Source organism: Corvus hawaiiensis, chromosome 9 (genome assembly GCF_020740725.1).
Source record: "Corvus hawaiiensis isolate bCorHaw1 chromosome 9, bCorHaw1.pri.cur, whole genome shotgun sequence".
Taxonomy (NCBI): domain Eukaryota; kingdom Metazoa; phylum Chordata; class Aves; order Passeriformes; family Corvidae; genus Corvus; species Corvus hawaiiensis.
Window position 1 is genome coordinate 18,472,302 of NC_063221.1, and position 288,358 is coordinate 18,760,659.

The 288,358-nt window shown below is 40.9% G+C and overlaps 5 protein-coding genes across 11 annotated transcripts in view; 4 read left to right on the top strand and 1 right to left on the bottom strand.

Moving 5' to 3' along the window:
• Positions 1–12,464: 12,464 nt before the first annotated feature.
• On the top strand, positions 12,465–139,859 carry COL24A1 (collagen type XXIV alpha 1 chain). 3 transcript variants are annotated; one of them, XM_048313209.1, is made up of 60 exons: positions 12,465–12,643; positions 18,278–18,339; positions 24,474–25,774; positions 33,812–33,865; positions 37,187–37,240; positions 39,220–39,273; positions 41,018–41,071; positions 46,540–46,584; positions 47,766–47,819; positions 49,004–49,048; positions 51,242–51,295; positions 51,993–52,037; positions 57,050–57,103; positions 59,600–59,644; positions 63,632–63,685; positions 63,777–63,821; positions 64,220–64,273; positions 64,890–64,943; positions 66,583–66,636; positions 73,616–73,669; positions 77,846–77,899; positions 78,624–78,668; positions 84,126–84,179; positions 84,788–84,832; positions 93,631–93,684; positions 95,438–95,491; positions 97,024–97,077; positions 97,817–97,870; positions 103,299–103,352; positions 103,640–103,684; positions 103,805–103,849; positions 105,097–105,150; positions 108,049–108,102; positions 109,100–109,153; positions 109,371–109,424; positions 110,691–110,744; positions 111,309–111,416; positions 112,941–112,994; positions 113,470–113,577; positions 114,483–114,536; positions 115,321–115,374; positions 116,672–116,728; positions 117,651–117,704; positions 118,725–118,778; positions 118,885–118,938; positions 121,056–121,109; positions 122,734–122,841; positions 124,611–124,718; positions 126,188–126,295; positions 126,383–126,436; positions 126,729–126,791; positions 127,936–127,989; positions 129,540–129,575; positions 134,486–134,521; positions 134,617–134,643; positions 134,810–134,875; positions 135,622–135,790; positions 136,503–136,612; positions 137,703–137,918; positions 138,402–139,859. In XM_048313209.1, exons 1-60 carry the CDS (start codon positions 12,588–12,590, stop codon positions 138,546–138,548), a joined length of 5,073 nt encoding a protein of 1,690 aa, XP_048169166.1. In that variant the 5' UTR covers positions 12,465–12,587; the 3' UTR covers positions 138,549–139,859. The 3 variants fall into 3 exon arrangements, with proteins under 3 accessions (XP_048169166.1, XP_048169167.1, XP_048169168.1); XM_048313210.1 differs by lacking the exon at positions 103,640–103,684; XM_048313211.1 differs by lacking the exon at positions 103,640–103,684 and having other exon boundaries at positions 134,813–134,875.
• Positions 139,860–140,771: 912 nt separating this feature from the next.
• On the top strand, positions 140,772–171,113 carry ZNHIT6 (zinc finger HIT-type containing 6). Its single transcript, XM_048312454.1, has 10 exons — positions 140,772–140,850; positions 142,093–142,158; positions 142,252–142,358; positions 142,443–142,528; positions 143,752–143,855; positions 149,867–149,935; positions 150,730–150,810; positions 151,309–151,389; positions 166,429–166,553; positions 170,949–171,113. Exons 1-10 carry the CDS (start codon positions 140,783–140,785, stop codon positions 171,032–171,034), a joined length of 873 nt encoding a protein of 290 aa, XP_048168411.1. The 5' UTR covers positions 140,772–140,782; the 3' UTR covers positions 171,035–171,113.
• Positions 171,114–180,760: 9,647 nt separating this feature from the next.
• On the bottom strand, positions 180,761–183,230 carry CCN1 (cellular communication network factor 1). Its single transcript, XM_048312453.1, has 5 exons — positions 183,119–183,230; positions 182,798–183,014; positions 182,115–182,462; positions 181,776–181,978; positions 180,761–181,666 (listed from the first exon to the last, which is right to left on the bottom strand). The coding sequence occupies exons 1-5, from the start codon at positions 183,176–183,178 to the stop codon at positions 181,367–181,369; spliced, it is 1,128 nt and encodes a 375-aa protein (XP_048168410.1). The 5' UTR covers positions 183,179–183,230; the 3' UTR covers positions 180,761–181,366.
• Positions 183,231–183,694: 464 nt separating this feature from the next.
• DDAH1 (dimethylarginine dimethylaminohydrolase 1) lies at positions 183,695–280,783 on the top strand. Of its 4 annotated transcripts, none has more exons than XM_048312709.1 (8): positions 183,695–183,945; positions 184,508–184,649; positions 186,734–186,907; positions 263,185–263,284; positions 264,350–264,423; positions 265,011–265,130; positions 275,635–275,778; positions 276,200–280,783. In XM_048312709.1, the coding sequence occupies exons 3-8, from the start codon at positions 186,854–186,856 to the stop codon at positions 276,314–276,316; spliced, it is 609 nt and encodes a 202-aa protein (XP_048168666.1). In that variant the 5' UTR covers positions 183,695–183,945; positions 184,508–184,649; positions 186,734–186,853; the 3' UTR covers positions 276,317–280,783. The 4 variants fall into 4 exon arrangements, with proteins under 4 accessions (XP_048168666.1, XP_048168667.1, XP_048168665.1 ...); XM_048312710.1 differs by lacking the exon at positions 183,695–183,945 and adding an exon at positions 184,231–184,354; XM_048312708.1 differs by lacking the exons at positions 183,695–183,945; positions 184,508–184,649; positions 186,734–186,907 and adding an exon at positions 222,645–222,965.
• A 4,065-nt stretch (positions 280,784–284,848) lies between these two features.
• BCL10 (BCL10 immune signaling adaptor) overlaps positions 284,849–288,358 on the top strand; it is a 5,870-nt gene continuing 2,360 nt past the window's right edge. The window contains exons 1-3 of one of the 2 annotated variants that reach the window (XM_048313313.1): positions 284,930–284,978; positions 286,645–286,750; positions 287,084–287,372. In XM_048313313.1, the coding sequence (XP_048169270.1) occupies positions 286,730–286,750; positions 287,084–287,372 (310 nt within the window). In that variant the 5' untranslated portion in view covers positions 284,930–284,978; positions 286,645–286,729. Of the gene's footprint in view, positions 284,979–286,644; positions 286,751–287,083; positions 287,373–288,358 lie in introns of both variants that reach the window. The other variant, XM_048313312.1, reaches the window with a different exon arrangement.

Below are 288,358 nucleotides of genomic sequence, written 5' to 3' on the forward strand. Positions count from 1 at the left end.
ATCCAAGTTGTCTGGTGGAAAATTTCTAAGTGATTTGCTATTCCACTCACTGTGAATTCCTACTGTAGTACATTTAGGATTCCACAATTGCAAGGTAAATTAAAACTGAAAATTTGACAAAGGCAAGCAGACCAAAACAAAGCCCTGGTGTGAGATATCATTACCTGCTGTTGGGAAAGCAATTCAAGACTTTCCTACAATTGGCTATAACATTTCCTGAGGTAAATTACGCTGTCAGCAAACAATATAGAAGTAATTTAACAAATGTCAGAACACCTTGGAAAAAAGATAAAAACCACAACACATAAGTACAAGGGCAGGATAAAGCTATTTTGTCATCTGTCATGAGACCCAGCAAATGGAGAGAGCTGTTTCTAACATTCTGAAAGCATTTTGGGAAGCTATAATCAAGCTGGCTGAACTGCTCTAAATATGTTCACTGGGGGGAAGGGTGAGATTCCCCCCCCGCCCCCCAATATGATGGGTAAAGTTTTAAAAATGTTGTCATGGTTCCCTTTGAGTTAGCTGGGGCATGCTTCAACCTCTGAATGACATTGTTGGGATGCATGTATGTTCAATAAATGTTAATAAAATAATATTACTGAAAATTCTTTTGACTTTCTATTTTAAATGCCTATATGTAGAGGTATAGCCAAGTATTTATTGATGAAACCTTATGATAGATGGGTATGCAGCAGTGAAAGAGGAGAAAAATCGATATGGAAAAGAAGTCCATGCTTGTATACAGCCAAGAGATGAAATACTGGTTTGGTTTGCCAAGGAAACCTTCCCTGATTATGCTGAAATGTTTTGTGAGAGGCTATCAAAGTATTCCAACAAGGCTATTGCGTGAGGACCACGTAAGTTACAAACAAAGCTGCATACAAGACACAGCTCTACGGCTCCCTGTTCAGAGTGCAGCATTGTTTGCCTCCCTAATTACCTCTGTGTGTGTTCTTCCCCTTACAGGGAGCAGAGGCAAGCTCAGCTGTCAGTGAAAGCAGAACACCAAACAAGGTGCCAAACACTCTGACTGCAGCTTTGCAGAGCTTAAATGGAGGGGAAAGGGCAGGAAAAGGGACAAGGCACATGCAGAAGTGAAATACAGAAGAATGGGCTTCCCTGGGGTTCTTGGGACATTTTCAGGAGGTGCAGATGAGTTAAATGGGAAAACTAAACACCCTCCTATTAGTTGACTGTTCCTGGTTTTAAAATTGGGCAGGAATATAATCAGAGTGTAATATGCTGCTGTTTGTCAACTTCTGGATGTGTGAGCTCAGGCAGAAGATAATAAGCCTGTGCTGTGGACCCTAGTGTGGTGTTAGAAATGCCAATTCAAATAACTGACAACTAAAAAAGTCACTAACACTGCTGGAATTATTTAGGAGTATATCTTCAGATTCTATGTACTTACAGTACAAAAAAATTGCCCAATGCAATTTGAAGTGTCACCATCCACTGAGCTTTTTGAATTTAGAGTACTTGGAATTATACAACAGACTAGAAAGGAAGCAGTTTTGTATTAAGAAATTCCATGCTACTATGCTCGAGAGATTGTGGAGGTGCAAGGTTGCAGAGGGCCAGACTCTGCTGTGATAAATTTGTCTGATATTATTACTGGGCAGAATGGTTCCTGCAGGACAGGAAGCCACTGAATGAGATGAAACAAATCTTGCATCCCATTGAGAACATGATGTTACTGATAGTGCCTGACTGAAGTGAGCAATTCAGGGGATGCAGCACAGCCAGCATTTGTTTCCAGTTGCCAGACTTGCCTCAAGCTCTGAATGTGCCTCTGCAAGAAGTGCACTTTTGAAAGTAAGAAGGGATCTCAATGGCCCAAGAAGCCATTCAGTTTGAGGGAATCACCATATATTATGGCAACCAATAATATCTGTTATGTTTCACATGCATTTAATACTCTGTTTAGAAATTAGCAAGTAGTGGTGAAGGCTGGAGATTAACAGGATCACAAACCCCCCTGAACTGGGTCCTCTGCCCTCTTTATCCAGCTTCTCAGCCTGTGATAGAAAGTGCTGCAGGCTCCTTTTAGTATCATGCATTGAGACCCTTAGTAAAACAAAATGGTTTAAATTATTCCATTGAGGATTTGTTCTGTATTATGTTATTCTGGGAAACACAAGGTGAGATGATTAGTTATTATTTTAGGCTATAGGAGGTAAATCAGGGAGGTATGTTTATGGAGTTTGTGAGTTCAGGGTTGCTGCTGTTTAATGGACTGAAGTCACATATCACAGCATGAGTACATGTAAGTGTCTCCCAAACTGAGGACTGAATTCTTAAAGGTTCCCTTGTTACACATTACTTCTCCAAACAAGAGACAACAATGAAATGTGGTATGACCAAAGCTGGTGATTCATTCTGATAAACTACTTAAAGCATGCCAAAGACATCAGCTACAGCTCAGCCAAAAACTCCCTGTCTGAAATAAACATTGATCTGATGGAGTCCTGCATTAATTTTTAAAACATAACAGCAGGGGGCAAGGAGGGACAGGGTTTTTCACTGAGACCTAGCTGCTCACACAATAGAAGTGAGGTATACTTTCAGTGCTTACTGGTTTTTTTTTAAATAATTCTCCCCAGTAGCTGTAATTGCAATGGCAAAGTTCTGAAGAATTCTAAGGCTTTTAAAGCTCTTATTTCAGAATAATTCAGTTTTCAGTAAACAGCCTGGAAAATGCATCCTTCATTGAACATTGTGCATAAGATTGCAGAAATGTATTTTTAGGGCCATGAGCTAAATTTAACATCTGGCTCGATGGATATTTCAGATGTATTACATGCATTTGGTCTGAATGTAGCTCATTGCTTACTTTCCCTGCCCCAAATTATGCAGTGGCTTTTATCCTATGTGCTCATAGCATGCAACCTCTCCCTAACATCTGAGTAAATCTTGGATTTTCAATCATCTGGCATACTTGTAAGTTCTCCACATTTTTTATTACTTTGCTTACAGCTAATTATTCTGGATACAGCATAGTCTATTTATATGTTTTGTAAACACTCCCTCTTCCACATGCCTTGTGGTATCATTTTCTTCAGTGTCTTTATGGAAGACTGTCAAATGAGGGAAGTAGCTGGACTGGAAGGGCATAGGAAAGAATGGAAAATAAATCCCCTAACATTAACAAGGACGCAACTGTCAGTCTTAACAATTACTTCCTTGATAACTATTCTGTTAAATTTATTTACAAATCTGGAGTAATATGTTACCTGCTGCTATGCAAAATGATGATTAGAGTTTTTTTCCTGTTAGACTTCTAAGTGAAATAATGCTCCCCGAGACAGTGATCCCCACCACATCCTTGGGCAATTTATTCCAATGCCTAATCACTCTCAATGAAAAGTTTTTTCTAATATCCAATCTGAACTTCTTCTAGTGCAACTTAAGGCCATTTCCCCTCATCCTTTCACTTAGGACACAGTAGAAGAAGACCATGACCACCTCACGACATCCTCCTTTTGGGCAGCTATAGAGAACAAAGGAGGTTCCCCCTGAGCCTCCTTTTCTTCAGCCCAAACACCCCCAGCTTCCTCAGCTACTCCTCATTAGACTTGTGCTCAAGACCCTCCCCCAGCTCCACTGCTCTTCTCTGAGACTCCAGCCCCTTGATGTCTGTCTTGAAGTGAGGGCCCCAGAACTGGACATTTCGGTGCCACTTAGATTCTTCTTGATGACAGCCTGACAGCAGGGATCAGACTTTTACTGCTCCTGCTGGCACCAGCATTTCCTCAAAAGTATCATAAGGATAATAGAATGATCTTAAAACAGATGCATGTCTTCATTTCTTTGGATTACCATATCATCTCCAGTTCTATGTGTAGGACAAGAGTGTGTTTGCCTGGCAGTAACTAGCACACATGGTTTCTTACAGAAATCCATATGAAGCCCAAAAGTAAGTTATTATTGAACTTGTTAAACCAAAGGTTTTCAAAATCTTTTCCATCCTCTAAAAAGAAGATGTCTCCTTTGAGAGGAGGCAAAGAGCTGCTGCTGGCTGTCAAAGGCACTTGTGAAATGCTCTTCTTCCATGTCACAGCATAAAACCCCTGGGTGCATTTGACAGTTACTGGAATTTTGCTGAAGTAAACTGGACCTGGTATAGATGATATTTCTGAAAATGAAAGTTATGTTCATATAAAGAAATGCCACTGAAATATCCAGATGAATTTAAGAGAGGCTCTTATTTTTTTTTTTACTTTTGTTAAAAAGATTTAACGCTGTTTAATTGCCATTCTTTGCTCAGGAGTCTGCTTTAACAAACATAGGGTCTATGAATACTCCAAATGAACTGACCCAAATTTAACAGTAAATAACAAAACCCCCAAAACCCCAAACAAAAACAAACAAGCAAAAACACTTGTAAAATATTATTGATTAGAAAATTATTTCCTTAAGCCTAGGGTCACTACAAGAATGGTATAAATATTGTAAAAACATTGAGTGATATTTGTCCAACTTAATGTGTCCTTAAACTATAGAATAATTTCTGAGATACAAAAATATTAATTTTTATGAGAATTTTTATTAAAATCTATTTTTTTCCAACAGGTACATCAGAATGCTTTTACATTTGCATACATAACATTGAATCATTGGAGGTGTGCTATTAAGAGAGAGTATTTATCTTTGGAAAAGGGCAGCCAGCTTGCATGTGTTGGCTGACCACTTTAAAGCTGAACATCTGATAGCCATAAACGCTATTTTTCGTATGCACATTCTATTATCATAAGTACTCAAGACAAAAAGGTGAGCCTCAAACTATAAAATAGAAAAATAATACACTGTAGAATTTTTATGAACTTTTTTCTCTCTTATTAGTTTTAGAGATGTCTACGTTTTGATCTGTGTGAATGGCTGTCTAGGCTGGATAGTTCAGAAAACTTTAAGCAGCCTCAGTAGCTTCTGAAGAGAAATAAAGAGTATATTGTGTATGTGGTTGAAAACAGAGACTGAGGTAAGGTTTAGCATCTCCTGCTTCAAAGACAACGGCTGAAGTCTGGTGGTGTAGCATGGTTGTGCCAGCCCAATGTCTCTTGCCTTGCCATTACAACTCATGCAGATTGGGAGCCTTTCAAAGAGCAGCAGCTCACTTCCATCCGGGAGAGATGCTGCAGGTTTCTCCCCTACACTTCCTGGAGGTACTAAGGTGCAAGACCCATCTGGAGGACCTGGCGCACCAGAGGAAGGTTGGAGCCTGTGAAAAGTAATCCAGAACCCTGTAAGGACTCCAGTGTGCAATGTGAGGTTGCAAACAAAAATTAATGCCGATTCTTTGATGAGTTCTGAACTTCTCAGCTCTGAAGAAGTTAATTCATTAAACTGTTGCATGTGTGTTTGGGTCAACATGGTGCAGTTACTCATCTGCTGTCCAACTTCTGACTATGTCTAAGCCAACACTGGATAACTAAACAACCATGAGGTTTTTATGGCTCTCAGTAATAAGCATAATCCAGGCACATCTGGCTTAATGAACTTCTTTGATCCCAGCAGAAAAAAAAAGGCTCATCTGTCAGATGTATTCATTTTTTTTCCTAATTTTTTATTTTTAAGTGTGTTTATAGGAGGATTTTATTCGGTTTCTTACATTACATGAGTGGGGAGGAGGAGGTGTAAGGGTTATCTGAAATAATTCTGTGCCTGGTGAAAGACTTAGTCCTTTACTTTCCCGCAACAGTAGTTCCTCCTCACATATCAATTTTAGAAAACATGATCATTTTTCATCTCTAAAAATAAAGTGATGAAACAGCCTATTAAAAATACTATACTATACTGGTGGTACAGCTGTAAGGGATTTACAAAAATTAATTATATAACTATTGTAAAAATATCAGCATTGAAGTTAGTGCCAGTGTATTTTTGTCTTGGACTCCACATTTTCATCTGTCTGGTATTTTCAGAAAAAGCAATCAACTTAAAATCTTTTTCTGTAGAAATTTTTTTCCTGCGTTATACATGCCTGATCTAAAATTCTTAATTTGAAAGTCAAATGTTCCTCATACAAAAATACCATGTTGTTATTGACAATACTTTTTGCTTTCTTAAATCCAGAGATTCCAAGAAACCAGACAACAATAAGCCACATTTTTTCTCCTTTATTGGGAGCTAAAGAGTACTGAAGATGTCTGATGATGGCTTAGTCATGTGAGACACAACAGAATTGGGAAGTACTACAATTTCTGTTTTCATTGATAATATTAATGCTTGCCTGGAAATAGTCTGGAAACTCGTGTTTTGTTGAATGTCATCAACAATTGTCAGTTTTAAATTACGCCGTTGTTCCACGTGATTTAGGTAGGCTGTGTGTCAAAAGACTCAGGACATTTAAAAACCACTAGAGAGGATTGGTGGGAAGCTTGAGGAAACTTTCTGACACATCAGAGCAATCATTAACTGTTAATGGTTGAGCAACTGGGTGAAATTGATCAAATTATTTATATCTTGCAATTGAATTTCTTACTTCCAGAAAATGGAGTTCAAACTATTCATAGTATTATATTTCTCAGTTTTAAAGTTTGAGCAGGGGAAGTATAATTGTTTGAGACAGCCACAAGCCTATTTTGTATCATTTTGAAGGTCATAAGCAGGAGTCTCATGGAATTTTCTGCATTTATAATTGGTGAGAAAATGCTGATAAGATTTCTAATGTGACAACAAGCCTTCTTATTCCAAGGCAGAGATTTAACATGATGTTAGCCACTAAGCACCAATATATCACCTCTCATCAGGTGAAAAGGTAGAGGCCCAAGGCTTCTGCAAACACCTCTTGCTGTTGTGAGAAGCTAATTTTGCAGAAGCAACCTAACACTGTATTTTAGTTACTGCTGAAGGAGCACGTATTGTTGGCTGCAGGGCAGCAGTGAGAGAACCCATGGAGCCCCAGGGCTGGAAGTAGAGATGATCAGGAAAGGCTTTTCTAGGACTGATGAACTGCGGAATGAAGCATCTCCCACAGTTGCTGAGAAAAGAAAGGGAATGTCTTCAAAAAGCACTGGCCTAATGCAGAGCTCTCTGTGGCTTGGGAATGAATACCTCTCAGATGACTGCCCTGATTCTTCCAGATGTGTGAGCAATTTTTAGTTCTGATGAGATTTTGCTAGCCAGCTACGAGCAACATCTGAGTGTGGACGGTTTCTCCCCAAAGGGGTTCCATTTTTATTTTGCAGAGAATGGTTTTCAGGAAATACGTGCAGATCTGAGCCTGCAGAAAGATGTCCTATGTGATGCCTCAAAGGGTTTTTTGACCCATCCTTCCAGTGTGAAAGGGCACTACAGAGCACTACCAAGGAGGTTAAGTAAGTGTCCTTGGGTGCTATAAACTTGTGGGTTTTTTACCTAGGCCAACTACATATTCTTTTACAGAAATAGTCGTTTACTTCCTTTTACTGATGGATACTGCAAGATCTATACCATGACAAAAAAACAGGACCCTTTGGGAAAGGCTCCTGCTGTGGACAGGAGGCTTTGGGGAGACCTGCTGAGGAAGCCCTAATGCAGGGGACCCTGTCAAGTTTCCTGAATGTCCATGGCAGGATGTTACAGCCACCATACTGGTGGGGAAATGCTCCTTAAACACACCTGCTGAGGCCCATCTTGCTCTGTGTCTCTCAGCACACACCAGTAGGAATCAGTAGGATGGTAGGAATCAGACCCTTAGTCATGTTTATGGACTTTGCTTGCAAGGGGTTTTTCAGTTCAATGAGTATCCTGGAAAATATCTCATGTCTCATATGTCCTCGTGCCTGTTGGAGTGGGTGTCTCCGCTTCCTGCCTGGATGGCAAAATACTCAATCTGTGATGGGATAAAGATTAACCAAAAATGAAAGTCACTGGGTTTTCCCTAACTCCTCCTCCTGGTTTTAGTTTCACCAGTTGTTCTTAGGCTCCAGAGACCCACTTTAACGTGGAAATTTACTGTGCTTCTCTCTTGGCATTTTGGCCTATTTGGTAATTAGAGTCTTCTCATTTGAAGAGCTGTTCCCATGGTCCCCTAGTTACACATTCTTGCTCTTGTACTTTGTGTTCCCTTATTACTTTCCTAATAACTGTTTCTGAGGCTCCTCTCTTCCTTTAATGTTTCTTGTGTGTTTGGCTAGGCTTCTCTGCATTCTTGGTATGGCATATGATGTGCCATCACTGGAACAAGATGTCACAGCTTTTCAGAGGCTCTGTGTGTGGTTATTCCTCCAGAAGGCTTTGCTTCAGCTGCCTGTTTGAGCTCCCTCCATGTGAACTTTTATTCTGCTTCATGATGGGTTTCTGCTATAGCAGTGACTTTCCAAAGTGGGTAATACCTGGACTTGTAAACAATTGCAAGTATCTTGGCTTCAGTGGGACACCTTTCAGTTGGAGCCACTGGAGTCTTGTGGTCTGGAGTCTCTACCCTGTCTTGCGGTTCACTAAGACTCTCTTCTGTTTCTTGCTCCTGGCTGAATATAGTCCCTTGTTTGCTTTAACTAAGTATTTTAAAGAATCTCACTAGTCTATATAGTTTTTTGTGGCTTGGCATTTTTGTCAGTCCTGACTCTGCCATGCCATTTTTTTGCTCTATATGCCAGGACCTTTAGTCTCCTGTACTCACAGCATCTCTCCTTTTGTCTCTCAGCTCCTTCCCCTCACAGGTTTTTGTGTGTTGGTCTTGTAAGGCAAGAAAATCCTCTTCACTCTGAATGCTTCAGAATGTAAATTGATGTTCATTTTCTCTTTAGTTTCCTGGTTGGAAATTAGAAGGGATAGGATTAATCCAAATAGTCATCAGTTGTGCTCTTTAAAGGCATTTCCAGATTTCTGGCATATTCAAAACTCTCAGAAGGTAACAGGCATAACTAGAGAGAGAAGAAAAAAGCTGGTCATAACAATTTCTTTTATTTTCTACAAAGAATAGGCAAGTCTGATGGTTTCAGACCTGGAGTCCCCCTTTCTTCAACTTTAGCCAATTGTTGTCAAAGACATGCTGTAAGCTTTTCCATTTCTTGTATTTCTTAATCACATTTGATAACTTGGTAACTTTCTTTAACCAGAACAATGTGTTAAATTTTTTTCTGGCTGCCACAGACAATTCTAAACAATTTTGCTGAACTAGGTTCCAGCAGTTTTGGTACGTAGCCTAACACCATATATTGTGGTGTGCGGAGAAAATCAGCTCTCCAAAAGGAACTCAATAGCAGTATGGATCTTCTGCCAAAAATTCCTAATTTTGGGACAGTACCAGGAAACTTGTGTGGGTCCCATTTTGCTCCTACTCAAGTCAAAGGCAAAGCTCCTCCCAGTTGCAGAGGGATAAAGTTCAGGCTCCAACACTCAGTCCTCACATTCCCATTTCACACATTTTCCTTCAAATTCTTTTTTTTTTCCTTTATTTTTAGGCTCTGGCAAAACCCTTGCACTCTCCCGTACATTTTCTGGAAGGTGAATCACAGATAGGAACCATTTTCCTCATCACTTACACTGTTTAAGAGTAGCTCCTGTTTTGTGCCCCAAAGCACAGCTGGAACTCAGCAACTGTAATCTGGTGTGACAGATGAGCAAGTCAGATCATGAAAGAAGGAAAAAGCTGCTGGAAAAGGTGCAAACAAACACAAGGAAAGCTTGTAATCGTATCAGAAAGGCAAGAAGTGATATCCTGGAAGAATTAATTTTGTATTTCGGTAATCCCTGAGTTTACTTGGAAAGATGATAAATTGGAGATAGGCTGTGGACAAGCAGGAGATAGCAGATGTGGAAAGATGGGATCTCAGGACATTTGCCATAGGAAATGAAACTCCAGCATCACTGTGTTGCAATAAGTGCTAATAGGTTTAGAGTTTGACCATGTCTTACATGTGTGCAAGCATACAGACTGCTATATATAGCTCTGGAAATAAACACAGGAAATCTGATAGCTTTAAACATAATCAGTTTTCTTATTAGACTGTAAGAACACTTGGAAGAAGCAAGTGTAAGAATAGAAGTGATACTGATTTTTTCATGAAGCTTTAAAGAGAAGCAGCTCTGTAGGGTGCTACTATGGAAGGAAAGCAACTGAAATGCAGAATAACATCAGTCACTTCTCAAAAAACAGAAGTGCAAGAGCTTTCAGGTAGAGGGGCACAGGGAAGGGAAGAAGGAGCATCCCTAGCACATTCCTGACCCATTTGTGGGTACGTGACTCAGAGATGAGTGAGCTGCGTGCCGTGAGGCAACAGAAGGGCTCAGGTAGCCCTACCCCTGGCCTGTGCCTCTCCATGGCCAAAGAACCTGTCCAAACAGCCTAAAGGCTGTGTTTAACCCAAGCAGGGGTTGTAACAAGGACACAAGGAGCAAAGTGCCAACAAGAAGTTGAATCCTACTTTGTGAAATTAATTTGGTAGATTTGAATATAGAAAACTGAATAACCAATGCTAATTTTTAGACTTTATACTGTCTTAAGTAACTGCATAATCAGGGTCAGCAAGCTTTAATTTCACCCTGTGTGTGCAGCTGGCAAGAATCTCAAGTTGTGCCTTCTGCAGTGCAAATGCTGCTGGAAAGGGAGATCTCTGCATGTGATGTCCCCAGCCCATCTGGAGATGCTGCAGGATGGCTCCTGTACTCGTTGATGTGTACAGCAACAAGGGCAGGATTTATCCAGGGTCACCCTCAGGGAAGAATTCTCTCCATAATATCCCTAATGCTGATGCTAAAGAGTTAAGAAGTTACTTGTCTACTTCATACAAGATGTCTTATTTAAGAGATTGATAGATTTCAGGGAAAGGCACCCAACCAAATCAGTAATGCACGTGTGGTTGTTCATTGTAATGCTGATAAACAAAACCTAAATGAAATATAATACTTCCATTGTTGGAAGCCATTCAAGTGTGATTTAAAACAATAAATACTTTATTGCAGAAGCATCCAATATCTGCCTGGACAGACATCATGTTCTCTTCAGTGAAAATACACATTTTCACGTTTTGCTTTTCCGTTTTGCTGTCAGTATGACCAACGTAAGGTGCATAGACAAGAAAGTAAAATGCTGTCAGCTTTTACCTTTGGCTTTCAAAAAGTGAAGTAAATAGGAAATTCTGTCATAGTCTATAGGAGTATTCAAATTCTGAATGATTTAAGGTACTGAAAATTAATTTGAATGTGAAATCAAACACTCTGCTGCATTGTCTAAAAATAACTTTCTCCCCTCTAACTTTGGCCTCTTATCCCCAATAAAATTCAGCATCTTGCGTTTGCTCTTGATTCCCTCAAAAATTTTCCCTCCATCTTTTTGCCAGTTGGTGGCTACCTGGGTCACCCAGAGAAGTCCTTCTCAGCAAAAAGGGGCACCCTTAATGACAACAATATAAAATCTTTGTCTTTTACAGCCTTTTTGTTTTAGTACTTCTATTCTTTTCTGCTGTTTAGGAATATCTTTGGTTTTATTTCATGACATCGTTCTTCAACTTACCCACGACCAGAAAGCATTTGCTGCATGTGATGAAGGTATTTGTATGATGAGAAATCTTTGTTCTTGTAGCAACCAGTAAGAGACAAGTACCATAACCCTAATTCACATCAAATTTCTTCTGAAGTCCATGGAAGTTTTGCCTAAGTAAGGCTGCAGGACTTGACCACGTATTTGCTGTACAGTGTGTAGTGCAACGTCTGGTATTGTTTAACTCTACCGTGTTTGTTTTTAGTGACAGTTTGCATAAAGATGTCTTACGGGATAAAGTTTGATTAGGCTGTGTTACTGGGACAAGGTAAGAAAATTGGAAATTAAAGCTAAAAAGACCTTTGTCTCTCTAGGAAGACAGTGAGAAGGGTATCATATTTCTTCGGCATTGTAATGCTACTAAACTACATCTGCTACTCAAACATTTTTCAGAGGGAGGATTTCTAGACCCAACTCCAATTATACTAGAGATACAAAACGTCCAACGCACTCAGCTTTTTCTCTTTAGATCGTTTCATCATCTCTCCCCACCCGTCCTCAGATTTAATTTAACTTGCAGCTTCCTGCCGAGTCTCCCCAGCTGGAGCCCAGCGGCAGCCGAAGGCTTTTCTCGCCCTCCGGCTGCACTGAGGGCATCACCTGTCCCGGCGCTGCCGCCGCACCTGGGCGCGGGCGGGGCCGGGCCCGGCACTGCGTGCCGGCGGCTCCAGGCGCGGGCCGGCTCGCCCGGCTCCGGGGCTGGCTCCGGGTGCGGGTCGGCGCCCGGAGAGCGGCGCGGGGCAGCGCGCACCATGCGGGGCCGCGGCCCGGCCCGCCCCGGGGGCCGTGTGTGCTGATGTAATCGCCAGGCAGCCAGCGCTGAAATTCAACACCGCGGCGGGCGGGAGCTCCGCCGGTGCCGGGGCAGGCGGTGCAGCGCCGCTCCGCCGCCGGACTCCGCGGGCAGCCGCGGGGCGCCCCCGCCGCCCGGCCCCCGGCGCCCCCCCCCACCCGTCGCGCCCGCCCCCGCGGGCCGTACGCGGCCGGGCCGCCCTCGGGCTTGCGCGGAGCTCGGCGGAGACCTCGGGGCCGGCGGGCTTTCATGGACAGGAGCTGACCCTGCGGCGGCGCGGCTCTCGGCTTTCCCTCGGATCTCCGCTGCCCGGGCAAATGCATACAAATGCATTTGGGAGCCGAGAGGACAAGGCGAGGATGCATCTCTCCCGCGGCACAAACGTAAGCGGGAGCCGGCGCGGCGAGACGGGGCGCACCGCACCGCCACTCCGCCGCGGGGCCGGGCAGGGGATGGGGATGGGGATGGGGCTGCGGCTCGGCTCGGCTCCCACCGCGGGCAAGGAACGACGATCCCGGCGGGCAGCGTCCCCAGCCGTACCTTCCGAGGGCCAGCCGTAACCCCACGGGGTCCCGGGTGCCCCCGGCGGACCGGCGGGGTTCTGGCTGCCCGGACGGAGACCGCCTGTACCGCTGGCACTTCGGTCTCTTTCCTCCGCACCCCGTGTCGTTCTGGATGTGCCCCGTGCCGTCCAGCGCCCTCGTGTCGTCCTTCCCCCGCCCGAGCCCACACCGGGCAGCCTGGCTCTGGTGTTCCCGGGGAGAACCAGTGCCCCCCGATCCCCTAGGTGGAACGCGGATCGCGGGGAACAGCGTGCCCAAGTGCCCACAGTAGCCTGGCAGCTCGTGCGCCCCTTTGGTACCAGCAAACCAACAAACAAAAAAACCTGTAGAATTTACGTTAAGGAGCTAAGGCTACTCTCTTAATAATAAAGATAGCCAGATGAGCTGCTCTATACTCACGTTTTTGCAATTGGCTGAGGTATTTCTAATGCACCCCACCTGTGCTGCAAAGGTAGAGCTCTGCTCCCTACCTGAAAGCAGCCTAGGTAAGATGGCTGTGAATTTATGATAGCTGTAATGATATTAGAGAGGTTACTAGTATGTGTTACTCTTTGTAAAGTGCTTATTTTGTTCTGGCTGTGTCTTAAGTTTACTGAGCACTCTGAGCGGGACAGAAGACTTTGTTTAGTGTTGTAGTGAGGATTATGCTGCTAAAGTGCACCTAGTGTATAATCTGGGTGTACTTGAATGCTTGTGAGCAGTTAAGGGGCTGCCTGAAGGTGGCCTTCCCAGGAGATCTGTGTTTAATGGCTGTGTCTTTGAGACTTCTTTAGGAATTGTCTAAATGCAATTTAAAAGAACTGTTTTATTTGAAATCTGTAAAGGGATATTGCTGATGGAGAAACATACATTGCATTACAGGAAAGATCTACAGTAGCAGAGATGCAGTTTACTTAAGTTCAAAATCTGAGAAAGCTTCAGAGCATATATCTATATGCTTCTATAATGTTTACCTAATTTACTTACCTAGAGAGGAAACAACCTGGTCACTTGCCTGTATTAGGAAACCAGAACTCCTTGCAAAAGGATCAGGTTTCCTTAGCATATGTCAAACCAAGAAACCCCTTGCAACTTCAACCACCTTTTTGTTGAAATGCCATTAGGTCAGGCCTGTATAGGGATGTCTCTGCAGGTTAAATAAATAAAGCAGTTGCATGACTTCTAAATCTCTCACCCCTTTTATTGACTGAATATTTAGTTTTAAAGTATGAACAGACTTGTGTCACCCTTGTTTCTTGCAAGCATCAAATTGTAGAACGTTTGAAGAACGATCTACAAAATATACAGAGACAAACCCTGTGAAAGAAGAGTGTTTCACACGAGTGGGAATTTAAACTATACTTTTGCCTTAATACAGAACAAAAGAGCGTATGCTATCTGGAGAAGAGAACTAGTGTAAGCAATCAGAGATTTACTCATAAAACTGTTGTAATCACATACTTTTCTTTTTGTTTTTTTTTTTTTTTTTTCTTTTAGGAATACTAACAGAGTTGACTGTTCTTTTGAATGTGGTAGTTTCTCATTTTAAGCCAGATGCTGTCCAAAGAATGTCTGGGCCACCAGGCAGGGAATTTCCTCTCTCTGAACCCTAGCCCTGTTGTAGAACTCTTCTTAGGCCACTGCCCCTCTACCTCTCACCTCATCCTGTATCTCTCCCTTTTCCCATTCATTCAAATTGGGAAATCTGGCAAAGAATTCAGGAGCTTCCCCCTTGCTGGCTAATTGCATGGTGCCATCTGTGACCAAAGGGCATGTGACTGTCACACCAAAGAGGCTTTGCAGGCTGCTATGTCCCCACAAACTCTGTTGCTAGTAGGTCTTCTAAAATTGGGACAGCAGCACTGGACCTGCTGGCTAATTTCATTATAGCAGCAAAGAAAGTTATCTTTCTCTTCACATCTTGAAAGATAAAGTTTATAGGAGCTTGAGGTCTTTGGGAGGCCCAGAGCATCTCCGTCCACAGGGTGCTGTGACCTTTCCAAAGCCCTTCTTAGGCTTGATGGAACCAGACTGGGCCGTTCTCCTCAGCAGTCCTCAGACAGATCCAGTGAAGGAATGTATGTGGGGCAGGTGCTGGTGTTTAAACCACCATCCCTGGTGAGTGCAGGGCTGAATGCTCCTGGGGCAGTCATACTGGGAATGAGTTTTCTTGTCTTCTCTAGCAGCCAGATAGTGGTATTTCTTCCTTTAAACTTGAGATTTAGGAAACTATGCTGGAATGAAGAAGATAATGCTGTGCACTGACCAAACCTGAGCTCTGTATGCTGCTGAGTAGTCTTCAGAGGGTAGAATTTTTCATTGTAGCTTGCCATAAATTGCTTTGAAGCTTATCAGTTTTCTCATCCATCCATCACCCCCAATGCAAAAAACCCCCACAGATAGTTGCTGTCCACTCTGTAGGAAGAGGCAAATGGCCACAAGATGGCAAAGATTATCAGGAAGATAAACTCCATTTTTAGTGGTAGACTAGCTCAATCACATTTGGTAGTGTCTTCCTCCAAAATGATTAAATAGTGGCTCTCAGCTTACACTTGCATGTTAAATAGAGAGGATGAAAAGGTAGGAAAAGGGTAGGAAGTTTAAGAGATACCCTTTGGTTATGCCCTAAAGCCTAGGTGTTGGAACAGCTTCATGTGTGATATTAAATGGGGAAAAAATAGCCAGCATTTGAGTCAGCTGAAGTCTTCCATGCCACATGATTCTGCATTTTTCTACTGGCATGTCCCAACATCTCCAAGAGTTGTGGACTTGGCCAAGACAAGGAGCTAAGTTCCATGCAGCTATGGCAGATGATGGGTCAAGCCAACACACAGTAGGGAGCCTGGTGTGAGAGTGAAGACTGAGAACTGACTGATCTGCAAATATACAGAGTAGTGATCTCAACCAAGAGCGAGGGTTTGCATGAATTAGGTTGCACATGGTTTCATTTACAAAAAACTTTACTTGTGAAAAAAGATCGAAGGAAGTCTCACTTTTCTCACGTGTTAGAGGATCCCCAGTCCTATGGTTGTCTCTGGTCCCTGGTTTTTGTCTTAGCTGATCACTCATCTGTTCTTGAAATTAACTGGAGAGCACTGTGTAAGCCAGACATTTGTCTTTATTTCTAAGTGTTTCTGTATATCCAGTTACATCTGTGTAATTTACAGCTGTGTAATGGGAACATTTTGGAATTTCTTGCTTTCCTACAATGTTTGCTGGGAGGTGACAGAGGCAGATACCTGACACGCACAGCTTTGCACCTGGCTGGTGTAGTAGAAGAGGCTGTTGTAACTATTAAAGGAATCATCTTTGAATTTTGGGGTTCGGCATTCTTTGAGCATCCTTATTTTGTAGGCAGCTAAAATATTTTATGTGATTTTTAATTGCAAATCCATTTTTCACCTTTGAAAGTCAAATAAAGGGTTGTCCTGAGTTTTAGCTGATACAGTGCAATGCATGGACTTTCTTTCTGGTGCAGCTGTCTCCTGTCACTGAGCTTCTCATTCGATCAAAAGATGATGCATTGTGTGATGCAGAAACTTTGAACTTGAATTCTGTTCTTTAGAACTCTGAAAAAACTGAAGTGAGTGTCCTGTAGTGGATGTGCTGTTTGGACAACAGTTGGTGTCAGGTCTCTTTTAGGAGTGGCAGAACTACTCCAGTAGACATTTCATGTCTGCAGCCAGAGAAAGCTTGAAGGGAGGAACAGCTAGGGACTGTAGTGGTGGTTAATTAAAGAACATGCCCCTACAAGCAGGTTGGGATGTGTAAGGCGTAGTTTCCACCTTTCCCTCCCTCTGATCAGAGCTGAAGCACTGATGCATATTTTGGAATATCCAATAAGTTCTGTGCATTTTCTTCTCAGAGACATGATGTATCTACTGTTTTACAGTGGCAATGATGACTCTCGTGCCTTGCTGTTCCTTAAGTTATTCATTTGTTCTATTTGCCAAAATTTAAGCTCTCACAGTATAGAAGTCCACTTGATAAAACCATGTTATTGTTCTGTGGTTTTCACGCACTTGGATGTTTCTGAAATGTTTGAATTCCAAACCCTTTAAAGAATTAGTAGGACTTTACACTAAATACTGCTATATATATGTGTGTATGCATATGTACTTATAGATCTGTGAAGGACCTTTCCTTTCTGTTTAAACCATATATTCCTGTATAAAATGGTAGTGTTTTCTTCCTGCCTTTTTTTTTTTTTTTTTTTTTTTTTCCCTGTGAAAATCTGACTAATTAGCTGGCAAGATTAGGTGACATGGAGCTATAGGTGTTCAGTTGCAACTCTGTTACTTTCAAATACTCTTGATTCCGGATACTCAAGTGCTCTCTGACCCAGTCCAGGAAACATTTTCAGTCAGTCTAGAATTTCATATTATGAGAAATCACTGAGGTTGCCTAAATTAACGAGCAAGAGGGTTGAGCTGGGGCTTGAGTGTGCACTGACTAGTTAGTATCAGAACTATATTTCTGATATTTTTGAAATATTTCGTTTTAGAACTGAGTAGTTAGAGGTTACTATAATTGTTACATACATCTGTGCCTGGTTGTCCAACAATAACAGAAAATATATTTCTCATTTATTAAAAGATTCAGTCATTGATAAGAGAGTGATTAGATGTTAATCTGGCTAATAAGATAATTAAGTAAAAAACAGCAGTCTGTTCTTAACTACAGTGAAAATGTACTCTGTATAACATTCAATGCTTCTAAAGCAAATTTTGAGCATATAATCTAGATCAATCTTACATGTGTTTGTTGGAACAACTGAAACATCAGTGTGCTATCAATATTATTTTCATACTAAATCCAAAACACAACACTCCACTAGCTACTAAGAAGAAAATTATCTACCTGGCTGAAACCAGGACAGTGAGCCTATGATAGCGATCAGTATCACACACTTCTGCCTGATCATGGAGTTTTAAGCTAAAATGTGATGGGATTTTTTTTACTTTTTTGAGAGCATATCTTGCTTGTAGCATGATAAAGCTTTATAACACAAAAACAAGTTTGACACAAAATTTTCACTTATGGTAAGGTGATGTGATCTATTGAGACGACTGATAGGAGGTCAAAAATATCTAATGATCTCTACAGGAATTAACTTGTCATTTATTTTATGGTTTCTTTACAGTACATTTTTTTTTCTGCCAGGAAGAAATTTACTACATAGCAGAATTTATATTTGAAAGCTGCTGCAAGAAAATATAAAGCAGATGCAGTCATTTTATTAATAAAAGCCAGTGTAAAAGATATGTGCTGTCTATGAGGGTATACACAACCTTGATCTTTGTGTAAAACGCCTTCTCAGTATCAGTGGAAAGTTGTACAATGTGATGGCTTTGATTCAGGACTTGCTGAAGTCAGTGGTATCCTGCCATTTGGGTCTTGAATAAGGTTTCTCATTCCTTGGAGTTCTGAAATTGTAAATGTTTTCTCACATGTTTATCTTTCTTTCCCTTTTAGGAAAGCTCTCCTTTTTATTGCAATATGCGTAGCTGTGGGTGTTGCACAAGTTCCCAAACAAGGTGAGAATGCTTTGTTTATAACAGGATTTCTATAATCTGTTAGTAGATGAAAATAAAAGGCTGTTGTTCCTCGTGACCTTAGGTTCAGTTCCTTAATTCATATGAGTTAAAGAAAATACCAGTTACAGCATAATGAGAGCAAAAGTTTAAAGCACCAGTTTGGAAAAGATGACCTTTTGAAAATTGCTCATATTTTCTGTCTATGAAATTGCTTACATATTTAAGCAAGCTCTTCATAAAAAGGAAGCCTTGTACAGTGAAAAGGCTTTGATTGTGTCTTCACTGCAAGTGGGAGTCCTTGGGGGTGGCAAGCTATAACTGGGTTACCTTTGCACTTAAGGCTGTGCAGGCAAACCACTGTGTATAATAAAGGCTTAGTCTAGGCTGGCATCACTAAAGCAAAATGTGAAATTTGGTATTCATTTGGCTTTGCATTCAGATGCAGATGCTAGTGAGGAAATAGGGTTGTCTTGTTTTTAGTTTCTTTTTTAATCTGCCAGCTGTTACAACAGCACCAGATGTGCAGCTTGCTCTGGAGACTGCTGTAGGAATAAAAGGGTCCCAAAGTGATGGAGGCTAATGTGCCATTTAGTCACTTCTTGTTTGCCATGAGAGTGGCAGCATCAGTTATCCACCCCAGTCCTTTGCTGTACAGGTGAAGCACGAAGTAGGTCATCCTTGGCTGGGTGAGTGTGTTAACTGCAAATACTCATCTGAATACAAACAGATGGGGTGCGTGGTTAAGACAAGACTCATTCCTGATAGTGTTTTGCTAGAGCCCTTTGGGATATCTCAGCAGCCTCCCACCATTCTTCTCACCAATGCGTTTTTCCTGCTTGTCATTCCCAGAGATTGGCAAGGCTTGGTTTTTCCTTCAGTCGTGTTTTTTTTGTTTTGTTTCCCCCACTGTTGTGTTTGTAGTTTTGCCTTCCAATGTTGCCCACTGCTTGCCTGGTAAGATGGGTTGTTGATTTTTCACATCCAGCTCAGTGGGGCCCATGTGCTTTTGTGATGATGGGATTTTCCTGGATTTTTATAATCTGAGCCAATTCTCACTGGAGGAGGGGCAGCACTGTTAGATGTGTGTGGCCTGCCCTGTCCCAGGCCTGCAGGGATGGAAAGGGAAGAGGCTTTTTTAGAGAGGCAGTTTGCTGCTTCCTGGTATAGTGGGAGCAGGTGAGGGATGCCGGAGACAGCTGTGTGGTGACAGTTTGAGTGTCTTCATCCCTCCAGCCCCCCCTCCTCCTCTGCAGAGAAATAAACCTTTTCTCTCCCTTCTCACACTTTACCTGAGAGGATACACCTTGTTCGATTTGGTATGCTGCTATAAATCATGTTCAGTGAAATATATGTAAAGATACAGTCTCAGTCTTTAGGAATAGTACTTTGAGTGGGGCTTAAGGACACACAGAATTAATGTGTCTTGCTGGCTTTCCTATGCCAGTCATCTGATCTGGTGTCCGGGAGAGCATTTGTTGCAGCCAGGTACCTTAATGTACCCAGATGCACCATCACCTAGAAAATGGGCAATCTGATAAGTAATTACTCTTGGTTCTGGTGGAGTTGATTGATGAATGGCCCTTGTCTTTTCTCCTACGCACACTGGAAATGAGAAAGGGAGAAATGTATGTATTAAGATTGCTGAAACAGAGAGAGTATCTCAGAGATCCTGCCTTCAGAGTAGCTGTGAGTATGGAAGAACGTGGGAAATGAACAAGAGGGGCTGAATGGAATATGTGTGTGAAACAATCCAATAGTCAAATCCCTTAATCCCTCCCCAATTCCTTTGTGGGGTTATTTTTGTGCCACAAGAGGGTCAGAAGGCTTTTTGCCAAAGCTGGTGTTAGATTTTGCCTTCCCTCATGAAGCAGGAAAGTTGTGAATTTTCAAAGTTCTCCTAGAAAGTGGAAGGAAAGCTTGACACCAAAAACCCCAAAAAAATTTTCCTTCAAGAAGTTGAGCTGTTACAATTTGGGGGACTAATGGCTTGAATAAGCAGTAAGTGAAGACAGATGTTTTGTAGACATGGGTGAACAAAGAAAACTGACGACTGATAGGTAAAGCAAATAGTGGTTGTCATGCTGGGAGGAAGAATGAGAGTGTTGCCTGCTCCCAAAATCCTGTGTGCTGCCAAGAGCTTCTGAAAGCCTTAAAATAAAAATACATGTTGGACCAGAAGTGAAATGACTGGCCAAAAAAGTTTGGAGCAGCCTTTTGGCTTGACAGTGGGTTAACAGGCAGCAAGTCAGCAAGGGATAATTACTTCATACTTACTTTTTTGATGTCATTTTTCACACAACATTTATTTGTGTTTAGCTCTCTCAAGACTTGTCATTGATTGCAGAAATCTATTTGCAGGATAAAAAATAGGAAATAGTCTTATTCCTCATCATCCTTGCTGATGATTTTTCTTTTTTTAATAACTTTTAAACTATGCTCTCTTTTCAAATCAGAACTGCCAAAAATCTGGCAAATTTGCTTGCAGTTTGAGATTTAGTAGCAATAGGCTACTAAATGTAATTTTTAAGCTGACTCTTTTAAACCAGTTAAGGCTTTTTATTTTATACTTGAATTTATAATACTTTAGATAGATCACATGCATTACTATTTTAAAATAAAAATATGTAATTAAAATATTTTTAAAATACAAATATTTGCCCAGTATTTCAAGTTAGGATGTGATATTTAGACACAACCTTAGGTTGGACGAGCAGCTGTTCTCCTTGTGCAGTCAGCTGGCCCAGCCAGTGCACAGAATTAGTGGAGCAGTGTATTCTGCCTTGGGGATTATTTACATGTGTAAGACTGCATTGCCCAAAGCTCAGGACCTGTGTTTCTTTCCAGCTTCCCTTCACAAGGACAGTGCAAGCACAGCTTTCTCCTCCAGAGCTACAGGCAGACCAGGCAGGACAGGGTCCTGGGAAAGTGTGATGGTTCATTAGTAGATGCGCTGTGCTTCGGAGCTCTACTATAACCTGACCTCTATTATCAGCCTGACTGATAAAAATACAGCCATAGTAAATTAATTGCTCTGAGGCAAAACATCTTGAGAAATTGGCACACACAGGACTTTCTGCAGAACTATTCTTTCTCCATACCTCTGTCTGCACTGGCTACTCGCCAGGATAATCTTGGCCCATCTGTGAATCTCAAACATGACTAGAAACACTACAAGGTGTGTAATTAATTTTCAAGATGTACAGTGCATTCAGGTTGATATTTTGGTTCCAATTTATAAATCACTCTCAAGGAAATCTCAGGCACTTCTCATAATTTACCACTGAAACTAAGCCAACATCTGTCTATTCTTAAAGTTTGCTATGAATACATTCAGTAAACAGAGAAAGGGAAACTGGGAAAGGGGACCTTTTTTTCCACTTAAAGTGCAAACATCCATTTGTTTCAGTGGCTCTTTTCTTTTAATGAAGCAGCAATTTCTTAACTTTTCTTCTTTACTCCAGATTTTTGTTGTGCCATTTAATAGCTTTTTTTACTTAGTATAAGTATGCCCATAGTAAAAGTGCCCTCAGCAAAATACTGTAGCAAGTGCCTGTGTCTGCCCAGCCAGGCTTATTTGATCAGTGCAACTATTGGATATTACTGTGTCCCGCAGCCATAGGCAGGAGGAGAGAGATCCAGCAGGCAGGAGTTGTGCAGCAAGATTGATTGATTTAATTATTTTACAAACTCTTTTATAGACTTTTTTCTTCATAGTCTAATTGGACAAAGGATCAGCCACGCCTTGGGGTGATAGGCTAAAATCCTAAAACATCCATTGTCAAAATATTTTTCTACTGTGCCATAAGCAAGGCTTTGCAAGGTCACAGGTGTTCATAGTTTATAGAACTCTGCTAATATCTTCGTGAGAGAGAAAAGTATCTCACGGGCTTATAAAGAGGCAGGAAAATTTCTTGCTAGCAGCATTTTTGTATCCACAATTGGATACTACAAGTAATTTTTAATATAGGTGTTTCACTGAAGTTGTTCCAGTGAGGGATGGGAACAGATGATATTGTATGCTTCTGTGCAATGCTGTTTGTGAAAACTAGTGTTCAGTTTCCCCTTGTGCAAAAAAATCAGAAAATTTGGGTTAGGGGGACCTTGAACTCATCTGGTCCTAACTCCTGCTGAGATCAGGGTCAGTGTTGAAGTTATTTCAGGTTGTTGGGTCCTGTCCAGTTGGTCTTTGAAAATCTCCAAGAATGGAGATTACACAATGTGTCTGTCCCCTGGTCCAGCACTTAACCACTTTTGTGGTGAGAATGCTTTTTCTTTGTACGGAGCTGAAGTTTCTTGTGCTGCAGCTTGTGCCTGTTAGTCCTCAGCTTTTCTCTGTTTTCCCTATGGCCTCAATTCAGATAATGGACAATTTTAATCAGATTCCCCCAAACCTTCCTGTCTCTAGGCCAAGCCAAAAGTTATTCCTTCAGCCTTTTCCCATGTCATATGTTTTAGTTCATAATCTTCTCGTTCCATGTTTCTGTGATTGCATTTTGATTCAACATCTGCAATATTTCTGTACCTTTCACAGACACTCTCACAAGCAATTTTACTAATCAATCAATGCCATAAATGCTGTCTTATTTTGAGACCCTACAGAAAGGGTCCTGGGGATGGGTGGTTTAGCTTCTACTCAAGCCTTTGTAGTGTTTCAGCTACATCATAAGGGATATAACAGTGTCTTTATATTTATCCTGAAGAAAGGTATCTATGCCCACCAACTCCAATTTAGCCAAATCTGATTTAGGCAGTATGAAATTAATTGGGTAAATCAACCTTCAGCTGTTGATTTACCCAAAGGTGGCTTTGATTTCTTATCCCAGGACAGATATGATTTCAGTTTATCAGGAGGATAGATAATTGTGTTTCTACCCATTAGGTGAAGATATTTAGCCAGGTAAAAGAGGGAGACACTTTAAGGCCCAGACTAAGGAAAGGCTTAAATCACATAGCTTGCATTGAATGAGAAACTGGAGAATCTAGTGAAAGAACCACTGCCCATTCTGCCCTGTAGGAAGATCTATCCAGACTTCTATATGTCAAAGCCAAACCTATAGAACATAAATCAGTGGGCCAGCTGGCTGCTCTGTCTCTTTAATGTCTGCTGCTGCAGAGTGCACTCTTAATTCAATGTCTTGTCAGGGTAGCTGCAGCCTTGTGCACTTTAGGGGGAGAGATGAGCCAGAAGATGGGAGCACTACCCCTTGGGTCCTGACAATTCTTCTCTTTCTTTGCTCCTCACTACTTCCACTGCTCCAAATTCACTTCATCCGTGGCTCTAACAAGTAAACTGTGTGGAGGGGAAGGAGGCGATGGCGGTGCACTCAGTTGCATCTCCCCTTGGAAAGATCTTTGTTTTCTTTTAGTCAGGCTAACTTTGGCACAGATACATACAGTATACAAACAATTCCCTTTGTAGCCAGCTTAGTAATGGCACAGGGCCCTGCTTGGTGAGTGGAGAGGTCCCTGTGAAAGCACAGCAATTCTTCCCAGGTACCAGTTGAATTACCCCTGCAACACACAGTAGCTCCTTGGCAAGGCTTACCTTTCTATTTTGCTTTGAGCCAGTGACTACCTTTTGGTGCTCTGCTGAGGTGTTACTGTGTTGTGAATAGCTTGTCCCTTCTTATTAACAAAGCAACTGTTCCCTCAAATGCTTTCATTCCAACTTTTCAGATAAAGAGAAAAAGCATAGGTTTTTTGCAGAAGAAAAGATTAAAAAAAAAAAAAAAAAAGCAATTCTCTGCTCAAAGAGTAGACATGATTAGCAAAATAAATAAGGAACTGACCAAAGTGTGTTCATTGATCACTGGAAAGCTTGAAGAGAGCAAATGAGGATTTTTCACTTTCATAAGTGAGTTAACCTACAATGGGCATTTTGTGGGCCTTTCTGTGTGTTTGTTTTGCTTGGGGTTTTTTTTAAGATGGAAATTCTGATCTGGCTTTAATTATTTGTTTGGTTTATGTGAAAGATCAGTGTCTTCCACTAGGGATTTGGTGGCCTTACTGTGTGAAGTGTATATGCTCAGGGAGGTACAAATTTGTTAAAATGCTGTATATATATTTGTTTATATGGATCTGAATAAATGAGCTTGTAAATGAAATCAACAGTGTGCCTTTATTTCTTTTTACAGCAATAGATGTTCTTCATCAACTAGGCCTTGTGAAAGATGTTCAAGAGCCATCAGAGACAACGGTGCCCTCAACATCCTCTCCATTACCTCAGGGTGTTCGTCTAACTGCATCAGGAATTGTACTAAGTAGTGATGCCCATATTGAGTCCCCGGTCACTCAAGTCATACCATCGAATCTGGGGCATCAGTTCACCTTATTGGTTGGGTTGTATTCTTACAGAGTCAGTAATGCTTTTCTTTTCAGTATTAGGAACAAAAGCAGGCTCCAGTTTGGTGTGCAGCTGCTACCGAGAAAGGTAGCGGTGTACTCTGGAGGGAAGCAGCCTGTGTACTTTGATTATTGCGTTCATAATGAACAATGGCATTCATTTGCCATTGGCATTGGAGACAAGACTGTCTCAGTATTTGCTGAGTGTGGAAACAAGTACTACAGCAGTGAAGTACTTTCAGAAGTGGAGACATTTGATTCAGAGGGTGTATTTACCCTGGGAAGGATGAACTCTCACTCTGTCAGCTTTGAAGGAGTTATATGTCAGCTTGATATTATTCCCTCTGCAGAAGCCTCTGCAAACTATTGTAAATATGTGAAACAGCAGTGTCGCCAGGCTGAAACGTATCGATCTCTGCATGGGGCTTCCCTTGTGTCGGATGGGCTGGATGTTTTTTCAAAGATGATCACTGATGAGGAAAACCAGGACGATATATCAGCTTATAGATGGAAAGAAGTATCAAATGTGCCTGTTACCAATGTTGCTCAGATTCACTTTCTACCAGACCACTTTGAGTTAAGAAATGACTCTGCATGGGAGTTTGCAGAGACCAAACCTCTGGTGCTGGAATCTTGGCCTCAAACAGAACTCCAGGAGAACGTCAATCTGGCTCTTCAGCAGCAGGAGATGAGCAAAAAAAGAAACATCACTAAAACCCCTGCAGGATCGTATCCAAATAGTTCAGCTAATGCCACGGAAGATGCAGGCAGACATAGTGAGCCTCCTCTGATCTCCCCTGTAAAACAGAGTAAAACTAAAAGCAAGGGAATGGAAAAAGCAAAACAGCATTTAGATGAACCAAACAAAAAGCAGCAAATCTTCCACACAACCCTGTACAGTTTGCTTGCTGAGCTCCCTCTGGATAATCAACTCCATCCGGGGCGGGAAGGTGCATTTGATGCTGATGAGATTTATCATACAGAAAACAGTTATGAAAATGGTATTGATAATTATGCTTATGACTATGAAGATCTTGGCAAAATGTTTGAAAGGGGAAGTGTCAGAGGTCCAAAGGGGGAAACTGGACCTCCTGTAAGTTCTCTTTATTACTCTTTATACTATATTGCAGCAGCATACATTTAACAGAGGCTTCGAAAGAAACCTCTCCAAGCATGCCAAAGCTGTCACTGCAACTTCTCCCAGTTGTATTGTACAAATGTTTGCCTGCCCTAAATATGTCTCTTTCTTGCACGTAATTTTTGTGTAAGTGTCATATACTTTTACTTACTGGAAGAATATAAAGACATCCAAGATATTCACATTCTGATGAAGTGGTAGGCAACCCAGACTTTAAAATTTGGAATGCAGCTGGATGTTTGTAACTGTTAATTACAGAGACTGCTCACTTAATAAAATTGCAGGCTAAATTAATGCAGTTCACAAATATAGGTGCTAATCCATAAAAAGAACAACCAGGCTGCTTGGAAGACTGACACAGTTTTCTTAGCTGAGCAATGCTGTCAAAATTTTTAGTTGTAGAAAGACACCAGCTGCAGAATCTAGTCTGCAATCATTCATAACCCAAGGTTATGGGGTCAAGAAAACCCACGTATAAAATGGTTTTTGAACAGTCTTAACAAGATTTAGAGATTTTTTTTTTTTTTTTCAGTTTACAGGGTAAGTGATTTTGGATGCAATTGCAAAAGCACAGTAGTGTTTTTAATGGAAACTCATTTATCCTTTCTTATTGTGTGCACAAGGCTCATAAACTTTTTAATACATAAAAATGTGTCCATATATGTGAAGCTCAGATCAGATCAGAAAGAACATCAGTTCCTGCTTAGCCTGGGAAATATGATAGATTATGCTTCGTGCTTGTGAGAGATTTTGGTGAAAATTTTAAACCATAGCATGAAGTAAATAATTTCACTTGCTTTGTTGTTTGGTTTTGGTTTTGTAAGTGCTCATCTGTGTGCTCATTACTGGAAAGCACTTTGATATGTGTTAAGCAGTTCCTAATATATATTTGAATATGACCATAAATTTATTGTGTCTGCTCTTTCAGCACTGAAATATTTTTTTCTTGTACTAGTTAACAGCTAAGAATCTATTCAAAAGTTCAGTTTTTTCTCTAAACAGGATCCAAGCACAAAGGAATTGTTACACAATTGAAAAATGTGTTAATGAGTAATTCACACTACTCCAGAGGGGCTCTTGCTTAATCTTCTTTGATTGTGAAGTCAGTCTTTTTTTCTCTCTTTGTCCCTTATGATAGCATTTTTGGTAACATATCTCTAAGCATGTAGCTGTCATCAGCATGAGGTTAATTTCCATTTTTGTAGCTTAGGATGTTTAGTAGCTACTAATGGAAGGTTTTAATTTCAACCTGTAGTTTGTTTGTTGTGATTTCAGTCAATTACAGCCAAGAAAGTTAAATCTGTTCTTTATGTATCACAGAAATGGCTGCTGATCATGTTGTTGGTCGTTTGCATTACTAACAAACACCAAGCAAATGCTCCGGGGTTTTTTTTCTAGACACGGGCACCACACGTACAGTGGCAAAGACAACAGCTAATTTGGAGTGTTGAAAGATGTCTGTGTTACCATCTTCAATGCCTGTCTTACAGACTGGGGATGGAGAAGTTTGTCTTGCTTAGGAATGCAGATTGTAGTCTGTAGGGAATATGGTGCATTTGTGCTGAGGTGTTTTGCTGGGTCAGGATTTAGATAATATGCCCGAGGTCTTAAAGATCTGTGGCAGAGCTGGGAAGTTAATCTAAACCTTTGGCAGAGCTGGGAAGTTAATCTAGACCTTTGTGGGCCCTAGGTTGGCTGAAGGGGCCAGCAGCACCTACTGGAACAGAAGCAAAGCTAAAACGCTGCACTGCCAGAGAGGCTGACACCAAAGGGAGAGGAGGTCTCTGCATGGAACTAAGAACTGTGCTCTGTGGAGATTTTGTGGCTCAGTGTCTGCTACTGTTGTTGGCTTCCGACTGGAAGAGATGATCTTGGTTTGCTTTCTAGTCTAGTCCTCCCATGCAGAGAGGACAAGAGTTAATGCAGCTTTTACATGTGTGACTAACACTTTAGTATGTAAGTGCTCACAGAGCCTTTGCAATGTGGAGCCTAAAAAAGCAATGCTGAAGAACTTCAAAACTTCCCTTGCAGCAAAAAGTCCTGATGAGGCATGAAACCCCCTCTTTTTACTTCTTTTACTATGTTGTGGTTGGTTTGAATCTTCTTTCAAGATTTGAACTCAGAAGTTAATGTTCCTTCTATTGGAATTGACAGGCAAGGACTAGCTTCTGTGGTTCTTAAACTACTCAGCTTCTTTTAGCTTTTAATCATCTACCAGAACTGATTCTTGCCTTGTATAATTAGGCCTCTTATATTCCATGATCCCACAGCTGTGGAATTCACCCACCACTGCAAAGCAGGACTCCAAAATTTAGGCTTTCATTTATGGATACCGTATAAAACAGGGACAGCTATTTCTTCAAAACTATTAAGACCCTGATTAAAATTCTAGCAGTTGCAATGGCCAGAATCCCCCAAGAAAAATATGAAGTGAGTTTAAACTGGAATAGTATGAGCTCCTGAAACACTTCTTTCAAGGGAATGCTGCTCTGTTCATCTGATGAGCCACTCTTTTTTGGGATGCAGAGGGTGTTGGTAACCTGTAAAGATTACAAAAATGAAAGTGGTGTGTATTTTTAACTGTTTAATTTTCAAGCTGATATTTTTCATTGCACAATCCTAAAGTAGTTTGCAATAACATAGTCCCACACTGGTAAAAGGAGAGGCTGATGTGAGCTGAAGAGCTGATTTATGTTACTTGCTGGCAGGTAATTGCATCTTCAGGCCTATCTGCACAGGATGTGGCCTTCTAAGAGAAGTGAAGTAGGAATTAGTTTCCTGCATTGGAAAAGCCTTCTGTATTTTCAACACACACTGCCAGAAGGAAGAATGGTAGAAGACCAAATGGTGCTGTTCCTTCTAGTTGGTAAAGAGAAGCAGTCTGGAATGGTTGCCAAGTGGAATGGGAAATGACAAGCCCTGCAATAAACAGAATTGAGTCCTGGATGACATGTTCTATTGCAATCAAGAGGTGGGAGAGTAAGGACACTGAGAGAGCAGTTCAGAGATCCTAAATGTGGTGCTAAATGAACAGCAGTAGCTTCCCTTTCACACTTAGTTTATTTCACTTATTTTACTCTTAGCTAGCCTTTCACACTTTGCCTATTGCTCTCTTAGCTTATTTCTCAGTTGAACAGCAATGCTTGTTGAGGCTCTCCCTGACCACAGGGGATATATTGGTCACTTAATCCCTTCCATGCGTTTCCCTGCCTAGGCTGAGAAATCTCTGTATCTGATGATTCAGATAAAAACTTTAGATTCCTGCAGGTTTATTTTTAGTATCAAAAAGATAATGTTATTTTTAAATATTCAAGCATTTCATTTAATTCTCCTGAAACCTGCTGCAGTTTCCTTATCTTCTGTACAACAATATTGAAAAACTTTAATCCATAACTCAAGGCAATATGTATATTCCTCTGATGTTGATGATATTGCTTTGACTGTTGTAGGAATTCTTGACCGAGAAAGGGAGACTTCCACAGCTGTAAAGAAAGGAGGTTAATCATACAGAGATGACTGCCTGCTCTTGGGCATTTGGAAAGAGAAGTGTGCAGATTTTATTGTTTCCAGTGAAATGCAAATGAAACAAGAATTAAAACAATAGGTGGACATTCAAATTTGGTAGGATCCTTGTTGCTCCACAGTTCAATTAATATTTGTATGAAGGGCTTAAAGAAAGTAAACAAAGCATGCTAGGAGCACAAAGAAGAATTCTGACTGACAGAATTGGAATTCCAGACGGTCTAAAACTGATGGGATTAAATTTAGTGCAATAATACAGAAATTAAAAGTACAAATAGGTGATGGGGGAGTGACCATGGTTTGACAGTCGTGAGGATCATAGATTGATATCATGCTGCAGCAGAGACTTGATGCATCTCACTGCTGTGATGTTTGATACATTAGGAGAAGTGGTGAGTAGCAGACAGGCTACTTTTTTTACTGATTTGAGTATGATGAGGTTGCAGTTCAGAGAAGTGTCCTCAACTTTAGATGAGGAGCTTTAAGAAAGATGTAGACAGATGGAAAGGATTGCAGATGATTGCAGTAATAGAGGTATAGTTACAGAAAATATGATTCTGAGCAAAGTTTAAAACAGAAGTGTGTTTAGTAGTGAAAGTTAGGAACAAATGTTATAATTTTGCAAAGGGCTAGTTAATAAAGATACTTTTTTGCCTCTTCACATTAAAGTATGGCAAGACAGAGTAGGAAATTTTAGGTGGGACAAAAAGAAAACATAGCTTATCAAAGTAATACCTGAACAATAGAACAAATAATATTAGCAGTGTTAGAAGTGAAATTTTCTTTCATGGAGAGGTTTTAGAATAGGTTTGGAGCCTGATGCTTCTGTTTACTTCACTGCTGCACTGCAGGTATTTTGGTGATGATGTGCAGAAAGTTTCATGGGTTTTTTGGTTTCCTGAAGGACTGTCTTCATATTTGATGAATCAAGTGTTAAGCTGGTATGTTTCTTTAACTTAGTCTTTTAAAAAGGAATGGTTTGAGGTCAGCTGAATTTGGGTGGTTGAGATATAGTCAAGAGTCTTTAAAAGAGAAACTTCAGAGCTGTTTCATAAGAGAAAGTTCAGTGAATAGGACTTAGATATTGAATGGCATGAGGATCAACATATGCCTGTGCAGAAGTTTTAACTACTTAATGCAGAATTTACTGCTGTGTGTCTGAAACCTTAGAGCCTTGCTATATGTAAATGAAATGTTTCCTATTACCTCTGGGTAATAGGGCAAGTTTAAAAGATCTATCCATAGAAGGGCTTCAGTACCTAGGAAATGTCTAGGAAAGTTCCTTACATTCATTCCAGTGACCATTTAAAAGGTCGTGAAAGTTTCTGAAAGAGTAGCATCTGCTTTTATTATTTCAGGATTAAACAACGATTAGTTGAAATTTGAGCTTCTCTGCCCAATAGATAAATTAAATGCTTACAATTCATAAAGCTGGTAAGTTGTAGTACCTTTCTTAAGATACAAATTAGATGTTTTGAGCAAAATGATCTTATTAAATGAATTAACTTTAAATTTGCATCTGTAATATTTATACAAAGTAACTTTTGTTTTGTTTTATTTGGTAGTGGTGGTTAAAATGTCAAATGCTAAAAATCACATTAACATTTCTAATTGCTTCAGGTTTGTTTAATTACTGTTTTCAGTAGTTGAAGGAAAAGCTATTCAAACAAGTGACTTACTCCTTGGTTTAAGAGAGATTGGCTCACTCTCAGATGTTGATTTCTGTGGTTTTCATGGATGCCTGAGAGGCCTAAGTAGCTTCCTAGCAAGCATAAAAATAGTCATGCTGATTTGAGGTTGTAGTTGCTTTCACAGATTGTAGAAATACATAGGATGGAATAATGTTGAACTGCTAGCTGGGAAAGCATGACCTGGAAGGCTTAGGTGTGCTCTACTAAAGTCAGCTCTCAGCAGAGATGTTGCCTGAGTTGCAGGGAGTCTGTGATGGAGGCTAAAGAGTAATGTCTCTAGTTAAGGAGAGTCCTTGTTAATATTTTAATCAAACACCTGAGTGGCTGGGGCAGCTGCTTATTGTTGTGAACCAGAGGCTTCATCTACAACAGTTGACTTTTAAAATCCCCTGGGAAAGCATCATTAATCTCTGTCTGCCTAGTTCAAAATATATTTTGCTGCTTTTTTTAGGGGTTTCTGAGGGCTTGGTTGTGATTAGATTTTCCTTGTTTTGTGGTTTTCTTTTTGTATGAAAAGGGATAGTTACTTATGAATTAGTGTAATCAAAGTGAGGGTTGATTGGATTTGAGTTTTTGTTTGTGTATTTGTTTTCTGTTGCAAAGGAAGCAGATAACGTTTAAAAAAATTAAGAAGTCACGTAGGGAAAAATGTTCTCATCGCCCTCATTCAATAAATCAGCAACAAAGATCAGGGATCTTAATACTCACTAAGACTTCTATTAGGAAAATGGTGAGGTTTAGCTATGAATGTATTTTTAAGGAAATGTCTGAAACAGGGATTGAGAAGATCAGAAATCACAAAAGAATGCACACGAGTAGCAACTATTTCACTTAATAAAAGATAGGTTTTCTTTTTCAGTCCCATGATAATTATCTAATCAAAGGACATCTCTTAACTTACAATTTGAGAGGAGATATTGAAAGCATATTGGTTCAGCAGAGCAAGGTGGGAGCTCTCTGTGCCCTTTCAAGTGCATTTTTGAACCTGGACAAGAATGCCAGGTCAAGAGTTTTCCATGTGTCACTCTGCTACATTTCTTGTGCTATTAAACATGAGGTCTTTTTACCTCAGAAAAATGAGGATGTTAGTGAGCATTTATGCAATCGTGGTGAATAGAGAATGTCCTATGCTAAAAGCATGACATGTGGTTTGATCTAAAGACCGGGGCTGTTACACAGGCTTGTGTCTTCTAAATTGCACAGAGAGGGAAGTGCAGGTATGGGTTTCAGCCTGACTTAACGTAGCATGTACAGACATGCAAAAATTCCCAACTACAATTAAACTTCTATGTTTATTATGATTAATTGGAAAGGAAATAATTTTTATTTTTAATTCCTCAGAACAGCAGTTGTTTTCCCAGAACTGTCCATAAGTGATCTGTATTTTGGCCAAATTAGTGTAATTAGTTAATGATGCCTAAATTCTGTAATCAACACTCTCTTCTCTGACAGTGACATTACTTTTCTAAGAAAAAAGAAGTATCACACAAAACTAGGTTTTTAGACATCCATCTTTTGTCTTAATGAAACATTGCTCGCTAATAAGACCCCCAAGGGCATTTGTCTTTTTTTCCTTCCTCACTTCTCGTTTTTTATCTCTTTTTTTCTGTTTTGCAAAACCTTCATGTTGGTCATTTCAGCCACCTTCTGGTTTTCCTGGCATTCCTTTCAGCCAGCTTTCAGCATTGTTGTTTGGTGGTGGGCACTGTGATACTCAGTGTTTTGCCTGGTGTCTCAGCTGAGAGGATGTCATACGTACAGAACAGGGGAGGGTGAGGAAGCCTGGGTGAAAGAGTAGGTTGAACCCCTAACTGTTATCATCCACTGACCTCCTTCATGAGGTCTGACTCTCCTGATGCCCATATGCCCTTGCAGAAAGTACATGGTTTCTGTTAAAGTGGGGGCTTGCTGTGCAGGAATGTGGATGGGGGTGAATGTTTAAATGTTTAAAGCCATGCCTGTTGGTGAGATTGCCCTTGCCCATCCCTCTGTAGGACACTAATTTAATAGATGAAATATAATATAAAGTAGTGCAGATTTTAGTTTAGAGCTCTTATTTGTATTTGAGTACAATGAAGTAGATCCTGGGGTTTTGAATCTGAACAGCAGTCGTTATATAGAAAAGAAAAGGTTTCTATGTTCAAAACAACTAGATATGTAGGGGGTGTTACACTGTCTAATACAGTGACTAAAAATCTAATTCATTTGTAAAAGTTACGTCTGATCATATACTAGCATTTTAAAAAGTCTGCATTATCTTTAAAGAGAATGATATTCATTATCTAGAAGGACAAATGTGCCACTGGTTATTCTTACTAGAAGCTTTTAATAGGAAACTGGGCAGTAATTTGTCCCCATTTATTTTCTCTATTTCATGTTTGTCGTTTCTGTGAGGTGGCATCTTATTTTTTCACAGTTACTCCAACCTTTCTAAATGGTTTGGCATGCCAGTGTGCTTATTGAAAAGGCTTAATTATTTTCTATCCTTTCTTTAGAAATACATTGCACTTGCTTGCTTCACCTGATCTTCTCTTCCTTTAGTACCAATACACTTGAGTAAAAGTTACTATCCAGATTGTTGGCTCCAATTTCTCTGACACAAGATACTTTCTAAATAGAAACTGATTTGGAGCCAGATTAAAAACACAGTTTCTTGTAGTTTGGGAGTAGCTTTTTAAATTGAGGAGGTCATCAGTTAGCAGAACTGGTCTCATCTAGAGTTATGATACTGTCCTTGGCTCAGGTTTTAGCCTCAACTGCTTTGATTTTCTGTCACCAGGGTCCTCCAGGTCCTCCGGGTTTACCTGGTCCTTCAGGGAAGAGAGGTCCTCGGGTGAGTAAAACAACTATGTTCTTCTGCACCTCTAGGCAGGTCACCAATAATCAGTATGGAATTTGCATAATTTTGTTTTTCTCAACTTCATTGCTATGCTTTGCGATTATGAAAGCGTATGATTCTTAACATTTGTCGGATGGGTTAAAGTAAGACAAACAAACCGTTTCTCCTGCTGTGAACCTCCAGCAGAGTTAATCCCATGTATGGGTGTATACACTGAGCATTGTTACATTTGCACCTGGCTTTTGCTGCTCCCAGTATTAACTTCTAGTTTTTCCATGCTGCTCCCATCTGCTGCAATCTAAGGTCACGTTCATTTGTGTTTGGAATGAGGGGGAGTGATTAATACAGGCCACAGCCTCTGAGGAGGAAGCGCAGGCTACAAAATTAACCACTGCAAGACAGAGTGGGGGGAAAAAAGTACTCCCAAAAAACTCTTTTAATCTCTTGAGCTTCAGCAGCTTGATCATAGCTTGATAAATATCAGGATGATTTGCTAAAGAGATGAGCTACAGTAGGAAATAGGGGTTTTTGTGTGAATGAGTGCACCCCAACAGGAGCAGGGACAGCAGCCTTGCCCTGTGCCTGGGGACAGAGCATGGGCTTTGCCACAGTGAGCACAAACCTGTGCCCCCACTGCCTGAAAGGGCCAAAAGCCCATGCCACTGTATGGATTAGCTGACGAGGCAAAAGAGGGCAAATACATGTTTGTGCAATTGTGTACAAAAAACATTTGCTTGAGGAGTCCCTGAGGTCATGGTTGATTTAGGGGGTTTCAGGAGAAGGGCAGCTGGGAGGGAGCAGGTGAAGGTTTGTTGTGTGGATGATTTCAGGCCATGGTGGCTGGGGATGTGAATGGTTGTGGCTGGAGTGCCCTCATTCAGGCAAATTGAAAGTGAGAGATAAGGGAATAGTTTATATGCAGGCTCAGCAGATGTGTGGGAGGAGTTTTGATTCTGCCTTTGAGGAACGATTAAACAAGATGCTGCTCAATAGTATGTTGAAAGCCAGCACAGCACAGGATGCTCTAAACTTGGCCTGATGGGTAGGAAGGGCACTGGTCAAAGAGGCCAAAAACCAGACTGATGCTTTATAGCAGTTTGGAGGCAAGGGAGTAGAAGAGACACATTTAAAAGTATAAAATGAAAGGCATTCCTTCAAATTCATCTCTTCATGGCTTTTTGGATCCTTCTGTGTAAGAGCTGACAATTCTTACAACTCAGCTTTTTTGTTGCACACTGCCTGTGGCAAGGATATGTCTGGCATCAGAGGCAGAATCTCATATATCCAGGTAGATATTCACAATTGGAAAGATGTCTTTGTTTTAGAGGAGGCGGTCCATATGTTTAAAGCCATGCCTGTTGGTGAGATTGCCCTTGCCCAGCTGCTATTTGTTTGGGATTTTTTTTCTGCAGGTCCTTTTACAGGTATAGAGTATTTAAAAGCACAATGCTCTACTGTGTGAATTCTCTGGATTAATTATTGTGTAGGATATGCTTTTCAATGTGAAGAGACAGCTTACAGTAGGGTGCCTGGAAAAGGATGAAAATGGCTGAGATGAATATTTACCAGTAGTTCTGAGTTTAAAATATATTTATATGTGCCAAAAAAGTCTATAAAACTATTTGATATAAATTGTTTTGAAATGTCAGCATTCTTTAGTTTGTACAATACTGATAAATTCAAGCAGGTGCAGCTAGTGATGATGTATGTTATGATGGGAGATTTGTGAGCCAAAAAGTCTGTGAAAACTTTGTTGACTCAAAGTTCATTTCCTCATCTAGCAGCCTGCAGTGTGACTTCTGTATTCTTTCACATGAGCTGCCATTTGTGATCCTGAAATGTGACTCAAGATGTCAAAGGGAAACAGCAGAGTGCAGAGCTGCATTGCCTGGACCTTCATCAGAGTGTGTGTCCAAGCCTGATCCTGACAGAGATCCACATAGTTGGGACACTTGGGGAATGTGTGATTAATGGTTAGAGATTTCCATTGAAAACTGATTTTGATCCCTGCAGTTCTATGATAAAGAAGTCCACATCTGACAATGTTTTTTGTGTCTTGGCTTGTTCCAAGTTTCTCAATGACGAAATTTCAGCAATTTCAGAACTAATGATGACATGAAACTCCTCTGATGCCTCTCATTCCATGAGAATGCTTTTGCACTTCTGTATTGCAGTACTGTGCCCCAACACAGTAACATTGCAGGAAGCAAAAGTAGGAGCCACTGCAGCTATGTTGGCACTTTCTATTTGTTTCCTTTCTCCTAAATCCCTGAGAGTGCCTCCAAAGTTGCCAGTGTGCAAATTAATCTCTCAAACAGCACATGAGATTAGCATTTCTGTGGAGTTATGTCAACATTTGTCATTAGTCAGAGGGAGCACTTAAGAGATACAGCTTTCAGTGTTACTGCAAGGTATAATTGGTAGATTATAATGAATACAATTCAGCCTTGTGTCGGAAAGACAAACACCGAGTTTATCTATTGTTAGACCACTGAATATACAATAAAGTTGAAAAGTATTCTTATTATATTTGGTATTTGGATTAGGGAATTTTGGGAGAATTTTGGCCTTAGTGAAGTCAACAGAAGCTTTGTTGCCAATTTATCAGGGACAGGTTTTCGCTGCTTTGGTCCTTCAGTACCTGGAAGATGAATAGCTGCTGACAGCCATTGCAACACATATTTTTCCTAATGTGCAATTTTTCAAGGAGTGGGGATTGCTGAATATGTTGCAGAAACAGACACTTATACTGGAAGGCAGAGATAGTGAGATAGTCTTGATAGCTTATTTTGTTCCTGGAATAGGTTAAGTTGAATTATTTTAGTAACAAGTCCATTTTCTACAGTAGCTGTGGGAGAATCAGGAGAATCTGAGATTTTTTTTTAAAAGGAGGTGGGATGCATTGCTTTGAGACACCTTTTAAGTCACTGAGAACTCACCCACTTCCTTCCCTTTGCAGTGTGTAGCTGGGTACCTCAGAATATGATTTTACTGATTTTATCCCATGCCTTCAAGTGTTGTAGCTGGAGAGCAACATTGCAGTGACTATGCCAAATACCTCTTAAGAATTACCTGGGAAGACGACAGAAACTGAGATTTGTAAAAGAAAGGGGGGGGTACTCAACTTCACTTTCAATTTTTTATAAAAATGTGTATGTTTTATTTCTTGTGAATCCTTTGAAAATCCTAACTGGTGATTCTAAAAGCAGGAAAGATGCAGTAAAATTATTCTCTACAAAGCATTCACATTTGTTCAGTGGTGTACTGAGTAATCCTGCTCGTTGTTCTTCTTCATTTGTTTGGGTTTTTTAATAGGGTATTCCAGGACCACATGGTAACCCAGGATTGCCAGGATTGCCAGGTCCCAAGGTGAGTTTATTTATGTATGGCACCATGTAAATACAGGAACTTTTTAATGACTTTTTGGAAGCCCCAGAACTGTTTCTTATAAAAGAAATAATTGGCCTACTTTTGTTTACAGATGGAGACTGCTACTATAAACATATTTTAATTGAATGTAATCAATCAAATTGAACTTCATATCAAAACAAAATAGCAGATTACTCAATGGAAAGAAAAACACCTATGTATGCAGAATGATGACTTGGAAACTGTTATCTTTGCAAGTAATCTGTACTTCTCAAAAGAGTTCCTATCAATCAGCTCAGCCCCTGATAAACTGAAGTTTAAATGCTTACTTGTTGTAACCTTTAGCTTTGCTTTAAAAAAAAAAGGGTAAAATGTAGACTGTCAGTGCCTATAAATTGCTATTTTATTGTCCATGTCCAACTTTTGATATTGAAATATTCTAATATCTCAGACATTCTTATTGGTTAATATGCTAGAAACATTTTCTGAAGATTTATCGATGTGATATTTAAAATCAAAGAAAAAATACTGGACTGAAAGCTCAAATAACAACTTCAAACTTGTGTAACATAGGCCCTTTAAACAGATTTGACAGATTTGTGCAGTTGCAGAATGCCTTCAACTCATATTTAGTTTGAACAATTTGATAGATTTGTTAGGAAAAAGGCAGCACCATAATTTGTTTAGTATGATTCCTAATTGCAGGAATCTGACATGTCATGACAGGTGCTGAAATCTGCTTGAGGACATAAAAAGAAGTTTAATAAAGCTTTCAGTGCCAAGTGCTGTAAAACCAAGTGACTGGTTTTTGTTTTTATCTAGTTCTATAGGAACAGTTAAAGATTCATAATTAATTTTTACCGTATGCTGGCTATATAATAGAATATATTGCTAGGAAGATAATTAATTGTAACCAATTACTGCTAGGCTTTGTTTTATAATTATTTTCTCCCTCCACTGGATGATAATTCTGATCAGTTATGTAGCTCTGCCCATGAGTTTAAGAATGGAAGGAATTGTACATATGTGTATGCATATATAATTTTTTTATTTCAATATGAAAAAATATATATATTACTAGGTGCTTAGTGATCTCTTTCCTTTCAGTTAGACTATAAGTTGTCCTTTCAATACAAGTATATTCTAAAATGGTTTTTTCTAAATAAAAATTAACCAGGTGCTCTTGAAGTTTTGGCTATGAAGATCCAGTTGGCCCACACTGAAACAAACACACTCTTGTTTGATCTTAAAACGTGGCAGATGAGTTGCAAGAATTTTCTAGCAGTAAAAGAATGCAGAATTTTATTCTGTCTTTAAGATGCATGAATTCTTCCCTCCTGTGCTGAAGGATCCTTTATGCAGTTGCTTCTGAAACATGGCACAACATTAATATCCTTCCAGCAAAGGATCCAGCCCTGAGTGAGGGCCAGCAGTTCCAACCAGTGGCTGATGTCCTCAGCATTTAATTCCTGATAAAAAATCCGGCAGCATTTTTAAAGTATTTTAAGGGTATCCATGAGGTTTGGCTTTATTCTTGTGTCTCTGAAAAACAGATTTGTTAAAAAATCTAATTTTGTGTATTCTGGCACTGTGGGAAAGATGAGCCTGAGGAAACCTGTACAAGGTTATGGTTCATTCAGTAATACAGCCTGATAATCCTGCATGGTGTTGGAGGAACAGCTGGTGTCCTGAAGTGACGGAGACATGGGTAGAGCAATTTGGCTGGAATGTCTGCTATAATCTTGCTTGGATTTACCAATAAATCTGCTTTTCAATGTTTTGTGACTGCACGAAATTTGCAAATGTAAATCTCACTTCAGTGGGAACCTGCACTATTTTATTTTTTTCCTAGTTCTTTACTGAAAAAGTTATGAGAAAAATATCTATAATAGGAAGCACATTTACAAATAGTTGTTTTAGCATGTATTATTAATAATTCTCTCCCAATGGTATTATTAAGCTTAATTTCTCTGCAACAGGGCCCTAAAGGAGACCCAGGATTCTCTCCAGGACGGGCAAAATGTGGAGAAAAGGTATTATTTTCTTAATTATAGAAAAATTTTTTGTCTGTCCCATTCTTTTGAAAAGTCTCGTTTAATATTCAGATACATTATAACAGTAAAATGCTTTGTATTTACTTTAACACTGCTGTATTTTAGCAGTTAATTATGTTAGACTGACCAGTGTAGACCCAGGTAGACAATGAATCTAAGGAAAATTTTAAAATATATTAAAAGTTTAAACTTATATTATATATTTGATTTAATTTATTAAAATAAAAGTATGTTTAGAAAAATGAAATTGAATTAGATTCATACTGATATAACAAAATACAGATTCCAGTTTTCTGCAGTACCTTGCATTAGTCCAGAAAGTTGTGTTAAACAGAATTTGGTGATGACAAGTGCGCACATTACTGCACATTGTATTCTATTTAACCACTTTTTTAAAAGGACTCTTGGTGCTATGATTTGTCCTTTCACTTCAGAGACTTTTCCTGCTACTGCCTCCTAAGCCACTTTAGCCAAACCAGTAGTTGTCTTCTCTGCCCAAGTGTTTGAGTATAAATATTCAAATGTTCTATTCTTGATAGAAATTGTAGGCCTGAAAGCTTGTGATTGTTTCATTCTTAGATTGACACTGAAGTTTCATACATAGTCAGTAATCTGGTAATACTAAAAATGTAATTGGATGCTTGCATTCTAATGTGTTAGCCTATGCTGCATGTTTAAGAGTACTTTGCATTTATGCTAAGTTGTATTATGAGCATTTGCTAGTAGATCAGTTGTGGAATATTTGTGCCAAGTAGAAAGCACTGTAAGAGTCAAGGACCACCGTCTGTTATGAGGAAAACATTAGCAAATAACTATCATTTACTAGCTGCTGATGTGGACGCAACTTATTTTTTAGTGCATACATGCTGTCAAACCCTAAAATTCACAAATACATATTGTCAACATTTATGGGCTGCTGAGAAAAAGTTCAGAAATGTCTGTTGATGCACTGATGAGAAATTGAAGTTTCTGTGGAAATAGCATTATTTTAATCTAGCCAGCTTTTTGGCAATCAGATCATAGTGTGGTGAGCTGTACATGACTGCCTGAAACTCAAGCTATGTTCTTTGGCATGAACCCAAGCAGCCACAGAGCAGTCTAAAGCCCACCCATATATGTGTATGACTATCCTAAATACATGTAGACTGCATCTATAATCCAAAATTATGGAATTGATATGAATTTTTATAGTTCTCATTTTTTTGCGTTCTTAATTTTTTCCCTCAAATCAAATTTGCTCGTTCTAATTAAGGGACTTAAATTTACTTGGATGATAAGTCACTTCCAGGATGCATTCCTTAACTTACTGGGTTTGAATTCAGGCACTAATCATGAAAGAGTGGATCTCTTCACTGTCAGTCCTGAGCAAGAAGGAAAAGAGCTGAAAAACCCTTCCCTCCTTCCCCACCTGTAACAACCATAAAAATTTGCATCTTTTTTCCATCTCCCCAGCATTTGAGATGTTTTGATTCTTGTTCCCATATACCATCATGTGGTTGTGAAATTCAAAGAACCTGAAGAGAATAGCAGTATTCCACCATGTTGCCTTCTCAATTTTCTTCCTCTAAAAAAATAATAAAAATCTATGCCTAATCAAACAACATTAGCTACTTCTTCATACCAAATGTCCAAGAATGAAGAGACGATATTAAGTCCTACATTTTAATTGTCCTGTGTCCTGTTCCAGTGAAACATAGTGATTCTGGGTGTTTCTGTTGTACAGGGTGATCCAGGCCCCATGGGCTTTCCAGGCCCACCTGGGATCAAAGGCGAGAAGGTAAGATTCTGTTTCCATTTCCATGTAACTCATCCTGGCTCAAATCAGTGCCCATCAGGTGGATGTCTGGTGGGCAAGAGGCTATAGAAGAACTTTAGGCTTGCTGTTGGTACAGTGTCTACTGTGCAAACCCTCCCCTTGCAATTGAATTAAGTGAGGTCATCATAGCAGGATGTAAATTGTAGTTGGTTAGGTTGGTGTTCTCCAAAAGGCATGGTGTGCCCCTGTTCCCTGTTCAGAGAGAAGTGCTACTAGGGAAGGTAGGCTTACCTGTGAAATGCAACCATTTAAATTCAATTGTGTTCAATTTCAGTGTAGTTATATGCTATAATACAGCATATAAAAGTTTTTTTCATGTATTTTTCTTTATTGTGTATTTCATAGTGTAGAAAAAGTTCCATGGCATCATGAGCTCAGTATTTCTGCATTTGAATTATTTGTCTTTTTCCAAATGTGTGCCAGAATTCCTCAGGTGGAATAAGTTCCAATTTGGGATGTTAGATAATGCAGTACTTTTTGACATGAGAAGTTTCAGGTGCCATATACTGCATTTAAGAAATATATCCAAATTATCCTAGTCCTATGTATACAGGAAAGCAGAAGGTAGAGACAGTTTTGGAAGGGAACATCAAGGATGTCGACAGAGGAAATGAGACCACCTTAAGAAAATGAGCACAATAGCCTTAGTGAATATGTTTTATGTGAAAGGAGAGGTCACTTGGCATAAATCCAGTAGACTGCTCCGATTACTCAGGTGGTGGGAAACTGGTGACAAAAATCAGCAAGAAAGATGGGAGGAAACTGCTATTAAATGATATCTTTGCTGAATATAGTTTGGTGTTGCAAGTATAATAGAAAAACATGGAGAACAAATACCACAGCAGAATTTTGAAGCAGTATGTAACACTGAAGACAGCTGCAAAAGGACAGAATTAATTGTTAGAAAGGTAGGCCCTGGTATTTTTGACCTTAATCTTTAACATATGGAGAATAAATATTAATTAATGCTTACCTGCTATTGAATCTAAAGAAAAAGGGCATTGCAACAAAATTTATAGTCAGTGCTGTCATGTTGTAGGGTGGCTTCATTCAACATTGTCTCAATCTTAAAATGCATCACTTTTTTTTCTTTTTTTTTTTGCCATCTAGTCATTAATTTCTAGAATTGACCAAAACAAGTAACAATATGACCAGAAAACAACGTTCTCATTAGCACCATGAGGATTGTGGAAATTTATGTTGCTAAACACATGGACCAGTGCTCACTGAACAGAGAAAATGTATAGCTGTGACAAGAATTTGCATTTCTTCTGTTGAGAGCTAACCTCCAAGCCTGGACACTGCTAGGTTTTGTCACTGCTGATCACAGGCAATCTTAAGATTCTGCAAGTACTGTGTTTTCATTTAGTCAGGTTTATAGGTTTGCTTTGAGAACAAAGTATTTTATGTTTAAAGCTTTTTAGATGGGAAGCAGCTGTCACTTGTCCTGGATTGAGACTGATATTTGGGGACAAGGAAATGAAAATCTTATGGGCATCATACTTTCTTCCTGCCACAAGAATTCACTCCTTGTCTGATGGTTAAATTCTGTGGAGAATCATGCTCACTTGATCACTGGAAATTTTACTCTGTTTCCATGTTGTACACATCAGACACTAACTAGAACCACGTTTGAGCCACAATCCAGGTCAAGCAGAAGTTAAGAATACCAGCTTTTGAACAGCACTACCCCTGTGAACAGTTAAAAGTATTTCACACTTTTTTTAAAAAGACAAGCCCACAGGTTATCGTGTTTTAAATAATTGATCTTTAGTTATTGCTTTTTGGTATGTGTAAATAGGTAAACATGCTGTTAGCTCATTGTTATCTCAAATTATTTTCAAAGGATTGTGAGCAAAGTAGCTGTGAAGAAAACCAGCTACAAGAAAGAAACTGCAGAAGGATCAAATACATCCTCTTTGCTCTGTACTCTAGCACTACTGAGAAATTATTATGTATTGAGATATATTAAATTATATTATAAAATGAATTATATAATTACATAAATCAACAATATATTGTTACTATATAATTATTGCATGGAATTATTTTATATAATAGAATGATATTATGATATGTTATATTTTGATACACTCTCTCTCTATATATATATATATATAAAATAAATAGCATATTTCCAATATTCTTTCTCATTCAGGTAAGAAGAAAGGTTAAAAAAGTCCTGCATATGAGTTAATGGTGCCCCATTTTTTTTAAATCATTTTTAATCAACACTTAAAACTTTCCTTATATCAGTCCAGAGACTTCATAGGGCAGAAGGCCCCTCTTTCCCTCTCCCCTAAATGGCCCTACGTGACTGTACAGAGAGGCAAGTACTTGCCCCTACAAGCCAGAGCACTTGGTGGGGGTGGGTTGTCAGCCCAAGGACAGCACTCCTGGGCATGAACTTGCCGGAGCCCATGGCAGTACATTCGAATCATTGCAGTGCTGAGGAGTTACGGGTGCTTTGCAATGACACTGGAAAAGGGTTTTACAAAGGTTGGCCACAATTGTTTCTCTTGTTTATTCTGTCTAACGTGTGTAACAGTAATGATGAGAATCTGGGTGTATAAAATCCTGATAAAATTTGCATACTGAAGTAGAGCACGGTAAGAAATGTGGAAGGAAAAAACTTGGTTTCAACCTGAGAAGGGCTCCATATTTCATTTTGTCTTCACTTTGCCCTCATGTAAGGGTAAGGCTGATAAGCAAATTTCAAAAGCAATATACCTATGGCAGTGTCAGCATTATGCTACCAAGTGTCTCCCAGTGCTTCTCTGCAGAGTCCAATTTCCCTCGAGAAGAAGGAAACTCCAGTCCTGTAAGACAAAAGTGGTATTTCCATTCCTTAGGATATTTGGGCTGAGTTGCTAGGTGAAATCTTAGTTGTGGAATAAACATCAGCAAACAAGATAGAATGGATCTATGAAGGAAAATTAAAACAAAGCCGTTCTCTGATGAAACATTTTTTCAAAACTGGAGGCAGTATGGTGACACTGTGGAGCTGATAAGTAGGCATTGTGAGGAATCATGTGAGTCCATTTATTTGCTAGACTTACCCCATGCCCAGAAATTTTTTAGCTGATACTTTTCAAAGACTAATATCTCTCTGTAGCTGAGGGTTGTAGCATTAGTCATAACATTTTACCTACTGATTTTTACAGGAACTTCTTGGCACTCTAGCATAGTTGCCAATGTTGTGCTAGATTTTAACAACAATTACATAGAAATTGTGTTAAAACACAATAGGCAGCAGTAAGATGGAAAGACACAGCCTAAATAGTCCTTGCTGTTATATACAAACTGCTATGTACAGACTTCACTCAGTCTGGGTCCCACTGTGCTGCATATGGTAGAAGTCAGACGCTTAAACTTGCTACATTTTAGTTGGCAGTAAATACTTTTTCTCTCACACAGACCAAAGTATTCTTACAACTTGCTATGTTTTTGAAATCTGTGCTCGAAGTCTGTAATTGGAAGCTTCAAACTATTCTGTTCCACACTGAGTTTTTAAGTCAGAGAATTAATCTTCATTAAAATCTGGAAGGAAATTAATTTTTCAAACCAGTGCATGTGAACTTGTATTCTTATTCTTAATTTTCATCTTAGCTCAGAGTAAACTGCGTCTTAATTATATGGGTACACTCAAGAATACAAACTCAAGCTAATAAAAAACTAAGAATTTTAAGAGGATTAGCTAAGTCTCAGGAAAAGAAACCTCTGTGTGAAAACTGTCTCTTTGGAATGGTACTCATTTTAGCGTGGTTTAGATCCATTCCCAACCAGCACTGAGTGAGTTAGAATGAATTAAGACCATGTTAAAGCTGAATAAAAATATGGACATGCTATTCTAAAATATGAGTTCAGAGTAGTTTTCCTCTGACAGAAGTAAAATGCTGTTGTGTAGAAGTATGCCCAGCAGTAATCAGTCCTAAAACTCACTTTCTTTTGTGCCTTCTTTTGAGACTGTAATGCAGGTGTTAATCAGCTAAAATGACCCACTTTGAAACTAAATTGTGATAAACTTTTCATTGAGCATTTCTGCGTATAGGTTTCCTCTTTTTCTAGTACAAAAATAAGAAACTAATCAGGGATCTCTTCTAGCTACACCTGCTTTAGTTGATTATATAAGTATAGAGAGAAGATAAAATTCTGTAATGAATAAAACTCATGGAATAAGGGATTGGCTGGGACTGTAAAAAATTGTAGTTTTCTGAGACATATTTCAAAAGCTAAGGAGGAGTTACTGGTTTATACCAAAATTGTCACAAAGCAAAATAACTTTATCTTTTAATTTTGTATATGATAATAAAGTTAATTTCATGCAGCAATACTGTTGTGGTCACACAGAAGCTTATCTGAAACTTTGGAATACCTGATCTGCTGAAATCAGTTGCAGAATTTCTTTTTATTACACTGAGTCTCAAGTCTCTACTGACTGATGAGTATCATCATGCTGCAAGGCAGACAGATGTTTAACATCAGCCAAGACCCTCCTGCTGCTTAGTTAATGTCGTTGAGTCCAAGTTTATGATAGATTTCTATCTAGAATAATGATTGTTTTGGTCCTTGTCTTTCGAGCTGTAGCTTTTGGACTTGTGTATTTCCAGTATCTCTTGCAAGGGATGTGGAGACCAGACACTTGGCTTCTGAATCAGTCATGCAACTGTTACAGCCTCCCTTTTAGGCCAGCTTGTCTGGGTATGTTAAGCCTGGTGTAAAGATGTTCAAGAAGGTGGTTCCTCTTTTAAGTGTACTGATGGAAATGGCAGATTCCAGCTCTATTTTCATTCTGTTTTTTCTTTAAGGGCTAAAACATGCTTGAAATTATCAATGCACAGGGAGTGAAGTTCAAGAGTTTCATGTCCTTCTGTAGTTTCAGCACAGAAGATTTCTGGGATGAGGCTGTTCTCCCTGCTGATATAAATTCCATAGTATAAGAGCCGAAATCTGTTCTATATTAATTTTAAGAAGAGATGTTTTGTGTCCTGGAAGGCCTGCTTTCCTGAGTGTGTCCTAGAATAATCTGGGATGACCCTCTACTTACACCCTTCCTCTGAACTGCCTCATTCAGAAAGGGCATTGTGACAAGGATTTGGAATGGGGAAATGCACAGTACAGAATCTGGTTCTTCAATCTTGGCAGTAACTGGTGACAGCATCCCATGTACTCATTTGTTTAAAAGGGTGCAAGTCTGGAACTGTCTTTAAGCATACTGATGTCTTTACATTTTCTAAACTGCCAAGATGTTTTCTTACTTCTTTTCTCTAGCTCAGTTTTCATATGAGCTGCTGAATGTAAACCACACTAATGCTGCAGGCAGACAAGTGTGGATTTTTTTCTTTGATAAAGAGAGAATAGAGTAGGCAAAGAAGGTCCATTTTGTTTGTTTAACTGTATTCATTATGGATCTCTCTCTCTACCTGCAGGGTCCTAAGGGTTACCCAGGACTGCAAGGGCCACGGGGTGAGCAGGTAAGGGATGAAAACACAGTGCAGTGCACTCTGCAGATGAACAATTAGGATAGGAGAATGTGTAATCCATGTTAAGTGTTCAATATAAGCAATCAGTGTAAACTGCTTAAGGAAATATTGGACAGCTCTTGAGCGAGAATTCAGATTGTTTAGAGACCAGTGTGGCAAAAAAGTAGTCTGAATGAAATGGAAAAGACCAGCTCATTTTTCAACTGCCACACCAGCTTGGAGGATGTGGATGTAAAATTCTTATAAGAGGCACATTTTGGATTCTTTCAAACTTCTACTGATTTAATGCATTTTATATCTCCCAGCATGTAAAAAATGAAATAGTTAGTTATTCAGTGCTTTTTTACACTTCCATGTCAGTTCAGGAAGCAATCTGAATGTCATTTCAAACACATCCAATTGCTAATGCCTCTTGTTAGCATTGATGAGGCTCCTAATGGCAGAGTAGATGGAAGGAGTCTCCTTTTGGATCACACTGAAAAGGAAATGGTGGTGATAACAGATGGTAGACACCTGAAGGGAGATGAAAACTCAAGGACGTCATCCATGACTTTCATGAGTTTTATGCCCAAACCTTAACTGAAGGAGTGGTGATTTTTATTGCAGTCTCATGGGAAGTTTTCTGTGATGGCTATAATCTAGCAGTGAGATAGAAATAATTAGTGGGAAAAAAGCTGATTCCTAACATCAGAAGAAGAAGGTGGAGGGAGTTGTATACATTCATGATTAATGCAGTGCTATATTGACCCAATTCTGGAAGAAACAAAACAAAAATTGATTTTGTAAGGACAAAAATTCTTCTTTAATGACAAGCTTAATATATTTGTTTCAAATACAGCTAAGACCAGTGAAGTTACCTCATTATTAGGACCTGCCTCCTATAGTCCTCCTGAATTATTTTTGAATTATGGAAATAAGACATGCACTGTTGTATTTCACAAAATCTTATACTTTTTTTAAAGGATATGTAACTGAAATTGACAGAGTTACTTATGTATGATGAGTCAATTTTTGGGTATTCTATGTAGCTTGCTTAAAGAGTAATTTTTCCATGTGCTTAAGCTGTGTCGTATGAGTAGATGTTAAAAGAGAAATGATAAAACAATATCCAAACCATGACGTTAAACATGTTTGTTGTTTCTTTTCCTTTTCTTTCTTCCTTTTCTGCTTAGGGAATTCCAGGAATGGCTGGCAGTATTGGGGCAGTTGGTTACCCTGGCAGGCAGGTGCAGTAACTATACAAATGAGTTTGCATTTTTTTCTTTGTTTTTCTTTTATTATTTTCAAAAGTACCATATCTAACTCTTTTGAAACTGCTAATTGTAAAAATGTATTTGTTTACATCTTGTCATTTTTCTTTGAAACAAACCTCTTTCTCTGGCAGTGGCCTGAAGGGAATGTTGAGTCTCATGGTTTTTAAACTTTGATGGGTTAGATGCAGTAATGCTGTTCCTTCCTGGAATATAGAAATGGCATTACCAAAGTACTGAATTTCTGAACACTTTACACTCCCTTCATAAACCTCATGTGGTTCTATGTGGTTTGTCTTCTTTGTATTTCAAGTCCAGAAGCAGTAGGAAACTGCCTGTTCCTCCTGATTTTTCACCAATGTATTTATTTCACTGCTGAAGCTATTTCTTCAGTCCTTTAGCGAAGGAGAACATTAAAAGTTTGGGGTTTTTTCCCATTTGGATATTTGAGTAGAACCAATAAAGCCAGAAAGCAACTTTCTTTAAACACAAGTACTTATATAAATATTGATTTACGTACAAGGTAACAGATACCTCAGTGCAGTAATACAAATAAGATATAAAGTAGAAATACTCAGAATTTTCCCCATGTAAAGGTATATGAGCCAAATTGACAATAATTGACTTTGTGGCTTTGTGTCTGCTTAAAGGGTGAATTTGACCAATACTTCAGTGTTTTGTTGGATTGAGTTTGTAATAGCTATATATTTTTAAATTCCATTACAATATTTTATAGAGTAATGGATGATAACATTTTTGTGTTGAATCACGTAAAATTTTTAGAACATTTGGACCACATATGTAATTCTGACATTAGCTTAAACATAACTGAAATGTGTCCAAATATAAAAGCTCATAAAAAATCTTGTGAAATTATGTCACCCTAATGCCTGATCACTGTGTCTGGAGAAAAATATTTCTCCCAGAAGAAATAATTTTGATGTAATGGAAGTTTTAGTCATGGTCTGTGGTTCAGCCATGCATTAATGGGAGACCTTTGTGAACATGGTCTCAGGGCACTATTTATGACACCTTCTTCAGTCTTAAAAATTTCAAGAATGTGTTGCCAGTTTACAGTTAACAAGTGCTGCTGCCATTCTTTTACATAGAGCATATCTGGTTGTTTAAAATTAATTACAACTCATGTCTTTTTGTAACAGGGCTTAGCTGGACCAGAAGGTAACCCAGGTCCTAAAGGAGTAAGAGTAAGTAAGCATCTGAAGCATTTTGACATGCATGTCTATGTTTACCTATACAGTAGATGAGAAAGGGGGTGAAGAATTTGATTCAGCTCTGCCAGTTGTATGCCTGCAGAACCACTGCCTTTATAGAACCTACAAATGAGAAAACACAGTGTTTCTTTCAAAATACATGCAAGAGTTTATTTTTTCCCCATGGAGAGCAGCATAGAGCAGTTTTCCTTTGTTGCCCTTCCTCTGGCATGCAGGGGAGAGAAGGAAGCAATGCTGGGTGTGTGAGGATGTTTCAGGCCTGAAGCGTTATTTCCATAATGGAAGTTGTCAAGAAGGGAGACATATCTGACATTTGCAACCTGTAACAGCTGCAGAAGTAGATAAAGGGAAACAGTCTTGTCATATAAAAACCACAAAAGGGATCTTGAGATTTTAGAGTGACTCAGTCATAGTTACATGTATCCCAGGGACTGAAGGTTCTTAACGCTCTGTGCATTCAAGGTTTGGTTTTGGTTATTCTTGGAAGTAAAATAGATTGGGTTTTTTCCTAGATGGGGTGGGTTTTTTTGGTGTTTTATGGTGCTCTTTCTCTGTTTCTTGGTGGTTTGGATTTTTTTGAGGGTTATGGGTTTGTTGGTTTGTTCATTTGTGTTTTGGTTTGGTTTTTTGGGTGGGTGCCGTGTAATTTTGTTTTCTTTAAATAGAAATGTGCATGCTTACACATGCTTGTGCACATATAAGTATTTCTTCAGACTGACTCTCACCTTCAAGGAGTAGACACAGGTTTCCAGAAACTTGTATCTGGCTGGTTGTGTCTAGAATTTGAAGGAGGCTTTTGCTGGGTGTTTTCAGGCCCTCCGCTCATGTTCAGTTTGCTCAGCAGTGTATTGTGTTCTCAAGTATCTATTAATGTAATCCTACGGTGTTGCAAGAGTTTCTTTTGTCTTATTTTTAAGTGTGGTTACTAGAGGCCTTTACCTGCAGCAGCTTCTTAAACATATGTCTGGGGGTTTTGGGATGGGGTTTTTTTTAATTTCAGTTTTCATTACAGTGATGGGAAAAATTAGTTTGGCATGATCAAGTGCCAACAGATATTACACCCTCAGGGATTGTCTCTTTTATGTTTCTTCAGTTTATTTTTGTTCAGATTCTCATCTGCATTTTGTCTTTTCCTCCCTTCAACCAACAAGACATACGTGATCCCAGTCACTTTCTGAAAAGTAACTGCTTCTCTGTTTACACAAAGCTAAAAATGGCCAATGAATGAGTAATTTTAGGGAAAAACACCTGTCATGTCTTAAGGCTAAATCATGTATATGAATTCTAAAAGTAACTTCCAGTAAAAATGATGACACAACCCCCTTGACACATACTGCTGTGCCGTGGAGGTGTACAGCAACATGATATGAAGTATCTTTAGAGCTTTAGTTTTAAAATATTCCTATAATCAAACTGTGCTCTGCTTCCCAGCTGTTTTAAGAAACTGTAGAAGTGCTTTTGTTTCCCTTACTCTCGTTACGTCTGGATGACAAGATGGGCACCATCTTTCATAATTAAAAAAAAAAAGATCAACCCCCAAGAAATTAAATCATTACAACTGAAGAACTGGGGAGAGATATGAAAGCAAAGAATTCTATTCTAGTAACTAATGCAATATTTTTATTCCAATCTCAGTTTGAATCTGATAGTGCAGAATCCATTTCTCCATACAACTGAGGAATGGTGGGAGTGAGATGCATTGTGACTGAACTATGAGAAAAACATTCTGCTTATCTTAAGATAAACTTTTTTCTTGTAAGAATTCTTACAGATAGCAATGATCACACATTAACAATGATCACAAAATAAGATGAGAACTTATTTTCTGATGGAGTTCATGAATAAGTTTAACTTCAGAAAAAAGTTGCTGATTTAATCTATTCTGATAAGTAATGCATCTGATGCAACCTTGTCTTATTAGAACACTTTCTTAGTACTTCTTTATTAACTTATTCTGTACCCTTTTAACAGGAAATTAACAGGAAAATTAACAGGAAATTGTTTTTGCTGTTGGTTGGAGAGTAAATCCTAATCACATTTAAATTTCTAGAGCTTCACTGGTAGTTTCAAATGAGCCTGAATTTAATCCCTGTGTCATGAACATCTATCTGGCCAGTACTGAGGGACAAGCAGCCTTGAAAACAAGCATTGTTCTTATGTTTTTAGGGCTTCATTGGACCTCCAGGTGAGGCAGGACAACCAGGACCTGAAGGAGAAAGGGTAGGCCTAGTGGAACATTAATGAAATGTTGATGTTTATGTGGTAATGCAATATATGTTAGAATGGGGGAAAATATACGAAGTATAATGATTCATTTGAATATTTTTTGGTTAAAAGCAAAACTGATGTGAAGAAAATAAGATGAATAGGTCATACCCAATTAGTCTAATCAGTGAAATGCCCTGGTGCTGAAGTAAAATGGAGAGCAGCTGTAAAGTATTATTTTACTTTAGTCTACAGCTGCAAGGATTAGGGTTATTTTTTTTCTTCAGCAGAGCATGAATGAATTTTTTTTTTTATTCAAGCAATTTCATTTTGTCAATAATTAATATTTGTCTCCTGTCGGATAATCTTTGCAGTAAAACCAGCCATGGAAATGTTAATCTCTATCACTCTGTGCTTGAGCTTTTTCTTATTTCACTTGAGCAAAAAGGCTGTCTGGACATGTACTTTGATGGAAGCAGGACAAGGCCCTTTTTCACAGTTGTTCAGATGTTGCCACAGTAAAGACAAGCAAAGTTTGCATTTCTGCTATAGGACATTTTCTCTATAATACTTTGCTCAAATCCTTTTTAAATTTTTTTTTTATGGTGGTGTTTCTCACACTGTCTTTTTCTAATCAAATGCGGGTTTAGTTACTTGAATTTAAGTACTGAAGAAAAGAAAACCTACTTATAATGGGTTATTTCTTTCTCAGGGTATCCCAGGCCTCCGTGGAAAAAGAGGTCCTAAAGGGAGACAGGTAAAGCTTCTAATACTTGTTGCAATTCCTGCTGCCAATGTCAATCCACCTAGAATTAACTCTGTGACTCTATTCAGCTGAAAAAAGTTAGTTTTATTTTTTCCATAGATTACTTTCTGTTGTTTTCAATTAGTACTTTTCAGAACTGCGGATTCTGTGCAGGTTATAAGTACTAGATGTTCTGAAGTGTGGAAGGCTAATTGCTGTGAGCCTTGTGATAGGTTACTGATATCAGCTGTGAGGAGGGTTAGAAGGTGACAGAAACACATAAATATATTCTGTAAAATTTGTGTTAGCGCAAGGTGCGGATGTGATGCGGGCTTTACAAGTCTGGTGTTGATTTGGATGAAAATCAACTGCTTCTAATGTCTGATATTTCTGGACTATGGTAAATTAAAGCTGTCCTCTACTTAACATATATTTCTACAGCTGAGAATAAACACAAATCTGCCAAGTATACATTATCAAGGTTTACATATTTCCTGTGGTGTATCTTCAATGCCAAATGTTTTGTTTTCTGTCACAACCATATTATTTTAGTTCTTTGAAGCTATCCAGGAGTTTCCAATTTTAACTTTCTTGTGGTTTGAGATTGGAAAACACCATAGGGTTCTCCAGTTGTGCAGTCAGTTGTGCTCACCGATTCAGATTATTTTCATCTACCATGTTGAACGAGTTTGTTCAGCAGTAATATGATCATCATCATTTGGCCCTTGATGAATGTTGTGAAAGTTGTAGAGGATTCTGTTTAATTATGTTTTGTTTTCTGTGTGATCTAACACCAGCCAAAAAAGCCACTAGCCTACAAGAATTGCTTTGATATAAAGAAAGGCAAGCGAAGTGCCATTAATGAATGCAGTGTGCTCTTTCTGAAGCTACCATCAGACCATATTGTAGTTCGCTTCTAATTTGGATCAAATGCTACTTTTTGCATCTGAGTGTTGGGCAGGAAGGGCTCTGTGCCATCAATACCTTGCAGAAGTTCACAGTGTCTTGTGCTAGTGAGTCTCATGCAACATTTATGAAAGAAGAGAACGTGGATGAGAATCAAAGGCTTGTGTTCAGTGTGGAATAGGAAGTGGAGGTGACAGCAGAGTACACTGAAACACGTCTTGGCTTATCTTGTCAGTCTCTGTGGCAGGTTTTACTGAGGCTTCTGACTGCCAATGTAGTGGTTTGGGCAGTATTTGTCCCCATCCATAGCAGTCATTTGGTGCTGTGAGCAGTCATTTGGTGCTGTGTCTGCTGTGGTAAGCAGCTATTTTCCATTTAGAGTAAGAGCACAGCTTCTGTCAGTGCCAGGCTATGTTCTATAAGGACTTTTGTTTATACAAATCTATTCAGAGAGGATTCACATAGGTGACAGGGCACCAAAAGCACCTCTGTACAACGTCTGTGATTACCTTCATTCAGTATTGATTTCTTTATAATGTTGTAATTTCCGATTCCTTTCTATGATCTATAAAGCACTTATTTGACTAAAGGCTACTAATGGGGGGTCCAACCAGGAGAGCAATCACATGGGAACCTGGCTTGAAGTACTTTGCTGGATCACAGGCTTAGAGATGATGTGTTATTTTAACGCCTAACAATGGTAGCTGTAATGACAAAGTCTTTTGGCACAGTGCCCTGGAGTTAACAGTGCTTTGGGCGGGACATTGTCACTAAAAGAAATTTGGCATGGGAATTCTGCAGTGCCTGAGGTCAGGCTCGTCACCTTTTGTTCTAGGTTGCAACTTATTTCTTTGGGCAAAACTGTCCCTAATAATACTTGAGAAAAAAAACCAAACCTGTCTGACTGGCAGAGATCTTTTTGAAACAAATCAGATCCCAAGTATAATCTCATTTTTGGAAAGTAATTTTAAAGTATAGAATAAGTGGATCATACAAGGGATTGTAAACATTTATAATTCACAAAATGCTGATATTTAGTAGGTTTACTGAACAGTTGTTCATATTTGTAACATTTCTGGCATATTTGAAATGGAACAAAATACTCAATTGCCTGAATCTATAGAGTGAGGATTTGTTTGAATTTTAGATTGGTTTTGCACACAATATCATTTTAAGAAAATATTTAATAGTAGAAGTATATGTGTTCAATTTCTTTCCATTGTATCACCATAATATGAAATTTGGCTAGTTCTGCAGTATTTTTAATGCATTGTCTGTCCTGTTAGCATGATGCATTTTGCTTTTGCGTACACATTTGGGGGAAGATTTTTAGTCTTCTTCTATCTGTGATTAGTTAAAACCAGTTGTCAATGTGTCAGAATAGACCTTGTAAATTTTACCAAGAATTTAGTAACTAAGTCCATTGTAACTGTACAAATAGTTCAGGTTCTGTTTGATATTACAGTTATGAATAGTCATCCTTTGTATGCTTAATAATAATGTTAAATGATAATTTTGATTTAATAAAACACTTGTTGCACAGTAGTATTATTATATTGCTTCCAGTTTTAGACTTTTGTGACTGTTCATTTTGCTTTCATTTTTCTACTTACCAAGATAGATTTTTCAGTATCAGTTCAAAGACACATGCTGTTGAGAATGCCCTTATGATGACTGCAGGTGGTCCGTCACTTTTGTAATTCTTGCTATGCTGGGATTGTGTTATATCACTTGTGACCAGCATCTGTGATTCTGTGTGGCTGGTAAAACTGTCCCATTGCATCCTTCATTTCCCCTTTGAGTTTCAAAAAAATATGCCTGTGTGTTATGACAATTCTGCCTCTTCCAACATCTACCAATGGTGGGCAGTACAACCAAAATATGCTATTTAGGAAAGGGTCATAAATTAATCTTTGTCTACATCCTCTTAGTTGGTAGCTTTTAACAACATAGTCACTCTCAAATATCTGTTTTGCATGTGTAAAATTTTACACTACATTTTCAGAGTTGGGAAAAAATTTGACCAATGGTGTACACCTTGAGAATCAATTAAATCTGTTTTATCAACCATTAACCTAAGAACCTCTACTTTTTAAATGATAAGGCAGCAACAATATGAAGACCTGTATTGTTAGATCTTACAGTTACTGCTGTAGATTCTTATTTGTGAGTTCTGTGATCAGATGCTGAACAAAAAATTCATTGTTGTGAGAGGAATTCCTGTGTTTAGCTTTTCTGAATTAACAGGAGAAAGCAGAACAAATCTCCAGCTAAAATCAATCCAGAAGATGCTATAGGAGACTGTCTTGGATTACTTCACATTATCATGCATGATGCTGACAATTAATAACTATTAGGTTGTTTCAACAGATTTTGACAGTGTACATGCATGTATATATATGCATAAAACATTGCCTTCATTTTTATAGAATTTTGGCTTGTTACTAAAGCCAAATATGGCTTAAGCAGTGCTTAAACTGCTTTGATTTATGGTATGATTTTTCCATCTCCTTGACACAGTTTTATATTGTCTTCCTGACTACTGTTCATATAATACTGTATGATATATATCCCCCATTCCATTAAGGAAAGACCCTGCTGTAGCAAGTCCTGAGCTGGACAGCTGTGTGGATGCCCTCCAAACAAAGTAGTTTAAAAAGGCCAAACAAATTGTACATTTGACCTGTAGCAGGTTTGAACATGGCCTTACTGAGGTGAAAGGTTAATGCCTCAAAGTACTGTTCCTGATACACACAGGGGTAAAAAGATATTGAAACACTGAAAAGACAAAGAAGAGCATTTCACATAAAAATTATTGTGAGGATGGAATTTGCTCCTTTCCCCATGGGGGATGGATTAGTAGCGCTCAGGTTCTTTGTGGTTGATTTCTTGAGGTCAGTGCATCTCTCAGTTACCTCAGTACTCTAATAATACTGTGTGAGATTTATCAGTTCCAATAAAAGTCTGTTTGGTTTGAGTGCCATAGCTTGGATTTTTCCAGGTAGAATCCCTTTCCAGCTTAGTATTTTGCAAATTTTCTGGTAAACTCTTATATGGATCTTACACTGTAGTTAAAAATGATTTTGATTTCTCTGTAGATTTGTGCTACCTCCATTCTCCCAATTCCATACAGTGATAGCAATCATGAAAATATTTCATGGTACTGCTTCAAACTAATAGCATGAGTTTCTAGTTAGCTACATCTGCCTCTTCCAGTAAAATAGTGATATCTGCCTAGCAATACTAAACTGATAAAAATTAATCCAAAAAACCCTCCCCCCCTCCCCCACAAACCCAAACAAAAAATCAAATCACTTTTCCCCAACAACTTATGTGCTTCTGCAGTGGGGAACATCTGAAAGAAGTAAAGTAATTTTCAAAACCCTAACAGGAAGGAAGGAAGATTAGAGCCAGTACAGTGGTGGAATTCTATTCCATTTTCTTTCTCAAGCAAGAAATGGAAATTTTGTTTTAAGCTTTGACGCTTGACTTGGCAAATCAGATTTCTTTCCTATTCTGATAATCTGGTCTCTGAAGTCAAAACTCTCATAAAATAAATGAGGCTTTACTATGTCTTGAGTTATTGTTTCAGTGTCTAGATGCAGACTATGGCAAGTGTTCACATTGGTTAGAAAGGCGTTGTGCCAGAAAGATGAAAATTTTGATTTCTAATGAATATGAGATCTCATACTGAGATGCCAGTCATTAATATTTGGGGATGAGTTAAGGAAAGGAGGACAGACGTTTTCATGAATGTTGAAGCTAACAGAAAAAAAAAATTAAGTTAAAAATAATAAGTAGAAAACAGGCTCCAAAAAAAAAATTCAAGTGACACTTGTTTAATATTGGTCTTAAAGTAATTCAGCTGTCTGATTTTTAATATGCTTACGTTGTGAATAGTTGTATCATTTTGGGTTTATGATTTTAGGAGACAAAAAATATCACTATTCTGTTCATTTGAACTGTGTACCTGATATTTTCTGCTTTTCCGATTCTTCCATCACCCTCCCTGAATCTACTTATGATGTTTTAATTCATCATAGCTATAGGAATTCAGTGTTCACACCACCTTTCATGTCTTGAATAATGAAGAACAAGTATTTTCTATTCTGCTTTAGGGTTTTCCAGGTGACTTTGGAAATAGAGGCCCCCCTGGTCCAGATGGAAGTCCTGTAAGTATCGAATTGTGTCTTGATTAACATGATAAAATTTGTAACACTGAATATTAACTCCCCTTCAAAATTAAAGGAGACTTTTGTCTCAAAAGAGATGTCTTGAAGTCCACAGTAAAATTTTGGACTGTTAACTTTTCCATGCAAATTGCTAGGAAACTACTATAAAAAGTATAAAAAAGAGGAAGAAAATATTCAGAAAGCTGCCAAGAGAATGCATTTTCCACTGCTGCATGTGATGACTACCTTAAGAGTCAGATCTCTTGCTCTCCTCACTGCATTACTGATGAATGTTGTCTAAAAAAATTCTTGTATTAGATATGACTTTGTGTTGTTTATTTATACCATTATTCTAAGATCACCTTAACAAAATAGGATTCTTCCTACATGTAAAACCCCAACTTCTGTGTGCTTGTGCATTTGATAGTTGATTTCATCCTTTGAGCTGGTACTGAACACAATGATGCTAACATGTCATTTAGTGCATTATAATCAGTGTGATAACAGCTTTGTCCTTGGCAGTGTGTGCAGGCCTAAAGTGCCCTTGCAGTGTGGTGTTCAGACTGTGGCGCAGTCACGTCATTCGCAGTGCTGCCCTCAAAGGAGCTTTGCTGTCTTGCTCCATTTGTAGGGAAACTCTGGCTGCAGACTCCAAACTCAGGTTTCCTTTGGTGTCAGAAATCAGTGAAAGGCTTTGGGCAAGAGAAGAGAACAGCAAAAAGTGCTGGGTACAAGAGCAGCTGATTTAAATCATCTTGTATTGTTGGATGCTCCTTTGAAAACTGCTATCGGTTTTCGTCTAAAGATTTTTCTGATATGGAACTGAGTCATCAACTGGACAGAGTTTCCCTCCTTTTTGAAGGTCTGCCCTGACACCCATCTTAGAAACTTGTTTTAGAAAAGCTTACATGAATTTTGCTTGTGGGTTATCAACATTTGGTGCCAACATTTTGGAGCACAGGAAAAAATTTTTACGCATTTCTGGTCCCTAAGGCAAAGTTTCCCTTGTTGGAATGTCAGGTGATATCAGTATGGTTTTCATCTTGAAAACCCACTGAGGGGTTGAGTGTCACCAACCGCTTTGCAAATGATATTAAAAGGTGAGTTCTTCCTTCCCCTCCTCGTACTCCGAAGTCTCCCTCCATTCCTGATAAAGCAGATATTGTCTTTTCACCAGATCCACAGAACAGTACTTTAATAGAAACAAGCTCAGAAAGCCTGGATCTGAAATTACAGACTTGCACATTACAAAGAAGCCTGTTTTAATGCAAGCATTTGCAAACAAGTTCCATCTAATCTGCCAAGACAGCTGCTGATGTTACTGCCTCCTTCGACAGGCAGCAACCCCTCTCCCCTTCTCCCCCAAAGCTCATCCTGCAGGGCTTGTTCAGGCAAGGGGCCAGTGCTGCAGCTGCAGGGGGCTGCAATGCTAATGGCATATTTACAGAGCCTCTCTGTGAGCTGGCAGTGGAGATCAGGGGCTGCCTGGGAGGCCTGTGACAGCAGGAACTTGAAGGAAAGACATTTCTTCCCATGTGCTAACTTGACACTACTGACATTTGTCTCCATGCCTAATTTCTTCTGCTTAACTGACTAATGCCAGCCTTCATTTCCACAACACCCTCTCAATTCTCTGAGGATGTCAGTCTGCCTTGGAGGATGTTGCTAGAGTGTTCAGCTTCACCTGTGGATAGCTTGGAGCAGGTTGGAGAAAGTGTGTAAGGCACCCAAGGAGGGAGGACAGCATGAAGATGTCCTCTGAGCCATGTTCAGCAGCCATGCCCAGTTGGTCACCTTCAGAATGGGCTTAGATTTGCTCACATAAAGCTTCCCCTTCCCTGCAGGTGCCAAAGGGCTGCAGTGAACCCTCTGTGTTATCCACTGTGTAGCGAGTCCCAGGTGTTGGGACAGCTTGCATGAGACATGGTGACCTGGAGGGCTACAATACCTGTTTCACATAGGGCAAAGAGACCTAGCAACTGTTCTCTGCAGTGTTTTAGCCTCTTCTGAGTTAAACTGTGGCAGAGGCAGTAGTGGAATACTATTGGATTTTTAACTTCTGTAGGAAGTACAAATACCATAGTTTGTATCAAGAAATAGTTTTTCATAAAGAAAGTGTAGCCTTTATTTGCAGAGGACTTTCTACGAAGTGAGATGGTGTTCTTATTTATTTTTCAGAGGAATTTTGATAAACTTGTTTTTCACCCTCAAAAAAAATTGTTTTTTCTTCCTTCCAGTTTAAGTATCATGGTAAAAAAAAAAAATCTCATATTCCTACATTAACAGTAGAAGTGTTTCCATGAAATATCTGGAGATCTAATTCCACAATCCAGGGATCTTAGTAAGCATATTTCTCTATACAGTGATAAGCTGTCACTCTTTGCAAACTCTGTAAAAATCACAACTGACTTGCTTTGTAGATCATTTTTATGTTATCACTGGGATTTCTTTTTAAATGGTAAAATTCAGATAATCTAAGATTAACTTTCTTTAAAGGGAATTGTTGGTGGTGTGGGTCCTCCTGGATTTCCAGGACTAAGAGTGAGTATAGTTTTATTACATGCTTTGATATGGCTGCATTAGAGTGTTTGTTTTGTGTTTTTGTGAAATAAAAACAATTACGAAAATTCAAGGATTTAAACAGATTTTGTTTTAGATAGCCATGATTTTAAATAATATCACTCTGCAAAACTGCTATCATGTTGGCAGCATGGAGCATTTCTATACTTGGTGTGGATTTGTATTCTTGTTTCTGATCCAGTATGTTTGGGTTTTTTATTTGAAATAACCAAGTTTGCTAGTTTATAGCACTAAAGCCAGTGTAACAAGTGCAATGGTCTCAAACATTTTAACAACAACAGCCCTCATTGGTTCCTGAATATGGCTACCAAATTCAAAGCATAATGAATTTCTAAGCAAAATTACTTTATAATGTATATAATATCAGATTAATTTTTTAATATTTGTAGAATAAGGCTGTGATGCTCACTGTGGAGTTGCACACAGTGGTTGTATCTATCAATTGTGCCAGAGAAGCTCTGAGTCCTACAGGAGGTGGGACAGACTTTCATACTGAGTAGTTTCACTTCCTTGGTTGTTTTTAATTCATGTATTTACTCATAGAGGACTTCTGATTCTTGATATTGTCTCAGTCATGTCTGGCTACACAGCCACGTTCTTAACAAGGGAGAAATAGCATGTTTACACTTGAATTAAGAAAGCCATGATTGTCTCTGTGTTTGCTTTGTGTTTGATATCTGCTGATCTGAAACATTCTTGATAAGTTTGTTACTTTACACTGATGGTCATCTTATTTTTCCTTTGAAGCACAACAGTTGAGTTCAATTGTTACTCTTTTTAATTATATGTTCATAACAAAAAAATTCCTGTAAGTAATCCCTTGCTGCCTGTTTAGGACTGTTATGGCATTGCTGTGAAAACAAAAATGTGATCAAGAAACCTCTGTAGCTTCCAGCCTTCGTCATGCCATGATTTTCTGTGTTCTTGTCAGCTGACATCAGCCAATTGAAACAGTCATGAGACTGCAGCTTGCACTCTTGAGAATTTGCTCAGAATTATGGTTTGCTTTTCTCTCGTGCATGACTGTCTTTGGAATTTAATCTCAAAGACTTTGATAGTTGTACAAATGTATCTTAGGTTTTTTAAAAAGCCTACTATATGTCACTTCTAAAAAGATACTCTTACTGATTATTTTGACTAAAACTTAGCAGTTTTGCTTTACCTAGAGCTCATGAGCATAAATGCTTGCGGGTCAAAGCTGCATGTGCCTTCTTGCTGAGTTGCAGTCACTTACAGAGAGACTGAGTGTCAATAGTTCTTTGTGAAATAGAGAAATAATTTTCAATCACCTGTCCAAAGTTTTTGCCACTGGTACATAGATGAAATATAACCATAATGAGAACTGTTTCTTGGAGGGAAAAAAAGTTGATGGAGTGTTTAGATTTTGAACAGCATGAAATTAACAATTGTTTAGAGTGTGAGTTCCGTTTGAGTGGCCTTCTCTTGTTTATATGTGGGACTCTTTCACATGGTTCCAGCAGCATCACATTGGTTACTCTGGTTTCCTCTTTCACAATCAGATAATTGGAAGAGCTATGCTTTGTTCCAGAGTCTCTTTACAAGGGAGCATTGCACTCTTTAATCTGTAGCAGAATTTCACCAAGTCCCTGGGGGAATTTCAGGTGACCCCATCATCCCCTAGCACAGCCTGTGTGGTGCAGCCCTGTTCCTTGACCACACTTGCTCTCCAAGTGGGTCTGTGCTCCCTGGCCTCAGCCTTCTTTTGTCCAGGCAGATGCTAGTGGTCATCCAAAACTGAGTAAAGAACTACAGTTCCCAATGCTTGCTTTAAAATCCTTAGTCAATCATAATACATTATACTATTACAGGATGCAGTATTGAACATGAGATTAAGTACATTCTTCTGGCAGAAACCAAGTGCGTTAATTCAAGTAGCTTGTCCAACCCAGCTGTGTGCAGTGTCCAGAGTTAGTTATATTTTCGTCTTTGTTCATGAGAATAATGGCAAAATGAGCAGCATCAGCAAGCTGAGTCCAGTAATTCCTTCCATCCATGATTTTTTTCAATATACAAAGCTGTTGCCAAATTCAGAGTTTTGGCTGACTGAACAGTCAGTCTTTCAAGACTTAACAAGGCCGTGAGTTTTAATAAGATGAAGAGTTTCAGAAAATTTACTGCTAGATATACCCAAATTAGTATTTCTTTTTAATTTTTAAATTTTTTTTTGGCTTTTAGAGAACCCACTTTATACTAGGAAAACATTAGTTTTCCTTTTCTGGTATTTTATCTTTTTGACTTGAAAAAGCAATTTGGTTTTAGTTTCTCTTGTCACATAGAAATGTTGGAAAAGGTACACTTTATGCAGCTGCAGGTTTTATCTATCAGCAAGTTTTATCTGAAGTGATAAGCATGTTAACATATAGCAAGGCTGCTATAGGTGGAGAATGATTAAAAAACCTGACAGACTTACTAATTCAACACTTTTCTTATCAGCGAGATAATTTTCCAGTTTTACTTTTGTGTAGTTCCAGTTCTTTGCTGTTAATTAAGTCACTCAATATATTTGGAGACTGTGACAGGAGTTTAATGAACCTGAAAGTTGTAAAGCTGTTTTGGAATTTCTTCCCATCGCTTTTGCAAGCTAAATTTCCCAGCACAGTATCCCTCTGTGATTTTCCAATCAATCCTATTGTTACCATAAGTGTGCATTTCAGCATTCAATATCATTAACACAGAAATGCCTTGCTGAACTAGAATATGTAGCACAACTCAGAGACAGCAATGTAAACAATTTACTTGGTCAGCTAGCATGACAGAATACATCATGTAAGCAGTCATGGAAAGTTAGAGCAATGCAGAGTGGCAATTTTCTTGGGAGCTCTACCAAGCACCATTAGGACACTAAGTGACTGGTCTTGCCTTTTCTTCAGTGAGCCATAAGTCTGATGGTGGCTGCAGAAGAATGTGATTGCTAACGTTGCTGAAAGAGTCTCCAGAGAATAATGAATGTGTGCTCAACTGGAAATGCATAGATGTCCATCTCATCTTTTCCATGTCACTCTCAGCAAATGGCAAAAGATTTCTTTATTCATATGTGTTGCTAAAGTCATGTGTAGCCACAGAAATATAACATTGCCTTTTTGGGTTTTTTTTCCCCAAGAGGTTTAATAGGCAGAAATTAGATGGGCTTTTCCCTTTGTAATGTAGTTTTAACTATTCTAAGTCATGTCTTAATTTTAGCTCACTGTTTTTCATTAATATTATTGGTGTTGCTGTGCTGATCTTTTAAGATTCTTAATTTTTGTGATTCACTATTTTTTTCTTCTGTCATAAAACTGCATAAATGAATCCCAGAAAAAAGAGTTGTAGTAAGGACTCTGAAGGTACATTAGAACAGAAAAGGTTAGCATGCCCATTGGAGCATAGGTTTGATTCTGCACATTTGGTATTTTGGAAGAGTCACATCTCTATTTCTTTTTCTTCTTTCTGTTTTGTTTGGTTTTTTTAACTTGTAGAAGTCACTGATAGATGAGAAATCCAAGTAAAAGGACTATAAAAAGGCCACTTTTTATGGCCCTACTCATTATGGAATAATTTCTTTAAGCCAAATTCGATGCCTACAGAGAAGTGCTGTCACATAACCCTAATGACAGCAGCAATGGCCACTGAATGTGGAGCTGCAGTACAAAAGAAAGCTTTCTTAATTTGCATTGCCTAATACACTGTGATCTTCTCTTGAATTTATAATCCAATCTAATCTTCTATAATCAGGAGAAGAGGCAAGTCTTGTTTCTTGTGTTTCTGCTGATGCTGTTGGGAACTGTAAATGTGGAGGACTTACAATATGGATACCTTTTTTTCTCTAAGAAATTAGCCTAAAAAATATTTTGGTTTCTCTCTGTGGTGCAGAAAAATGCAGAATTCTGTCAGGAGTCTTTAAGTTACTCCATTTCATCAAATGCAGTCACCTTTCTTGCTGTTTGATAGGGAGACATTGGGCCAGCAGGACCAAGTGGACCATCAGGAATTCCAGGGCCCACGGTATGGTATAAAATGATCCCGCAGCCCCATGCCTATGCTGCTTTCCAAATTATAGTCAAACACTGGATTTATGTTTTCTTTAATTTAACAGGGTTTTCTAGGGAGTGTGGGACAGCCTGGAATGAAAGGTGATAAGGTGATTTAAATATTTTCATTATCTTGGAGATATATAGTTCTTTCAGACTCCATTAAATCTTGAGCATAATGTGCTTGGCAAAGCCTTCCCTTTTTCCTTTTTATTTCTTTCTCTTCTGACTTTAACTTTTCAAAATTATGTCTGTCTCATGATCTGGTACTTTAGACAACTTTTCTCTAGAAACATTTTTCTGAACAGAGCACTAACTATTGAACATAACAATACCCAGATCTTTGTCTGTAGAGTTTCCTGGAAGAGGTATTTCAGTGCAATACCTAACATTGTCAAAGATCTACGTTCATTTTAAATAGTCAATATTGAATTAATCTTTCTCATTCCCTGTTTCTACCCATTTTAAGCCACATACATATGTCTGTATAATATTATATGTTGTTTAGGGTGAACATGGCCTTGCGGGAGAGCCAGGAGATCAGGGATACCCAGGAGACAAGGTAAGTTATAATTGCATTGTTTTACAAAATTATCCAATTTCAGCAACTTCTTCAGGCTTGAGAGTCTCTTAAAATGCAGCAGGTCAGTTGCATAAAAGTAGAATGCAGTAGTAAAACTTTCTGGATATTACTGAATTAACATATTTTTAAGGAATTCTGTGCTAATTATGGAAAATGTGAACAAAGACAAGTAAAGGGCACAGGCAGAATTCTGGCATCTGTGTGTATAGAGATGCATCAAACAAGGATTATGGTATGATCTGAATCTTGCTAAGAAACTGTTGTAAAAAGTAGTTTTCCCTTGACCCTCGAGGTTCATCTGCAACTCACCTGGACCTACTGTGGTTAGCAGCAGCACATGGTCTGGCATGCTCCTTCACATCATCAGACTGAGATAAATAAGGATCTTCTTTCCTGTTTGGCTAGTACATCAGAAGTCACTGAAATAGCACATCCTGTGAGAACTCTTTTGATGAAAATGGAATGTTAGAAGATAGTTTTCATCCTGCAGAATTCTTTTGAAGCCTGTTTCAGGTGTCAAAATATAGCAATTTATTGCTTCCAATGTAACAAAACAATTCATTTTCATGTGTATTTAATAGCTTTCTTTTTTCAGGGTGCTCCTGGTTTACCAGGACCCCCAGGGATCAGAGGAAAACCAGGACTTCCAGTAAGTTTACGCATTGAATTTTGCTCTTGATATATTGCTGTATGTTGTTGATACTTGATATTTTATACTGCTGTTGATATTTGACACTTTTGTGTGGTTGTTATGTTCACAGTGCATGTAATCCCCTAGAAGTGACCTAATTTAAAGTGCACAAAGAATAAGGTCTAAACTGCTTTTATTTCTAGTGACTGGTGTTAATGAGTGAGTCAGATCCTAAGATGTGAGACTTATTCCAAATATGAGTATATGTATCAAATTTTAATAGAGTGCTTAGGATATTAGATACTCTGTGACAATCACTGTGTGGGGAAATGGACATGATGGTAATACTTGAAACAAATCCACTGAGAGCTTTGGGAACTTCAAGATGACTATTTGGACGAGCTGGATTTGGAGGGAGTGTGTGAGATATCATTAATTACAGCCAGTCATTTCTCACAGGGATGGGAATAGTCATTAATTCCTGTATTTACTGATTTTTAGCAACTTTAAAGGCATCTGTGCAGTGCTGCCACTTCAGCTGGGTTTGTAAATGTTGATGCAGAAAAGGCATACTGTACAGGGTTACCTGGCTTTTCCTGGCCTGCTCTTAGCACTAATATCCATCTCTTTTCAGTACGTAATTAAAAGTTACCAATACTCATGCCAGTGTCAATTTTCTTACGTGCAATTAAGCCAATATCTGGTAAACCTACTTTAGACCTCATGAATGTCATAGACCCTTAAATTCAATAAAAAACACTTTCCTTGCCCCATAAGATTTATAACGTAAACACTAATCCTGCGGTAAATGTACAGAAATTTGCTTAGGCTTAGATGGGAAAACTCATCTTTTTTGCTTTTAAAGATGTAAGAATTTTCATTTAAAGATAAGCATGTGAATCAGCCTATTCCTGAAAGAGCTGTGGGTTTTAAGCACAAAGCTGAATGTGACCAACCTTGTGACTTACGTTAAATTAAACTATGAGACCTCAGTCCTGCTAGTAATAGAAATTGAACTTTGTAGAATAAATTTACAATTAAATCATTCATGTTAAAAATTAGAGAAATGCTTTCCAGGTCAGACCTTAATTTTGCTCAAGTAACATCTAGTTATGGTGGGAGAAGGCTTGTGAAAATGTGGAAGAACAGATATAACTTAGAGAAATATTTTGGCCCATTTTTTTTATTGGTCAAAATTTGTATTTAATGGCGTCAATATAACATGTGGATGGGACCTAATTTTACTGTTATTAAGCAAAAAACTGCCATTTCGTTGGCTATGATTGGATACTTAAAATATATAAGTAACTGTGTAAGCCAATATCCGTAACAGTTACTTTCTGGACATTTAAATAATTCATAGTTTTTATTGTAAAAACAGCTATATATTTCAAGGGTTTTTTTATATGGTTCCTCCCAAAACTCCCAGTTTTGTCTTAAACTAATTTGAATTATTTTTGTTGTGACTTCAAAGTGATGTGAAGAACTGGTTTTAATAGTATCCAAAGAGAGGCAGCTATAAAATTGCCTATTTAATGTCAAAATAATCTCAACATTTCTGTTGGCCTTTTTGTTAATAAATGTTTTTAAAATCTTTGTAACGATCTGTTGTGAAAAATAAATTATCATCAGAAATCTTAACTGGATTTTTTTCAAGGGGAAAATTGGAGAACCTGGACCCCGTGGACCACTGGGTCCTCAAGGACCTGAGGTAAGAAATTGCTTGATAGCGATAAATTGAATGTCAGTTCTAAATCATGAAAATAAGAGGTAAATGGGTTTGCTTCATAAAAGACTGTTTTCTTAGTTGAATTAGGAAGATCTTTTTATTCAGTCATATTTGATGAATTCATTCTCCTCCATAAAGTACAAAAGATTCCAGCTCATAATTTTTTTTTCTGCAAAACATTAATGTACAGGATCTTTGAATACAAAGTAGTTCATTTGCTTATGTGATTAGGATTTGCTGTCTCTTGAATCCTGTTGTTATGGGTTACACCTGCAATGAGACTCACATGATTTCTCCGGCACATTTCCATTTGTAAATACTATGGCATGTTTACAAATGATATATTCCAGGCCTGCTTGCATATTCATCTCTTTCAAGAAACACAAAGAATAAACACCTGTTACTTGGGAAGCATTGCCAGGCAGTTGAATCTAGAAGTGAAGTTTCCTAAGAACTCTGTAGTGCAATGGAAGTCTGCAAAGAAACTGTCCATCTCCAAATTGTCACATTCTGGTGCCTTTTTTGCATTTATACCATGGACTTTGAGGAAAAATGCTGTGGTCTGTACCAGAAAGACGTATTTATACACAGAGACATGTATTTGCTGGAGAGATGAAAGCAGAAATTGTGGATTGTTCTTTCTAATCAGTCTCCTGCAATGAATATATTTTGGGTTTTGTTTGGTTTGTGGTGGGGTTTCTTTGTTTATTTTGGGGTTTTCCTTTTTTTTTTAAATGTATGAATGGAAGACATTTATTAGCAATGATGTTTCTTCTACCTTTATATGTGTTTGAGCATATCTCCTCAAACCAAGGCTCTATGTTCCTACCCTCCTTATTAGGCAAAAAAGCTTGCTGAGAGAAAACTCACTGGAAAGTGCATTGTAGCAACACAAGGTGGTCTTGTCAGAATAAGTCTCTCTGTTTTCGTCAAAGGGCGTGCAGAAGACACAAGGCCTGTGCTGCCACCCTCTGTGGCTCAGGATTTTAGATTTTTCAAGCCTCTTCACTATTAATGAAAGAGGCCCTTGCATCATCTCTTTGCAGAGCTTCCAACAAAGGAGACCTGTGGTAGGTTAATCCCAAATTGCTGGTCTTGAAGCCTGTGTCCTGCTGCCTGTGGTGCTTGTGCTGGTAGTCCTTCATAGTTCCTTATTCCAGCACAGACATGTTACTCCTTTGTGTCTGGGGAAAAGATCATTGTTCTGGGCTGGTTACCCTCAGGGCAGATATGGATGGGAATCTTCCTGTCTGAAAAGCCCAGCATTTCCTCTTGCTCAGGAGTGCAGAATTACTTCATCATTAGAAGGCAAATAAAGTGTGTGATGCTAGAGAATTAAAACTTGAGTGTCCAGATACTTTTTTTTGAGTAATTGTCTGCAAAATTAGTAGTTTTAAACCTACAAAGCAATGTTTCTCTTAACTTCAGTCATGCAAGACAGGTCCAAATAAAGTAAAAGGTTTTTCCAACCTTTACTTCATATAAATATGGTCAACATATGGCAAAATAGAAACAGGATAGCAGCATACTGGGACTTTGGACAAATTGAAGATACCAGAAGTTCTGTAATGAAAGGAATTTAAAATAAGCAGCTTAGAACTGAAGAGTGTGTCTTGCCATCCTGTTACATTGTCTTATAAAAATAAGCTAGTTGTTGTTGCCAGGAATTATTTAGGCACAACTGAATGTATGAAGTATGAGCAAATAATGTAGATTTTTCCAGAAGAAAAGTCTACTGTCATGTATCTGATCATGTCTCGTCTTCCAAAACCAGGCAGCTAACAGGTCAGACAGGGCTGCTTTCCTTGTTCCTGTTTCACTATCTCAATGGTTAGACTTCCTGTGACCCCATGTCGAAAACACATTGTATCCTGTACTACATGTTCCCTTGATGTTTCTGGAAATAGAAGAATGTGATGAATTAATATCTTACAATGAGAGTACTTTGAATTGGTATAGACATGACAATCCATACCATAGGCCTTCTATGAAAGATTTTTTTCTAAAAAAAAACCAAAACCAAACCTATCTTGAGATTTGTTGGACTTTGCAGGAGCAGGAGGAGCAAGACTCTGTCTGCCCAGTGGCAGAAACTCTCAGAGACCACTTCCAGCTATTTCTCTCTCCTTCTGTCCAACACTTAAGACAGTGGGATTTATAAATGTGCCCTCTCCCCACGTTCAAGTTTGTTTTGGGTACATGTGATATAAGAAATTGGGGATCCTTTGGTCTTTCCAGCTACACCTTTGAGTATTTCATTTCCAGTGTAAAGAATAAGCAGTTCTATCCCTGATTTTCTTCCCATGTAAGCTGCTGTGACTCTGGCACTACAGCAGCTGAAGTCTATAACTATCTCTGCACGCAGTGGTGGGAGCAGGGCAGGCAGACTTCAATCATCCTCACTGGGTTTTGTGGTTTTACATGCAGATCACCAGTGAATTGCTTCCTAAATCTTTCCTCTGCAGCTGTGCAGCCAAGGTACAGCGGATCAGAGTTGAAATAAGCCACCCACCCATAGCCAGGGTCCATTTGAGACCTGCAGTGCTGATGGCAGGGGCGAGCAGAGGGAGGGACAGACAGAAGTCTCACTCTCACTCTCTGGGTGGCCAGACAAGGGTTGGCTGCCAAGTGGTTCTTTCAGTGCAGGAGTCCTGCAGTGTCGAGCCAAATTCTCTTCTGGGTGTGTTTCTGCAGAGCCAGGGTCTGTCGCGTGCCTGAGTGCCAGCTGCTCACAAACCACTGGATATATTCAGTGAGCACTTTATGGAGTGTATTCTTCATCAGTTGACACATTTTGCTGCTTTTTCATGCATCTGAAAATGAACTGCCAAAATATGAAATTTCTTTAGAGCTTTGTTTTATTGATATGACAACTGCAAAGTGCTGATCTGACTGTTTTAACCCACAATGTCTCTGTTTACTGTGTACAGTGAAGTATGCAGTGCTTATTGTTAATGCGAATGAAATTAGACAAGCCTTTAACAGGCTTCCACATGTATTCAGAATATTTTATAGTTAAATTTTGCTCTAGGAATCACATTTAATTATCCCTCCAAAATGAAGGTGATAGTTCCCTTCAGATGTGCCTTCAGATGTTCTCTGTGTGTTATAAATAGGTTTCATCTGAAGCAGAGAGCATTAGTCACTATCTTCCATAGAACTTTTTTCATCTGTGCAGTGTTTTGATCCAAAGTCGTTAGCTTACTCCTTCAGGAAGGTACTTGCATGGGATTCAGCTGGTGTGTTTCATGCTCAAGGTAGCCTTACAAAGGAAAAGGATACATTCAAATAACAGTAAAGAGTCAAAAAGGCACACATTTTGTAAGTGAATCACTGGCTGCTTTGAGATCTTCATTTAACAAAAACTTTATTTTTAGTGCGTGTTTCACATGCACTATCACATGATTATTTGAGTTTTTGCAACCAATGCCATGTGTGCAGTGATAACATGGCCTCTGTTTCAATATTGCATCAAATAACTTGCATGCAGAAGATTTGTAGGAAATACAGAAATAGACAATTTAAAGGCTGAATTAATTGCATGTTCTGGCATATATCTGAAGAGCTGCTCTTGTTGTAGAATTGTTTATACTTTCTACTTGCCTTTGCACAGAATCTTTGTGGTCCTTTCCCAAATTTCAATGTCTGTGTAACACATCCTTTCAGAACAATAGTAAACACTTATTGGAGAATATAAAATCACAGCTCATTTTCTCAGTTTAAAGAGACTGTAGTTTTTTGCAGAAAACCTCATTTTGTGATTTGATTATAATAATTAATAATGAATCTCTAATAAGGTATCTTGTTGAAGTTCAATAGCTACACCCAGTCAGTCTTGCTTCTGAAAATTTATTCTAAATTCTCATTCAAATGAATTGCAACATGTGGTTGAATTAATTCTTATTGGAGCAGGGAAATCTGGTGAATGATGGGACTACTGCAGGCCCTGGAGACATTTTCCCTCTGTGGTGCCCGTCCTCCAGTGCATGTGTCCTGATCCCCTTGAGGGCAGCCGAGGGTGTGAAGATGGCTGGACAGAAATGCTGGCAAATGTTGTGTGAAAACAGTTTGAAGTTGGATTCTGCAAATATGAGAGAATTCCCCACAAAAATGGAGTGTAATTTCCAAATATTTCTGATATTCTGCTTCCATATTAGCAGCCACACAGAAAAACAAACAAAAGAAAAGCAAAAGCTTTGGCAGATTGCTCATCTCTGGGGCACTGAGACATGCCCTAAAATAGTAACAACTTGGTCATCTCTGCATTTTGTTGTAATTAAACATTATGTAGATAAATGAGAGCAATAAATATATTAATTTTGTATTTAAATGTTCAGTACAAAAAGCAACACTTCCACAGCAAGGTTAAAGCACATTTGTGTTAAGATAGTTTACACTTCAGGTTTTTCTGATGCCACGTCTCTTTTGATTAAATGAAGTGGATTCTAAAGTGCTTTGCTGGCAAAAGACCACATCTGTAGCAAGATTTTGAAAATAATTTGTATACTAGCAGCTGCCAGGCTTCTGGCTGATGGAAGTTAAGACACTGTGTTTCCGTAGAAGAAGTCATAATATCGAGGGATGTTTTGTTTTGAACAGTCTCTGCTGAAATCTACATTGCAGCTGGAAACTATACATTAATCTCATGGCCTTTCACTTATGGAAGAATAATGAATTTTTAATCTGGAGTAACTTCCCAGGGAGCTGGCTGCTGAATAACTCATGGAAATTTAGGTATCGCTAGAGATGTATCCCACTTCACTACGAGGAATCTGAAAGGCAAGCACCATTGCTGAGGTGTTTCAAGATCTCCTTCCTGGTTCATTCTTTTTCTGGAACTGTCTTAAGTGGCTGTTTGTGTGCTGGATTATTACACTTATTTCATGGATTATTAATGTGAGAACAGTTTAGAAACAGTGTTCTAATACTGCCATAGCATCTGCATTTTCTCCATGGTTGTACTCAAGAAGAAAAGTTTTAATCCAGCTTCAAAGAAAAGATAAAAATTATGAGGATTTAAAATTTTTAAATTCACTGTTTAGTGTTGATGTTCTCAGGCAAGTAACCCTCCTGTATTCTAAAACTTTGCCTGACATGCAAAGATTTCAGAATACCATGTTTGTTCTATCTGCAATAGTACTTGTCCACATCTACATTGTCCTTACTGAATTCCCTCTAGAAGAATTTAAATAAATGCATTAAGTAGATCTATGCCTTTATAAAAGCATTAGAATCTTTCTAAATTAACATTTTTCTAGACAGATTGTTTTCTGGAATGTTTATTACCAAGAGGAAATTGTGTCTGTGTCAGTATTCAGCACTTGTTCACACATTAGAAACTTAAAGATTTACAGATGTATGAAACAACTCACCCCATGGTAACTATTTAAGGTGTATAAATAAGCAAATTTAAAACTAAGAAAGGACAAGCTAAAAAATTCCAAGGAATTGGCCTAACTCTTTAGTGTTATTTCAGTAGATAATGGTGGTCAGGGTTTAAAAAAAACCCTCCTCTTTTGGACTGTATAGAAATCGAGGATGATGCAAGTGAGCATTTTAGGTGTGAGTCTAAGGGCCTTGGTCACATGTACATAATATTCTCTGTGCCACCTAGAGGCATGTTGGAATTGTTGCACAGCTCTACTTGTAATTGCTGCTTTATGGTCAAAAAAAGGGAAACCACCGTGGTGTATTGTGAAATATTTAGGGTTAGAGTTGTTCCATATCTTCTGAAAACTCAGACCATTTTTACTCTTTAGTGGTTTTCTTTTAGACTCATTAGCATCCAAATCCTAAACCTGATTTTTTAATAATTGTTCTGAATATGTATGTGCTTTTGTTTCCATTATTGGAAAAAGTATGCATGCAAAGAGTGATACTTATACATTTTAATCTGTAATGATCTTCTCTTAATGAAGAAGAAAACTTGTTTTTCCTAGTGTTAGACCACAGATGTGCTTAGATGTAATAATAAATATTTTGCTCAGAGGGAGTGGCAATCTTGCTGTTTTCAGATGGTCAAAATTTAATGAAATGTAAAAGTTTATTAAAAAAGCAAAATTAAATGCAATCTTGGCAGGGGACTGAATGAGCCATGTGCTAACTAAAAGTTCAATTACCATTGCTTTATTTTATCCTACAAATGTAAAGATCAGGTATCCTCTCTGGTTTTTTATGAAATTTAACTCACTACTGTATTGCATAAGGGTTAGCTGCATAATTTTTTTTTTCCTTAAAATGTATCCATTTCTTATAAAGCAATCTAGCTGTACCTGAATTCTTCTGGCACAGAGGCATCCTCATGGTGTCCCAACTCAATGCCTACTGGCCAGGTGGATCACAGTGATAATTTTAGTCGATTCCTTTTCTGTGCATGTTTACTTTTTCTTTACTAACAGCTTGACCTATACTACAAACTATTTCACAAAGGCCTGTTCTGAATAATGCTACATACTGGTGACCTTCAGTTACTGCCAGCTAGACCTAGATTATCGCCTGCTGATTTGGAGGCAAAAGGCTTCTTAATCTTGCAGTGATCTTGTCCTTAAAGTGTGGCCAAGGATTAAAGGCTTCAGCTGCTCTCTAAACTTTACTAAAAAGATAGTTGAATTCATAAGTGCAGGACCTGGTGCTGCCTGCTTTGTGGTGGTTTTTTGTGTCTCCAAAACAGTCCAATGGTTTAATTTCAAGCATTGCTTAGTGGATAAAACATCTTATCCTAAGAGAAATTAAATCCATGCTGACATCTGCTAAATTGAGTTTAACGAAAGCTGCCTAAAATCTGTCACTTATCCAAGTCCTTTCAAGGAAACATAATGGATTTTGACATTTTTTGTGATGGTAGAACAAATTTATTTCTTGTTTCTGTGACTCAGGTTTATTAAATGAATGAACAAAATCAAAACAAGTACATTGAAAACATTCCTACTCTGCAAGTCATTTGTCTGTATGATTTCTTTAGGGTTTTCCAGGAGATATTGGTGTACCTGGATTAAATGGCCCTGAAGGTCCTAAGGTAAGATTATATGAAAACCTATTAAAAATAACAGTAAATAGTGTAAATCTCCAAGGAAAAGGCTCTGAGAGATGGACACTGGCATTATGAGAAGATAAGCTTACTGACACAATGCAGGTACTTTGCCTCAGGTAGTTATATGAGGAAGTTATTTGAATGTTTAATGCTGTCCATGCAGTTCTGAGAGTAATTACCATGTTAGGTGGAAGCCTGTAATGGCAAAATAAGTGTGAGAAAATGCTATGTAGCTAGAAAGGAGCAAATGTTTCACCTGTATTTAAATAAAATGCATATCAAATGTATGCAGATCTTTGTATTACTCAGGTTCCACCTTTTAACAACTTTTAAAAGAAATAGTAGTTGAAGATATGGAAAAAGTGTAAAATTCATGTGCCAGATTAAATTATGGATAAAATAATATCTATAACAATAAAGCATAAAATTTATCTACAAAACTGTGCCAGAATAGTTTAGCTTCTGCTCTTTAGTAGGCTATAAAATTTTAGACCCAGCTTAGGCAATAATTCACGTGGATAGAGTTTTCAATGCAGCTTTGAACAAAAGCAGATGTAGGAAATTTTTTTAAAATTGGAAATGGTGGAGACTAACACAAAAAGTGCAGGTGACTCAGAAATTAACCCAGAGGAAGATGATTGAATAATATATAAAGATTGACTACTTGTTGAAAGGCAGGTACCAATGAAGTTCCTCAATCATCAGCCTTGGGACTATTCTACATTGTATTTTCTGTAGTAAATAGGCACAAGTATGGCAGAATGAAATTCGTATATGAAACAAAGTTGAGCATCTTTAGATTATCTAAAAGATTGCACTTTTTGCTAATTCATTCCACTTCAGTTATTTCAGATTGATTCATACAAGGACTAAAACAATAAATCCTACTATAAACTTAGACCAAAGACGTTGCCGGATCTCTCTGAAATAGGAGCACAGTAATCCAGTTAAAAATTAAGTGAAACTGTAGAACACATGAAGCAAGATGTCTCTTTAATGCCACTGCACAAAGCATGAGAAGGCTTTATCTCCTTAGTACAGTTCTGGGCATTTTTATTCCAGGACTCAACTGTGCAAGACCAGCAATATCATTTGTCCAAGAACAAAACATACAGGTTGTCTATGAGTAAACAGGCATGGAAATTACAACATTTTCTATCAACAGAGTTGTGAAATTCTGTAACAAACTACTCAAGAAAACATAGGATGGGGAGCAGTAAATAGTTTAAAGATAAAATCTAATTGGTACCCAGAAGATTGTAACAATACCTCCATGCCAAAGGTGATCATTCTTAAGAACCTCTCAAATAACCCAGCTGCTGAAGCCATAGCTAATATTTTCTGTATCTCTTCTCTTTCAACTGTATCAAGAGCCTTTTACCAAAATAGACATGAATCTACTAGGAAGGCTGAGAACTACTTATCTGATGGGGCAAATTGAGGAGAAGTTAAAATGTGTTTCTAGAGACAGGTGTCCACCTTCAATTCTGATTTTTTGCTTTGCTAACTTGTTTGTATGCATGTACGTATAACGTTAGCAGCTTTATATGAACGAGTTTGCCTGACCATTGCAGTGGCAGTTGCTCTTGTGTTACGAGGGTGTTTACTAAAAAACCCTGTGTTGATGAAAGACTGGGTCTAGGGAAAATATTGGAAGAGAAATACAACAATTCTTGAACTGCAGTTCAGATTTAATCAACCAGGATTACACATGAATGATGCAACAGATCTAATCCTTGCTGCTCAGTTTCCTCAGTGAGATTGTGTTGTTGCACATTATATCTGACGAGCTTTTGCGAGAATTCTGTTGATGTTTAATACATATGTTACTGATTTGTTGCCTTTTCACAGATTCCAGAAAAAAAAAGGAGCTAGGAGGTGGACTACAAAGTTTGAGACTCCATGTTCCTTTGATAGAGAAATTACTGAATAGCTGAACCAGATTCATGCTCTCCAGCACATTTGGTATTAGAGACAAAAAGCTTAGACAGCCTGCCCTAGTCAGGGAGAACTGGTGGCTTACATTTGAAAAGAAGGATTACCAAACTGGAAAAACTCTTACACTGCTCCCAGTGCTGAGGGAGAAGGTCTGTGTGACTTTGGAAATGTTTGGCTTTTGGGATTCCCAGCTGCCTTGAGTTGACTGCAGCTCTAAAAAATTTCCTCCAGATTTTATTTTTAGAAAACTGTTCTCACTATGCTGCTATTTTCCTCATGTTTTTGTTTATGCTTCCTCAGAAGCAATATCTATTTTAAAAGCCAAGAAAGCAGGGTAAGCTTTATTTTTTAACAGTCGGTGTGAGATAAACTCAACCTCTTGGAAGTTTAAGCTCTATTGAATGTCATCAGCTGTCTCTAAATGCCAGTAGAAGTCCTGGATTGTGAATGTTCCCCAAATTAGTGCAATAATCAGCAAATCTGACCTCTCTAAATCAATATTCAAATGATTTATTATGTAATTTGGTCTACAGGACATTACTCAACTTGGAAACAATATTTTAGAAGGTGTTTGATCTTGATCCACCACTTACTAAAAAAAACAATGTAACACACATTTTTAAGAAAAAGGGAATGAGAATGTTTTTTAGAGTTCTGAAATAACTTTGTTTGTTTCTTGTGTTGTTCTTTGCAAGTATTTATGCTCTCTAACCAAGAAAACTGAAAGGAAAAGATGATCAGAATATGCTGACTACCACTGTAGTTTTTCCAGCAGTGTGTATTGTACCATGGAAGTAGCTAAGAGCTTCCTTTCCCCGTTAACTTACGTTTGTTTGTATAACACCTTTTAACAAAGTGATTATTAGGAGTTTCACCTCTTCTGGAAGGGATGGTCGGCTGCGAAGTTATGGATGTGAAATACAGGATACCCCCTTTGCTGACTCCCATTTTTTTCCAGATGCTTTGGCACATGTGTAATGACTACCTTCATTTTCTGTTTGTTGCCTGAAACCCCAAGGAGGAGATGGAAATTTCATTTATATTCAGTTTACAGTCTGGAGTTTGTTTCTGGATCCAGTTAAGTGCAGTGGAAGGATGTGTACAGTAGCAGTGCTGCTGCTATTTCCACAATGCCATTACACTGCAATGAAAGCCCTATCCCCTAACGGGCTTTGCTGTTATGCCAAGACAATTTCATTTCTAACCATATAAAAATATTACTTATGTAGTGCTGCTGAAAGCCCTCCTATCACTTCTGTGGTGGATGTCAGGCAACACTCCACCCCAGTCCTTCCCAGACTGATGGCCTCGTTGATGAAACTCACTACTTTGAGATGGCCTGTTTCATTTTTCTCTTCCATTTTACTTTGCCTGCTGAGTAAAATGTTGTTGGACCAGTGCCTTGACCAATGTCTAGACTTCAGCTTCATTAGTACACAGTTAATAAGGCTTACACTTTCCCACCGTTGCTTTCTTCGGAGGATAATCATATCTCTCCTAAAGGGCAGTTTCTTTGTTCTTGTTGCTTTGTCTTATATGGTTAAGCTTAGGTTTCCCAGAACAATAATATGTTTACACATTTTTTTTGTTCTATGCCAGGTCAAGTGCTTTTCCCAATTATCCCATTGTAATTAGGGTGCCCAAGGTTTTTGACACACTGCTAGCTGCAAAGTCTTTTTTACAAAGTTTTGGAAATATTGGTGTGAGCAGTCATGAAAACTCTGAGTTGGCAGAGGTTAAGGTGCTTTATCTCTGGGAAGCTCATTATAATCCTAATAGAAAAGTAAGGGCTGAAAATCACAAGTAGTTTTGGTGGTTTAAACGCACTTTGTGGTTTCTTTCCATTGCAATGTTGTCAACACATGTTATTCTAAAGACTACCTTAATAAAAGGTCTGTGCATTGATGATGCTTTAACCTTAATATGGTAGTGTGCTTTATCTCTTTAAAAAGAGAGGAATTGTTCTATTGTGTTCAAATATTTTCCTATTTTCTTCTCACAACATCAAAAGAATAATATTTCAGCTAAATCTGTGCAGAAGTTTGTACTATGCTTGGTTTTCTGCATCTTTGCCTGCCTTACTAAAGGAAATACTGTGAACAGGGATACGAAATTAAGTCTGCTACCTCAGTTTTGGATTTTAGTCCAGGTTTGTAAGAGGAAAAATCTAGACCAACATGATTGCCAGTTGTAAGTTCTCACTGTGTTTGTTTGCATGTTTAGGGAGCTCTGGGGGACCGAGGGCCTCCAGGGCTACAAGGCCCCAAAGGAGTTGAGGTAAGATGAAAAAAAATTATCCAATTAAGAGATTACGTTTCAAAGTTGCGAGGGGTTAAGACGGTTAGACAACAATGGTTAGGTGTGTATGGTGGTGTGCAAAATTTTAAAGGTTTTTTTTGCATTTTGGCAAGTGTTTCAAAAAGTTTTTAGCAGCCTCATGGGGTTGTGCCATGTGTGGTTTATTTTAATTTCAGTGGAATCTCAGATAATATGTCCAGAGCTGGATGTAGTTATTTTAGTAAACTGGGAAGATGGGAGGGAAGGGGGTTAGCACTATGGAGATAGAAAGCATATATCCATTTAACTACAGTGACCTAGACAATCTTAAGTAAACACTTAGGGCCCTATTAACTGAAAGGGGAGAAGGGCAGTTCTTCATCTTACAGATTCATCAAGTATTCTTAATTCATCATCATAAAAATAAAATCTCATGTCTTGTAGGCTAAAAATAATTAACATTAAAAATAATTTAGTTGGTGATTCTGAAGGTAGACCTCTAGACTTCTAAGTAGCTAGATGATGGGCTTCAGTGACAGATATTGAGTGAGTAAAAGCTAAGAGTGGCAAAATGGTCTGTTTCCAGGTGTTTCTATCAGACTTGGACTCAGACAAATGTGTATGAAATTTAGGATGATAAAATAAATACAAACAGTTATCTGCAAATATTCTTTTTTAAAACTAGACTTGGCATCAAGATCATTGAAGTCCTGATTTCTTTTAGGGAGAAGTAGGACCAGCTGGACCTATTGGAACAGTCGGCCCAAGAGTAAGTATAAGTAATTTTGTTAGAGTAGGCTGTTTTTCAGTAGTACTGCTTTGAAATGTAAGTTTAGTGTGAGAAGTGACCATGATAAAATGGCATCTCCTGAATGAATGTGTGTTTTTCCTCAGAACATGCTCAAAGCAGAGCTGGGAGGGGAAATGATTTTCCATGCAAAGGGTTTGAAAGGAAATCACTGCCATAGTGCACAAAATATAGTGCTCCTCTGAGACAGATGAAACTGCCACGAACCACCTAGGGACTGAACCAGCTGATATATCAAAATATTTAAACTGGGGAAGAACCTACTCAGCTCACAGGGAGAAATATAAAGGATGTATGCTTTAAGAAATCTACCAGAAACCTGGGGATAGATACTGAAAACAGTAAAGCTGGAATGTCACAAGGCTGTTTATGCTGACATGTTTTAAAAAATAGAAGTTTAAAACTGTCATCCAATTTTTTTGTTAGTTATAAAAATGCACTAGTGTCTAAGAATATTTCAGTGAACTTGAAGCTTATTTTAGAAAATTTCTAAGCTGAATTGGATACTAACCTGCACTAAGGATTATAGGAGTGTCAGTAAGTTTATTGAATGCAATTTGGTCTTCTGCCTTTACTTGATTTGATTATGTGTGGTAGTCACTGACTTGGCTTTCATTCTGGATGACTTCCCATTTCTTGCATGAATTTGAGATTCTTTTCCACTGTTCTCTGCTTTTAGAGTGGATATATGCTTATGTCATTTTTCCTATTCATTAGCTAGTCAAAGCTGGGAATTTGCTTTCTCTTAAAAATGATATTAAAATATTTACTTGCCACATAGATTAGGTGTTAAACAAACTCATACCAAAACAAAAAAACCAAAAAAAAACCACCAAAAAAAATCCGGAAAAAACCAAACACAAAACCATCCCACAGAAGTCTCTTTTTTTTTTCAGCTGAGGAAAACATGCTAGAAGTTAAACAGAATTTCAAAACACTCTGTAACTTAGTTCAATATTCAGTTTAATCTGTGTGAGCTTCTGCTGAGAGCCTCATGGAAATTTTTCTTTTGGCTGCATCGTCCTTTCAATCTCCTCCTTGGGCAGGGCTTTGTGGCTGGACAGCAACTCTCATGTTGTGCTGTGGCAATTGGAAAAGAAGATGCTGCAGTGGGTGACTCATGGGCAATGAGACACCTACCTTCACATCGTCCACGTCACCGCGCGTGCACAGGCCACCATCAGCTGGTGTCAAAGTGACCCAAGAGGAAAACTTTTTGTGTAACCTTGCAAGCTGAAATATTTTTAATCTATTTTGGGTCAATTTGACCTAAATTATTTAGGTTTTTATTTCTCTCAGTGGGAAATGTGCACACCATTGGCAAGTCTTACAGCTCTCTGGTTTCTCTCTCACAACAAGTTGTTGAGAGAAGAGTATGTGCATCTGAAGTGGGCCCCAGGGTTGCTGTCTCTAGACATTTTTTAGTAGCTTGCTGGCTAACATCCCCTCCTGAAATGAGAGATAGGGGAAAAGGGAATTTTGCTTGATGGGCAGCCCTGCCTGTTTTTCCTCCCTGTCCAGGGGCCCACAGGCTCTTGCTTGGATTCTATGGCTTCTCTTGACTCCAGCTGTTCCACAGCACCAGGCCAACTTGTTTGCACTGCTGTTCTGAACTCTGCTCTCATCTCTGCTTGTCCTTGGTGCTTCACTCCCACATGTAACAACTCTGGGTGATTCTGTCAGTGAGAGAGTCACAGCCATGACGTAAAATCTCACATAGTGTAGCAGGACTGAGTCAATAAGGTGGTGGACACATCTGTCTTTTTAAATTATGCAGTTTATCCCTTCCTTGGTTGCAATTTGACATTCATTTGATTTACATAGCTTTTGCTTCTGTTTTCCATGAAAGGAGTTTTAAAAAGTGAATGTTACATCTGAAAGTAAACCCTATCAAAACCGTATTGTCACTGCACTAATTAAATAGCCATGGGGGCAGAGGGGGCTCTCTTGAGAGGGACCTGAAGGAGTGGTCTGGCCATGCATGGCCCCAAGACACCATCAGCTGTCAGCTCTGTCTTTAGCTGACAGATGTGTTTAACTTGTGTTTTGCAGCCTTCAGGAGTGGGAACTCTTCATTCTCCTCGTCAATCTGCTTCAGTTGTTTGCCTGGTTTATAGATCCTTTTTTTAATGTCTACCTGTTCTATCTGAAAGTCTTGCCTGTGCTTTTCTCACTACAACCTTGCTTCCTGCCCCGCAGACCTTACCTGTGGGTGCAGTCAAATAGGTTTGTCCTCTTTTCAGCCACTGTTACCTTAATTTTGTAGGGCTTGTCTGAAGTAAGTGAAGCATCCCTGTAGGTGATAGATTGTAAACCTTTGATTATTCTTAAGAAACAGTAATGGAGAAGGTTTCTAGTGCTTCTGGAATCCTCATCTCTTTTACCATTTCAGGTCAAAATATCCAATCCCTAGTGCAGGTTTAGGCATGTGCCAAGCTGGCAGCCATAAACTTTCACCTCATTTTTCTTCCTCCTCCCTCGCCTACCCTTGTTTCTAACATATGCTTCAAAAAACATGCAAGAGACCAAAAACCCCAGGACCCACCTGACCAATGCTGCCATCAAAATAGATCATTCTCTACTAGACCAGAATTGAATACGAACCTACGCAGAGGTGCTCAGTCCCAGCTCAAAAAATAATTTCCATGTGTCTAAAGTAACTGGAGACAAAACCAAGGATGTTCCCCTGCTCACTCAGGATATATCTCAGTTCCAAAGACCTCAGTCTCTTTCAGCTTTGGAAGAAGTGTTAGCTGAATCTGATCACATAATTTGATGTTTCATTCATTCCTTTCCAAGCCTTCCCACCCACTCTATTCCAAAGTCAAATACTTGCATTGTCTTAAATTAATCCTCCTACATAAAAACCCCGATTTTTTGGTATTTGCTTAATTGTCCTGTGAAAATACAGTAGTAGACATACTAAAGATGTGACTGTGTTTATTCAGTTTCCTCCCACTTAACCCTCTCTCTCAAAAGCTATCCAAATATTAACACTGTAACTGTCAGTGTAGCTCAGATCAGTCAGTGCAAGCATTGGTGCATTTTATTTTTTCATATCTTCATTGCTGAAGAGGAAAAAGCCTTTAAAAGAGTAGAGATTGTTTTAAACCAGAAAGTAAAAAGGAACTGTTGCAAGTTGATTCCTTTCTGAGACACATGTGTTAAGCAGAAGCTGGAAATTATATGTCATAAGATGAGCAGTTTCTCCTGATGATAGTGGAAAATGTTCTCAAATCTGCCCCACACCCCCAGTGCAGTATTTTCTAGCAGTGCCTTCCTGTGGGCTGAAGACACGTGGGAAGCTTATGGAGGGATCGAAATGAAGTGATACTGGGAGATATTTATATTAATATATACACACCTGTACCTACCAGTTGTGAGGTGAAAGGAAGTACTGTTGGTTGCTGTTTCCTGAGAGAAGGGTAGAACTTTCAGTTAATATTTTAGGAAGCAGATGTTTCCTTTGGGATTACCCTACCTTGGAAGAGTAATTTTCTCAGGGGTTTGCAAGCAGAAAATCAGCCATCCCTAGTGTAACCAGTGGCTTTTCCTCCATGTGTAAATGTATCGTATTTCTGTTTAAAGCCAAATCCGTGTGCTTCAGATTGCTTTACCAGTTAAATCCACTTGTTCCATTTTCTGATCAACTTCCATCTGTTCTATGTCCTTTGCAGCTAGTACATAGCTGGGGAATGACAGCCAATAAACCTTTACAAGCTGTAACTCCAATTCAGTTCTCATAAGACTTAAAATTATCAAGGTAGTTAATAGGGGCCACTAGGTTTTTTTTCAATGAATTTCATTTAAAACATTTTAATGTTACAGTCTTGCTGTACAGAAAGACCTTAAGTTTCTTTACAGCAAAGTAGTTAAACAGCATGTAGTGACGTGCAGAAGCCCATCACTTGTTCTTTGTTAAGCCCTGTGGAAAGACATGATTTGCATTATCTGGATCTCTCAGAACCTCTCTTCATGGTCTTTTCTCCCTGCACTCCTGGCTGTACCATATTTTAGTCCATTGGCAAAAACAAAAAAAAGTTCCTAAAGGGATTTTATTAGTTGGAACTTGTTGGGCAAAATGAAATTACTCAGGTAGACAGAGAGAATGATAGAGATAGAAGAGGTTTAATGTGAGAAATCATGGAACCTGCTAAGACAATGTACTTTTAAGCCATATAGAGAATTTCTCAGATGCCTAGGAACTAACACACACATTGTGCTCTGAAAGACTCAGAGCAGCTGAAGGAAAAGAGTCAAATGAAAAAATGCCACGTCTTTTTAAGAAACCTTTTATTATCTGTTGCTTCAGTTGCTCTTTTCTCAGGGCAGCCAATGCAGAATGGAAAGCTCTTATTACGGACTCTGGCGATTCCAATTATTCGGTTTGTTGGAAGAGCCGCTGAAAATTTCCTTTTAGCACAAATCTGCATCTTTTTGATAATGAATCATTAAAATGTTAAATTAATTTTCTTTCTTCAGTTGTCAGCCTCCAGCGATCTCATCAGCAACTTGCTCAAGAGCCAGATCCAGTCCCCTGGAGCTTTATATATTGCTGGACTAGGGCCTTTTCCTCAGAGCAGATGGGGAAAGTTTGTCCAGACTGGGCTGTGCTGTCCAGATAGCCAAATGGTTAGGCCATGTTTTATGTTGTACAGGAAATAAAGTATACTGGGAGGGAAAACAATCTCTTAAAAGGGAGACATAATTATGAATATCTAATTGAAAATTAAGGGGGAAATCTTAAGGGTTTTCTGTGCCTTTGTGAATTTGTGTGAGTGACGACAGAGGAAGGGATGAATGTCGTAAAGTGCTTCAAAGATCCTGTCAGTTTGTGGCCTCCTGCTCTGATTGATGTTGCTGTGTTTCTTCCAGCTAACAGTGTTATCACCAGAGTATCACAGCAGCAAGCTCTGTCAGCAGCAAAATGCTAGTGGAGAGAAATGAGGCTTAAAATCATCAATTTTCTGAATAAAGAGGAGAGGATATTTGAGCTGATTTTGTCTGGTTGAGGAAGAACAGTTATGACACCAGTCCCTGAAGCCTAAGCATCAAATTCTGTTAGTGTTGAGTCCCTGTTCTGCTGGAATTAACTAGGAGAGAACGTGGCCTTGCTTTTTTCTTGTCTCCTTAATATGTCTTTTCAAAGTGAAATTAAAATGTGTTTCAATCTTGGATTTTGACAGTTTTTACTCAGTGTTAACTGCTGTAAGACTTAATACAAATTTTGCTTACTGTTCCAGTATTTGATGAAATATTCAACAGTGTATTTTCAGATATAAATTTCTAAATACACTTGCTTCAAATTTTTGTATTAAATATTACTAATGCACTTATTTTGATACATAGATACATTGGGATGAAATTATATTTTTGAAATAAAATATTTACAATATTTTGTTCTAATCCTTATATTAGGGAAAACCAGGACAGAAAGGTTATGTAGGTGATCCTGGACCAGAAGGTTTAAAGGTAAGTGATAGTTTTGTGTATGAAATAGAAGGTATTTGGAGTAGAGTTATACACTGCTATTTACAGTGCCATGACAGTGAAGGGATATGAGTACACATGCTTCCATTGAAGATAAGTGTGTATCATACTGATTCTGCTTTCTTGCAAGATCCCATTTTGGAAAAGAAGAAATTTGTTAAAATGTCATTCAAATGTCAATTCTCCTAATATTTCATAACAAAATTAATGTTATCAATACAGTGCACAGGCGACATTTAGCTTTGAAGCAGTAGTGAAATAGTGATGGTAATTTGCTGAAAGGAAAATTTAAATAAAAATAGAGTAATTAATTTATAGTATTTGTTGACTTAATGTGTTTAGTGAGCACTTAATTGACAGTTTTTATTTTTGCAGGCAAATACTGAATACATTAGGACATCATTTTACAAAGTCAAAATTAGCCACTGACAATTTTTTTTTGGTTGCTTAATTTTAGCTTTTAAAGTTTTAATTGGCAGATGTAATTTAGAAAATAAAGAGACTCTTGGAAAACAGAGGACTTTAATATACACATGTGAAAGAAATTACTTTTCTAGTGAACTACATCATCTGTTTTCTACATTTAACAGGGAGAACAAGGAGACCAAGGAAACCTTGGAAAAACTGGTGAAGCAGTAAGTTCAAATTCTCTTTCTGGTTTGATTTTTAATTCTATTTTATTTGAGAGCGAATAAATCATTTGTTGCAGACATCATCTGATGAAGTTTGCCTGTATTCAAAGCTGTAGGATGTCAGTTATACCTTTGTAGCCTTTCAGATTCATACTATTTAAAGAAATTTCCCCTTTTAAGCATTTTCCAGAATTCTGCTTTTTTCCCAGTATGCTGTGTGAATGTTGCAGGTGGTTGTAGGGATTTTCCAAGGCATGTTCATGTAAGTGAACAAGTGATCCTTTTCCAGTTAAATCATTTGACAGGCTACATTTAGCCTGAGATGTATTTTGCAGGCTTGTTCTGTCTACCCTCCATAAAATCACAGAGCTCAAGGTGACCTCATGGTGACACATCGTCCATCCTCTTCTGCCTAGGCAGGATCTGTTATCTTTACATAATTTCTGACAAATATTTGTCTAACCAGTTATTAAAAAGCTCCAAGACCAGGGCTTCTCTATTTTTTAAGAAGTTCTCTCGGTTGTGTAACCTGATTCCTTTCTGCTGGAAACAGCATTTGACATATGATGGTTGTTATTTTGTGCCCCTCTCATTCTTTCTTTTTAGACTTAACAGTCCCAATTCAATTAGCCTGTCATGTTTTTGAGATAATTTAAGTCACATTCTAACTCCCCGGTAGTCTGTTTCCAATTCATGCAAACATCTATGACTTGAGCTTACTGCCTAAACTGTTCAGAATTGAGAGGAGGGAAACACTGCTTCTTGCAAGCCTACTCCTTGCACAAATGTGCTCACTTTTACAGTAGTGTGTTGTTATTCAGTTGAGATCCACAGCCTCCTATCCTTCTTTTTTTAAAGGCCTTACCTCTCTCAGTTCTTCCACTGTAGGTGCCTTTTTAGTTGATAATTGTCATTTAAACATACTGCCTTGAAATTCTCTCTACTTAATTTCATCCCCTGCCCTTCTGTATTTTTAACTTTTGTCTGGGGTTTATGAGCAGATGTGAGCTTGTTGGCCCATAGTTGAGTTACCCAAATGTTGTCTAGAACATGACTAAATTGATTTTATTTCTAGAGTTGATGTATGCCGAGGAGAGATACCACACTCTGGTTTGGGCTTAGTGCTGTACTCACATAAACTCTGTCCACCTTAGTTGGTAGTCAGAGTTAGCTCCCCATTGTCTGCAAAATACTGAGCAGATGTACCTCAGGCAACTCATCAGATGGTTGGTTAGTGCTGAAATTTTACAAACTGCTTGTGAGTCAAGTCCAGCTCTGCTGGGCACTCTGGAGATTGTGCTCTGGGGAAGGGCACTGAGAAGTTGGACTCTCAATTAGAAGTATCTGCTTAAACAGGAGCCAACAGTGCCATGACAGACCATAAGGTCCCCTTGAGAGTCATCCAGCATATCTCTAAATGCAGCTTTTATTACATGTGAACTCTGGTTTTCAGCCTGTAACATGTTAGGGAAAATTGATAGCACTTACTACGTTGAATAGTGCCACATGGCACCAAAACCCTCAACAGAAGACAAAGCTAGGCTCAGTCTTAAGTCCTTACATGAATTATAGTACATAAAGCAGTCACAGAAGCTACTTGCTTAACCTTAAGTTTCTGGATTTGACATAGAATTTTTTCAGTGGACTTGAATTCAGTGGACAAATTTTCCATGACTCAGATCTTTTTTATGAACGTAATATCTTTCACCACTAGAAGAGCTCCATTCTATCTCATAATTATTAGCTCAAATACACAATCAATGATGATACGTTGCAGTGATGTTGAATAAAATAATCATACCACCTACCTAACCATATTCAGGGTCAAGCTGTAAGAAGGAAATAATATTTTCTATGCCAAACAAGGGGCTGTTGGAGCTCTGTTACAGTATTATAAAGAAACATAATTATGGCCCATTATAATTACCATTTCCCACATGTGATATTTGAAGAATACGCAAGTGATACAGGATGGCACATGATACCTGGAAACTGAAATGGTTTCTAAGTTATTGATAAATATTTCTTATTTTTAACTGTGGACTGTAGAATGTCTTTTGCTTTATGCACATGTATCTAATCAAATGAGCTTCATAGGCCCTTGATCCTTTTATGTTACCTTTGCATTATCTGGCAGAAGAGGACTAGGGCCCACTACATGATCTTTAGGGGGATAATAAATATTATGTTGTCATTAAGGCCAGTGGTGAAACACCAAGAGGAGACACAAGCACACTCAACTCTCAGACCTTTCAAAACCTCTTTCCTTCACTTCAGTCACCACTGAAATCTGTAACAGTTAAGCTTTTCCAAAAAAAATTGAAAGACAGGAAGAGGATGGTTTTTCTCATATGCATAAAATGCTTTTCCAGATGTGAGCCCTGATGCAAAATATTCACTTCTGCATGCTTTGGATGCAGGTTTTACTTCCAGCTTCTCAACAGCTTCTGTTTGTAACAAGTAATTTCTCTTTCCCTTGGCATGCACATAGAGTACAAACTTCTTAATTCACAGATAAATCCACTCCCTGCTATTCCGTATTGGCTCTGGTGGCATGAGGTAATCTCTGGAGTCAAACATGCCACACACAAAACAAACAAACGAAAAGTTTGAAAAACAGAAGACAAAGTACAAGAGCAAAGTACAAGTGCTATCAGTGGCTGGGACAGATTTCAAGATGGAGTCAAAAATAGGTATGGAGTAAGGTATCTGTCCTTACTGATGCCTTGTTGAGTTTTGTGCTACCAGATGCTTGGTGACACTAAATACAAAGAGGAATTGTACAAATAGCAGTAAAAAATGTGCAACTACGGTACAGTTTATTTAATAGTAAAGGCAAAGGGAAAAAGAAATTGCTAAAAAGTCGATAGTAAGCCCAGTGTCTAAAAAATTCTGTGTATTTGGTTTCTCCCTTCTGCACCACGACCCCACCAGCCTCCCTTTTTGGCTTGTCTATGGTTTTCTGTTTATTCATTATCTCCATTGACAGACTTCTTCAAATTACAGGATAGAACACGTATTTTTAAGCCCATGGTTAAAATATATTCTACTGTTTTTCAGCAATGGGGAATCCAACACAGCATTCCAGTTTTCCAAATGATAACTAGTGCGTTTCCTGAATAAGCTGTCCAAAGAAGCAATTTTGCAATAATAAATCCTGTAAATGCTGAATTCATAGCAAATTACGCCATGACCACATGTGCCTGTCTGCTATTAATACCAAAGGGTTGCACCAATATTTTTCTTCTGTTTCTTTTGATTTGCTTACTTCTCCTGGTATCATTCATCTCCTGTCTTTCACTAATATATATCTGCCACTGCTGTTTGAGGTGCCAAAATAGTTATTCCTTTTCTGTAGCTGTTTTCCCAGATCCTGCTTAATACCTGCTTAGAAAAGTACAGATAACAACTCTGCACTAACAGGGAAATTGCAAGAGCAGGAGATTGGAGTATAACACTTGGTTATTCAGCATAGTAAGGTGGAATATGTGCTGAAATACAGCTCTGTCAATAGCCTAGGAGCCATAGTATCCAACATTTCTTAGGTCACACGAAGCTGCTGATTCTTCAGAGCACATTTGTGCCAAAATATTTCTGGATGCTTCTCCACTGTGGAAAGAGAGTAGACCAAATTTATAAAATGTTCACTGCAGTCATAAGCTTAAATGACACACTTTTTAGAGTATATCAGGAATGTGCTTAAAGTCAGACTTCAGACACTATTCCTTAACCAAGTCCTGCAACAAAAACTGTTTATCTGGCTACAGCATATGTTGTGCTTGTTTAAAGGGGAAGAGAGACAGGTTCAGGTGGGGCTCCTTGGTTCAGCAGAGCCCTAAGCTGTGGTAGAGCCAGCCGCTGTTCGTTGCTGCAGGGTATTTGGTTAACTGCAGGACCATCAGGTCCGATTGAAGAGGGATTGGTTAAGATAGTGAGAAGTAAGGGAGCAGCAGACACAGCAAATGTACACTGCTGATGAGACAAAACCTTTTGGAAGTCATGCCAAAAGAAACAACCCCTTCAGCTACTGAGAAAATTCCCCTTACGTTTTGGGGGAGGAAAATCTGACTTTGCTGACATGTGCAACTGGATTTTTTTGTGCTTAGATAAGATGCTGCTCAGTGATGGAGAGCAAATATTTGAAACAAACTTCAAGCGTTTCATACAAATGATCTGTTTGTTAAAATGTCAGGAATGATTTAAGAAAATTATTTATTTTTCAGCTTTTATGGCACAAAATGCAACTCATCTGAAATTGAAACAGTTGTTTTCCAGGATTTTTTTAGCGTTTGATAATGCTAGTGTTTACCCAGGCTGTGCCACTCTGAATAGCTAAGTGCAAGCTAATTCCTGTTTTTCCTTGCCACCTCAGTAAAATAAATTCAGCCCATACAGTTCTGAATTAGAAATCACTGACATTTATACACACATTGAGACAGAGTACAAGGGTACAACTGTCAGCTGCAGTATGTGCAACTGCTGTCAAAAGGCAGAGTTCATGAACACAAATCCTGGAAAAATAATCTTCAGAAATTACATGTCAGCAAAGTTCACTGGTTGCAAATAGTTTTTGAAACAACAGAAGGAAACCAAGCTGAAACAAAATGTGCTTTGCCATGAAAAGAAAACCTTACAGTGCAGCAAAGGAAAACCAGTGATGTTCAGGCTGTCGATGGCAGCTCCAGAGCCAGCTGCAAATGGTCAGGCTGCAAGAGTCTGTGAATGGCAAGAAAATGCTGCAGTCAGGCCATGTGCCTCTCAGCTGAGTTGCTTTTGGGAAGAATTACCATAAAGCAATTACCACATCTTTCAGGGAGGTAAAAATTAGCTGGATTAGGCACCAGGGATGCATAATTCAGGGAGAATGGAAACTGCAATTTCTTTTGCTTGAAGAAAAGATTAAGTGAACTTTAAATGATGTGTTCAGGATGCTCAACAGAAGGAGTTCTTTGAATTATCCTGAGAAGTCTGGGCTTTAGGGTTATACAAAAGAGAATTTTAAACCATAGGCCAAAAGATAAGTCAATTGAGGAAAGCCTTTTTTTTTTTTTTTCAAAGTCTAGTGAATGCATGGGACATTGCCAAGGGATAGAGATTGTTGTAAGTTCTATGAAGGACTTAACAGTGAATGATAATAATGATACTTCTGCATCTTATGTTGTGATTCTTTTTACCCTGTGAGACCTGATACACTGTAATTCCTGCCCAGAAGAGTGGGGAAAGAGGTTACAGTACTAGAGGTTAGCTTTATCAAGCTGTTGCTCATTTTTCTTGAAGGATTTTTTGCTAGTGGTTCTCTTTATCGTTTGGTTTCAGCTAGAGGAACAGTACCTGCACATGGTATCTGCAGTTTAGCTTCCCAGGTTCTATCAGTGAGCACATCCTGCTCCCACTGTCTCAGGCAGCTTCCTTTATATGCAAGGATTCCTCTACAAGTACTATTAAACAGAATTACCCTTACACTGGTGTTACTGGAAGCAAAATTTGTATTTCTTTCTTAAAACTGCTGTAGATTAAGTGATTGGTGCCAGTACATTTTGCCTTTCAAATATTCAAGTAGTTGAATTTTTGAGTCCTTTCATGAATTGAGTGAAATATCAGCTGCAAGGTACAAATATGGTGCATCTCTGCTCTTATTCACTTCCTCCATTGGCAGTAGCAAATCACAGATTTTCACTCAGATTATAACCTCTGGTTGATAACCAAGTAATTTTCTCAACAGACAGAAAATTAATAGAAAAATGTTATTGTGACAAGATAGTATTTAAAATTTATTATGTCATCTCATTAAATGAATGTTGAATAAAAATGTTTGAGAATGCTGAACTGTAAATGAAATAACATTGGATTGGAAAATTTTCAATTATCACAGAAGAACACGGCGGGTAACTGCTGCCACGGAAATGTTTGGAACCAGCTGTATATTCACTTCCAACTACCAGGTTTTTCAATGGATTACTCCATACTTGGGTTTGCACTAAGTGTACAATGTGTTTTCAATTATTCAGCTACAGTCCAGTTTCTAACACGGAGCATATGCCCCGGCAAGATGTTTTTGTCTTTCACAGGCATGTGTTAGTTGTGAGATCTGGTCTCTGATTCATTTTCCACAAAATGCTCCTGTCAATAAGGTTTCTAAAATGCTGCTCTTATGCTGTTATTGTCACTGGAGACTTTTACACAAGTCCTTGTAAATGAAAGTTGATGACTATTTCTTCATAAGCTGCTGATTTCTTTTTTTAAACACTTCAGGATTTTTTTGCTTCACTTTTTTGTTTTCTAATACATTCAGTTTTATATTTGGAATTCACCACTGCTCCCCAGAGGACTGAAGGGATGCTGGAAGACATTGGTTCTACAGATCAGCTTTGGACTGTATTCATTCTCTTACATAAGATGGAGAAAGAGTTGAAACCTCAATCCAGTTCTAGTAGCTGGTCTTTATAACAAGCCAGTCCAAATCTGGGATTTTAAGAGCCACATGATCTTACAGAAAGTCTGTGGGGAAAACATCACTTTATGGCTAATATGTTGACAGAACAAGATGTTTTGCCCTCTGTACTTTCTTTTCACTGAATACTATTAATTTTTTGAAGATCCAAAATTATATTCCTAAGGAAGTTCTTTTGCACTCTTGCCTCTGTACATACCAGCCCTAGCATTTTCTCAGTCTCAGACAGTTGACCTTTGTTTTGAATGGAAGGCTGGAAGAACATTTGGTTAACCTGTCATTAATTTCTTTCCCCTTCATACCTTCTGAAGTCCCTGTTGCTTTTAGCATTTCACTGGCTTCACTTCAAGTCATCTTGACCATTGTTTTGTTTTCCATACATATCCAATTCCAGTCATGCCATCTTTTACATCTTTTGTATCAACCTTCTTAGTGTTTTTGCTTTTACTTAACTACTTTTGAGGAATTCCCAATGTATAGGAAAGTTTCTATTTACTAGCCAGCTTCTATCCTCGCTCCGGAGGTTGCCATAAGCTTGCCCTAATGTGCTAGGGAATACAAAAGCGCATTCACAGTCACTGCTTCCTAGTCATTCCTGCTCTTTCAGCCCAGAGCAACCAAGTCAGGAAGACAGTACTTCTGAACTGAAAAGAGAACTTGATCAGAGGCTGTATACTAAATGGTTCACTGCTGGGGCAAGGCACAGCTCCCCATTCTTCTGATCAACATCTTCAGTCCTGTAAACAGTGTGGCATTGGGTGGGAGATCGGGAGTGTCTCTGTGGAAAGAGAACAGGTCTGAGTTTCACCTTGGTTCTAATGATGTCTTCTGTTCTTTCTGGAATAAGGGAATCAAAGTGTTTAGTCTTTAGCATTTTGAAACTGTACCTCCACATCTCTTATCTTGATAAGCAGGAGTACAGGGTAATTCTTTGTCTCAGATTTCTGCCTGGTACTGAGGCCTGCTCTTGGCTCTGACTGGGACCTTTCGCTCTCAGAGTTCATCACAGAAGTCCCTCATTGCTGCCAGTGACGTCTGGGCTGTTGCCTTAGTGCCAGTATCAGCAGGACCAATCTTTGGCTGTTGCCAAGCCAAGAGACATCTCAGTTCTGACATACAATACACAAGTTCCCACACATAATGTATCAGTCCAGCAGCCATAGAGATGCCTGCTTATCTCTTCAGTTCCTTCCATAAAGTAATTTGTGCCAATATTGTCAGCCTCAAAGGTAGCTGTATCAATGGCTCATTGCAGTATGTTTAAACTGTGGGATTTCCAGAGTAGCTAGCAGTCCAAGACAACAAATAATCATAAAATCTCTACTTACTTTGCACCTGTTCTGTTGAACTACTTGGGGCTGATCTGTATTCAAATTCTACAGATAAAGGCTGCATTTTTATTTTTAAAAAGTAATGTGCTTTTTTTTTTTAAATCACTCTTCAATGCCAAGTAGTGCTACTAATGCTAGTTCCTTCCTACACACACGGAAATGGCAATGCCAATGTGTGAATTGACATAATTGACTTTTTTTCCCCCCTTTTTAAAGTGTTACAGACATTGGATAGTTGTGTATTATATCAGTTCTGGGAGCTTCCACATTTCTGCCGTGTTCCAAGAGCAGTTGTGCAATGTACTCTGGGCACTTAGTGCTTTTTCTTCACACTCAATGTGTCATATTTTTCTCAGCTGGAACCTTGCACTATAATTTCTTTTTCTTTTAGGTTTCATAATAAAGTAGGTATTGTAAGCACTGGGAATAAGGTTTTTAAAAGTACTTCCTCTCATGTTTCCCATCCCATATGGTGGTACTCATTCTATTCAGTGGAAATTTGTGAAAGAGCCTCAGGAGAGAATTTTTTCATTTTTGAATGCCTGAAAGGTGCTGATCCTCTGACTTCAAAGGCATTTTGGGCTCCTAATCTTGAAGGGAAAATTCTGACAACACCTGATCCAATATAATTTTTGTTTTGACTGCATTTTACTTTGTTCCACTGAATTTATTCCCTTTGAAATTTGTGGTCAGACTGAAGCCCTAGAAGAGCAATTATCACCTTTAATGGTATGTTTGTAAAGCTTTTAGCAGTGCAAGATTGAGCTCAGTGGCAGATCTAAGCTGGTAGGGTAGTATTGTGACGAAACTACTGTAATTTCCCTTCTGGCAGTAGCTATTTGCTGCTGGTGTGTCTGGATGCAGTGGTCCTTCTGCATGGTCTGTGAGCCAGGCTAACTCATGCAGCCCTCACTTTCCCACAGGTGCACGAAATGGGCCCTGCTCTGTTGCTGGAGAGCTGCTGACCATGAACTGGCATAAGCACCATGCAAGTAAAAGTCTTCTTTCTTTTTATACAGGGATCAGCTGGCTTACCTGGAGAAGCTGGGCCGTCTGGAAGCCTTGGTGAAAAGGTATAATAATGGATCTGACTACTCAGCAGCTTTGAAAACCGTAGGGGTGATAAAGTACTGGTGAGAGATCATTTACAGACCACTGTCAGAGCTAATATTCCTGTAGCTATTTCAGAGCACGGGGATGTAATAACTGGTAATCCAAATGTTGTTATTTGAGTTATGTATCTGATACCCTTGATTTTACTTCACAGTCAATTTAGAGTTGATAGTTTTGATATCTTACATTATATCACTTTACTATACACTGCTCTTGTTTCAGAGAAACTGGCATAAATTATGCTTGTTTTATGCAGTAGTCACTGGTTTTGCACTAATGCATAACGAGGACAAAAGTAGAAAGGTAAAACTTGGCTGTATACATTGTCTGAATAAAAAAGACAATACTGTGAGTTTTGTCTGCTGTGCAGTAACAGTTGTGTTTGTGAAAGCAAAGTTTGGCAGACTCAACGTGACTAGAGCAGTATAAATAGCTTAAGTGTATTTGACATGGCTTTATTTAGGTAAAGTATTTGAAAACTCAAAACCAGGAAACTATCACTGGATGGCATGTCAGCTTCAATTATGATAAAACCATAATTGTTTGTCAGAATGATGCAGCACCATTTGTATTTCTTTCCTGCAGGGCTGAATTATTTCACCTAGAATGGTGTCTGCTATTTAGATATTTTATTGAGAAAGTCTTAATCTACTATTAGTACTTCCATGAAAATCTGATTATAATTTATATAATCTGTGAAAGGAAATACATCAGTGGAAATCCCTGCTTGTTAAAACTAAAATTTAGACAAATCTCATATGGCTTTCATCATAATATTGTCTTAGAATTTCCTGTCAAAGGATTCTTGTTCTTCATAATTACACTTGGCCCAGCAAAGATTACCTTGTGCTGCTGCTAGGAGTTTAGCTAGGAGAGGAAAGGCAGTAAAAGACTAATTAATTTATCAACAGCAATTGGAAGGAAGCTTCTTCATGGTGCAATAATTGTCACTGCTATGCTGTTTCTGTAGAATTTGTTGTCTTCCTCTCTTACGGATTAAGTAGTGCAAGGTAAACGTGCTATGTGGATTTAAATGACAAATGTATTTCCAGCATAATTAAAGTATGCAATATAAAATACAGCGTTATTACTATGTCATGTGTACCATCTGTAATAAAAGTGTAATCTTCTGAGGATAATCTGCAGCTAAGTCTGATATTTGGGCTGGATGTGAAATGAATGAAAGGTGAAAAGGTATGTAAGACCAGAAAGAGACCCTTCTTGCTTCCCCACTCATGTTGCTTCAGCAGCTGTTGAAGGACTTGCCTTCCTTTTAGTTCTGTGCTTTCCTAACACATACTGAAGAAAAGAGGAAGAGAGAAGCAAAATTTTCTTTTTTCTTTGTTTGTTATCCTGAATTTTATGGATTAAGGAACGTACTATAAATACGACGCACTCAACAGAGAGAAAATGGATCTTCTAGCAGCAGTTCTCAGAGGCTGATGTAGCATCAAACCTCCTCTTCAGTCTAGGAAAATAGGAGACACAAGAACTCAGTTTTATCATTTTTCCAAAAGATGATTAGGCTTGTAGGAGGAAGGAATGCAGAAATTTAAAAAAAAAAAAAAGTTAAAAATGGTCTCTGCACTGTTTCTGAAGGGCAGTCTCTCAACCAATAGTTATGCACTGCCAGGTATGCTCAGTGGACATGGAAAAAGGGAAAGAATATTCAATGTTATTTTCTTTTTCTTCTTTTTTTTTTTGTTGTTAAAGGGAGAGCGAGGCAGTCCAGGACCTGTAGGTCCTCCTGGAGAAAAAGGTGTCATGGTAAGTTACAAGTAATGTAGAATCCACAATTATGTTACTTATAAAGGCACTTTACTCTCCAAAACAGTAATAAATTCTCACCCTTCTGGCTGTGTAGGCCTTACGGGAGAGTAGTATTTATGATGCATAGTTCCTACAAAGTTTTATTTAATAGTTTTATGCCCCCTGCAGCAGTGATATTGCAAAGTGATCTGCTGAATGAAACAACAGAGCAACTGCATTTTTGACAAATGGCTCTAAGCAACCTTAATAAATAAAAAGGAGGGAAAGTAAGGTATCCAATTCCTGTGTAAACTGGGGTAACCCAGGTTATTCTAGTAGATAGACTAGTAACTAGCATCACCTCTGATTCTACTGCCCAGCGCTTCCCAAACAGCTCCTGGGTGCCACTCTTGTGAGGGGCCTGAATTCCTGACAACACCACTGGTCCTAAAACAGGACGCAGCACTTCATGCAGCACTGCACAGCCCAGAGGTCACTGCCATGGTAGTGTGTTGGGGTACAGAAGTGAAGACCGTACACATGTGCCCATGGCCATGTTCTTGTTGGAGTTCTCTAGAAAAGATGCTTAAGGCTTGATTGTGTGTTTGCTTGCAAGCACTGTGAAAGCTCCAGAGAGAATATAAGAGCACTTAAAGTTTTAACTGCCAGGAGATGATGGAGATTTTATGTGTAACGTGGTAGGTGCTGCATCCTGCTCCCTCTGACACTGCTGTGGTTGGCAGGGCTGAGATCTCCATGGCCTTACACAGAAATTGCAGATGTGGGCCGAGTGTGGTGCAGTGGGTGATGTTCTTGCCATGGACAAGGATATTATTGCGTATTTGCAGTAATTATTCTTAGGACATCCATTAGCAAGGAGGAGATCAAGTACTCTGAGACTGCAGACCAACTTAGTGATCCATTCAGAACCACTGATTTTTGAAGCATTCTGTGCTTCATTAAATCTCTCTAATCTAGATTTACCTTCGACGAGCGGCTTTTGATCCATGAAAAAAATCTTATTAGGGAGATTAATAAACAAGGATTTACTAATATAGTATCCAGTCTTAACAACTGCTTTTCCTGGGCAGTTTTTAATGCTTACTGCCATAGGTAAATCCACTTAAGTTACAGCAGTGAGAACCTTTCCCAGTAGTAGGTCACTGCAGTCCTCAGACAAGAGCTGGTCCTGCCATTTGGTCTGGGCCAGTTTTGCCCACACCAAGATGTGTCCACTTTCTGTTCCCACTGTCACAGCCTTCTCAAGAGGAGTTGAAATTCATTTAGAACTCAGCAGCTTTTGGTTCAGTACACCCCTGCCAGCTAGTGCCTGTGTGGGGGAAAACTTCCCAGGTTGATTTAATGACTACTAGGATATATCCAATAAAGCATCTAGTTTTTAAACAAAATTTTGGGAATAAATTTTGCAGAATTAAATATTTTGTTAACTTACCTCCAGTTATTCAGGTAAGTAACTGGATTTACTACTGTTGCTATAATAACATTTAGATTGAACTTTTCTGTCTTTTCTATGTTTATTTTAATTCTAGGGCTATCCAGGACCTCCAGGAGGCCCTGGATCTGTGGGGCCAGAAGGATTACCTGTAGGTATAGAGGGGTGCTTTGGTTGACATAAAATGTGCTATTCTTAAATTGTCTTTTTGCTTTGCTGAAGCTAGGAATGGTTTCTTGTTTGTACTGTAATCTATAAAACAGTTGTGAATCCAGTCAGAGTCTGTTCAATTCCTCTTTTCCAGGATGATCCATGAGAGAGGGGAAAAGTAATTATATTATTTATTCACCCATTTAAAAATCACTCAGTTGAGACAAGTAGGGGGATAGAATTTTTCAAGGATGGTTAATAATTGCATAACATTTTTTTAATTCATTGATGCCTAATATAATTTAAATATATTCATTCTGTGTTTAGTTTAATTGTTAATCAAAAAAAATTATGTTCTATTTTGCTGTGTATAATTGTTATAATTTGTCTACCATGGGTCTTCAATACAGATAAAAACTGAACCTTTTATCAGAAAATATTAATGCTTTTTAACACAATGTTACTGAAATACAAGTATCATTTAAAAATTTTGGGATGATAGACAGAAGTAATCTATCCAAAAGCCACATAATTTTTTTTTGCAAGAATAAAGTTATATAGTCTGCTATTTAGATTTTTCTATATAAATTGTACAAACACAATTAATTGAATTTGAACCATGAGTGAAAGTGATTGATTTGGATTTCTTGCCTTGATTGTTGCTCAAGGTGCATAAGCCTTGTAAATTTCAGAAATCTGTGTTTAGAAGACAATGAATAATAAGTTTGTTTGACATGTAGGGACCTTCAGGGACACGAGGACCATCAGGGCCACAGGGACCTAAGGGAAGAAGAGTAAGTACTATTGCTCCTTCTTGTTACTTAGAGCAGAGAGTGGTGTGTTGCAAGTATGAGTCTGAAATGTAACCCATTTACAGCTGCTTCCTTTGTCCTCTGGACTCGGCTCGTTTGTATTGAAAGCAGATAGATTATACTTGTATTTTCATGTAGGGGACAATATGAATCTTCATTTCTCCTCACCTCACAGTGAAATGGGCTTTGCCACTGGTTTCAGCTGAGAGCAGAACTAGAACCAAGATGACCATTGGCCTGTTTTCTGTATATATAAACTTGCGAAAGTTGTCATTTATAACTACCACTGGACTATTTAAATGTTTTAAGGACTATTATCTATACCTGCATTTAAGTCTTTGGAAATACATTCAAAATCATCCAAACACAGTTTTGAGGGAGGAAGAAATGAAATCAGAAGATACTATGTGCTAGAATCTTGAACTTCCACTTGTGAGATTGTCATTTCCATTTCATTTTTATCAGTGAAATAGGAACCATTTTTTCACTGTATGCAAAACACTAATCCAAAGTCCACATTAGTGAAGTGTCTCTCACCTTACCTACCAGTTTGACAGGATTCCTGTGAGACTTGTACAGCTCATACCAGTGGCTGGACCAGTGTATCTTCACAGCTCCACTTATTCCTGATAAATATGTCTCTATGATTTTGGCAGCACATCATGGAGTACAGTGCTATTAATTAAAGATCACTCAAAATAAATCCCAAATATCCCAAACTCTGTGAACATCACATTTTGGAGTTGTGGTTTATGCCTTTGCCTCAACCCAGCATGACTGGGAATGTTTCATGAAAGAGGGTCTCAGAACAGACCCAGGTCTTTAGGCTATGAGAACAAACTCCCACTGAAGCTACTGAGAGTTGTATCTGCTCTCGAGATCAAAATATCAGACCAAAAGTGGAATCTCACATAAGGAAAATATCTGAGGTGCCCTGAAACCTGGGGTTTGTTATCACTGGATTCAGAAAGAGAAGTGTCAGAATCCTGAGCTCTGTGTGGAAGGCCTCAGAAAAATGCATACCACAGTCAGATGCAGAAGTTAAATGGAAGCATATGGAAATTTCCCTTCGTTGTGTATGGAAACAAGAACTTATCCTGTCTTCACAGCTGGAATCTGTGGGAAGTCTTAGAAGCACTGACCCTCTACTTCTGCACTGTCACAGAATAGAATTCCTTCACTTCATAAATTCTGGACCATTCAGCAATGGTTTTGCCTCCAAGGTTACCCAGCAGCTTACTTCTGTCTGAGAGCATCCAGCTGTTCACTCTCCAGTACACCCAGGAGTTCTGGCCAGCTGAAGGCAGGCTGTCTAGGAGTCTATGGAGTATCTCACTCTCAGGAGAATTCAGGGAATATGCCACTGAGCATAGCACTAGCACAGAGCTTCCTCAGCTCATGTGTGAGACTTGATGCACTTGGCTAGAATCATGAGGAAGGTTTATTACACTTTAATTTTATTGTTAATATCATGAAACATAGAGGGACAGCACCATTTTGTAGATACTTCAATGGCAGAATGCCACTGAGGGTGAGAGTATCTATATGGAGGAGAAAATATTTCTTTCCAGGACCAGAAGGAAGAAATACATTACTCTGGAAGCCTGGCAGTGCAAGCAGCCATGAAGTTGTTGCGTGATCTTTTGTTGTTCTTGTTTGCTCAAGTGTGAAGTAAACCATAGTGTCAGAGACTGGTTCTGCTTTCAGTTCATACCATAATGTTGGACTAATACAGCTGTAGATCCTATATCATTAGATTCATTTCATAAGTGAGACCAAAGCAAAATTCCCAACAGGTGCTAAAATTCTTAGCAGTTAGTATTCTTCACATTGGTATTTGGTGTTTTAAAGCTCAAAAGAAGTAATTTTTCTGCTCTTACTTTCCTGGAATGCAGATAATTAAATTTTGACTTGAAAATGCAGATAAATGACCTAGTGAACTGCTGTAAATTTGGGGTCAGGAAGCAGCAGCTTATGTCTCTAGCAGCCAGTAGGGTTGTTGCTGGTTTAGTTGTATCTGTACTGGCATGAAGAACCTCAGTTGCTTGAGGACTTCAGTGCTGAATTTTAATGAGCGATATCTCTGATACTTCTCACAGCAGGGACTATGGAACTTAGCAAATTGTGTGCACTTGTGAAACAAGTGTCCAGTGTGCTTGGTAATACATTGATAGCTGAATGTGTTTATCCGTCTTAACTGTTTGAAAGAAGTGCAACTAAATTGATGAAGTTTTCTAATATTCTTCCATGTCAGCCACCAAAAAAGAGAAGTAGCTATATATTGTGCTTGTTTTATTTTCGCTCTTCTGGTATTTGGGAGACAGGACGAGAAAGAATAAAAATAGTTAATTTGTGCTTTTTACCTTCTTAGATTAACTTTTTCAAAGAATATCATCCTAGAGTTTTCAATGTAAAATGTTCCATTTTAGAGAGAGAGCTGAAACCATGCCAAAGAAAAATGTAGTAGCAATCGACCAGCAGCCTTACTCTCCAGCTCTGTTGCAACGTAATTTAAATAACAGCAGGCAAATCAAGTATATCTCTCATTCTGTACTAGCTACAGTAAGAAATTGTACAATCCAATTCATCCATGCCAATAAGGAGTCACACCATACTATTTATAGGAATGTAATGGTGTGCTTTTTTCAGGATATTAAATTGCCTTTCCCTTGGATTCCTGCCCTTTGTTCTGCGGCTGGCTAAAGGCAGGCATGTCCCAGAGGATCATGTTGCTTTCTGTTATTTTGTTTTCAATTCAAAGTTATATAGTACAAGGTTGGTGTTTTAAATAGTAGACTTTTTCATTTAACTATTAGTGATTGAATCAGTTGTCATGGGCTGCCAAGGTGAGCTCCATTGAAATGGAGATCTGTGTGAATACCAGAAAGGTTTGGTGTGTTATGTGCATAGCACAGACTGAGAATATTTTGCAGTCTCCTGACAGGCCTGTTTCTCAAACTCCAAGCTGTGATCCTCTTTATAATTAAAATTACATCAGAAGTGTTCAAAGAATTTGTCTGGTAATTCTTAATGATAGAAGATAAAACCTAGAAAGATATTTCTTTATTACACAAATCTGTAAAATGAAAACGTCCTTTTGCTTCCTTGAATATTTAATCTTGAGATTCTCACCTCTGGTCAGCCCTGTAGAGAATGCACAAAGAGAAATGACAGGTCGCATATCTAAATATCTGAAAAAAATCTAAAACTATCCTGCAACTGCTCAACTTAACGCTCTCAATTTCCCCTTTCCTGCGTTGCCCTAGGTGATTCCTCCACAGGTCTTCCTTGAGCTTCTCTCCCTTCTGCCCCCACAGCTGAATGACCTGTCCTCGCTTCATCTCAGTCTCCTCCTGTTCTTTGAGACATTTCAGATCAGGGGACAATAAACCTGCTAAATCTGCCTTGAATTTTTGTCACAACCCATTTTGTGTGTGTTGCAAATAGCAGTTATGGAACAAAAGTGCAGAGCAGTAACCTGAAATTAATTTGATCAAGATATGTTTGCATTATGCTATATAGTAATTCAACAATTGAGTTATCCAATTACATAATCTTAACATGAGGCCCAATATAAATGTTTTTATAAAGGCCTCCTTTGCCTTTGAAAACACCACTAGTGTTTTGTTTCTAATCTCTGAGCGTATTGATGTCACAGGGCTTTTTCTACAGACTTCAGTATTCTTTGGTTTGGGACCTTTCTCATTAAGTGCCATGTGGCAGCTTAGTGTTGTCTTCTGTAGCCTCTTTTCTTGTCTATCCCAAAAAAATGCCTGTAATTGCTCAGTCCTGGCTTATACCAAAACAAAAAAGGTGGCCAGACTAACCCAAGGATTGCCTTACAAAAGCTGTGTCCCAAACTACAGAGGTATCAAAAGTATTCAGCTTTCCTTGCTCTTTTCTCTTTTCCTATGGTTTCTGTGTTCCTTTGTGCTGGCCAGAAGTAGCAGTGCTGAAATCATGACAGATGAGTTCTCATGGGATATTTCTGGTTTTGCCAGGGGTTGTAACTATATATCAGCTCACATGAAAGGCCTGTTCCTGAGAGGTTTTCATTTCAGGAGAAAGCCTAAATTATTCTGGCTGCACACTCTTCCTGAGTTACCAGTCAGCCATTTTCACTTTTGCTCCAGAGAAAAGTGGATGGGTGCTCACCACATGTTCCGACAGAGATTTTGATATGGATCAGTAAGTCCAAGTCAGAGAGAACAAATTCTGGTATGTTTTTTCTCAAAACATTCAAGAGAAATATGGAAGTCCCAGATATTTTTGCAGGGAAAGTAATTTAAATTAAATCAGATGTGCTTCCAACAAAGTCATTTTACAAGCCCCTATTACTATCTATTAGAAAAGCATTACGACTCTGAAAATCAGTCGTGATTGGATGCCCTTCACTATAAACTATGACCCAAGATGTAAGGTTCTCTACAACTCCGAAATTCACCATAGAAATGGAGATTGTTTTCCTCTAGGCACTGCCACAGTAGTGTACTAACTCCCACTGATGCCAGCCCAGCCCAGATGCCACCCAGAAAGCTGTTATGTCTCATCCTTCCAATGCATACTGCTGTAAAAAGCCTGTCTTGATACTTCTTCCTTTGAAGTGGTCGTTAGTTTTAAGTTGTTATTAACTGGTTTTAATTTAATGTTCCATACCTAAACAGTCATGGTTTTTACAATTATGGAAATAACCTCCTAAACCAGCATGGATAAAATACTCTTTTCCATTTTGCTCATGACCTATTTAAGGTTTTTTCATTTGCTTGTAAGATAATGGATTTAGATTTCCAATCTTAAATAATAAAATTCTGAATGTTTTGGCAATAATTATTTGCTCTATTATGCAACAATAATGTAACAGGTTATCTTTGTTCACCTATTGGTTATAAAAATCAATTTACAGAAATGTTTTGGTCCAACAATAGAGCACAATAGTTCACAGTTATCAATTGGTTCTAATCTTGCCTCAAACTGGTTTTCTAATGGAAGAACTTTATCTGCTTGTTTTAGAGTCTTACTAGCAAGATCGGTTTTTGCATATACATCTTATAATATGCTCAAAAGCAAGTACTCCATATATACAGTGTTCATCTAAATTCCTCTAAGCATGTGTCTGTTGCATGAGTACAAGGTGGATGAAAAAGAGAACAGAAAATATCAGCCTGCCATCTGGCTCCAACAGAGATGCTGAATGTTTTGTTTACATACTTTTCAAAAAATCTTTCTTCTTAAATTCATAATTCAGAAAACCAGAAACTTATTTTATTCTTTGAAGCTTTGTTTCATACAATGAAAATTGGTTTTCATGCTAACAAAATGTTTCTCCTCTCCTAAAACTTATGTAACATCTCCTTAATGACAACCAAAATAATGCATAATTAGTATTCCAAATGACTTGTTCAATATTCAGGGGCCAAGAGGTCTCGATGGTCCTCCAGGAGAACTGGGAACAGAAGGCATTAAGGTGAGTGCTTGCATTGCTCAGTACTGTATAAAACACTGAGGTAGACCATAACAGATAAAAGAAAACAAAAAACCCCAACCCATCATGGCAGAAGCCACAGAGTTCCATTTAATCCAAGAGATTTGCAAATTTCTGCCTTTTCCAGGTGCTTCCTTGTTACAGTATGAGCACATCTAAGCCTGAATCTGCACTTTCGTGTAGTTACCCAGTATTTAAACTCACAGTAACTGTATGCAGATTATCAAGCAAATGTATGTAGAATTCACACATGGTTTGTTATTTATCAGGGAGAAAGAGGTGCTCCAGGAAAGAAAGGAGTTCCTGGGCTCATTGTAAGTATTGGAGACAGTCTTTGTAGTAAGCTTTAACACAGTAACTACTGATTTCTGAGCTGTGTTTGGAAATTACTTGAAAATACAATTACATTGTCTTTTATATTTCTCTATAACCAGGGTAAAGCTGGAAATCCAGGAGAAAGAGGAGATTTGGGTGCACTTGTGAGTATGAAATTCCCTAGTACTTCTACCCAAAAAATCTGGAAAATCTCATCCTTTGTTTGACACTTGGGTATGAGGAAGTTTATCTACTTCAGAGCAGCTGGAAAACTCTGACAGTTTGCATTTATTCATACAAAGAACCAGGGACAGAAGTGAGAGAAAGTGTGACATGATCTAGCCTGCTAAAAGACCAGTGTTTTCATGGTTGTTGGTCCTCAGAATACAACATGACAGTAAATTGAAGCAGAAGAAATGGCTGTTGTGGTTGAAGGTGCAAACTTAGAAGTTTCTTCTGGTTTTTTTTTAGTTTTATTGCAATTTTAAGGATGAAAGTCATTGTGACATAGAACAATAATTGTTTGCTAGATTTTGGGGTAGGTGTGTGTTTTCAGTGTAGGGATAAATGTAGAAATGTATTAAACGTATATCATGTATAGGAGAAAATTCTTCCTTCTAGTGCTTCTTTGAATAGAAATCTAATGTGTTCTATTTGAGGCTTTTTTTTACAGAGCAGATTATCAGTCAGTCCAAATCATACTGGATTTTCAACAAAGAAGGAAGCAGAAAAGCAGAAACAAAGCAATAACGGTGGTGATTTTGTTCTACAGTTGAAACTCAAAATGTTGATTGTCACCACATTTCTCTTGCTTTTCTGCTCAGATTTAGGAGCTTGTTCCCTCTTACCTTTAACACAAGAGGTTTTCATTTCCTCTTCATTCACTAGAACTTTCAGATGTATTTATATATACAGAAATGAATGAAGCAAAACCTCATTAGGCTGAAATGATGTGAAATGGTACATTTATTGCAAAGTACAAGATCCTGATCTATTGCTCCTACAGCTACATTTTGTAGAAGACAGTGTGAGATAGAAATGCTATGAGAAAGGTTGAACAAAGTGTGCTGTAAACCTTACTGATTATCTAAAGTACAGCTTCTAGGGCAGTTTGGACATAGAAGCAGCACATTGTTCTAAGGAGAATTACAAGGAACTGGTAAATGGTGGCTCAGCTAAGATTCATTTGTATGAAAGCAAAACTGAGGAAGGAGTTGGTCAGGACTCCCTCACCTGCCGCAGAAGCCGGTGATAGGTCAATGCATGTCAGTCAGAAAAAAAGGCTGCACATATTTCTCGGATGTTTCTGTGTTAGTTACTGTGTGAGCAGAAACAAAAGAGGAAGTGGTTGTTCTCAGAATATGAAGCAGCTTTTTTCCAATGATTTTTTTATTTCATTTTAATCTTCCAGGGTTTGCTTGGGCCTCCAGGAACCACAGGAGACAGGGGACCAATGGGAGAGCCAGTAAGTTGATCCTTATGCCTGCTTCAAAGTTTTTCCATGTATTATACAAGCTCCCTGACAACTCAAGCTCCATTTTACCAAGATCCACTGTTGCCAGCTGTGGTTAGGTAGGAATGGTGGGGTGATTGTTCAAAAACTGCAGAGCTGGAGTCTGCCTCCGTTGCTTAGTGTAACCTGTTCAACCTGTTAATCTTGTTGGGAAGCTCTATAGTAAGGGATGCACAACATAAGAAAGTGTAACAGAACATAGATCACACTATTATGTGGCTTTACACCACATTGAGGTAGCTACTATGTTGTGTATTACGTAAATGTATGTGCCAACACTTTAGTGGTGTTTTTTTGGGCAAATATTAGGATTGTTGTTCGGGAACACAGGGACCACATCTATTTGGCAGGTTAAATTTTCAGTAAGAAACTGCTATAATAAACCTCAGACATTCCTCAGCTGGATGGATTCTTGTTACTACGTCAAAGACGTGCTCACTTTCATGTGGCTAATATTGTTACAGAAGATCATGCAGAATATGCAGCAAGTATGTGTAATATACTGCAAGATATAGCCATGACAGGAATAGCATTGCAGCACCATCTCTGGGGGAAATCATATTATATAAGTACAGTGAAAAAATATATGCTGCCTTAGGGAGAAGGCTGCCATTTTCTGGTGCAGAAATCTAATAGAGTTGTCAAAAACTGTGTGTTTACATTGCTTCTGGAAAGTAATTTTGCACAGTAAATTGCACATAGTTAATTTAGATCTCAAAAGTGAAGTGTTGATAAAAATTGTATTATTTTTAGTGTTACTAGTATTTAATATTTTTTCCAATATTATTTCTACTAATCCATAGACTGACATGTGTAAAGAAAGTAATCGCACATTTTGAGGGGCTAGAAAAGCACCAACAATTATTTGGTAAATTTTGTTTAGGGTAGAATTGCCTACTTAACTTGAGCTGCCAACCTGTAGGAATGGCAAAATGTTTCACAGAAAATGTATTTTCTAATGGTTGTCACTGGATTCCTGTTACTTTGTCTCTTTCATTTATTAATCTTATCATCATGTTGCAACACGTGAGAGCCTTACAATGAAAGGTTTATATGTCAAATTCCTGCCATCTTCTGTTCAGATCTGAATTTTCATATCAATAGAATGTCTGTCCTAAGTGGCCTACTCTTGAGCAGCCTACATTTCTGTTGTGCTCATCAACATAGAAACTGCATATTCAGTGTGAGAAACAAACCTCCTCCTGTGAACAGGATATCTTTTCTGTCAAGTGCTGAAAGAGTAAAATCTCTTCAGAAAATGGTCTGCAGAGCTAGAAAGAAGTGATAAAATGACAGAAGATACTGTGCAACACAACGCGCTTTTTTTAGGTGCCCATCCAAGCAGCTTGACTTCATCCTCTGTCAGCTGGTCACTGTGTGAAAGCCAGCAGCTGAGGTTTTCTGGCCCTGTCACTAGCTCTACACAGAGCAGAAAACCCCGAACTGTTGGTGGAGGAGCAGAGAAATATAAGCAATTAGAACTACTTGTATTAACGGGGTTGATCTAAATTACACTCAAACTTTATCTAATTGTCAGACATTTCAGTAAAACCCTTCTTTGCAAATTACCTGATGTTAATGGTTAAAAAGAGTCCTGATACTTCTATAAATTTTTCGCTTCTGAAAGTCTCGGGAGAAAGATACATTGCCAATCCAGCAGCCTTATCTCTATGGTAATGTGAAGAAATACTGGACTTTTGAATCAAACTGAAGCTTTGTGACACTTGCCTAGTGGAATTTTATGGAGTTGCTGCAAATGAAAATCAATCAACTTAGTTTAGGACCAACTGAATTCTCAAAGGGAAGTAACTGCAGTTTTAGTTGTTCATATTTAAATGAAGATAAAAGGTCATATTTATGCATCTGCTGGAATTCTGTCAGTAATATGCAATTGACATTGTTGTTACAAGGGAAGAAAATATTCACATTGTCATTGCCAGGTCATCAGGAGGAGCAAAACCATATGCATAGTTTGTAAGAGGAAGTGAAACAAAATAGAGTAAATATTTGTTCAAAAGGCTTCTATCGTAAATAGAAGCAGCATCTTTCTTTTACATGAGGATTGTAGATCAAGAAAATGTTTTGAATTTAGGATGTCTTTAGACACAGATGAGTCCCAAAGGGGTAAATAGAAACGAACTTTCTCGAAGTTCAAAGACTGGTTATACCCAGAGGCTGATTTGTCTTGACATACATTCACAATGGCTATAGAATCAGCTGTAAACTGTTACAGGCAACTTCTACTCCCCAGCACACAAATCCTACTCTGTGAGCCCAGATCTTACATGTGCAGAGAATTTGAATGTGCCACTTTGGGAAATGATCCCTGTAATTTTACTACTTACATGTAAGGCTGATAATAAAATGCTTATGGTATAGTTGTTAATATTACTAAGAAGGCTCCAGCCTTTAGTCTATTACGCCTCAGTGACCGTTCTGTACAAATGCTGCTAAATGCATGGTGAAACAAACAGTAGTTGTTTTCAGTTAATTCCATACCAGACTGTAGGCTTTTCCACAAAGCAAACCAGACAGTCTAACAAACCTTAATTAAACAAAGTCTCAGTTAGTCAAGAGAAGAGCTTAGTTCAGATAATAATTTATTTTTGGTCTAAAAGAAAAGACATCTGTGCTATTATTTGAGATCTGTTATTTCAGTGTGTCAAGGCTGGCAATGATTGGTACTATATGCCATAATGGGACTTGGATACACTGTTGGATTCAGGAGGAAAGACAATGAAATACATTTCTTTATTCCAGCTGGAAGAGCTGTGAAGAGACAAATTGAACACACTACAATGTAATTTAATGTTAATTGAATGATGCATCCAAAATTTTGTTTAATGCCAGGGTCCAAGAGGACAGCCAGGGGATGCTGGCCCTACTGGAGAAATGGGTTTTGAGGTGAGCTTTTAATCACTTATATAGCAATTACAAATACTCAAACAACTGACTAAGCCTGGACAGTATGTTTATAAAATTTTTTTATTGCTTGCAGCTGACTTAAATATCATGAGCTACTGAGAGACTCTTACTTAAAGCTGTTACCAAAAAATGTTTAAAATAAGTAGCTTTTTCTGTTGTAAGCACTGTCTTTGAGCATACATTCATGATATCTGTCATAGAAGGTGAATATTTAATCAAGTAAACAACCTTTTTTTTGGGGGGGGCGGAGAGCACCATTCTCCTTGCAGTTAGGTAGTAAAACACCATTAATCACATGTTCTTTCAAATTGTAGATAAAGGAAAGCAGCTGTAGATAGCCTTCTTGCTTAACTTTTGCTTCTGTTTTTTGCTTTGTTTTTAATATTTCATTGAGAAAAATGTGACAGAATGTATTAGCCACATTTGTAATGAAGTACCCAAGGGATGAGCTCACTTAGAACAGTAGGGATCTGGCTTATTTGAAGAAATGCTCTTCCTCAGTCACCCCAAATCCAGACTGACTATTAAGAACTAAGTTTTATATGTAAACTTTACAGAAAGCTGTCTGATACCATTAACTCATTAAGGGCTGAGGCCTCCAAAAAGGACTTTGTTCTCCAAAGGCTGTATCTACTTGGCTCCAAGCCTAAACGGAGATGAAGTTGTCAGTCAGATTTACAGAAGGTAGATGCTTGCTCAGCAGTAATTTATGGTGAAAGGTACAGGCTTAGTGGTACTGCTGAGTCTTCAGTATGTTCCTGACCCACAGTGTATTTCCTGAACTCCTTCTATACCCTCCTTTCTTTTCTGTTTGGCTCTAGAAAGAACAAAGAACTGTGTTGTCTTGATTGATTTTTCAGACCTTCATCTTTCCCAGAGTGTCATGTCATTCTTCCGCTTCAATTTTGGGTGTATTATTTAGTTGTTGCAAAATTATTACTAGTGATCATGTAACAATAGCTCTTGTACCATGCAGGGACCTCCTGGCCCTGAAGGAGAACCTGGTCTGCAGGGGGAACCAGGCACAAAGGTAAATGTTGAAATTATTCTCTTATGCCGTTTAAATTTTCAAATTTTCATAAAAGCAAATCAGAGAGATCTGATTTGTTAGCCAAGTAGACAGTGGTACAGGAAATGGACCATTAAGAAATACTGTTATTGTCATGATGACTACATCAGCTGTAAACCCTGTTATTGTTACAAATATTGTCCTTTAAAATCCAATTATTTTCCTTGTGACATCCCAGGGAGACATTGGACCTGCTGGGAAGGCTGGAGAACCAGGTGACCAAGGTTTAAGGGTAAGCTATGGACACAAGCCTTCTTCTACAACAGAAAAGTATTTTATGAAGTACAGGTCGAGAAGTCTTGATTTATCGGAAGAATTCAATAAGAAGCTATGTTCTGATAACCTCTTTTTTTAAAGAAAATAAAACAGTGTAATACTGTGGCAAGTTAGAAAGAGTATTGATGGAGGAAGAGTGGCTTGAGAGCTGCTCTGCAGAAAGGGCCTTGGGGGTGCTGGTCAACGGTGTCTGAACATGAGCCAGCATGTGCCCAGGTGGCCAAGAAGGCCAATGGTATCCTGGTCTGTGTCAGAAAAATTGTGGCCAGCAAGACCAGGGCAGTGAATTTTTCCCTGTATTTGGCACTGGTTGAGCTGCACCTTGAGCTTTGTGTCCAGTTCTGGGTCTCATTTCAAAAAGGACATTGATGTGCTGGAGCATGTCCAGAGAAGGGAAACGCTGCTGGTGAAGCAAAAGTTTTATGAGAAGCAGTTGAGGGAGCATGGGCTGTTCAGCCTGAGGAAAAGGAGGCCCATTGTTCTCTACAACTACCTGAAAGGAGGCTGTAGTGAGATGGGGGTCAGTCTCTTCTGCAAGCTAACAAGTGATAGAATGAAGGGCCTTAAGTTGTACCAGGAGAGGTTTAGATTGGATATAAGAAATGAAATTTTTACTGAAAGAGTGGTTAGGCATTGAAGTATATTGCCATGGGAAGTGGTAGAGTCATTGTCTCTTGAAGTGTTTGCGAGGCATCTGGGTGTGGCACTTGGGAATATGATTATGGTGGTGTTGGGCTGATGGTTGGAGCTTTCTGTCAACCTTGATGATTCTGTGTGGTTCCATGATTATAACGTTGAAATATTTCTGATGGTAAAGGCTGAGTTTTTCGTGGCCCTACAGTAAATCTGTAAATATACCAATATAGTAGCTATCCACATAAACATGGAAGATTCAGGACAGAATAGGTTTATTTTTGAGTTTACTGTAATTGCATGTTATATACTCTGAAACTAAACAAAATCTCACTGCTACTGTCTAAATCTCCAGTGTTATATGGACATAGTATTGCCTCATTTTTCTAATGCTGATCATCTTTTATATTTTCTTGTGTTGGATATTCATGGGCTGTGACACTGAAGATAAATAAACTGTAACAGCAAAAAAGTAGTTGTCCAAAAGATAATAAGCATGTATAAAACTATTATGAGTTCTTCCAAGACAATACCTCTATGTCAAGAAATTTAGGCAATAACGTTGTTTTCAACTGTTTCTTTCTATAAGGGTGAACCAGGGCCTCCAGGAGAAGATGGTGTTCAAGGAAAAGATGGCTCAAAGGTACATCAAGTTTCTGTAGCAGATGTAAAATACTCATATTAGCTTAAGGACCTAGATCTCCTCTTTTATCCTAGGTCAAAACCAGATCAACAGAGCCCAGTTGAGTGCACTTAATTTTAACATAGGAGCTCCTGTAAAGTACAGGCTTTCCTGTACCTTTTATGTCCATATCTACCTTGCAAGGGCTGCAAAGTTGAATGGCTTGACAAAGAAAACCCAGCTGGAGACATGAGTACAGCTTTTGCCTATGGCGACTAGAGTGCTGGAGAAAGCAAGCCCAAGGCTGCTCTGCTCCCTGAATTGGATCAGTGCTGTGCCAGGCACTGTGGCAGGTGCCAGGACAGGGGATGTCAGAGAGAACAACTTCATATATTTGGTGATGGATGAGGCAAAATGTGGCTATAGGAGTGTATGAATGAGATAGAAAGGGTTTTACCCTAACTTAGAGCCTGATCTGAATTTGACTGCTAAGATTCTCAGAGATTCAGAATTCCCTTTTCTTATGAACAAGTAATTCTGTAGCAGCAGGTTGACTAAGCTTTTTTTTTTTTTAATATGTTTTAGGGAGACCCTGGAGACCAGGGACTTGTTGGAGAAGGCGGTGAAAAAGGAGAGATGGGATTACCAGGAATTTCTGGGCCTCCTGGTGAACCTGGCATAGTGGGCATTCCTGTAAGTGTTTTCAGGTTGAAATGGAATTTTTGCTCATTTGCCTTTAGTAAGCAAATTTAATGTTTCCTTCTTCTTCTATTTTTGATTTTTCTGATTTTCTTTGTCATTTGAGATGACCATACTTAAGTAAGCTTTAGATGTGGTTCCGGATTGGTAGAAAGAGGAGACAAATGCTTTTCCTATCTTAAATATGTGACCTCTTTTCAAATAGGGATTCCTCACCACTTGTCATCCGGACACACAAACCACACACCCTGGAGCCTCTCACTTCAGATCTCTCTTCTCCAAACAATATGGCATCAACCATATACAGATCAAATAGTAGACAAGCATTAGACTTCACCATCAACATGGTTAGATCAGTTTGCCTATTCGTTCTGACACCACTCCTAGCATCTAAAATCCAACTATGAAGTTGTACGCAACTTCGTCATGAGAACTAGTATTTTGGAGCACAGTTTCCAAAGCAAGTATTGTAGCCTTAAGTCAGACCAGCTTCCCTTACCAAAAATCATTTTCTCATTTGCAGTCCTCTGGCTGCCTTCTGTGTAGTTCTTACGTGATGGTGGGGTCCGACAAAACATTAGTTGGAGCGCCAGCTGTTCACAGCTGTGAGCACTGTCCACTCTGTCCTCTAAGCATCCGTGTTACATTTTGCTGTCTTTAGTCCTGGGTTCTTCACAGTGAACTACTTTCCTAGTGAAAGAAAAAAGTGTTCTTTTAGTTGTTGGCACCCTTAGTGTGCTGCAGTTTTGTTTGTTTTTCCTCTCACTGTCTGTTTGAAATTGGCAGTTCTGGGGAAGATTGAAAGTTTCAGGCGTTGAAATTATTGTAAAACAGCTCAATCCTGGCATATATACACTGGATGTAATTATGCTTGTGTACAATAAACAACATCAGCAGTGCTTCTGTGCCTCAGTGAGACAGGCAGGTCTGGCAATTCAATTTTTGGGAGGATGTGGTTAGGGAGGGATTTTTCACTTTTCTGTTCTACACGTTCCAAAGGCAGCTGCAGAGCTGCCTTCTTCTCCCTTCATTCTCCCTGGCATCTGGGAGTGTTCACATCACAATTTTGGTTTGACCTCCTTCTAGAGATGCAGACAGATCACAACATCCTAGTCTAAACATGGAAATCAGTCTCCTATAGCCAATTGTCTGAGTGTTTCATTGGGGGTGAGACTAATATTACATTTTCCTTAAAAAGTAGCTTACACAGCAACAAATAAGCTTCACAAATCTGTTAAGTAATACATTCTGTGTGGACAAGATTTATTGGTTTTGTTTCTCCCCTATTTTCAGTGCATTTTCACTACTTTGATAAATAATCCCTGATGCTTGCCCACTTGTTTCTGCTATAACTAGAAACAGTCCTACTAACTTGCGTACAGCCACAGATAATGACATTTTTCCTCCCACCTCTCTGCTTTACAAAAGCCTACTTAGTTATGCAGCTTGGAGCAGAGGTTAAACATGTTTCCAGGCCTTTCTCAATCATTTCTTTTTCTCTCTCTAATAAATCTATAGGGCCCTGAAGGAACACCAGGAAATCCAGGTCAGAGGGGCCGTTTAGGAAAGAAGGTAGTATTTTTCATCTTCCCCAGTTCCCTTCCTTTTATCTGAGACTCAAATTTACATTACGAAATTCCACTGAACCACAGCTATCCCTGTTTTGTGTCATGCTTCAAGCCAATTTTTTTCTTGTTAGCCATAGCAATTAGAATTGTCATCATTCTGCAAACCGTAACATTCAAGAAATAAAGAAATTTAAATTTGTATCAGGATGTACTTTTGCAACTCAGGACAGTTTCTAGTTCTATTAAAAAACATTAAGCTTTGGCTAAAAGAAAACAAAAAAAAATAATAGGAAGACTTTAGCAGAGACTATTTTATACTGCAGAGTTCTGGGCTCAGACATTCTAATATCTACAGGAAATGACATACAGTAAATGTCATACCTATTAAATAATGCTGTTACACATTTTGATTAAGCATAAACTGCATTTTGAAACTCAGTGTCCGTCTCTTATTATTTTTAATACAATAACATCAACAGGGGGAAAAGGGGCAGCTTGGCCCTCCAGGAGAAGCTGGACCTGCTGGTGATTCTGGCCAACCTGGAAAAATTGGTCCCAAAGGTGCAAGAGGAACTCGAGGTCCTGTGGTTAGTAGAAAACATGCTTAATTAAGAGCTTGGAGGTGTTTCAGCATCAGAATGAGACCTGTTCACCTTTCCAGACAGAAACCCGGGGCATGCATCCGGAAGGAGCCCTCTCACACTTTTGGTCATCTGACAATTAGGGGAGTGGGATGGCAGAGCACACCATGGAATGTCCCACACTCCACATATAACCTCACTGCTATGGGTGTTTATAAACCTTTCCAGTTCCAAGAACAAAAACCAAGGGGTTTACTAACACATACAATAAGCCTTAGCTATGGCTGAAACAAAGCACTTCAGATGAAGACTACTATTCCTATCGAAGAGGAATCTTATCCAAAGTTAACTGAATTAAGTCTGTTCCATTAACTTTTAGCTCCTTTCATAGTAAGCTCCCCAAACTTGCTCCATACTGTGTGGCACATGCACTGAAGCATTCAGACTCCCCACTAGAGAGGGGAGTGTCAGTCCTGTCTCAGTCCAATCCCGTGGCCACTGAATGCAGCAGTGTGTTCCTGAACACAGGAAATAACAGAAGCAAAGTTTACTATCTAATTGCCAATATTTTCAAGAGAAGGACTCAGCTTTCTAAGGTGATGCCCACCCTCCACTTCTCTTGGCATACTAGCACTTAGTTCTTCCACAGCCCTCAAAGCTGAGATCCTTTAGATCTTAATTATGCACAAAGACTATAAGGTTAGGACTGAAAACATTGACCATTTTTTCCACAGAAGAATGAAAAGCCCAGTATTCTTTAATAAATTAAATAGGACCTACAAGAAAGTTGTCTGTGGTGTCAAGTGTCAGTATTTCAAGATTTTTCATGTGCTTACTTTATAAAGTAGTCATTGTTGTAGCACTTTACAAAGGAGCTCTTTTTTTCTCTCACTGATAACTGCACTTAACAGGGACACCTAGGAGGAATGGGACCTGAAGGAGAGCCAGGAATTCCAGGTTATGGGGTACGTTTTTTACTGAATTCAGGTACACGTATGTCCCAAAGTAAGTCTGTGGCACTCTAATTTCGAATATCTTAGGGATCTGTATCTAGACTACACAAACATTTTCAGGAAAGCCAGATACTCACATATGTTTATACAACATGTTTGCCTATTCAGAAATGTTAGCCTTAAGCAAGGATGGCTGGTTTTTGTGAGGTTTTTGTGTGTTTTCACTAGCAGGGGGGTTTTACCACAAACTTTAAACCCTTGTTTATCCAATGTGTCTCACCCCTTCTGAGTAAAGTTCTTATAAAACTACTACAGGTATATATATAAAGAAAGTTCAGCAAACACCACCACCTCTGCTTACTGTCTGGCCATGCAATTTTCATTTCAGTAACAGAAACTGATTGAATGAGGTTAGTTGAAGGACATAAAGATATTGTGACTTTCACTGAAAAATAGCTGTGAAAATCGTCATAGATGGATTGAGTAATCCTCTTACAGAGCAGACTGTCCAGTCTCTTTTCCAAACACAAACACCCATCAGTGACCCTAACCCTCAAGCAAGAACCAGCCCAGCTCCAATCACCTGCCTTAAACCCTGCCAGAATCTGTAGTTTCCCAATGTGCATAGAGGTTTTCCTGCGCACAGTCCATTTTCTGCCATTGATTTTGCTGTCATAACATGATTTAGAATAATTAGCCAGCAGAAAAAAAATGTAGTTAGTAGCTAAAAGAAAGTTTGGAATTATTTCTTTCTTTATTTGTTTTAAAATAATTTGTGTTTGGTTTGCTTCTTCAGGGTCACCAGGGTCCTCCAGGGCCCTCAGGGCCCCCAGGCCCCAAAGGAGAAAAGGTATGAACATGCATTTTACTGTCCTGTTTTGTGAAATTATAAAGGGAGGAAATGTAACTGCACACCTACTGTTTCCCACAGCAAGCAGCAAAAGCCACCATTTGCAGTATTTGTTAGTATTGTCAGAGACTATGAAAAGAAATGCAAAGTGAGGAAAAGGGTCATTCAGAGATGGAGTCCCAAATTATACCATTAAAATGTTTGTGGTTTTAAAACACAAGGTACCCACTGTACAGAACACAGTCTATTGTATCAGATAGCACCACTGCCCTTAGAGAGCACTGCTGACAAAAATAATCAGTGCAGAACCAGCTAAATATTTACTTAACTCTGAGTCTGTTAGTACACCCACAGATTTGCCTGAAAGTCCAACTAGAATGGACAAATGTCTGTGGTTAATATAAAATGTTAGGGACAGGATGTGGCCTCAGTACTGCTATTTTAGTGTCAAATTTACTGTTGTTCTCTCAAGTCTCAAATCCTGAAAACAGATTTGTATGCTGAAATCCGTGTGACCCCAAGAAGGCAGGTACATGGATTCACTTCACAAAGATTGGATTGGAGTTGCTCTTGACAGAGAAATACAAACTAGAGCAAGTTATGCAATAAATTCTGTGAATAGACATTTAGTGCTTGATGTTATAAACAGGTTTTGTATGAAATAAGAAACAATAACTGAAAACTAATTTGTTGGGAACTAAGTGTCTAGGTTTCTTGGTCACTTCTGAAAAAGCACTTTGATGCACTTTAAAAGTCCTTAATCATATTTAAAAATGTGATTCTCTTTGCATTGCTATTGCTAGGTATCATCTGGAATAGATAATTTTTTGTTTATTAACTTGGATGGCAGTTATTTCGTATTTAAATTTTAATAGATTTCAGGCTTAATGTTGGAGTCTTCTGTACACTTGTTTTTCTTTAAGTTAAATGTATTTCTCAAAATAGTGGAAGAAGTTTTCTTTTTTTCCCCCTTGTCAAATATCCTGTTTATCCTTTTTTTCATTAAATAAAAACATGATTACATGGAAATTGTTCAAATAATCCTTTTTTTTCTTATAGCTGCCTTTGAGAATAGAGCAAATATTTAGGTTTTTTTAGTCCTAAATGTCTTTAGGACATTTAGGTGAATGTTAAAATGGAGTTACCGAATCCATTATATTAAAACCATAAGCATAATATTCACTTTTAGCATCTATACAATGTGTTCTCTGCTTTTCATTAGCATTTGAACTTGTGCGCATGGTAGATGAGGTTGAACTTCCAAGTTAACATTTTAAAATATTTATCTTTGGTTTAGGGTTACCCAGGCGAAGATAATACAGTCCTTGGACCACCTGGGCCCATAGGTGAACCAGTAGGTCTTTCTTTCTCAAAAAAATTACATTAGTGCATCTCAAGACAAGAGCCAATGCATTTAGTTCTGAAGCTTTTTATCATTGTCTCAGGAGTCAGTAAAAAAACCATAGAATTATCCTCCTTTAATGAGTAATCTCTCTCTGAAAATGCTGCTGTGTGCCCTTTCCTGCTTAAACATCTGTGCCCTCTATTTAAATACACTAATGCCATTAGTCTGTGTTTAGATCAGCATTTTAAGAAAAGAATTTTACCCTTGCTGTTTACCCTGAGTTATACTTAATTGCTTTGCTAACCAAAAATATGTTTTCACTTATTTTGTTATCACTGCACACTAATTCAGCTGATTTAGAGAGCTGCATTTTGTAACCATTTTTGTACTGAATTCATACATGGAGTGTGTCTCTGCAGCATTTATGAACCTGTCAAAATTATTAGGACAAACTTCAAAATTAAAGCAAATTTTGGGTACAGCACGTCATTCCAGAAAAGAATCCAATTTTTAGTGTGCTATCTTACAGAGGCCATAAGAGAGTTTTCCTTGCATGTCTTGAAACCAGAGTCACTTCATTTATCCATTTGGATTTTAAATTAATATATATTTATTTATATACGTAAGTATAAATCTGGAGAAGTTCCTCTGAGGTCAATCCTCCATCCTGTTTCATTAAGCCCCATGTAAGATTTATCTTTTAGCTTCTTTTAGTCTTCAGTTACAAAAAATTTTAGACTGTGTCTGACTGCAATGCATTCTGTTTAGAAAAAACCCATGTTTATTCCTTTAGCCAAGCTAACCTTTATGTCTGTATTCCTCAGTTCCCTCTCAGTTTGTCTTGAGAGAAATCCCAGCTTTCTGTTCATACTTCACTGCAGCATTATATTCAGTTCAGCTGTTACATTTTGCTCTTTGGTTTGCTCTCTAGGGTCAAATTGGTGAACGTGGAGATAGAGGAGAACCTGGAGATGAGGGTTACAAGGTAATACCTCTTGGGTTTTAGTCTTTGAACATGGCATGCCATGCCTACATGTGGAGTAATGCAGCAGAAGCGCCATCTTCCCTCACAAGTGTGCAGAGATGCACGTGCTGGAACCTCACTGCACTGCTGCACTCTTGTAACACATTGGAGCATCTTTCATATGGGGACACGGGAGCTGCAACTCCTCAGCTGGAGAAGACTCCAGTGACCTTAGTGTGCATAAATACCTGATGGGAGGAGATTAAGATGCAGTAGCCAGACATGTTTCCATAGTGTCCAGTGACAGGACAGGAGGCAAAGGGCAAAAACTGAAACACATGAAATTCCTTTTGAAATGGCTTTTTTTTACTGTGAGGATGACTGAGCACCAGAGCAGGCTGCCCAGAGAGGTTGTGGAGTCTCCATCTGTGGATATACTGAAAACTTGACTAGACATGGTCCTGGACAATTTTTTCTAGCTGGCCTTGCTGGAGAAAGAGGGTTCCATAGATCTCAAAAAGTTGCTTTCAAACTAAACAGTTCCATGTTTCTGTAATACTGTAGTAGTTAATATTTTTCTCTGACATTTAAGCACTACTTATTGTAAATCTAATCCTAAAAATTATTAATGAGTTATATTCAGTCTTTCAGCACATGAAAATTGGATGGTAACTGATGCTTATCACTGGTGCAGTTTGCTGAAATACAAGAGAGACGGTCCTTGACACGGAATATCCAAGTTACATAGTAATACAGATAGACATAGGAATAAATGAATGAACCAAATCTGTGCTTACAGAAGTGCGGAAATGTTTAAACAATATGTAATTCCCACTTGCAGCTTGGAGTAGAGAACGTAAAGAATAAAATCTCCACAGGGTTTGATCCTGGAGATCTGACCATACTTTATCTAGGTCGCGTCAGTGAATCTGTGCCCACCTGCCACCTCCCAAGATGGGCTTTACAAGGAAGTCTGTAGCTCACTGAGCATGCCAGCCTGAGTTACCTGTATAGCAATATGTTATATTTTCTCCTTCCCAGGGTCATATAGGTCTTCCAGGGCTCAGAGGACCTATTGGACAGCAGGGGCCTCCAGTAAGTGTTTCAGACAAGTGAGATTTCTCTATTGACTGTTGAAAATCTGTTTTCGTCTGCATTCAAATGACTCTTTTCATTTATTTAATGTATGTTCTTTTCAAAGGGAGAGCTGGGTGAATTGGGAGAGCAAGGACCAAAAGGAGAAAGGGGCTCAGAAGTAAGTAGAAAAAAGTGAAACAAAACTGCACTTAATTGGAATTTGTAGGGTTTTATTGTTCACTGACTATCCTTGGGAAACTGTTCCATATGGTTAAAACTGAGTGTTTGAGCTCCCTTTTCATACCTGCAGGAACAAAAAAAAAAATTAAAAAATATAATTATCTTGGTTAGTAAATGTGTGTTATTTGATAGGTAAGTAGTTTTACTTTGCAGTGATATAAAGCATTAAGAGAGGCTCTTTTGGAAATGTTTGAGTGATATTCAGTTATCCTCTAAAATGGAGTTTCTTGTGGGAAAGTAGCTCTGGAAAGCAACTGGGATTTTGCTTCTCTGATCTGTAAATGAAGCCTCCTAGTACTGCACTGTACTGAGTTTTCAGAGACCTGGAAATAAGGAATTTACTACAAAATACTGGAGCAATAATGACAGAGCAGGTCCTGACAAAGATCAAAGTCGAAATCTTTCTCTTTAGAAATGTTAGTTCATCTTAGTGATGTGTTGGAAATTGCCAAAAGTGTTTATATTCTCCCATGGGCTGAATTTCATTGGCTTTTGAGATTTCAAAAGATTTAGGCTAAAAGATTTCTTACAATACCAATTACCATTGCAATTTTAATGAGCTATTTTATCTGAGAAGTTCCATAGAGCAACTCTGTTAGAGTTTCAAAATTTTGTAGGTAAATACAAGAATCTGTAGTAGACTAGAACTGAAGAGCAACAGTAAGGAAACGTGATGTGGAGGCGTTGTCAGCATGTACTCTAGCTGTGAACTCGGATATATCGTTTTTGTCAATCACATCACGGGACAAAATCAGCCATTCCTCTTGGAGAGTGTTTTCTTTGTCTTGCAAATGCTCCTCAGACTAATACTGCCATTTACAAATATGGAGCTAATATCCAGCATGGAGCAACCCATAAGAGCTTAAAGGTTTCCACAAAAATGTTAGTAGTGGAAACATTCATGCAGTCTTAACTCCAGTGGCATTACTGGTGCTGCTGTAGCAAGCCTTGCAAAGTTAATCCCATAAACTGCAATGCTGAATCATCTGGCTTTACTTTATGTGCATCCAGAAATCTTAATGAAAACAGTATTAAGTTATCTGAATATGCACATTCTAGTTCTGACTGGTGGACTTTTTTATGCCATTCTTAACAAAAAAGGCATTAAATTGAGCAATAAAACAAAATTTTGCTGGTTTTTTCCATGTTTACTTAATTATACAACAGTTACACTTATAATGACCCAAGCTTTTTCACTTTTTTGCATTTTGTGTCATATTGCAGCATGGTAGTTACAGCATAACTTTTGCTTTAAGAGGAGTGTTTGAGATAATTAGTCTGAAAAATCTTGGGAACTTTTTTCTACTTGTTCTATGCTAACAAGTGTTATTCTTGTCCCTGTTCTTCACTGGTTGCATCTTTTAGAGGTAGGATAAAATTAATGCTCTAGATCTTTATATTCTGTGGAGACTATCCTTTAACAAAATTCTCTGAGAAGCTTTTGACTCATTCTGAGCTTTTCTTCCTTGGTGCTTGACCTCCTGTGTCACTAAACCACTTTACAAGAATGTTATCTGCTCAGTATCTCTCAGTTTTCTAAGACTACCAATTTCTAGATCAGTCAAGATGAAAAAAAGTCTGGTTTTAAGTAAATTTTATCTTTTGTGTAGATCTTAGATAAAAAAGAATGTTTACATCTGTGATATGTGACACTGTTATTTTCTAGTATTCTCTTCCACAGACATTCAGTGCATTTACATTGCCTACTTTTCAAGACTTCCCTTTTGAAGAGTACAGGAAATGCTGTAAAAGTGTACTTCCTCACACAGGGGTGGCTAATACAGGAGAAATTGCCAGATTCATGATGAAAAACATTTTATGCTTGTTGATGAAAAAGTTTTCAAAACTGATTCACAAAAGGGAAAAACGTACACAATTCTGCCAAAAATATATTTGCTTTTACTTGAAAAGCTTTCTGCTGTCTCCTGAAATGTGAATAATCCGGTCCAAAGCCAGGCAATGTGAACATAAATACTAGACAGCAACATTCCTCAGCTCTTCTTAGGGGACTGAGTTTAAGACATTTGTCAGTTCACAAGTATTTGTAACTTCTAGGGACCCACAGGGAAGAAAGGACCGACGGGTCAGGCAGGCAAACCTGGAATTCCTGTAAGTAACAAAATTCTACCATCTTCAGATTATAAAACAATGAAACTAGTAACTAATAAAACCAAAATTTAATCATGCCAGGGTTACCAGAAGGTCTTGTGTTCACTCGAAAGAATCTTATTATCATCCAGGAGGTGTAAAGGAACCCCTGTCATTTTTGAATAAAAATTTTCGAAATTTTGTTAAATTGTACTGAATTATATATTCAGTTACTCAGCATATGGAAGTTACGTGCAACTAACAACAAGGGCCTTACCACTTGTAAAGTTATTTAATTAGGTCATTTTTGGAGTCCATTTGGAGGTTATCACATTATATTGCACAGAACTGTACTTGTGTTCGCTTCTGACCTCATCAGTTCTTTGATCCTCTGCAGCCTACAGAAGCTTGGATCCATTTGTCCGCAATGGATACATGTGGTATCCTTGAGGTTTATTTATTTCTCTTGCTTGCCCTGAGCTGAAATTTTTAATGTTTTTTCTTGAGTTACTGTAGAGGAGCTGACTTGCATTCCCTTCTCCCTGAGGGAGAAAACAGAGCAGGAAGCAGTAGGTGTTCTGTAAACATAACAAAGAACAAAATGCATCAAGGTTATTTTGGTCCCCTAATAAATAATACCACACAAGCACATATTGTAAGTAACTTTTACTACCTCACATCAAAACATTGTCAGTAACTGGAGAAATGCAGCTGTTGCACAGGGCTTGTACCTGCTGGGCAGAGAGCAAGGGGAGGCTTTTGAAGACAAGGAACTGTGTGTCCTTTGTAAATACTCGGCATTTTCTTTTGGAGGACTACAGGGATCTTTCAGCAGACAACAGAAAACAAGGAAAGCAAGACTTGCAGAGAAGTGAGGAGAAGACAATAAAACTAGAACTTGAGGAAGTTTCAAAGCACATGCCAAATGCAAGATACTTAAGCAACCAGAAGTTTGGCACACTTATATTCTATATGGCTGTTGTTACCTATAATTTTTCAGACAAAATGTGTTGTAGTTAGAACATTTTACATTTCTGAGAAATTGCATTTATAGAGACATTAGTGCAGAACTCCAAGCCTTTTAAGATAGTGTATCTCAGTCTAAAGGGAAATAATTGTAAGGAAATAAATCAATGTTCCTCCGTTGGATGTGATATGAGGCCTTTTTATGCAAGTATAGCAACAGTTACACAAACTTGCCATATTGTAAATTTGTATTTTTGATATGTTCAAATTTGAACAGTACAAATTTGTGGAAGTCCAGTACTGAGTATTTAGTAAATAAAAGCTGAAAAGGTATATGGTTGGGTTTTTTCAGGGATAAATAGATGACTTTATAAGGTTTTCCTCACTTCAGTTTAAGAATCAACACTTGCAGGCATCTTCCAGACCTGGCACACAAAGGGGTCAGTCTTACGATTTCAGCTGAAGTTGCTCAGATCCCATGACAGAGCAAGTCTAAGGTTAAACCAGTAGAATTCTAAAGCAAACATCCTAACTCAGAGCTCCCTCTGTGAGTATTCATTCATATCACTGGGTCTGTTGTTAGGTAGGGTTTAGGAAACACTGTGACTGAAATCTAGTTATGGGAGAGTGAAGATGAAGAGAGCCAACAGTGCTATATTTGATTTGAATTTGTTTCAAGGGAAAACCAGGGCAACCAGGGCAGAAAGGAGCAGTTGGGTACCCTGGACCAGAAGGCATTCCTGGGAACCCTGGCAAGACTGGGCTGTCAGGGGAGCCTGGCCCTAAGGTAAGTAACTTTCCACATTTCCTTTATGTCATTTTGCATTACAGATTTCCTAGGGTTAAGATATTTAAAAAGAAGGGACCTTTCTCAGTTCCCTGAGTATCTTGAAAATTAGACCAACTTTTTTTTTCCTTCTCTTTTGCTCCTGATATTCCAGCCAAGATACAAAGTTTGCATAAGGAAAGTGTGCTGTGAGAAGAACTGTTTCGTTGGTATATGACAGTAGTAACTACAGCTAAGTGGAAGTGATTACTTAGAAAGGCTGCACAAATCTGTTCCTGAAAATGAGCCATGGATCCCAAAAGACACTGTTTCCTCTCAGGGTCTGAGATAATCCCACATTTTCCTTTTGTATTTGTAACCAATGCCTCTCTACCTAAATAATTCTGAAGCTTTGTCCAAAGCCAGTTAAAAAGAGTATTAGGTATCTGAGATATCTAAGAGCATTCTTTGAAACAGGGTTTTTGTCTGACTGTTCTTTGCTGTGGGCCCAAGGTTGTGACCTGCTGCCTCTGGGAGCAGTGACACAGCTCTTCAATTAGTCCCTCCAGAGAGGGGGAGAAGATTCCTTGAGTAGTTCTCATCACTGAAGGTCTGATCACTTTGATTTCAAGTATGTATTTCTCAGTAGTTCTACTCAGATGGACCAGTAATTGTTATAAAAGGTTGCCAAGTTAGATTTGGTGTTAGGAATTAATCAAGATGCTGGACGAGGCACTGCTGTTTCAGATACAAATTTCCAATCTGGTTGAACGAAGAGGAAATTAAACAAGTTACCCATAGGGGGCAGGTGCACCCTACTCAAGCCTCTCCAGTCTCCGGTCATGAACCTCTTCTACGTTCTTAAAATTCTTTGGAGCTGGATTTAGGAGAATTACCCCAAAGAATTTTTACATTTTTGCCTTTCCACTGAAAATTTCATACAATCATAGTAAAGGCAACTCCATTATCCCATTACAATTTGTAAGAAAGGGAGGCTTAAAACTGATTTTTGCTACAATGAACAAAAAGAAAAGAACTTTTGCAATGTAAGTTTATCAGTCCATCAATCTGTAAGCCACAGCACCATATTCAAAAGCCAAAAAAAATCACGTTTAATACAAAAATCATATTTTATACAACCCTTTTATTTCTATGAGTGCTTAACTGAATGTCATAGGAAATAAGAAAGATTTATATACGCATTTCTATTAAATTACATCACAGAAATATTCATTTGTATGGTAGCAAACTTCCATTTTGTATTTTTTAACATGTCAAAAGTGACTTAACTCCATGTACTCAGTAACCATGATTTTTCATTTAAAACAGCTGCTTTCATTGATAGCTTGATGTTCTCGTACATTTTCATAACAAATGTTCTGATCTTTCTTCATATGGCAAGATTATTGTGTGTGAATCTTTACAGAGTATATACAGCCATACTAGTATTATCAGTATGCCTGATCCTTATAAATAAACATGTAGAATTTTGAATATTTCTTTGGGAAGGTAGCCTCATTTTGTTTCACATGGAGTTACTTCTTCTTGAAAAATGAATACTGTGAAGTTCAAACTATTTTCAGCCTTTAACTTTTGGAATATTAGCAGAAATCTAGATGATACTGCTGATCATTGTCTTTCTATATATTTTGATGTACTATCAGTGTGTGTCCATATATATAGAAAGCATTGAGTAGTTTTGACTGATTTTATGTTATTTGCCTGTTTCAGCATACAATGAAGAAACGTTTGGCTATTCTGCTTGTAACCATTATTTTCAATTTGTTAAGGGCAATAAAGGAAACTCAGGCTTACCAGGTCTAGCAGGTTATCCTGGAGCACGAGGTCCCAAGGGATTGCCAGGCATGCCAGGGCCCATGGGAGCACCTGGACTAAAGGTACATACATGGGATCTTGTTGTTTTAGTACAGTTATGCTGCATTTAGTGGCTGTGGAACCACCATGCTACTGTTAATCATGTGAGTAACAGACAGCAAGTCTTATTTGAAAGGTAAGACTACAAGTGGTGTTTACCTCATTTCTATAAACTGTAAATTGAAAATAGAGATCTCATCCATCTGAATGCTATTCCCAACTCCAGAAGCCATCAAAACACTTGGTATTTATTCATTCCAGCTTTAGGGTCAGATGTTTCCTGATTTTTACTTCTAAACTTCTGTAGCTACTAGAACAGTTGGGATGATTTAAGTATCTAAGCGATCTAATAGCAGAGAATTACCATAATCTCAAGCCTAAATCCCCGGCTTGAAATTTATCACAGGAGTTAAATTGTTTTTGTTCAGCCCTGTCAGAAAGAAATCTGAGTGTGCTCCATTTTCCAGGCAGTTCCAGGTACCTGATATTAGCACATCCTCATATTAATTAGACTCATTTCAGTTTTAAAACAAGCAAACAATGGAAACATTACAGATTTTCTTCATTTACAGTAGAATTTTCTTTATTTAGAATAGAATTTTTTTTCTGAAATCATTATTTTTATCTAAACTAATTTTCTTTGTGAGATTTTATTGGTAAGCCATTCTTTAAAACCTTAAGTTACTTGGAAACTGGAAATACTGTCTTTGTTATCTTTTCATGAATATATTTTAGTATAAACTGTATTCATTATTTGCAGTGTTTATTGCCAGTGCTCCCACTCTGAATTTTACTCCTTTGCCTGGACAATGAGCTATAGGAGGTAGTTCCTGCTCAGAAGTGCCTGCAATCTGAAAAAGGCAAGGAATAGATGAGTTGAGGGAAAACTGTTGCCACATATAGTACAGAATAAGCATTAATAAAGCACATACTGACTCAAGCCAAATAATACAAAGGTAAAACCTGGGAAAGAGTATAAGCACAAAACATGAAACCTGTTTATTCACAGCCTTTATTGCAGCTCAGTAATCTCCTGAGCTAGACATGACTTCTATGTATTTGATAGTCCTCAGAGGATTTGTCTTGCAGGAACTTGTCTAGTTTCCATTTGAATCAATGTAGATTTTTAGTATAACAGCAGGGAGTTTGACAAGTACACTGTGTCTTGAGCAGAGGATTATTTTTAGAATTTACTTTTAACCTGTCTGTTCTCTATTTCATTTTGTGAATTTTACTGCTTACACGGGGAAATACCATACTAGAACTGATCCAACATGTATGGTTTTTATGTTTCCAAGTCAAGGAGCAGTCAAGTCGTGTTTGCATTTTAGTGTATGTTTAATTATTTTCCTGAGGGAAATGAATGGAATAAGTCTATTTCTTAGAGAGAAAGCATGTTCCACACTTCTGACTTGTATTTAAAAGGAAACTTGTATTTACATTTGTAACTTCCATAATTGTAATAGAAGATATATTTTCTTCTTATTGACAGGGTGAGAGAGGGCTTCTAGGTCATCCAGGAAAGAGAGGCAAAAGAGGCCTTCCAGGATCACAAGGTGACCAAGGACCAGCAGGAGACGCTGGACTGAAAGGACAGACTGTATGTAACCACTGTGGTTGTTGCAAAACAAGTCGTCCAAGAATTGGCAACATGAACTAATAGTAAGGATTCCTGCTCCTATTACAGGGAGAAGATGGAGATCAAGGTTTAATGGGGTTTCAAGGATTCCCAGGTCCAAAAGTATGTGCTCGTTCTTTTCTCTTAGACTGTAAGCTATTTACAGAGTGAGAACATTATGAAAGCATAAAATTAATCAGCTTTAAACTAATTTGTTCAAAATATCTCTGAACTGTTGGAACATGGTAGGAAAACTGTGTACTCAGTGTCTTAAGGACAAGCATTCTGGGTCAGTGCTTGGTATTTTCACTGTTACTGCTCTTAGAAATTATCTTACTTTCACTCATTACAGGAATTTGAAACAAGTGGATAGCTAATGTTCATGTTTGATTAAACTGTTCCTTTGCATTTTCAGGGTCCTGCAGGGGACATTGGCTTAGTTGGAATTCTGGGCCCAAAAGGTCCAACAGGCCAAGTTGTAAGTGTTTCACTCCATGAAGTGATTGTTAGGATGGTTTGCAAGCGGCACATGTTTTTAACTTAGGGAATCTCTTTTTTTCTTATTAACAAGGCCAGAACCCTCTAACTAAACCTTTCTGTCCAGATGCCCTTTGCTTGTACTGCAATACTGCTCTGGTTACACCATGCTAACAGACACACAAACAGAGCTGGGCCCTTAATCTTGAAAGAAAAAAGCAAGCTCTGCTGACTAAGTGCGGATCTCCTACTGTAATCTTATGACCTTGTATTTCTTTTCCTTTCGGGGTTGAACATTCTTCTTACTGGCAAAACTGCTGATTGTGTAACTGTGTTCTACAGCAAAAGAAAATAGGGATCAAACTTTGCCTGCAGTAAGACACAGTGGTGCTCAGGCATTATTGATTAATAGGTAGTCTTTTTTTAATGAACATTTTCTTCTTGTCTAAAATGCTCCTAACCTTCATTTGCTCATTCTTCATGACATTCTGCTTTGCTACTCACCAAAAAATGTGCAAACGTCTTTAATATTTTGTGCATCCAGCTTATGGCATCAAGTGTGAAAGGTTGAAGCATGGAAGGCCTACTACAGCATGTTCTCTCACTGCCGCCTTTGCCTTCACAGAACTGAATTTGTTCAGTTAACCAGATGCAAAGCAGCAGCTTTAGGGGACTGCTCTAATAGCTACTTTATTTTTCTAAACATTCCTATACAAGATAAACACTGGACACGAGCAGTTTGCTCTAGGAGAAATGGAACAGAAAAGTGACGTTTTAGCAGCATTTACTGGCAGCCTTACAAGAGTACTTGTGGGCATTAATATAGCTCAAGATATAGTTGGTTGTAGCTCAATAAATATGTGGTCTTTTGTAATCAGAGTGCTTAAATTTCCACTGTTTTTAGTGCATCAGTTTTCACATTAAAGAATGTGTGGGGGCTGTCCAAGCACAACTATTACAAATTATTTAAATACTTACCTTACTGATTTTGTTGCAATGTGCACTCAATATTTAGAGAGTATCACCATGATCTTTTGGATATTTGACAGGTCTGTGTGCTGAGCAACTTTAAACCAGGACATGTCATGAGGATTTTCTTCATTTTGGAAACGTGGTGAACTAATAAATTCTTTGCTTGTTTACAGGGATATATTGGCCCTGTTGGTCAAGAAGGCATAGCAGGCCCAACTGGCAGGCCTGTAAGTTTCCCTTCACTCTTGCACAATTTAGTTATTTCATTACCCTTTTGTTTAATCATCTTGTTTTCAAACTAGCAACCTTCTTATTTTTGTATACAAATAGCAACTAGCAGGACTTTCCTTGTTATATCATGCTGGAAAGTTAATGCATGTGACTCCAGCATCTGTAATACAAGCAAGAAAAAAATGACAAAAAACAGTGACACAAAAGTAATTGCAATGGCTTTCTGGCTAAGTACAGTATGCAGAGGGCATGTCTACAGGGGCAGTGGGCAAGTCTACATGTAAAACAGCACATAGTAATCACCATCTGGATATTCTTTCTCAGCCTTTGGTCTGAGATATATCTAGAGAGTATCCACAGTTTCAATATAGTTTATTTTTTATTTGTTGTGGGTTGAACTGTCCAGAGTGCCCCTCCAGACACTCTGGGAGTGCCCATGAGCCCTTGCAAGGCTGTTCCAGGTGCTGACGAGGTCCCTGTTACAGCTCAAACATCATCTTGGTCTTTCTGACAACTTTCAATGCACACCAGGTTCTCTGCACTGGGAGAGCTCTGTCCTCATCCCTGTTTCCCTCTCTTGTGACACTCATGGTGCCAGAGCCAGATTTGTTTTGCAAGAGAACCCCATGGCTCATGTCTCCAGACCACCCAACCATGTAAGGCAGTTTTAGGAGCCCTTTGTACCATGAAGGTTCCTCTGCCTGATCAACTAGACTTGGAGTGAATGAGAATGTCTACAAATCAAAATAATCATAACAATAACAAACATAAAATATAAGTAATAAATGCAAATATTTACAAGTGAAATAGAAAGAATTCTATAATTCTTTCCACTTGTCGGAAAAATCAGTACTTTGTCTTGCTCCATTCTTTTCAATTGCACTGAGGAAGAAAACTTTACAATTGTGTGTACTTGTATGAAGGCTTTTAATAGACTTCATATTGAATGCAAGAGTTTGCCATCATCAAGAAAGCATTTTAGTTGAAGATTACTTCTACGTGTTATGAAATGCAGCCATCAAGATGCACAACTTTTCCAGAGAAGAATTGTAAGATTGTTGCCGTGCTTGGGAACACAATTTAAGTGTAAAACTAGTCAAAAATAGGGATAGAAAAATAGTGTCTAATCTGATTATGAGACTAGAACTAATAACGTCATAAAAACATATATGTGGTGAATGGATTTCTTCATTGATGAAGAGTACTGAGTTTTGTTCTCTAAAGATGGTGTAGCACTGATGTGTTGAATGTGGATGAAATTGTGGAGAACACAGGTGATTGACAGGGACAACACAGTTAGAATTACTGAAAGAAAACATGTTTGCAAGCTGAAGAATACAGCTTTCCACAAGGAATCACAAGATGTTTTCAAGTAATTTCATTTTCTACTAGTACAGGAAAATTAAGCCCCCAGAGCTGTAAATACTTCCACAGATGAGATTGGACTTCTCATGCGAGCAGTATAATTCTCATGGATATCAATCTGCTTATCTCAGTCCTAGGCAACTAGAAAGTATATCAGAATAACAGCTGCTCTTTCTTACAGGGACCGAGAGGTGAGAAGGGCATGAGGGGTGAAATGGTAAGATGAAACAACTTTTGTGCTTTCCTTTGGCTGTGTAAAATCTATTCCTGTGTTACACTGAATGTACTCATGCGTGCTCTGAATGCCAGGCAGTTGTGTTGTGCTTGTGGAGCACACTGGCCAAGAAAGCTGGTAGCCTATATTAGAAATCTGAGCTTTTCTTGTTCAAGTTGACTTATGTAGATATGCCCAGTGGGTGTGAGATGCTGGGCTGTATGGCCCCTGGTCATATAGCAGTCACATACTCCAAATCTGTCCATGTTCAGATCTAAAAGGAAAATCTTGTGTCACATTTGTTGTCAAAGATGTAGTGCCTCACAGCATGCCCATGTTCATAGATCTGTATCTCCTTGTCTAGAGAGGGACAAGCTCAGGAGAAGCCTAGACCTGCGGGTGGGTGCCCCTGAAATGTATTCCAACCACAGGAACCATGGGCAGCACTGATAAGTTATGAATTTGCTGTCTTTCATTTTTCAGCAAGAGTCATTGTACATTCATGAATGCTGGATTTAATTTTAAATTTGTATTAGAGCCAGTAAAGTCTCAAATTCATTATGGCTATGTGAAAAGTCATTAAGTTATCATATTTACAGCAAACATGAGCATAAAGTTGATAACAATGATATTACCTTCCATGACAGACGTATTAGCTCCTTTTCCAGTAATTAGAAGATGTGATCTTGTTCCTGTTTCTCTCTACCCTGCCATCACACTTAAAATTAATCAGTTTCACTTATTGTATTTTGCTTTTAGCCGCCACCTCCAAAAAATTAAATCAAACTGCCTTTTAAAAGTTTTGAAAAATCTGAAATACTCAAAACATCTTAAAGAATTAAAGCTTGGAATGAAGCTTCTTGTCTGTGTCTTGGAGAACTCTCCTCTTTGATTCCAATGCTCTTGAGGCAATTGCTGTCTCAGAATAAGAGGAAAACTGGTTCCTCAATTTGTGCTGCTGTTATCCATCTTAGCTGTCTTTTTCTACTGTTTGTTCATAAGAATTGTTATGACAGCATAGAGCTAAAAATGCTGACACTTAAAAAAAATCCAAAAATAATCCTTAAAAACCATCCAAAATAGTGAAAAAGAAACATCTGTTTCCATTATTGGTGCTGATGTTTAAGAAGTTATTTCCTAAAAAAGTTGTTGAATTCATTGAGATGAGCTAATCTAGTAAGGCTGCCTTCAGAAGAATGTTTAATTTTAAATCATATACAGAGGCATTACTTTCCCCCAAGAAAGGGATTTCTTTCTAACTACTTTCACACACAAAGGAGACCAAATTTTTTTCATCCAACTGTGTATTGTGAGCTTTAATTTATACCTTTAAGATTTATATTGGCATTCTTCCTAGAATCACATAGATTTTAACCTTTTCGTAGTATATTTAGTTATATTTTTTAGTCCATCAGGGTTACAGAGTTCATTACTAGAAAGAAATGTCCTTCTATCCCCAGAAAAACATGGCATGTAAAATCATGTCTTCTTATTGAGGTCAATGGTGAAGCACACATTCTTTCTTTGTTAAAATACTGTCTTCAAGAATTTTAAAAGTCTTGGAAAATATTAGTGTCCTTGGGATTGCTTATGCTTTCAAAGTTGAGCCTGTGTACTATTGTATGTAAAATCAGGGCCTCTCAGCATTAGAAAAAGATTGGGATTTCGGCCTTTGAACTTCTGTTCAGTCAAATGAAGTGATTAAAGAATTAAAGAACACACTGAAACTAACTGGTTTAGTCTCTGCTTTTGTTTTTATGAACTGGAATTACACTTTTCTCACTTAAATTCTAATGCGCTCAAAGGTTAAATTAAGTAGATTTGTAAAAGTAATCCAGAACATTCCAGTAAAACATTTAGCAATTAACTTAGTCCATGAAAAGTGTAACTTAGCCTTATTTTTCTGCTCTGCAGCAGAAAGAACGAACATTGGTAAAAGCCCTACTCTGTGCAGTATCATTATGTTTTTAAGATTTGTAAAGATAATTGCTATAGCTCTCTAAAGTTTTGGTGCAATTAAGAAATGTGATATTCTGCAAAGTAGTTCACTATAGTTAACAAATAGCATTCAGTATTTACATTTTTTTCCCCCCATGGGTTTTACTGGCAAGGAGATAGTGGATTGAGACAAATGACATTCCTCTTTTGCAAAATACCTTAAACTCATTGGAACAGTGCAGGTTTTTATTTTTAAAACATTCAGTTCTATCTCAAAAACCACTATAAATTTGAACTGCTCTTGTCCCAAGACTTTTTGAGTCTTAAAATGGTGACACATGCCAAGAACATAGAACATTAACTGAAGCATTCGGTCATCTGAAAAATACACTGGAATGTCTAAATCTCAGCATTCAGAACAAGGACATCTATTCATCCAAGAGCAGTGGTTACCTAGGGACAAACTGTTGAAGACTTTGTACCTTTCCTTGACTTGGTATTTGCATAATCAAGCCCTGAACCAAGATAAACAAATACATCCTTACAATGTAAAATTTGTTTCTCAAGATTTTTTTCACACTTTCTCTTTCATTTTATACTAAACCTACTTGGCCAAGCATGATCAGACAGGCCAGTAAGATATTCACATGTGACTGAAGGTATCCTGGAGCAGTCTAACAGCACCTGAGCACGTGATCTGATAAATTAAATGTGGAGTCAGCCTTCCCAGCTGGCGTATAACAGTATGGCTCTCTGAAACCCAATTGATTTGCAACAGCTGAAGAACTACGCCAAAATCTTTGTAAGCTCAAATCAGTTTTGTAATAATGAATAACAACAATATTTTATGCATACTTAATAGTAATAGGATTTAAAAGAAAATTTCCAGCTGGGCAATAATCAGACTCAGAAGAGTAAAAGAAAGCTAGATGCTTGACACATCCCACAGGGATTTCCATACTATTAGTACTACATATGCTAAAATTACTTGTTCTTTTATTTCCATTTTCCAACATTAATGATTTACATCTTTTATAAAGATGTTAATCATTAAATTTTTACCTGAAAGATGGCTTCCAGTCCTTTCTATAGGTGTAAGTGGATGAAACATAAATAAGGTCAGGATGTATCAGTTGAAAAGCTGACAATATTTACAACCCATAGGCCTTATCTTATTAAGGTCTTCTTGGTTAAGTATCAGAAAATCATCTATCTAAACACCCAGAAGTTGCTTCAGTTTTGAATTTCCTCTATTCTCCAAAGAACACATACAAGCCATTTACAGTCCATCAACAGAGCCTTGTATAGAGCTGGTGCTTGGAACTAAATGATGGCCCCCACTTTTCACACCCTTCATAATCCAGCACCTGAGCCCCTCTGGCATGGCCAGGGCAGGTGACATACAAACAAACTTCATGTGTGCAGCTGTCATTGTGACTCCTGGCAGATGCATTCCCTGGTACTACCACATGCTCTGCCTTAGGAGTAGGTCTGAGACTGTCTAGAGAGAGTAAGAAATGCAGATTATATTCTCCTAAGAAGTGAAAATTTGCAGCCTCATGACTTAGGTACATTGCTTCTATCTTGTTTGAGATCCTTTTCTTAAAAAATATAAATGAGTTCATGTTAGATTGAATCTGGCCTTTCTTTAACAATTTCTAGCTGCCCTTGCTTTTGGCAGCTTGAGCACAGCCTGAGTTCAGCAGTTGTAGCATGAAGTGACACACAGATCTTGCTTGCTGTGAAATCTCACAACAGAAACATTTCTTATTACTAAATCAAGTGATTTACAACTTAATTCCTATTTGACTAGATCAGTTTCACAATATTTGTCAGCATGACCACGTCACATCAGATCATTTCTCTTTTGGCAGAGATTTAGTACTAGCGTGACCACACTGATGTATGAGGGCTTTTGCTGGAACGGCTTATTGTGCTCAAGTAATTGGTACAAGCAGCACTGACAAAGGAATGTTCTGCTTAAATTGACTTAGCTGTGTTGAAAGGTTTTTACTAATTTAAGGTGCAGATCTAGCCCATGCCTTTCATTCCTTCTCTTTTTCTCTTCTTAAGGCGCTGCCACCTATTCTTTTCCTTGCCATCATTTGTGCCACTGTTTATGTTACAACAGCTCCTAGAAACTTTGAGTATATAGAGCTTGAAGATAAGAATCTAACAGAGATACAAATGTCATTGCATGTTATTAAATATTCACAACCATTCCATCTTAATGGGAATAGTTGATTAAAGAAAGAAAAACCCAGATGGGTTTATTGTATTGGAAAGGTCCATGTTCAATCCTAAGGCAGCCTAAAACTCAGATTTAAGGCTACGTGCATTGTAGGCACTGTAAGCTAAGGAAAAGCAGCTGTTCCTTCTCTTCCTCTCCACTGCAATCATCCTACACACTAAAATGATGCCACTTAACAATGAGAAAATAAGGGCATAACTTCTTGAATAAAAAGGAAGCCTGCCACATCACTGTAAAACAATGAACATAACATGCTTTGGCTGAAAATTGACACTGCTAATGAATTAAACTGATAAATGCCTGGCACATGCTCATGGATTAAAGTGGAGCAGTTAGTTTTTTGCAACTACTGATAACATTATTTACAATGTTTTTGTGATTACTTACCCCTTCTAGTACTTATATTGTCAACACACATATAACACTGGCATAATGTATAGCGCATTATATATTAATACTTTCTATGACTTTTAATGTTCCCTTAATACCAGAAGTAATTGGAGAAACAAGTAACCAGACAACACAGCAATTCCAACATGAATATTCATATGTTAACAGAGCAGGGTGCATTAACAATAGTAACTAATAATCTACTGCTTTACCACAGCTGGTATCACACCTTCTTCCTTATACACATTGGGCATTTTGTGATTTAATAAATACATAAATGTAAAACCAGAGATTTTAATGTGTAACTGTTGCATTGTATTTCCATTTCTTCTAGGGGCTTCAGGGACGGCAGGGCCAGCCTGGGCCACCTGTAAGTGCATAAAAAACTGTGCCTGTGTTTTTCCATTTTGACTGCACTATATAAAGATGTAAAGTACCTAATATCTGTTTTTTCCCATTTTCCAGGGACCACCTGGACCACCAGGACCAAGGGTAAATTCTGTAACAACCTTTACCTACAACACAGTTCTTTATCGAAAGTGAAAATAACAGGATCCTCTTCAAATGTACTACTTGTGCCAGTGCTCAAAGAATTTACCACCTGCATTTTTGTATATTCTTATTCATGTTTTTATATTCTGAAATACCTCTTTTTTAGAAGCAAATGGATCTCAATGCTGCTGTTCAAGCTTTGTTTGAGTCAAATGCTGCCTTGCAGATGGAGGTATATATTTAAATGTATTTGTAATATCATACAGGGTATGCAATTATAACTTTATTTTTTGAGGACATAACAGGGTTTCCTTTCAAAGACTTAGTTTAAAACGAATAATAGATAACAATTGATTGTAGAATGCAATGAAACATGCTAGGATTTACAGGACATAGCGGAAATGAAATTAAGAGAAACAGCAAGACTTCTACCTTTCATCATGATTAGTAGTAATGAACATCTACTGCCTATCACACATAGTGGACTGTATCTGTTCAGACAGATAATTATAGTGGCATTTAGGGTTTGATCAAAAAAAATATCAACATATATGTGTCTGGCCACACTGGTTGCAAGAAAATCCCTTACATGGGTGAAGTCAAATAAATTTGCACATAATTTCTAGGTTAAGCCTCAGAGTAGATTTCAGTATTCAAAATCTGAAACCTCTAAGTTTACTTTAAAAATGCGCCTTTTTTTTCTTTTTTTCCCCTGTATCCATATTTTTATGTTAATGTGTCATAATGACAAATGTGCATACCTAAACCTGCCTTAACGTCACTGCTCTGACAATTTTAATAAAATGTACTAATTTGTTTACTGGGATATGTTATCCTTAAGTTGTTTTACATGGCTGATTGCATTCATATAAACACTTTGATTGTGTCTGGCTATTCAATGGCCATTTGACTCTTACTGCATTTACTGTTGTTGTGACACTTCTTTGTGGTAACACATTTGCTAATGGCCCTTGGCAGAAATACCAGAATACTGAAGTAACTTTACTAGATCACAGTACAGAGATATTCAAAACGCTCCACTACCTTAGCAATTTACTGCACAGCATCAAGAACCCTCTTGGCACACGGGATAACCCAGCACGTATCTGCAGGGATTTGCTTAATTGTGAACGTAAAGTGTCAGATGGTAAGTGTCCACTTTCACTAAAGCTTGAACACAAGTACCTTTGAAAGGTGTTGCTTCCAAATGCTGCTTTCTACATTAAAATTCTGATGTGCTATATTTAATGTTTTTATTCTTTTTTATTGTATTCTCTTGCAGTACGCCTGTCACAACTATCTATATTTCATCTTTAAGATAAAATTTCTGAATTTTAAATGTGAAAGTATGTAGATAACTAATATTATATAAATATTAGACAGATTCTATCTGTCAGTAAACAGATGTATCCAGAAAATTTGAAACTGACTGCAATTTTGTGATTCGAAGTTTTCCAAGAATTTATAGCTAATCTTGCAATGAATTTTGTGTGGACCAGATTCTAGATTCCTAATGAGAAAATTATATACAATACATTACCACTGTCAGATACACTGGCAGTCATTGTATCTCAGAAGTTCCCAAATCAATATTTCAAATAAAATCCCCATCCTATTTAAACATGTAATGCCATTCTAACTGTAATCAGAAGTGGTTTATTACAGTCATTTTTCTCAGTATCTGTTATTAGTATAATTTTAATAGTGAAAATATTTTCATGTTCCTTTTCTTTCATTTCCTTGTGAAGGTATGGTGATAACATATGTAATGTTTGCCAAGAAGTATGAATATTTTAGAAAATTATTTAGTAGTAATTATATTTAGGTTTTATTTTTTGTCTGAAATTATATACTAACAGGAAAATACTGGATTGACCCAAATATTGGATGTCCTTCTGATGCCATTGAAGTTTTCTGCAACTTCACTGCAGGTGGTCAGACATGTTTAACACCATTGTCTGTGACAAAGGTATGCATTGCTTCTAGAGACACTGTGTCTGTGCTTGAACTCTAAACAAATGCATGCTTACTTACTTAACTCATGGAAAGGTGTTAGATTTCGGGGGGTTGTTGTGCATCTTTGTGGAAGGACATGTTATATATTCTGGTACAGAAGTTACAGTTTTTCTGGAGACTATATATGTTAGTAATTCTCACTATGCCAATAAAATTATTTTGTTTTGCTTTATACTTTCTTATACAAGGCATAAAAATAAGCCTGAAATACTTCTAAGCCACATTAGTATCTCATCACTCAGGGCACCTAAGCATAGAGATGCTGAGGTTGTTACAATAGAAAGGATGAAATTATTACTGCTTTCCAACACTTAGGTACTTTTAAATGCTGTTAAGGAGGGACTCGTTTCCTTTACATCATTAGTTCATGTTCCTCCTTACATGTAGTTCTTGAACTCTTGGGAGCAGAAATTTTCTGTTTGTGAAGTTCTGTATATATATTGTAGTCACTGAAGAGCTTCAAAAATACTGTGAAGTTCACATATGCATTCCTACATGTGGAAGAACCCTGAATATGAAACGGTCTTGGAGAAATTCTTCTTGAGTAATGAGTTACTATATTTTCTGTCTAAAATCAAAATATACGTATGAACTTTTGCATCTGTAATGGGCTATCAGTATTGCTGGAACCTGTGGTCTAAGAAGACTAAACAGCAGTGTGATGTGGCTTCAGTTAAAACACTGCTGCTGCTGCTATCTTTGTTTGAATCACAAAAGCATTTGTTTCAGTTTCCTTATTTAAAAATAGTGTTTTCTGGCCAGCTGTGCTTCAGCAATGTTGTAAGCACTAGCAAATGTTTATATTTAAGCTTTGAAAATGTCCTATGAAAGCTTCTGTTTACAATAATCACTGTAAGAGAACATAACATCTCTGCTGAGGAATGCAAATCATGCTCTTTGGCATTGACCCCAATGTATATAAACATGTATACATGCTCCAATGCCTGAACACCACACTTACATGTTCATGGCACTTTGTGTCGCTGTGGCCATTCAGCATAGTCCAGCTGTAAGTCTGACAATGCTTTTCTCTCGGAATTTAGCTGGAGTTTGGTGTTGGAAAAGTGCAGATGAACTTCCTTCATTTACTGAGCTCAGAAGCAACCCACAGCATCACAGTCCATTGTCTGAACACACCGATGTGGGGAGTAAATAAAGCAGGTGGCCGGAAGACATCGGTTACCTTCAAAGGATGGAACGGTCAAATATTTAAAGCAAATACGCTACTTGAACCTAAAGTGCTTCTGGATGAATGCATGGTAAATACTTTTAGCAGCAGCATTAATTATGGTGGAGGTACTGTTTAGATGTTACTAACCTTCTGCAAATAAATAACAATTATTTAGATTCCCATACCTTATAGCTTGCTTCTTTGCATAGCTCTGCGTATGCCAGCCTTTAGATACTGAATTCAGCATCTCTTCAAGGGTAAAAGCAATTGCAGTGATACAGGGTATCTGTACTTGCTGTTTGCATTATGTCTCATGCATTTTGAGACTGTATGAAGACATCAGCACAGAAATAGGGAGGTCCTCCAGGAAAATTCAGAAACAGTTACGCTCAGAATGAAAATTCAGGCTTTAGAAATGGCACTTGTTAAATTACACAGTTTCTTTAGGAACTGATGAGAGAAGAAATGTTTCTGTGCACTGCTTCTCTTTCGCTCTGTAAGCACAATTTTCATTTGTGTTTTGAAGCTCATCTTTTATGTGACTCTAATATGCTTCTCCTGTGTGTTTCAGATTGAAGATGGCAGCTGGCGTAAGACACAGTTCTTTTTTCACACTCAGGACACAAATCAGCTTCCAGTTGTTCAAGTTAATGCACTTCCTCATCTCAAACCAGGACAGCAGCACTTCATAGAAAGTGGCTCAGTATGCTTCCTCTAGGATTTCTGTCCTAGGTTTCTTTTTGCATCAGCATGGAGTTTCTGCACAGATTGAATACAAAAGTAATGATCCGTTACAGGCAAAATTACTAGGAAACTGAAGAATCGTTTCAAGTGTTGTTGGTTAAAGAACCTCAGGAAGAAAAAGACTTCCTCCTAAGGAGAAATGGCATTAAAAATAAAAGAAAGAAAGAAAAGACTAAGGCAATTTTCTTAAAGTATTTAAAAATAAATTTCTCGGTGCTTCCTTGCATAATTTTCTGGAATGGATTATCTGAACATGGAGTTTTTCAGGACATCAAGTGTTCTTAGCGATTTTTTAACAGCACTGCACAAAAACCATCCTGAGGAGAGCTGGAGACATATGATACTAAGGAGCAATACCTGCTAATGCTCCTAAATGTGCAATAGCTTTTATATGAAAAGTGAACCATCCCACAGTACAGTACAATACGTCTTCTTTTCTTAAACGTTGTTTTATTCTAGTCCTTTGTGGACACACACATCTGAACAGATGGCACACTACCTCTTTTGTGTTCCCTGTCTGTGTTGCCTTGGTGCTCTTCATAACACAGGGTGCTTGTGGCCTTAACAGATTATTTGAGTCCCTTTTTATCTTTCAGACTGTATGTGCTGGCTACATCAGGATATGTTTCTGTTGTAAAGGTACTTGTTTTAAACCGTTGGTCACATACTTCACATAATGAAAACATTATTTATGTGGATTTTGTGTTTAAAATATTTTTGTGTACTATTTTGGAAATGGTGTATAAGACAGCATATTGTATAGGGCGCATATAGTCAGAACGGTTTGCATTACAGCCATTGTAAAAATTGTTGTAGAAGAGCTGCATAAAGTAGTTTTAACTTTTAAAGTCTGTATTTCAGTTAACACTGTTAATGCCAAAGCCATCTTAAGATGATATATTCTGTATATATTTTGTAACTTCTGAAAAAACCTACTACAGCGTGTCTTCTGAATGGCTGCTGTTAAATGATAATCAGCATTTCATCCTCTTAGAAATTCCTTTTTTTTGGCAAAATTTATTAGATCATTTTGAGTTTTTAAAACTAAGATTAAAATGTTCAATTAACTTTTTTTTTAGTAAAAAAGAACAGTTTTACCATTAGGAAAAGCACTCTTTACATTGATATGCCTCTATCTATTATCAATTCAAAGTGTGCTCAGGAGTACACAGCAAGGTGATACCAGACTGTATTTGGGGGAGCCCGGGAGTGTTCAAACAACCTGTCTGTCTTGATCTGCAGGAAACCACACCACCAAAGTACAATAAAGTAAGCTTCCAAGCTATCTGTTTGTCTTTTACTATTCTGTTTCATACTGTATAGGTCATTCTTAGAAATGATGAAAATCCTCTGGAAGGGCACTTTTGTTAGGTGGCAGTGCTTCTCTTCCCTAGGGAAGGTGTGCTCTGTGTCGTGGAATACTGCCAGAGGGACAATGTTTGCTTTTGCAAAGTAAGGTACATGCACATCCCACCTTACATTTTGTATCAAAGCATCATTTTTGACCACTTCGAGAAAAATCTGATAAAACAAAAGATCAAACCAGACTACAAAAAGATGAGAAAATGTCTCACTTTTTTGCATTTTCAATATCAATGCACTGACATTATGATTTGACATTTGCCCTTAGTTTGGCTTTGGAGGTGATGTTTTGACAAGTGTTTGGGGGTATTTTGTAAGATTATAATTTTTTTAGAAAATGTCTGCTTCATGTATATTTTTATTAATCTCGCCCTATTTTTGGGAGTTGTTCATCTCAGAAATTATCTATTTTAAAAACGAGGAACTTAAATTCTTATAAGGCTGCTCGGATGTGCATTTCCTTAGTTGAGGCAAAGCCGCACATCCCATGCAGACAGCGGGGACGATGGAGCGGGGCAGCGGGGCACCGCCAGGTAAGAGCGATGTCCCGTGTCACCTGGATGGGGAGTGTCGCGCCGTGGGGCGGAAGCACCCGTTTGGCAGCGTGCTGGTGTGCGGCGCGGGACGCGTTTTGGGAAGCCTCCTCTGCGCTTTGGGAAGCCTCCTCGGAGCCTTGGGAACCCTCCCTGGCCGGGCCACCAGCCCCGGACTCCCGCAGGTCCCGGAGCGCCGGGTCCGGGATCGCCTCGTGCGGCTGCGCTGTGGCTCGCGGCCGCCAGGCGGCGCCGCCGCGCAGCAGAGGCCGCGCGTGCCCCGCGCCGCCCCGTGAGGCCCCGCGGCGCGGCCATGGCGGAGCGGGACGGGCCCGGCGGCGCCGGGCGGGCGGCGGGCGGCGGGAAGATGGCCCTGCACAGGTACGGCGCGGCAGCGGCCGCACGGGCTTCGGGAGCGCCGTCCCGGAGGGACAGCCCGGGCAGCGCGGGCCCGCCCCGGGGGCCCGGCGAGCGGCCCTGTGCCCTGCAGCCCCCGCGCTGCTCCCCCGCGGTTTGGCCCGACCGAGCGAGGGGCCGCTGGGCAGAGCCTCGCTGGAGCGGTGGCGGGCAGCGGGCACTGCGGAGATCCTGCAGAGCACGGAGAGGGAATCCCTGTTCAGAGTAACTCCCCGCTTCTGGTCTGCAGTGTTTGAAACACTTTTTTCTGGTTTTTGGAGTGGCTTCGTGCTGCTAATACACAGAGCTCGTCAGGAGATGGTATTGCTGAACTTGTTCTTCAGGCCCTCGCTACCAGCAAGCAGCGAGCACGTGGTGGGGAGAGGAAGAGAAATGGGTTAGGGCTGACATTTATCCCCTAATGGTTGAAAGTGGTGGCTTTGTACTATTCTTGAAAACTTGACTGATATGGGAGAAATGCTATTTCTCGTTTTTATTTATCAGATTTAAAATAAGAAGGATGATTATTTCAGTTGACATATCAAGGACTTATTCCTAAGAATGGCAGAAACATCTTTTTTAATAGCCTCGTTAAAAACACATGGTCATATTTGTAGAGGAACTCAATTTTTCATTGATATTTGTTTGTTATACTGGTAAGGCTTACACATTTGTGCCTGAAAGGTTCCCTTACTTTGGAGTTTGCACAGCTGACAGCCAGAAGCTGTTTGGCTGACCATGTTGTCATGGTCTTTTTGTTTCAGTGAAAAAATGGGATGCATTGTTCAGGCTTTAGTGTGAATCCTTGAAATTTACTTTCCATCTGCCTAAAACTGGGAATATTATAAGCCAGCATGGTACAGTGCACATTACAGGTGAGGCAAAAGGAGAAAAGCACTGATACAACCAGGCCACAAAGCATAAACTGATAAAGGCTTGCTATGCTTCCAATTCTGGAATTAGCACGTGGTTTGTTTTTTTTCTTTCAGGCATCTACTGTATTTTAATATGTATATGTTTGGAGATACTCCACATAGCTTATGTTTTGTCTGCCACCTTTCCTAATCCAGGGCATTTGTATTTTCTCTTTTTCCTTTCAAGGTGCACATAGCTTTTCCTAAAAATGCTGATGGATGGCCTAGTGCCTGGTTGTTGAGCAGACATTTTTATAGGCCAGTCAGGTGCAAAAATGCTGCATTATTGAGAAGTGGTTTTTGCTTCTTTCAGGTGTGAAACCTGCAGCAAAGAAGAAGCTAAGTACAGATGTCCACGATGCATGAAATATTCGTGCAGGTATCTATTATCTGAACTAAATAGTTTTGATTATTTTTCCCATTCTCATGCTGAACATGTTAATGTTTTGGGGTTTTTTTTTTGTCATTTCAGCCTATTGTGTGTAAAGAAACATAAGCTTGCACTGAGCTGTAACGGAGTCAGGGATAAAACAGCATTTATCTCAGTAAATGAATTTACTGACTTGAACCTTTTGAGTGGTAAGAACATACCTTGTGTATTCTAAAACTCCCTGGTTTTACTAGGTTGGCGCTACATTTTTCTTTGTTTTTTTTAACCTTCAGATTATCGTTTCCTGGAAGATGTAGGAAGGACAGCTGATGCTGCTGCTCGACATTGTATGGTGCATAGTCCAGCAACAAAAAGACTTGTAAGTTTTTGATTATCCTCTTGCTGTGTTGGAGTTAGGGTAGGCTACCTTTGAATTCCCACTGAGGCAGTCCCAATCCAGACTCTAGAGCTGGTGCCTCTCTTATGAAGGTATGAATGACCCTGAATTTTAGAGACAGAAATCAAAAGAAGTCATTAGGTTTATGCAGTAATAGATGGCTACATCCAGTTGCTTGGAAGAATAGATTGCTAACTATATGCATTCTTAAAATTTATGCATGACCACTGTTGCTGTTGAATGATAGATGTGAGTTAAGAAATTCTGAATGTTTCCTGACACCTCCACAACTTTTGAATTTTTAAGTACACACTTCTCAGATAAACAGTGGATTTATTAATTGCCTAAAAATTTTTACATGCTTCTCTACATACCAAATGAAGGCAGCTAGAGCTCCTCAAAGAATAAATCTAAGCAACAGTGATATAAAAGCCAGCCTTCTAAGGGAGAGGGGGTTTTTGCTGAGGCTCTTTCAGCAACTAAACACTCCCCAAACTAAAAACAGTGAGCAAACAAATGAAACAAAAAAGCCCAACCAAGCCTACTCCAAAGTACTTAGACTCATTGATAAGTCACAAAAAGGCATCAGGGCCATTTTATTTTCTAGTCTTGTGAAGATATCTTTAAATACAGCACTGAACTCAGAATTTACATTGATAACAGAATAAATTCAGAAGATTCCAGCTTCCTCTCTGGCTGGAGTCATTACTCTGTGTGTGTGTGTATTTAGCACCATGATGTCCTGAAAATTTGTGCTGAAGATGGTGAGCCTGCATGGGTAGCAGGTTTAGGGGTGTGATACTGGGCATGTTAATGGGATGATGCCCTTAGTGCTACCTTCAAATCAGAATTTGTTGGTGGCTGGGATGGTGCTTGTGCATCCCTTCTGCCAGCAGGGTTGTAACCCAAAAAGCATCGTTGTGGTGGTATTGCACCCACAGTGGTCACACTGTGATCTTCATGGTATGTTAAAGAACTTTTACTATGAGGAGATAATTGGCATGTTCTTTTTTAATAATAAAATCTTACGAAAATGTTTCAGAGAGTTTCTAGGCTTACTTCATTTTTTTTTTCATTCAGGTTGGTTTTTTAAAAATTCAGAGTATTTAATTAAATATGGCCTTTTCTACAGCTTTTTATTGTTCAATTTTCATGGGTTTAATATTTTCATATTTTTTTAAAAAATGGTCTTATTTTTTTGCCAGTTGTACTGCTTGAGGAACAAAGCTCGAGGGTGTAATATTGAGCTAAAGACACTGCCTGTTGGATTTACAAAAAGAAGAGAAAATTCCACCACCTTCAATTTCATGTGAGTCTTCAGTTGGTTACAGTCAGCAATATTTTATTTTTACTGAGCATATAATGATGAGAATTTGAGTTCATACCAATATGCTTGCTTTAAAATCTGTTAGATGCACCTTTTTTTTTTTTTTTCAAAAACTATTTAATATTTTATGCTTCAGGTTTTCTGTTTTTTTAAGGTTGGTTGAGCTCAGTTTAAAGGCTTACATAATTCATGCTGTATTTTGAAAAATGCTAACACTGAGTAACGATAGGAAGAATCAGTGCTGTTGTGCTTTTTTCCTTTTAATTAACACTTAGTTTTTCTGCTGGAAGAAGAAAATGCTTCTTTAGAGGTCTATTCTAAGGGATTGATGTAGAAAGCTCGCACAAGTCCCTGTCTTTGAAAAGGCTGACTTCAGATCTGAGGAGGTGCTTCAGTACCTGTGTTGTATTCTGTGACGGGAGTTGCTGTGCTGGAGAGCGTGAGTGTTTGATACAGCACAGCTTAGAGAGACAAGTACAGACAGATGCGAATTCAGGAAGAAGGCTAAGGAAAATTTAAATATTTTTTCCTTTATCCACTCTGTGGTTTTTCTCTTATATTCGGAATTTGTGTTTCAAAGTATTTTCACAGTAAAAATAAAAGAAATGACAAAGTATTTCGTTGTGACAGAAATCAGGCCTACAGTTCAACTCAGTGATATACTGAGATGAAATATAAATGCCTTCTGAGCTTCTCACACCAGGGAGATCCCTGATGACTCACATCCCCCTGATGGCTCCTTTACTTGTTTTGTTCATGGTCTCAGTTTTGGTGGCAAGCTGTGTTTTCAGGATGCATTTTCCCTGTGTTCTCGGAGCTGTGCACTCTGCAGTGTCAGTCTCTGGCTGGCCACCAGAGGTCTGTCTCTGACAGAGTAATAACCCACCTGGAAACTGCTCCATACACACACCTGGATCGTTTAGGCAGTTCTGGAGAAAAGCATAGGGGGCTTTGGTTTTGTGCATAAAGTAGTTTTTAGCAGAACGTTAGCATCAAATAGATGTAGAAGTTTAACCTTTTAAAGTTACATATTTATCAGTTCTGTTAAAGAAAACCCAGGGTGAACCAATGGAAAGGAAGGAAATCTGAGGTATTTTCTCGTCTCTCTGCCCCAGATTTATAGGTCTCCCCTCAGAACAGACCAGGTCTGCCCCAGACCTTGCAGAGGTTGCCTCCCTCTGCACTGACTTCCCCGTCTTTGGCTGCTGCATATTCTGCCTTTTACAGATCCTTTTTACTAGGCTCATGCTGGAAAAAGTTTCTCAGGCTTAGAGTTGAGTTTCACTTTAACGGGGAAGTTCCTTAATGTTTCGAATAAAACGATAAAGACACTTAACAGGTTTAGGCTAAGGAGTAGCCTTCAAGAGCAAGTGCAGGAAGCCCAGGAATGCTGGGGTCAGTAGCTAAGAGGACAGAAGAACAGGAAGGGGGCAGACACAGGGAGGTTTGACGCTGTTGGGAAGATCCTGGGCATGGTACATAGCTGTGCTGACAGACATTTGCCTTCATGTACCGTGTTCTTTTTCCTCTAGAAAGCCTTTTTAGGTACACACTGAAGCATAGCTTGCATTGGGGACAAATTAAACTTTGAGCAAATTACACATTCATGTGTATTGTGTAATTTTTGTTGGTTTTGTAGAAGCAGATTTAAAAACTAAGAGGATGGGGCAAAGAAGGTGACTTCTTGGCAAATAGGCATGGAATTATTTCACAGGCTGTTCAAATTCAGTGATGCATATTAAAAATTAACATCTGTTTTTTGGGCAGGTTTCTTTTGGTTTTTGGTTGTTGGGTTTGTTTTTTTAATTGGCATGTTCTGCTTACTGTCTTTAAATGGATTCTAAGGAATCAAGTTTGATCAAACCAGTGAATATCAGGCATTTAGCACCTATCTCATGGGACTTCGTGACACCCATAACATTTTGTTAAATCTCACATTGGAATGAGGTAAAGCTGCGCAAATAGTCATATATCTATTATATGAGCTTAGCACCTGACAGTGCTCAGGGTCTGGTGTGTCCCTCTCCTGTAGATGTGAGCCCCTTCTCATGCTATTTGTTAGTCAAGATTTATAGACTGATTGCTCCAGAGGGTGGAGGCTGGAAGCTGCTCAACATCTGTGCGTGGAAAACTGAGAACAGGCTTCTCCCATGTCCTCTTCACACTCTCCCTGTGAGCCAAGCTGTTGGGCAGTACAAGGCAGGAATGAGAGTAGTCCAAAACTAGGAAGTACAAGATGTGTTCTTGTGTCATCCCCTGCCTGTGCCAGCGCTGGAGGACTGATCTGTGTCGTTTCAATGTGTTAACCAGACTCTTCATTTCCTGGATTCCATGAGTTTGTTTGCTAAATCCGATGTTGTGGAAGCATACGTGCCAATGCTGGGCAACACAGGGATTAGACTAATGTGTAATATTGAATATCTAGGTAATGGAGGGTCATTAGAAAGTAGAGTCTGAGTCCACAGTGTTAACTCATGGTACATCTGACTTCTTATTCATAAATTATTTTTAATGTACTGCTTCACCCTACATTTCCTGTGGTGCCCTTATTTTCAATACAACTGAGAGTTCCCGACTGGATATGTTCTGCCATGGAGTTGGTGGGGTGAATAGCTGGGATAGGAAGCCTCTGGGAAAGGGGTGAAGGATGAGGCCAGGCTGAAACCAACAGCAGGAGCATCAGCTGGGAAGCTCCAGCCATCAGGTCAAATGGGAAGTGGGGAATGAGCTTGCAAGTCCATGGCTCCTGGTACGCTGGCAGGAGATGATGTAGTGATACTGAAATGGGACAGTGCAGTTCCCTGAGCTCTGCAGCTTGTGCTGCCCTGCTCCAGCCCATGGCAGCAGAGTGGCATGGAATGCTTCATGGAGTGAGCTTACTTAAGTGCAGATGACTTACGCAATGAGGCATTTTCATTTAGAAAATGAACATAGTACATGTCTGTTGTATTTGAAGGAAATACTACCCCAGTGAGCCATAATGGAAAATGAAGTCAGTGAGATCTGGAGCCAGGATATCTAACTTTAATCAGAACTTGCTGTAAAGCAGCTTTGATAGCATCTACAGTTGACATCAATTTCTCTGGGCACAGATCAGTGATGGTAAGGGATGCTTCACTTCAACAGGCACCCAGCAGGTTGTTTTTCAAGACTTCATTGTACAGTGAAGAGTATGAGGCTATCCTGTTCCAGGCTTCTTTTTCCTCTTTCTTACTTTTATCCTGTTTTTAATCTGTCTTGCCTCTTTCTGCTTGCCATTTACTTCCAGGCAAGAGTACTTTGAAGAGAGATGAAGTCATTAATTGCAGTTTTGGTATTCGTTTGCTGAGAAAAAAATCAAACATTTTGTTTTTCATAGTGGAACTTCTTGACAAGAAATGAACTTTTTAGCTTCAGCTTCACAGCACTTTCTGTGCACTATTCCATAGACTAGATTGTGCCTGGAAGGGGGAGGGGGGGCAGATGTCTGAGAAGAACCCTCTTAAGCTGATTTTTCAGCTGCGATGATGAACTGAGTCTGCCTCAGTGAGCCCACAGGGAACCAGTCTTGCATGTGAAATGAGGATGTGCTGTGTGACAACCGTTTGTACAGACACGTGAAGAGTGTTCCTAGCAACAGATAGCAGATAGCTAAAGTACTTTTCTGGAGCATTTCTTTTTCAAGTGCCTGTATTAGAGACAGTCCTCTGGGCCACATGCATGTTTCTGTGAGCTGTGTCATGGTTTGTCTTGTCACATTGATTTGGCTGTCTTGATTTAAAGATCAAAGTATCACAGAAAGGGTTATATCTTCAAATATTTAGAATAGGTAAACATGGCCTGTTTGAAAAAATTGTGGAAGATGGTGAGTTAAAGGAAAAAATGCTAGCAAGCCTCATGTTAGTTAATAATATAGAACAAAACCCTCATCTGAACAGTCCTTATAAACATTTTAATAAATGTGCCTATCATTAGTGTTTCCTTCAGCTAATGGTGGTGACCCTATTTCTGTGTCTAAAGCTTACTAAATTTTACTAAGGTCTCCCTGGGAAAGTGCTTTGAAATAATACCATTCCATGTTAAATGGCAGATATTAATGTGTCTGAGAGGAATCACAAGCTTGTTAATTGCAAGGGAACTGAACTGGTTACATAACCCTATTGATATTCCAGTTTACTCTGTGTGTATGGTATCACTGGTGCTTCCTTCACCTGTCAAGGTAAGAATTGCAAAACCTTGTTTCCCTGACCTTGCAAAAAACTCCCAAAATTCCACTCAATGATTTCGAGTTATTTAAAAACATTTGCAATTTGGTAATTCTAGACTATCATACCAATATGCAAAACAGGATAAAAATCATGGGTCCAAATACTATGCCAGCTTCTGATTTTATATATATGCTGTATGATTAATAATGTTTTCTGTGTTATCCTCCAGCTCTGGTCTTCTTACCTCTTTCAGACCTGATGTTCTCTAATTTCACCTTCTCATTCAAGGAGGGCATTCTCATTCTCCACTTTAGCAAACATGAGCAGAGAGAAAGGAGGAATCACAAGGCATGCTGCACAACTCTGCTGAGGCACACATTGTTTTGGGGACCCTGGGCTTCATTAATTCTTTTTATTCTAATTATTACCTTCTTGGGAAGGGCGTTCCTGCTTGCTCTTTTTTTGGTAAATACTAATACGTCTGATTTTACTTATACTCCAGAAAGTATAGTTCAGCTGTAAAACTCAGTTTTCTCCTAGGAACAACTAGGTAAGGGAATTATTTATTTGATAATCTCACTTTATAAAAAGTGCTTGGATTTAAAAATTGCTGTAAGAGTTAATTGATCATAGCACCTAAGTTTACTATTTTGCTGGTGGATGCACGTACACTCATCTCTGCAGCCAGCTAGAACCTGCTGGATGATGTTTCATCTGCCTGATAAACAAATTAAACAACATGTTGGAACAACACTGTGTTTACTTTTGATTGTAGACCAGAATTTTTGCATAACTGAGGGTGATTATCCTGGATACAATGATTCATTGGTCTTAAATAATGTTTAAAAAAGTAGTTAAAAAAGAGACACCATTAGATGTCCCTGTCCTTCGCAGGTGTTTGAGCTCTGATTTCTAAATCTTTGCTGTTTGTCATGAGTGTGAATTTCTAAACCAGAGCAAAAGGCCAGGAACCTACCTTTTAGGTTGTGCTTTCTCGTAGGGGAATCTTTTAGAAAGGTTTCTGCAGATTTTCTGCAAATGAGCAAAAAGGCAAATAGAGACTGCCTGATGTAGCAAAGTACTCTCTACCTAATACTGCCTTTCTTAAGGTGATACTAGTCTCGAACTATGCTTCAGGAGCTTCTTTTCTCAGGTATTCATTGTGCTAGCTGGAAAGGGAAGATGCCTCATAAAAATAACAGCTAACATACAGAAGAAGGGAATGTGACATCACTTCGTCTGTACCACAAGTTTTACGATCTTGCTGTAAAATGTTTGTTCTTTCTGACTTCTCTTGTCCATATTATGCCAGAAGGCAACTTCCCTCCCTGGCCGTGACACATTTGAGGCCATCATTGCTGGGAAAAGATGAGTCCCCTGTGTTCTGTAGGACCTGGCCTCAGCTGGGGCTCTGGCTATTATTGTTGCAGAGGTTTGGTAATCTGTCCTGGGTGATATGCCAAAAAGCAGTTTCCTTTTCTGAAATTAAAGGGCAGCTGGAATATTCTCCCTTTTAAAATGTGAAATACCGTTGATCAGTTAATGGGTGATATCTTACTATATTTGTAAGGAACAGATTTTCATCCCATGAGGACTTGAAATTCAGCAGGATGTGGGAGCATTACATCTTTCAAAGAACATCTCAGCTTCTCTGCACACCCCTTTTACTCTTTGAAGCCATTCAAAATCTTAACTCTGTATTTTCTTCTGCACCCATGCTGTCGGCTACCAAGCTTTATCATAGAAAAAATAAATAGTAGTTGTTACCAACTAACACTAAGAATATGCATTTCTTTTTCTTTTCAGGGAGAACAAGTTCTACTGGCATTTGAAGCTCGTATTTCCTCACTGTCATGCTGAATACACTTTAAAAGGGTACAGAGCTTTAAAAAAGATTTTTATAAGGTTTAAATTAATCTGCTGAAGTTGAACTGCAAAATATTTTGATCAGTTCTTACTGAGTTCTGTTATACAAGGTAAACTCAGGTATTAATTTTAGTCTTAATTAAAAGGGCATTTCAATTTAAAAAATATTGAAAGTTGTTTAGTCTTTCCCTCTTTGAAAGCTAGCAGACTTTTCAAATCAGGCAAAATGTTTGGTTGTTAGTCCTTTTATTTATGTAAATAGAGAGGTTGTATATTCACGATAGCAGTACCCCTACACCTAACGTATTCTGTTCTCATGGAGCAGATGTTCAGCAAGATTTGCCACCTCTCCTCACCTGCACTGTGGAGCTGACCTTCATACAGGGTGAAATGGTTGCATTGTTTGCTTTGTAGGAAAGTCCACAAACATGTTTCGAAAAGGCAAAAAAATAAGCTTTTATTGACAGATGTTTCTCCTTTTTTCCTAGCCTGAAGGGAGGTGAGAAGTATGCCCTTGTCTGCTTCTAGGGCTGCAGGAACAGCATGTTTCTTTTGCAGGGTTAGAAACTAGAGATATGCATCTGTTTACTCCTCGTACGTGCCTGTGAAATCCCAGTGCTGAAATTGAGATAAAGCTGCCCATATCTGTGCAGTATTGATACACATCTATGATCCTCCCATAAACTACTCAACTGTGCCACTATAACGTGCTAATATACAGCTTCCTCCAAGTGACTCATAATAGTTATTTGTGTACATGATGATCAATGTCTCACATGCTTGATTTTTATCTTTGGTGAAAGGGTGCCTGATGATAAAACACTTGCTGATATCCTCAAGCCATACATTGATCCAGTGGAGTCAGATCCTGTAGTTTGTCAAAGGTGTGTATTGAATAACTTTTCTGCCTAGTTGATATAATGCACTAATAAAAGAAGGGAATGGTTCTGAATAAATGGCTTAAATTAGCTGCATTATCAGCTTGCAGAGCTGAGTTCCCAGTCAGCAGTACATCTTTAATTCCTGTGGTGAAAACCATCCTAACATTCACCAACCAACTAACCCTGGGGTATAGCCACCAAATTTAAACCAGCAAAACATTAAGAAACTGACTCACGGCTTAAAGACCAAGTAAAGCAATTATAATTCTGAAAAATGTAACCATAATTTACCTCAGTGGAGGTGAGGATTTACATCTTCAAAATAATTAGAAAAACATACTGATAACTATAACCCTCATTTATAGGAAACAATATGTGACAAATTATTGTTTTCATGAAAAAAATACATTGTTTTGGCTGTTGACATGCATATCTTATGGATGACGGGAAGAAAAGTCATTGTACATCATTTCTGCATCTTTGCTGCCTTTTTTTTTTCAGATTAAAAATCTATACAGCATCTCCTCAGTCAGATGTACGAATTTTAATGAAAATAGAAAACAGGAGCCGAAACTCTATCAGGTGAGGTGGTTCTTCAGTTTGTGTGCTTACTAATTAAAAATAACAAAAGAATTTAACATGTTTCTTAGTCTTTAATTTTACAGTTGGAGATTACATAATCTCATGGATTAAACTTCAGTGAGTAATTACAAATGGTCTTAAAAATGATTTGGCAAAAATGCTGATTCTTTGTCTTTTAATATGTCAACATTGACATTTTGGTGCTATTATTGAATAAGCAAGCCCCTACCTAAACTGCTTCAGCAGAAGTCCGTGCCAGTGTAACAGAACACAGGTTTGTGTTAAAATGCTAAAGAACTGTATTGACCCATAGATCTTCCTGTCTGGAAGTTCCTCTCTGGATATGTTAACCTCCCTCAGGGAGTTGAAGTGATAGTCAAGGAGAGTTATCATTTTAAATCACTGCAGCAAAAATTATGTGTTTATCACAACCCAGTCACTGTATTTAAAATTACACATTTTTCTCAAAGTTACTTGCTCATCACTCTTCATGTTACCGTATTTCTGGGTGTGGGCTTTTATGTCTTCAGAATTCAGGCTTGTGCAGAATTGTTTTCTTTGTTTCCAGAACAGACAATAATCTTGAACTTCAAAATCAAACTTTAAATAAATACTTTTTGCTAATATAAATACCGTTCTGAACACTCCATCCTGTTGTCATTGCTGCTGAAAAGGATATGTATCAGCATAGTATCATAACTTACTGTGGTTCACAAGTGATTCCTAGTTAGGCATCTGAAAGTACCTTCTGGTCTTCAGATGTAACAAATGTAAATAGTATGCTTCCCTAAAATATGATACATTATTTCCAAGGGGGGAATAAAGGTATATTAAAAGAATTTTAGCTGTAACTTAGCTTCCAGTTTATGCTGGGTTTTTTTCCCAGTAATACTAAAAAATGTGTAATGTACTTTCCAGTTCAAATTCAAGTGCAAACTCTTAATGATGTTGATTGATTTTTTCTCTTTGCAATCATTATTTGAAATATGGTTGTAACATTTGCCATCAGAATTGCCAGCTAGAAATCTGTTGGCTGTAAGTGAATTTGAAGATACAGAGCCATGGTTCTTATAAGCAGGGGGAAAACATGAAAGGCTTTGGACTGACCAGTACCCTGTGTCTGAGTGTTATAAGTGTGGGAATAGTGAGTTCTCATTTGTGGAACACTGGAATTGTAAGGGACCAGCTGTTTCAGCTGAGTGTTCAGAAGTCCATGGAGCCTGATGGGTTTCATCCTAGAGTACTGAAAGAGGTACTGGATGTTACAGCAAGACCTCTCTTGATCATGTATTAAAGGCCTTGGGGTCTGAGGAGGTCCCTGCTGACTGGATGTCATGTTTTAACCTAACAGGCAGCTAAACACAGCTCAGGCACTCACACAACACCCCACATCCCCAGTGGGATGAGGAAGAGAATCAGGAAGAAAAAATTAAAATTCTTGTGTTGTGATAGTTTATTAGCACAAAAAAGGAAAGGATGATAATGATAAAAGAATTAGAATATACAAAAACAAGTGATGCCCAGTGAAGTTGCTCACCATCCACTGGCCAGTGTCCAGCCAGTTCCCAAGCAGCAGCCCCTGGCCAGCTTTGCCCTTAATTTATGTGCTGACCATGTGTGATATGGTATGGAATATTCCTTTGGCCAGTTGGGATCAGCTGTCCTTGCTATGTCTTCTCCCAGCTTCTTGTGCCTTCCAGCCTACTTGCCGGTGGGGTGGTGTGAGGAGCTGAAAAGACCTTTATACTACAGTATCAGCAGTGGTCTTTCACATTTCCTTTTTTAGGAAAGAAGGAAAAAGTTGGTTTTGTAATAGTAGGTAAAATCCACATTTTAATCTTTTCAAGTGTAGTATTTAAGCTGTTTGGAAGTGAAGTATGTAAGAAGGTTTGGAAGAAACCAGTTTAATACAGAAGTTGACTATCTCTTGTGCTCTTTAGGTTTTTTTTGTTACTTAACCATTTGCCTCTTCTGAAGTATTTATAATATTTCCTTATGTCACAGATTTGAGCAAGAAGTCTTTTTTATTAAATTAAATTAACCTAAATATTCTTAAGTCTGAGACTCATCTGTATTCCCAGAATCAGCCTGTTTGTTGATGATGAGGTTGGAGTAATTAGTATTTATCCTACTTAGTGAATGTAAAGTTGGAAGTACAGGAACACCAGTAGAAAGTTAAAATAGAAGTGTATTTTGACTTGAGGACAGCACTTCCGCAGTTGGAAATTATATGAATCTCTTCATATAAGTTGGTGGAGCAGGCCCAGCTGGGGCAGTGCAGACAGGTCAAAGAAACAGCATACTGAAGAAAAATTCCTCCTCTGAAAGGAAAGAACAAAGTTTGTTTGAAATGATGGGACTGCTATGTCAGCATAAAGTCACTTCTGTCGACATAAGCTGTGTCTGTGCCAGCAGGCACTCTCAACGCTGTTGTTGTGACAAAGGCTCTGTGAGGGAATTCAGAGTTTTACTGTAGTTGCATTACAGTTAAGTAAGAGGGAATTTGTTTTGATTTCTTCTCCTTTTGGTTCCTCACCCCTAAGTTAATTGGAGAATATTGCTCTTACTCTATGAATCAATATGTGGAATTGCAGTGGAAGTAGTTGTGATGTAACATAACCAGCTTGCTTCTTAGTGGTGTTCCCTATGGAGCAAAAACTGAGTGGAGACAGAGCTCCCTCACCTTTCTTTATGTTTCTTTAACAGTGGGAAGCGTTAACTGCTGGTTTGTGTAGCCTTGAGTGCCACTGTCAGTTCAGTGTAATTTCTCATCCTGTGCCTCCTCATTTTGCGTGATTTTAGGCTGTATATTTCTGTACGGAAAAAAGATCTTCCATCACTTGGTGGGCAGACTGAAGGAATAGGATTGGTGTAGGTTACTCATACGTGTAAGTGTACATGAATGCTGTGTTATCTACAACTTCTGTGCCCACCAGAAAAATTTCTTCTCCACAAGCACTAGATGATAGAAAAGTTGTAAACACATGTTGTTATGTCAGATGTTGGTTTTAGGCTTAGCAGAACCTTTTGGAAAAAAGTCCTTTTCGTATTTACAATTGTGTATTATTGAGGAAGTGCAGTGGTGTTTTGGAGAGTATCTAAGCAGGATTATTATGGGTTATAAAATGTTAGTCTTCTAGTTTTAAGGTAGGTATGCTACAGAAGGAGTTTAGTATTTCCTGTAATTGTTTATGAAACAGGAGTTTGTGGTTTAGTTTTGGCTGGTTTTTGTGTTTCACAGCAAATCACCCTTTTAGTTTGAAGGTCCTTTGTAGAATGCTTTAAATTTTTGGGGTTTTATTTTTTTCTTTCTTCAGAAATAGAAATTAGCCATGAAGTACTGATTTCTGTTTTCTCACAGGAGTTCTGCAGAGCTTCAGAAAGCCACTGGTGTGCAGGTATTGTGGATAGCACCAAATACGGTGTTTGCTTTCTTCTTGCTGTGTGTCTTTTACCATCAGTGGTGACAGTTCCTAGGGAGCTTTGCGATAAGTTATTATTTCTGTCTTCCCTAAAACCAGCCTGTAAGAATTGCTTTCAGTATTAATTGGTAGCACTCCACAGTTAATTGAGGTAACCTAAAGCATAATTTCTCCTCATGTCTTCTTGGTCCTACCTGTTATCTCATGCTCTATAACTCTCAGTTACACTTACTTTATGAGGAATCTTGCAAAGGAGAGTTTCAAAAAACAAGCGTTACATAACTCTCTTCTTCACTTAAAACCTTTTGCTTTTAAAGGAAGTTTGGAAAAAATCTGTATTTGAGTGGGTCAGAATAGTTTTCCATTTGGTACTGCTTGCTTCGATCACCTGTTATGCAATATTTAGTTAGTGGTTGGTGTCCATTCTCTCCTTGGCTGTAGCTATTCCAAGAAAGGTTTAACTTCTGCCTCTTGGATGATTTTTATAGTCTACATTCTTTTATAAAGTAGTATTTTCTTTCTTCAGAATAAATTAGTGTCCTGACTATCTTCAGACCTTTATTTGGGATGCCTTCAAAGTGACTTCATATGGTAAGAGTATTGCTTTTTCCAGTAAGGAAAGGAAAGGTGCAACAGCCAAATTACACAGTGTGGTTTGGGAAATACACCTTCTCATTTTCCTGAGAATAGCCTTATCAAGCTTCATGTAACAAAAAAACTAAACCAAAACAGCAACCAGCCCTTCCCAAAAAGAATTCCTTAATCAAACAGATCGTTGGTCTTTTTTATTAGTAAGTTAATAGTCAGAGTTAGGTTGTTTTGTAACTACGGATACCTCATGAGAAATTCATTTACTCAGCCTTATCATATAAGGTGATCCTATTTCTAGAAGAGAAATAACTGCAACTTAAACTTAATTTTAAAAATTAAGTATAATTTAATTAAGTACTGATAGTTTCAGAGACAAATCTAAATAAGGTTAAACCCCACAAATTAAATATCTCTTTTACTGGGCTCAGTAACATCTTGCGTGAATCTAGTTTAGGTAGTTGACACTTTAATTCCATGCATTTGGTTTAATAGAATTTTAAAATAATGCTTTCTTAAACATCAGTGTTAGGTCTTTTGTATAGTAATGTTCTTTTTTCGCCTATTCAGAATACCACGTGAGCGTTATTTCAAAATCAGTTGGTGCAGAAAATTTTGAGGATGTGAAGGTCGGAGTAGGCCCTGACAGAATATTTAGGTGCCTGGAAAATACAGTCTGGTTGGCTTTAAAAGCTTTGCAAAGTCCACTGCTTCGAGTAGACCCACATCTGTGAAGGAGCTGGAGTACAGAGCTGTACCAGACTGTATCCTGTCGCTTTCCTGTTGTAAAACTGCCACATCATACAGGGATGGATACAGAATCAGTTGTAGAATTCTATTCCGTATCAGTAGGTGCTGGTGTAGCTCATTCTCCAGTTATTCAGAAAGCAAAAAATACCAAAAGGATTTTTGTGCCAGTTCCAACATCAAGGGGCTTCTTAACTGTCTGTGGCGGCACTGGCTGGGGCACATGAGAATAATGGCATGTTTGCCACTTAATTCTTGTGGACCACAGGGAAGAAAATCTACTCAACAAGTATCAGAGGTTCTCCTCTACTAAGTGCCATTGTTTTATGGTGGTGAACACTTACTTTGCTTTAACTGATTTAATTCAGTTGCTTTCCAGAAGGCTGGATGATGTTAGTAATTTTGGATCACTGCCCTGTCTCAAGATCAGCTGGCAGAAATGAGAGTTATTTCCTTGGATGACTGAGCTATGTGCTCAAAGAGAATTTTCTTTTGTAGTCTATTGTTTTTAAATAACTAAGGGTTAGATCACATCAGTAGGTTGCAGTAGTCACAGTAATAGATTTAGGAAGGTGAAGCTTTTTGTCTTACTATGTGCAAATAAGCCAACACACTTTTGGAAAATCATCTTGGAATTCAAATTGTAATTGTTTATGAAACAGGAGTTTGTGGTTTAGTTTTGGCTGGTTTTTGTGTTTCACAGCAAATCACCCTTTTAGTTTGAAGGTCCTTTGTAGAATGCTTTAAATTTTTACTTTAAATAGTAGAAATGTAATGGAACCAAATACTTTTTAATGTAGTATGTAGATTATTTATTTTCTTATCTTTAAAAATGTCTGTTAGAACTTGTTTCATGAGTTACTTCAGGATTATTTTGAAAACCCTGTTATATTAAAATACATTGAAGGTAGCCTCAAGTATTGATCTGTTAATGTTTTCCTTAATTTTTCATACTGTCTTCCTCAGGCGCTTCTTCTGCATTGTCATTTGTGAATAACTTCATGTAAAACCAAGAGAGCTTATAGTCTTTGCTTCCTGCTTTTCACACATAACTGAGTTTCTTTAAAAAGTCACTGCTGTTAATGTGGTTCAGGAATCAGTTCTTTTTATTATCATATTACGACCTCATTTCAAAAATACTGCTTCATCTTGCAAAACAAATGTGCTAGAATTAACACGTTTCAAGCATTATTTCCTCCTTTGCATTTTCTGCAAATGTTGAAAAGTGGTGTGCTTTATTTATGATTCTCTAGTCTTACTTAGGAAGCAATTTCTTTTCACATTTGTGTAGTACACAATATACATGAGACAGGAATTAAGGATACAAATCCTTGGCTGAACTGCTGGCCTTGGCATGAGTTGGAACAGACCCCAAGCTGGCTTTAACCTATGCCAGAAGATTGACAGTAGAATTCATTACTCCTCTGTAGCTTGCAGCAGCTGGCACAAAAGCAGCTCTGCCAGCTTTACAAAAGCAGGGAACCAGCTTACAATAGTCATTCTTCACTGCACAACTGTAGTCAGGCACTGGTGACTTCGTGCTGTTCAAGGGGAAGTAGAATTTGGCCTGTAGTCTGTTTCTTAAACACAGCACTCCTATGTATTGATACTTGCTGCTGTTTTTTCCCAGAGCGTTGGATTTTAGTTGGTGGGGTTTTTTTAATTAAAACTTCTTGCTTTTCTTACTGAATACTTCCTTATGTTTTCCTGCAGGTCATTTCAGGCTTCCTGGTTTGTTACTGCAGCCATTTTAGTGTATTTCTCACATGCTCCATCTCTATCTGAATATCAGTCTCTCTGCTGACAAAAGCGATGCAGAGCAGTGGATGCCAGGTTACACAGCTTTTACTGTAAAAAGCAGTCACTTTCCTTCCTTAGCTGCTTACATTCTTCATTGAAATCCTGTATTACACAACAGAGATGGAAAGCAGAAAACTACTCATTGCTGAGTATAATAAGTGTGTAGGGTCTGAATCTGTAGCATGCATAGCTAAATGTTTGTGATGTCTGACTACAATTACTTGACCTTTCAAAAGATTTTTGGGATGATTTCAAAAAAACCCAGAGTTTGTCCATCTTACTATCTTGTGCAATCATTTTTTTCTTGAAAGGGATTCCTTTATGAACCAGTAGACGCCTGGTTTTTTTTAAAGTAACAATCCAGTGTTTTGTAATCCATGCTGAATTCTTTTGGATGAACTGTTTTACAATTAATGGTATTGCATTAGGGTTTCTAGAGTGTCCCAGCTAGAGAGTTGCTGACTGAGACATTTATTGCACAAAGATTTATTTGAAATCATAAGGTCCACTCCAAAATTCTGCTATCTGTGTTGCAGCAAGTTAAATCCAGACAACTTGTAGAGGAGGAATGTGTAAGTATAGAGGTGGAGGATGAGAGAACAGTAAGTGCTAAGTTGGCTTCAGCCGGTAGTTTGACCTGTCCAGTCATGTTGTGGTGTTCCATAAGCACCACAGGCAGATCTGAAGACCTTCAGATACTTCATGTTTGCAGAGCAGGTAGGCAGACCCCAAATTCTAAACCAGGAAAACTGTACACAGTATCCTCTTTTCTCATCGTATCTGGGCTTAAAGCACGGGAACAGCCTACCCAGCACATGCACAGGCAGATTTTCTGTCCTCTCTTAGAATGTGCAGCTGGAAAAGGCTGTTTCAAGAACAGATCTTGCGGTTTGCTCCAGCCCGACATTTCTACTGGAGAGCAGAGGGCACCTCCCATGTATGTATGTAACTATGTAACATATGTATGGTATGGAAAAAGTCTTCATGGAAGTTCATCTGCTGTGTAGCATGCACGTATAAGGCAGACTTGAAGGCAGGAAAACAGGCTATGAAATTCAAGAAAATACTATAGTTGGAAAAACCCTGTTGAATAATCTGTAGCCCCTTGGCTGAGGGAAGGAGCTGGTAAAAATGAGCTGTAGAGCCAAAGTGACGTTCAAACTATTTGTCCTCTTCCACTGTAGATTAGGTGTTGTGAGATGTATTGACGGGCTTAATTCAACTCTGTGGGTTGCTGTTAAAATATTTTTATGAAGGAAAAAGAAGATTTTCTGCTGGTTTCTTGGAAGAAAAAGACAATGAGATGCTGATTTAAAGTTCCTTAATTTCAGGGACCGGGAGCATGGGAAGGCTGAAAAGGCTTCTAGAAGCAAAGATACAAACTCTGCCCTGGACAGTTGAAGTGATAGGCTGAGTTTGGAATCTGCAGCACTGTGAAACATGGCAGCATAGCCATCAGTGTTTTTACAGAGACAGAGGAGAGGAGAACTTTTACATGTTCTTGTCAGGAAGGAGAAAACCTGTTATTTCCTCCTGATCCCGCCAAAAGGGAATCCCTCTGTTTTTTCTCTTTCTTGACGGAAGTGTGCTAGGACTGATTGTTTCAACATTGCCAAGTAGGGAACTGACCTTCCTGCTTGTTTCCCAAGAGAATAATTTGTTTTCTTTATTTCATAGTTTTTCCTTTTCATTGTAAAGCATTGGCAACCTGTACCTTAATGGTATGTTTATGGTAGTGTGATTCCCATGAAAATAAGTATAAATTTGTGAATATGTTTCCACCATTCAGTACAGAGCATTAAAGACATTTAGACTTTCTCCATATGAGCCAAATTTGGAAGTTAATAGTTGCTATTTGGGGATTCAAAATTAGAGAAATATCAATTCTTCTTGAAGTGGAGGTTCATTAGATTAACCCAAGCATAATGACAAAAGTATTGCAAATTTACAGTGGCTGATTTCTCATCAGTTTTGTATTTGTTTAGTTTAGCAGTGTACTGCTTGCTTATGTTAATTTGTCAAATGAAATTTGACATACTAGTTTTCTGAACTTGATGTATTAATAGTTTCTGATTGCATCCTTTGATACTCCTTGGTACAACTTGTACCTCAAATTATTTACAGTTAGGTTTCATGGGGCTGTGTATCAGAATGCTGTCATTAAAGTAGACTTATGATTGACTTTTTCCCTGTGATCATGCCAGTATTGTATTAGTCATACAAGTTTCATATTTTGACCTCTTCATATTTTTGGGGAACAATGCACAGCTTTTACTTGTACTAAATATGCCACTGATACCTTTTCAGTTTTTGAAACTTAAGACATTTATCTGCAGTAGCCACCTCACTAGTCTTACTAAACAGAACTTTTCCCTTGTGAAATTTCACATTCACATTAAGTCTTCTGGCTTGTGGTAACTCAGGCTGTTTTGTTTCTTTATCCTGAGTCGTATAGTGGCCTTACATGATTGTGGTTTACACTTTTTTCATATGTCAGCTCTATAATATTTAAAGAGTTGTAAACCTTGAGCTTTTGAGCACTTTGTGAAGCTGCCTGGCTTCACAAAGTAAGTAAATTCCCGTGTGTGTAAAGAACTATTGCTGTGATGCACTTGACTTACAGCATCTTTACTTGATGCTGGATTTTTGTTCTTTTTTTTCATTATGTCTTATTGAGATGTGGAAAGTATTTGCATTCTTGAAATTCAGTATCACTTTATTTCTGTATTCTTTGCACCAAATTCTGCCAAATGCAAGAAACTGACATTTGCTGTTTTCACATTTTCCTTTTGTTTTGTTGTACTTTGTTTTATAACTCAAAGATGCAGAATGTTCTGTACTTCAATTAATCTTTGGATCATTGTTGTGATCCTGAATCCTTTTACCTCATCACTCTTACAGCTCAGTCCACTAAATTGTTGAAGCAGTTGCCTTATCTGCTTTATGGGTTTTGCCATCAATTGATATATTTTTCCATTATTGTCATTAAACAACTTTTACTATGCTTTTTTCCTTTGTGCAATTGCCTCATTCTCAAGAGGCTTAAACAAGGACAGCCTTTGTGCTTCTGTGGTGACATACTTGTAGTCTTACTTTGCTTCTCTCTCCTTTCCATTAACTGTTTTGTGTGTTTTCTAGGGTAGAAGTGAACAAACCAATGAATCTTTTTGGACATCTACTGTTTTGTCAAATAATTTAGGTGTTCCTGCTGTCTTCACTTGAGTATTACTTTTTTTTCTTCCAGGATGTTACAAGAGGGGTTTGTGAGTTCAGTTTTTCTTTTCCCCATTTTACACCTGAATTTTCAACAGTTCTTGGGTTTCTCTAGTGGCAGAGCCTCTTAGAGCCCATGAAAGAGAGGAGTTGTTACAAATTGTTACAATTTGTCTTAATATGGTCATTGTGTGAGGATGACCTATGGCTGAAATATGGCAAGGAAAAGGAACAGCTTCATGGTTTTCTCATTAATTGGATGTGCCTTTATGTACTCTATGAATGTAGGTGTAGTTGGGAGATGGTGATGATGTCCAAGATGCTTCCGTGGTATGCTGGCAGCTTTTTCTCCTGTACTTTTCCAGTTGGTTCCTAGCTGGGTTTGTGGTCCAAATGGTTGATAAAAGAAGGTTTCTTGATATATTTTTTTTTTCCCCAGAAAAAGCACTTTTTTGATGGAAGTGTTACTTAAGATAGGGATTTGACTTGAAAGGGATTTGGCCAGGCATCTGGTCTGTACTGGTCTTGATTAAGTTATGCCGGTATCAGTAGTATGGAGGAGAGGTTAGTGAACGTCTGTTGAGGCAAATTATGGAGGTCCTAGACCAGGAGAAGAAAAATAACCAAGAGTGGAAGGAGGACTATCAGGTTTTAAATACTTCTGTAAACTGTAGTATGTATTTTTTTCATATAAAAATATCAACTTGAGCTAGGTTCCCATTCTCTTTTCTTAAAAGAGTGTTTGGCAAAGTATTCCTTAATATTGTTCTGCTGTTGATAAGAGTTAGTTATAAAGGAAGTGTTATGGCAAGTCTTTTTTTTTTTTGTTTGTTTCTAAGATTTCTGCTGTTTTGCTCATTGAGTTTTCTAATTTTGTCATGTATCTGGACTAATAAAATTCACTGGTTTAAGCTTTTTAGAATGTCAGCATTCTAGTGACGAAGTTAAATATAAATACTGTGCATTATTTCAATACATTGTATTTGCTGCCATACAACTTTCCTTTCATACCTAATTCAAGAGAGCATTTCCCTGCTTCCATGTTCACCAAATCATAACCACACGAAGAGGTTATTCACCACTTAGGAATGAAAGTCCATCTGTTAGTTATTATCTTTGCTGTACTGCAGCACTTCAGAATGAGTGCTTGGGAGAGACTTTAAGTGCTGTACCCAGTCTTTGCCTCCTTCTAGGCATATGCAGATACCTAGGAAATGCCACCCTCTTTGGTCTGGTGAAAAAGAGTCCTTCTTTCTTCCCATATGTTAGTATAGGTTTGGTTATGGATTTTTAGGACTAGGCCCAAAACAGATAGCGTGATTTATTGTATCCGAGTTATGCCAAGTAAATACCTCGATGTTTCCACTCAGTTCTAGGAAGAAAAGTCATCTTTGTGTAAAATACGTGCAAGCAGTTTAGTTGATCTCTCTCACAGGGAATCATGAATGTCGTTATACAAATCCACGTTTTGGTAATACATACAATTGTTTAGATGGCAAAAACTTGTTTGTTCTCTTTTCAGTGTCTAGAAGACTAAACTAAAGAAATAATCTGGCTACAATTTATCTTTAATTCCAGATTGCAGATTTTTTTATTATTATTATTAAAATTGAAGTTCCTGTAGATGACATTCAGGAAAACCTGATCAGCAGGGAATTTCCTGCTGTCTGAATTCATGGAGACAAGTTACGCCACTGCGATGATAGCCACAGGCTCCATTTGAGGGGAACTTGTTCTGATGCAGTGACCTAATGTGGCATTCCTGCCTGTGGGAGACAGATTAGGAGACTGAATTGTTGAATTCCTGGAAGGTGGTGGAATAACTATAGATAGTGAAACTAGCCTTTGCAGAAACTCACAGATGCTATCAGAAGTGCAGAGCCATTAATTTCAGTATTTTGTGAAAGGTAACAGAACTGTTCATAGAGCAAATACAACAGTTTATGTGGGAACTGATCTGGGATTGCTGAATCTTGCTAAATTTTCTCAATTGTCACAATTTTTGTAGGCTTTTAAACTGCCTGCTAGCAGGCAAATTCTGTTTAATTTTGGTTCTTCAAAAAGTAGTTATTGTTATTTCATTCCAGCTAAAATCAAAAGCTGTTGTCTGCTAAGATCATCTCTTTGTGGTCCTTATAAATGGAGTCATTTCTTATTAAGAAAAAATCCAGGCCTATTTATTGCTTTGCGACATGGGCATGAAGCTTTGCTTGGAGCAAGAAAATAATCAGGAAAGTGTATTATTAGATGGTGGGTGTTGTTCAGGGAGGCTGAGGGAACGTAAGGAAGGGAAAGAGAAAATATGTGGAAAGTAAATACCAGGGAAAAAAGGAGATTGAGAGGGAAGATGCAAAGAGAAGTCCTGCTGAATACAGGGATTGGGAAGCCATAGTGCAGATGATTAGTATGAGTGGGACAGTGGGAGAAAAGAGAAAGCAGGGAAAGGGTTTAAAAGAAAGATGTGAAGATGGGTATTAAGGCAATGGTTTTGTTGGTATGGTCAGTTAGTTTGGAGCCAGGCTTATCTCAAATCCATCCTGGCATGAAGGGCTGAAGGAGCTTGCTTAGGATGACAGCCTCAGTTAAGCTGGTTCCTACAGCTGGTCCTGAATCTTGAGAGTCCAAGTGAAAGGATAGACTTACACTGGTTGTTCATTTTACTGGGTTGTCAGTTGAAATGCGCAGTGAATGATGGGTTTGGAGAAGGTTACAACTCCTTATGGGTTCTTCCTAAGCAGGCTACGTAGTCCCAGGGATAGAAAACTAGTAGGTAAAAGTGGTGATGAAAGGGTATCCGGTAATATCTGCTTGTGAGGTTCTCCCTGTTCTATCTCCTGCTTGTGGTGAGACCAATTTGCTGCACATACATGGAAAGGTCTACTATTCCAGTGTTACCCTACATCCTCAGCTCATCCTGGTGAATAATCACTACAGGAAGTTACAAATGCCATTTCATTTCATTTTTCTCCAAAGAGGTCTAGCCTTTTCATAAGTAAAAATTGAAAGTGTGTGTGTGTGTGTAGGTTTCTGGTTAAACCCTACAGAGTAGTTTTCTCTTGCCCTTAGGTATCTGTTGTTCACCCTCTGATGTGTGACTTTGTTCTAGTTCTGGGATGAAATTGTGAAGATTTTTATCATGAAGTGGTCTTTCAGAGATAACCTGAAAAATCCGTCTTGCTCAGGAGCTGTTCCTTATTAGACTTTGGAATTGATGTGACAAATAATAGTTTTCTTTTGAGATGTCTTAAGCATGCACAGTCAAGGAAGAGCCTGACAGGTGGATTAGCAGAAAACCTCAACTTGCACCTGTGTATGAAGTAGAGAATGTGGTAGACTGAGATCTTTTGGATAGCATATACAGTAACAGACAAGTTTAAATAAGAGAAGCATTAAGTTCTTTTGTTATATTCTTCCTGAAGTTTACAGCTCACATTATGCACTAAAAATTTAAATGTTTTCTCTATCACTGTCAACCAATAAAATTTACTTTAACAAAAAAAGATAAAGCTCTGACTCAGTGATCTAACACTTCAGTAATTTACTATCATAAAATAGTTTTAAGTACAAATGTTTTATCTTATGCCAAGCTGGACGCTAAAGATGTTTTGTCTAAAATATGAGATAATGGAAAGTGTATTGTGGCATGTGAATTACTTTGGCCTCTTGGTGGTAAATGTTTGCTTAACCAGAAAGGAATGTGTTCGGGTTCTTGCCAAAGGAAAGGTATTGCTGTACTTTGCATTTAGAGTACTGTAAATAAAGCAGTAAATATGTTTCTGTTCACGTGTGTTAATCCACAGGTTATGAATGCATTCATTCAATAAGAAATGTAATACACTGTTATCCCTTTTAAAGGGTTTCAGTAAGAAGAGGTCGTAATTACTTTGGCTTGAGAGAAACATGAAACCAAATATTTTCATGATGATTTGAAGTTGAATATGACAGAATTTTTGCTCAAACTAAGTCCCCCTTAAATCCCAGGAACTCAGTTCTTGGTTTACCTCCAATATTCTTCTTGTGTGCTGACTCCCGGTGTACTGCTTTTAATCACACATTATTGTAAATAGTAAAGTATATAATTTCCTTCACCTATCCCATGTTGGTTTTGGCAAAAGAAAACACAACTGCATAATGTTAATGATCAGAGGAGATAGAGTAGCTATGGGTAATACTCCACGTACTGCCTACAGTATATTTTGGTTTTGAACTTCATTTGCCCTTAGCTGATACAACAGCTTAGTGGTAATTTAATAATGCTGCTTACAGAAAGAATTGCATCACTCAGATTGCAGCGTAAAAGTATCAGAGCATCCTTCGGATGCCGCAGTGACAGCAAGTGAAAGCAACAAGGTCCCTCTTTCAGAAGCCTTTGAAATACCCCTTTCTTTCCCCAAAATCCCACATCCAAGTTTCTAGTTAGACAGTTGGGAGAGAACGTTACAGTTTGAGAGAGTAATTGTGGAGAGGGTGCTGAGTTTACTTTTCATTACTGTGGTATCATTTGTTATGTACCTGGTTTCACCCTCCGGGGTGAAGAGGAGCCCTTTCCTGGGAAAGGACCGCACATCCAAGTCCTGTGCCTCTGGAGCACCCACGTACGTGGGGATTTCTGCAGGGAGCTTGGCTCTGATGATGCTGTAAGCAGAGATTTGCTCTGGCATAACAGGGGTGTTGTACCATCTTTTAGAAATTATTGCTGCAATGCTCCTGTATCAGAAAAAGGGTGTCTCTCCTACAAAAACAGAGCTCTAAGTGCTTCCAGTATACCCGTGCTTTAGTAGTTGTTCAGGTAAGCTTTTTATTTCATCTTCCTAGGGCTTCACTAAGTAATTCACAAACGTGATAAGTAAGGTACACTAGTAATCATGTAAATTAAACCTGTAGTGTTAAAACCCGTAAGTAGAATATTAAGTGTTATTTTTAATTTAGAATCAGATTTTGATAATGTATCCATTTTGATAGCCCTATGTCCATATCTCATTTGCTGAAGATATTCATTAAGACATAATAAAACATTTCAAACCTCAGAGAAATTTGCCTTTCATTCTCCCTTTGTTCTTTATGTGTTAGGAGGGTTTAAAAAAATGGTGCAGTTGGAGAATAAGACTGGATATGTAATTTGAATTACAAGATAGTTCTTCTGGACATGGTATCACGTGAAAATCATGTGAAATGACAGAAAGCCTTTTACGTTTGTTTTTCCCCAGCAAATGTACATTATGTCCTTGCTAGTATTAAAATCCAAAGTAAACTTCCTGTTATTTTTAAGGTACAATGAACTGGATGCCAGTAGAAGCCTTCTAGACAATCTGAAAGGCAAAGTAATAATTGAGTATCCAACATTATTTGTGGTCTTGAAAACATTGAAGAATGACATGGTGGTCCTTGGCCAAGGTGAGCATATATTTATTTCCTGTTACGTTATACTTGGATATTTTTGTTATATCATTTTGTTATATATATTTTGTTATATATATATATATATATATATATATATGTATTTTATATATATATATATATATATATATATATATAAATAATATATGCATATATTTTGTTATATAACAGTAGTTAAGGATATACCTACTAATATTTCCAGGAATGAGCAATAGGTTTTGTATTTCCTTCTGAAGCTATAAGATTGCTATAAAAAAAGCTGTTATGAATGCTTTTGTCTTAAAACTGCTGGCTGATGGCATACATCCATGAGCTGTACTGGAGGTGTTTTGTCTAACTTTGTTTACTGGTGCTTCACTGGGGTTTTTAATATATTTTTAGCCACTAAGGTAAAACAACTATTCAGACTTGTGCTAGTTTTTTTTATGTAGCAAAGTGTGACAGAGTTGATTATTTCTAAAGAGTCAGGCTGTCTAAGGAAGATGAGTTTTAAGTAATCCTCCTAGTCATGCAAAGGAATCATCCTCCTTTATTTTCTAGCATGGCTTCTAACATTGGACAAATAATTCTGAATTGTGGGATAGTTATTGGAAATTATAATGGCAAAGTCACTTTTAAGGTGGGTTAAAAGCACAGTGTTGTCTTTTAAAAAATACTTTGTTGAGGGAAAGCTTTCATCTTGGAGTTAATTTGGAAGAGAATCCAGATCTAGCAGGAATTCGCTTTTAGTTTTTAAGTTAATTTCCATTTTTCTCCCCAGTATAAAGGCTTCATCTCTTTCTGAAGCTAAAAGATTGCTAAAAGATATTTCAGCTGCTGTAACAGGGAATCCATTCTCATCTCCTAGTCCCCTTTCTGGTCACCTTAGTTATCATATCCCATAATTTTCAGTGATGGGCCAGTCTCTCATTCTTACAGATTTTTACAGAAAAGCTTTGAGATGTATTTGCAATTACTATTTCCCTGCAGCTGTTCAGTCATGGCTCTAATGTATATAATTTGACTGATTAAATACGGAACTGAGAATATTGTACCAGTGATACTGGACTTCCATGGATCTCGGCTGTTCTGGCTAGATTACACAAAGTGATCTCCTAAGTGAGAGCAATCTGCAGCCAAAGATACGGCACAAAAATTCCTTGTGCTATGTACTGCGAGGGCTTCTGAGAGGGAAACAGCACACCAGGTGGTAAGGTAGGAGTCAGGTCTGAGTAACTGGGCCCTGTGATACATACCCTGGAAGTGCACATACAGGCACTGGAGTACATGAAGCTGGGTGCTTCTGAGTTTATCCATTATTTCTTGGTCTAGGACCCTGGCTTTTCAGTAGTCAGCTGTACCCCTATGGTTTAGAGGTCAGGAGCAAATTACAATTGATTGAGTCATATACTTAATCTGTATAGGGTTGTCATTGTCTCCTGAGCTAATAGGGAGGTTGTCCTTTTAAGGTTATAGATTCAAGTAAGTGCTGATTGAACAACGGTATTTTGAGGTCATGCTCTTGCAGCACCTACCTGATTCTGTAGAAGGCAGAGGAGAAGGGGAAGAGAAGAGCCAGTAATAGCTGGGAAGTGCCGACAGCTCTATCACAGGGCAGTGCAAGTGTGTGTCTTAAGGACAGTAACCTTCCTCTGCTGCAGGAATCATTTGATTGCTAGTCATCCTTGCAGGGATTCTGAGAACACTAACAGCCATTTCAGGTTTTGAGAAGCATTGATTTTTGTTGGTGTTTTTTAAGTGTTTCTATAGAGCCCATAAAAATTAACTTAATAGCTCCCTGTTAAGGTGTCTTGGGTATAGCATAGCAAAAGTTACAGCTAATTGCAAAAATGTCATGATTTTCACAACTTTTATCATAACTTACTGCAGTCTTCTTGGTTAAGATATTAATAACCAACTTCGGCCTTGAGTTAGGTTTGGACCCTCTGTTCTTGGTATTTTTTCTGTTAAGAGTGGAAATCTGTGACAGTAATTATAGATTCTTGGAGGAAAAGCATGTTCACAACATGAACATGAAAGTTGGAAGACTTTTTTGTTGCTGTTATTCTGTCTGAAGACGAAGTATCACTTTAGTTAGACTGTGTCACAATCATTGTGCTCTTCTTTTGTACGTCATCTTTACAGAATATAGGAGAAAAAAAACAGTTTTCAGTTTGCTTTAGCAGTTGCATTCACAGATAACTGCTAAGAGTGCAAATCTTAGGTTAACCTCCAGACTGTCCAGGGAGAAGTCTGTTGTAATCAGAGAAGTATTTTAGCCCCTTCCCATCTCCCAAGAAGTGACCTTTCTGCTGCAGCATCTTCTGTGTTTCTTGCAGTCCAGTTTCTTTGCCATGTATGGCTTTTTGTATCAGTAGTCTGCTCCTCCCAATCCATCAATCCTGCTCTCACTTATCCTGTTGCCACCAATGCTGCCTTTCCTCTCTCCCTCCTGGCGTGCCCGGAGGGACACTTGTCCCACTCAGAGCCTGTCCGGCTGACCTCCCTTTGTATTCCAGGCAAACAGCTGCCACACTGATGAGTGGACATGTGGCAGGGTGTGTGCTGAGCATGGGGGCTCAGGCTGCCATAACCCTGCTAACCCTGTTTGCATGGGACCCAGGCTAGAACAAGGAGAAAAGTCTTGCAGGAATTTAACTGCTAAAATACTGTTTCCTTCCTGAGCAATCTCAGATCTACCCCCTTTCCCAGGAAGAACAGAGTCAAGTTTTCATAACCCCAGCAACAGGCATATGCTGGGGAAAGATCACCATTCTCCCTGAGATTCAAGTAGTAGCCCCCAAGGACTGGGGGATAGCTAGAGCTGAGCCCCTTCAAAGAGAAACTGCTAGGATTTGATGAGTATAAAGCCTATTTCTCCTATTCTTCTTCTCAGAAATGGCTGAAGTATTTTGGCTGAAACTTTCAACTGCATAAGGAAAGTAAAGATTGAGGAAGGAAACTGCCACTGAAAAACCCAGAGTTTCAATTTTACATTATAAGTAAACTGCAGACAGTTTTATGGTGAGAAGGATTGGGCAATCTTAATTTATAGGCAGTGCCATCAGCACCATACAAATATGCTCTTTTTGAGTGAAGACAATCTATAATTCCTGTTAAATTTTACTGTAACAGACAAAAGTAAAATCTGACTGTGCAGCTTTGCTGTGAGTCAGAAGATTGCCACATTCTTTTATGTGATGTTTTGATGCTTGACTTGCTTAATAGCAAAAACTACAGGTGCTCTGATTTCAGCATAGAAGGTCAGTCATGGCTGAAGATAGTAGGGGATTATAGAAGCTTTCACAGGCCTTACTTTGTGCATTACTCAGTACATATCTGGCATATAAATGTTAATTGATTATACACTAGATTTAATATAGACAAAATGTAACCTCTGATGTTTCTGGGTGAAATGCTTCTATTTTCTTGAACAAATTCCATTTAAAGTGTACAGGTGCACACTGCGTCCTATGTATTATCCATGATTGCCAGCTGTAGAATTTATCTTGACCAGACAGTAACCATACTTCATCAACTCCATTTTGGTAACATTCTCTTAATGAAACCTCTGATAATAAATGCTCAAAAACATCTTTAAGTTCATAGATCGAATACTGAAAATAACAATGAGAGCAGAATATGAATCATGGGCCTGGTTTGCTGTAGTTTATTTTTGTGCTGCTTGAGTGTCACCAACCAGTGGCATTTGGTGACCTCACCACAAGGTGACCAGGGTCAGTGCTTGTTAAAGAAGGATCCATGGGCTGTGAGGTTGAAGACCGGTTTTGGAGATGAGAGTTTCACTATATGATCTCAGCAGAGCACAGTAGCCATGCCCTAAAGCACAAGTTACTGTGCGCCTTGACCCTCACCAGACTTAGCTTAGGGAGTTACATAGCTTATCACTATCTTTGGGGTGCTGGAATATGTGGAAGAAACACAAAGCTACATCATTTTCATTTGCCATTTCCATTTACAATTTCTCTGTAGTTCCACATCTTAACTGAAATGCTAAGAAAAGTGTAAATTATTTATAATTCATTACAGTTGTGATATATGTGTGTAGCGTCCCAGAAAACAACACTTAAAACAAGCCAAAAGAATAATTTTAAATTGTCAGTAGATGCAGAGTTTTGTGGGGGATAAATACTCTGCTTTCCAACTTGGCTGAAAGACCAAGATTTAAAAGCTGAAAGGAATTCTCAGCATTGTCTTGATTTCTCCTTCAACAACAAGGTCCTACCCAGGGCTTTTTCACATGTCATGAGACTGGTTATGTCTTATGAAATAGCTGTCCTAAAGAAAAGCGCAGTTAAAAGGAAAAAAAGATACGAAACTGCTTTTGTTTGATGAGCAAACAACATTGCTGAAACTAATTCCTTGTTTGTTTTTTGTGTTCTATATCCTCAGATGACAGTGAACCTGCAGAGAACTCAGACAGTGAAAGCTCATCCCTTTCATCTGTGGAAGAAGGGGAGATTCGGGACAATTCATGACAGTTCTTTGAGAGAAGAGGGTGCAATGAGCTTTTATTTTTTTAATTATTTAATTAAATTTTTTTTATACTACTAAGCACCTAGAGGTTTGGCTTAACTTCCTTTACTACAGCTAGCATGCTCAAAGTGCTTGACTGTTTTTGGATTTAATAATGCATATTTAGGGATGTAAATAAAAACATGGGGAATTGTGCTTCCAGAAAAAAAATACTGTGTTCTAATTTAATTGCAGTCTTAAATTGCACCATTGTTTTTCCTTTTTCCCTAACCAGCTCAGTGCCAAATTTTTGGGTTTAAATATCTGATCATATATTTATATTTATATGTGGATTTGAGCCTTAATGCTTAAATTTACTGGATAAAAAAGCATGGTTGTTTCATTAGATCAGTTCCCTTTTACAGTATTTCTATGTAACACTGAGCTGCTGAAAATGCTCTTATGTTACTTTTGACTTTAATCTTCTCTGGTGACATTTTGGGTGCTCGGTACAATACTTTTTTTTGTTTGTTTTTGTTCCTTACTCAGTTGCATCTTGTTTCATGTGTTAATGGTCAGGTCAGACTGTCTTTGCAGGGTGGCATGTTACTGTGTATATAGTCTTCTCTCCAGATCTTTTAAATTACCTTGGGTTTTAAAATCCATAGAAATGGATACGTAGACTGGCACTAATGCAAATAACGCTGGACTTCTAAAGAATGCTTGTGGTATGCATCTCATATTCCTAGTACCTTCTGAAGTTAGGTATTGTAGATACTAACTGGCATATCAGCTAGATTTACCTACTTTAAAACAAATAAATAGTAAAAGGAAAAAGAATTCCTGTACGGTATTGTCTGCTGACAGTTGTTAGCTTCTTAAAAGATTCCTAGATCACAGAGCACTTACCCTGTATCCAAGTCCCCCGTGCCTGTGGGGTCTGTTGGAGGATGAGAACAGCAATGCCACAAGCAGTGCAAGCCACATGAGCCCCTCTCGCCACTGCACCAGGGCATTCTCAGGAACCAGCATCAGCCTTTGCCTTAGTTTTGCAAGGGTCTGGCTGAGCCAGCCTTTGTAAAGTCTTCAGGACATAATCTAAACAATTCTCAGAGGTTGTTGCTGCCTTTGTAGCTCCCCAGTCTCTGTCTCCTGCTTGAGATGAGCACCTTTGTGTGTTGGTGGCCTGGGGTGTGTGTGCTAAATTGCCATGAAGGTGCTTTTTCAGTCGTGAGTGCTGATGATGTAGGTAGAAACACAACAGAAATCAGTGAAGGAACCTGTGGAGGCAACAGGAGGCTGTGGGAGCAGTACAGGAGAGGGCTCAGGCTTCCAAACTCTCAGTCTGGGATTCAGGGCACCAGGCTGCTGGGTCCTCACCAGTCGTGCTGCATGGAGAGGATTTTTGAGGCATTCAAAGTTTTAGAAGGGGTTTTTTTCTGTTGTAAAGAAACTGTAGTTAAAAAGTTGTTTGCCATGACGTCTCACTACTGAAGTTTGGACAGAGTGTCAGTAGTCACAGACTACTTTTTCTCCCAGTGGTATCATATGTCCTTTCTCTTGTGATTTTTGCAACCTCTGGTAAAACAGGAAAGTTTTTCTTCTTGCCTGGCAGTAGCCACCTGTGCTCTATTTTCTTTCTTAGTCATTGTTGGTCCTCTGCCCACCCCTTGTTTCAACATTTGTTTTTTTAACCCTTTTTAAAGGACCAGGATTCCTAGCTATAGGTGCTGCTTGCATATTTGCTGCACACTGACTTGGTAGCCACAAATTACTTTAGACCAGTCTTGAATTCATTCATAGTAATACCAGTAAAAGAGCAGAACAGCAAGACTGCCACAGTTCACTTGCCAGATAATGTTTCATCTGGAGTAAAAGCATGGCATTTCTGTTGGACTCACAGCACAGTGAAAATGAGAGTGCTGCAAGTAGTAGTGTTGATCTGCATGTGTGTGTGATTAGTCTTTGGCTGAGGAACACAGATTTGTGATTTGCGTTACTTTCCTGTGCTCTTGGGGGTTTCATTAATTGTAGGAAAGGGTTTGCCTGTGGGGTTTTTTTTCTTATATAAATCTACGTTAAGCTTCCTTGTGAGTCAAACACAACATAATTTATTTTTAAATGAAGATGCTGTTAAATCTGTCCTTCAGATTTAAATCCTTCTCTACCTTAAAGAAGGCTTTAAAAAATTATTAAGGAGCATTCCTGTGGTGGTTACTAGAACTGAAATTTCCCAGATGAATTCTCAGATGAAGCTGAGAATCATCTTCAGAGTTCAGTCAAACTGAGATTGAAAGGCCTTGGTAGCATTTGCCATTCATTCCTAGGCTACTACTTACCTATTTTTACAGTTACACTAGTTTGAGCAGAGGTGATTCATCAAATACAAACCAAAATGCAATTCAAATATTTTATTCAAACTTTTTCAATTTTTCTTTACAAGAAATCAGAATTCTTCATATTAGTGGTAATTCTTCATAATAATGAGTTTACTGGTTTAATCAAAGTTTATGCATTCTTTTGTTGAGCAGATGTTTTTAACACTTTCATAGGCAGTTAAGGAAAGTTCTTAATTTCTTTCTGAGTTACTTAAGCTGGAACAGGCACCTTGCAATAAACTGAAGAGAGAAAAAGCATCTTCTGTATTTCTAAATTTCTGGTCAAGCGCTAGAAATTTAAGACATGGAGCTGAGGCTGTCTAGAAGGCTTCAGTTCTGTCCATTTTGAAAACATACTATTGTAGTCATATTACACACAGATCCCTACAGGACTCTGCCTTGATTCAGAACAGATCATGTCTGTGAATGAAAACTGTGATGTTGTTTTAATCTTCATCATTCAACACCAGCTTGCACTGAGTGCTTGATTTTAAGCCTACTATGCTTACTCATTTATTTTCCTCTATAAACTGTTTGTCACAGAAGGAGCAAGCTATTTCTGTGTAACGTCGTTACAGCATTTCTTTTAATGTTTAGACTTTCCAGCATGCTTGAGCTGTAGGACTATCAGCTTACAAAGAGTAAAGCCTCTTCTCTTGAATGAACACACTACTTAAAAAAATTAAAAGCTCAATTATGTCATCCCTTTCACAAACCTTAAAGGACAAAAATAGAGCATAGCTAAGCACACAGCAATAGCTGGGAGGTAGGACTGAGTCAGCCATGGGAGAGAACTTGGTTCTTTTCCTTTTTTGTATAACTTCCTGGGGGTATGACGCATAATTGAGTTGCCATGGGTAAACAACGTTCTACCCCCTGTCAGTGTAACAGCTCAGTTTTGAATGAACACATTTGAATTCTAAGTTTTTCTGCATTTATCTTGGCATTAGGAATTGTTGATCCGTAGAGGAAAAGAGGGTCATGCCACAGAATGTGTGGCTGGCACTGGTCCTTAGAGACATGCTGGACCAGTTTTTGTTACTCCAGTCAACAGTGCAGTTTTACTCTGCATTGGGGAAAACTCTTTGCGGTGCAGAACGTGGACTCTAGTCTGAAGCAGTACATGGATTCTAAGTTCATGGGAGTGCTGATAGCGAGTCCCAGCTACGTGTTGTGTATCAGCATAGCTGAGATTCAGTCCTTGCCCTGCCACATGCGGCTGTTCTCTGTTGACATCTGTAGGAGCTGAGAATGTATAACACCGTGCAAGAGCAGGCTTTCCAAGGGTAAATATACAGCTGTGATGATGTAACTTCAAGCCCTGTTTAGTCACAAACATTTCATTCTGCTTGAAGTCCTACACTCTTTTCCTGAAAACATTTATTCTTCTGCCCTCCAAAGGAAAAAATATCTTGAATTGATGTTTATGTTGTTGCTATGACATTCAGTTAAACTGTATGCAGATGCAGGTTCTGTTAATAAGCGAAAAAGAAATGAACTGTGTACTTCAGTGAACAAAGATTACACTGTGTTTGTATTAAAATGTTGCTATGGTAGTGCATATGGTTTTATTTGCTGGAAATCTGTGGTGAAATGGAAACAAGTCACATGTATGCAAGACAAGAAATGGCAGGAAAAGCAACTCAAAAGAAATACAGAAATTGAAAGGGAAGTTACAGGTTAAGTGTAAAACCAGGTAAAAAGAGGGCTAGTTGTTTTGCTGTTTTTGATTTGATAACAGAAGTGTGTTCTCACTGTGCCCCAGCAGGTCTCAGAGACCCCTGGTACAGTGACTTTGCTCTAGTGATGCTTTTGTTGTGAGAGGTTCCTTCCTTCAATGGCCTTGTGTAGCTTTTTCATTGTTGCTTTGGAAGCAAAGTTCCCCTGTCTTGGCCTGATTTCACCACTGCTAACTTTTCCTGCAGAAAAGCATTTTTAGGATATCTTGCTATAGTAGGCTTTTTGGCAGGAAAAATCAATAGGGTGATAACATATGGAAAGCCACTAGAGCTTTGCCTACCTTTGGGGTAAGGGAAGTCTTTGAGAATTCGTGATAGAAATGGTGGATTTAATTCCTTTTTATTTAACTGTCACAGTAGTCCTTGTGATCATCTAATCCATTTGCATGAGACCTTTTTGCATCAGCTGCATCAGTACAGCTGTTCCTGTGGTTGCATGACAAATCAGAATGAGTTCAAAATAATCTGCTAGAGAATGAGGGATAGAAATGAGAAGGGAGAAGGGAGTCTTTTTTAGAGAATAAATGACTACACTATGAGCTGGCTGGTTCCTGCATCATTCCAGCTGGTGGAAAAGCAAAAGTGTGTTTAACATGGTATTGCCACTTTCTTCCCATCATCCCTGTTCTGCCTCAAGGAGAAGGAGGAAACGACTGTGAAAGCTGCTTTTGCCTTCCCACTCCTTGCTTCCAGGTTCTCTACTGGGTCTGTACTGTAGCTCCAGAACTTGTCTGTTTTGCCAAGAGTGCCAATAGGGAGCAGAGCTGTGCTAAAGTGGGATAGAAATTAAGTTGGTGGATGAGGTATAGATACTAACAAAAAAGAATTTATGGGTGGTATTAAAAGCTTGCCAAGAAGTCCCCATCACTTTCACACAGCCAGCAGGGACAACCGTGTCTTGGGGACATCAGGCTCAGCATCGCCAGCCGGGCAAGGGAGGGATTGTCCTGCTCTGCTCTGCACTGGGGCTGCCTCACCTCGTGTCCTGGGGGTGGTTTTGGGTGCCACAAGGTAACAAAGACATGAAACTATTGCAGTGTCCAAAGGAGGGCAAGAAAGGTGGTGAAGGGCCTTGAGGAGAAGCCGTGTGAGGAGCAGCTGAGGGCACTGGGTCTGTTCAGCCTGGAGGAGACTGAGGGGAGACCTCACTGCAGTTCCAGCTTCCTGAGGAGGGGCAGGTACTGAACTCTTCACTCTCCTGACCAGTTGTTTGGGCAACATTCTTAGGCACATGGTGTGACTCTTGGGGTTTCCTGCACAGGGCCCAGAGTTGGACTTGATCCTGTTGTGTCCCTTCCAACTTGTCATTTCTGTGATTCTGTTATCTAAATTCTCAGTGGTATCTCTTTGTTGACCTTTTTTCCCAGCCTCTACTTTCATCCATATTGATTTTAGTGGCCAATGCACAAATATCTGCCTCTGTAGAGAAAAATCCATTTTCTTGTTTCAAGTTCTTAATAGACTTGCTGGTTTTACAGCCATGACATCTTGATGTCTGATTCTGTCAAGTTAATGAACTAAATAGGATCTAATCTGGTTGGTTTGAGATGCTGAAGGAAATGAGTAGTTTCAGAGAAACTGGTTTCTTTGACTTGGCTGGTATACTGGGCTTCTTTTGATCTGATGTTCGGCAGTCTCAAAACTGCTGGGCTACTGCTGATTGTTTCATTCATACTTAAATGTAGTCCCCTCATTCTGGTTGAAACTGCATTCGTCAGGAGGTGAAGTTGTTCATGTACATGTCCCAGCTGGATTCCCATCTGGGCAAATGTGTGCACCCTACCTTTTAATTTTTCTATGTAGTAAATGAAAACTTAGAAAAGGTTGTGTAATGTTTTCCTCCTGGATGGTTGCTGCATTCCATCCTGTAAGTGGTTGTACTTCAAGACAGATGAAGTTGCTTATGTGAGTGGTGCCTTGGGGTCTTTCAGGATCTTCTCCAGTATAAATTGTGTACATGGAAGTCATAGTGCTGTAGTTTTATGGGGGGGAAACCAAAGCATAGTGGATGCCATCTATTCAGTTTCTTGGTGTTTGGTCTTTACAGAATGAGAGACAGATGCTTACTGTATCATTTTGTTGGTTGGAGTAGTTTTTTGCAGGATTTATATTTTCTAGACACCGAGTCTCACTGCAGTTCAACGCAGTTCAGTTGTCTGTGCGTTGGAGTGCATTTCTGGGTATCTCCAAAGCTAGTTTTGTGTTACTGCTTTCACTGTGACACCTCCATGTTTTTGTGTGCTGTTTTATTTGTGGCTATGTGATATGGAGGAAGAACTGTGAAGGTGAAAACAGGGACATGTCTACATGAAAGAAACTGGCTTGAGGCAGAGCAGCTGGTGAAACTACACAGCCTTCACCTGCTGTGTGCTGAGCACTCAGAGCCCTGCATCGAAATAATTTCACTGATTAAACAAGGGATGCATTTCTGCAGGATCAGCTCAGAAGGATAAGCATCTGGCAAGAGCAGGCCTCTGGTGTGGCACATTTAACTAACTGCTTCTTTGTAGGTAGGTAGCTTTGACTTCCAACCGTGAATGACTGCCCACTGCAGACTTTTTTGTTTCAGTCCTCAAGACCCATGAGGGATTCATGCAGGTTCAGTGGACTGGAAATCCTCCTGCAGCAATCCCAGTGATCTTAGGGTCACTGCCTGTTCCTGCGTAGCCCAGTGGCTGCCCACGAGTAGCAGGGAGATGGGCCTGCTCCCAGACACTGTCAGTGGGAGGGTCGGGCAGCCCGCGGGGCTGCTCTGCCATGGGCTGTGCCGTGGGCTCTGCAGTAATTCACATGTGGATACTGAGACTCTCACAGTTCCACGAGGATTCAGTAGTAGCTCAGTTGTCCCACTGTCAGTACGGTATCAGCTTTTCCTCCACCTGCTGCTGCTTCAGGAGAGTGAGCTGGCAGCATCCCACAAGGAGTTGGTGTAGTCATGGAAGTCTGTCTGTGTTCCTGCTTTTGTTTTGTTTCCTGTCATGGAGCACTTACACAAGCTGAAACTTTGTCTTCACTGTGTTGCCTTCAATAGTAGGGAAGATTTTATGTGTAACCTTGATATTGTAGCACTTGCCACCATCAAGCCCTTGTAAATAACCACGTGGAATACAAGGCTGCGCATTCCTTCGATCCTAAACCTGTAGTGTGAGAAGCGCTCCTTGTGGCGGCAGCACCGGATTCGGCCGAGTGCCCCGTCCCGGTGCAGCGTGACAGTGCCAGCGGCTGGGAAGGGAGCAGCCGAAGGACCGGGGCACACGGGAGAGGGGACAGGGGGAATGACTGTAACAGGGCTGCTGCGGAGGGGACAGTGCTGGAACCTGCGCTGAAGGTGCCGCTCTCTCCCTCCCTCCGGGCTCCCGCGGTTCTGCCTGGCTCCAGGGAGATCCCTACGGTGCTGGTGGCTTTACTTTCAGGGTTTGAATTTGGTCCAAATGCACAGCTTCTTGTCGTGTACATGAGTCCCGAACTCCTCATCTCCTAGTATTACTCTGGATATTGATATTTTAGTTTTTGACAAGAAATAAAATGGTAGTTGTGCTCATTACTTTACCTGTAAACCCTGCTGCTGCACTTCGTGGAACCTGAGCTTATAATCCTTTATATATCCACACCTACTACTTAGGGGTCTTTTTATTCATCTGGAACAACAGAGGATATAAAGGTTTCAAAGCAAGTGCAAAGATGACACACAAAAAATGTCTGATTCCTTTTATAGTGTTGTAGAAGTAGTTTTGCCATGTAATTGTGAAATGCAAAATAGAAGAGATGACTATATGGATGATGATCGGTCTAACAGCCCAAATTTGGAAGACTTGCAGTTTTTTTTAGTAGGATTCATTTTATTCTCTTTATATCAGGATAATTTCACTTACTATATTTTACTCGTACGTTTACCTGACTTGCCTCTGCAGCCCTTACTCTCCCAACAGTACCTTTTTCCAGTGAGCAGAATACAGAAGCACCCCTTTATTTGGGAAAACATGGAAAAACCAAAGTGCAGGTTGTAAACCCCGGGGCCTGGCTAGAGCCACACTTCAGGCAGGAGTCAGCAGGGCCACTGTTTGTCCATGACGTGTGTGTTACAGGTATGGTGTGTGTGCACAGCACAGTTACACATACGTGTGATTTTTGGGGAGCTGTTACTTACGTTGGTGTGAAGATGGATGTCATTCAAGTGTAGGTGACAGTGGCGATGGCGAGGAATGCGCCTGCAGCTGCTGCATGTCTGGGAGCAGTGTATCCCTCTTCTCTCCTAACTCAGCTTGTAAACCTGATGGTTTCTCAACGAGCTGCTGATGTAGTGAAGTGTTCAGTGCTAGATCTACATAGATGCCAAACAAAAGTGCTTCCTTGCGTTTTACCCTTCTGCTGTCAACAAATACTGCACAGACAAGTTTAGGTACAGCTGAGACTGGGGGCCAGGTGGTGAATTCCAGAACAGCTCAACTTTTGAATGCCTTCAGGGAGAAAACTTGACTGAGCAGAAGAGGGAGGGCTGTAATTTCTCAGGAAAAGCATTAGCTGCCAGAGATAAGCTTCTGAGGTATTTGGCTATTTATTTTATTGAGATATTTATGTCTAATTACTAAAAAGTTGACCCTTAACTAATTCTGCTTTTACCTAATGACACTGGATGACACCCCTTCACAATTCTAAAACCTCAAAATCAGTTTTTTATGAGCAGTATCTTTCTTAATAAAGATTGTGGGAGAATATTTTGACAGAGAAATACCTACACAAGGAGAAGAAAATAATACCCTGTTGCAGGTTTCCTTTCACTCTTCTCTGTAGCAGAGCTTTAGGCTAACCAGAACGATACAATGTTGGATGCTTTCTCAGATCCTGCTCCAGTTCATTTCTTTAAATGTCATTTTTTTATTTCATGCCAGCTAGCTCCCTTGCTTAGCCAAATGTCATCTGTGTCCCACAGAGTAAAGTATAATTGCATATTTAAAAAGTGGGAAGTCAGGAAAAGAGTAGCTCCCTTGCTTTCTACTCTATTGGACAAGTACTTGAAATTCCTCACATTCTTCTCTTGTTAACAGTATGTTTACTTTTCATCACTGGGTTATTAGGATTAACAAAAGTCATTGCTTCAAGCTCATTTAATTTGAATTTAGTGAAAGCAAACTACCTCCTGCAGCCTGTAGGAAGCATTCCTCTGCCACAGAAATGTATTAATTTGCAAAAACCAGCCACCAAAAAACGTGAGACCTGACGACCACTTCCATCCCAATGTTCAACATCGCTGTGCATGCACTGCATTCTATTGAAGTACCTTATGTTGCAAATCCCAGGACAGTTTGAATAATCTGACAGTCTAATTAACATTTCAGTCTATCAAAGATTTGCATTCAGTGCCAAGAAGCTCTTTTTGTGTAAACTTTCTAGAGCAGGGGGTTGTAGACTGCAGACACCCCTTCAAAACATCATTTACCCAAAGAATTAGACTTGGCTTTTTAGTCCATTGCTGCATCTGCAGTAGAACTTGTTTTAACTTTCAGAGAATCTAAACTTTTCAGAATTCAAAGTTTTCACAGAAACCTCTTCCATTTGCTGTATTTAAGCCTGTTGCCTATCAGAATGCTCTACTAAGAGTACTTAGGTAAATATTTCTTTATTAAATGATTAATTCCATAAATAAATTCTTTTAATTCATTGAATATAAAATTAAAATCATTTACAACTTATTCCAGTATTACAGGGGCTGAAAGGGGTAAAAAAAACTCAGAGGAAACAAACAAACAAAAAGCTACAGTTCGATAAATAAAATACTCAGCTTTAAAACAACTGATTTCTGTTTGCCATTAAACTACAGTTGGTACATAATAGCTGCCACTGTGAACACCCCACAAGTGCCCACCTCAGGAAGGAATGTAACTTCCAACTTAGTTGGGAAAGGGTGGGAGAAGATTGAAGGGAGGGGGAGAAGCAGTGTTAAATTGAACAGGATAGGAAAGTTTTCATAACCGGAACAAAACATTTATCTGATCACTTACAAACAGAAAACAGTATATAATTAGATAAGGTGCTCCAAAAAGAAGCAGTAAAGTTGCTCCAGTATTATGAAGCTTTAAGTATGCTTAAATCTCTGTTGCATTAGTGTCCAGTTGCACAGTGCACTCCTGTAACATCTAGATGTTGCCCCCAAATGGGCAAGGCACCACTTCCATCAAAGGTCCTTTCTCCATGGCTGGGTACTTCAAAATTCTGTTTTGCATCCCACCCCCAACACAACTTAGTCCCTAAATTTATGAATGTCGTTGACTAGTCTGTAGTAGGGATAGGCTTCATTTGCATGCGGACAGTTGTAGTTGCATCGGCAGGACTGGATCATCATGACACTCTTGGTGAAGGTTTCCCCGTCATCGCAGCGGAACCTGACCTTGACAGTCCTGGTCTGCTGGGGTGTGCAGCACCTGCCATCCACACAGGAGCCACAGTACTTGGGGCGGTACTTCTTCACACTGGAACATCCAGCATAAGTAAACTTCACGGGGGAGGGGGACTTCCTTGTCTTGGTACATTTTTTTCCCTTCTGTAAAGGAAAGGCAATAACATTATTAGCAGGAGATTCTTTTTCAGCCTTTAACTGCTACCTCAAGCAGCTTAGATAGAAAAGGAACACCAGAAGAGTCTGTATTTACCTTTAGAGAGGCATAGCTGGGCTGGCCACATGGCCTCACTTCACATATCCTGGTCTCTTTGATGAGCTTGCAGTCAGGATTGTCATTTGTCACCCTTGTGGAGATGCCAGTTCCACATGTCTTTGAGCACTGGGACCAAGAGGTTGTTTGCACAATGCATTTGGGATTCTCAAAAGCTCGGCTTTGTGGCTCGGATCCAAAAACTGGGAAAGAAAAGGAGGGGTTAGTCTAAATATATTCTCTCACTAGGTTTCTTTCTTTCCCTTGGGGTCTAAGGAGTTATATAGCCACCCTCTGGCCTCCTTCCCTTAACTGTCACCCAAATAAACCCACACTCACCAGGTAGCATTTTCAGGCCTCCCTTTACAATGGCAATTAGCTCATTGTTCCTGGTTAGTTCGCCTTCGGAATCATCCGGACCAAACTCTTTGCTGAAAAAGCCTTCCAGCTCCTCTAGCGCATCCTTGCTTTCGTCACAGACCCACTCCTCGCAGCACTGCCCGGGGACTTTGACCAGCCTGGGGCTGGAGCAGCCCAGGTTGGGAAGAGAGAGCTCCTGCGGGCAGAGCGGGATGCAGCCCACAGCTCCATCTATGCACGTACACTGGTGTTTACAGTTCGGCTGGAAGCTCTCGCCGTTCTGGTAGATTTTGGAGTTATATTCACACGGTCTTCCCTCGGACTGTGCTGCAGAGACCAACAGGAAGGGAAAGAAGGGAGTGAGCGGCGCGAATCGCTGGTTTAAGCACAGGTATTTGCTGGTCTGTTAAAAATGTACGGCGGAGCTCCCTACAACCCCCCGGGGACGCGGGGCCAGAACAATAACTTAGTCAGGAATCACTTTTCCTTATGTGCGTTTAGCGGAGCCCAGACATACTGAATCGCATTCCAGACTGCTGAAGTCATGTGCCTTTCTGCCAAGCTACCGACAACAAAGCATAACCATACATGGGCTCGAAATTACCGAACCCCGGCACCGCGGGGCGCGGGGTCCGTCCCGGGGGAGCGGGGTCGCCGCTTACCTCTGCAGATGCCCTTCAGGGCGGCGGGACTGGCCCCGAAGTTGCACTCCAGCCCCTTGGTGTGGTCGCAGGGCTGCGATCGGCTGCAGTCCTCGTTCAGCTGCTTGGCGCAGACCTTGCAGCAGCCGCAGCCGTCCGGCACCAGCCCCACGCCCGGGGCGCACTGCGGCGCGGCCGCCGGGCACTGGCACACGGCGGGGCAGGGCGAGCCCAGAGCCTGCGGAGCGGAGCGTCCGGTGAGCGCCGGGAGCCGAGCGGAGCCACCCGATCCGCCTCCTCTCCCTCCCTCTCCCGGACCGCGGGAAGAGCCGCGGCACTTACCAGGCGGGCCAGGCAGAGGAGAGCGGCCGCCAGAGCGGGACGGGTGCCCGCGGAGCCCATGTCCAGCGCCGGTGCAGCGGGAGCCCGTGCGAGCGGAGCGGGAGCGCGACCGGCGCGGTCTGAGGCGGCGGCGGGCGCCACCGCCTTATATAGGGCGCGGGGCCGCCGCGTGCGCCGCGGCGCTGACGTCGCGCGTTCCGGGCCGCGGCCGCGTCCAGCGCTCGCGGCATCCCAGGAATGCGGCTGGCGCGCGCCGCGGCCGCCCCGCCCCGCCCCGTCTCCCGGCACCGCGGCCGCCGGCGCTACCGCGGGGGGTCCCGGCCCGGCCGGCAGCGCGGGGGGGCGCGGAGGCCTCTCCCCGGTACGCGGGGTCCGCGCCCCGTGCCCCGCGCACACGAGCGCGACGGTGTCACCGGGAGGGGCCGATCGCACCCGGGGCTGTGCCGGTGGCGCGCCGCGACCGGCCACCTGCGCCCGCCGTGAGCGCCCGCGGCTGCCCCGCGCTGTGACACTGCCCGCAGGGGCACCCGGCCGTGCCGGGGTTCGCTCCGTGCTGCTGCTGCTGTGCGAGCGAGCATCCAAACGATTCCTGGCGCGGCAGAGCCCGGGAGCCTGGCGATGCCCGGCGGCACCGAGGGGCCCGGATTCCAGGCCAGGAACGGGGTGGCCGCGCAGCGAACAGCCCCCCGCCAGCCTGTGTATCCCCGGGTTCAGTGGCCCTCACGCAAGTGGGGCGCCCTTGAATTGTATTGCCTCGTTGAAGTTTAATGTTTGGGGATAGGAGGAGAGTTTTAGCTTCTGTTGTGGCGTCTTTTCTTTTCCTGCCTGTAAGTACTTCCAGATGGGATTTAGACCCCAGACGTAACAATATTTCCATATTTGGTATAGCAGTAGCCTGCATTTTTCACATTTTTCTGCTCTGTTATCCAACCACAAAGCATTCTTGACAGCTTCAGATGTTGTTAAATATAGCCTTAACTTCTGTTCCCAGGGCAGGAAATTCTTTGGAATTCCTGTTTTTCACGCAATCTGTCTATCATGATTTAGGAGAACTGTGCTGGAGGAGCCAACTGGCGTTCTGCTGCAGTTCGCTCCTTTATTGAAATAGCCCAGCAGTTGGGTCTGCTGCCCAAAGGCGTTACAATGAGTCCCCATTCCAGGGATTTTTCTTTGCAAATGAGATTACTGTTCCCAACACGAGTTTGGGGTTTTTCTTGTCGCCTTCAAGGCTGGAAGGTAGAGAAGCGGATTCAAAGGAGAGGCGAAAGCTTGCAAAAACCCCTCCAAAGGCCATGAAAAGTGGAGGGGGAGGGGGCGAGGGGGACAGCGGGGAGGGAAGGATGCGGAGAGGAGGGATGTGATTAACCTGCTTGCGGCATTCCCATACAGCGGGTGTCCCTGCGTGCCGCCCGCCCGGGACGGGCAGCCGGGGAGGGGAGGTAGCCGCAGCCCCGCCGCTCGGAGGAGCCCAGTCTGATCGTCTCGTCGCCTGCCCGGTGCCGCGACAGAAAGGACGGTGCGCCGGGCTCCGGTAAGTGCCACTCCCGGGGCCGTGTGCTGTTCCCGGTGCATTCCCACACCAGCGGGAGTGATGAGGGACCTTTTGGGACCCTGCCGGGGCCGCAGGACGGGGGGACCTGTCCGGGGCGGCGAGAGCGCTCCGGTGCCTCGGCGGCAGCGCCGGGGGGTCTCGCCTCGCCATCGCGCACCTGCGGCTGCCGGCCCAGCCCCGGCGGGCGCGGGGCCGTGAGGACAGCCCGGCTCTGCCCCCAGCCCGGCTCAGCCCCCGGCCCGGCTCTGCCCCCGGCCCGGCTCTGCCCCCGGCCCGGCTCAGCCCCCGGCCCGGCTCTGCCCCCGGCCCGGCTCTGCCCCCAGCCCGGCTCTGCCCCCAGCCCCGCAGGGCTCCGCGGGCAGCACGGGGCCGGACCGGACTGGATAGGGTGGGCCAGGACGAGGCGGGGTGGGCGCTGTGGGATGGGGCAGCCTCTCCCGCAGAGGGATGCCGTAACCCCGGGGACGGGGCGGTGCGATGGGTGTCCCGCAGGGGACAGAGATGTCGCTGCCGCCCGGGCTGCGGAGCCCGGCCCCGAACTCCTCCTCCTCCTCGGGGGTGTCCCCGCGACCCTGGCCGTGCCCGGCAGAGGGGATCGTGTCCTCAGCACTGCCGACCCTCCTCCCAGCGGTGGCCAGGCCCCTCCCAGGCCAGGCCTGATGGAGTTCCCATTGTAGGGTTTTTCCCTTCCTCAACTTCTTGTCTTCATGGTTTTCTTTTCATTCAAGTAAATTGGATTGACTTTTTACTTTGTGGTGGTTTGGGGGTTTGGGAAAGGTGTTGGGATGAAAGCTCCAGGCACTCTTTGCCCAGAACTTGTGCTTCAGAAAGTGGCAGCGGTTTCATTCATTACTTGTATGCCTCAAAATTTGGCCAGAAATGACAATGGTTGAAAGGGAAAACCAGTTCTCAGTGATATGCAACTGTCTCTGGAGACTGCCAATATGTACCCTGTAATGCCATTTCTGATGACAGGAGTTATTTTATGTGTCCATCAAGAATTGGAGAGAGACCACCAGCAAGCTTTGATGGCTGCCACTAATGGTAGTAAGGACTTTCCATCCCTACTGATTTAGCTGAGCCCCAGCTGGTGACAAGGAGGAGCAGGGCTCTGTGCCATTTCCAGACTCCAAGCTATCCACTAGGCTGGTCTTCCCTTGGTTTTACAGGTGTATGGGTTTTTCTGTGGTTTTAAAAATCCAAAGTACTTTTTAGATGGGGAATCTGACTGGTACTTTTTTCCCAGGATGGCTCTTCACAGAGCAGCATTATGATGAGGAGGAAAACATTTGTGATTGAACACCTTGATTAATGAAAATTTTCAAAAAATTTTTAAAATTTTGAAAAAGAAGAAGCTAACACACCACTGCATGTGTGAATTGGCCAGTTTTGCCTTTCAGGGATTTATGCAAACACTTGTTTGTTTAATTACATCTAATTTAAGGACATACACCAAGCATTTTGCTTTGATCTATGATTTTCACAACATTCAGCAAATGCCACAGGAAAAGTCAATGAATAGTGCCTTTTCTCACTTGGTTTCATGTCTTACCACACATTCACACAATTTTGATGGGAAACTAACTGAACCTACATTTGCTCAAGAAAAGGTCACTTCGAAAGCTTTGAAGAACCTTTTAACAAACCTGTCCTGAATTTCAAGTAGTTGACAACACTTGAGATACTTTGAGTTTCTTTGGTGTTCAGGTTAGACTGTGAGCCTTTCCCTGCACACACTTCCCTGTCTTAAACCATGACCCAGCATTTACACTCCAGGCTGTGCCTACATATCCTGGATGTAGATCAGGAAACAGGAAGAAGTTTGGCGTATCTTCCTTTTTTAGATTTTGTTCAGTGTAATGTACTGTTCCAGAACTTTGTTGGCCTATGTGAACTGGGAAATAGCCCCTGCTTCATGTCATGAAGAGTATTCTACTGGTTTCTCACTTTTTGTGCTGTAGAGAATCGCTGGGACCTTGGCTAATGCAAAGCATGAATTTGACACCGTTGGCTTATGTAGCAGCTATTACAGATTTATTGAGTATATTCTGTCATTTTCACAGGCCTGTGTCTCTCCAGGGAAAGGGCTTTCCAGAAAAACAAGTCAAGAAAAAACAACTGGCTTGATTTCCCTCCAGCCAGCATCAGTTTTTCCCAGCTGCACATAGGGACCATGGAGCAGCATGAAGGGCAGTGTGGGACAGAGGCTCCCCCAGGTGCTGGTGCTCCCACTGACAGTAAGTATCCAGCACCAAACTGGAGCACACCAGAGGTTTACAACCATGTGGACTCTAGAGAAAGATCTTATTCAATCCAGCATCCAGCCCTTTTTTTGTACTGTGTTTAATTTCCTCTTTCTCATTCTCTTTTTCTGTTGCTGATCCATTGCTGTGTGTTTCTTCCATCTCTCCTACTCTTTCTTCTCTTTTTTTCTGTTCTGATCTTTTCCCTGCATCCTTCGCTCTTCTGGTATGTCCTGGTTTCGGCTGGGATGAAGTTAATTTTCTTCCTAGTAGCTGGTACATTGCTATGTTTTGGATTTGGATGAGAAGAATGTTGACAGCACACTTGTTTCAGTTGTTGCTGAGCAGTGCTTGCACTAAGTTGAGGACTTTTCAGCTCCTCCCCCTACCCCACCAATGAGGCTGGGAAGCACAAGAAGCTGGGACAAGACACAGCAGGGACAGCTGATCCCAACTGGCCAAAGGGACATTGTGTATGATATGACACACGGTCAGTGTATAAGCTAGGGGGAAGCTGGCCAGGGGCCACTGCTTGGGAACGGGCTGGACACTGGTCGGGGTGGTGGGAAATTGCGTTGGGCATCGCTTGTTTTGTATGTTCCAATTCTTTTATTGTTATTATTATTATTATTCCATCCTTTTCTGTTCTATTAAACTGTCTATATCTAAACCCATGAATTGTACTGTTTTTCCCCATTCCCTCCCCCACCCCGCTGCAGTCTGTGAGCAGCTCCGTGGTGTTGAGCTGCCTGCCGGGTTAAACCACGACAGTGTTTACCTACCTTGGGCTGGGCCTCTCCCGCAGCCTCTGCCAGGCCGCTGGTTCCTGCTGCACTAAATCAGTCCTCCCAGAGTCAATGGCTCCTCTCAGTCACTCACAGGAGGTGCAAATCCAGTGGGGCAAATTAAGCATAGCAATGCACAGGCAGAGCAGCCAAGTAGCCAGGAGGCTTCGGCAGCTAAAATTCAAGTGGGTTCAGAATTTTTTCCTTGCTTTGATTTGCTGAGAGTTTATGCTAAATTCTTTTGAGTATGGCATTTCCTATTTGTTTTCTTCCTCTTCCCTACTGCCCTCCCTTCAGCTATGCTCATACCTGTCAGTTTTTGTACAGTCTGTGCCTTGCTTGTGGTTTCTAATTTGTAGGGGGTTTGCTTTGCAGTATTTGTGCACTGAGAGGCTTTGTGAGTGTGCTGCCTTTTCCTCTGGCGGCTGTCAAGGTGTCGTGGAAGTTCCCATTGTGTGGAAGGGCAAGGAGGACTTGTGAGCCTCCTCATCCAGCAGGGAAGCAGAGAAGGAAAATTTGATGTCATATTCAGTTGTGCTTATTGCTGCTTTGGTGTGTGAGCTGCATGGCTGTACTTGCAGCTTACATGGACACAGGATACCTGCAACTTACGTGGACATAAGGGACACAGTAACGTGGCAGAGGCAGGAAGCATCCCTGCTGACAGTCACAGTCAGCAGGCTCCTGATGAACCCCTGACAAGCAGTGTGTCTGTACTGCATGGCTTCCTCACACCGGGCTGGATGCAGAAACATGCAGCAGTTACAGCCAGCTCCTGCTTAGTTCCTCCAATCACAGACTCAAAATGCCTTTGTCATGGTCATTCAAGAATCTGACATTAACTTTATTTCGGCATTAGGGACTACCATTACCCCAGTGAGATGGGTGAATTACTTAACACATGTTCACCTACTCTCATGCAGGTGTATTTCAACACTAGGCTACATCCAGAAGATGCAGTTTGCATCGAGCACATCCCTATAGCTGAAGTTTGCAATGGTAAGACTATTGTGGGCTGTGTCTGTCCATTGCACAAAATAAAAATAATCAGGTGGTCCTAGCTAGCACCTGGCTGCATATGGATTTCTTAGTTATGTCTGTTGTTTTCATCCCATGCAGTCATGAAGCTTGCAGAAGGTAGCAATATAGCCTGTAATCTCTTTATAGATTCCAGAAAAGAATTCACAGCTATGTCTCATGACTTTCATGAAGGAGGCTGAGGTGTCAGAGGCATACACAGGTTCTTTCCCAGCATCTGCTGAGATGAAGGTCTCAGACAGAGATCTCACCACAGAGAATTAATCATCCCAAGTGACCTCAGTAGAAACATCTTAACTTTAAACTTTGGTCTTCAGAGTGGAGGATTTCCCAGTGGAGCAATTCATGTGCACTGACATCTGCTAAGACAAAATAACCATGCTCAGAAGAAAGTTGCTCATGTTGGCAAGGAGTTACTGGAGCCAGCTGAACCTGAGATTGCTGTCAACTGGGCTGTGCCTGAGAAATTCTTCATCAAAGCACACTTCCAGGCTGTGATCCATAATGGTTGTCAGCTGCTGTCTGCCTTAGTCTACAGCTTAGCTGCACCTCAGAGACAACCAGCTCCTGCTTGTGTCTGTGTTGTGGGACTGTCTGCCCAGAACATGCTCTCCTTGGCAGGTTCAGGTTTGTTTGTTTTCTTTTTCTACATTTGAAATATATTGCAAACTCTTCTTTTCCTGCAGGTGCTTTATTTCATTATAATTAATAATCACAGCTACATTTCCTTTAGGTTAATTTGTGTTAAAGGTACAGGAACCCTTTGCCTTCCTGCTGGTGCTTTCCCTCCCTGCTGTTTATGACCTGATGGAATAATTTGCTGTCACTGATCTGTGGGCATTCAAAGGAGTTGCCTAACCTTTGATTTTAATAACAGTTTTTTGTAGCTGTTTTCTTGAAAAAATAAGAGAGTATTGATTAATTATTCTTTTCTTTGCACGCAAATGGGAGAAGAGGCCTGCTGTGGCAGGATGCTGAACGTGCTCTGCCACACAGTGCTATCTGTCACTTACTGCACTTTCCAGGCTTGCTGCTGGAAATGTCACAGGATTAATTTCAGAATCCCCTGAGGTGCCTGTTGGTTTTGTCCAAAATAATTACTCATTCTCTGCTACGTACTCGTTCTCCGTTACTAAAACGTGGTGAGACCTTAGCTGTGTTTGCTGCATTACTGCTCATTTCTATTCTGCTCCATCTGAACTCCTACCCTTTGCCCACCAGTATGTTGTGTGAGCACCTTGCAGTGGCAGCTAGCTGTGTTCTTCTCTTGGGCATGCTTATTTCATGAGCTAAATGATGCAGGGAAGCCAGCCACAACCTCCTCCAGGGATACTCCACTGCTGGAAATCAGTTGCTTCTGCCTCTTGCTTCTAGTCTGTGATAGTGCAGTGGAAAAATCAATAGCAGACAGATAATTAGATACGATGTTATCCTTGCAGATAGGGAGGATTTTCAGGCAGCCAGCAGATCATGTATGTGCCTTAGGAATGCTTGTGGAGATGGAGTTATGATCCAAGAATGTGCAAATAGCTGCCCATCCCTGTGTTACATGCCTGTGATCAGGAAGAAGTGCTAAACCATCTCTACGCTTGATTAGCATCAAACGCGAAAGATTTGTCTTGTTATGGGGAGCTGGTTGGGGTGATTTTTCTAGGTGAGCAAAGAAGACACTACATGAACGGAATCTTTTGTTTACCTTTTCTCTGCTGGGGACTAAAATAAAACTGGAGGGAGCCAGCTGGTCAGAGCTGGTGGGCTGCTCTGAGGAGGGGTCCACACATGGGCTCCATCCAGCAGCTGTGTGCAGAGCCTCAGGGAGAAGGACACCTCTTGGAGCCAGCCAGGAAGCCTGTCTACTGCCCACTGTTTTCCCAGGGATCAATGTCCTCAGGAAGTAAAAGGTTAGCCGAGGCTGTCAGCAGACTACTTTGGTGCAGAGACTTTTTTATGATTGCATTAACATCACTTTTCCTGTTGTTGTACATAAATTATGGCTCCTACTATCAGTGTTGAGATGAAAGCAAAGCTCTTCTGCATGGAGCAAGCATTAAAAGCTAGCTGATACATTATTTGTAAAAGAAAATTAGTGCTGGCCACCACCTATTTACTTTCAGAGAAGTTTTCTTTTGCATTTTAATTCTTTTAACACTTTGCATCCATCTCTATTCTTTTGTACACAGTCAGCTGTGTGTTTGCCACTGTCCTCTCTCACTGACTAACCTGGAGTCTGCTTCTGAAACCCCCCACGAGCTCAGATTTCAGACTTACAGGATAATTTAGGATCAGAGCAGAAAAATGGTGGATAGGATGGCTCTTTCAGGTGAGCAGTTTGTGATAACACGATAATGTTTGTAACTGGTTGTGAGAGGAGAGCCTCTGCTTTCACAGATGTACCCATGCAGCCTTCAACAGTGCCATGTCAAAATAAAAATCATTGATTAAAAGTGTGCCTTGCTTGTGCTGCTAAAAACACTTCTAGATTATCCACACTGAAAACAGTAAATATTTAATGTACAAGTTTACTTTTCCTGGTTTATAGACAGCTCAGTGGGCCTGACAGAGCAGCTAGACAGATGTGTTTATAGCGCGCTCCCCGGGAAGGCACAATGCCGCAGTGTTTGGCCTGCAAGCGCTGCAGGGACATGCTTAAAAAAATAAAAGTGTTCCATTTACATTGGGGGGAAAAAAATCCTGAGAATGTTTCTATTGATATTAGCTGGTGTAAAATCCCAAATTCTACATTTCAGGCCTTACATACTTCAAAAATAGAGGACTGGGTGGTGGGGATGTGGGGTAAGAAGCGTTTCCTCACTTATGTAGCCAGGGAAAGGGACAGTCATGGTGGCAGCTGACATCTTCTGGCAGGAGAAGATGGTTGTTGCTGAAATGGCGCTGATGAAGGTGGGGTGTGAAATGAAGAGTTCAGGAGTGAGCAGAGCAGGGCAGCAAGCCCTGTGCACGGGGAAGCGTGGGGAGGTGGGGACGCAGGCCAGCATGCAGTGCTTGTGGTTTTCCGTGGACAAGGAGCTGGTGCTCAGGACCACAGCTGAGATCCTGGATGTTTATCAGGAGGCATGTTTTTAAAAGCTGAGAGGAACCAGATGCTGTGGGGAAAGCAAAATGTGCAGAGCCCTCCCCACCTAATAATATGGACACACATGAGAAGCTGACAGGAATGGTCACAAACCCACTTCCACATTCAGGGAGATTTTTTTATATGTTCGTTTTGACATTGGTTGAGGTCTTTTCTGAGGACTAGCTTCTCTTTAATTATTCTGACATTAAAGCTGACGTATCTGGTCAAAATTAATGGCATCAATTAATTAGCACACGTTAATTAACTGAAACAACTGACATTTGAGATTTTGGAAAGTTCCCAAGGCATGGGTGGCTGCATCTGTCTCTCTCTGATTTCCTCAGAAGTTATCCTTGGTTGAGGAGTGAGTTTATTTCAATAATCTGATTAAATAGCTGGCACCTCTTGAAGAAAAAAAACACCTTAACTTTTAAAAGGGGATCTTGGACTGATTAACTTCTCGGAAAGGTTTTCTGTTGAAGAAAAGTAGAGTTAGGAAGCAGAAGTTTGTCTTAGGGTTAGCTGAGCACTTTATGAATAAATATATATATGCATGTATAAAAAAATTTAATAGTCATCTCAGGTGTGTGTGAATGCCAGGAGTCTTGGTGAGATGGTTTTGCTTTTTCCCCAGCTTCACCTGCCAAGGACATCTTTCCTGACTGCAGGTGACCTGCCATCCTGGTGGCACATGGGGACAGGGCCATCCCATGGGTACCTGTTCAGTGCAGGACAGCATCATCCTGGTGAAAGCAGCTCGGCACCTCTCCTTGCTGGGGCCTTCCAGCACAGGGGTGAGGGGATGCCTTTACCTTCGAGCCCTGGCTGCAGCTCCCTTGCCTGCCAGCTCCTTTTGGGACAAGTACGATGCACAGAGCACCTCATTGCCTGGGGAGCATCAGGACAGGAGGGTGCCGAGGGAAGGGGGATCCTATGCCGAGCACTGACACTGCCACAGCAGCACTCGGGGCCACTGCACAACCAGGAGAAGGGGTGGAGTAGCACAACCTTTTCTTTGCAAGCTGAACCAGAGCCCATTTTTCATTACAGCCCTCTTGCCCCTCTTGGCTGCGCATCAGTTGTGAGCACTGACTCCAGCAAACCCGTCCTGGGCCCAGACTGAGACTTGCTGATTCCAGCAGTCCTGCTGGCCTGAGGCACCCTGCTGGCTGCTCCCTGCAGCCACATTCCCTGCATTTATGACCCCCCCACATCCCTTGATGCTGGAGTGGCACACGGGGCTGCAGTAAAGCAAAGGCTCCCGCTTGGGCCCCCCAGGGGTAGCAAACAGCACATTAACCCCCTGTGCGACCTGGCAAGGCCTGGTGACTCTCAAGGGGTTTTACGGATACTCTTGCCCAAGTACCACATGTTTAGGAGGCTACACAGTTGATGCACAGTCAGCTCCTGAAGGGCAGCTGGCACGGGGACAGTAGCCTTAGAAAATGAACTAATTGTCAGCTCCAGTCTGGATGTCACCATCATTTTAATGCGAATGGACTTTTTCCTCAGCCAGCCTCCTGTCTGAATGGGGAGCACAGAAACATCCCAATATTTATGGGATTTAAACTAGATTAGTTACAAACCTATAAAGCAAAGAAAGAGACAGTTCATCCAGTATTGGGGAGGGGAGTGTTAAAAATGCCACCTCAGATAAAATATTATGGGAGTTGAGTAACTGTAAATAAGAACTTCGCCTATGAAATAGCTTCTTATGTGAGCTTGGGATGAGGGCCAAGAGAATGTCTAGGGCTCAGGGAAATTTATTAGCCCAGATCAATGGGATTTCTGCGACTCAGGAGATTGGATGGCAAAGAATTTGCCTGTTGGAGTCTGCACTTCCTCCATTCATGCCTGCAGCAGGAGTTTCACTTATAAAATTTTCAAGACGGTTCATTTGCATTTTTTAAATTTTGTTGCTTCTCATTAGCAGCTGCAGTTCTGACCTGGAACTTGGGAGAGCTGGGTTCAAGCTCTGGGTTGCCAGAGTCTGCCAGCATGACCAAGCATGGTCTTGGACAAGTCATTAATCTCCCTGTGCTTCAATGTCTCTCTGTAGAGAGGAGATAAATGCTATTTCCTGACTCCTGGGAGTCAGGAGGGTGTGCTAAGGACGAGGTACCTGGAGCAGAAGTGAGAATACTATGAGTGCTTGTGAATGATAGGAGCATATGCAGAGTGGCTACAATGCGCAGGTTGACCCCTCTCAAGAGGAGGAATGGTATTTTTGTGGGGAGCAATGGGTCTTCCCTTTGATCCCAGTAATTTTAGTCAATGTCATGATTTTTTCTAGTCAGGCACCTTTGTTTTGTACCCTCTGCCAGAGCAAGCTGGCTGTCCTGATAGGATCAATGGTATCCTGGTAGTATCAGGGTCATCTTGCTATGGATTTACATTTAAAAAGGGCACATGTAAATCAATAGCACACAATTTGGGAACCCACCACCTTTTATCCCCCGATTTTTCATCTCTGTTTCCCATTTACATCTTTCTGCTATTTTTAACCTGTATCCAGCTTTCTGTCTGGGTTCTTCTAGCTGTGTCTTCCCTTCTGTCTTCTCTTTGGTATTTCTGCTTCCACCTCTACCCTCAGTTCCATATTTTGTCTGTGTTTTATTTTTCTTATCTTCTTCTTGGAACCCATCCTTAGCCTCTCCTTTGTATTTCCCTTTTCCTTCCTCTAGAGCCAAGAGCTTTTCAGTAAACAGCATCCCTCTCCCTTCTAACTCATTGCCCGCTGACAGTGGAAAAATTTCATAATGAAAGTGATGTAAAAATCTCCCAGTTTAGAGTGCAGGGTAGGTTAGGATGACCTTGCTCTGCCTGTCAAGTGAAGAGCCACAGAGTCTAATTCCTCAGCCAATGCTTACTTGCCAGAGTATCTCGCATTCAGTGGTTCTTTGCTCCCACACCAGTATGAGTAACTCCAAGTGTTGTGGGGATGCTGCACCATGCCCTGGATCCCCCTGCTCCCATACAGTGGCTGTTGGGAATGTACTTAGCCAAAGTGTGGGAAAACTCTCAGACTTGAACTTCGCTTTGTATTTCAATGCCATATGAAACTCATTGAGCATTTGTCCGGCCCTTCACATGGCTGCTGCTCTTGGATTGCACTGACATATGTGAAATCTATTTGGTCCTCTTTTTAATATGCTGCTTACTGTATAAATACAAAAGCAGGCAGTGCTTCTGAAGAGAAATAAATGTAATTGTGGTTGTGGTTGTTGTTATAAATAGTGCGAAGGATTTAGAAGCTATTTAGTCTTTTGGGTAGGATCCACAAGTGTTCTGTGTATTATAACCTTAAAGCTCTTGTATTTAGCTATCAAAGTCTTCCCAGTTGTGATTGGTCTAGTTCACTCATTACTGTTTGGCTCCAGTGCAGGGTGAGGATGCTCTGCTCTTCATGGGAGCAAGGCTTGGTCTCCAAACCTTGGTGCTCTAGATCATGTCTGACCTGTACATGCATATAGTACCTTAATCATGCATTTGCATGTGCAGATGGTCTATTTGCATAAAGAACCATGGTATTTCCACACAGGGATTTTTGAGGTTGGTTCCCAAATTAGTGCTGCATTTTTCCTCTGCTGGAGTGAAATGCAAATATTTATTTATTGACAGAGCTGGAGCTGATTGTTTTCCCTGTCCAGGTCTGAGATGTCTGTTCTGTCAGATGGAAACAAGTAGTATTCTTATTTATTTTTAAAATGCATTTGTCCATAACTGCATTTAAAACAATTAGTGACTGCACTCTGCCAGTCCCAGTAGAGTGCTATATATATATGTGTGTGTGTATGTATATCAAAAGGGGCTGAACGCCCAGAAATTCTCTTGGCAGCCCTGCTGTCTGGTTAGAAAAGGAAGTGAGCTACAAAATTTGAACATTCAGTTCTGAGGCTTGAAAGCTTTCTGGATTTTATTACTGACTCAACAGGGTTTTCATTATGTATGTGGCCAAGAGGAGAGGTTTACGCAAGAGGAACCTATTGTAGTTGAATATGTTTGTAATTTTACACATTGTTAAATAATTGAGATAACTAGATGTCTCCTAAATGGACAAAATAAATTAGGTGTTAGTGGCAGTGTCACTGTGCACAGACAAGTCAATACGAAAGAGTGGCCAGCCCCATCCGAAAGCTGATTTCCAGTGCAGAGGGAGCCTGATTCAACTGCTGAGTGATGTTTTGCTGTTGATGTGAAGGAGAGCCATCTTTCGCTCAGCTTGTCTGGAAGCCTCTTGCTGACTATCAGTCTATTCTCTTCTATTCCAGATGATAGCATCTTCAGCTTGTGGGGTGTTTTTTTACTTTTAGTAACCCAGGGCTGTTCAAACAGCAGGCTGAGGCTATGTTTCTTCTGCTCTCATTTTCATGTTAGTTTTAGGAAGAAAAATATTGTGGGAAGCAGATTATCACGCAAAGAGAGAAGGTGTGGGATGCATGGAGCGAGCTGTAAATACAGACCAAGGCCATGTCCTGCTGTCCTGGTCATCTCCTGCAGCAGGGGATGTGCTGTTGGATCGCACCCTGTGGCCAGTCAGCTCTGCCACAAACCGGCTTGACAGCAAAGTGAATTCCTGTCCCACAGTCAACACAGTTCCAGCTAATTTTGCACTTGTTCATGTGACGGGTATTTATTCTTCATTGTCTTAAAAAGGTGTTTATTTTTAAACCTCTGTGGCCCCTGGTGCCATACAGTATTAGTACATGTGTTCTCCTGTGAGTGGGAAAAGCTATCTATATGTGCCTCTACACGTGGGAAGCCAAGCCATAGGGAGAATAGAAGATCACTGGATACTTCAGGCTGGAATTCTGAACCCAGTCTGAACCTCTCTCCTTCCTGTTTATGCCTAGCGTATCTCTTGTGTGCACCGCTGTGATCAGTCTGGCTCTGCCTTATGGATAACACTCCAGAGGTGCCAGGGCCACTCTGGGGGCCTTTGCTTCTCCGTGGCGACGAGCAGCCTTGCCTCAGCCCGGCCACCTTTGCTGCTGGCTCCTGCCCGCTGTGCCTGCAGGGCGCCGTGCCTGCATCGCTCCCCGCCCCTGCTGCAGCCCCGCTGCGGGGGCAGTCGCTGGTCCCCTCCAGTGGGCACCGTGACGCTGTGCTGTGGCTGCGCCGTGCTCCTGCCTTTGACAGCAAATTCCATGGCCACTAGAACGTGCCTGACCTCATTTTTGGTCTATTTTAAAAACTATATAGCTTTGGGCACATGACACCTCCAACATTGTAAATAGAGCTGGGTAACCTTTCGTTTCTGCATCTGATCTGTTCCGTTTATTTTGTCATGTATCTTCACAGTGAAACATTAGTCTCTCTGCCCTTGCAAGAGATGAATGTGAAGCAGTGTTTAGTGCAGCAACAGTGAGACAGTGGCGCTGAACCATGTGCAGGTCAGCAAAGCTCAGTGTTTCCTTGCTGGCACTACATAATTAGTTTCACTGAGGGTAAGCACCATATGCAAAACAGATCCACTTTTAATGTGGGAAATGCAGCGTGTGCCTGCCCAGCTGTATGTACCAAACAGATGAGTTTACCAGCCTTTTTCCACTCACCCCTGTGTTGTTGTGCTGGGTGACCTGTGGCAGGACTGTGCAGTGGTTGGGATGCTTGCTGATCCTCACACCCACAGCAGGAGGTGGAACAGCAGGGACTGCAGTGCTGAACTTTCCAGGGATGCAGGGGGAGCTTGGGAAGGGAACAGTGCTGATGTCCAGGGAAGTAACTGGGAGCCATCATCATGACTCTCTCCCTCACTGCCCTGAGCACCAGGGGTGTGTGGTACATGCCCAGCATCTCCTGGCCCTGAGAAAGTTTTCATTTGTGGCTTCTAGACTCAAGGATGTGGGCTGCTCCTGCTTTATATTTAATGTTTATGTAAGGTTGTTATGCTGGCTTTCGTACTATAGGCATTTTTGTTAGTCACTTCTGCCTGCTAGTTTGCCCTCTATTTTTGAGTCCACTGGATCTATTTCAGCCAACCACGCAATGAAAGTATTTGTTTCCGAGAGATTAAGCCAGAGGCAGAGCCCAGGAAGGGAAGGTGAGGAGCTGGGAGAAGAGGGTGTTGTCGATGCCCTGGGAGAGCTCATGGCCTGAGCCCAGCTCCAGTTAGAGGCTGGAGGAGGAATCCAAGGTGGAAATGCCGAGGAAGAACACGCTGACCACAGAGAGTGTCTCCTTGGTGCTCATATGGTCTTCAGACACTGGAAAGTCCAACCACAAGACACAAATCCATAGGAAGTGAAGTCTCATTAGTACTACTGCCCACAACTTGCTCATGGCTCCACCAGTGCTTCCAAGTGTTTGGTTTGGTAGAAGGGCTACTGAAAAATGGGCACATGTCTTCTCTCAGTCACCCTACCTTTCCACCTCCCCAGGGTCAGGGTGTTTCACAGGCCAGGGTGCTGCTAGAGAAGGCGATGTCCAGCTGTCCGTCATCATACAGGCATCCAGCCTGCATCTGGTATGCTGGCACATTGCAAGCCATCCGGATCTTCATGTTTTTGCCAAAGATTTTACTAACCAGAAAAATGTGGCATTATAAGAAGGCTGTACCAACTTGTTATTCATATCCTTTCCCTGGCAAGAGAGAGCCAGAAAGCATGTTTTAAACGCTCAGATGGTGTGGCGAGTGGCAGAAGGCTGGGATGGTCTGGCGCAAAAATAATTTCCCCTTTTAAAAGCACTGAGCAGTCCTTGTTCCTCCACACTCCAGCTGGTTAGCTTGGCCGTGCCACCCGGGCATGGAGACGTGGCTGGATCCACCCCCAATGCCTTCCAGCACCCCTGGGTGAGCCTTCACTGCTGCAGTTGAGGGAAGGCTCTGCCCTGCTTTTGGCTGCCAGAGGAGAGAGACTGGGGCAGGAGCTCGAAGGTGCCATTTCCTCTTCCCTTGCTGGCAGCTTCGCAGCTCATTTGTGATGCAGAGAAAATGTGGGCGATGTTAATGTCGTGTGGGAGGGTGAGCATCCGCACTGGGAATAGAGGCAGCAGGGCTCGGCAGGGAAGAGGGTCAGGGGTGCTGTGGGTGGTGGTGCTGCCTCTTGGGGTTGGGCTCCTGTTGGGACATTTCCTGCCACTCAGTCCTGCTGTCCTCAGTAGAGTGATGGGAGGTAGTAGTGCAGCACCTGGGAGATGCTGTGAAGCCAAAAAAAACGAAAAAAAAAAATAGCCGTTCAGGAGTATTGCTTGGGAAAAACTACCTGAATGCTTGGGCAACCACTGTTCTGTCCGTGCTAACAGCAGCTCCAGTTCTGTGGAGCTGAAAGCACTGCCAAGGTTTTTCCTCCCGCTTGTGTGAAGCTGCACTTCCACCTCCCATCTCCCTGCTCCAGAAACACAACAGTTCTGTGACACAGAGTTTTCCAAAAGTGATACATTTCTCTCAAATTGTTTTCAAATGTTCCTAACAAGAAACTGTGCTACTCATTTTGCCCGTGGTCCCACACGGCCGCCAGCAGCGTGGGCGCAGAGCAAGGCTGTGGGTAGAGCCCTGCCTTGGGCACAGGGAGCTGCCAGCCAGCACAAACACTGCATCTCCGAAAGCCAGGTTATGGCTGGGGAGGTGCCACCAGCGCCCTCCTTGCACTGCCCGAGCTGTCCTCGCCTGCTGGCCACCTCGCTGCTGGTCTGAGTGCCTGTGCTGAAGCAGGCAGCCAGCAGCTCACGGCCAGCTGCAGCCCAGAAATGACACATCTGGACAGGGCGTGTGAGCGGCTCCTGGGGATGAACCCATGCACAACCCGGCCTGAGCCAGCTCACTCCTGCTTGCAGGAGGGGTCTCTGGGAGGGTTTAGGACGCAGGCAGGCAAAGATGACTGCAGTGGCTCCACAGAGCTAGGGAATTCTAGTGAAATGCTAATGCCATCCTCCGATGCTCCAGCCCTGTGACCTTCACTTCTGCCTCTGTAAATAGGCTTCTTCCTAAACAGGAGGGGAAGGCAGTGCTTCACTATCAAATCTAGTCCATTAAAAACAAAATGATGGAGAGATTTACCTCCTCTGAGCCCACCTGTCAGTATTTGCAGTTTTACTATCATATTTTCCAACATCTTCCCAGTGTTTTTCTCTCCTCTGTTGCTGTACACAGAGGCAGAGGAAACTTGCCTGTACAGAGGAAAAAGTGAACCAGGTTTTCTTAGATGTTCTAATAACAGCCTGAAAAAGCTTTACACATTGATCCCATGCCATTTTAGTCATCAGAGGCCTTGTTTATAAATATAGATTCCTTAAAAAAACCCAAAGCAAAAGGACTGAAGACCTTCTGTAAGCAAGTACAGATCATGTGGCTGCTTGAACAAAAAATCTCCAAAGAAAATTTTGAGTAAGTTCAAAACAATATTGTTTGTCTGTTTTTAAAAAACCCCAAATGTGCATATTGTCTTTAGGAGAATATGGTACCATTTAAAAATGCTAAATGAGTGTTAGAGTACTAGTACCCTTTGTGGGTCTCCTGGTCTCGTTTCATGATCATAAATACTTGAACACTTTGATGCATTACTCCTTTACAGCAAAGCTATTAGCCTGGAAGGGCTGCAGCCACCTGGAACCCCACAAGATAGTCTGATAGTTCACAGGTAGGGACTATAAGGAGTGAGATTTTTTAAATTTTTTTTTTTTATTGCAAACGAGGATGAGTGGAGGGTGGATGAGAAGGATGCACAGAAGGCAGTGGTGCCAGCAGGGCTCTGTGGAGCTGCCTGTCTTTGGCAGGCCCTCGCAGGTGTCTCCAGCTGTCCTCATGAACTGCATCTGGAATTTCTCATTTTGTTTGCCTGTTTGAAGGCAAAAATTCGAAGAGTTTCACTGAGAGGACTGAGGAGGTGGATTCTGATAGCCACAATGGTGCAGCAGGGAGGGTTAAGCAGCCTCAGAGGGATTTGGAGCAGTGCTAAGACTGCTCTAAATTTTTCAAGCTATTAATAAATTGTAGCAGTTGTCATCCTGGAGTGCACTGGGATCCAGCCAAAATCTTCTTGTGTCCACTGAGTTGCTGGCAGGTTCTCTGCTTGGTGATGGCACAGGATCACATGCAATAGAGCATCACCCCAGTGTAGGCCAGAGACACAGATCATCTGTTTTGAACTGCCCCAAAACTCCCTGGTGCAGAGGATGACAAAGGTGTGTTTTGGAACAGTTTCATTTCAGTTAGAGGAAACAAAAAAGGTCACAAGGCAAGAAGGTGAGGTGATTACACCATGTGTATAATCAGCTGTCATACTGAAAAGAGCCAGCATGAGACTCTGGGTTCATCTGGAATAGAGAGCAGCAGAGTTATATGCAAATGTTTTACTTCATTAGGAAAATTAGCATCTAATCCATGTGGGAAATAGTAAACTTTGTTTCCACAGCAGTCCTGCTTTTTAAAATTTTTTGTTTGCCATAATACACTTTGTGTATTATGTTAAAGAGAAGTATTTAAGTCAAAGCAGATGTGATGCAGAAGATTCAGGGTGCCATTTGATAAACAATGGGCCACAAGTTGTCAAGGAAAAAAAAAAAAAAAGAGGCAAGTCTGGCACATGCTGAATCCATTCCTTTCTGTGCAGGAAGAAAAGTAACAATTTCTTTCCCATACAGCTGACCTGTTTCACAGTCTGCATTGTTCAATACTGGCCAGCAGCAACAGGGCATGCGCCTGTAGGGATGCCCTTTGCAAGGAAAGGTAAATCCAGTGGACACTGGCAGGCTCTCCAGTGGCTGATACAGGGGGTTAGGAGCAATATTGGCTGCATCTTGATACAGGGTTAATTAGTTTTCCCTGCCAAAAAGCAGTAGGCAGCATCTGAAACATGCTGAATGGTTTTCTCTTGGGGCCAGGTCTACTCTCAGTGCCTGGTTTGGTCAAAGGTTGTTTATGTGCCTCAGATGCCTAAAATGATTTGTTTCACAGCATTACCAATTACTGACTCAAGATGGTGATACAAACAGTGCAAAGTTTGGATCTCATCTTTCTTGTGTTGGCTGACAAATTACTCTTAAAATAGCAATTATCTAATGGGGAAAATCCCACAGATCTAGGCAAGAGGACTATAAAAATATGCACCATTACTGGTAAAAGTCCCAAAGTAATTTTTGAACCATGCTGTGGCTAAGGGCTGTGAACATGTACCTGTTATCAAAAAAAAAAAGGAGTGAAAGGCTGGCAAGAATTCCTTTTTAGTCTGCCTGGCATCAGTGAGTACCTGCAGGTCAGCAGAAGATGTATTTATAGTTTTAACCACATGAAGCGAGAAAGCCTTATGCTTGCCCTGTATTTTTCCATCAAAGAGGTGAAGTAATTCAGAGTTTGTGAATAGATCACTGTTCTTGGACCTTCCTTTTTGACCCTGAATCACTTTATATAACAGTCTTCTGTTCCTCCTGTGGATATGTTTTTATGCCGGGAAAGTTATTTTTGGAATGATGGTTTATAATTGATATTGAAGTATGCAGTAAGGCTTTATATATATTCTCTGTGCTCACACTTGTTTTATGTAATCACCAGCAAAATTCAACCCACTTGCTTTCAATTTTATTCTCATGTTTACATCTGCTTTTCTTTCCTTCCCATTATTAAGTTTTTTCAAACACATTGTTGGACATCAAAGATTCAGTTCAAAGTCTGGAGCTGCAATTATGTCTGTTCTGTTTGTGCACAAATGTTGCTGCCTTAGTAAATTAATTGTCACATGATGCCATCTACCTGGGCTTTTTGTCTGGGGGAAAGCTAATGAACTATTTTAATGTGTTTATATGTACTCAAAAAGACAAGAGAACGAATCAGTGCTTGTTCAGGACCTATTCTGCTTCTCCCTTAAACACCAGAAGGGAGGGTAGAGTGGGGAAAGAGAATTCTTTCTGCTCAGTTTGTGGAAATCTAAATATGTCCTTCTTACAAATAAAGACCAGAAATCCCAGTCTTAAAATCCTCATGTACAGAAACAGCTGAAATTTTTCTGGACAGTGACTTCATAGCACAAGGCCACACCAGTTTTATGTAAGAGCACTCTGGCCATCTGCATTTTTAGATACTGTCAAAATGCAGGAATGAAAATACATTCCAGCAGAAGGATGGAGACTGGAAGCTTTTGCTGGGAGGGTGTTGTTGAACAGAGGGCGTGTTTTCTTTGCTTCATTTCTCCACTTCTCTGGAAAAATCTAATAAACATGGCTAATTTTTCTGAGGGAACAGATGCAAGGTCTTCTTGCAAAGGTTCTTTTTTATTGTAAACTGTATTCAGACTGGGCTGCTTGCCAGTATTATTATGCTCCAAAAATCTTGCTTAGCCATACCATTGCGTTGGCCTTGCCTTTTGGAAGTATTGAGTACGTAGGTTTCCCGAATTCAATATGGGCTTCAGAAGCTTTAAAAATCTTTAAAATTCTTCACTTCTGCTTAAATGCCTTAGGACCTGAGCCTGGAAACTAAATGTATGGAAGGCTCCACCTTGTTTGTAGTCAGAGGAATGCTTCTTTTGAACAAAATCAGGTTCAATAACACACATTTGAAGAAGTCCTGGAAGTTACAACGTCAGTCACTTGTCTTGGGGGGTGAATAATGCTGGGCCTCATACTGGTTTTCTTTAAAGAATATTTTTACCCTTGTTTTGTTTCCCGATTCAAAAGGGGTTTTTTTTGTGAATGAGACAATCTGTTATTTTCAAAACTACAACTAAGTATTTTTTAGACTGTTGATTCCCAGATCTGAACAGATACTCTCCAACAGGTGGTAAAGTAATTTTGTCTCTAATGTGTATATAGATCATTACAGACTGCATCCCAGAGCAGGTGTTCGTGGATGGGGATGACCATTTTCCATCTGTTTGTTTTATTCCCTGTCTTATTTGTCACTATTAAATTATTACTGTAGTGACAGAACTCCCCAAGTATGCATTACTGAATTTCTATTTCAGCCTGGAAGCAAGATGATAGCCCTGTGGCATGCACACTGCCAAGGGAAGACAAATATGAACAAAGTGGGGCTTTCAGTTCCCATACCTCTGCAAGATCTTTTCTTTAAGCCTTACAGAGCTTTTCTAGTAATGAGGCTCTGCCAACGCAGGCTCAGCTGCAAAGCCATCAAGGGCAGAGGCAGAGCTGAGCAGAAAGCAGGGCAGGAGAGGGGTGGTCAGGAGAGCTCTGCAGGTGATGCTGTGCCCAGGGACTGGGCAGGGGGACAGAGGGACACAAGCTGTGTCCAAGTGTGGGAGCTGCCTCCCGTGTGGCTGAGGCTCTCTCTGGCCAGTATGCCATGCTGCAAGGAGCAGCCAGCTCTGTGCCTGTGCTGAGGGAAGGGGGAGACTGGGATCCTTGTCCTAGGTCCAGATGAAGGCAGTGGGCACAAGCTCAAAGGACTGGTTAAGTTCAGCCTAACATGTTAAGCTGGACTGATCAAGCAAAATTATATAACCCAGCACTATTTCTTTCTTGGTTACCAGTACTGTCAGTTAACAGCATAAGCTTAATTTATAAAGTGTATTTTTATTCCACTTCTCTGTTCCATTTGCCTATAAATATGCCACAGTCTTAAATAAATGCCATCATAAACTGAAGTGCTTCTCTAAAAACATGGCATTATTAGGGACAAATCCTGATCCCTTGTCCCTAAAAGTGTCTGTTGCTCCCAGAGCGTACGTAAGAAGCAAGTTACCAAACACGCATCAGATTTAAAGAGCAAGCGTTCAGTTTGCAGTGTGACACCTCACTGAAATGGCAGAGCTATGGGTTACAACAAGTCCAGACAGGCTAGTGCCCGGCTGGCAAAGTGCTCCAAGAGCCATGGGTCAGCTCTGCATCAGGGCCACGAGATCAAAGAGCACAGAGGTTGGCACCAGCTGCTCTTATTTTTAGGGTCCTGAGTCAGTGTGGCCTCGAACGACAAGGGCTGGTTGGTTTGCCATTGACAGCTGTAGGTTCCTGTTGGAAGAGCTGGCTGCTTCCCATGGAGAGGGGCTGCTCCCCCTGGGCAGGGGCTGTCCTGCCAGGGCTGCAGCTTGTTCAGTGTCCAGAGTAAAGCAGCTAAAAGAAGCATCAGCTCTCCTGCATCCCAGTACACCTCTGGTGCTTGGATTGCTGGTGCTGGTTTTGCAGAAGGGTGGTAACTGTTGGGTTCTGACACCCATTTACAACTCCCTGATGTATTTTTCCTTTCAGATGTGTATTTTTCATAATTACTAGATTTTTAGAAATGGCAGCACAAAGTTTGATTTCTATTCAGCAACCTTCTTGGTGACCCTATTCCTTACTCCATTGACCTTGAAAGCCAATTGGCTTTCCCCACGGCAGATGCATGGGGCAGCAGGAGGGCTCTGGACCTGGGGGCCAGCAGCAGGAGTAGCCATCCCCTACTGCCAGCCAGCAGACACCCCTGCCAGGACAGCAGAGAAAGGAAGGAGCTGTGTGCCCTGGCATGGCATGCATTAGAAATGAATGGCACTGAGGGAAAATTCCCTGGGGAAGGTGTTTGCACAGAACACCTAGAAGCCTTTCACGCATTTTTTGAGGTGGGGACAGGAGGGCATTGGGGAAAAAACCGTGGATTGGAAATGTATTTCCAACTATTTTTAAAGTAAACAAATTCCTTTTGAAGTTGTGGGTTTGTTGCATAAATTGTGCATTTGACAGAGTAAGTGGTGGGATGTTATGGTAATTACTAATGTCCCTTGAATATTTGGTTAACCACTATATATAATCCCAAATGCAGTAGTCTTTCCAGGGAGTATTTAGATCTACCCTTTGGGCAGGATTAACTGTTACTCTCTTGTTTCAGCAACTTTTCAATTATTTGATTCTAGCACAAGGAGTTTTCCACTTTGAGAGGGAAAAGGTGTCCTTTTGACATCTGACTTTTAAAAACAAGGTCCATCCTGTACCTGTGTGTGGTGAACTGTGAGATGATTGCCTGGGTACTGGACAGGAGGGGGTGGGAAAACTGCCCCAACTAAAGACCCCCAGCTGTGTCGCAGAAATGGATTTGACTTCTTTCCTCCCTAGATCCAGACACAGAAAATGCGTTACTGCAATGCTGAGCACTGTGTTTCGGGTCAGATTTTCACTGAGATACTAACACTTGAGAAGATACCCATCCCTAACCTGTTTCTCCTAATGGTAACCAAAACATACCCACCCTGTCTCAACAGTTTTTTCTCCACCTGTTATTTTATTCTCATCCTCCTTCTCAGTTTTTCCGAGAAAAGTCTCCCTTGAGTCAGCATCAGGGTGTGTAGGCTCGAGGCAGAAAGGTGATCTGCTCTTCCTAAGCTCAGTTTTCTCTGTGGGAAATGACATATGCTTGGGCTAGCACCCTTGCTTTGCAAATTTAAAATATTGCTTGAAGATACAAGCATATACACTTAGGTGATTGGCTAAATCAGAATTTTTCTTTGGTGTATTTAAAACACAGAGACCTATGCTTTCAGGAGAGTTTCTAGTCTGGGTCACTTGCCTAGGCTGGGTCTCTAAATGATACCAGTATCTCTCTGCTTAGCTTTACAGCATGCTTTTATAAATTTTTTGTATCCAGTTGCTGCTATTCATTTTCAGCCCGTTTGCTGCCTGGTTGGGATATTCATCTTGCTCTTCATTACTAAGGCAATAAATGTCTCTCAGTACACAGGTCACAGCTACCCCATGGTGGGACTTGTGTGGACTCCGAGCACTCTTCCTGCATGGGCTCACTCATCTTCATTCACAGCCACTTCTTCCCTTGTTTTCCATCTTCATGACAGCTTGTCTCATAAATTCACTCAGGCATCACTGGCACATCTCTTCACTACTGCTCTAATACTAGAGGAGAAAACATGTCTGTGATGCCTTAATTTTCAGGACATTAATGGCAAATAAAATAGCACATTGCAGCCACTTGCCAAGAGAAATCCTTATAAGCAAGTTAAAATAAGATCTTACTCATTGGAGTACAATTTGAAACTTAAGAAAATGTCATCCGTAAGGCTTTGCAATCTTCTGTATAAAATAAACCTGGGTCTAGTTTAAAAAAAAAAAAATTACTTTAAATACAAATTAAATACATATTTCACTAGGGATAGACCTTTTCATGATCTGCAGAGGCTACAGGCTCAAACCTTAAGAAGTTAAAATGTAGAAACGATGACAATAGCTCTGATGTCTTTTTGGATGTAGAAACAGGGAAACAGTACGGTGTGAGGAATTTCAACATTTAGATAGCTGCAATAGAAATCCAGTAGCCCAAATATTCTAAAATGTGTCTAATTTCTTGTTTCATTTTCCATCTTCACATGCTCACTTTAAGGCTTCCAGCATTGGCTTTTTAAATTGGTCTAAGAGGCAGTCAGCTGAAATGATACATAATTCTAATCACATTCAGCAAAATAAACTGGGCATAGGAATAGTGTCACTCCTAATCAGCATGAGTAAATATTTATCAAACACTATAAAGAAATATTGCCAAATCAATTCATTTTCATATTATTTGGAAATAGAAACAGCCTTCCCTTTGCTAAATGGGCAGTGCCCAGGAATTTGCTAGGTGTTTTTAGAGAAATTCTCTTACCAGAGATAGCACAAGTTTCCTGGCCAGAGAGCATAATACTGCAAATTTAAGCACGACCAAGAGCTGAGTTTTTCTGACAGAAGAGGGGATGAAGAGCCTGGGGATGGGGACCATGGTGGCCACTAACTATATGGGCAGCTGGGAGAAATGTTTGGTTCTTCCTCAGCCTTCCCCCGTGTTCAGGAACCTGTCCTGTCCCCCCACCTTGCTCCTTTGGCACCCCAGCAAGCAAGCACACAGGGAAAGAGTTAAGTCATATTGCAATGTGACATAAAGCTGAAGCAAATCAGTGGGCATTACTGTGTTTGCATTGTGAGCAGGCTGGCGTGAGGGAGTTTGAGGAGGGATTTAAAAGACAAGATGTGATAAAGTAGCAGAATTAGCAAAACATTTCCATGTGGAGAGGTGGTACAAAAGAAAGAGAAGAGAACATCGGTCTGGATGAGCCTGGAAGGAGCACCAGGGATGTGTGTATATCAGAGATGGTATTAGAGTCTGATGAGGCCAGGGCTGGATTTTCAAAGGAGAAGCAAGAAGTAGATATGAAGATGGTAAAAGCATTTATACTGAGGCCAGAGGGACCTAGGGCAGCTCCCATTGACCTTGGGCTTACTCTGAGAAGCCCAAACCTGACGAAGGTGGGATGAATCACGAGGAACTGTGGCTTTGAGGGATCCCAGAGTTGGCCAATTTGAAAAGAAACATTACAAGCCAGTGGGGTGGCCCAGAGCCAGGGTGGCAGAAGTGGTACCATTCTGCAGGCACGACCAGGTCAGCCCAGACCTATCAGTAGAGTTGTAGTGAAATATTGGAGCCTAGATATGTTTTAGGAGGACAAAAAGGGCAAGGAAATGGAGAAGTGGAAGTTACCCAAGTCAGAGAGCTTGAATGGAAGGGAGGTGGTGAGACTACTGCCATGAATGGAAGGGAAGAAGGGGCTTAGGAGGCAGGTGAGCCAGAATGCAGTACAAGGACCAGCTGCTTCCCACTCCTTGCATGAGCTTGGAGGACTTTGGTGTCTGTCTGTCATCCCTCAGTCTTTCATCAACCCCAAACCCAGTCATAAATTTTAAAATATATTATGGCTCTTGTATAAAGTAACTCTATGCTACTCTTCTATATATTTCTAACTCATTTTCATAAAAATAGCAGGTTTAATTGAGTACTGGCATTTAGGCACGTGTAAGGGAGTTGGTCTCCACTAAACAGGTGTACACAAAACCCAGCTGCAAAGGTGCTACGACATTTAGGACAGACATTGGTGCTATTTAACAGGAGACAATCCCATGCACACCCAGCCACCGTGCTCAAAGTATGCTGGATGCTCAAATGTTATGATTACTCAACAGAAAATAGCGCAACAATTTCTAAGCAGGTCTTGATTCTGGGTTGAGTGAAGGAAGTTAATTTGCAGTTAAATACCCTTAAGCCCCTGAAAAAGTTTGAGTTTTTCATTATCTTTAGAAAATAGCTTGTGCTTCTTTCCTAGGTCTCAAATCTTATTCTCTTATTTGCAACCAGCCCTTGTCGTTTCTCTTGAAGTCTTCTCATCCATGAGCTGGTCCTTTGCATGCCACTTCTTTCCTAAGCTGGCCACTGTAGACAGAAGTCCGCATATTCTCAAGTTCAGCTATGTCAGGCATTTCTGTAAACTTCTTTCCCAAGCCATGGTATGTGAAAAATATCGTAGGTTTTCCTAGACCTTTTCCAAGACCACCTTCACTTGAAAACGTTTTCTTGGTTTGGTACTGCTTGTTGTAGACTGCAGAGCAACAGTTTATGGGTGGGGTGTTTATCCTGATGGGTCCTTTGTGATACCTCACTTAAAACCACTGCTTGCGTTTGCCAGGATGATTGTGTTAACAGGTTTTTATTTTGAAAAGCATGGCCAACTTTTAAAGTCCAAAGGCCATATTTATGAATGACTCAGCCTGCTCTTAGTGTGGCTGAAGATTACAGTATGCAAACAAAAGCCAAAGCATACTTCTCCCATGTAACTTTTTGAGAAAGCAGTATTTGCCTCTGGCATTCACCAAGGGAGCTTTCCCTTTGTGTGCAAGAGGAAAATTGGGCAGGCTACAATAAAAGGCATTGTTGGTCCCAGCATGCAAAGAATGATGATCCAAGAACTGAAATAATAGAAAAGTGTCGGGAGGGAATTTATTTCACAAACATGTCAAGATAGCTTCAGGCATACTCAAGTTTTGATTCAAGCTTCTCATTCTTCTTAAATTCTTTCCAGGCCGAAATGGATTAAATAGTTGCTAATCTTCAATCATTCAGCATTTCCCTGGGATCAGGGTTTGAGGATGGCATTGGCATTCCGACATTTCAGCCTCTGGTTCCTTAATGACAGTAAACCCCAGGGAATCTCAGAGTATATACTCTTGCACTATGATTAGGGTCTCTCTCCTCAAACTCCATTGTGAAGGTCTCTGCAGGAAGGGCCTTCTTGCTTTGTGTCCTGGAGAGTATTTGTCACAATAGTCAGCAAGTATGATCAATATTGCACCCAAAAGGTTCATAAGAAGTTATAAGCTATCATTTTTTACGGACCTGGTTTCCAGACCCAAATATTCCCTGACAGCAGTGCTTACAAATCATTACAAATAGGAGAAGAAAACTGGTCTTGCTGTGACATATCTAGACAGATACTTCCAGCCCTAGACATTAAAAAAAGAAAAATAAAAAATTAAAAATTGTGTCCTTTGGCACGCTAGTCCTATTGGGATGTTGTCCAGTTGAACTGACAACAAAACAAGAATAGTAATAATAAAATATTGCTATATAGACATTATTAATTCTTTTTCCTAAACCTTTTTTTTTTTTTTTTTTTTTTTAAGTAAAGTCTCCTAAAGAGTTCAGAATATGTCTTTTCCCCCCCCTCTTCCTCCTCATCCCTGCTGGAAAATCCCTAGGAGCTAATGTCAGTTAAGAATTTGCAGTAGCAGCGAAATGTAAAAACTATGTAATTCATGTCCTGTGGCCCTATCAAACATAACTACAAACCATGTTCACAGCACTGCAAATTACACAGCACTTCACCAGTGTGAGAGATGGCACTTTGCCTATTGTGATATATGATCCCACACCTAGAACTGACTGGCAGCTTTTATAAAATAGCAGGGCATCCCTTTGGTGCCTAACTGGCAGACAGATGGTCTTTTTCTCTTTCAAGGAGGATTCCTATCAGGCTTTATTTGCAATGGTTTATATGCATGTGAATTATTTGTATTAAAAGAGAATTAGTATGGCATTTATTGGTAAACTATAACACATTGAGATGAAGTGAAATTTCTAACTACTTTTTGCATCAACAATGGTACTGACTGTTCAATATTTTTTTTTCTCTGATAGTGGAGACCATTTTTATTAGCTCTAAGGCACCCCTGTGTTTCTCTGGCAGTATAAATTCATTTATGCCTGCCTTTAAGACCTCTCTGCCCTTCCAGAGCAGTGCACCAGAGGCTGAGAATAAATGACAACCAAAATGCTATTAAAGGCACCAAAAAAAAGCATAACACAAGCTAATGCTTTTTAATGTTCACAATGGTCTTTTTAACCTTCCTCTTCCTTAGATGTAAATTAAAAGGTTATGGATGGCTCAAGGGGACTGATGGATTCCCTCTAGCCCTTTCTTTTCTCCCTTGATGTTTCCCATAACTTAGTTGTCATATGGTGGATATTGTTAACCCCATTCATCTAGTCTTATTTAATATAATCTAATCATTTTGTGCATAAACAAAGTGATTTATACAACAGAATGTTTTGGGCAATGTGGTCTGGAGCTGTTGGGCTGACTGGACTGCTATATTACGTTTGGGGTTTTAGAGCTTTTTAGACCCCTTGCATTTGGATCCATGGGTACTAAATAGGTTTTTCCAATTTAATTCATAATAAAATGTTAATCATTATGATAAAATAAGAGGCCTAAGATTTAGTGTCTCTTTTCGTTAGCATATTTTGCACAGCTTCACTAATTGCATTAGATTCAGACCTGATTTATTGAAAACTTCTAGAAAAAAATGCATATTTTGGTCAAGGATAATTAGGAGGAATTCCTGGAAACTGTTTGCACTGCTCAAACTCAGCTATCCATTAACTACTTTCATTTATACAGCTCCAAAAACATGCCAGGAAAATTAAAGTAATTATGAAATTCTATGAGAAATTTTTGCCATATTGTTCCTTATAAGTGAAGTAAAATCTGCTCTTTCCTCAGAATCCAGACCTGCCTCAGTTCACAAAGGATTGATGAACACTGTAATTACAAAATACATAAAAGATTCATTTCCAAGAGAATCAGATCAAAATGATTTCGTCAAAATGGCACCAGTCTGCGCTGCCTTTCGCAGGCTCTCTGTGCTGCACGCAGCCAGCGCCGTGCCTGCCTGGGCAGCCGCTTACCTGCTCATGCAGGTGAGCGACCACAGGCAGCCCCTGTGGGTGCCCTGCGTGCACAGCCCTTGCACAGCCTGTTAGCACTGCACCTCGGACACAGCCCAAACGTGGCCAGCAATGCACATCCTCTGTGGGCAGGGCAGCGGCTGGAAAGGATGTGGGGAAGCTCAGTGTGAGCAGAAGAAACAAATGGCCAAGGAATGAGTATTCAGGAGGGTAGTGATTGAATGGGAAGTGCCCTGCGTAAGGGAGGGTGGGCTGGAAAATTCAATGGGAGGTGAAAAACACTGAAAATGGGGTGGATGAGGGAAAACACTGCCCGGAAGGGCCTTGTGAAAATCCCTGTGTGGCACAGGGGCTGGTGGCCACCACAGAGCATCTGCAGGGCTTTGGGAGGATGGCTTACTGGTGGGGCCCGGTGCAAGCAAGGATTTCTTTGGGGGTTTTGTGTTAAAATATACATCAGTGCTAGCAACAGCAGGAGGTCTGACTGTAATGAGCTTAATGAATGTGGCACAAAGGATATTTCAGGTAAAAGGAGAAATGTGGGATTTCTTGTTTGTGTAATTAGGACACTTGGCAGCTGGGTAAGCTTTAATTGCCATCCAAAGCTCCTGATCTTGCCAAAGAATGAAGAGTGTGAAGAGAGCTATTGATTTCCATCTGGACAAACAATTTACTTTTTAGTGCTCATCAGCCTGATGTGTATCTTCATTCCCTGTCACTGCTGCGTGCAAGCTAAAGTTGCTTTCATCGGCAGATTTCAGGTGGGATTTCAGCTAAATATGTGGTTAGAATTGCAAGGCGCTAATGGTAAAAGCTGACTCACTTACCACACTGGCAGTGCACAATGTGCTGTTAGTTTTGAAAAATCTCCACCTATCTAGGTCCTTATATAAAACATCTCTTTTCTGTGATGTCCAGTTGCCTCCCAAAAATAAAATTGGCACAGAAAGAGCCTTCTTCTCTCTCTGCTCAACAGGAGAAAGTTAATATTGATTTTATACTATACATGTTTGTTTATAAATGTGGTGTTACTGAGCAGAGGATTAGATCAAAGAAGTGGATTTTGCATTTCACTTTGAAGACACAGATGTCCATAGTCAACATGATCACTTTTGGGGGAGGCTTCCAAATTTCATGGGCTAAATGCCTCATTTTTTTCCTGTCCTCGACAGTTTCATTGTTCCAGGGGCATGTAGCTGGTGAAGGTCGTGATCTTGAAAGAGAGACACAAAGAGAAAGCTATTATGTAGGGACAAATGTTGTAATGTCACTAGGAAAAAAATAAGTGGGATATTTTGGAAGGAAAGGTTGAGGAGAGAGAGAGGAGGTAGAATTATTTTTGCAAAGCAATCAAAAACCCCACACTTGCTGCAGTTTACAATATGCAAATAGCATCGTTAGGCACAGACATTTTTATACAACTACTCAATCTAACATCGTGTATGTAATGGAGATTCTGTGCCTGTGCAGGGTAGATGTGTGCACAGCTTCTTCCGATTTACCAGGAGAGAGCACCTCTCGCATGAAGACAGGCTGGGAGAACTGAGGTTGTTCAGCCTGCAGAAGAAAAGGCCCTGGGGAAACCTCACTGTGGCCTTCCAGTATTTAAAAGGGGCTTATAAAAAAGAGAGCAACTTTTTTACACAGGCAAGAAGGAATCGTTTTAAGCTAAAAGAAGGAGAGATTTAGATTAGATGTTTGGAAGAAATTCTTCACTGAAGGATGGTGAGTCCCTGAAACTGATCGTGCAGAGAAGTTGTGGATGCCCCATCCTTGGAAGTGTTTAAAGTTGGATGGGGCTTTGAGCAAGGTGTCCCTACCGAGGGCAGGAGAGTTGGAACTAGACGATTTTTAAGGTCTTTTCCAGCCGAGGACCTTCTAGGTCCCTTTCTATGAATCTGTGGAATGTCTATCATGGATTAATATGGTAATTGACTAGTCATATCTCGATTTTTTTTTTTTCTTTAAGAAAGATTTAACTTGATGTGTCAGGAAAAAAAGTCCAATTCAAATAGGCTCTATTGGAAAGAGTGATTTATTTCCTGTTGACTTTAGTAACTAATCCCATTAAAGTAGCCTGTAGCAGAAAGCAAGCCTTTTATGTGAACAAGAGAATAGAGATAAAAATGGTGAGTTTTAGATTAATATTTGCCAAACTTAAAATAGGAAAATGATGTATTTTTGGTTGGTTGGTTAGATCTTGAATTATGTCTGGCATATTAGAATATTGTAGAATCATGATGTTACTTTTGTGTGTGTTTATGTATCTCCCTTTCTAATCAGAAGGTGACAATATACACAGCAAAAGTAATCTGGTACCTCACATAGCTGTTAAAATATACCAGTTATTGACATATCCCCTTTGCTATTCAGAGTTGGGTTATAGTCTCATTTTATACACAGCAGTTCTACTGTTGGTTACAAAATGCTTCCCACATGACATCGTCTTATCATCTTCACTCATTCTGGAGAGATTTTGAGAAATGACTCATGGTGTCGTATGTCCTACTTAGGATACTTCAGATGTTGCTTTTTCCAAGGTACTTCCCCAAGTCTTTGGCTTTCAGGTCCTGAAAGAAGCCTACTCAGAAGTGGAAGCATCTGAAACCATTAATTGTCTTTAAAAATGTGTCTTTTTCCTGTGAAAAATAAACGAAAGAATACTTTTCCCTATGCTATTAAAAAGCTGTTTTATATTATTTGTAACTGAAAAGAATAAGTAAGTATATAGTTCCATTCCTGCTGTTAATGCATCTGTTAAACTGAGCAGATAATCATATTTTAGATCTATCCATACTCTTAAACTATGATCATAATCATTAAATAATTACATTTTATCTAGGTGCACAATAAAATTTCTTCCATCCCCACTTATTACCATATGGTATTTCTTCCCTGATCCTGAAAGGAATAAGAATATGAGCATTTTGAGGCACTAGTCTATATATATTTATAGCAGTAAGGAGTAGAACTGCCAAACTGCATGAAATTTTCTGTTACAGCTTTCAGAGAAATCAGTGAGAGGTCTCTGCTTTCAGTGCTGATTTTGTCTTTGCAGTTATATTGTAAAAGGCATAACTGGTCCTCTTAATTTGATTTCACAAATACATTTCACACAGAACTGAATTTATGTGGTCAGCAAAGTTACTGGCAGACATATTCACTATGTGAACTGACTTCCCCTAGCAGTTTATTGAGACAACACTTATTCCTTTCCACTAACGTGGTTGGCAGCATTTTTATGTCTACCTAAAATTAAAGCAGTTGGATTTCCACAAAATATTAAGTTGCTACCAAATGTTGAAGGACAGAGAAATCTAAATATCAACATATCAGACAGAAGTGTGTGCGTCAGTGCAGAACACCTGCAGCACATAGCAAACCGATTTACAGGTCATCACAAGTCCTCAGCACTTCAGGGGAAAAAAAGACTCATAGCCATCAGTTTCAAGACAGCACAAGAAAAGGTGTTGAGATCTTCTACTGGTATAACTAGACATAGGTCCCTGGAGCTGAATATAGGCGTATTTCCGTGGAACTAAGAGGAAGGAGCTGATTTGGGGTAGAATTATTCCTAACCAAGTGAAAGGATAGGAGGGTTCATATTATATATAGAAGGTTGACGTTGATTTTAGCAGCAGTAAATCAGTTTAATCTACATTTTTCTCTTTGTGATTTGAATATGTTGAGGTGGAAACCTTCATTTTGAGTTGTGCTGATTGGTGGGAGAATTCAGATGGACCCTGTGAAACCTGAGCACTGGGCTAACAGCAACTTCATGAAGGTCAACAAGGAGAACTGCAAAGATTTGCAAATGGATAGATCTGTACACAACAGGAACGAACCAGGACCCCTGCAGAAAAGGATTTGAGGGTTACTGTGGGATCCAGGTTCAAAACCTGCAACTATGCAAATAGTGTATTGGGCTGCACCAGGATGATCATGGCCAGTAAACTGGGAGAAATTATTATCCCCCTCTACTTGACACTGGTGAGATCATATCTGCACTACTGTGTCCAGTCTGGGGCTGCCCTGCGAAGAGAGAGATTGAGAAACTGGCCATTGCCCTGCAGGAGACTACCATAATAATTAGGGGTCTGAAACAGGTGGCAGGGAAAGAGATTTAGGGAGCTGGGCTTGGTTGGGTAATGAGAAGGCTAAAAAAGGAACTAGAAGCAACCTATGGGTACTTGAAAGACAATTAAAAACACAATGGACACAAATTCTTCTCAATAGATATAGAAGGTTAATCAGGCAGAAGTTGTGCCTTGAGAGGTTCCAACTGGACATCATAAAAAAAGCTTTTGCACTACAAGGATACATTATTCTAATACCAAATACACAGAGATAGGCTCTGGTCTTTATACTGACGTTTGAAAAACAGACCTTAAAGCCCATAGATGCTTCAGCTCAGCATCCCCTCAGAATTAAACGTTAGGTGGTATCAAGAGTACAGGTTTATCTTCTGAAGGCAGTGCCCTACAGGTTTATCTGCTGCAGATTTATCTGCTGCAGGCAGCGTCCTCTGTGCTGCTTCCGATCTCTGTCGTGTGCGGTGGCACTACTTGTCAGTGAAATTGTGGGGAGTAGTTTTGCTCCTTTCTGAACTGCACCTCAAGTGCACCATTTCTCCATTCTATTTCAGCTGGTGAGTTTGAGGTACTCAGAAACCTCTTGGTTAATTGGTAAGGAGCAGCAGTTCAAATGAAACAAGCTGATCACTGATCACCCATTGCCTCTTCAAGCCTTCCAACTGGTGTCACTCCTTGCATACTACCTACTTCCTACGGAAGCACCTACCCATTGCACTCCCATGGTGGGGCAGACAGCTATTAAACATTCCCCTTTGAAGAAGACAAGATCATTTCATGCCTGTTCTGTGATGAATTATGGCAAGAGTTATTGCCACCCGGATACAATAACACTGTAGCTGATCCATGTATCCTTCATTGTTCTACAACTTCTTAACTCTGACGCTTAGGACAGCACATTAATAAATTTGTAGAAAAGCCTATTGGAAATCTTTAACTTTCTTAGCTTGAGTTGTGATGTATTAATCTGCTTGTTTGTCTCTAGCACTAATATCAGTGCTAAGGAAGCTGCCAAAAGAACTCCTTGCCCTTTGCAGGAACACAAAGAAAACCACAAAGTTGTTGGCTCACGTGCATACATATACATATATAAATGTGTGTATATATATATATGCACACATATATCCTGTTTCATGTGGCTATAAAAGCTAATTCCACTTTAACAAGTTTCAGGTAAATATAAAGCTTCATAGTTGCATAGTTGCAAGTTACTGACCAAGTCAACAATGTACAAAGCTTGTATAAATCAAGGCAAAAGATGCCTAACTGATAAGAAAGGCTGTGAATTAATTCTCAGGCAGCTGGCTCCTGGAAGGAATGAGAAATGCAAACCACGAAAAGCAAAAAAGTGCTACAGCCAAATGTCACTGCTTCTTACTGCTGAGCTTGTGAGGGCTTTTCGGGCAATGCGAGAGAAGGACAGTTTGCCACACCTGCAGGTTGCTGCCAGCTGATCCACGTGCTCTACAACAGGGAAGTGGAGACTTAGGATAAACATTAAAAGGCAACTCAAGTTACATTGCAAAGGACTCAGGTCCTTTCAAAAATACTAACATGCATCCACCATCAGCATTTCTAAGCTTTTGCTTTTTTAGGCAATCAAACATAGTTTTGATGGTAGATATGAAGGGAAGGAAAGATCACAGCATATGCATTTTTCCTCTTGTATCAATGCAGCCCAGTTTAGCAGCCGTGATTTACCAAAGGCTTTATCCCACTCTTCCCTCAGGAAGCCCCATAGTGGGCACCTACAGCACCTCACAGCAGCTGGTTTTGGATTCATGAGACCCATTGAACAGTAGCTGCATAAGTGTGAATGGCATGAACCATTCCCCCTTCTACTGCTAGAGCTGATGCTTTCTTGACAAGCTTATAAAATAGCATGCTTTATTTAAAATGCTGTCTGATAGCAGAAATAGTTTTATTGTTGTTTTGGAGTCACAAGAAGAACTATTTGTAAGGCACTTATCTTAGCTCTGTCTTCTGTTAGCTGGAGTAGCATTTCTGGCATATTTCTGGGAAGTCTGTCCATCAGGGACACAAATGGTGCATTTCTATCATTTTCTGTAAGAGGCATGTTAACTTGTGTAATTCAGCATAAATTTCCACAGACTACTAATCTCATTTTTTCATCATGGTCATACCTGTGGTACCTAACCTATGCTTTTTTAAAAAATTCAACAGTGACTTTTCTTCTGCATAGAAAGAAGGGTAAAACAGGCCATAAGGCATGGTGAAGGTGAGGAGATAGGAGAACAGAAGGTAAACAGTCAGAATCCCGCAGCACTTGCCTCAGTGATCTGTTTGCTCAGTCAAGTAAATCCAGAAGTTGATTCTGGCTGTACACAATAACTGCAAGCTATTGTAACAAAACATGTGGGAAGACTGCAAATGTGAGGAATGCCCTGTGCCTCTGTGTGTTGTCCAGGCTGCTTGGTGCCATGTGTCACAGCAACTATGCTCCCAAGCTGACTTGCAAAGAATCACCCTTTGACAGCTTTGTCTCCCAACAACTGTGTAGCTGTCAGTTCATGGGAATTCCTCCTTCTCTGCAGGATGCAAAATGCCAGCTGAGGAAACGCCCAGATCATTGTCCCATAGGAGACAAAACAAATATTGTGTTTCCCCTGAACCAGCTATTTATAGAATATATCTGACCCTGGTAAGACTCTGAGATAGCATGGGTTCAACTCAGGCAAGGGAAAGTGTTGGTCCCCAGAAGGACTTCTCTACAGGCTGGCACATGCCCCCTTGATTTATGCCACCCAGAAGAAGCTGGTCTCTTCTTCCAGAAGTGATCTGTTATGTAAAGAATAGATGGCGAACAAATCTGTTCAGCATTTGGAAAATGTAAAAGCACTTGGGAGCTTGTCCATGCAGTGGGGTGAAGTGAAATGACTTGTTGCCTGCCCAATGTCTTCAGCTCCTCTAGATGAGGAGCCCAGACACTTAATTATTTAGTAGAAATACTGCCTCACTGAGTCACTGTGGTTTTTTACTTTACAGTAGAAGAGCAGAAAGAGAAAACTTCTGACAACTACCTGGGTGAAAACCCCTTTGAGTTGCTGTTTGTGCACCTAAGGAATGATTAAAGCAACTTTCTTCTCTTCTATGGCTGTGAGTAAAATCTGATGATGTACCTCTTCTAAGAGAATGATCCATTGATCATAATGGGAGCTTTTCCAGCAGATTAGTGTTAATAATGGCATTTGGCTGTGCAGTAGTTGCACAGTTTTCTATTGAGCTGAAGAAATCACTTCAACTTGTATTCATTTTCAAAAGTGAAATTCAGTGTCTCTCCATCTTTCTGGTGCAGATTCCTTTTGTCACAGTGGGATGTGCTGGTGACTGAACTGAATGGTTCAGTTGCTGGCTTGTCCCAGCTTTTCACTCTCTGGAGTTTCAAGTAGCATTTAATTAATAGAGTGAGAGATGTCCATTAAGGTTTTAGGGACAGCGGTGATGTTCCAGCATTTGCAAGTGATGGGAAATGTTTTCCAACTTTGCAGCTGCCTATTATGCCTGAGCAATTGACTGTGTGGTATGCATTTGTATTCAGCAGTGATCCAAATTCTCCTTTGTCACGGTCACACAAACTGTTCAACAGCAGTTGCCATCTCTGACCTTCAGTGACCCATGTAAAGGTTGTGCATTTGCTACTGGGCATGTTAGACTCATCATTACATAGCTTTTTCCACTAAAACAATAGTATCCAGTGTAAAAATAATAACTGAAACACAAGACTGGAAGGGACCTCTCCTTATCCATCCTTCTTCCCCATCTCTGGCTTTTTGCTTCTGGAAGATGTTTCCTCTTAAAAACACCTGGTATAGAGGGTGCACATTTTTACCAGGCAATCTTTTTCTCTGCTCTTTACTGTTAGAAAGTTTCCTGTACTTTTCCTTGATACAATTTAAGTCTGTTGCTTGCCTTCTGCCTTGTGGAAATTACTGCCTTCATCTTTGTGGTAATTTTTTACATAGCTGCCGACTGTTCTCAAGTCGTGGCTGTGAAAAAAACTATAATTTTATTGATATGCTGCTATATTTTTTTTTGTCAAATGGATAAAATTTCACTCTGGGTATCAACATTCTTCTGTCATAACTTTTAAACCATGTCTCCTGTTTCATTATCTATTCCCTTCTCCGAAAGCAAATGCACTGTTCACATATGTACCCTCAAGTACATTTTGCAAAGCAATTTTCTTCTTCCTGTCACTGCCAGCAGATTACTCTGTGCAGTGTCAGTCACAAACCACCTGGATTTGCATCCTTCTCTGTATGAAGTATTTTCTCCTCTCCAAATACATCTTTTTGTGATACTGCTTAAGCGGTCTGCAGTCCATATTCTGTTAGGAGCATAGTTTTCGTTGTTCTGTATGACTTCCACAGTGTGACACAGCTTTTTTCTTTGCTGGGGGGCAGCTTTGCTCTTTTATACTAGTCTCTCCAGCAGGACATAGTTACAGGAAAATACTGGATGGTCAACAAGGTAGACAATATTTAAATACTACATTGATGCCTGTAGCTGACCTATTTTACATTACTGCATATGATGAATTTTAACGTGACTCCCATAAGTTTATGTGAACACATTCTATTTCATAACGTTAATTTGTGAGTAAATTGATATTTTGATAATCTTATTATAAATATGCACAATATTGCTCTGGGTGCATCTGTTTCTAGATTGTTAATGATGCCTTTCTATTCACCATAAATAATAGAACAATAATCACAATCAGAAAACAGATCTTAATTTATATTTAAACTGCACAGTTTTATACATTTATGGGAATACAGATTACTTTTTTACTGTACTCATTAGTTCCAACACCTTGTTTAAACAGCTAACAATATGTATTGCCAATATACAGTTGTGTGCCTAGCATGCACTGTCTCATAGCACTGTGTCTCATAAAGAGATTCTCCTTCCTCCAGCCTTGTCTCCCATAAAGGTATTGAGAAGCTGTCAGAAGTGATTCCTGACCAGCTCCCAGGGAGCAGCCACGGCCACCTGAGCTGGGCTGGTGATTGTGCCTCTGTGGCAAGCCTCACAGTCCTAGCGAGTATGTCATGTGTATATGAGATCACAGTACAGCATCACCTCATATCCTGTAATTTCAGTGAGATCTAAAAATTGGCATCACTTACAAGTTCATAAGGTGATTGTGGATGTCAAAGAAATCTGTATTGACTATAACTTTCCAATCCATTGCCTGCTGGAAAACTATTTTCAGTACCTTTTCTGATAGGAACTGTGGCAAGTTTTAAAATGACTGGATAGTAGCACTTTTTCTTCTGGCTAAAACTAATGCTAATTAAAAGAAAACCAAACTGTGCCAATGGCCATATCCCAAATATGTAATAAGTTCAAACAGGCTTTAACGATGGTGGAAGGATTATACCAGAGACAGCATAATACTGCTTGTAGTGGTTTTTCAAGAATTTGAAATGTCCTACATGATAGCAACTCAATTACCTGTCCATTTGTTTAAGCACAAGTAATATTTGCACATTATTCAGCGAATGACAGTTATTCAAATAACTGTGCCTACGCACATTAACTAAAAGCGGCCTTTACAGAGTATTTGGAGAACCTGTGGAAAATGCAGATGAAAATCAAGTGAGTTGCCATTTTAGAAACACACTTTGGTATTTCCTTCATGCTATTCATTAACCACATTCCCAAATGCTGAACATCTGCAGGTATCTGTGACAGCATGGCCAAGGCAGCTGCCTGGGTTTTGTCTGAGGTCTGAAGGCGGAACACAGAGCTGTGTGCTAGTGGGGTCCCCTCCATGACCCGAGGGATACTTGAAACAGCCTTGCCAGCAAAAGCAGAGCTGGAAGGAAAATTCGTATTCCTTCTCTCTTCCCGTCTGCTCTGGTGAGAACAGACCTTGGAGATATTCAGGAGGCGTGGGAGCAGGAGCAGTACAGCTGAGGGCTGGCGCTGTGGATGTTGCCAGTGGCTCAAGGTCTGGCACAGTGCCTCATTTGCCTACTGCCTGGGAGACAGACATGTGCTCTGGCAACTGCTGGCCCTCCTCCAGGACAACCTCCAGCCAGGGTAAAACCTGGGGAAAACGAAATTTGGGGAAATGTTTGTTTTTTGTAGGGAAAAGTGTGGAAAAACCTCATTGTTTCAGGCCCTGAGGCAAAGGTGGAGCAGAACACCGCTGTCCCTCCGACCCCACACAGGTGGAAACCTTGAAGAGTGCAAACGAGTGCGAGCAGGTGGACACGCTCTGCCAGTGAGTGCCCTGTAGAAAGCCATGACAAGAGATTCGGCTGGGCTTATTTCCTTACGATTTGTGTTTGGAACTGCCCTTGTCATGGGATATTCTTCCTTTGGTCACCCAGATGAACCAGCTGGTCTTCAGCCGTGCTACCAGGGAAGGAGTAGGCAAAGGGCTCGCAGGTGGCCAAGCCAACGCGCCCTCGAGCAGGAGGGTCATCAACCTTCCCCCTGCCCACCCCAGCTGGAATGGATGTAAGAATATGACTGGACTCGGGGGTTAGAACGCGGTCAGCGTACTTGTGCCGCTGCACAGAACGGCCGGAACCGGGCCGCGCAGCCCCGCCGCCCCTCAGGCCACGCCGCGGGGTCGGCGGGCCCGCCCGCACAGGTAAGCGGCGCCGCGCGGGGGGCGGCCAATGGCGCGGCCCGGCCGCCGCCGCCAGCCAATGGGGGCGCGCGCGGCGGCGGCCCCATGGAAATGTGCCTGGTGGGGAGCCAATGGGGCGCGGCCGGGCCGCGGGCGGCGCTTTCTCCGCCGGCAGCGCCGGGCGCGCGTCCCTCGCGTCCCCCTCCGCCGTCCGTGCCGCGCAGCATGGCCGGGCTGGGCGGCGGCCCCGCCGCCTTCGGGCGCTGCACGCACGCCGTGGTGCGGGCGCTGCCCGAGTCGCTGTGCCGGCAGGCGCTGCGCAGCGCGGCGGGCCCTGAGGTAGACTTCGCCCGCGCGGAGAGGGAGTATCAGCTGTATGTGGGTGTGCTGCGGGGCAAGCTGGGGCTGCAGGTGCTGGAGCTGCCGGCCGACGAGAGCCTCCCTGACTGTGTCTTCGTGGAGGATGTGGCCGTGGTCTGCGAGGAGACGGCGCTGCTCACCCGCCCGGGCGCGCCCAGCCGCAGGAAGGAGGTGAGGTGCGGTGCGGAGCGGAGCGGGGCGGGCCGGGGGGCGATGCCTGCGCAGGTGAGCTCGGGGTGGCCGCGCCGTCGGGCGTGTCCCCTGGCCCGCCCCAGCCCCCGGCGGGAGCGGCGGAGCGGGGATCGCGCTCCGAGCTGCAGCCCTGCTCGGCGGGACCGGCCCCGCGCAGCGGCTCCAGCCCGGCATCCCGCCGCCGGCACCCGAGCCCGCTGTTGCGGCGGAGCCCGGCTGTGCTGGGCTTACTGGAGAGCGGTGCTCTGCTCCTGGAGACAAGTGGATGGACAGTGTAAACTATGACTCATCCATTCTGGGGCGTGCGGGCTCTCGCTCCGTGTTAGCTTGCCCAGCCCGTCCGGCGGGATGGGTCGCTGGCAGATTGTGCGGGTTCGTGACCACGGTGCAGCCCTGCTCGGTCCACAAACCCCGTTTTCAGTACACGTTCAACCCGAGCTCAGCCCCAGGCAGTGCATCATTGGTACCTGCCATGATTGTATCTACTGGCTTGTGCACAAGAGCTCGTGTGTGTTTTGGTGTGCTTGGTGTCAGCCTTAATGCCCTTGAACCCGATGTCACCTTCTCTGTGCAACCACTGCAGGCCCCCTGCATGTATGGGCGACGTAGGCCACCTCATAGAAGGTGTGAAGGATGCACACCCACAGGAGCCTTACTTTAGATCTTCTTAGTACTTTTTTAATGTCCTCAGCCCATTCATAAACTAGTTCATCAGGCAGTGCATGCACTGAAGTGCCACCCAGTTATCTCCTCAATAAGCAGTGACAGCCTGCCTTCCTGTAAGCATCTTTTAGCATAACCCTCCCCATGTCTCTTTCAGTTCCCATCTTTGCTAGCCCAGTGCATCCTGAGTTCCACAGGCACATGCTGTTGTGCCTGTGGGACAGGCCACTAGCTCTAATGCAGCAGTAGCTCCTCTTGGCCATTGAGAGCAATAGCTGAGTTGCTCCACTTGGTTTTGGTGTTTTTTACATAGTGCCCTTCTCTTATCAATTGCGAAGTTTTCTTGAATTCTGCCCAACGGTGTAGTGTAACATCTGAGATACTGTGTACACCTTGTACACATGCACTTCTTCTGCATAACCATGTTACTCTTTGTAACATACTTGAGTGCTTTTAGGGTGACACCACCAGAGTAAAGCTTTACCACATGCTACTCTCAGAAGCAGCTGTTTCTCAGCCAGAATCCAAGCGAGTTTTCACTGGTCCTTCCCGCGATGCACTGGTATGTAGAGATGTGAGTCCTGCTGCCATTTGTACCATTTCCCCTTCAGGAGAATGGATTTACTTCTTTCCATGAGTGACTTGTCCAGGCAGAGTCATGAACAAGAGGAGAGAAAGAACTTCCAGGCATAATTTCAACATTATTAGTGTTTTTGAATGATGGAGCAATCACTCCCTTGAGTTTTCTGTGAAGTAAAAAAGAAAAAATAATTGAACAAATACCCTTTTAAAGCTATAGCAGTGCATGACATTGCAGTGTAGTGCTTGTCTGAACACTTAACTCTTATTTCCAACAATTATTCCACTTGGTAACATCATTACAGCAGTGTCTTGTGGAAAGGGGGAGAAGGTGCTCATTTCTGCAGTATGCTACCTGCCTGTTCCCTCTCCCCTCCAAAGTATCCTCCCCTTTCCAGCGTGGTGACTGTCAGTTGTGTTTAGCTGGTGTGTCTGTGTTGAGTAGTTAGTGACCAGGATGTCATATTGAAAACAGTGAAATGGCAAAGGCTTTAGAAAGCAGGAATGTACACATGCCTACCCGGAGCTCTGCATGCTGTGGTGGAGGGCTTGGTGTATGTCTTGGACATCTTGGCAAACATCTGTGATAACATCACTTTCATAGAGCTCCCCAGAAAGAGCTGCATCTTGTAGCTGCATGAGAGGCTATTTCCTGTTGTACCCAAAGCTTCCCTGCTCTTATTGCCTCCAGCTTTGGCTCTGGAGGTACCAGCCGCAGGGGCTCAGGAAGTCCAGGCACTGAGATATGTGGCCACCCTGTGCTGAGGGAGCCCAGCACCTGCTCCTGACCCTCCTGCTAACCCCAGTGAGCATCTGTTAGCAGCCTCTCAAGATACTTTTCTGAGGTTTATATCCAGTCTCTGAATTCCCCATTGAGATAGTTGATGGAGTTGGGTGGCAAGTGATGTTGCTGCAGGGTCTGTCCTACCATCAAATGGTCTGCCCTGTCAAATGCCTTTATTGGTGACTTGGAGGAGATTGAGGCATCTTTATTGAGCTGTGAATGGCCCCAAACTGGAGCAAGAGTGAGAAGCAATGCCATGGAGGTCTAGGCTGTGCAGAGGGACCTCACCAGGCTGAAGAAAGGGGCTGACCCATGGAGACCTCATGGTTGAACAGAGACAAGTGCAAAGTGCTGCCCCAGGAAAGGAAGGATCCTGCAGCAGTTGGCTTGGTCAGCCTGTTATGAAAGTGAACCAAGGCTGATGTAGAGCACTGTCACTTGTACTGGGTGACAGGGAAAGAGGGTGGGTGCAGTCTGCGTAAGCACCAGTTTCTCAAACTGTGATCTCTCATTCTTTTTATGTAACGCAAGTGCAAACCCATGAATATTTTAGCAGTACAGTTGGCGTATGTGTGGCTTAACCCAGTAAAGCCCAACTCCTGATCATGCACTCCTGAACTGAGACTCCCTATAAGGCAGGGCTCAGCTGGACTTGTCTTACTGGTCTCTTAACTGTTGGATGTATTTTTGTACAGAGCAAGCAGGAGCAGTGGAGGAAGGAAAGGATGAGGGAAACAGGGTTGTAGGGTACCATTTTTGCAAATAATTAATAGAGGGAAGGTTTGTGTCCAGGAAATCTGCCAAAGAGGCATGTTGTAGGCTGGGCTCTGAAGCCTGGTCAAACCAGTGAACACTGAAGAGCACAGGGAGTTGCTGAGGTGCATCCGAAAGAGAACGGCCTGGTTGCATACACAGCTGGAGCAGTGCTGTTTCAGGTGTGTTGTGCCTTGTGATAAACTGTCTGCCAGATGCATGAACTGAGCAGTAATGTCTTCATCTCCTCTGTTTCATGCTACTGAAAACCTATAATGCAGTATTTAAGAGGAATACAGCTTTTTCTTTCACTGACTAGACTCCTTATTAAGAAGGCTTGTCACCAATTACGGTAACGCCATGCAGTAGACAAAATTCTGCAGTAGTTCGTAATAGCACTGATTGAGCTTTCAGGCTTTATAGATATTATTGCTTATCCCCCCAGCAACATTGGATTCTTTACTGATTGTCTGTCTGGAGCAAAACAAAATAAAATCTAGGGTTATGTCTGTTCTTGCTCCAAGTTATTGTAAGGAGAAAAAAAGACTTGAATTAAATTTGGTCATGTTCAGGCAGCGCTGGGAAAGAGCCCAGTATTTTTTTAGTAAAGTAAAAAAATTAGTCATGCATTTAATGATTTGTTTGCAAGTCAGACTTATTTCAAGCCATTATGTTTCTGTGTTATCAGCCTCTGAACGTACTTTAAAATTCATAGTTTCTGTGGAGTTTTGAATTTGGCAGAAAGGTAAAGGCTTTTGAAGTAAGCCAGAGGTAGATTGCTAATATGTCTAAGTTGGTGTTTTGTTTAGCTGTGTGCAGTCACCAGAGCACTTGATGCTTAAGTTGAGTAAGTCCAGTGGAAATGTTGTGATCACTGATCAGATTGCCAGTTCCAGCACCTTTTGTTCCAGCAGTATGTTCTCAATTGTTTATTCCTCCAGTATAAACTCTCAACGTCACCTTCTGAATACAGCAGGGTTAGTTGCTGTGAAGAGCCCTCATCAGCACATTGCTCTTGCTGCCTAAGTTGTCTTAATGTGCTTGGGACAGCACAAAACAACATTTCCACCATTCCTGTGCTTATACAGACAGATGGGAACCCAAAAGCTCAGCAGAATTGCACCCACAGTGACCTGGCCTTTTCTCAGCTGCCACACGGGGAATGGAGAATTAGCTGGTGCTGGGAAAACTGCAGGAGCTGTCGCAGAAGAGCTCAGTGTGTTTCCTTCCCTGGGTAAGAGGAAACCTCTACCCAAGGCTTTTGTTATTCCCTACTCCTCCAAGACTGGGAACACTTGTGACTGTATTCATGTGGTGTAGGATAGCTGGTCTTTCAGCAGTGAGGGATAGGATGAGCAGCAAAGGACTGTGTTTGTCAAATCCTCTCAACAAGAATTGGAGAAACCACCTAATTGCTTTTTCAGCGTCTCTGGGTATCTCTTCCCAAATTTACTTGCTGTATGGCAAGATTTTGTCCACAGTAGTGCTTCTGCAGAGTTTACAGCTGTGCTGGGCCAGGTAACCTGCTCCTCAGTGCTGAACACCCTCAGCTGCCGCCCTTTCCCACCCTGTACAGCTTCTGCAGAGCTGTGTAGCTGTGTATGAACCATAGCTTGCACCCTACACTGGCCTGTTGTCCCAGCTGCAGCTTACTGCTTTCAGGGATAATTCTCAGGCCAGTAGGTGGAAGTTTCTTAAAAAACAGAAGGCAAAAAGAGTTTACTAAGTTATTTATCTATTGTATACACTGAGGTAATACTGCATAGCTGCTGCTAAATGCAAAACCTTTCTCCACTCTCTCTGTAGATATAGATGGTCCTGCAGGTTAATGACATCTATTGCAAAGTAATAGAAAAGCCAGGCTCAGGAGAAAGAGATTTAAGGCTCTGCTGGCTCCTGAACTTAATTAGGTTATGGGGGTTTTATTTTATAGCGTATACCAGTACAAGTGAGCCTGTAGTTAGAATCATAGAACCCTTTAGGTTTGAAAAGACCTTTAAGATTGTAGAGTCCAACTGTTAAGCCAGCACTGCTGAGTCCACCACTAAACCATGTCCCTGAGTGCCCCATCTGTGCATCCTTCTAATGTCTTCTGGGATGGTTATTTAGCTACTTCCCAGGCAGCCCAAAGCTTGACAACCCTTTCAGTGAAGAAATTTTCCCTAATATCCAATCCAAACCTCCCCTGGTGCAAGCTGAGGGCCTTTCCCCTTGTCCTGTTGCTTGTGACCTGGGAGAAGAGACCAATTCCCACCCCACTATAACCCCCTTTCAGGTATTTGTAGAGTGATGAGGTCCCCTCTGAGCCTTCTTTCCTTCAGGCTGAGCACCCCCAGCTCCCTCAGCTGCTTCTCATAGGACATATGCTCCAGACCCTTCCCCAGCTCCACTGTCCTTCTCTGGGCTCACTCCAGCCCCTCACTGTCTTTCTTGTCATGAGGGGCCCAGAACTGGACACAGCACTCGAGTTGGGACCTCACCAGTGCTGAGCACAGAGGGGCAATCACTGCCCTGGTCCTGCTGGCCACACTATTGCTGATCCAAGCCAGGATGCCATTTGCCATCTTGGCCACCTGGGCACACACTGGCTTGTGTTCATGTTCAGATGCTGTCAACCAGCATCCCCAGGTCCTTCTCTGCTGGGCAGCTTTCCAGCCACTCTTCCCCAAGGCTGTTGTGCTGCATGGGGTTGTTGTGACCCAAATGCAGGATCCAGCACTTGGTGTTGTTGAACCTCATAAAACTGGCCTTGGCTCATTGATCCAACCTCTCCAGATCCCTCTGGAAAGCCTTCCTACCCACGAGCAGTTCAGTACTGCCTCCCAAGGGACTCTATCAACCAGTCCCTTAAACAGGCCAATTTCTCCGATAATCAAAAACTTATTTCATGATTGCTGTGCCCAAGGTGGCCTTCAGCCACCAGATCACTCACCAGTCCTTCTCTTGAGGAGCAATCACCACATCCAGAGGGACCTAACACATCAGTAACCCTTTGCTGCCTCATGGATCTCCATCCCCTGCTTCCACTGAGACATCAAATGGAAGGACCTCACTAGCACACCATGCCTCAAACAGTGGTGTGCTGCCCCCAGGCTTATCTCTAGTTAGCCTGGGTTTTATCTCTTTTTCTCTTCAAATTTAGTTTAAAGCTCTTTCAATGAGTCCTAACTCCTGTGCAAGGAGAGAGACAAGTGTCTCCAGCAGGCCTGCTGTTGTGTAAACATACCCATTATCAAAACCCAAAAATTCTGCTGGTGGCACCAGGCTCAGAGCCAGGTATTGATATGCTGGCTCTCTCGTTTCTTCAATCATCACTCCCAGCAGTTACAAAGATAGAGGGGGATACTATTTGTGCTCCTGATCCCTTAACCAGTTGTCCCAAGGCCCTGAAGTCTGTTGGTTGCCCTCAGACTTGTTGCTGGAACTTCATTGCTGCACACCTGAAAAATCAAGAATGGATAATAATCTGAGGGCTGTATCAGGGGAGAAGCTTTCTTTTCCATCTTTAATCAGGGCCCCAGGGGGACAGCAGGCTTCCCTAAGAAGTGGGTCTGGTCTGCATAGGGGGCCTTCTGTTCCCTTCAGAAGGGAGTCTCTTCTGTCAGTGACCTGTTTTTTTTTTTTTCTTTACGGAGGTGGTTTTGATGCTGGGCACAAGCTGACTGAGCCTCAGCGATGAACCAAGTAGAGGAGCTTCTGTACCTGGGCACCCCTTCCACAGGGATGCTCAGTGCTGCTGGCCAGCACTGGGGAAAGAGCAGGGCACTCGCTGCAGTCCAGCTCAGGGTGACAGTGTGCTCCCACTGAGCTCTGTCTGGGAAGCGCTGTCGGTCATGTGGGTGCAGAGCTTAGCAAGGCTGTGGCTTTCTGCTGGGTGGGTTGAGCTGGCACTGGCAGGGATCTATCTCCTTTCCATGTCTGGTCACTAGAGAAGCAAGAGATTAAATGTTTTATTACCATTTAAAATAATTAATGGTTCTTTAAACTGTCGCACAAATTATGATGGTCTTTTATGTTTTCACTGACCCCTTTGCACATCCTTATTGTGCTTTACCCTTGATGACCCAGACCAGCTTTGGTGTTCTGCCAGGAAAACTTACGACAGAAAGCACAGATTGCCACAGTGTAATTGTTTAGTACTTTAAACAGCAGGTAAGTAAACATGGGCAAACACTTTACATGAGGGCTGACAAAAATTAGAGATGGCGCTAGGTACCTTTCCACCCTCTTGTTAGACTGGGTTTTTTAATACCTTTCCCATTCTATACTGAGCCATATACATATACTCCTTTAGCCTATCTTTTTCATCATGTTCTCAGTCTAACCTCAGAATTAAAGTGTGCAAGATATTGTCAGCATTTATTTTCTGTCATACTGAAAACAAGTTGAGAAGTACCAGCCAGACTTTGGATATGGTGTATACCTGAGTTTTAATATGGGATTTGGTTTTCCTTTGAGCCTATAATTGGCAAACCCAAATGTAATGATCTTCTACAAAGTTAGTGTCACTCGGAGGCTTTCTCCAGGATGATGAGTGATGCCCATCATGGGTTACAGAAGGCAATGAAGTAACTCTTTATCAGAATCTACTTCAGTGTTTTCTTTTATTATATCAATAGCTTTAATTTTCAGCATTTTTGTATTAGTATATAAATTAACTGAAAAGCATGCAGTAGAGGAGAAAAGTTTCTTAAACAGTACTGAGAACTTTAAAAAAACCCAATCATTTCAGCAGCATCAGGTAGACCTTTATCAGGAGCCAATGTAATTATCATTATACATAGAATAGGTGTTTTAGCCTCCTAAAGCAGACTATTTCAAAAATCATCTGCTTCACAGTTTAAGTGATGCCTTTTGGTTTGGGCAGGTGGTTCTTTGGTCTGAAAGTTCGTTGCTGATGTAGCTCTGACCCTACATTAGTAAGGCTAACTGGCCATGCCAAGAACTGTATTTTTTCATTTTCAATTTTGCTTCTGTGATCCCCGACTTAATGAAAATGTTAGGAAGTAGCTTGTAGTCAGATCAATGTAAGTGGACTGTATTCATTATAATTGGTTTCTATTTATAGAACTGTAAAACAATCTTTAAGGACAGTCTAGGAGCAGCTTGGGTTTCATGTTTTTCTAGTAGAAGCCATATTTAGACCTTGTTATTGAATTGTGATGTCAGGATTCTCAGGAATATCCCAGTTGCTGACCAGAAGATTAAAAAAAGGCACAACCCAAATTAAATGCCTGTTTTTTAATCTCTTGTGGACAACTGATTATTATTGTGCAAGCCTGATGTCAGCTTCTGTACTTTGTTAATCACTGTTCCTTTGGCTGTGATGAATAGCCCTTGGTGAGCTTATGGTTCAGTGCAAATGCTAAGTGGTTAAAGGTTCCAAATAACCATAAGCATTTCCACCAAGTGAAAAGATCCTTTGCTGCTGCATTGATTTATACATGGGGCTTGGAGCTACCCTGTTCCTTCCCCAAGAAATTTCTGCCTGGACATTCAAATTGAACCTAAGTAGTTGTTGTTTTGTAGTTTTTTGTTTATTCTGGGTTGTTTTGGTTTTTTTTTTTTGGAACTGCCTTACTTAAAAGCATTGCAAAAACTATTTTTCCACAGTCACTTCTGGAATTTTGGTTTTGAGAGTCAAAGGTGGGTTCATAACATCCCCAGTGTAGTCTGTCTGATTGGTTATGCCCTTAAACTTGCTGTCTTCAGTTGTCCCTCTTGGTAAGGTGACATGGGCATGCAGCTCTTCAGCAAGCATGGCTGATATTAGCACTGACATTTTTCATTAAAATAAACACATGCAGACTTTACTTGCTAGCACTATTACTGGTTATTCCAAAGTGGTTCTGGAGCAGGTACTCTGCCTCTGCTGCAGGCTCAGCGTGACTCTGCTGAGGATGCTGTGGGAAGTGGCTGTATAGCCAGTTTTAACTTGCAATACTCCATTCATGCTGAATATTTTGTGAGCTTAGCAGCTCAGTCTGGGAATGCAGCATCTGTGCTTGTGTTGTTCAGTTTTTAGAGGATTTCTTGTCACTGTCAAAAGTCTCCTGGTAAATAGTGCTGGATCAAAAGTGTAGACCTGATTATTAAATGCTGACCTGAAACAAAGGTTACATATACAAAACTGTCTTCATTAATCATAAGTTACACTGGTCCATATAAACATCTGTGTAGAAGGCATTGTTTATGGCAGCCTTGCCAACCAGAAGTCGTGACTACAGAAAATACATTCCTACTAAGAAAGAAATTACTGTCAGTAATTACTGATCATTCATCCCATTGAAAAATAAACCATTCTGCTTTTTTTCTGTATTTATTATAGAAGCCTATCTCTAATCAAGTTTATGGTGTAAGAGAGCTTCGCTCTTGGTGTCAGATCTGGTCAGTCACAGTTCTAGGGTGAAGATAAATGATGCACCCACAGCATCAGGTGACAATATCTTTTATTGCTGCCCCTTTTATAGCAGTATTAGGAGTTCTTCTTTCAGAAAAAAAAAAAAATAAGTGAAATGTTTTATGGCTGAGATGTACCTGAGTCAGGTCCTGCGTTGATCCAAGGCCAGTGATCACCTACACCACACTGTAGTGTGCTATTTTTCTGTCACTTGGAGTCAATACTAAAACCAAGCAAGTATATAAAAATCAGCTCGTTCAAGACTTGCAGAACTCATTTTCATGTCAGGAGAGATTCAGTATTTGGCATCATCTTTAAAAAATGATTGTAATAATTTGTTTCTGGAGGGTTCATTATGTTTGCTAAAAGTAAAGGATCTGGCTATCCACGCCTGTCTCCGGATGCCAACTGAAGTTCTCTGGCGAGATGAAATCATCTATCTCAGCTTAGTCCCAGCTGGCCACTGAAGCAAACCAAAACAAAACTGCTACGTAATTCGAAGCTGTTGACAGTGTTGTGATTGATTTTGCATTTCTCTTTGCTTTTTCTGAGGCTTTTAATGTAAGAGCTGTCAGGAAGCTGAATCCTGTATCTCAGGGTGATCTTGCAGGATAAGAATCCTGCTTGTGCATGTGTGTCTGCATTTCAGTGTGGTTGATGTCCTTTGAGCTGCAGGCCAGCAGCCATGGAGATGGTCATCTCCACACAAACCCAGGCTAGAAAGACAAGTGTTTTAGAGATAGAGCTAGTTTTTGGCCTGCTCTCCAGAAATAACAAGCTATGTTTTTAAAAATAATTTAAATGTTTAGTAGTAAACTGAAGACTGTGCCTCTGTGTAGAAGTAGAGAGATTTAGCAGTCCTGTAGGAGTTAATTTTGCAAACAGTACAAGCACTTTGGACCTCTTCACCTACCCGAGTACTGAGTGTGGCTGTCATCTCTGTGCTTAAAATAGTGAAAGTGATGAATCTCATGTTCTTCCGACATTTTACAGAGGAGAGGTGGCATGGCTATTGCTAGTCACTAGGTATTCACTGAAGTTTAATGCACTAGTTCATGTCTCTGAACCTGTTAAAAGCCTCTGATAGAAGTACTTGTGCCTGTGCTAGCAAGAGCTGGAGTGAGCAGTGCTCTTGAGAGGCAAATACAAACTGACAGAAACAATAGATACTGATGGAGAATTATATGAATGGGATACATGTATTTTTCAGTAGAAAGGTCTGATTGAGGTCTTCTATGAAGTTTGCCAGGTTTTTTTGCAAGGTGGTTTGGGGTGACTCCTGTAGCCAATGTATTCAGAAACAGAATTCTAACTGTGGTGCTTTCTTGGAGTAGAGGGTGTTAGACAAGAAGGTGGCACAGGGTTGTCATACACCCTTTTCCACATTCCTCCTGGCTGCAGCAGCTTGAAATGTGTGCAGAGAACAGCTGGTTTTAGTGTAGGTTTCTAAAAGAAATTAGGCAGACACTACACTGCTGTTGGCCTTACTGATATTTGTCCAGTAATTCTTGATCCCTTTGGTCTGAATTGGTTGCAAGGAAGGAAACTGAAAGTTAGCCCCACCACCTCCAGTGCAGGAAAAGTCAAGGCAGAAGTCAGTGTAGGAGAGACGTTGTCAAAGAAAGGGGTGGGGAGTGACCTGTCTGTCTATATGGGAAAGCCCTTGTCAGCACTTCATGATCGTACAGGATGCCACATCTTCATTGATGCTGGCAAGTCCAACTGTGAAAATCCAATCCATGTGAAATGGAGCTTCTGTATTGCCATACAGAAATCTCTTATTTTTATGACCCTTAAAGCAAATGTTTCTGTTAAACTTCATCTTATTCTGGAATGTGATCTTATTGTCACACAATAAACCAACCAGCTTGCCTTGACCACAGAGCTCTGGCTTAGGACAGATGAGCAGTGTATACCTCCAGTATTGCTGAAAGGCCATTTTCTTGACTCGGCTCAAACTGTGTATTCTTCTGGACCTGAAATGCTGTGTGAGGTTCTGGTTACCCATTTTGGAAATGCAGAATAAGCAGAAAAGGTGTGTGGATGAATGAGAGGACCTTGCTGCAGTGTAGGACTGTTCCTGGATGAAGCGACACTAATTAGATAAATGCCTTCAGCTCAAAGTGGTTTTGAGTAGGGGAGGGGAGAAACAGGAGAGTTCTACAATATCTTAAATGGTACAGAAGAAGTGAACTGGGACTGATAGTATGAAAATGACATCCAGAGAAATACCTGGGCAGCAAATTCCAGCAGAAGGAAGTACTTTGTCATGCAGTGCACAACTGAACTGTCAGAGTCCTTGCCAGGATGTTGCAGGGTTGGGGGGGGGAGGGGGCAAAAGTACAGCTGGATGTCAGCTATGAAGGAGATATCCATCAATAGCTGGTTTAACTCTTTGATCCAGATGCAGTAGCTGGCTTTGGAAATATGTGCACTGCCTTTTACAATAAGCTGGGGAAAATATACTGGAGACAGCGGCACTCTACACTTGTCCTCTTTGTTATTCTTTCCTTAAGCTGCCAGTACCGGCTGCTGTTGGAGTCAGGCTGCTGGGATATACAGGTCTCTGTGACCCACTTAAGCTGTTCATGTATTATGAATAAGCTGTAATACTGATAGCTGTTTAGCAGACTCATAATGAGTCGCTTGCTGTGATCCTGAAGGTCACGAGTTGTTCCAGGCACTGGCTGCTTGGGAGGCAGATGCCCTGTCATAGCCTTGCACAGATCTTGCTGGTGTTTTCCTCTCACCTGGCAAGGGAAAACTTGTATTCAGGCTTAATCAGTGTCCAATGGCATAAGATGGGCCATCACTAGCAACAGCAATGGGTGCTCTGAGGTCACATGTTGATTTTTCTTCCCTGCCTCAGTATATCCATCCTAGAGCAGGTAGTAGAAAATGGAAGGATTCCACCATGAAGACAGACAGAGATATTTTATGTCAACAATATAAAAGAATTCTGCAGCCCCCCCAGCCCTTAGCAAGTCAGATTAACCCTAAGAAACAGTGCACACTTTGTAAAGCAGAGATTTCTCATTGGGAAATGTTGTTTCTAGCTTTTCCACATCAGCTGTGAAAACATACTGCCATCCAAGCTTTACAAAATTATTCTTAGAAAGGCCTAGGAGTGAATGCTTGGCAAATAGAAGTTTAATATATTGAGAGTCAGGCTTAAAGGCTTAATGTTATGGAAGAGAGTGTCCTAGAAGAGCCTTTTCAGAAAGCTGCCAGGGGAGAACAGTCTCCTGTGGACTTTGGGGTGTATTTTGTTGTGGGACAGCTGATGGCAGCTGATAATCTGCCAATTTGTGCTGTGGAAATGATCAACAGGTTTTTCCTGAGTAGCATGATACAGATTAAATGGGCCTGAAAACACCAGCATTGGTAATAGGAAATAGGTATTTATTTTCCTAGTGCAAGGAGCCATTTGGAAAAGGTGCCTCTCTTCTGACCTTGTGCTCTGGCTTCACAGATAACCCAATCCCAAAAAATTTTAGACTAGAACTGCTGGTCTTTTTATGCCTGCGAACAGCAGTAGCAGAGCTGTTTCTAGGTGGGTTTGATGAATGGCAGGCTGCCAGGAGTGGCATCCATCTTGTATCTGCGATAATGCCATGAGCAGCCTGAAAGCCACGTCTGACAGGAGAGCATCAGACCAGCTGTGCATGGTGCAGGGCTGACTGGAGAGATTTTGCAGGAGCAGGACTAGAGCTGGTGTGGCCAGGGTTGGATGGTGAGCATTTTTCTGTGTTTTCAAAGTCTTCACAGACATCAGCCTGTTGTGTGGAAGCCTGGTGTAGACCAATGACATCAGTGATGCTCTGACAGCAAGCTGGAGTCATGAGAGCCTTGGTCCTTTAGATGTTACAGGGCAGGGAAGATGGGCTCCTGTGTTGCATCTGTGCTTTGGTGCCTGTCACTTAGCTCCAGTAACCCTCCCAATAGTTTTGCCTGACCCAGTAGCTGGAGCCGTGGCTCCCCTGCAGTCCACATTGCTGTGGCTCTGTGTCCTGGCCATTCAGGTTGACGGGGGAGTAGCGAAAGTAAATGCAGGGGAAGGTGAAACAAAGAAAGGGGACTGCTATCCAGGCTCTGATCTAAGGCAGTGAGGTTTGTGGTACTGGTGGGAAGATACTCCCATGACTGTCCCCTCTGCTAGCTGCAAGCCTGTCTCTGTCCCTCCTGGGGCTTACTGTTTCATGTCCTGACTTTGATATTTCCTAAGCATGACTTTATCCTTCTCATTTCTCCATCCTTAGGGGAACGAACTTTGGCACAGATGTCAGCAGTCACCAGAAACTGCCAAAAGCTTTTGTGCAGTAAAAATGTGCTCTGTCCACGCTTCATCTTAAGGACTAAAGTCACTGCTTGTAATTCTGCACCAAGCTTCTCTGAATTTAACCTAGTTTCCACTTTGCTTAGTTTCCTTACCCTCTCTACAAGGTTGCTGCACACAAACCAGAAGCCTAGTGGGAGCTTCAAATGGTCTGCTAGCCCTCTAACATGCAGTAGTAGTCCTAAAATTTCTTAAGAGATGGGTTCGCATTTCTCTGATGGAATGTAAACCAAGGGCTGCTAATAATACAGTGTGTAAGGTCTTATTCAGATTTATATAAACCCTGACACCTTGTCTAAAAATAGTGCCTTGTTTTGCATTCTTGAAAGCAGATTCACCACACACCTACATCTGCCACAAAGTGCTATGCTGGTAACAAACTGGACTTCTCAGGAGTTGTATGAAAAGTACTGAAAACCTATTTTAATTTTATTAGTCCTGCAAAATACACATGGACAGTCATATGAAATATGATAACACTTGGAATGGACTGCAGCTGTGGTACTAGCAGGAGGCATAGGGTGTGGGAGGCATCCTAGAGAGGTGTCCATCAGAGAAGTGCAAGCATTGATTGCGTGATCTGGAGTAGGAAGGAGTGTGGGGGAGCTGGATTTAGTGAATGCTTTCAGATCAGGATGGAGTGAAAGAATAAAAACAGGCAATTGGTGTGTATTCTATATGTTATGGTAGGTTTCAAGAGAAGGGACTTTTTCTTTTAACTGTAGGGCTTGTGCTTATGACGCAAGTGTGTGAGTGGATAGGGCTCAATCCTGTAAGGTGCCAGTGCTTAATGCAGAGCTTGTAATCAGTCTTATTAGTTTAAAGCACTTAAACTCCTTCCTCCCTTGTGTCTGCTTACCATCTCTCTGAGCTGGTCTCATGGTCATGTTTTTCACTAGTGGAAAGTCTGAGGTAATGTAACATTTGAGATACGACTGTAGCTTTAAAGTGTTTCTTAGCTTTGAGTATTGACTAGGTGATTTTGGGCTGTAGTGTGGTGCCTGTGAAAGTGTGTGGTTAATAGCAGAATAGAACTCACATCCACAGTAGTCTTAAATAGAGCATGTAGCAATATTAAATATATCCTGCAATGAGTTTGAAGAACAAGCTAAATCCATGTGGAGTGTGGATCTTTAAAGAATGCATAATCTTTGCCCCTTGCTTTTTGCATGCTCTCCAGGGCTGGGAAAGCTGTCACTTCATTGTTGATACATAAAGCATCTGTCATGTCTCCTGGATGTGTTGACTGCTATAGTAATGAGATTTTCTGTGGGTTTGCCCCTTTATGCCTGGTAGAAAATGGATGCACTCATTTAGCTTTTTGGAAAGGTACTCCAGAGGAGGTGAGGATGAGGAGGTGACTGCTGTCAACTTCAGCTTTCCTTGCCTTGCATACTCTGTCTGGTGCAAGGCAGTAACAGACAAAGGCATAAGTGATAGCTCCTGTCGATGGCATCATCAACACAATGGTTTTAAAATGTTTTAACATGCCTGAATAACGGCTCACACGTGTCCTGTGACCCATGGCCAGAGCCCTGAATGGCAAGTACAGGCTCAGCACCTCTGAGAGTCAGGCTCTTTACTCTTGAGCCCTATGCAGAATTTAGGAGCCCAAACCAGCTATAGGCTCCCATATTGGGAAGTTTGGATTTCTGTTTCTAAACTCATCCTAAAAATGTGAGCTTCCTATATGCTAAGAGTAGCGTTTTCATTTTTCACAAAAAGTGCTCTTGCCCCCACATCCCCTGCTTTTGCTGCTGTAAGAAAGCTAAGCATGAGTCAGAGGAGCATGGCACCACATGCTGGAGGTAGGAAGGGTGTTGGAAAGTATCTTGACTGCTGCTTGTATCAGCACGGTCTGTAAGAAGCTGCATTTTCAGTGAAAAACTAGAAGAATGTCTGAGGGTCACCCCTCTTGAAAGGAGCCTGGATGTTCCACAGTGTCCATTGTGGTCTTTACTTCATGCCAGCAGCATGGGCATACATCCAGATTCTATCTACTACAAAGTGAGGTCTGGGATGAGAAGGAGGGATTTGAGTGTATCTGTATGTGACCCAAATTCTGAATTTTCAGCAGGGCTTTTTCCCAAGCTGATCTGTCAGTGGGAATTACACTGGTCCAGCAGTGATGGCTTGAAAAATGCTCTCTGAAGTACAGGTGTGAGCTGTAGCAGCCTACAAGTGTCTGAAGTATTTAGTGTGAGATATTAGTCACACTGAGGAGTGGCCTTGTCCAGCTGTAGTGCAGGCTTGCATGTTAATTCAACAGAAGAGACCAGAAGATATGGAAACTCTGGCTGCCTTAGTTCATCATGAGTTGCACTGTGAGGAACATGCATGACAGATCTGTAGGTCTTGCCTGAGGCTCCTATGTAGTTTTCCCCAGCTGGGTCGTCTTTACTGAAATGCTTACTGGAAGTATCCCAGGACTTGTGGAAAACCTAATTCAGTATACTTGGAGGGTCAGTCATTTGTTCTTTCCGTAGTATTTGCTTCTCTGGAGCAAACTGCTCCACCGCCCTGCTGTGGTGGTGTCCCAAGCTGTTTTCTGGGAAGCAAATTTTTTGGTCATACCTTCACCACTGTAGTTTCCAAATTCAGTTAATCTCAGTGGAAGCAGTCTTTGAGCATGGAAGCCAACCAGACACCCACAGCAGCAGAGGGAAGAGCTATTTTAAAATTCTAAAAATTAAGAAGTGTTTTTTTCACTTGCATTCCTGGGTCTTGGCCTGAACAAGGAGTAGAGGTGCCAAAATACTGCGAGAGTGTCTGTTGTTGCAGTATGTCTGTCTGAACCAGAAGCAGGAAATTCTTGTGAGAGCCTGTCTCATCAGATTGCCAGCCAGCTCTGAGCTTTGCTGGTTGTGAGTGTGAGTTCGTGAAGTGGGAATGTGGTTGAGAGAAATATTCGAAGGTAGGTAAAATGGTTCACTGGAAGTGATAGCACAGTATGTAAGTGAAGCATGGTGGTGGTTTTCTGTTTTCAACATAAAAGCAAGATGTGAATATGTGAAGCAAACTTGCATCACCCTCCTTCTTCCAGTGGAGGAGGAGATAGGGAAAACTCCGTGTATGGTTTGAGTGCTTCTCTGCCAGAACTGGTCTGCCTCTGTGCTCTGCCTTTGGGTCTCCTCTGGCTTGAAGGGGGCCAAATTCAGCCCCCTAGTTCATAACTTCCTTAAAACTTGCAGGTCAGGAATTTTTTCTTACCTTAGGCTAGACTCTGCTCTAAAACTTTCCATGTTGTTGTGTGCAGAGCTGCCTTGGCAGGAGCAGGGATGCAGACGCTGCAGTAGGAGCCCCAGAGGTTAACCCCCCTGACCAGTAGGCTTATTCCACCTTGGCTCCATTTCAAGACTGTTTAAAAGACCGTAGCCAGTCTGTGCTGCCGATTTCAGCATTACTGCTCCTAGTGGAGCTGTAACAGTGGGAGACTTTAAAGAAAAAGGACATAATGGAAACTGATTAGAAAAGTGAAGAAAGTCTTGGGATTCAATAAAGCATTGCTTAAAGAAAGGCAGGAGGGTGGGTAAGGTGAGCCCTTAAAAGGCATGCATTCGATCACAGCAGGGCAGGAAATAGCTTTAGGAGAATTTTTTCTTTGGTCCATTCATAACCTGGTTTGTACCTCATTAACTTTCTGTTAGTGTTTTTTTTCTTCTGAAAGCCAGGGTAGCTTATTTCCACTGAAGTCAATGTGAAGAGTCATTCAGCACCAAGCACATGAATCCTTCAGTGCAGATTAAACAAGAGAAGCTTGCAGTGTTGCTTTCATCCTAAAGGGATGAGAAGCACATTGAGGATGTGCTGATGATGCGTGCTTTATTTACTCCATTTTGGTGGAGCTACAGTAAGCTTCCCAGAGGTGCCTTTTCCAGGGTGCTTGCACCATTTTTCTGTAATTTACTGGATGATCAAATGACAACCCCTGTGAAACCAGTTGCACTGTTGCCTGTAGTTGCATTTAGCCTGTTAGATTGTTAGAACCTCCTGTTAGATTGTTAGAACCTCCTGGTTTATGAAGGAATTGCCATAAAAGTCGCATGGCTTAAAGTGTGCCTGATAGAAAAGTGTCCAAGATCTTAAACACTTTCAACCATTCCCTGCTTACCTAACAAGTGCTGGCTTTATGAACTGTTGTTCTGCAATGCTAAAATTGGATTCCAGGTAGTTGAAACTGTGCTGCATTATATCTTTTAAGAAAGACAGCTGGGGGTTTGTCTTGCTGATGAAGCCTAATTTGGATGACTTTCCTCATCAAGCCCATTTAATTAAAGATTCATTACATTCTGCATAGTGTAACAGTGAAGCACAGAATTGTCCTCTGGGCAGCCAGCTGCCAAAACGAAGGGATTAGCTTTGTCTAAGATAGGGTAAGAAGTTGTGGGATTAAAATGCAGCAAACAAGATGGAGGTTTGAAGCTGGGGCAGAATGGGAGGGATAGTGAAGTGTCACTGTGTGTGTCTGGGGCCCTGGAGAGAGGGTTGGGTGTGCATCTATGGGATGCACTTACCCTGCTTGTGCATAAAGAGTAGACCTCTCGCTGTCTGCTGCTTTCTAAGAAGGTTTATTGTAGACAAAAGAAAGAGGATGGACTCTTGCAGCCTTTTGCAAAGCCTGTATGGTTTGCAATCCAGAAGATGGAGAATGGAAATCCATAAAATGATCCTCTGAGTTTGCAACAGGAGCACTGGTTGTACACCAGCTGCTTGGCTTAGTTTTTGTCCCTGTATCATAACTGTGTTTGTGGATGGGGAGAAGAATGGTTTGTCAAGTAGCTGTTCAGCAACAAACACTTCCAAAGACACTGAAAACCTTTTGTGAGAGGATCCTTGGTGGAGGTTGGCTCTGCACTGGGGAAATGCTTCATACAATTCCCCTGGATGGTGCAGTGGTGCCACTGGAGCATCCATTCTTGCGAAGTTGTAGATCCATCTGCTGCCCCAGGCAGCAATGAACAGTTATGTGTTGTGTTTGGCAGCAGAGGGGGGTGGGTTAGGGAATTTTTTTTTTTTTTTTGCTTGAAAAAGAAGATTGGATGGTTCTTATTTGTATTTGAAAAGAGGAACAGATAACTTGGAGAAGAGAATTTTGGTATAAATCTCATGAGCCTGGAAAAAATTCAAGACTGCAATTAAAAAGCTTGTTCGTACATCTTTCTGAAGTGCCTGTTCATCTTGTTTGCTCTGATCAAGAAGGAAAATCTTATATTAACAAACAAACCATCAGAAAGCCTGCCATTTCTGGTCAGAGCTGCCATTCTGTAAGGAGCCCACTGAGAACCAACACTTATTTCTTCTGATCCCAATTCTTTCTGTCTGTTGAGGTTTTTTGTTTAATTAAGTAGCCTTTGATATTCAGAGCAACAAAACAGTGGGCACAGGTTCTTCTCTGACATGAGTTTTTTGGCTCTCACTTGGTTCCTTAGCATTTGAAGGTGCTTTGGTTCTCTGCCTGCATGAGCCACCAGTTGGTGGCCAGGCTTCCCCCTGCCAGCTCTCCTTAAACAGAGCTGTGCACCTGTAGCTTCCCTTTACTGAGTCAGCAGGGCAGGGATGCACCATTTTCTATCTGTCCTCCCAAAATGATGACTCCTAAGCTGCAGAGCTGGGGAGGAATCATTAATTTCTGTAAGAGCATTTGAAAGCTGTTGTTTTATGTGCCAAGTGTTTGTTGATGTGACACTAGAGTTCGGCTGCAATTGGGAATGGAGAGACACAGTTATATTTTGGTTAAGTAATCAGAGCCTTCCACAGCCAGTTTCTCTGGCTGAGCTGAGGGTGTTCACAGGTTCTTCAGGAGCCTTAGGATCTCTTGGGTTCTGGTAGGTGACAGTGTGCAGGGAGCTCCATGTTACTTTTAATGCTGTACCAGTCAGTATTTGGGGTCTGATTTGGTGTAGCGCTAGCCCCCAGTAATTTGGATTAGAGGGCAGAGCATGAGCTTGTCCAAAGACAGCACCACTGGTTTTTTCAAGGAAAGTTCATGTAGCATTTCATAACCAACACTGAAAATCCTCTGTTGGAAAGGCTGACCTGTCATACATTTTTTCTGGGATTTTCTTTATTTTATTTTTAACCAGATGCATGGAGACTACCAGTGTCCCAGGCACAAGTGCTGCTCCAGGTTCCACTCCATGGAAGAGTGGGCAGTTGGAAAATTAGGTATCTGAAACTTTTCTGGGCGTGATCTGAACATAGAGATTTCAGTCAGAGGTAAAGGAAACACAAAAATAGTGTTTTTCTGTTGGAAGCTCTGGCATAGTACAGTGACAATGGCATCTCTGCTAGCCTGAGGTTGTATCAGTTGTGCTCTGTCTTGGGCAGTTTCTTGCAGACTGTTGTATGCAATGGGAAATTGCTGTTCCAGGTAATATTGAAAGTTATGTGACATCTCTTAGCTTGTGGAAGTTCACTTATCATTCCTATCCCCAACTGAAAGGATCTTGTATGTACATATATGTGTGTAGATGTTTATATGTATACACAGTGTACATGATTACGTGTATGTATGGCTTTTTTCATTGCAAATGATGCTGCAGGGGCTCCTCACTGCAGGGAACTGCTCATACATGCTACTGTCTGTTGACAGTTAAGCCTGTCCTTGAGAAGTATTTTTGCTCTTGATCTTAGGCAGGTCTTAAACCTGGGACTCAGGGGCAGGAAGAGGAGTGTGCTAAATGATGACTGTAGCTAATTCTCAGAAGTAGTATGGTGTTCTTTCTGCCCACCTTTCTCTTTCATCCTTCTCCCTGACTCTATTCCAGGACGTCTTGTGGAAAAAGGAAAAGTCGCTTCCGTTAGAACTGGCTGTTTTTCTTCTTTCCATAGATGTTTTTTCACCCCTCTACTCTCAAGTTAATGGGAAAACAAAGTATGCAGTATTTCTGCTGCAGAGTTAAATATTGATGAAGATTAAGGTGCATTAAAAGACTGAGGAAATTCATGGCTCAGGAATAAAAATAAGCAAAACTCAGAAATTTGAAAAAATGTTCAAGTGTATGAATAGCTCTTTATCTTTCCACCTTCCAGCATTACTTCCAATAAAATGTTTCAGCATCTTGATGCAACCATTCCAGTTTCACTGAGCCGGGGACAAGAAAGTGCTGTACAGTAACAGTTATGGGGGGAAAATGTTCTGTGCTGTGTTGGTCTTGGACTTCCTCAGAGTATTTTTGTTCCAGATGTTAAACTGCGATTTTTTTCAGAAGCCTTGTTAAGTTGCCAGAACATTAGATTTTTTTGAAGGATTTTCCGAACCCCAGCTGATTATCACAACACACAAGAATCCAAACTTGGGCTTGGCTTTGCTGTGCTGCAGCAGCTGCAGAAAATCTGTGCGAAAGCACAGGTTTACAGCGCCATCATCGAATGCCCTTATAGGGTAAAACAGGGAGTGAGGGAATTCTGCTCTGCTGCCTCGTGCAACGCAGGATTTACGTCAGCCATTGAGTAACATCAAGTTCCCCAAAGCACAAATACCCTCACATACACACTGTGGCCAAGGTGGTAGCAGAGCTCCCAAAAGAGCTACAGCAGAGCAACTCTGGGATGGAAAAAATTATATCCCATCTGCCTCCATCCAGGCAAAGGATAATAGTCTGCTCGGAGCAGAGGCAAAATCAGCCCCCGGTGTACCTCTAGATATGACAGGACTTTTTCTAGCTGATGGGATGTGATGGTGCTGGTAGTACATGGCACAAATTGCACGTTGGTGCTTGATTGAAGTCAAAATGCCACCTGTGACTCCCTCCCTGACCAAGATGCCTGTGCCCCAGCTCCCCCTGGCCCTGTTGCTCACATTCTTTTCAGCCCTTTGATCTAATCCTTTATGGAAATAGATGGAAAAATCTCCTAAGCTCTGTTTTGTCTAGTCAGTGTTGTCAATAGGAAACTTCTCTTTAAAAAAGCAATAAATGGATAAGCACCTTCTACTTTGTACCTGCTTCTCTCCTTACCTGCCTAAATTTTGTCTTTGTGCATTTACAAAAACTCTCAGCTATGGTATTTTTGCACTTAATGTGTCTTCCCAAAACTTGCAGTACCTCCCCTGCTGCCTTTGTTTTGCTTTGAAGGGTCATCAGCCCATATGAGCAGAAACCTGTGGCTATTCTAGTATTAAAGACAGCATGGAGCTCAATGTGTTCAAATTCCTTTCCCTAACCACAGTCCTCTTTTTAGAGGTGAATTCTGCCAACCAACTTGGGTGACACACTCTTCTGTGCCAAAGAAAGCTACTTACTTAGCGAAGCCTATCTGCTGTACCTGGAAAAGGGCTGCTTGAGGCTGCTGGAACAAGGCTCCTGCCTTTCCCAGGACAAATCCCCAGTCTGCTGGTGGCTGGGGCAACACAGGGCTGCCAGGGCACACTGCCGAAGTGGTGAGCAGATTTAGCACCCGGCAGTGTTTCATTGTCTTGGGTCTGCGCCCGGTCTGTGAGGACCATGGCATTCTTTCCTGGGAGCGGCATGGGGTCAGAGGGTCTCCCACTGAATGACACCAGGTTGTCCCCTGCCTCAAGAGAGAACTGTAGAACAAGACCTACTGAAAAAAATGGTAAAGAAAAGTGGCTAAGAAGTCTGTATTTTGAAATGGGATTTTGTTTGGTGGATGCCAAGAGAGTGGCAGCTTGAGGCAGTTAAAGTAGGAAGATCAGCAGTGTCAACTCTCTTCTGCTGTCAGTATTGATATCTCAGGGAAGGGATGATGAAAAATAGAGTCCAAAATACGAGATACGAGCAGATGCAATGGCTAAATCACCATAAAATAGACTGAAGAGCTTTTCAGGTCACCAGAGCTGAAGTTTGTGCCAGAGATCCAAAACACCCTTTCCTGTAACAGCATTAAAATGAGACTAGGATGCTGGGGGAGGGCTGTCCTCATCTCCTGGGACCAGGCACTGTTACTCACAAGGGGTTTCACTCTGGTGTCTGGTGTGCCACAGGAAAAGCTCTGCTCATGATTCACGCTTGTAGCTGAAAGGGAAGAGTCAGTGACTTATCCTGTGTCACTCTGTGCCCTCTCTGTGGGCCTAATCCCAGCAGAGCTTTTCCAGTTTTGTTTATTTTTTCAATAGTATTTCGTAAAGGATTTGCTTGAGTCTGGTTTAGTGTAGGAAGATGGTCACATGGAGAGCATAGAGGAAACTCATCCAGAGGAAAATCTGAAGCTTGGAGTGAAAAATTGGTCAAAGAAGGCAGAAATTTGACTGTAGAAGTACAAACAATCTTGTCTGTGCTTTGGCAGCCTGATCCTCAGCTGGCCTTTGGAGGGCGATAAAGAGAGGATGGCAATGAGTCAGGATGGATATTTGCACTCTGTCAAGGTCCTTCCTGTTATTCCCCTCTGACTCAGGGATTGCACAGAGATCTCTAAATACTTTACATGCCAGTGGCCCCTGCAGCAGTAGGCGTGAGATCAAGCTCATTTTTTAATCAATGTGGCTCTGGGCAGACTACCCCCACTAGCATCCTCCAGACTCTTCCTATTTGAGAGCAACGGAAACAGAAGTCATCCCTTATTTACACGAACTGATGGATTTGAACAGTTCTTGAAAGGTACAATTATCCTAATTAAGTGAAAATAACCACCGAAAAGTCTCGATCATCTTAAAATCAAGATGTTGCAGTTCAATTGTATTTCCAGACTCGGGCAAGCTGCTGGAATGCATGCAGTTCAACTTTCCTCTATGATATAATAGTTTAAAAGAGATCAGGGTACATTTTACCATAGTGTCTAGCAATGTGAGTTTATTCAGACTTTTGGCAGGCAGTTCTGCACACTCTTGCTAAAACTGTGAATCATCCATTGTTGGCTGATTGCACTCTAGTTGCTAAGAGATCTGTCAAGTGCATACTGAGGCTTAATTCTACATTTGCTCTAAGAAGGGCTAAATGTATTAAATTGGAACATGTCACATCCTTCCTAAACAAGTAATTAAAGCACTGCTATGAGCCTGTCTGATGGAGAGAAAAGAAGGACCTAGGAACAGCTGGAAGATTTAACTTGTGTTGAGGTTGGTCTCTTTTGTCTGGGACTAGACTTATTGCAGGTTGGATTTTCACAACCTGATGCATAGTGGAAATAGAAAGGGGAGGGAGACATTAAAAAAATAGAATTTGCAAAAGAACTTGTTTTTCAGTGTCCTTATATAAACCTCTTAAAATGATCTAATGCTTTTTCACAAAGTGTAATTTTTAGTAATGGAAAGACAATACGTCAGTGTTTCCCAAGCTGCCTTGCCCCCCACCCCCTCCCAAATGAACTCTACCACTCACACTGCTCCTCCCCAGTTATCCCATTGCTTGGATGTGTTGCAATATGTATTGCAGATGCTGTGTGCTTTCATTCAGGAGTGTACTTTAATACTCCTGTTTACTAAGTACACCAGCAGAAGTGGTGAGTAAGTGGTACTATAAGATATCTTTAACCACCTTGTCTGTCCTAAATAGCCACAAGCTTTTCCAGGAGACCTTTTACTACCCACAAGGAGAAAATGGATCCATTTGTCAGCAGTAAGCAGAGCACGTCGTCTGTTTCTGTGAACGTACTCCTGCCTGTGAGAGGATGTGTGGCAGCAATTAAAAAAACAAAATTAAATTTTAAAAGTTCATTAGTCAAGATTTTTAGGCTCATCTGTTCCTAAAATTACATCATTTGCACTGACATTAGCCATGTCCAGAAAGTGCCTTAGTTTCTCACCAGGCTCTGTATCTTCTACCCCTTCACCGAACAAAAAGAAAAAGTCATGAAGTTATGGTGTCTGCCAGTATTTTCTGGTATCCAGACTAGCAGTGAGCTCCCAGGTTCAGCATTTCACCTATCACCTCCCAGATCTGTGCTGTCATATTGGGGTTGGGCTGTTTGCTGCCTATGAGTGGCCTCTGCTTGGGCTCCAAAGAAGGGAAAGAATTAAACACAATCCTTGCTTAGTTATCTAAATGATAAATTATCTTCCTTTTGAAAATAAAAGACACTATCCCTGCATCAGCCATGGCTAATGGCTTGCTTATACAGTGCTTCTAGGTGCTGTATTTTGTCAGAGCTTGTTACTGAATTTCTCTTCCTTGTGTAGGTCTTTGTAGACATGATTGAAGGCTTTTTTAATCCTCTCTTTGATCATCTTTGAAACAGATTGAGCTCTGTGAATGCTGTTTGATAGGGATTTTGGAAATGATGCATTCTTTCTGTCGGCTCCTCTCCAAGCTGCTTGTGGCTGTTGGATGTTCTGTGGGGCGTGCATGTGGTACTGGAGAGGAGCTGTGGCAGCAGAGGAGCTGTGGCAGGGGCCCACATCGGGATGGTGGATCGATCTGTCCCTACAGTGTTGCCCTGCTTGTCTGTCCAAAGAGGTCTCTTTAGTTGTAGGGTAGTGGTTGGAGCCCACATGCAGACAATGATCCTCTGTGGTGGCTTGGCTTACAAAACTAAACAGATGGCCCATCCCCTGACTGTGGCCTGAGGCCCTCGTGCTAGCCAGGCAGCCTTTGCAGTGGCCATATGGCAGTGTGGGTTGGTCACCTGTACCTCTTGTGCTGTCCCTGCCTGTGACCTGGTTTGCTTAGAGTTTAACACTTCCTTGGTGGCTGGCCAAATGATGATTGTGTGCCCTCAGGCTATTTCTGTGAAACTTGAGTGACCTTGCACTGATGGGATTCTGTTTGAAACGCGCCTATTCAGCAATGATTTTCATTCTCATCAGGTCTTGAGACATGTGAAAACATTCTGCTTGCATACCAGCAGCAGTGTCCACTTGTGTACAGCTGAACCTGGTTACATCAGTGCTAGCAGTGCTAGTTATGGTCACTGTTTCATCTGAAGCTCTTTTAAGCTAGATGAGATTGACTTGCTGTAAACACATGATGATTGGTAATAATTGGTTTTTCCTTCTATTCCTTATTACTCCCCTGTCAGTCATTTTGCAAATTTTTCTCTAGCATTACCATTAGGCTGTAAGGATGATGAACACTACAGAACTCTTCCTTTGGTAGAAATCTTCCTCAGTTACTGTTTTGAAAGTGCTGGTTAATAACTGCTGTGTAATGTCTTCCTGTGTTATGGATGGGATGAAAATTACTCTTTCTAATACTATCTGAATATTTAACTGCCTTTTTACCCATGCAGAGCAGAAATATTTCCCTTTTTGATGTGAATATTGAAAGTTTCACCTTTTCCAGGTAGTCATGAATCAGCACCACTGTTGCTCTTCCTGTGACTCCTAAGGTGGGGAAATGAAGGAGGGAAAAAAAGGGTTTTCATGCATTTTGATTCTGCTATCCAGAGATTTTTGCTAGGTCCTTTTGCTTTTATAAATTCTCCTAATTTCTGATACATTGCACTAAAACTTGCCATAATTGTTTTGGGGTTTATATCTGATTTAATTTCATCTTTTTACCAATTAACTTAGACTTTATCTCTGATCCTTCATCTAATACAGCATGCTTTTTCACATGTGAGACTGGGTTTTCTGGACATTTAATGACATTTTCTTAAAGCTGCTCCTAGGTGTCATGTATTTTTAGCATGCAGATTAGCTGCTTAGTGATTTAGCTCAACTGTTTAAGCTTTGTGAAAATAAGGCTTTTGAAAGTTAGTAAGTCTGTGTGTTATGTAACTGCTTTTACTTACTAGGACCATCCATTTTGTCTATTAAATCTGTCACTTGTTTGGTGTGGTTTTCACTTCATCACTTGGTCTGCAACTGAAAGGGCACAGAGTATCATCTGTATTGTGAACAAATTATCATGCCTTTATAATATATTATCCTCTAACCATGGGCTAGGTTTTTCAGGAGCATCATCTTTCTGGTCATTGTAACAAGTGGTTTCTGAGGGAGTAGCTGTATGTCTTCCAGGAGAGCCAACGGAGTATTGAGAAGACTTGATGTGTTCCAGTATGTTGGAGACTTGCTTCCTACCTTTGCCCTTTTTTTCAGCCTGTTACCTGCTGAAGTGGAAGCTGAACGTGGAGCAGGCCAAACAAAATATGTTTGTTTTGCTCTGACCTCGCAGACTGTATTTTTTTCTTCAGCTTCTTGTCACTGTTGCATAACTAGTTAGAACTTTCTTTTCCTGGCCAAAACAGGTAGGAAAACAGGATTTCTATATTTTCCCTGAGCTCTTAAAACTTGTAGGACGTGAAAAGCATTCAGCAGTAGGTAGAGACAAGTTTTAAGCAGTGGTAACATCTACAGAGAATACAGCAGTCATTATTTTCCCAGGTTTCCACCTCATTGCTTGACCTCCAGATCTGTAAGAGTGCACAGTGTGGAGTCACACTGGTGAGCAGAAGACCCTTCTTAATGAAGGTGCTAAAAACACTTGCTGTACAGCTTATGCTGTGGTCTCTGAAGTGTAACCCAGTGAGTGTAAGGAGTGAATGGGGAGCTCCTGAGCTGTCTTCCTTACCTGGGGCTGCATAAATAGCAAGTTTCAAAGCTATTTTAAAAAAATACTTGTTCTTCTCCAGTATGCTTGCAGGAGATGCACTGAGTGCTCAATGCCACAGTCAAAGGCAGCTGTCCACAGACCAGGTGCTCATGTTAATGTACCCTGTGCTTGCAACCTGATGCAGGCATTGTTTCCCTCCTCCTAGGTTGGGTGACAGGGCATGTACACAACTGAGTCTCTTTGGTGGTGGGCTGGGGCTTGCCTGTCTGGGACTGTGGTCCTCAGGGAGGCTCAGCCACCTTATACAGCAGTGATAGCTTCCCCAGTGGATCAAGGAGTCCCCAGTAGCCCAAACCAGAAACAGCTGCCTGGTGCTCCTAATGGCAGGAGTGCAATCAGTGGTTTTCATTTAATTTTTTCATGAGTGACTGTTGTTCCAGCCCCAAGATCACCTTCTGTTTGCAGCAGGTCCTGAAGGTACCTGCAGGCTCTGGCATCGTCCTTGCCTGAGAATGCTGCAATTACAAGCTGTCAGATTTTTTCCACACCTCTGATGGTGTTGATAACATCTGGTGAGGTAGTAGTTTCCATTTGGTTACAAATACAGAAATTTCAGTGTTTCCCTTTATTTCTGTATGGTGGCGAAGTTGTGTCGGACTGTGTGGGGAAAGGAAAAGCCATTAGACTGACTATAAAGTAATACTGGAGTCTGATGTATCATCAACTCTTGGCTGTTATTCCAGCAGATGTGCTCCCTATTCGCATGTGAGTCTGGAAATGGGCTGATATCACCCTGCATCCGTCAGTCATGGCACTGCTGCCTGCTCTGTGCAGTGTGGGTTTGTGCCGAGCTCCCACGTGGCAGGTATCACTCCAGACATGGGACCTGTGGGGAGGATCACGGTATCACCATGTCCCCCAAAGCACAGCTGGCAGCAGGCAGGAGGGCAGAGCGTGGATGCTCCAGAGTGTAATCCCTTGAGATCATTGCTGCTGCTCAGCAAAGGGCACTGACTTGGGTGCAGCGAAACGTGGGCATGTTCTACCTCAGATAGAGAAGGTGTAATTAGGAAATGCAGGTCATCAAAAGCAATTAGCCCAGTGCAGTGTAGCTGGGAAGAGTTCTTACTGTATTTACCTCCTCCTTAGGGTAGGTAGCTCTTACTAAAGAATACTCTAAGTGAAACCCTCGTTTCTAAGATGCACTTAAAAGCCTGCAGAGAGATACTTCCCTCCCAGAATAACTGTAGGCAAAATGAAGTAGTCAGATACTGATAAGCTGTGTCCACAGTGCCCCAGGAGTGGGATTGGTGAGTGAGTGAAGGAGAGAGGGCTCAGTTTGCAAAAGCACATCTCTTTAAAGGAGCATGATTGCGTTAGGAGTCTCACATCTAGTGTCTTTCTACTACAAGAGCTTTAATGAAGTGGAATCTTTGAACAGTTGCTTTTTACTTACCTGTTACTTTTGCTTTTCCTCAGGTTTTTTTTTCTGTCCCTTTGCGTTACAAGCTTCCCTTTGTTTAAATCCACTTGTATTTTATGCATGAACAGTGGAAGATGTTTCTACAGTAGCAAAGTGCAGACTGAGTTGCAAACATGGCATGGAAATTTAGTTTTTTAAAATGTAACACTGTTTCCACCCCCGATTTCACTGTACCCTGAAGCTGAATGCAATATTTTGCTCTATTGAAAGAATGTGGTCTCAGGATATGTGAAAGTGTGCAGCAGCTTGTTTGGCAGGGAGAGGAGCAAAACAACGAACCTCATTGCGCCTGTTAGTGCTCTTAAAGCGCTTTCCTTACACCATGCAGACATCTGTGTTCTGCACTTATTGTATAAAATGTAAAGGGACGTCTTGAGTGGGGGGAAATTCATCCTCTTCTGCCTGCCTAGAGCTCAGGTCCTGTATTCAGGTTAGCCCCTCCTAATTCCCACCTGCAACTAAATGCTCTCCTGACAAATCTGTGTGGAATTGCAAGCATCATTAATGGAGGCAATCAAAGCAACAGTGTCCTCTGAGAGTTGAAATGGCACTGACTTGAACTTACAATAAGCACCTAAGCAATTTCTTTTTTAAGAAGCAAAAAGGTATATTATAATCTAGGTTTTGGATTGAAACTTGCTCAGTACTCATCCATCATTGAGTATGAAAAGGATGTGTGCTGCATGTTTAAAAAATTGTTTCAAATTCTCTTCCCATGTGCCTATATTGCAGAAATTGGGCAAATTGTTTAAATGTCAGTGCTTTGAAACTCATGTAGACTTAGAGGTATTTAAATGCATGGAGGCCTTGAAGGAATTCCTTTGGCTTGTACTTCATTAATATTTATTGCATAGATCAGGGCTGTGTAGATCAGAGTTTGTGTGTGTGCCCCTTTTAGGCTGGGTGAAACATCACTGTGTGAAGGGCAGGTGACTGTTTGCCTTTTCCAAGGATTTAGATGTTTGTCATAAATAAAATATATGCAGTTTTTCAGGACTGCTGCTGCTGTATCACTATATCCAAAGTAGTGCTCGATCACAGGGCAGACATGTGCATTTCACAGCACTTGCAGTGGAAAGGTTTTGGAGTGGCTTTGGGAAGGCTCCCGTGCTCCCTCCTCAGGGCTGAGGCCATGGTTCTCTATCTGGTAGGTTGTTGTCCTCTCTTGGGCAGGAGGACTGAATGTTGTCACGTAGGAGGTTTAATCACCATAAACTCCGTGTTCTGTCACTCTCTGGTCCTGTAATTTTCCTGAGCAACGGTGTTGCAGGTCCCCTGAGACATTAGTGGGGGAAGAAGGGGAGGCAGGGTTTGAGCTGACTGGCTAAAAGTAGGAGTTGAGTTTTTTAAGTCCTGTGTTAATGCAATTAACACGTACATTGCTGTGAAGGTAGTCTATGTACAGTTGTTGATGTTTTAAAATTAATTATTGCCTGTAGTTTCATGGCTTAAAAATGCAAAAGGTGAGGAAAAAGCATGTACTGCAATCCTTCTGGCTCCAGAGGCACAGGAGGGTGAGGGATGTCCTGGCAAAGCAGCCCAAGAGTTGGCATTGTCCCCCTCTGCATTTGCAGGGTGCGTCAGAAGCTTCTGGGAGCTAGAGGCTTTTCTCAGCCCAGTGCTGTAGGCTGGGCTGAACACATGGTGAGACTGCAAGGAAAGGCAGGGCAATGCATTGATGAAAGTTTCTTTCTCTTAAAAGAGGCGGCACCAGCTGCTGTATCTTGCACGTGCTCTTCATGTTTTACTGCTTGCCGCTTTATCCTTGTTCCTTCCTTAAGACTGTAAGCCTCAAATGGGACGTTGGTGCCGAAGCAGTACTTGGAAAACTGGCTCTTTCTTTCCCATTGTCGCTGTGAGTTCAGGGAACAGTAGCCAGAGATGGGCGATTGCTTATGCTTACTGCATATTTTTCTTTAATAATTTATTAAAACTTGTCAGTATAGTATTTGGCTGCTAAAGGTTATTTTCAGGTTGAAATGTCCCACCTAGCACTGTGATGGTCAATTTGATTATTAGATGATTTCCAGTTTGAGTATTTATATTGAGATATATTACTGACAGTTTAAAATCATTGGTGTATCTGCAAGGATTTAACTCCATTTCATGCATACGAGCAAACTTCCATAATCCTCCTGGCATGACACTTTTCTTACCTGCCTGTGGAAACCTTACTAGAACTAGCTGGGAGATGGAAAAGGGTCAGAAGTTAAATTTTCTGCCATTATTGTTGTTATATATGTCTAGACACTTCAGGGCACTCTTGCAGGATGTGTTAGCATAGCTAAAATACAGCAGACAAGTCAACTTCTCTGAAAGCGTGAATGAAACCTATTATTAGAGGGGAAAAATGCTGGGTTAGTATAACCTCTGCCCGTGGGGCCCTTGTTATAAAATAACATGGGAGCAACTGGATGCTCCTCCATGAAAGGCTGCTTACTGAGTGAATTCAATGTGAAGAAAAATATACTTTGTTGCCTCTGATGATGGCCAATGCTCCTCGGGCTGAATTGGCTCCAGAGGGAGCCAGGACTGGCAGATGCCCTCTGGAGTAATTGCTTCTCCTCCCTGCTCATCCTTGGTCTGTGGCAGTGGAGATGTGGTGGCAACCACTGGGTCTTGTCTGGAGCTTCCCACCAGAGAGACTGAATGGGATCAGATCTTCATGATGATGATTCTTGGCCATTTGTGCAGCCAAAATCTGCAGGTTGGTTCCCGCATACCTCAGAGAGATGATAGGAAGAGTCAGAGCTAGTTGGTGATGATGCTTGCCTCCTGGGATGGAGCCAGTTGGGAGCTGCTTTTCAGTAGTGTTGGGTTAATCAATATAAAATTAAAGCTTTTAAATACCCTCTGAGAAGGACACTGATATGCTTTTCAGTGTAAAAAATTACAAAACTTGGAGCCTTCTTGGTACAAGGACATGTGCACACAGCAAGATTAGGAGACAATGGTAGACATGCCAGCAGCTTGACAAGTAACTGCGAGGAATCTAACAAAATCCATTTTAATGCCAAACAAATACTCTTGAAGTTTTTTCCAGAAGTTCTTTATATTTGATTGATAAAATTAAGATTTAGTGAAGGGAGGATGAAACTAGTTCCTGAACTGCAAACTCAAATGAAAATTCATACCAGACCAAGCCTGGCTGAGCACTAGGGAAGCTGGGAGGTGCTCGTACCATTTACCGCTGTGTTCAAATTGTGGGCACCTTGTTCAAGAAGCTGCAAAGCCCCACGTTTCCCAGTTGAGGATATTTAATTATTTTTCATTTTTCCTTTGGAAAGAGTTCCCTACCTTAAAATAAGCAGAATATACTTGCCAAAGATCTTTCAGCCTCTTTAGAATAGGGCATTTAGATTACTGGGGACAAAGTGAGTGTCTTGAATGCTCTGTGTCAAGGCACGAACAAATGGCACAGAAACAGTAGTACAGTACAGAGTGAAACCTGACAACTTGGTGTTAAAGGAAAGGAATGCTACTGTATGGTTCGATTGTGATCAACTTATCTTCAAGTGGGTTTATTAGCAATTTAATGGAATATTGGTTATTCAAGAGCCATAATAGCCCTGGTTGAAATAACCCTTCTGCACGGTTTTCCCATACCCTGTGGAATGAGCAGAATGTGACAGTTGAGCTTTCAACAGGCTTCATGAATTTTAAATACTTTTCAGCTGTAAAATGGGGCACATGGCGTTTGGTCAACGATGGACAAGGAGCTGGCAGCCACTGAGGGTATTATGGGATATTGAGTGTCTGGGAGATAATGAATGCTTGGCTTATCCAGGTGCATTCTTGGCCTGCTGTGCATGTACAGACAGAATGGAATATATTTCGCTGTCCAACATTTAACAATTGATCATTTTGTAATTGTAAGCAGAAAGTATTTAGAACATTATTTTCTCAGCATGCCTGTGTACGACTTAAATTTCATGTCATCATCTTTATCTGGCAAAATCTTCTCTGTTTTTCAGTAACAATGCATTCATGCCACTTAAACTTTTCCACTAACCTGATTTTATGCTTAGTGGATCTTAGAGAGTCTATTCTTCTAGTGACTTTAAATCTCCATCTTTTTAAGCATCCTTTTTTTTCCCTGTGAATTTTTTAAACCTGACTGAAATTATTTCCACTTGCTGTGGGTTGAAATTTCAGCCCAGCATTTTTGTAGCAAGTGAGCTGGTTGCTGGCTTCTGCTTTATGGGAAATAGTGTCCTTGCATTTTAAAGGCTAAATGGCAGAAGAGGGGAAGGGGAAACCCAGGCATGTTTTACTTCTGGTGAGCTGTGTACAGTGGTTCTTATGTGCTTCAGTTCTGCTTCGATATTAAAACACACCATGTTCAAAGGACAACCAGATTAATTGTCTTTTTTAACTGTATGTACCTGGAAGAGGAGGTTGCTGCTTGAATTCCTGAGACCAGTCAGACTGGAGCTCCCCTCCTGCTTGGCCTAGAAGCTTTTCTAGAACAAGAAACTCTAGAGGCCACCTGCCTTATTCTGGTTTTCCTGCATGTGCCAGTCCCTCTCTCTGCTGCCCTGGTCCAGCTTTTTCCATGTTTCCTCTCCCCTATGAATCCCTGGTGGTACTGTGCTCACCCCAGGCTCAGGTCACTCTCTTGCAGCAATGGACACTCCACACCAGGTACATCAGCACATCCCTTGAGACTGTTTCAGTAGTAGGGCAGTAAGTGGGTTTGGATCCATAATTAGCAGTGTGTGGGCAGTAACAAATGGGGTCATTATCTTTGCGGCCCTTTCTGAACTTTGTGGTTCATAAAACCCCAAAACTCTGTCAGAAACTGCACCTGCTTGGCGCAAGCTTTGGTTAAGCATGAAACTGTCTCAGAGCTGCAATCTAGAAGCATTAGTGTGGGATCTGTGTATCAGGAGAAACTAACAAGTTGTCTTCTCCTTGAGGATACAGCTTGGGAGTACCTTGTTGTTCTTTCTAGTCCCTCCTGTGGCCTTGTTTGATGAAGAATGGTTGAGCATTGAGGACAAACTGTGCTGGCTGTGTGCTGTTTGGTATTCTGGCACAGCCACTGAGCCACTAGAGCCTGATTGATGCTACTGTGCAACTGCCCCACCCTCTGGGAAAGGGCCTGACCTTGGACCTTCCTGTTGGCAGAGTGGCAGGGTATGATCAGCTGAAACTCCAAACAACTTTTCCTGGGTGTTGTGATGTTCAGCCTGGTTTGGTGAAGTCATGCTCAGATTACTCAGAACTGAGCAGTCCGGATGTGATTTGTGTGGGTGTCTTGGGAACACCATATCCACCCATGTCATCCAGGAGCATGCTGCTGAGCAGCTGGCGATCCACTCTGGGACCAGGCTGCTGCTGGTCTCTACCTTTTCTCCCCTTCTCAAAAGAGGCAGTGGGATGGACACAAAGACCTTCTGTGGGTGAAAAGGGAGATTGATTGCCAAAGCAAATCTGTCAGCTGGCAGAGGTGGGAATGGCAGGTACAGAATGTCCTTACCAGGGTGTGCTGGTAGCTGTTTGTAGGACAGAGGTAACCTTTTTTGTCTTGCACTTGACACACTCTTACTGCATGACCTTCATTGAGTAGCAGTGATGGAGTGTCTTGGTCTTCTGCTGTTTTCCTGATGACTTTTCAAGAGCCAGGGCCCTATCTGGTATCAACACTGGAAGCGTGAGTTAGAAACTCTACCACAACCCATATCCTACAAATTTCTGAGATCAATATACACAAGGGTGTGTATCTGACCTACTTAAAGCAAGAAAACAACCAGTAGTGGGTTTTTCTTCTCAAAACCCCTCAAAACTATTACAGCACTGCTTTATTTTCTTTGAAGCCTGTGCAAGTGCAGAAGGGCAGTGCTTATCATCGAAAGGAGACAGACTTCCCTCATGTCCAAACAGAGCAGATTCAGGCAGGCAAGAACCTGGACAGTGACCAACACTGGTATCTGGTTTTGCAAAACTGAAGTCTACCCTTTCCTGGCCCCGGATTTGTCCATCTCTATTTATAGCCTTTACTCAGAACCTTGCTGAAAAACGTATTATATGTTGACAGTGGCACTTTGTGAACTCAGAGCTAATGGCTCCAGAAATAATCACCTTTGAGATTATAGTCTAACTTTTGCATTTGTCAGGTCTGACATTTGCTTTGCACAGCTATGAGTGACTGTTAAAACACAATGAAGTAAAGTCTGAAATGCAGTATTTGTGATTTAACAAGCTGGAGAAATAGGTGGTGGATGTAAACTTTCAGGAGACAGTGCAGTAGTGTGTCTTGGACTGAGAGCCCTTTTTGTTAGAGCTGTGGTTGGTCTCTGGAGAGCAGAGCTGTGAGCATGTAGAGCTGGCTTAGAAACCTCATTTTGTCTCTGGGTCATTGGATGGTCTTGTGCCCTCCGAATCTCTCTGCATCCTTTCATTTAAGACGGGGCTGGAGGCATCTTCCCCCTTTCACCAAGAGCTTGGAGACAAAGGCAGATGGGTCATTGCAGTCATTAGAAGATGCCTGATTTGGTACCATCCACAGCTTCTGCCAAGCCCCAGCTGTGCCCTGCCCATGGGGCATTTTGGGAGCCTGAGTGGCGCCTCGCCCGTGGCTCCACCACCCAGCTCTGGCACCCCAGGGGAAAAGCTGCCCTGCTCTTGGCAGGTGTGAGATGGTGGCTTGCAAAATCATTTTCCTGTTTCCACTGTCTTTAGGAAAGATAATTTCTTTCTTACTGTCAATAACATAAATCCTGTAATATGGTTAGTGCACAGGAGACCAGTAAATAATTAAGGAAGCAGCCTATGTTTAGAGTGCATCAAGTACTAATATAGAGAAGGAAAAAATCCCTGCACATCAGTTACAGTAATTGGTGGAAGGCACCAGTCCAAAGGGTAATGAGCTCCATTTTTAAAGCACAAGGAAATTAGATTTTTATAAATGTCAAATGCAGTTATTGTCCTCCTTCCTTGAAACAGAGCTGAGCTGGCTGGAGCCCATTGTCTCTCAATCAGCTTTGCTATGGATTAGACACGTCCTGTCTCACACCAGGAATGTGCTTATTAGAAAAATATCCCTGCACAAAGCATACAAGCTTTAACACTCAACCCATGTACTAATGGATACATGTACAATAAAACCCAGTATCGTGTTACAAACCTTAAGCTGACCTGAGATAATAAGATACAGAAATCTGAAAGGATACAGATGAGTGCTCTCTTTGTGTGCAACAATTTTGACTACCTGGGATTTTAGTTTTCAAATAAAGGAGATAAAGTGAGGGAAGGTGACTTTTCCTCTTGGCTGCTTAATAAAAAAAGCAAGCAGTAAGTCTTCTTCAAAGTGACAATGCTTGTAATCAGGTTGTGTCCAAATATTTTGTGTATTTTACTGGTGTCTCCTGGGTAGCTGGGGTTTCACAGAGGACTTTGTTGACCCACTGTTTTTCAGTTCTTTCCTGGAAAAAAAAGCAAGAGGTGGTTATTTGTTTATACATCAAAGCTAGCTCTGTGAATTAGTCTTTCATTCATAATGAATGAAAATGTTGCCAATATGTGTTAAGACACCACACTTCAGAAAATGGCTATCAGTTATTTGGGGAGAGTAAAATGTGAGGAGAATAGAGGGCTTTGTAAAATAACCCCCTTTCCTACATCCCATTTTTAAACATCTTACTTGAGGATAACAATCACTTGTCCATCTTTAGCTAGAGATTGTATCTTTTTTCCTCTCTGTAGGAGAAAGTAGCACAATCCTTCATGATGTGGGAGGGTTTTAAGGATGGAGCCAAGCTTTAGATTCCCTCTTGCAATGATGAGATACAGATCCAGGCTATTTGTGTGACCCATCCTAACCCAACTCTGAATGCTGCAACTGCTTTTTCCAAAGTGGTAGTGTGTCAAACACATTCCATGGACATGCTGTGTTGGACACCCTGCTCAGGACTGCTGCAGGATGGCTTCAGAGATAGTACAGTGGGGATCATGCGAGTCTGTGCTGTCCCCTGTTTCCTCTAGGAAATTCAGCAGATGGGCTATTCAGTCCTAGTTTGTTTTTCTGGAATCTGTTATTTACAAGTGTGGTTCTTTATGGTTTTTTTCAGTTGCCTTTTTAATAATGTCAAGTTTTCCCTCCAGTCTTCTTCATCTCAGCTTGTGCTTTTTTCATTTCTGCTTCAACTGATTGAAGCTTCTGGTGTTGCCTGTAGGGGAAAAAAAAAAGAGTAACTTGAGACTTCTATTTTACACAAGCAAGGGATATTGAAAGATATTCCTAGCATGCACACATCAGCAGACATGTGAACAGCACTTCCCAATTAAAACTATAAGAATTTCTCTTAAAGTCCTTGCTAAACAGTGATCCATAGCTTGAATCCATTAACACCCATCATGGAAAAGTGATCCAGCTATTTATATGGCAGTCATTTTATTTATTTAAATTTGGTTTTGTAAGCTAAAATGAACCCAACTGTTGGAGGAAAACAACGTGAGGATCTTACAAATATCTTTAAAGCCTCAGACACAATGAAGCAAATTAAACTAGTTTTCTGTGACTTTGGACAACTTTCAGTTCTGATAATTTTCCTTAATGTCTGTGCTACAGCTGCATCAACCCCTGTAAATTAAAGAAAGAAACAATTCAAGGCATCTCTGATGTAGCCTGGTAGTTAAATGGTAATCAGCAGCTGGTGATTAAAACATCCATATGACTCAAATCACAAATCCAAAGTCAGCATTTACATTCCACTAGCCTCATTAGCTAGGCACTTTAGTTAATTGGTTCTCCAGTGCAAGTGTTACTAGTTGGCCATTCTGGCCCAGGGATGTGAAGTGCTGCTGCCTCCCTGCCTGCCCTTCCCTGGGGAGCTCGTGCTGCCCTTGCTTGCTGCAGTGGTGTCTCTTCTCAGCCTGGTTTGCAATGCTCAGGTGAAAGCAGGTTTCCCACTTGCTAAAGGGAGCTCACACCCACATTGGTGACTGGTGTGTGTTTCATCACAGCAATTGCTGCCCATTCCTGGTCCCTTTAGGTCTTCAGGAAGCCTTGGGGCTTGAGCCTGCCTTGAGCCTTCACATGAGGCACCTTCATGTAGTGTCTGCAGGCTGCCCAGGTTTTACACCTCTTTGCTCTCTCAGATGTTGTTTTGTGGTCCAGAGAAGCTTTTGTGTCTCCCCACAGAATGTGGGTATGGTAGTCCTCTGCCACAGTAACATCCACCGCTCTGCTGATGCTTCTACTTCTGGAGACGTGGTCAGGGAGGAGGGCAGGAGTGGTCTGGGGAGAGGGTGCATGGCAGGGACAGCCACTGGCTTGATTTCTGCTGCAAGCCCAGAAAACTTATGTTGGGAGCACCTGCTCAGCAGCACATCTCCTAAAAGGGCTTTCTCTTCTGGATGTTTTGGCTTTGGAAGCTGCTGGAGGTCACAGATTAACTGGAGATAGGTGACCATGCAACAGGCTGGGTGAACCTGGTTTTTCTTGCCACTTGGCCTTCTGCCTTAATCCCACCTGATGGTTTTATTTATTTATTCTAACTGCCTGTGACTGGTGTCCCAATTGTGAGTTTGCTTGTCCGCCTCATGTTGGCACAAAAGAGTGAATCTGTGTGTTCTTGGAGTGGAACCCTGCTTTTATAATGCTGCATCTCCATTACTCCATATTAAACAATTGTTTTCTTCTTTGGAGTCTGTTGACTCTTACGCGTGTACCACCTGCACAGTAAAACCCACTGGGCTTCACAGACAAAAGAAATCATTCTGCTATAAGCATACAGATGTTATAAAATGTTGTCATGTTTGTGCAACAGCACTTTTCCAATATTACCTCAGCTGTTCCCCATTTATTTTTAAAACACCACATGGGTCCAATCCTCATTATAAACCTAATTTTAAAGAGTTCTGGAGATACAGCAACAAGACTAAGAAAGATGAAGCCTTTCTACTAAGCCTGGAGACTCTCGAGTGCCAGGTTTCTGCCTGAAGTCATTTTAGCATCAGGTGAAAGAGGAGCAAAAAAGAAGTGTTAATTGTAAAAGGCATGCTGCAGGCTCATTCCAGGCTGCATGCCAAAGCCTTAGATGGTCTTTTGTGTGGAGAGGATGAATCCCTTGGTATCAGAAACCCCTGGATACAGTTCTGAGTTGCAGTATAACCCATCAGAGTTCTCCAGGTGGCACAAAGAGCTGCCTTTGTCCTTCACAGGTCTAAACTGAGGCACCTACTTTTAGCAGTGTGCTTGTTCAGGGTTTTTTCTCTCAAGTGTCTGCAGAGTGAGAAGATGCTAGAGAAGAAAAACTTCCAGAGAGCAGATCAGGCTTGGATAAGGTGCTGCTCCCAGTGTATTCCATGCAGACGTACATCACCTGTCCTGACAGCCCATGGGGACCTGCTCTTGCCTTTTGAGCCTGGGCTTCAGGATTAATGGGATGACTCACAAATGCCACATTGCTGAGTCATGGAAAATGGGCAGGAAAAGGCAGCTTAGGTGGATCATGTCTGTCCCCTTCTTTATTCCCTGAAGCAGCACTACTTTTAGGAAGGTATGTCAGCCAAACTGTGTGCTGCTATTGCTCTGAGGCTGCCACAGCAGGTGTGAAGGACTAGTCACCATCATATGTCCTTCCTCTGCTGTGGCAGGTGTAGTTTGGCAGAGCTGAGGAGTAGGGCTGCTAGAATTGCTTCTGTTGTTGTATAGTGCTGTAAGTATAGTGCTGACTAGTATTGTGTCACGTGTTTTAGCTTCCTGTGTTTTTTCTAGAAGTGCTTAATTTAGCACTTTAAATAAATAAGTGACCTGTGGGATATGCAAAAATCTAACAGGAGTTCGCTGTGTTTTCCATGTTCATTAATGCTTTCTGGGCACCTCTAGTTAACCATGATGAGGAAGTTTCACTGAATGTGAAGATGCTGCTTGTGTGGGATCCAGTTCACAGGTTTCTGACATTCTGCAGGTTACAGGTTCACGCTTTTGTTGCGTGGTTGGTTGTGTGTAGGTGCTTCTTTTGGCTTACAAGGGATGACAGTGATGTTGTTTGAACATAGAGAGTGTTGGCCCCTGTTCTGGATGGCTAGTGATGGGAGCCTCTACAGAAACAGATTCTGCTTTAGGCATCCTCAGCAGCCCTTACTGGGAAAGAAGGAACCTACTGTAGCTGCATTCCCTGCTCCTAATACAAGCCTCTTTCAGCAGGAAACAGGCTCTGACTTCCAGCTGTGTGTGTGGCTCTCTACAGCAAGCAGTAAGCCCCACAATGCATAGGCATGAAATGTCTTGTAATTGTGAAGCAAGGTAGCTTGAGCATGCAAGGAGAGCTAGTGCCTAGTAAAATTGCAAAGCCATAAGGAATCTGAATGTTTACTGGCTAGGAGATTTTTTTTTTTTTCCTGCTGACTGAAGATGGGCTCGTGGTAGAACTGCAACCTCCATGTCTGGCAGAACCACCTCTTGTGTCTGAGCACAGTGAAAGGAATGAACCTCACTCCTCTGCTGGTGCTTTTTCTGGCCCAAATCCAAGGGACAGGATTTAGAAGAGGATATTACTGTGCAGAGGGACTGGACTTAATTTGTGCTTTGGGCCCCTCATCTGTCCCCCCGAAGGCTGTGTGGCTCCTGTGCAAAGATAAGAGCCTAATCTCTGCCACTTGCCAACCCATCACCTCCAGACCACAGAGGCCTCTGAAGAGAGGTGGGGAACTGTGATGGGCAGGGCCACAAAGGACCCTGCCATCCATCTTGCTAAAGGTACATCAAAAGGCTTCAATTCTTACTAATTATATGTATTTCTGGCGGGTTTTTAAAATTTTTTTCAACAGTACAATATGTCCTTAATAACTTTCTTTTAAACAGGTTGAAGCCATGAAGAGAGTTCTAGAAAGTCTCAACCTTAATATAGTTGAGATGGTGGATGAAAACGCAACCTTGGATGGTGGAGACGTCTTATTTACAGGTATAATGGTAGTGAATTTGGTGTTTACATGTTCTGACTGCCTTAAAGGCTGTATGTCATTTGACACCAGCATAATAAAATGTCGTTCCTGTGGTTTGTCGAATTGGTTGTTTACTAAATGTCACAAAGGCAGCTGAGAGATGAGTTCTCAGTGCAACCCTCAATGTGCTGCCTAATACCTGAATAAATGGAGCAGCAGTACACACACTACAAATAACAGCACTGTGCATACAGATTTTATTTTAGCTTGTAAAGTGCCAATAACAAAAATGCTTTCAATAGTCAGCTGTCTGGGGCTGTTTCATATTTCTTATTACAAGCAGCTAACATTCACCAGACTCGTTTTCAGGACTTGTAAAAGCTTGATGGAGACAATTGTCACTAGTTCAAGGACTTAAATGCAAAAAAATGCATTTTTAGTTTATCAATAAAGTGGTGGAGTTGCCTGTCATATGTCATGAGCCAGACACCTTACATGCATGGTTGACTTCAAAGATGAAGATACTGCCTGTGTTTTTTGTGTCATTAAACCCATTAGGCATTTTCTCACATCGGCTGCACACAGCATCGCTCCCTGCCTGTGCTGAATGAGCCTGTTTGTTTTGATCAGCATCACAGTAGCCTGGCTGCTTGCCTTAGCTCACCACAGGGAAAGAGGCAGACCAGGAAGGAAGGCCTTTCTAAGGCAGTGCAGATCCGGCACTGATTTTCTCTGGTGCTGGAGGATGCCGGTGATTGCAGATCTGCCTTGAGACCAGAGGAAATCTCAGAGGGAGAGTGAAATGGTCAATCAGTGGTATACTAATCCAGCCCAGCTGTTGTCTTTCCTGACCCAATGACCACTGCAGAGATTTAGAAGAGGAAGCTATTTATGCTTCTGCTGAAATGTGTCTTCTGGAGAAAGATTAATTGCTTTAGATTATCAGCTCACAATTGCAGGTTGCATTCTTTTATGTTGAATTTTCAGTTTAACTACTCATCTTGAGAAAAGAAATATAGAAGATGAAAATACATGAAAGATTGCTTCAGAATATCTCTAAAGCTGGTCTGCTTTTTTCATTCCAGGCAGAGAATTTTTCGTAGGTCTTTCCAGGCGGACAAATCAACGTGGTGCAGAAATTCTGGCTGACACATTTAAGGTTTGTAGATTCATTCATGCCACAGGAAATACAAGCTGTCATTCACTGCACTAATTTAGTAATTGTAGTGGCCAAGATGTTTGTCATACTCATGTACTTTATTTAAGACCTGATTAAAAAAAACCCCAAAGGTACAAGTTGCTGAAAAGGTTTGAGCATCTTGTAAAGTAGTAGATACCGAAGTTGGATCTGAAATGTGAGATTGCTGCATAAAAATCAGTTGGATAGTGGGAGGCTGTTATTTTTTGAGAGCACATAAACACATTCTTCATATTCTCATCTATCAGCCTGGTGTTCTTTCTGCTGGTCCCTGGAGAGGTTTTATGCACAAACTGTTTAATTAAGCTTTTTAATGTATTTCTTTATAGTCGCAACAATAGTAGTATTTGAAACATGTTCTGGATTTTATGCCAGTCTCCAGACAAGACAAGCTGGTCCAGAGGAGAGTGTCATACTTAAACAGTTGACACTGTGCCCTGAGGTTGAAAATTTGCAGAGAGTAAAATTAATTACGGAATGCCTCCATATAATTATGGAACTAGGACACTTTAAAAATATTTATAGCACCATTCTTTACTCCCATACAGGATTATGCTGTCTCCACAGTCCCTGTTCATGATTCTTTGCATCTGAAGAGCTTTTGCAGCATGGCTGGACCAAACTTGATTGCTATCGGATCAAGTGAAGCTGCACAGAAAGCCCTGAAGGTAAAGCACATAAGAAAAGAATCTAAACAGCAGTCTCTTTCTGGTCTTTTTCTAATATCTGCTTAAGGATGCTGGAATTTTAAAATACATACGGATCAGTGAAAGAGGGAGCAAGAAATACACGTTAGGGTCTCCTGTGTGTGCAAACCATAAAAAATGTCTATATCAGGCAAGACCATGGTGATGCTAATTTAACTTTAGTTATCTTAAGGAAATAAATGGATTATGCAGGTTGTTATTCACAGCTTTGTAGACTGAAAATGTGATAATTTGGTATTAGAAGGGAGGAAGGAGATATAATCAGACCAGTGGAGATATTTAGTTCAGATGTTGCCATGAGGAAACTTGTCTTTTAGAATTCACAGAGGGGAAGTAATTGTTCTGTCATGAAGAAGGAGGGAGAGGTCCTACACTTATATAGAGTGTTTATAAACATGAGCAAAATTCAACTACAATACTTGTTGCTCAGTGCTGCGATTTGAACTTGAGCCAGGGCTAATCTGAGAACTCATCAGTTTGATTAAACCCTTCTGCACAGCTTGGCTAATCATGTTGCAGTGCCAAAATCATGTTTGCAGTAACCAAAAATATTTTTTGTCTAAGTTGATCAAATATTGCTGGTAACTACCCATCAAGTAAACACCAGCATTAATCAAGGTACAGTAATAAGCAGATACATTTTTAAAAGAACATGGTAATTAGCAAGATACTCTAGCAATCTCTGATTGTTGGTGGATATATTTTTAAAAATAAATCAACTCTGTCAGTTTTCAGTGTGTTTCTCTGCACTGGACATTGAGCAGCACGTTTGCATGTGTCTGAGGATAATGTTTGCTCACACCCTGCCACCTGAGGTTGGGAGTCTGGCCTGGAGCAGGGTTTTGTCCCATAGCACGTGCTGCTCTCATGCTCCTAGAGAGCTGACAGGTTACATCAGGCAGCCATGTCACAGCAACATTTGGAGTTACACGGAACATGTTCCAGTGAGTTGGATCTGGCTGTTTCTCCAGGAGTCTAAATCTCTTCAGAGAAATTATTGGCAAACAAATGGGTAAACTGTCTGTCTTGGAAATGATGGCACTTGCAGCGCTGCTGATCACCAGCTTACCCTAACATTTGAATTCTTGCTTTTTGACAATGTATTTGTTTACTTGCCTCCAAAACAAAAAAAAATTCAGTTGGCAGTCAGCTTCTTGCAGTCTTGTGGAAACGCAAGTGCGAGAGGATCTTTGAGGCACTGACACTTGGAATTAAAAGCTGCTCCCTGGATTTCAGCAGATCAGCTGAGCTGTAGCAGTGCTGTCAGCTGTTCTGTTACCCCGCAGAGTCTGTGGCAGTACAGTCCCCGGAGCTTCTGCTGAGTCCATTGCCTGGCACAGCCCAACATGCCACTCCTTTATTGGAATAGCTTGTTATTTTAAACCCCTCCTTCATGTTGCCATTTTTCATGACTGGAAATGCAGTCATACAAGCAAGATGATTGACCTGTCTTTAACCATCTCTGGTAATTGAGTTGTTTTCACATGTCACGTTAGGCAACTGCTGCAAGTGAGCTGCCTACATCATGCTATGCTAATATTTTACATTTAAAATAGGATTTATCTTCTTACTAATAATCTTATTTGAAATAGAAATTTTTCTTGATTGTTCTTACCGGTGCAACTTATGTATCCTTACAATACTTTAAAAACAAAAAAAGAAATTACATCTGGTGCTCACATATGGCCAAGTGCAATTGATCGTGAGTTCAGTGCAGTATGTGTAATGTGAAGCACTGCAAGTGAGCTGGGAAATGAATCCACAGAGTTTAGGATAATAGACCACATGCTAGAAGCAGATAATAAATCAGAAATGACATTTTAACCATTAAATCCTCTTCAGGTTCTGGCAAGTGTAGTGTATTTATTTGGACTGCAGCTGAAAAGTGGCACTTGAGGAAACTTGGTGAAAGAAAGAGACAGATTAAGTGCAGAAAGTACTGGGGCCTCTGGTGACTATCACATCTGAAACTTTAACTTCCCTCTGCTGTTTTCAGCATGCATTTAATTCCTTCTTGTAGTTAAACCTGTTTATAATTCCATACATGTAATCCACATTTGAACATTGGCCATGGCTATTGAGACAATGAAGCCTGGGATTATTTTTCAGTTCCCTTGGTGAGGCCAGGATTTCCTATAAATATGTCACCTTCGGGCTCTGATCCTGCACTGTCAGAGTTGCTGATCTTTATTGTGAGTGTGACAGTGCCGGTCCCAGTGTAGGGAGGTGATGTGGCAGTGCTGCAGGTGAACACTCTGCACCACTTTTTCCCCAACAAGGGACACAGCCCTGGGGTCTTGTTGGGACAGCAGAAGAACAGGAACTGGCCCGGGACTTAATCCAGTTCAGGTTCCAGTAGCAAAAGCTAGGCAAGGTGATGAAGGGAACTGTTGCACACTCCTTTCTGTATTCTCTTGCTCTATACTAAATCCAGAAAAGCCACATTTGTGGCTGTTGGTATTGCTTGATACAGAGCACAATTTCCCTCCACTTTGTGATGAGGGAAGACTTGGACAGCAACAGATGATTGTGGACACAGTCCTTGATCAAACCATCTCTGTCACCCTTTGGATAACTCAATAGTAATCCCAAAGGATCTGAGGGTTGCACATGTTGTTCCTGGCTTTGACAAGCTCAACTATTCCCTTGCAAGCAGTATGGATTGTATTTGTAGCAAGTTCCTACTAATAAAGTTCTTCTCTCACCTGTTTAGAAATGAGTCTGTCCTTTGGGTAGGCTCTGATAGCAGGCATTGACCAAAATCTATAGTACAGATATATCTACAGTAGTGCAGGACCAGCCCCAGGGTCTCCCCACAGGGCTCATAGAGAAAGCCTTGGTGTGACCCCACTGATCTGGGGTAATGCAGGGTGTCTGGGGATTGGTGATGGATCTTGGAAGGGAGGGCACTCATCCCACCATATGGCCTGAGCTCAATCCTGCAGTCAGCTGAGTCTGGCATAATCACTCTGAGACCTGGAATAATGGAGTGGCATGTGAAACGTGGGATTTCAGCTGGTCATTTGAGAGGAGTGGATGCTAATTACAGAGGCAGTGTGGCTGTGGAAGATGTCAGGACTGAGCCAGTCAGGGTGCAAGGCAGAGCAGGTGATGCAGCTGATTGTGTAACCTCTCGTGTCCCCTCACAGACTTGGCCCAGCAGGACCCAGAGCAGTGGTGACATCTGCACTTTGATGCTGGTCCTTGGTATCCTGGAGTCCAGCCTCATTATTCAATGGGATTTCTTTATGGTCAGGAGTGTGTTGAAGTATCTGCAGTAGTGCAGTGACATGACTTTAGCAAATACCTTTCTTTTTTCCTCCTGCTTTCAATAAAAGCTTGGACATGATCGTCCTGCCTTGTTCTTGACTCTCTCATTCAATATCTTCTGTTGGGAGTGGAGCTGCTCATTCATCCCCTAAATTATTCCCTGGAGGACGCTATTGCTAATGCAGCTGTTTTGACAGTGATCAAGGGAGGCTTATCAAAACCGCATCGTAAGGATAAAATAGAAAGGAGTCTCTTTTGGGTAACTGGGCCCTTGGTCTGTATCCAAGCTCTGATCAGAGCAGAGCTTTTAAAGACTTGAGCACAAGGAGTTTTTCTCACATTGGCAGTTGCCCCCATTCCTTTGATTAAATGCCTTTTGTTCTTACTCCATCTTGTGTAACTGAAGTCTCTGCAATGTGCCAGCTTTGAAGAGCTGAGTACTGTTTCCCTGCATGAGAGGAGGGTTACAGTGCCTGGATAAAGCAGAGGGGTTCCCAGCTCTGCCACAGAAGTACCTCCAGAACAGACACCTAAGGGAAAACTTCATCTCTCTGGTGTTCTTAGAAAACAGCCTGTACTGCCATGCAGCAGGAAAAGGCTCAGCTAAATCTGCTCTTCCTGTTCTCTGTGTAGTAACTGTCTTTTCTAGTAATGCACAAGTTTGCATGAAAACATTATCTTTCCTTCCTTAAGAATTCATCATTTGTGCCTCTGCTTATTCCCCACATGAAGTCATAATCCTCTATTTATGCTATCACAATGGGTTACTGTGGAAATCACTACTAATATTAATAACTCAAAGAAGATGACATCAGGTAGGGAATTAGCAGAAAGTGCAGATGAATGCTGATTTTTTTGTAATGCAGGAACGAAGAAAGGTTAGGGAAATACAAAGAACCATTGAGAACTTTCCCCTTAAAGCTAAACATTAAAAAATGAGACTGCTTTTCTCAGCCTTGTAGATAGGAAAATTAATCAATTTATAAAATTCTATGCACTTTTCTTTATCTCCTTCTGATTCTTCCTTGCTTTATGAGTTAGGGGTACACATCATCTCAGAGGATGTAGGTCTTCATTGAGTGCCAGATTACCTCTTACCTTAAAAAGTCAACTAGTTGTGTTTTAATGTATTTTAGATGTTGTAATAGACACTGCACTTATCTGAGTGTTAGTGCTGTTCAGTTTGCATATGTGCAGAAGAATCTAGTCTTTTGGAAGATAAAGACTCAAAAGTATATATTTATAGACTAGAGGTTATTGTATTAATCAGTTTAGTTAGTTTGTTTGTTTGTTTTTAAAGGGTGAGGAAAGTGTTCCTTTCAATACATGTTTTTCCTCACCAGTAAGGCTGCCAGCCTCAGGAGCTGGCTCAGAGGCTGACTGAGAAGATGTCATTTGCCTTGCGTAAATGGGGACTCATGTTTCTATTCCTTTGCTTCTTTTTTTTCCCTTTGACTATTCTCTCCCTGGGTTCCTGTTCCAAAAGACAGGATGTTCGTGCTCTTGCCTTCTCGACTGAAAACAACAGCCCACGTAATCCACTTCCTTTTGTCCTTCTCAGGTCATGCTTTCCCTTTGCAGTGGTCCTTGGCAGAGCTGGCAGGCAGGTGACAGTGTGGCCATGAGGGCTGGTGGCTCAGGGGCAGAGCAGTGCAGGTGTGCACATGAACAACACTCAGTGCCCATCACATCTGTGGTGATGCAAAAGGCATCGTGCGCCAGGAAAAGCCAAGGAGCAGGGTGGGAGATGTTGCTTAAAAAAACTCTTCCTTCTGGAAAACATGACTGGGAGGGTGCAGCAGGGAGGCAAAGCCCAAAGCCCAGCTGCTGAGACCGTGGGTGGTAGGCGGAAATTAAAGCGCAACACTGGCTGTGTATGGACTAAGAAGTTTGGCGTACTGACCATGGCAGACCGGAGCACTGCTGGCTTCACAGAGATCTTGAATGTAGTTTGCATCTGTAGGTCTGTGCTGTCCTATCCTGTATCTCTATCAGACTTTAGGTACCTGACAGGAAGGCTCAGATCATTCTCCTTTGATTTATGCTGCTCAAAGTGGCTGTGATGTCCCCTTCCTACTGAGTCTACTACTCTGTTGTCTCTCCTGCCTGTCTGCATGTCAGGGGGGACGCTCCTCATAGATCTCGATATTCCAGCAAGGTCCCTGGCTTTTCCAGCTCTGCTCTTCTGTCCCCTCTGGTCAGCCTAGCCAAGTGTTTCATGGTCACTGCTGTGTTTCAAGGAAATTCTGAGAAGCTGCTGAGTCCCTGCTCAAGCCATGTGGCACTGTGGCACAGCTCACCAGCCCCACTCTGTCCTGCATTTTCTTGTGTTGAACCCAAAGGCTGCTGCTTTCTCTCTCCAGTGCCAATTGTTTCTCTAAATAGGAAGAAATGAGGAAGGAACTTAGAGGACAGGCAGGGCAATAAAACAGTGCATGAATTTCAGTTTAAGTGTAAAGTGATGTGCAGCAGGGACAGAGAGAATAACAATTCTGAATGTTACTCTGATGTTGCTCTGAACATCACACATGAAATAATGTGCTCTGACTGATCATTACTGCAGAAATGAGATCCTGGGCTTGTTGAAATTTCTAGCTCAGCTGAAAACCAAACAGAGAATGTCATTATGCCACTGATAAAGCTGTGGCGCATCAGCATGTTGTCTCTGATGTGCTTTTTGCATGCACAGGCCCTTCATTTCAAAAAAGGTAAAGTATAACTGGAAAGATTCAGAAAAGTTAAGTAAGGAGTGACGGATGCCTGGACAGCTTGCCTAAGGAGACAAACTAAGCAAGCTATGGCTATAACCTGGAAAAAAGACAACTGAGATGGGATCATAGATGCCTAAAAAGTCAGGAATGATGTGGAAAAGGTGACCAGGGATCAATTGTTCACTGTCTCTTCCAGTGCAAGAACCAGGGGAGCTCTAAAAGTATGTAAAGATAAGCTCTAAAGGGGCGGGTTCAAAAACAGGAAGGAAAAGAAATGTTTCCTTGCACAAGACCTGTCTGAACTCTGTAGCTACCTTGCTACGTGTTCAAAAGCAAACTGGGCAGACCCCTGGGCCTAGGACAGTGCTGAGCTGGTATCACTCTGTATGACAGCTGATGAGTTGATGTTCCTGGAAACCATGTACCAAATCTTGGTCACCTCCAGTCCCTATCTTGAGATGCAAAAGTGGGTATCATCACCTCTCACCTGAGGCTGGAGACACCCCACCATGCAGCACTAAAAAAGAAGCTCTTCCAGGTGCTGCAAGGATTTTAAAAAAGCAGATTTGGCAGTCAGCAGTATTTTCCAGGTAGCAAGCACTAATTTACCTTTCTTAGCCATCCCTCCAGATGGCAATGCACTGGCCAGGTGCCTGTCTTCATCTCTTGCCTTCGTTGTGTAAGGGCATAGACCTGATGTTGTTCCCAGACAAGCGGTCTTTCCTCCAAGCAGAAAAGAAACATGTTGTCCTTCCAAACTCTCATCCAGCCTGGGGGAATGTGACTGCCTATTGCTGTTATTCTTCTCATCAGTTTTAGTTGCCCTGCACCACAAAAATACTTCATTTTTGTCATCGTAGGCAAAACCTTGATGTAGTTTAATCTTTTCTCACACCTTTCATTCTCTTGGATCCCAGGCCAAAGGCCGCTTAAGCATCAGCACAAAACAGGCCAAAGTTCAATGTGCTTGGAAAGAAACAAAAGAGATGGGATAGAAAAAATATCTTAAATAGTTTGACGTGACTAGTTTTCTTTGAAGAATACTTTGACTTGAAGGATTTAAGAAAAGATAGCTGAAAGCTGGTGAGGGAATGATCCCGTGGGTGTAGGGTTACATGCATTCAACTTGAGCTTAGATTTGATTTTTCTTTTAAATGTTAGGGGTCAGAAGAAAAGGGGTAATCAATATAAACATCAAACCCTGGAAATCTTGGCTTCTGCTTCTCTGTCAGCATCACATAGGCATTTTTAAGTGTGGTGTTCAACGCCTTGTTAGCAAGAGGAACATTCAGTGTATGTTTGGTTTTGCTTGTGGGGAGTTGGAGATGGAAATGTGCATTGCAGGTGGGTTTGGTCGCTCTCTGTCCTGCAGCAATCTGGATGTGAGTAGGTCTCAGAGTGAGTAGGCAGCAGGGCCTAGACTGGGGCCTTCCTCATGGAGGGGGGAAAATTTGTAGCTAGGCTTGGCCTCTTTTAAAAGTGCATGCAGTCATCTTAGCTCTGTCAGTGATAATAGTCCCAAAAAGCATACACATTTTTCCTTCATGCATAATGCTGCTTCATAGTTAGGATTATTTAGCTTATCCATTACCTCAGTTGTCTGAGGACACACTGTAAAAAAAACTATAGAGAAGGCATTTTAGGCTATGTGAATGACTTCAACATAAGGAAAGCATGACTAAGGGCTGAGAGAATGTGCAGTGAAAATTACCCTCCTTAGGCTGAAGAAAATTCCCAGAAAAACTAGGCACGCGGGAAATGCCTGGCTCTTAACGTAGCTGGTTGTACAACATTTGTGGACAGAAAGCCAGCCCTCTATAAATGCATCTTATTTTGGGATGTATCTGATAGAAAATACAATCAAAGGACCTTGCTTTTATCTCCTTTTCTCTGCCCTGGAGTCAATCTGGCCAGGCACATGTACTTAATGACTTCACATAATAGAAATATAGAAAACCACAAGGGTCTGTAAAGTACTGTGATTGTGTCATATTGGTGCATTTCTGCTGCATCCAGAGCCTCCCTGTGGGGCAGGTTTGGGGTGTTATTGCCTGGGCACTCTCTCAAATAAGTGATTTTTAAAATTTTAAAAGTGGTTTTTAAAATTTTACTGCAACAGTCAGGCATAGTTATAATAGCGATGAAAGCTTGCAAATATGATTTGCCTTTCATCTTAAGAGCTGAGGAAGAGAGTAATCTTGTATTGTCAAACCTCCAGTTACCAATAAAAGCTTTCTTGTGGTGTTGTTCCAGCTAGCTGAGATCCGAGTCCCACTGTCACAGCTGTCCCCTGAAACTCCTGTGCTGCTTTGTCTCACTGTCTCACTCAGGGTTTCTCATTTGTTTCTGAACTAATTCAGCCACCATTTGTGTGTTTTTTAATATTGAAAACAATCCTCTTAACGTGCCCTTTAGCATCATCTCCCAGGCTTCCCAAAGCCGGTCCTTGAGGCACTAGAGCCCTGCCACTTGTCCTTTATTTCTGCTTGCTGCTGCAGTTCTCACTTCAGCATTTTGCAGAAGCAAATGAATGGGAGACTTGTCTTTACCCTTCAGCTTAAGAATTTTTCATAATTCCATATGGAAGTGTTTCGCAGTGATTCACAATATATTTCTGATGAATGAGCTGTTCCTACAGAAAACCTACAATATCAGAATTATGTTTCCAACAAGGAGTGAAGGAAGAACAACTGTTTGGGAGCTTAGTGAAATCCAGATATAGTGGCTTTTCTACTGGTACATGTACAGATTTAATAAATGTTTGCTTAGTCAAGACTTAAAAACATTATGTAGGAAGGGAAGCTGCTGGAGAGGACATGTCTGCTGACCGTGGTTACCAGGTAGAAGAGCCACACTAGGGCCTGTCTCCAGCTGCTGGATGTCTGCAACATCAAGGAAAGCAGAATAAAACACATCTTGGCAACATAACAGAAACAAAATTACAAAAAAGAAAATCAACTCTGCTAAAGCACATGAAAATACAAAATTACATCTGGTGAAGTAAAGGTGCAAGGATTTTTTCCCAGAAAAACACATTAACCTTTTATGGAGGTAGATGTGTCCTTGGGAACTTGGGAGAGTTTCATAACATGAGAAGGAACAAGAAATGACAATCTGATAACACTTCCTCAAGAATGCATGGCATTCTTTGTTGTGAGTTTCATGTTCTCTGCGGGATGTGGATGACTCAGGCCAGAACCTGAAAAATGTATCCAGACCTATAAAGGAATTACTTACCATAGGTGTGGGCAAGCATGAGTTTTTTGTTGCTTCTATGTTGTAGACCCTGTTATAGATCAGCTACATGTAGTATTTTTTTAATGAATGAGAAGTAGTACAGATTAATGATCTTGCAAACAACTTAATGACAAACTTAACTGTGCCTAAAATTGAAGTCTGCTTTCTGCTGTGTGATGTAAATCTCTGGGTTCTCCCTGAGAAGGGAATGTAGTTGAAAAATCTAGTTAACAAAATACGAGGTTTTTCTAAAGATAATATTAATGTGAATATTTTAAGCTGAAAAAAAGCCTTTTCTTTCTGTTTGCATCTTTGCAATGTATGTGGGAACATAGGTGGGCTGGGGGAGAAACAGGAACACTTGCATTTAATTAGGCTTTCAGAGGGACCAAAGTTTTGGATTTTGAGCCTTGTTCAATTCTGCATTACTCTTGGTCTCTGTGAGGCCAAAGCTGATGTAAAGCTGCAATGCTACAATGGGGAGTTAGGCATCTTGTCTTCAGGCTTTTCCTATCCTTACTAAAAAAGGATCTGATCCAAAACATGGGATTGCATGCTTGTCATGTCCTGAGAGTCTCTGTCTCTGAAATTCCAGCCAGCCAGGCTCTACCTTTGTGTATGAGCCTTATATTTATAACCCAAACCTCTGAAACCCAGCAGCTCTTCTGTTGCAAGGGGTTTATTGTGTTGTCCCCTTGGGAACGAGGATTAGCGCAGACGTGCCCGCTCGCTCCCCAGCACAGGTGCTTAGTGAAAGAGTAACTGCTTGCAAAGCAGAACGGAGGTCCTTGAAAAGAATTAAGATTGGGCTGATATCCAAGCTGGGAACCGTTCCTGTCCTGTTTGGTTTAGTTCATGCTCATTATATAAATATTGAACAATGGTTCCTTTTTTTGAAGGTGGTGAACACCTATAGTCTCAATCAGTGTCAGGAGCGGTTTTGCATACTCGGTGTGCAATCCTTGAGGAAAAGACCCCACAGAGGATGCTTACCAAGTGCCCTACTTAATCCTGCTGCTTGCAGGAACCATTGCACAAAGGTTTTTACTGCTCCTTTCAGATAGGTTTAGTAGATTCTTCCTTAAAGGGCAGACATAAAAGGAGATATCCTTACTTGCCACATAGCAAAATGGCCCTTGACTGCCTTGACAATCACAGTTAGCTATTTTGGAAGATTTTGTCCTCCCATTTGTTTGGGACTGCTGATGTGTTTGATGTAAATAGCTGCACTTCATGTCTCCTGGCAGACCATGCAACAGATGAGCGACCACCGCTACGACAAGCTGACAGTGCCTGACGATGCCGCAGCAAACTGCGTCTACTTAAACATTCCCAGCAAAGGGCACGTCCTGCTGCACCGAGCCCCCGAGGAGTACCCAGAGAGCGCGAAGGTGAGAGCCACGCTGGGGGTGCTCCGGCATCCCCACCTCGCTGGGAGGTTGCTGGGGATTGAAATCGGGTGCTTTTCAGAATGGGCTGTGGTCTCCCTTTGTGGAAATAGCAGATGGCAACAGCTGGGAGGCCTGGGCTCTGTTCTCAGCTCCACTATTGGTGAGACTTGGTCACTTGTACCTGTGGTGCCCTTTCCACATAACTGGATGTAGCAGCAGCTCCCTTGCTGCAGTATGATGTGTGTGAATCCCATAGCCAGAAGGCCACGTGCCCTGTAAATGTTCATGTTGATTAACAGTGATGGGATGGCTTGGCACCTGCTGACAAATCCATGTCTGTTCATTCTGTAAATACTTAGAGAAAAGGGAAAACGGAGGTGTAAAGTGTAATGATTTTCCCTTACATTTTCTTTCTTAACAGGTATTTGAAAAACTGAAGGACCACATGCTGATTCCAATAGCCAACACAGAACTGGAGAAAGTAGATGGGGCACTCACCTGTTGCTCTGTGCTTATTAACAAAGCTTCAGAATTATGAGTTTACAGAGTCCCTCCCTTGTAACTGGCAATAATGTTACACACAAGGTAGACGAATCTGTATCCACACTTTTATTGTTTTTATTGACAATCTACTGTACCACTGTGCTACTAACCCTTGTTTACAATTTTTTGCATTGTGAATTTTTATTATGTCCTTGCAGATGGTATTTAAGGTGGATGTAGGGTTTTTTGGGAGCACATAACTCTGAAGTAAGTTAGTCCCATGGGCTAGCAGAAGATAATTATAATGGCTAACCCTTAGCTTTAGTGATTTAACATATCTGTGTGAAAATTTTGTGAAACCCAGCTAATTCTCAGTATTTCAAGCACCTCTGTTGTCTTTGCACTGTTCCCTTCTGTCTTCTTTTCTCTTGCTTCCTTGTTCTACATGTCTTTTTCCTTCCTCAGTCTTCTACTTTCAGTAGTGCAAGGTATTGGGGGGACTGAAGAAAACTTGGTGGGCTCATGAGCCGGGTACCTTGTGTGGTAGGGAAGCTTTCCGTACACTAGCTGGAACAGTGGGCAGTGCTCACTGTCCTGGCCATATCACAGTGCTGCTGCTGGGCAGAGCTGTGGCTGGAGTCTGCTTCAGGCACCAGGTACCAACTTTGGAAAAGCTTCCTCTGATGGGAATGTTCAAGGGCAATGATTGCCTGGGAAACTTGCACGACAGAAGAGAGTAGTGCAGCCACACAAGTTGCCTCCTGCAAACTCAGGTCCCAGTTTCTTGCTAAGACCATGACTTTCAATGTGGTGAGAATGGGAGAGAAGTTTTTAAAAAGGCCAGATCCTAGGAAGCCTCTGGACCACAAAAATTAAAGGCAGAGATGCTTTTGAAAAAGTTTAACCTACAAAAGAAATCTAAAGTATGGGGGAGTTAAATCTCTTTGTTTACATCTTAAAATTTATTTGCTTCTCCTTTCTATTTTCTCTTCTTTTGGAGGCCACTTACTAGCAAAACTGAAAAGAAAAGGGTGATAGAAGGAGTTGAAGGACAGCTATTCCTGGATTATGCCCATGAATAAGGGAAGCTATTTTTTTCCTGGAAGATTGGCATTTTTACTTTATCTGCCCTTGGGACAGCTTTCCTTGGAACAATAACCATCTTATATTTTTTTAGTGGCATGAGTATTCACTGCGGTATTCAGTTAAGGCAAATACAATTTTTGTAGCAAATTCCACAACATGTTTACCCACTGAGTCACAGCTTTTTTTTTTTCACCACCACAAAGTGAAACACACACCATTGTATTCACATGCTTCTTGTTAAATCATTTGTAAACTAAAGATGGGAGAAATTCCCAAACAGAGGCAGTAGTGGGAACTCTCCAGAGACTGACAAATAGTCTGAACATGTTATCAGCTTCCTAGACATCTCCTCCACCTTTCCTGAACCACTTGTGGCATGTTGCTGAGGTACAGTAGGGAGTGAGGGGGATCGGGCAATGTGGTCTGCAGGAAAACAAACAGTATTAACCAAGTACACACCGGGATATCCTTGGGAAACCTGTGTGCTGGCTTTGTGTGCTAATAAGGGAGAAAACACAAGTACTCATACTCGTAGGTTCTCTCCAGCATATCTCACCCTGCATCTCAGTGGTAATGGGGGGAAAACCTCCTGGCAGCTACCAGGGTACCCCTTGTGCTTCGTGGGTGCACTGTAGGTTGTGATGACACGAGGTATCGTGGGGAAGAGAGCAGTGACGAGCAAATAAATGGTATGTGGAAAGAGCGTGTCCCAAAGGAAGCTCTTCAGCCAGCCAAACAGCAAGTGGGAGGGGGGGGTTTCTATTTATGACTCTGCCTATGACTCTACTAACCAAAGGGTTATCCCAATGTTTCCCCTTTGTCTCTTCCATTCCCATGCACCATCATTTAAACCTGAGCCAGGTGATCAGGCTCTAAGGATGTAAATGTTGCAGTGGGGAATAATTTTCTGCCTTCCCTTGGTGCTTTTTAAATATTTAATAAAGTGTCACGTATTTTAAGATAACTTGACATTAAACAGAGATTTTGTGCCAAAAAGTGGCCCTGCAGTATTGAGCTGTGAGCACCTAAAGGCAAGCTGTACTCTGTTAAAAACCTGTGCAGCCGTGGGAGCTGTCGTACAAAGCTGAAACAGTCCCCCCCCAGCCCAACTTGTCCACGTACCTCCTGGGGCCTGGCCCCTATCCGTGTCCTTCAGTCCCTCTTCCCTCCTCTTACTAGGGAGCCAGAGCATCCAGCTGCACTGGGAGTGTTAGGCTGTAGGATTTCTATTTTATTTATTGTTAAATATTTCTGTTGTATTTTTTTTTCTTCTTCTTCCACCCTCTCTCATCTTTCACCTGTCTCCTTCCTCAGACTCTCATTTCTAGTTTGCTCATCAAGGCATGATGAGCACTTTTCTCTTTTAATCCCAAGTGATTCTGCCTTCTGTTGCCTCAGTTCTTACTTGAGTCTTTTTCTTCACTTCTCCTTCTTCACTGTTCGTTCCAAAGTATCCCAAGCCATGATGGACTCTCCTAAACTTACTTCCTCCTTGAGCAGGTGCCAGGAGAGAAGAGAAACTGAAGGGGCTGCTTTGGGTCTGAGCAACTTATTTTGAGCTGTAAGGATGACAGTCAGCAGGAGCTGTAGATCCAGAGAGGAACGAGGGTGACCTCTTTTTAAGATTTCTCCAGAAAAAAACCGTTTCTGGTGACACTGTTGTTACCTTGTGTGCTTGAAAGCCGTAGAATGGGTGACAGTGAATTGCCCTGGCTCACTAGGGGAGGGGGAGGAGGAGTCGTGATTTCAGAGCTGAGAAGCAGCTATGTAGACAGAGAGGCTGGTTTTTCATCTCTTGCCATTGAGATTTCCTTGGCTTCAGGGCTGCATTGTGGTATACAGAAAGCAAGGGAGTGGCTGAGGGACCCAAATTCCTTCAGGTGTTGTATTCAAACTGTCCAACTTCAGGCACAGAATTTAGGTGCTCTAAAACCACACCTGCTTTCTCTCTGTTGGCCTCAGTAGGAATCGCAGCCTCTTAACATAGATGCTCTTGTTGAAAAGAGTTACCTAAGCTGGTTAGTGGGATCACCCTCACCTCACAGCTTCTAGTGCTAATCTTTATTCTGGCATTAGAGATAAAAACATTATGAGCACTTCAGTTTATGTATTTTCAGTATGGTACTAAGAACTAAAATCATGCCAAATGCTTCATGTTCTTGCTGTTTGCTGTTTGTTTTTTTTTTTTTTTCTGTTGCCCAAACAAAGAATTCAGTTGTGAGGACATTTCTGCAGTGACACGTGTGCATCTAATGCATGTCCTGTACATTTTGTCACCAGAACATTTCTCAGATGCCTGATACAAATCATCATTCTTGATTAATATAAATGATAAAATAAAATCCCAAACCAAAAAAGGAGATGAGACACTGAACACTGATAGTTGCCCACATAAAACTCTTGATAACAACTGTGAGGCTGTATGACAGAGCAGGCCAGTACAGAAATTCTTGTGGTAATAGCTCAGCCATGGGGCTTGAATTACTCATCAAAGGATTTTTCCTTTCAGCAGTCAGTTTAGCTCAGTTGAAATGAAAGAGCTACAATGTGCATTATAGATACTTCATGGATGTTATCTTTGCTAAGAGTTTAGGGAGATCTGTGATATGTGGGTTTCTTTCTTACACAGAATGTGAATACAGTGTCTCTCTCTGTAATGAAAATGTGAATGCATACTGTACCTTATGAGATAAACTTGAATTCTTCCATTTATGTATTTTTGTGTTTACCATGCTAATATTCAGTTTTAAATAGATGCCACTGTGTGAAGCTAAGCTCTGATTTTTTTGTGATTTTCATGTGATAGGAATAGAGCTCATATGTACCACTATGTCCAGTTTTGAAAACAAAAAGCCAGTACACAGAATGCTGTTTGTTCACAGCAAATTGGAAAAGATGGAAAAAAATGAGCTTTTGATTTTGTTCAGCTTCATATATGTTGTATCAATGAAGTCAGAGCCAAATTAATAGAAAACATCCACATGGAGCCATTTGAGGAAAATAATTTACTATTTAAGATTGTCTATTTTTGCTTTTATCAATAAGGAAGCTGAAAAGATAAGCCTGCTTAAAGAATGGTATTTGTTAAGTGATTGTGAACAAAGTATCAGTGGATCTCATGTATTTTCAGAGAAGTTTTAACTGGACGTGTGATGTAAATTGTATAGAGCTGTATGTGAATCGTGTTAGTCACTGTTTTACATTGTATTGTTCTGCAGTGCACAAATGTGACTACTGAACACAGAAGCGTTACATTCAGTAAACTTACAATCTTGTTGCAGTATGTAATTCCCCACTTTTTGTGCCAAAAACATCAATACGTTCCATAATCAGTTCTACTAGAGGTTTGCACTTTGATTTAATTTTTTTTGTGACTCTTGCAGTTTCAATACTATATATCCCCATCACGAAGGAATAAAGTGTCAGTTGTACCGTGCCCTGTGTAGTTTGTGCTTCTTGTTTTGGAACTGAAAGGATATGTATTTAATTCAGTACTGTTTCATGCTGTCTTTTTATTCCCAGGCTTATTGCATACCTAGAAGTAAAGCCGATTATAGACACTAGCACTAAAAAATCCTTAAGCCTGTTAGGAGAAATACTGACTCTTTAAAAACAAATAATAATTTTAGACTCTACATTTAAGAATAATGTATAGAGAGGAGCTACTGCCTGTGAGTGGTCGTGATTAATTGAATTACTGTCCAAGGTAACTGAACAGATGTTAGCATAGTACAGTATGTTTCTCTGTAGTGCCTGTATTTACTGTAACTTACAAAAGGTGAAACTACAAAGGTTTAGTGGCATTCCCATTATGGTTCAATTATTCACATAGCTCTTGTGTCTTTTCTCCCCACAATCTCAGGAGAGGTGATTGCACTCCAGACATTGCTTTGAGGTACCATGACAGATAATTGCATGTCTTATGTTTAAATACTTCCTGTTGTGTGCTACAAATAGCACACATGGGGCTACTCTCTGCTTGTACTCTTGGGCTCTAATGCCAGTAGGTTCCAATATTAGGATCCAGAAGCTGGGGAGACCATGCAGTTACTCCAGGCTTCATGAACGTGTGTATAGGGGCTTGTGGGCCGTCAGTGCCATCTCCTGGCAATCCAGAAGTCAATTGTTCAAGGCCTCAATATTGTTCTTTCAGCTTTTTAAGAAACCCAAGATAATTTAACAGAGTAGGAATTAATGAACTGTAGCAAAATAATTACATCACTTTCAAACCGTACTTTGCTAGTATAATAGGACTTTAAACAAATCATAATCTATTATTCTCCTTGCCTGAGAAGTAGAGACAAAGGATCTAACTACAGCCTTTATATTGATTTTACAAGACTGGTTAAAAGTGATTTTTATAAAAGTGATTTTTTTAAAGTGATTCTTTTTATGCAAATATATTTAAACCAGTGCTGTGCCTAATGTGAATACATTTAGTGTGATGCAGTTAATATTTTAAATTATTTCATTTACGTGTGTACCCATGTCTACAGGAGAGAGTTGGTACCAATTTACTTGACTTTGGTTCTAAATGGCAATGATTAAAAATTATGAAATATCGACAAGCCACACCTGCTTGCCACATTAAGAAGTTTCTCATAGAATATCAAACCTGAAAAAAGCAAAATCATAGTAATTTAACAAGGAGTGTTCTTTGCAAAACTTAGCTGTAGGATATTACTTCACCAAGTAGAGACTTCTACACTTGAATGTACAGATTCAGTCCCCACTCTAAGTACATGCTGCTTAAAGAACATCAGTCACTGTCTCCTGCTTCATGAAGGCCAGACATGCTGATGCTCTTAACAGCTTAACCCCCAAAAAGTTATGATTGCTGTGGTTTAGTACCTGAAAACATTCCACTGGTCGCTGCAGATATCTATTGAGTTTGGGTGGGGCCCTCGATCTGTAACTAAACCAAACTCCTTCCCTTCTTTGTCCCTGGCAGCTTTCCTCCTCCTCCTCCCTAAGGAATTGTGATGTAGAGTCCCACAGCTCTCACAGGGCCTGGGCTGTCCTGCCAGCTCCAGAAGGGGGTTGTCCTGAGTACCCAGACCCCTGAGCAAGGATCAGGAGCAGAATGGAGATGCTGCCTGGAGAGGGTTGATCAGTGAGGGCAGAAGGGGAAGAAAACCTGGAGCCAGTCACAGCTCTGAAAAGCTGAGCGACCTCTGAGAAACTGTGACAGTGTTGCAACATTTTCTTCACAGGGAGTTTTGTAAAAACCTCTAGGTTGCAAACTGTTTTCAAAATCCATTTTGGAAATTTACTTTAGAAATTTATACTAGATGGACATACTCATAAAACAACACCATGTCCAAAATCTTCCCAGCTGCTTTGAAAGAAATGATCCCTAACTCACTCTACATTGAGGCTCTCTTCTGAGTATTGAGTGGCTGTTACTCTCCTGAAATGAGTTTCATGCAGAGAATAGCTTTCTTCCTGCTGCCTGGACCATTAAATCCTGGTAGGGTGTTTTGGCATTAAGTATGCTAAAATATATTCTATTCTTGGATTCTCTAACCACATGCTCTCTTCCTGACTGCTGAAGTTAAATCATTCCAGTTTGTCTCCTACACGGCTCAGGAATCAGCAGCCTAACCGTCCAGACATCACATGGCTTTGAACTGCACCTCTTGCTGAGCAAGGTTATTAACAAATACTCTAAATCCAGAATGCATGATAGATGTTTTTATCAGCAGGATTGTATGGAGCCAGCAAAGTCCACGATATAATTCACCTTGAAGAGGAAGAGCTGCGAGGCATGTGATTTAATAAACAAGGGTGGGAGTCAGGGGCTGGGAAGATGCCTGGCTCTGTTTTAGAAGTGCCACAATCAGTTCTCAGGAAGTATCAGAGAACCTGAAAGCTTTCTATGTATTTTGGGTGCATAACACAGATTAGGGAGGATCAGTGTAGGCACTTGAACTTGGAAAAAAAATGGTCTGCCCTGCAGGAAAATGGGAGATAAATAGTTTACTTTATATTTTGGGTATTTAATGCAGAGATGTACAGCTTTGAGAAATTCAAATGCACTACTGCAAAGAAAGGTTTTTGGGGTGTGAGTAACACACAGGAGGCCGTGGGTTGTGAGCAGAGGTGTGCTGCCAAATGACCAGGGGTCAGGGCTGCGTGCCGAGGGTGAGTCTGAGAGTTTTCACTGGGCAGAGGTGACCTTCACAGCAGTGGCAGGGAACGGAGCTGGCTGGGCGTTTCCTGGTGACCAGTTTGGGGATTGGCCCTGATTTTAACACCCAGCTCTACAGAAATCAGCCCCGTCACCAGGTCCCTAGTCCCTTAGTTTTCAAATGTTCTGGGCAGGACCTTCATGTTTATTTTAAAGGGACTGCTAGCACTGTAAAATAGATATTGTCACAATTAATATTTCAAGTACGATTGCATTAACAAAGCATGTCAATCAGAAACTTCGCAAAACTGTAAAACTACCATAAAACTGACAGTTTTTCCTTATTGACAGTAAACCTCGGTGTTGATCACTTCTACTTTATGTTCATGTTTATCTACTGGAAACGAAAATTTTAGGAGTGCATAAATAGCCCGAGTTCCCTTTTTGACAGCTGCAAGAATACCGATTAATGAAGTTCCAGCTGCTGCCCGTTCCCAGGGGAGGCGGCTCCCTCTGCTGCTGCTGCCGTGGAGCACAACCCTGTGCAGCGGGGGGGCTCGGACACCGTCAGTCCCCAAAACCCGCGGTCGAGCCGCGCCTCCCGGCAGCACCCATCACCCTAAAGCCGCTCTCACGAGCGCCGGCACCCGGACGAGCCGCGGCGTGCGCGCCGGCAGCTGCGGGCCGCGACACCGCTCCGCACACTCAAGACCCTTTAGCGGAAGGGCTGCTGCCCCACGTCCCCGGGAGGCCGGAGAGGGGCAGCTTCAGCCCGTGTCCCGGCGGCACAGCGCTCCCGTGACGAGGGAGCTTCGCCCGGCCCGGCCCGTGCGGCCAGAGGAGCCTCGCCCGGCGCGGCCCGGCCCGTGCGGCCAGAGGAGCCGGGACTGGCCGGGCCTGCGCCCGCTCCGGGCCCGCCTCCGCCGCGCTCGCGCCACTGGGCGGGGCAGGGCGGGGCGGAGCGCCGGCCCCGAGCGCCCATTGGCGGAGGCGGGGCAGGGCGGAGCGTAGCGCACACCCCGAGCGCCCATTGGCGGAGGCGGAGAGGGGCGGAGCGTAGCGCACACCCCGAGCGCCCATTGGCGGAGGCGGAGAGGGGCGGAGCGTAGCGCACACCCCGAGCGCCCATTGGCGGAGGCGGAGAGGGGCGGAGCGTAGCGCACACCCCGAGCGCCCATTGGCGGAGGCGGAGAGGGGCGGAGCGTAGCGCACACCCCGAGCGCCCATTGGCGGGACGGGGCGGGGCGGGGCCGAGCTGGGGCGGGGCCGAGCTGGGGCGGGGCCGCGCCTTGTCCCAGCTGGGGGCGGGGCGGGGCGCCGGCCCTGAGCGCCCATTGGCGGAGGCGGGCGGGGGCGGAGCCCGGCCGGAAGCGCCGCCCGTGCGGGTTTCCCCAGCGGCGCCGCCGAGGTTTCCGCCATGGAGGGCCCGGGGTCGTGGTCCAGTTCGGGGGTCGCGGGGCGGCCGCTGACGGAGGACGAGATGGCGGAGGTGAAGAAGGATGTAAGTGGAGGGCGGGGCCGAGGGCTCGAGTGCCTGGGCCGGGCGCGGAGCGGCGAGTGAGGCCCGTGCGCGGGCGGGGGAGCGGAAGCGCTGCGGGAGCGGGCGGGGGGACGCGGCGCGGGGGCGGCCGGAGGGACGGGAGCGGCTCGGCGGCGCGTCCGGGAACGCGGCGGGGAATTTCGGGCACGGCTGTGCCCTCCGGGGTCCCCCGGTGTGAGGCTGATCGTGCCTCGCAGACGCTGATCCCGGCCGTGCTTTGCGGTGCGGTCAGCCGCCCGCCCCTGTGCGGGCCTGTGCTTCAGGGGCAGAGCTGCGAGGGTTCGGCTCTCCCGGTGTCTCGGCGCCGCGGAGAGGCGCAGGAGGCAGCAGGCAGGATGAGTAAAATGGTACCCAAAGCTTGGCTGAAAATGCATGTGCTGCTCCTGGTGCCAGTAAAATTCTTCCTTAGCGTGGATGTCTTCATTAAGTATGCTTAGATATTTTTAATTGAGGCTTATTGTTCTATATTTTCCTGGTTTTTCCTCCATACTTATTCACTGATGTCTGGAACCTGAGGCAAGACCTCATCCTGATTCATTCTGGATTAATTTATCTCATTGTGAGACTGGGAAGCAAGCAATGTGCTAACCAACCTCAACAAGTGATTGCTTAATTTAAAAAAAAGTAAAATCACAGTTTATCATTTATTTATTGCCTGTCCATGGTTCTGTTTGTAATTTACAGTGTCCTATGTTTGACTCGTTGGGGTTTATTTATGTTCCTTTAAAGTACAGTAAAGACTCCTTGGAGTTTGGTTTTTGTTTCTTTCTAGCTTTATGCCTAAGTGATTTTCTTTAAATGCTTTGTCATAGGTCTACGAGACATGTTTTTCAAGTTAGTACTCACTTCCATGGAACCACTGGGTAATACTGCAATAGCTGGCTTTGGGTAGTTTCACCACAAAAGGATAAAAACTACTTGAGTCAGACTATATATATATATATATATATATATATAAAACATGATAAGTATGTTAGTCTGGCTTAGTGACTGAACCCACAGCTGCATCTCACAGAAGTGCATGATTGTCACTTCAGCCCTTAATCTTAGACGTTCTCCCATAGTACTTGGAGGACACGATGGAAACTTTAGGTAGAAACAGATAACATTCATTTTATCATCAAAATGCAGTCCAATTAATCTGACTTCAGAGATTCTGCACTCAGATTTTAAGTGTTGTGGCTTCACAATCCAATGTGCTGGTTCAGTGTAAATTCACTTGGCTCTCTCAGAGCTGTTCAGGTAACTTTGATGGGATCTCTGCAAGCCAGGGTGCTGTGTTAGCAGAAGCACTGTGTGTGTTAGGGGACAGCTCGCCTCAGGAAGCTAAAACTGGCAAGGACATCTTGGTCTGGGTAAGCTTGTCTTGAGGAGGAGTCTTGCAGCTGAGAGCTGAGAAGGAGGAGGTGAGCCATACAAAATCATTCATATAACAGAAGTAGGGTTGCAGAAGACAAAAAGCAGCCACTAATGTTGTTGAGAGTATGTATATTTATGGATGAAAGTGCATGTATTTTGGATGTCAGTAATCTGTTGAACTTGTCAGTAGTGGTGTTTATTTGCAAACCTTTTGAACTCTGAGTATATTCATGCTTTTGCTCTGAGACTGCTTTTGCTCAATGTACAGAAAGCATCAATAACTGCAGTATTTTGGAGTTGTGCCTCAAGGATACAAACAATGTGGAAATGTGGCAATCAGATGATCAGTGAAAATGAGTGTGTCTGTAGACAAAGTGAGTAGGTGCTGTTTGGTATCATTTCATTTTTACTTGACGGTTTTGAAATGTGCTAACCTCAGACTTTATGTAATCACATTTTCTATGAGTAGTCACCTTATTTCTTAACAAGCCTTGGAATTCCTGAGTTCAGTCAAAGAGCTAATGAAACAGATAATTAGGTATCAGTTTTTAAAAAAATATTTCTTACACTGAGAAAAATCTCAACTAAGTAACACAGTGGCAGCCTTAAAAATTCTTTTGCTAACCCGTATCAAATCATATAGGTTCCAACTCAGACTTCTAAATAATTTGAAATGTTGGCTAATACTAGTTCATTTTGTTTTTCAGGCTTTAGAAAGGATGCGTCCTTACCTGTGTGATAAAATCATAGCCGAGAGACACTTTGATTACCTACGTTCAAAGAAAATACTCACTAGGGAGGACACAGAAGAAATTTCTGCTCGATCTTCCAGTAGGAAAAAAACTGGGAAGTTATTGGACTACTTAGCAGAAAACCCAAAGGGACTAGATACTTTGATTGAATCTATCAGACGAGAAAGAACACAAAACTTCCTGTTACAAAAGATAACTGATGTAGTGTTGAAAGTCAAAAATGAAAAGCTTGAAGCTCTTAAAGGTAACAAATTTTTAATAATGTTGTGTAAGACATAGGTTTTATTTTGAGGGTCTGCAAAATTAAGTCCAAAACTAAAGTCTTCCTCTGGTATTTGGAACAACATGTTTGGAAATATCACCAGTTTAGGTTTAAAATCCTAGTGCATGTATCCTGGCTATACCTTTTTATTATCTGAACATATCCATCATAAATAACAAACTGCAAAAAAAACCCTATTGTGTTGCTATGATGGATAAATCTGTCTTCACCTTTCAGTTTTGCTTTTCAAAAATGGGTGGTTATCTTCCATCTTGCATTTCTCTTGAAGCTATTTGCTGCAGTGGCAGGATGCTCTGGTTTTGTTAGACTTTGTGCCTCAGCAGAAGATATGCTATCAAATGCAACTTGAGGAGAGCTCCCCTGTATGCCTTCAATGCCACAGCTTAAAATCAGGCACTATAAATACATGTGTGTGTTGTTTCATACAGGTTTAGAGGTTTTGTTGACACCCAAAGCTTGAAGTGACTATGTGTACTCATATTTTATGGCAGAGGAAAAAAAGTATAGGCTTTCTACACCAAAAGCATTACTTCCCCTTCCACACCCATCAAAAGGCAAATAAAGAAGGAAGAAATATGTTTTAACCCTAGAGATGGAGGGCCTGAAGTTTTCTCTGGCTTCAGGTAGAATAGCCTTCAAATGCTGTCCACTTTGGAGCAGAACCATCAGGTGAAGCTCTTAAAAGTTTGAAGAACACAGTGAGACAAGTCTAAAAAAAGTTGGGCCGAAGAGCTAAAGTGACTTTCTAAAATGAACCTTAAGTTAGGGTGCATCTTTGTCAAGTACTATCTGATAGTGAGTACAGAGAAACTGTTCCCATCAAACTAAATAACCTGCATGTTTGCTCTTTAATTTGTCAGGAATACTGGATGTCACAGGTGAGATGAAGAGTTAGTCTGTTAAAAATACGGACAATTGATCTTTGACAGTCTTACTGATACTAAATC

Coding starts and splice junctions, on each gene's coding strand:
- CCN1 (XM_048312453.1), bottom strand. CDS start 183,178: ATGGGCTCCGCGGGCACCCGTCCCGCTCTGGCGGCCGCTCTCCTCTGC. Junction 183,015..183,118: donor TCCTCTGCCTGGCCCGCCTG/GTAAGTGCCGCG, acceptor TCCGCTCCGCAG/GCTCTGGGCTCGCCCTGCCC. Junction 181,979..182,114: donor AGGCCTGAAAATGCTACCTG/GTGAGTGTGGGT, acceptor TTTCTTTCCCAG/TTTTTGGATCCGAGCCACAA.
- COL24A1 (XM_048313209.1), top strand. CDS start 12,588: ATGCATTTGGGAGCCGAGAGGACAAGGCGAGGATGCATCTCTCCCGCG. Junction 25,775..33,811: donor AGGGGGAAACTGGACCTCCT/GTAAGTTCTCTT, acceptor TTCTGTCACCAG/GGTCCTCCAGGTCCTCCGGG. Junction 118,779..118,884: donor TTGGACAGCAGGGGCCTCCA/GTAAGTGTTTCA, acceptor TTCTTTTCAAAG/GGAGAGCTGGGTGAATTGGG.
- ZNHIT6 (XM_048312454.1), top strand. CDS start 140,783: ATGGCGGAGCGGGACGGGCCCGGCGGCGCCGGGCGGGCGGCGGGCGGC. Junction 143,856..149,866: donor TCCACCACCTTCAATTTCAT/GTGAGTCTTCAG, acceptor TTTTCTTTTCAG/GGAGAACAAGTTCTACTGGC. Junction 151,390..166,428: donor AGGAGCCGAAACTCTATCAG/GTGAGGTGGTTC, acceptor GTTATTTTTAAG/GTACAATGAACTGGATGCCA.
- DDAH1 (XM_048312708.1), top strand. CDS start 222,660: ATGGCCGGGCTGGGCGGCGGCCCCGCCGCCTTCGGGCGCTGCACGCAC. Junction 264,424..265,010: donor TTCTGGCTGACACATTTAAG/GTTTGTAGATTC, acceptor ACTCCCATACAG/GATTATGCTGTCTCCACAGT. Junction 275,779..276,199: donor AGTACCCAGAGAGCGCGAAG/GTGAGAGCCACG, acceptor CTTTCTTAACAG/GTATTTGAAAAACTGAAGGA.